The 288,358-nt window shown below is 39.6% G+C and overlaps 5 protein-coding genes across 15 annotated transcripts; 2 read left to right on the top strand and 3 right to left on the bottom strand.

Moving 5' to 3' along the window:
• The first annotated feature begins 46,371 nt into the window (after positions 1 to 46,371).
• PSPC1 (paraspeckle component 1) lies at positions 46,372 to 111,905 on the top strand. 8 transcript variants are annotated; one of them, XR_015222594.1, is made up of 9 exons: positions 46,372 to 46,848; positions 48,761 to 49,062; positions 51,766 to 51,861; positions 52,853 to 53,049; positions 58,421 to 58,505; positions 59,475 to 59,583; positions 105,850 to 105,950; positions 110,159 to 110,275; positions 110,537 to 111,905. XR_015222594.1 is itself a non-coding variant. In XM_086621579.1 (9 exons), exons 1-9 carry the CDS (start codon positions 46,462 to 46,464, stop codon positions 85,595 to 85,597), a joined length of 1,590 nt encoding a protein of 529 aa, XP_086477705.1. In that variant the 5' UTR covers positions 46,372 to 46,461; the 3' UTR covers positions 85,598 to 86,579. The 8 variants fall into 8 exon arrangements, 4 of the variants coding, with proteins under 4 accessions (XP_086477705.1, XP_086477711.1, XP_086477718.1 ...); XR_015222593.1 differs by lacking the exons at positions 110,159 to 110,275; positions 110,537 to 111,905 and adding exons at positions 102,541 to 102,796; positions 103,588 to 103,710 and having other exon boundaries at positions 105,850 to 105,879; XM_086621579.1 differs by lacking the exons at positions 105,850 to 105,950; positions 110,159 to 110,275; positions 110,537 to 111,905 and adding exons at positions 77,868 to 77,925; positions 81,951 to 82,120; positions 85,412 to 86,579.
• A 3,726-nt stretch (positions 111,906 to 115,631) lies between these two features.
• Positions 115,632 to 141,217, bottom strand: MPHOSPH8 (M-phase phosphoprotein 8). Its single transcript, XM_086621623.1, has 13 exons — positions 140,951 to 141,217; positions 135,525 to 135,680; positions 133,800 to 134,663; positions 129,912 to 130,005; positions 127,946 to 128,071; positions 127,775 to 127,863; positions 126,415 to 126,555; positions 125,537 to 125,623; positions 124,725 to 124,879; positions 119,221 to 119,375; positions 117,758 to 117,885; positions 116,959 to 117,042; positions 115,632 to 116,086 (listed from the first exon to the last, which is right to left on the bottom strand). The coding sequence occupies exons 1-13, from the start codon at positions 141,215 to 141,217 to the stop codon at positions 116,045 to 116,047; spliced, it is 2,388 nt and encodes a 795-aa protein (XP_086477749.1). The 3' UTR covers positions 115,632 to 116,044.
• A 2,231-nt stretch (positions 141,218 to 143,448) lies between these two features.
• On the bottom strand, positions 143,449 to 203,689 carry PARP4 (poly(ADP-ribose) polymerase family member 4). The gene is made up of 35 exons (XM_086621633.1): positions 203,564 to 203,689; positions 197,043 to 197,175; positions 194,209 to 194,389; positions 192,625 to 192,745; positions 191,534 to 191,612; positions 190,840 to 190,953; positions 189,946 to 190,092; positions 188,472 to 188,609; positions 184,914 to 185,087; positions 182,175 to 182,335; positions 179,832 to 179,969; positions 178,495 to 178,593; positions 178,096 to 178,279; positions 177,177 to 177,339; positions 176,492 to 176,616; positions 173,987 to 174,118; positions 173,682 to 173,768; positions 173,063 to 173,227; positions 172,173 to 172,219; positions 168,125 to 168,206; positions 167,571 to 167,708; positions 165,696 to 165,891; positions 165,388 to 165,458; positions 163,671 to 163,858; positions 161,486 to 161,585; positions 160,047 to 160,217; positions 159,566 to 159,646; positions 157,618 to 157,698; positions 156,746 to 156,841; positions 153,292 to 153,438; positions 149,325 to 150,011; positions 148,024 to 148,125; positions 146,872 to 146,974; positions 145,876 to 146,008; positions 143,449 to 143,910 (listed from the first exon to the last, which is right to left on the bottom strand). The coding sequence occupies exons 2-35, from the start codon at positions 197,166 to 197,168 to the stop codon at positions 143,760 to 143,762; spliced, it is 4,908 nt and encodes a 1,635-aa protein (XP_086477759.1). The 5' UTR covers positions 197,169 to 197,175; positions 203,564 to 203,689; the 3' UTR covers positions 143,449 to 143,759.
• Positions 203,690 to 205,559: 1,870 nt separating this feature from the next.
• On the top strand, positions 205,560 to 224,265 carry CPAP (centrosome assembly and centriole elongation protein). Of its 3 annotated transcripts, XM_086613480.1 has the most exons (16): positions 205,605 to 205,985; positions 208,025 to 208,148; positions 208,874 to 209,113; positions 210,311 to 210,455; positions 212,259 to 212,364; positions 212,745 to 214,368; positions 216,615 to 216,747; positions 218,776 to 218,941; positions 219,911 to 220,150; positions 220,764 to 220,863; positions 221,827 to 221,927; positions 222,641 to 222,739; positions 222,847 to 222,987; positions 223,094 to 223,178; positions 223,276 to 223,396; positions 224,057 to 224,265. In XM_086613480.1, the coding sequence occupies exons 1-16, from the start codon at positions 205,605 to 205,607 to the stop codon at positions 224,247 to 224,249; spliced, it is 3,999 nt and encodes a 1,332-aa protein (XP_086469606.1). In that variant the 3' UTR covers positions 224,250 to 224,265. The 3 variants fall into 3 exon arrangements, with proteins under 3 accessions (XP_086469619.1, XP_086469611.1, XP_086469606.1); XM_086613493.1 differs by lacking the exon at positions 208,874 to 209,113 and having other exon boundaries at positions 205,560 to 205,985; positions 221,830 to 221,927; XM_086613485.1 differs by lacking the exon at positions 208,874 to 209,113 and having other exon boundaries at positions 205,566 to 205,985; positions 212,745 to 214,386; positions 221,830 to 221,927.
• Positions 224,266 to 228,121: 3,856 nt separating this feature from the next.
• RNF17 (ring finger protein 17) lies at positions 228,122 to 285,098 on the bottom strand. Of its 2 annotated transcripts, none has more exons than XM_086613509.1 (36): positions 285,025 to 285,098; positions 284,287 to 284,369; positions 283,531 to 283,589; positions 282,479 to 282,534; positions 280,976 to 281,075; positions 278,664 to 278,744; positions 276,643 to 276,743; positions 275,651 to 275,822; positions 274,203 to 274,279; positions 271,582 to 271,656; positions 270,106 to 270,380; positions 268,838 to 268,921; positions 266,253 to 266,414; positions 265,149 to 265,356; positions 264,573 to 264,720; positions 262,991 to 263,181; positions 261,780 to 261,918; positions 261,132 to 261,285; positions 260,300 to 260,415; positions 254,600 to 254,720; positions 253,754 to 253,871; positions 249,670 to 249,891; positions 248,580 to 248,730; positions 246,886 to 247,004; positions 245,604 to 245,694; positions 243,944 to 244,059; positions 243,305 to 243,612; positions 241,914 to 242,077; positions 240,969 to 241,088; positions 239,153 to 239,233; positions 238,341 to 238,466; positions 233,312 to 233,422; positions 231,406 to 231,562; positions 229,914 to 230,049; positions 228,591 to 228,780; positions 228,122 to 228,220 (listed from the first exon to the last, which is right to left on the bottom strand). In XM_086613509.1, the coding sequence occupies exons 1-36, from the start codon at positions 285,096 to 285,098 to the stop codon at positions 228,122 to 228,124; spliced, it is 4,785 nt and encodes a 1,594-aa protein (XP_086469635.1). The 2 variants fall into 2 exon arrangements, with proteins under 2 accessions (XP_086469635.1, XP_086469628.1); XM_086613502.1 differs by having other exon boundaries at positions 264,573 to 264,738; positions 265,167 to 265,356; positions 268,838 to 268,915; positions 284,278 to 284,369.
• Between the last annotated feature and the right edge of the window lie 3,260 nt (positions 285,099 to 288,358).

The raw sequence follows: 288,358 nt of genomic DNA on the forward strand, positions 1-288,358 counted from the left end.
CCAGATAATTATGTTCATAGTAACCAGACAGCTGTTGGAATTTCAACATTGAATCCCTACACTCCATCAGGTCAGCTGGCTCCTGACCGTTTCCGTTATTAGCCTTTAATATCTTCCAGGTTGGTAGAAGTCAAAACCACATTACGTCATCCTTCACATTACATATTTTCCAACCTTTCCTGTTGCACATCTCAGGAAGATGTTATACAATAGTGCTTATCCAAAAGCATTTAACTTCTGATGAAGTTCAGAAAGAAATTCAAAAGCGCTTAAGCACATATTTTTGAGAGCTTTGATGCATCCAGAGATGGATGGTAGAAAAGGAATGGTTTTCTAGTTTAGAACACATTGAGTGAAACCTTTCACTCTTATTAGTCATTAAAAAAGTGACCAAAGAGCACCTTTCTCTTACCCTAGCAACAGATATTACCTAACATCTAAACCAACATGTTTTAGATTATACAGTTCAAACAAAAATTTTAATGGTTTTGCTTGCAATTTTGGGACTGTACTGAAATGTATTTATATAAAAAAGTCTGTAACTCCAGAGAACCCTTGTTACATGCCTATAGGCATGTAACCCTATTTTTGAATTCATATGTTCAAATGTAGACAAAAATAATGAAATACACCATGATTTTTCCATTGTTGTTTCAACTGACATCAGGAGAAAGAAAGAAAATGTTCAGATACCTATGTTAATTCCTCTTCATCTGTAAAAACCATGTGTAATTTAGATTAAGAATAATCCAGATTGAGTAATTCTTTTTTATGGTTTGAAAGAGTTAGCATTAGCTCAAACACTAAGCAGTAAAATCTCTTCAGGAACACCAAAGATCTGAAGTGGATGTATTTTATTTATAGGCTCCACACCACTGCTTTCATGGACAGGCCTGATGTCAGCAACTTCACTAAAAAGTGTCAGATGTATTGACTGACAATAGATAAATTCAACAAAGCTGAACCAACGGTGTGCCCAATGACTTACAAGAAGAGTGACATCCTTCTCTCTGTCATGGAGTAAAATTGTCTCAAAAAGCAGTCAACTGTATTTGAACTGAGGAGGAGTAATCTGATATATTTTAAAGAGTTTATGTTTCAGCAGGAATCTTAAGAACACTACCAAGCCAACTTTCAAGTGATGCATAGTATGTTGTTGGAATAGAATGAACATAGTCTAAAGCTACCTCCTGCTATCAACAATATTTATCTATGATAAAGAATAGTGGCATTTGTTCCAGAATTAGAGGGAAATACATTCCTTTGACTGAAGGACTTCTTCAGCCTGAACACTGTTTAGGTTTACATCAGTCTAATTGTCTGGGTGTCTAGAACAGAGTTCTGAGGAATGAAGAGGAAATACTTGAACCAGATGTCTTTCACTACTTCATATATGTAATACTAGGAAAGTAGAGGTTCATGAAACACTTTAGAACATAGTTTATTACAACTGATTCTATGATTGGCTTGAAAGAAAATTGTGTTTGGAATGCAGATAAAGCTCATATTTATAGAAAGGTCTGTGTGTTTTTACCACCTGTGGAAGTGAAAATGGAGGGTAATCCTTTGTAAAGTATGTGACCCCAAAATTTCTTTCATGTCATTGTTGGCTTCTATACTGTCCCACCCCACAAACCTTGTAATCTCTGCCTTACACAGTTTTATTTATCCTCTTTATCTTATTCTTTTCTCTACTTTCTTCTCCTACCATTTCTGCCAATATTTCTCTTTCTTTTCTGTCCTTAATCTCTCTTCTTTGATCTTTGAGGTCCCTTCCAACCCTAACCATTCTATGATTCTATGATTCTATGATTCTGTGATTCTATGATTTAGCCTCAATCCCCTGTGACCATCACAAAACAGAAAGATGTGGACAAACTGTATGGGTTCATGGAACATGTCATGTTTTCATGGTGTCGTGGGTTATGTTGAACCGCCCCACACACAGCCGGTCACTCCCCCTCCCCCACCCCCAGGAATGAGGGAGAGAATTAAAGGATAAACGTGAAACCCGTGGGTTGAGATAAGAGTGATTTAATACAGATGATTTAATACAATGTAGGTGCTCACCACCCCTCGTATGCGAAGCCCGTCTCGTCCCGAAAACTGCAAATCCCGGACGAACGCGAGGCCCCGAAATAGAGAGGGGCAGAGAGGGAGAGAAAGAGAGAGAGAGAGAAAGAAAAAAAAACAGCAGAGCAACAGCGCAGCAAGCGCAAAAGAGCAAAAGTGCAAAAAGAGCAAAAGCGCAAAAGCCCTTCTTCCCGGCTGACCCTCGCTTTTATACTGGGCATGACGCTGCATGATATGGAATACTAATTGGCCAGTTTGGCCCTCAGTCTTAAGTTCCACACAAATGACAAGGGGAATCGTGTCCCCCTTGTCCCAGCTATGCTCCCCCCCTTATCCTGCCGTGTTTCTGTACTCCGCACACTGAAAAGTCCTTGGAGTTTCACTTCCAACCACAAACATCAGCTTGCTATCAACATTCTTCTCAGAGTGAGCCTCTGAGTGAAACCAAAACAGGGAGCTCTTCTGGCTATTAAAAAAAAACTCTGTCCCAGCTAAAACTGGGACACATGGTCATGGCGTAATGGAATTCTGGTCTACTAGTTGGTTGCTCAACACAACTTGAAGAAATAGTAGTGGAAGGAAAAAGATTAAGAAAACAAAACCAAACAAAAAAGTAGAATCCTAAAACACCTGTGATCAGCAACACCTTGATATTTTTATTATATTATATTCCCTTTATTGTTCTGATTTTTGAGTTTCATTAGGCATTGCAGTTATTCTTTATACACAAAAGGTCTTAATGAAAAGATGCCATATATGTGTATGTTTGCACTGTACATAACAGAACTCATACTATAAAAAAAAAAAGAAGAAAATTGCTTTCTACAAAACATTACCTGTGGTTTTTATTATGGTTGTTGAACTACATATACTTTTCATAGTATTTGTAAACAAATCAATATGTATCTATAAATAAATTGCATTCAGCTGTTTAATTTCCAGCTTATTTAACCAAAAGTGATCTTTCAAAAGGTCAAATAATGAGACAATATACACTATCCTGTATTCATTGCATGATATAATATGTCTTCAAATGACCTTTTTTGCCACATCCCATATTTCAGTTTCGAAAAAGTAAAGAATAGCTTATGTTCTAAACTGGGCAACCTCCTCACAGAAGACATTCCAATACAGTAAAGACTAAGAATGTAACACCAAATCACTTGTAGTGAGTTTACAATAATCAACATAATTTTTACTTGAAAAATAACTTTTATTAGTTTTTAAATATTTGAGGATTTTAGTTGATAAATCTCTTGTCTTTATGGAGAAGAAATGACAGTGCAAAACAGAATATAGAACCTTAAGACTGGAAGAGACTCCCTAGGTAACCGAGTCCAGTTTCTTGCTATTACAGGAAACTGTGTCATACAATCCCTTCCAGAAACTTTTCAAGCTCCATCCTCATGGTAGTTTGATATGTTTGCCCCTACTCCAGTTGCAAATCTGTTTCAGAACTTCATTGTTTTGGTGGATAGAAACCTTCTTCTAATTTCCAGACTAAATTTATTCAAGAATCCATTTGCTTTTGTGCCAGTATTCGTCCTTTGGCTTAAATAGCTCTTCTCTCTCCCTGGTGTTTACCCCTGATATATTTATAGACAGTAATCATATTCCCTCTCAGCCTTCCTTTTGCTAGACTAAACAAAGATCTTTTAGTCTCTTCTTGCTCAACAGATCTTCATTCCACTGGTCATTCTGCTAGCCTTTATTGCCATCTGTCCCAGTCTGAACTCATCTGTCTTGAATGTGGGTTCGAATTCCCATAATATTCCATTTTAAATTGCATTACTACATTGTACAGTATATTAATATTTCCATATCTCCATGAAATATCACAGTTGCCTTTTTGCACAACTACATTAGATAACCACCATCTATTCTAGTGGTACCTATGTTCTTTTCTACACCACTCATTTATTGGGAAAGGTCTCTGTTAACAGCAAAATTTTTATTAGCCTCCAAGTTCATGACCTTGCATTTTGTATTATAGCAGTTTGTTTTGTTTCCATTAGTTCAATCATCAAGGTCATTCATTGTTGTTCCATATGACATCCCACTGCAGCTGTGTTGATGATGCTGCCTAGTTTTGTGAAACCAGCCAATGCAATAAGCTTATTTTCTCTTCTTTGCAAACAATAAAATCAATCCCAAGAATAACTAACTCCCAAGGAAATCTACTAGCAGACACTCTCCAATTTGACACTCTCCTGTTTGGTACTACCTGCTGTCATTTTCCTTATTCTGCTCTGGAAAATATCATCTTAGCTCTGTGCTTCTCGATACGTAGCAAAGCTTTTTTTGCTGGTCAGACCCTCTTTCCCTGAAAGTTCTCTACTTATCCTCAGCTATCCTTTTTATGCACTGTGTTAGCACTTGCCCCTTGAAGAAACAGCAAATAATTTCCATTTCAAACTCTTGACCTCCTCAGTTCAAGTTGACTTGATTAACTAAGTCCCTTAGTTTACCAAAATTTGCCTTATGAAATCAAGAGGCTTAGATATAGACCTGCTTTTGTTTTCTTTCCAAGCAACTTATACCGGATCAATTTTAGGATAATTTTCTACAGCTAGCTTTTCTATACTGTCCTCAAACTGCAAGTCCAAGTCTAAAATAGCATCATTTCATGTTGGTTTAGTGACATTTTGCTGAGAAAAGCTGTCAGCTATGACATTCAGCTATATTTGAGGCCCTGCCACCATTAATAACGTTTGTTCTCCAACGTAGTAAAACAATTAAGGAAAAAAAAAACCCAAAATGCAAAATAGCTTTTTGCCACCTTAGTGAGTTGAAGCCACTTATGTGTCAGACAGGTACCGAAGCCCCCACAAAGACAGCACAGAAGAGCATGTGGCCTGAAGGAGGATGGAATTACTCCATTTCAGCACAAGGAGGTTGCTGCATGCACCTAGCTTCTCATCTTACCATAACCTATCTTTGGAGCAGCATCTGTGTATTTATTCATATACATAAAGAAAATTCCTTATTCTTTCTAAATCAAATTTCTTTCTAGCTTTTCATTAGTAGATCTCAAAAACTATTTGATCACAAATATTAATCAAGTACTGGATTTGGCAAATCAAACCTTTTCTAGTTCCTCCTAAACAAGATATTTCTACTTACAGGTTGAAGATCTCCTCCTGTGAGGTCTGTAAGAACAGTGTGGAAAGAAAGGGCTTCAGTATACAGGAACCTTCAACTCTGTTTCTTCCCATTAAATCTGGCATACGATATTTCTTTATTTTCCTGGTATTTCTCATACTGAGGAGCTTCAATAAGATCAGGCTCCATGAGGTTTAGTGTGTGGTTTCACCACAGGCAAGTTCTGCATGATAAAGCTGCTGACAGAACTAGCGGTCCTGTCCTCTCCTCAATGACTGGCCATAAATTTCTGTCACCTTTCTATGCTGACATGAGCATTCATGTGGCTAAAAATTGTCCAATTTTCAGATGGACCAACACATTGATCTAGCTGCATGCGCAATCAGATGAGTGATATGCCCGATAAGGGTATGCAGTAGGAAGCACAGGGAAACAACGTATATCACATTTGTGAAACTTCACTGCTAGTTTGCATAAATCAAAGTGATGCTATATATAGGGGAGGCTTAGATTGGATATTGGGAAAAATTTCTTCACCAAAAGGGTTGTCAAGCATTGGAACAAGCTGCCCAGGGAAGTAGTTGAGTCACCATGCCTGGAGGTATTTAACAGACATGTGGTGCTTAGGGACATGGTTTAGTGGTGGCCTTGGCAATGCTAGATTAATGGTTGGACTTGATGATCTTCAAGGTCTTTTTCAACATAAATGATTCTATGATTCTATATAAGAAAAGGAATGAGAAGTTTTTGGCTGATCTGGCTTCTGCTTTATCTCAGTAACATCCACAATGTAGTTTTTAATTGGTTATTAGCATTGTTTAGAGCTGGCTGAGAGAAAAAACCTGCAAAATATGAAATTGTGAAGTGAATTCTATATTATAAGGCTTAAAATTTGTCAGTTTTTAAAACATTCTTTAAGAAATTTCTTGTGGGAAATTTAATTTAAAAAATCAAATTATTAAAAAAAATAAGATTCTCTTACTGCAAATCACTGCGGTGATAGTTTTGACATTATTTTGACAGATACTTCATAGACAAAAACTGGAAAAAATGGTAATTTTTTACAAACCTTTTCATTTTCAAATGAAAACCATTTTCATTCAGTTTCACTCAGTGTCTGAGCCTGTTCTAGCAATGAAGAAAGTTGCTTTTTTAGACAGCTTGTCTTTTCCTGTTGGATGAGGACTGTGCCATGGTCATCAGTACCTTCAGATTGGGTTAATGCCTTGCTGTTTTATATGCTAAAAGGCCATTTGGAAAAATGAGTTAGGGCAGGACATTTAGTTAGTCAAATTTCCTAACTAGCATGAGTTAGGCAGGAAATTTACTACAGGATCTTCCCACTAGGGCTTCATTGAACTATAAGGTGGATGGGAGAGTATGATTTACAGCACAGTCCTTCCTTTGCCATGAGACTCAAAATATGTGCCGCACAGAGCTTTGCAAATGGGAAGGATCCAACCCTACTTTCTATGAAGATAAGATTGTGTGATGAGACTGTCGTAAGACTCCTTACTGACCTTACCATTTCTTCCTTTAGAATGACTGCAAAATGAGACTGTCACTTGTGTCCAGAAAGCTAAAATTCTTGTTCTTTAAACATCTGTCATCATATTGCAGCCTCTTTTCCACATAATGAAAATTTTTCTTCCTACTTCGTTGCATTGACCAGTGCTTAATCTCAGGGTCAGTCCCCTCTCTGGTGTACCCCCACCCCCAATCTTCAATCTGTTGTGGTCTCCTCTTTACTTCTCTGGTCTTCCAAATGTCCATCATTCCCTTTTAACTTTCTAGCGTCTCTTAAGGTACCTTCCCTTCAATCTCTTGCTCTTACTCTAAAATTATTATCTTCTTTCACAAACATGTCTTCATTTTGTTCTAAACCATTCTTGTGCTCTCTATTATAAGTAAATACGTTGTACATGAAAAAGTAATTGAAGCTATATTAAGTTTGCAAAGTCAAATGTGTACAGGTTAGGAAATGCAACATTCCCTACATGCCCATGCAACTTCAGTTCAGTTTTAAAAAAACAACTGTGAAAATCACAGCCAATTCATGACATGCCTTTTGAGAAATGCCTCCCATACTCTCCACTGCCTGGAGCTGCTGTCTCCTGTCCTTGAGTCTTGCTGCCTATGTTCAGCTCAACAGGCAGCTCCTCCTCCCACTTTGTCATCTTATGCTGAGTCAGACTCAAAAATTCCTGCTCTGTGATGATTTCCACCCCTTGAACTAGTCATTAATTGGCAATGCACATTTGAGCGTATGCATTATGTCATATTCCCAAATTGCACTCCTTTTTCGTATCACCTCTCTCTCATTCAGTATATAAGGTGAATGACATTCATTAATATCCTTCAACATTTTGTTTTATGTTAGAGTATTCAGTTCATACTTTTTAAGAAACACCATTCCATGCTCTAAATAAATTTCCTTGGGATGGTGTAATCCTGGATGTATGTATATACTAGGGGACAAGATCCTGGAGCGCAAACACAGCCCTGCAGAAAGAGGTCTGGGGATTTTGGTTGACGGTAAGCTCGATATGAGTCAATGATGTGCCCTGGCAGCCAAAAGGGCAGCCATATCCTGGGGGACATTAGGCACAGTATAGCTAACTGGTCAAAAGAAGTGATTGTCCCACTATACTCAGCATTGGTGTACTCTCACCCTGAGTACTATGTGCAGTTTTGGACTCCACAACATAAGAAGGATATAAAAATATTAGAATGCATCCAAAGGAGGGCAACAAAGATGGTGAAGGGACTAGAGGGCATGACTTATGAGGAGCAGCTGAGGATACTACGTTTGTTCAGCTTAGAGGAGACTGAGGGGTGACAACTCTACAACTTCCTCATGAGGGGGAGCGGAGAGGGAGGTACTGATCTCTGGTGTCTGGTGATAGAATATAAGGGAACAGCTTAAAGTTCCATTAGGTTGAGTTCAGACTGGATATTAGGAAAAAGTTCTTCACTGAGAGGGCGGTCAAGCACTAGAACAAGCTCCCCAGGGAAGTGCTCATGGCCCCAAGCCTGTTGGTGTTCAAAAAGCATGTGGACAATGCTCCTAGATATATGGTTTAGCTTTCAGGTTGCCTTGCATGGAGTCAGGAGCTGGGCTCGATGATCCTTGTGAGTCCCTTCCAACTCAGGATATTCTACAATTCTATGATTCTTTTGACACCTATCACTTGCAGATGGCAGATTCACAAACATTAGTCCATTTATTCCCATTTTACACACAGAACTAAAGTACAATTACATTAGTGCCAAAAATCTGTGTTATTTTGTCTGCCTGTTTTGGATGGCTACGTTTGTCAAGGATATGGCATTTATTTTTACACTTCATTTAGCAATCACATCTGACATCAACTTCACTTGAACTTGAGAAGTCTCCAGAGCATGAGGCTGGGTACCTAGGAAGTGAAAAATACCTATCTCTCATCGCCCTTCCCAAATCTGAATTAAATGAGTTTCAGCCTCACTCAGGATTCATTGAAATGAGACAAGGAGATATCCAGTTGTTCAGGAGATACTCTTCTGTCCAAAGCACACAACACTTTTTCTCCTTGAAATCTTCTGCCTCAGTCACTGACTGCACTGTGGAGCCTTTGTACTAGATGAGGAAAGGGCCATACAAACAACAGGCTACTTCATGACTTTACACTCTGAACGCTAGGTATCTTGTGTAATGAAGGAAGGAATGGCCTGTGGTAAAGATAGTATGTGATCTCATAAATAAAAGACTGTATCATAGTACATATATTCCAGGAGTTTGAGTTAAGTTTTCACAAGCAGCTTGAGTTTGAGTGCTCTCTACTTTTTGAATGTTTTAGTCTCTGTGATCTTAACGCTCTCCAAATTGCTTTTAGGAGGTAACTTTCTAAAAGGCAATCTAGAAAAACAACCATCAGAAAGTCTATCTTGTTGAAGCAAATTTTCATTGCTGGGGTTCATCCAGAAAGTTCAAAACTTAGGAGTTTATAGAACAAATTCTGGTGACATGAGCTAATAGCAAATAAAGGCAGGAGAAAACTATCATCTATGAATTCTGTGCAGCTCAGTCATTAGGGAAAGATAAACTAATATTTTATGTTGTCTCTTTACCAGCTAACTCAGGAATCCTGGATCCTAATCTGCATTCAAAAAGACCATGCATTCACTTACTTCTCCCTCACTACCTGCTCTGCAGCCTATGTCTCAGTATTCCATTTTCTCACATATGTCCTAACTTCCAGTCTGAAGATGCACTTCCTGGCATATCTGAGGCTTATATTCTAGTCCCTTATCTCTTGGAAATCTTGTTCCAGCTCCCATCCTTTCCTTATCTCAGTAATCATTCAATTTCCTCAAGCATATCTTCTCATATTTCCTTATTCCAGCACAGCTTCCCTTCTGTTTGTTCGTGGCATTATAGCAAGCTGTTCAAGAACAATCATGGAGTTTGCACCTCAGACTGGAGCGCATCAGTACGAATGGAATCTAAGAAGTTATCAATCACAAGCTAACTTGTGCAAATAGGTAATTTTCAGGCTTACAAGAACATAGAAACATAAAAGCAGTCAAACCAAAGATGGTCCGTTTAGACCAGGATCCCATCTCTCACAGTGGCCAATGGTGGATGTCTGGAGAACAGCAGAAGACAGCAATAGAGTGGTACCTCCCTAGATATTCTTGCAGCTTATAACTTTTGCAAATGTAGGTTAGTGGATAGAAATCAGGAAGGGGAGAGGTGAGAAACAACAGGTTGCATGTATTACCATGGATCATAGTTGTTAAATACATAGGTTTCAAGGTTTCTTTTGGAACAAACAGGAGATATTTATGGATTTCTATGGGCTCCGCCCTATGGCTTTTGGATAATGTATTATCCATGTGTTACGTTTTAAAGATTCATGATTTCAAGATACCTAACATTGATGATATTATCTGAACAACGCCAACCAGCCTGAAGTCATTGTTCTGCTAGAGAACAGATGACCCACCGAGGAAGGTGGCTTATTTCTCTACTCAGATAGAAGTGAGATACCAGTTCATTGCTAGAGAAGGAAGAGGTAGATCTTTGATGTAGCATGTGGGAGAGGAAGCTTACAACCAGATAACCTACAGGAGAAAGCTTCACCTGAGCTTAAAATATACTTTGTTATAAATCCCTTTACAACAAATCCAAATGCTATAAATTTTAACTCTCTGTAGCTTATAGACCTTTAATTTAATGGGAAAGTGTCAACAGAAACATTTTACTGATTGAAAAAATAAAGTATTTGACTCTATTTCTAGTTATGTTGGTAAAACAGAAGTAAAAGTATGGAACAGAAGTAAAACTACAAAGACATCTGTGAGGAAAGATCTTAGGCTGGAAACTGCTCTACAAAGTCACTTTTCAACACAGTTTAGAGATAATTAGTGGAAAATTCCTATTTTGAAGAGCTCTCCATCAGCAGATAACTAGGGAATCAGAGGGGGAATTCATGTAATCATGTAATTCATGCAATCTGGGAATGGGAAAGAAATGAGTATAAGAGTTTTGTTATGTTATACCTAGTGGGTCACTGATAACAGCAGCAAAACTTCTGATGGCATAATTTATAGAAACTCTCATTTTAACTTCTGTGGGGACCCAAAAGTAAGAGATGAGAAGTCACTTTCCACTGTATACAGGAGCAGCACGTAACACAATGTGATCCAGTAAGACATTTATAGTATGTAATCAGGGGTCTTCCTTGTTTTCTGACTATAAGCCACTTAATTAATACAGTTAATCTATAGGGGCATGTCAATCACATAGAATGATATAATCATTTAGTAAGAGAGTGCAAGGAAGAAATAGGCATTTTAATATTTCTACAAGCAAGCTCATCAGTTAGGAAGAAATTTTCCCATCTTCAAGAGTCCAGGTGCTCTCTCCTGGCCAGTGCTAACTGGCATCACAGTGAAATATGATCCTTCAGCACTGTCTTGTAGGCAAGTGGACCATGATAATCATAGAATCATAGAATGGCATAGGCTGGAAGGGACCTTAGAGATCATCTAATCCAACCTCCCTGTCATGGGCAGGAGCACCTCTCGACTAGATCAGGCTACTCAAGGCTCCGTCCAAACTGGCCTTGAACACCTCCAGGGAGGGGGCATCCACAACTTCTCTGGGCAATTTATTCCAAAGTCTCACCACCCTCGTACTGAAGAATTTCTTCCTAAAATCTAATCTAAACCTGTTCTCCTTCAACTTAAACCCATTTCCCCTTGTCCTATTTGTGGACACTCTTGTAAAAAGTCCCTCCCCAGCCTTCCTGTAGGTTCCCTTCAGGTATTGGAAGGCAGCTATTAGAGGTCCCCCTGAAGTCTTCTCTTTTCAAGGCTGAACAATCCCAGCTCCCGCAACCTGTCCTCGTAGCAGAGGTGCTCCAGCCCCTAGATCATCTTTGTGGCCCTCCTCTGAACACATTCCAACAGATCTATGTCTCTCTTATGGTGGGGACACCAGAACTGGACGCAGTATTCGAGGTGGAGGTCTCACAAGAGCAGAGTAAAGGGGGAGAATCACCTCTCTTGACCTGCTGACCACACTTCTCTTGATACATCCCAGGATGCGGTTGGCCTCCTGGGCCACATGAGCACACTGCCAGCTCATGTTGAGCTTCTCGTCTATAAACACCCCCAAATCCTTCTCTTCAGGGCTACTCTCAACCCACTCTGCCCAGTTTGTATTTGTGCCTAGGATTGGCCCGACCCAGCTGAAGGACTTTGCATTTTGACTTGTTGAAGCTCATGCAGTTTGCACTGGCCCATTTCTCAAGCCTATCAAGGTCCCTCTGGATGGCATCTCTTCCCTCAAGCGAGTCCACGGCACCACGCAACTTGGTGTCATTGGCAAACTTACTGAGGGTACACTCAATGCCATCATCCATGTCGCTGACAAAGATGTTGAACAGCACTGGACCCAGAACAGACCCCTGAGGGACACCGCTTGACACTGGTCTCCATGTAGACTTTGCACCATTGACCACAACTCTTTGAGTGCGACCATCCAGCCAGTTCTTTATCCACCAAGTGGTCCATCTGTCAAATCTGTGTCTCTCCATTTTAGAGACAAGGATGTCATGTGGGACAGTGTCACAAGTCCAGGAAAATGACATCCGTTGCTTTACCCACATCAACTAGTGCTGTAGCTTTGTCGTAGAAGGCCACTAAATTAGTCAGGCACAACTTGCCCCTAGTGAAGCCATGTTGGCTGTCACCAACCACTTGGTTATTTTTTATGTGCCTTAGTACATCTACCAGGAGAATCTGTTCCATGATTTTACCTGGCACAGAGGTAAGGCTGACTGGTCTGTAGTTTCCCGGGTTGTCCTTGGTCCCTTTTTTAAAGATGGGGGTTATGTTTCCCCTTTTCCAATCTGTAGGAACCTCACCAGACTGCCAGGACCTCTCAAATATGATGGCTAGTGGCCTAGCAACTTCAGCTACCAGTTCTTTCAATACCTGTGGATGTATCTCATCAGGTCCCATGGACTCGTGCACCTTCAGGTTCTCTAGGTGTTCCTGGACCTGATCTACTCCAACCCTGGGTGGTTCTTCACTCTCCCAGACCCAGCCAACATCCTCTGCGATTTGGGTGGTGTGGTTCGAGTGGTTGCCAGTGAAGACTGAGGCAAAAAAGTTGTTGAATATTTCCGCCTTCACGTCCTCAGTAACCAGGTCACCCGTATCCTTCTGGAGAGGCCCCACATTCTCTCTCGTTTTCCTTTTTTCTCTCACATACCTATAAAATCCTTTTCTGTTATTTCTAATATCGCTGGCCAGATTTGACTCTGTCAGGGCCTTAGCTTTTCTAACCTGGTCTCTGTACACGAGCAACTTCCTTGTAATCACCCCAGGTTACCAATCCCTGCTTCCATGCTTTGTGTATTCCCCTTTTGTATTTGATTTTAGCCAGGAGTTCTTTGTTTATCCATATAGGTCTCCTGGTGTTTTTGCCTGATTTCTTCCTTTTAGGGATGCAATGCCTTTGAACTTGGAGGAGATGATCCTTGAAAATCAACCAGCAATCTTGGGCTCCCACTCCCTCCAGGGCTTCATCCCATGGCACACTACCAAGGAGGTTCCTGAAGCGGCGAAAGTCAGCTCTTCTGAAATCAAGGGTTTCAAGCTTGCTGAGCTTCCCCCTCTTAGCTGCCCTTAGGATCTCAAACTCCACCATCTCATGGTCACTGCAGCCAAGGCTACCCACGAGTTCAACATTACCTACCAGCCCTTCCCTATTGACAAGAACGAGGTCTAACATGGCACCTCTCCTTGTTGGTTCCTCTATCACTTGGATAAGGAAGTTATCGTTAATGCATTCCAGGAATCCCCTGGATTGCTTGTTCCCCACCGTGTTGTTTTTCCAACTGATATCAGGGTGGTTAAAATCCCCCATGAGGACCAGGGCTTGTGAACGAGCAGCAACTCCTGTCTGCCTATGTAGGGCCTTATCCACTTGGTCCTCCTGATTGGGTGGTCTGTAGCACACTCCCACTGTAAAGTCTCCTGCCCTTCCTTTCACCCTGCCAACAGGCACTTGGTTCTATCATCATCACTTGCCAGGTGGAGCTCCATGCATTCTAGCTGTTCTTTGACATAGAGGGCAACACTCCCTCCTCGTCTCCCCTGCCTGTCCTTCCTGAACAGTTTATACCTCTCAAGTCCAACACACCAATCACAAGAGTCATTCCACCATGTCTCTGTGATGCCAATCAGGTCATAGCGCTGCAGGCTCACAAGCATCTCCAGCTCCTCTTGTTTATTGCCCAAGCTGCGGGCATTCATATAGAGGCATTTGAGTTGGGTCCCTGATGAGGTACCTGGAGCCCCCTGATGATGCTCAGATGTTTCCACAGTAACCAGCCCCTCAACAACCCCCGTGCTCTGTCTGCAACCCGGCATGACACCTTGATCCCTTGCTAATTCACAAGGCTGCGCAATCTTGCTAGTGCATTCCTCCCCCACAAGCACTGGCATACTGCATGCCGGCTCCCTTCCAGTGATCCTGATTTCACCCCCACCCCCTTTCATACCTAGTTTAAAGCTCTGTCTATGAGCCCTGCCAACTCCCTTCCCAAAACTCTTCTCCCTCTGTGGGACAGGCTATTACCATGCCTTTCTAACAGACCTGGCCTCTTGCAGATCCAGCCACTGTCAAAAAACCCAAACCCCTGCCGGACACACCAGGCTTGGAGCCAGGTATTAATCTGCTGGTACTTCCTGCCTAATCCCTCATCATTGCCCACAGCTGGAGCGATAGAGGAGAACACGACCTGTGCTCCTGATCCCTTGACCAGGTGCCCCAAGGCTCTGAAGTCCTTCTTCATTGTCCTTGGAGTGGTTCTTACTAATTCCTCACTGCCTACCTGAAACAACAAAAGGGGGTAATTGTCTGAGGGCCATACTAGGGAAGGAAGCTTCTTCCTGACATTTTTAACTCTGACCCCGGGAGGTAACAGACCTCACTGTGCAGCGGGTATGGTCTGCATATCGGGCCTTCTATTCCCTTAAGCAGTGAGTCACCCATGACAATGACTCGTCTTTTATTCCTTACTGATGAGGTTTTAATGCCGATGACAGTCCTTCAATGTATAATCCTTGAATGTATAATGAACAAAATATTAAGAAGTTGTAGGGAAGTTATATTACAACTGTACTTGGCAAAGTTGCGGGCCAGTACTGAAGTACTGAAGTACGTGGTTGTCGCAGATGACTGTTTAAATAAAAGTGTGACTTAACAGAGTTCAATGACAAGGTTCACTCCATTACTTACTACATGAAGGAAACATACACAGGGAAACCCAGGTTAGAATCAATTTGGAATGATTTACACAGACACTGGAGATGCAGAAAGCCAAAGGAGACCCTCTTGTTGAGTCAGGAGGTTCAGAATGGACCCCCTTGCTTTCTAAACTCCTTCTCAGAGAGGAGTCTAGGTGTGGCTGGATCCATTCCATGACCCAGACTTGGTCAACAGTTTATGGCTAAGGGATTATATGTATTTATAGCTGAAGGATTATATGCATGTACCCGATTCTCTGTCATTTAGGTAAGATTACAAAGTTTCATCACGTTTATTCCTAATTCACTTACCTTCCATCTAGGCATATGGTGTTAGTTGGTTCCAAAGTTCAAACCCTAGGTTTCCCAAAGCCGACGCTCAGACATCAGATTCAAGGGAAAATAATTTAATAATTGAGTGATACAGCAGCAGGGTCAGATCGAGCTGGGTGTCTTCAGAGAGGAGCCAACTCAAATAAAGAAATCCCTGGGTCATTATACCCTTAAAGACTGTACACCCACCCCTCACGCAATGGTTTGGTCCAGCAGTAATATTTGGGCCTGGGGTCTTCTTGTTCCTCATTGGATTCCTTCACTGTCTTTCAGACAGGTCATTATCTTGTCTAATTGCAGCTGCTGTTGATGGTTGCAGCCTTGAAGCCTCCGTATCTTCTTATTTACACTGGCTCTGGGGCCCTGTTTTGACTAAGTAGGTACACATTCAGTAAATCAGTGGAATTTTACAGCTGGTGGCCCAAGGTTTCAGCAACTCTAGCTACTCATGCTAGGTAAGTAAAGCTAAGCAAACAGTGTACTAAATCACACAATATTAAAATTCTAAGTGATTTATTCTATTTAAAACTTGCTTATTTAAGCTAAACATCTCTTAACATTGAGAGGTGTCCCTGCTAAAGCAGAGAGTTGCCTGGCATGCAGTCCAGTTGCTGTCCAGGAAGAATTAAAATTTGGCTCATCCAGTGATCCGTCGATGGTAAATGATCTCATTGCTTCAAGGAGCACCCCTGAGAGGCGGCCCTGCTAATGGAGAGATCACTGCCATGCAGCCACACTGCCTAGCAGGGAGAGCTCAAAGATGGCTCACTTAGGCTGTCGTATTTATGGCATAAAGTGTTTGGCTCGGAGTCAAATTGCATAAAATGGGAGAGGTATGCATGAGTCTCCTTATACCCACAACTTACCCGTGTTCACTGTATCGCTCTGCTCTTCATGGGCTTCCTAGAGGAGTTCTTGGGCCGGCTACGGCTCAGGCCATTACCTCCTTTGGAGCCTGAACCAAACTGCTGCTGGTTTGGTTAAGGGTGAGGGGGGTCAAATGCATCCGTCTCAATGGTCCAAAACATGAAAAATAGACAAAGCAGATGAGAAAATTATGGAGAATAAGTGAGAGTGAAAAAATGGACTTATGATGTGGTTTTTGTCTCACAAACCTGCACTACTCTGTAGATGGTATAGTATTTCTGCATGTACTTTTCTCTCACTGTTGACCGTTTAGGGTAGTGTTGATGCTTACTTATTCCAAATACCCAACTTTTGGATGTCTGAAGAGGGCAAAGCCAATCTGTAGTGAGAGACACCACTGTACTGATAAGCTCGGGTGACTTTAGCTTTCTACAAATCTTAACTTTATTTAGTATTTCTCCCATGGGAAACTTTTATTTGGTAGTACTAGAGCTCCTTGTTTATTGCCTAGATGTTGGAAGTCAGGCATAATAGAAAAAAAGAAAGGCAAAGGCTGCCCTGGAACTACTTATCAAGCTTTGGTATGGTATCTTCATCACTACAAATCTCTTCATCTAGTTCCAACCCCCCTGCCATGGTCAGGGACATCCTCCACTACACCAGGTTTCCCAAAGCCTCATCCACCCTGGCCTTGAACACTTCCAGGGATGGGGCATCTACAACTTCTCTAGGCAACCTTTTCCAGTGCCTATAGACCATCCAAAATAGGCTACAGCAAGCCCACAGGTTTTCATTGTAAATGAAGAAAATGCTGAACTCAGGAAACCAGAACTGTCACAGGATTTATCAAATTAAGCAGTCAGTCAAGAGTATGTCCACTGACAAAGCTAAAAAGAACCAAAGAAAGTTCTACTGTATGCAGAGGGCTGGGGTGACCTAGTTGAAAACAAGTGCCACTGCTGAAGTGGGAGGGGAAACAATACAGGGCCAGGAAGTAGATCTCAAGAATATCAGCGGGGACTCAAGAGCAAAAGTCAGGAACATGATTACAACTCAAATGCAAAGAACAGCAAAGAATTCCAGTGCACATGAAATGTATGGGGTAGATCTCCTTTCAGTACAGTAGGCAAAGCTTTGGGGTCAGCTTCTAGCTTGTCCACTTGTCAAGACTTGCTGTGATCTGCTACAGAGCTGTTAGCCCAGAAAGCAACTCCTAGAGCAACCTAACTGCAGGACACAACAGGATGTAATCCTTAACGCCTTGATGCTACTTGGATTTCTCGGTGGCACAAGTGAGAAACAGCACTGTTCGGCTCCAAAATGTATTTTGCAGCTGAGTGTGGTCTTAGAGTGAACAGAACAAAGGGTTTCAAAATAAAAAGGTAGAAGTTCCACTGTGGATTGTGGCAATACCACTGTGATAAAGATTTATTCCATCAATGAAAAGCTGTCTTTAGACATTTTGACTCTATAGTATGATTTGTTTAGGTTTGTTTCTGGGAATTTTAGTCATTGCAGCAGCTCCATTACCTAACACTGGGACAGAATAGCTAAATTAAAATGAAACGGTATACAGTAGAGAAAAAATGAGTTGGTCTCAGCAGATCAAAGTTTCCAGTTGTCATTAAATTTTTGTAATCTGAAATGATCCTTTCATATCATAGTACATATTTGCATATAACTTGTCATCCTTCTCTAGGGACAAGATAAGTAGTATTTTTAAATATCTTAAGATGATACTGAAGGCTTTTATTTTTTTAACTCTAAACCTCTTACCTCTGTAGAGCACAGCCATGTTTGCATTGATAAGAAGTTCTAAGAACTGGAAAAATACAAACAGTATCAACATGGAAAGCAACTCACTTCGCCTCTAGGTAACATCTACAAATTTTAGTTTTCAGGGTTGGAGACAGCTCCTATGTTGAGTTGTAGCTGGATCCAGGTACCTTCTTTTATCTGCCATGGGATAGAAAGAGTGCACCTCAGCAGGTGTGCTAAGTGAGACTGGGAGGGAAGATAGGAGGGATGTGACTTGGACCTCCTACCCTGATTGTAACTGAAGAAAGGAATACCTGGCATGGCAGATGTCCGATCAGAGAAACAAATAGTTTTGGGCACTTGCTGATAAAGATACAGAGATAAAAAGTAACGACTAGCAGTTAACGGACTTCTCACATTTGCCATCAGTGATGGCAGGGGAGACTATCAAGACATACAACTAGAAGCAGCTCATCTATTGTGTATGGCACAAACTGAATCATGTGGAAACAAAGAGATGCAACAGGAAACCAAAAGTGTGCTAGTGCTGGCTAACATATATGGTATCATAATGAGAAAAAGGATTTGCTTAAGTGAACAACTTATTCCATCTTTATTTGCTTAAAATTACAGTTCAGAATATACCAATGATTGTGTGAAGCATCAGAAAAGTTATTACTGGGAAACTAACTATTCCTGGGAAGCTTACCACTAGGAGTGGTAAAAACGACAGTCATCGTTACAGACGTAGTGTAGTATCTTCTGCAAATAAAAGGAAATTACAGTCAAGGAAAATGACAACCACAACACATGCAAAAGAAACTGTCTTGCACCTTTGGGAATGGCTAATTAATCCGTAGCAGTCTGTGCTCACTGAGTGATCAGAAGGGGTCAGCATGTGACAGTATGTCATACTAGCTCTTTTTAGAACATCAAACAAATATTCTGGCACTTTTCAGATACTGATTGGAGAATGAATAATTAATTCCATTTCAACTACTGTGCTGTATCTATAGGTGCAAAAAGTGTCTAAAATAGTCTGAAGTATTCTATGCAAAGAATTGGAAATAGTGAAAGTAACAAGAGCCACGAACAAGAATTCCCTGAACAGACCGTAAGTGACAATGGCTCAGTTCACATATGAAGAGTTGCAGCTGCTTTTCGAGGAAATGGTATCAAAGTGATACATCAGCTTCTCACCCTCCTGCCATGAATGGATTAGTGAAATGATTCATTCAGCCATTTGAGAAAGCAATCTGTGCTCCATTCCTGCATGGTATTAAGCTAGCTAGCTCGAGCTAGTTAACAACACAATAATCTTCTGTCTGTAGAAACACACTCTAGCACTATTGTTTATAGGACTTAAATTAAGACCTCACCAGGATGTCCTAATCCTTAATCTACCGAACGATACTGAAAATAAATATGATGACTGAATAGTCACAGCTAAAAGCATCTGAGCAAACAGTTTTCATGTTTTAAAAAAAGATATTTCTGAGGCAATTTGGAAAAGTGGAGTAATTTAGGATAGAGACTGGTCCGCTGCTTCGCTAGGCTAAAATCTCATCGAACTAATTAGGCTGTGGAGAAAACATGGAATGCTAAGGCTGAAAGGGATCTCTCACGGTCATGTAGCCCATCGCTTTAGCCCACTGCAAAATGAATTACATCTTTATCGTTTCTGAGCTGCTCTTTAAAACTTTAGTTAGCTTGTTTTTAAACAACCTCTCATGAATTTTATTTCAACACTTCAACACTTGGAAGTTTTCCCTAACACCCAATTTGAATCTTTCTTGCTTTTTCACAACAAATATATCCAGACTATATTCCTAATTTATTTCAGACCATATTTTCTACAGCTCTAGTCATTCCTTTGATTTTCTCTGGACATTTGCTAGTAGATGCATGACTTTATTGAGCACCCAGAATTGAACATAGTATTACAGCTGAAGAGTCTCCAGAGCCATATAATATGGGATTATTTCCTGTGTCTTGCAGGCTGTGTTCCTGTTTATCCACTCATCTATTGGTGTTTTTTTTGTAACATCACTGTATGTTGGTAGTACACCAGGAGTCCCACATCATTCTTTGTAGAACGGTCACCTGAGCATTTCGTTGTTCTCCATCCTACATTTGATTATTTTTTGTCCAAAGATAGCATCTTGCCCTTTCCCCTGTTGAGTTATATCCTTTTTTTTCTCTCCAGATGATTTCTCTGATTTTCTCTTTTGCATTCTGATCCTGCCTAAACATAGTTAAAATCTATCCCATTTTTGTGTCATCTGCAAAATAGTGAACAATACTGGACCCTGTCCCTGCAGGACTCCAGTCAATACGCTCTTCCTTGTCTGACTTGAATGGAGAACAATCAATAATGACTCTATTAGTACAGTTTTGCATTTCAGTAGTTTCATCTAGATTATGTTTCTCCAGGTTATTTATTAGACTTTCATATACAGAAATATCAAAACCATTACTAAAGTCAGTATACAGAACATCGACTGTTTCTTCATCTGTAAAACCCATTAGCCTGACAAAGAAAACAACTAAACTAGCTTGCTATGACTATGATTTGCTTTATGCTGGCTGTAACTTTTGTTTTTTCTGATTCTTATAAATAGTTTGTTCCAACATTTTTACAAGAAAAGGCCTTATGCTGATCGGTTTAGAATTCCCTGATTTCTCTTTTCCCCCTTTTTAAATGTAAGAAAGATTTTTTCCCTTTTCTAATCTCTCATTACTTTTCACAATTTGTCAAAGATAGCAGCTAACTACTTCACCCAGTGCTTTAGGTACCCTTGACTGAGATTCCTCAGGTTCAGACAATTTGAGAGTACACAAAGTATTTTCTAATCTGTTCTTTCTTATTCTTGGCTGAGTATTTACTCCTTTAATTATGACATTGTGCTACCATCTGATTGCAACTGACCTTGGTGGTGGAAGCTGATGCAAAAAAGGCATTAAACTGTTAGACCTGTTGATAACTTTCTTATGTGTTGATCAGTGGGCTAGTTCTTTTCTTGATATTCATGTTATTGCTAATGTAGTTACATATATGTGTACTACTCCTTGATGGTCTTAGCTCACTGCCTCCTTTTTTGTTTTTATTTTTTGTGTGTCCTGGCCTCTCCAATTTTTGTACCTTTATAGTTATGCCATGTATTTTTATTTCTTCCTTGGTAATTTGACCTATTTTTCTCTTTCTCTGTGTTTCCTTGTTGTTCAAGAAGAATAAAAAACTTGTGGTTTAACCAAGTTGGTATCTTTGTACATTTACTGTCTTTCCTACATAAGGAAACAGTTCACATTTGTGTAGGTAAATTATTTATTTCAGGAACTGGCAGCTTGTCTTCAATTTCTGCTTGCTCTTACTTCCCTAAAGATCTTGAATTCCTATTTCCTAATCTCTCCTTCTTAGGCGTTCTCCTAACTTCTCATTTTCAATCAGTTTGTCAGTTGGTTAAAAATATTTCTTGTAGAAGCCTCCTTCATGATGCTTTCCCCTGCTGCATCTAAAAGTTTTCATCAGAGCATTGTAGGACCTTGCTGGACAGTCTGTGTCCCACTGTGCTCTTTTCTCAACAAATAATAAGCCTAATTGACATTACTATCAAATAGAATCATAGAATCATAGAATTGTCTGGTTGGAAGACACCTTCAAGATCATCGAGTCCAACCATTCACCCTGCACTGTCAGGGTCCCTAAACCATATTGCTCAACATCAAATCTACACGGTTTTTAAACACCTCCAGGGATGGGGACTCCACCACCTCCCTGGGCAGCCTGTTCCAATACTTCACAACCCTCTCTGTAAAGAAATTTTTCCTGATATCTAACCTAAATTTCCCCTGACGCAACTTGAGGCCATTCCCTCTTGTCCTGTCATTCATGAAGTGGGAGAAGAGACCCACCCCCATCTCCCTACAACTTCCTTTCAGGTAATTGTAGAGAGCGATAAGGTCCCCTCTGAGCCTCCTCTTCTCCAGACTAAACAGTCCCAGCTCCCTCAGCAGCTCCTCATAGGACAAGTTCTCTAAACCCTTTACTAGTTTTGTTGCCCTCTGTGAATCCGCTCCAGCACCTCAATGTCCTTCTTGAAGTGAGGGGCCCAAAACTGGACACAGCACTCCAGGTGTGGCCTCACCAGTGCTGAGTACAGGGGGACAATCACTTCCCTGCTCCTGCTGGCCACACTGTTTCTGATACATGCCAGGATTCCGTTGGCTTTCTTGGCTGCTTGGGCACACTGCTGGCTCATGTTCAATCGGCTGTCGACCACCACCCCCAGGTCCTTCTTTGCTGTGCAGCTTTCCAGCCACACTTCCCCAAGCCTGTAACGCTGCAGGGGGTTGTTATGGCCCAAGTGCAGGACCCGGCACTTGGTCTTGTTGAATTTCATACAGTTAGCCTTGGCCCATCGATCCAGTCTGTCCAGGTCCCTCTGTAGAGCCTCCCGACCCTCAGGCAGATCAACACTACTTCCCAATTTAGTGTCATCTGCAAACTTGCTGAGGGTGCACTCGATCCCTTCATCCAGATCATTGATAAAGATGTTAAAGACAACAGGCCCCAACACTGAGCCCTGCGGAACACCACTGGTGACCGGCTGCCAGCTGGATTTATCTCCATTCACCACCATTGAGAACCTCATGAAGTTCAACAAGGCCAAGTGCAAGGTCCTGCACGTGGGTCGGGGCAATCCCATGCACAAGTACAGGCTGGGCGGAGAATGGATTGAGAGCAGCCCTGAGGAAAAGGACTTGGGAGTGCTGGTGGATGAGAAACTCAACATGAGCCGGCAATGTGCGCTGGCAGCCCAGAAAGCCAACCGTATCCTGGATTGTATCAAAAGGAGCGTGGCCAGCAGGTTGAGGGAAGTGATTCTGCCCCTCTACTGTGCTCTCGTGAGACCCCACCTGGAAGGACAGTCCCCAACACAAGAAGGACATGGAGCTACTGGAGCAAGTCCAGAGGAGGGCCATGAAGATGATGCGAGGGCTGGAGCACCTCTGCTATGAAGACAGGCTGAGAGAGTTGGGGTTGTTCAGCCTGGAGAAGAGAAGGCTCCGGGGTGATCTTATAGCAGCTTTCCAGTACCTAAAGGGGGCCTACAGGAAAGCTGGAGAGAGACTTTTTACAAGGGTGTGTAGTGATAGGAGAAGGGGCAATGGATTTAAACTGAAAGAGGGCAGATTTAGGTTAGATATAAGAAAGAAATTCTTTACATTGAGGGTGGTGAGGTACTGGAACAGGTTGCCCAGAGAAGTTGTGGATGCCCCATCCCTGGCAGTGTTCAAGACCAGGTTGGATGAGGCTTTGGGCAACCTGGTGTAGTGGAGGATGTCCCTGCCCATGGCAGGGGGGTTGGAACTAGATGATCTTTGAGGTCCCTTCCAACCCTAACCATTTTATGATTCTATGATTCTATGATTCTATGATTCTCTGGGCCCGGCCGTCCAGCCAATTTTTGATCCAGCAAAGTGTACACCCATCCAAGCCATAGGCAACCAGCTTCTGCAGAAGAATGTTATGGGAAACAGTGTCAAAGGCTTTGCTAAAATCGAGATAAACGACATCCACAGTTCTTCCCTCATCCACTAAATGGGTCATTTTATCATAGAAGGAGATCAGGTTGGTCAACCAAGACCTTCCCTTCATAAATCCATGTTGACTGGGCCTCATCATCTGACTGTCCTGTACGTGTTGTATGATAACACTAAGGATGATCTGCTCCATGAGTTTACCTGGCATTGAGGTCAGACTGACTGGCCTGTAGTTCCCTGGGTCTTCCCTCTTACCTTTCTTGTAGATCGGCGTCACGTTTGCCAACCTCTAGTCAGCTGCAAATAGTTGCTCTGGGTAACTTGTCTACTTGCCTACAAGTAGTTACAACTTTTGTTTTCCTAATCTGTAATAGGTTTCCACAGTGGTAACATCCATACGTATTTCCTTTATCCTTTGTCCAAAGATCTTGCAGCTCATATCAAGGATAAGTCTTTGCTTATTTCCTTATTTGTCCTTCTACATCAGGTTTTATCCCATTAGCATTCTATTCCCTGAAAAATAATGCAATCTGTTGCACCAATTTGATCATAACTTGAATCATGTATTAAGACTTAAAGGTCTTTAAACACAGTCATTTAGAACAGTTGCATTTAAGCAGAGGAGTGAGGGAAGAGGGTGTTCATCTTCTAAGCATTGGGTGAAGACCGAAGATTCATGACTGCTTATACTAACTGTGAATGCTCAGAGCTTCTGGTTATTTTGTGATATCCTCATCATCCTGTAAGTTTCTGAACTGCAAAGATCCAGAGGATTCCCTCCTTTTCATTCTACAGTGGCAATCAGCAAGTTCTCAGCCTAAAATTCAGTCTCTAAAACTCAGTCTGACAAATTCCAGTGTACTATCCATACTATGGCACCAATCATTCTTACCCAGCTGGACTGAGTTGAGATAATGACTAATTACTAATCAACTCAAGGTACCTATCCTGCCTACAAGAGGCAGGCCATTTCCTCCTGGCTGTGGAGGATGTGACAGTGTCCCTGGTGCTGCAGCCCAGGCTGGTGAGTGACAACTGGTGACCCTGATGTGATACATCTGTGAGACCCTGGGAAGCCCTGACTCCCTCGCCGAGCTGAGAGCCTGAGCCAAAAGCGCCGGAGCTGGGAGCTTGAGTGAGAGTCCTTCGGAGAAGAAGGTAAAGCTGCAAGCCCTGATGTGGTATTCGCGGGAGGGAAGTGTGCTGGAGTTGGATGAGTGGGCTGGGTCTCTGCTCACCCATAAAGCCTTTGTGAAAACAAAAAATGGTAAAACAAAAAGGGGGAATTATGGCACCAATCATTCTTACCCAGCTGGACTGAGTTGAGATAATGATTAATTACTAATCAACTCAAGGTACCTATCCTGCCTACAAGAGGCAGGCCATTTCCTCCTGGCTGTGGAGGATGCAACAGCGTTCCTGGTGCCGCAGCCCAGGCTGGTGAGCGACACCATATATTTTTGGGGCATCTTCTAGCCCTTGAAGTAGTCTATGGACTCAGGTATATCATGATATGAGGTTCCCATTAGCTTTGCTGTGGCTACTCTACTGGAGTAGTGGTGGCAGGAGTTGCCTTCCGCACCATCCTGGCAAGAACAGTGGCACAGACTGTTACCTACTCCCAGACAGGCCTCAGGGCATGACTCCTCTCAGGAACAATGAAGTGACTAGAGGAATCCTCATCTCCCTTCAGAGAAGAAGCAGAAGCAGGAAGAAGTATGTGTACATAGTACTTCTCTGTAGCCAGGCTATGCATGTGTCTGTGTGTGAAAGAAGCCATCTGTGACTTCTTCTGTCTGTTCACAGAGTTTTTTCACAAAGTGGTAGTTGCTGCTCACACTTCTTATTTAGGCTAGGAGATTAAACACCTTCAATCAGTCATACCTAATTTATGATTGCAGCATTTCCTTCACAACCACAAGACTGGAAATTGGCTTTTTATGTTTTAAATACAAGTCAGAGATTTTTAAGTACATTGTTCCAGGAGGAAGACAGCAGGCACTGGGACATAATATCTGTCCTTTAATCCTACCCTAAATAAAGTTAGCTTTCAATGTCCTAGAAAAACTCTAGAATGCATTATTCTGTTCAGGTAGATTTTTTATCCTGTTATTTGGTAGGCTAAGAATAAGATAGTAAGATAGACATTGACTAAGCAACTGTATTTTCAAAAGTGACACCCAATAGTTCCTAGTGAACTTACTGGTAGCTGTTGATTACTATTGCCCAAAATCAAACTATGTGTTTAGAAAATGAAATATGGACAGAAGATACTAATTTTAGATTTCCATTAGAAAATTGACAAATTTTTAAGGATCTATAATGTAACTGTACAATCAGTTTACAGCACACCAAAAAACTTCTCCTGCACCCTCAGATTAAACAAGGGACTCTCCATGTGACACAGTCTATTGTGAGATTGAAAATTTACTTGAAAATGTTCTTATTTAAGTAATTTTCACAGTGCACTACCTCAGAATCATTCTTGTTAATAATCCTTATACAGTGTAGTTGAAATTGTTACTCAGGTGCTTTAATTAAAAAAAAATAAAATTAAATCCTGTAGTTGGTTTCTGAAGACATGCTTCTTCTGCTTGATTGATAGGAACAGACCATAGGGCCATAATTTCACAAGGATGTCAATCTTTTTTAGGAAATCTAGTAGTATTGGATCAAAAACATCACAGCCACGGGATGCAAAGTCCTGAGCTCATACAAACTCACCATGCAAGTTCAAGTGTATGTAAAAATAGTGAAGGATCAGGTATTATCTCGCCAAGCTGCTTTTGAGTTCTTGCTGAATTAAGCGTTTTGTCCTCCTATAGGCAGTATGAAAAAGATTAGCTACCGTAAAAGAGGCATAAACACTGCATCAAGTGCCCTGATAGTGTGATGGAAATGCAGTGCTGTATTCGTGCTTGATCTAGATTAAATCTGTACTAAAAGGCGATCCAGCATGTATAAATTTGGAACCAGGTCCTAAGGCTTCTCCTGATTAGGATAAGTATTCCAGTAAATGACCAGGATGCTTATTGCACTCATCATAATAACATATAGTTTTACGTAATTACAACTGTAAAACATCCCATTTGTTATTTTTCCAGGAGTTTTAAGAGCAGAAGGCAAGGTAAGATAGAAATAGATCCTTTCAAACTAGTGGATCCTAAGATCCAGATCCTACAAGGTAGTTGGCTATTAGACTATAATAGCTATAGCTCTACATGACTTGAATATTTTGGGTTGAAACAATTTTAAAACACATGTCAATGGTGCACAGCACCAAGATTTTTTTCTCCATCATCTGGAATTTGGAACTAGTCTGTCCAACTTTTCAAGTCAAACAAATTTATCTTGAAATAAATAAATAAATAAAACAATACAGGCCTAAAGACGGAATTTAGATGGAAGCTTAACTGTGTTGACAACACAATGCTACAACTGTAGCAGTACAGTTTCTATAGGTAAGATTGAACTAATTGATTTACTTATTTAACAACAGTAAAAAACAATGTATTCTAGTGAAATAATCAGGAAATTGGGATACATGTCCCAGCTTCAGCAAAATAAATGGAGAATTAATGTTCTGCCACTTACAGTCAATGAAGTAATCACAATTAATTTTTACTTTACAGTTACTCCCAGTCAGTCTCTGCGAGGTGAGTAGAAACAGATTTGCAATTTTAACTAAGAAGTGTGTAACTTTAAAAACATTGTCTGGAACACCGGGTATTTTGGATACGAGGTACATATACCAGAGTGTCTTTGTAGCCAGATAGTTTTGTGAATAGTGCCCAAACAGATCCACACAGATCTTTAAACCTGCTGAATGGAGACAAATGCAAAGGCGGAATACATACTCCTATACAAATGTCAGCTGGCAGCAGCTCTAGTCTCCAAGAGCGGCAGCTAAGCAGGCTGACGGATGTTCTTCCTTCATCATTATTTTACTGTGTAGCACAACCAGCTGACTGTGTAGTGATGATCTCTGAACCACTTTTCACTGTAATTCCTGTCATTCTACATCAAATAACTTCACATATCAAGAAGACCTATGTAATCTGTGAAGGTGTTTCTTCACTGAGACTTCATTCAAACATGATCTCTCTGTGCTACTTGGAGAGCAAGTTTTGCAGTTCTGTCTCTTTCCACAAGTTCAGAAAAAGAATATTAGCTGCCTTTGATGACCTTATCACACTCTTCTGTATGATGTGAGCCTTTTCCACACTTCTACAATGTGCTTGGTTTTCCTTTTTGTACTGTTTGCTCCTCTGATCCTCAAACGTTTCTGTTGGGAAAATACAGACATTCATACCAAAATAAGGAATATATATTTTTAATTCTTGATTAACCGAAACTTTTACCACACTCTCAAAACTATTTGCATCCAAGGATGCTGGGATAAGCTTCCCTGAAGTTATTTTTAAATACACAGAGAATGTTTTATAGCAGTAAATACAGTGCTTCTCACAGGCAGCTCTTCTCTAGGTTAAACATTAGCACGGTCTGGATGGAGTGCAGTCTGCGTTCACAGATTTATGTGTATTTTTCAAACGCAGTATCACCCATTTTGCACAGTATGGTCTTCTGAAAGTTCACTTGGCAAGAAACAGTTCTTGCCAAGTATAAAGTGGGAAATTTTAAATTAAACCCAGGGCTTTTCAGCCTACATCGTGGCAACTGCAGTCTTACTAAAAAGTAGCAATTTTTAGCCCATATTATGTGTAGTGGTGGCCTTCTATGATGAGGTTACAGCATTGATGGATAGGGAAGAGCAACTGACATCATCTACCTGGACTTATCCAAAGCATTTGGTACTGTCCCACACGACATCTTTGTCTCTAAACTGGAAGGACATGGATTTGATGGATGGACCACTCGGTGGATAAGGAATTGGCTGGATGGTCGCACTCAAAGAGTTGTGGTCAACGGTTCAATGTCCACGTGGAGGCCAGTGACGAGTGGTGTTCCTCAGGGGTCAGTACTGGGGCCAGTGCTATTTAACATCTGTGTTGGTGACAGTGGGATCGAGTGCACCCTCAGCAAGTTTGCAGATGACACCAAGTTGTGTGGCGTTGTGGACACGCTGGAGGGAAGGGATGCCATCCAGAGGGACCTTGACAGGCTGGAGAGGTGGGCCTGTGAGAACCTCATGAAGTTCAACAAGGACAAGTGCAAGGTCCTGCACGTGGGTCGGGGCAATCCCAAGCACAAGTACAGGCTGGGCGGAGAATGGATTGAGAGCAGCCCTGAGGAAAAGGACTTGGGAGTGCTGGTGGATGAGAAGCTCAACATGAGCCGGCAATGTGCACTGGCAGTGCAGAAAGCCAACCGTATCCTGGATTGTATCAAAAGAAGTGTGCCCAGCAGGTTGAGGGAAGTGATTCTGCCCCTCTACTGTGCTCTCGTGAGACCCCACCTGGAATACTGTGTTCAGCTCTGGAGTCCCCAACACAAGAAGGACATGGAGCTACTGGAGCGAGTCCAGAGGAGGGCCACGAAGATGATGCGAGGGCTGGAGCACCTCTGCTATGAAGACAGGCTGAGAGAGTTGGGGCTGTTCAGCCTGGAGAAGAGAAGGCTCCGGGGTGCTCTTATAGCAGCCTTCCAGTACTTAAAGGGGGCCTACAGGAAAGCTGGAGAGGGACTTTTTACAAGGGTGTGTAGTGATAGGAGAAGGGGCAATGGATTTAAACTGAAAGAGGGGAGATTTAGATTAGATATAAGGAAGAAATTGTTTACATTGAGGGTGGTGAGGCAGTGGAACAGGTTGCCCAGAGAAGTTGTGGATGCTCCATCCCTGGAAGTGTTCAAAGCCAGGTTGGATGAGGCTTTGGGCAATCTGGTGTATTGGAGGGTGTCTCTGCCCATGGCAGGGGGTTGGAACTAGATGATCTTTAAGGTCCCTTCCAACCCTAACCATTCTAAGATTCTATGATTCTAAGAGGGTGCCATGGTTTAGTCCAGCCAGCAGCTAAGCTACCTTGCAGCTTCTCACTCACTCCTCCTGCCCTGCCCTCCACACCCTACCCTCGGGTGGCAGGGGAGGAGAAAAATTGTGACAAAGACCTGAGGGTCAAGATAAGAACAGGGAGGGATCAGCCACCAACCATGGCCCCGGGCAAAACAGATGTGACTTGGGGACCAATCAATCTAATTGTTATCGCTTACTTCAGAAACGATAATGAGAAACTTCCCCCACCCCTCCCTTCTTTCCTCCAGCGGCGAAGGGGGACAGGGAACGGGGGGTGCAAGTCAATTTGTCACACGCTGTTTCTGCTGCGCCTTCCTTAAGGGGGACGACTCCTTACACCCTTCCCTTGCTCCAACATGGGGTCCCTTCCCACAGGACACAGCTATCCATGAACTTCTTCAACCTGAGTCCTTCCTGCAGGATGCAATCCTTACTCATCAGATTGCTCCACTGCAGGCTTTTCCCACAGAGTCACAGCTTCTTAGGGTGCAGCCATCTGCTCTGGCGTGGAGTCCCTTTCCACCAACAGCAGATGAACCTTTGCGCCACTGTCAATCTCCAGCAGCATGAGGTCCTTTCCCATGGGAGACAGTCCTCTACGAACGCCTTCAGGCATAGGCATTTCTGCTCCAGCATGGGGTTCTCCACAGGCTGAGGGTGGATCTCTGCTGCACCATTAATCTCCATGGGCTGCAGGGGGGCCGCCTGCTGTCTCACCACGGGCTGCAGGGGAACCTCAGCTCCAGCACATCTCCTCCTGCTCCATCTTCATTGACCTGGTGTCTGTGTGGCCATTTCTCTCAGATCTCAGTCCTCTCTCCTCTGCAGCCGCACTGGGCCAAATCAGCTGGATGAACCTCATCAGTCCCAGCAGGATGAACTCACCCAGCTGGTGCCCCAGGAGCAGGGTGCTTCAGAGCTCTCCCAAGCCACGCCGCTGTGGCCATCTCCAGTTGATTGGCGGTGGCCCAGCACAGGCAGCTGCCTGCATGCAAGGCCGGGGAGGGGTGAGCCTCTCGCCTCCCCCCTCTTCACTGCAGGTCCTGCATGGCGCAGGTTCCTTTGTCCTCTTCTTAAATATGGCATTCGCAGAGGCGTTGATTGGCTCAGCCCTGGCCAGAGGCGAGTCCTACTGGTTTTGGACCCAGGGAAACTTCTGGCAGCTCCTTACAGGGGGTATCTCTGCAGCCCCTCTCCTGCTACCAAAACCCCACCACATAAACCCAGCACAGAGGGTGTAACTGAACGCTCATCCTTCTGCATTTATTAATATAAAATTTTGTTTAATGGAATATGTATTATATATAATATATATATTCTAACGGAATCTTCAGTACTTGTATTTGTAACAGATAATCCTAACGATATAATGGTTTACTTAATGTAATGTTTTACACTGCAGTATCAGTTAAGAGTATCACTTAGTCCCACTGTGTTAATGACTTTATAAACATCTTCCAAAGTATTTATAACTATGTTCAGCTTAACTTTATACAGTCTTAACGTACTAATTAATATTTGGTTTAAAATTAGTTCCATGAAATAAATCAATATCTTGTCTAAAATATATTGAAATTATAGTTTTAAATGAAATTATAGAAATTGTACAAAAGTGTGTATATTCACATAGTATCTGACTCAGACTTCAGAAAGAAGCAATTAGTTGAATATATATATATATAGCTACCCAAAACGATCCACTTAGCTTCTCCAACATACATGTTGCTTTTCTCCTCTACTCTCAGAATTAGCTTGAGGCAATCTTAAAAAAAAAGAATAACAGAAAGTTCCCATTAGCTATTTGGATAAATATTTGTAAGGAACATTTAATATATTTCTTTTTCAGACTTTTTAAAAATCAGTTTGTGCTATAACAATTTTTCAAAGAAAATTAATTTTTTTATCTATCCTTTACTTCAAAACATCATGCCAAATAGCGTCATTAGCTAAAAACTAATTAAATAATAAACGTCTAGCACATTAGAGTTTATATTGTCCTTGAAACTTTAGAAATTTGAGTAGCTTGTATTCTACTTTTAAGATCACTCTACATTTTATGCAAGTATTTTGACAAGTAAGACTACGAATATAAGCCTTTATGATGGGTCAGATCTGTCAGGGGAACCTAAAAACTGTAGCAGTCGAAAGTCCAGACTGCAAGTGCCTTTATTTATTAAAGCTTGATAGTATGCTTTCCTTCAAAAGTTGTTCTGATGAGTCACACTTTAAAAAAAACAGTGTACTTCCAAGAGGTATTATTAAATGAATAGAAACAAATTACTTGTTTCATCTTTCTACATCTGACTTGCAAAATGCACTGAATATTCCTACGACTGCATCGTGAAAGCTAGTCCAGAACTGCTGTCAAAATCCCATTCCCCATGGGGACTATGCTACCTTTGAAGCTGTGCCTGATGCATTTTTGCTGTCCGCCCCAAACCCCCATGCGTACCCGAGCTGTCCCGGGCAGCGCTGCCAGCAGGATGCCAACACCAAGCACCCAGTCTTACAGCCACTCCACCACCTCTTTTTCAGAGCTACCCACAGCCACCAAGATACCAGATATGACACGGCAACGAGGGATGGGCAAGGGTGACTCTAACGCCTCTGCTGAGGGTATGGTGAATGTTCCCCGTAAGAAAGGTTAAATGGAAAAAGAAACAGTAAAATGACATTATTGTCTTTCAAACGTATTGCTCATTGGAGAACTACCTAGTACAAGTAAATACACATTAAGGAATCCTGGCCAAGCTGCCATCGAGGTAAGCGATGCTCATCCCGTGGGCAGAGAGGATCCTGTCTTGGGAGACAGCGCTCGGCTCCAACATTTCCAGGCATGAACAGACGTTATCAGTGTAGAGTCAACTTCTTTACTATATATGAAAAATAAATAATATACTTCTGAAGATCTCGGTGCTCTCTTCTTGACTATGAAGTCAGTTATAGGATTGTGTAAATCAATTACTTAGCCTAGAAGTTAAAACTGATTGTATCTTTTTCTATAATGTGCGTAGGCTTACTCTCCTAAATTTTGTCCCAATACGGAAACAAGGTGGATCTTTCAGATTCCTACACTGTTGACAACCACTTGGACCTCCATCACCAAATCCTTTCAGTGTTACCCTCAGGCCCGTTTTGAGCTGATGAACATTTACCGCCATGTCCATTAGCAAAGGTCCATCCTCCGCAGCGGCGGCAGCCGCAGGGTACGCAGCAACCAGCGCCCTCTTTAAAAATGGCGGCCGATTCTCATAGTTCTCAATGGGAGTGAAGCCGCCATTGCCTTCCGGCCTCCATTTTGAGAGCGGCGGCGCCTTTGTGTCCGGCAAGCGGGCTGGGTGGGCCTCCCGGGGCGGCGGCCGCCGCCGGGCCGCCGGGCGGGGAGCTCAGCCCGTAGGGAACAACACCACGGAATGGGAAAGTGGCATAAGGAAGCACATTCAGCGGGTGATCTCGGCCCCTTTAGGAAGAATGGGAGGTGCTGGCATTGTGGAAGGGATCAATTATTCATGAGGTTCCTCACAGGCGACCGTATGCTCCAGCCTCTGCTGCCAGGTAAGCCTCCAGTTATAGGGGGGAAAAAAGGTAATAATTAAAAAAGGACTTGGTGCTAAATAAGTATTTTAAAAGACAACCTATGGTAGCACATCTACTAAAAACATGGTAAGAGATTAGAATAAGAAACATGCAATGCTATGCAAGGCGCTATGGATGTAGAATAAAGGAGAGAATTACCATCTACGTAACAAAAAATGTGTGTGTTTTGTAGTGTACACAGAATAACTGCATGAAAGTAATTCACACTTCAAAACCAAACTGGTCACTCACTGCAAGTGGAGGTCTATCTGTTGCTGTTTGCATAGCCCAGCTCCTTCTCCAAGGTCTTTGTACACACTCTAATACCTCCAATTTTTGTGCTCATTGCAGCATATTTTCCTTTTACTACTGTTAATTCTGCTGTCTTTTATGGGAACATTACTGCTTTGTTGGGGAGAGGGTAGTAGTGTACAAGCCCATGCCAGAGATAATAGCTTTGGCCCTCAATCTATTTTGGTGTTTTGACCAACTATCTCCTCATCCTCCAAGTGCTGTGTCTTGGGCGTCTCCCACTAACAGCAGAAACACAAAGAAGTGAGGGTGATGCCTCCATGCTGTCAAGACGCAAGGCTTTCACCCTTTCAGAGCACTTGCACTGCAGGTTGGGACATGCTGGTTCCTTGCATTGGTCATGCACCTTCTTTCTTCATTCCTTCCATGTCAGGGCAGATTGAGTTGTGTTTGATTCTCTGTCATCCTTGTCCTAGACTTTCCCTTTTCTGTCTTGATAGATGGGCTGGGTGCCACTGTTCTCCCCTTATTTTCCATTTTGTCCCTGTTATTGACCTGCATCTATAGCTTTCTCCTATGAGTCATATGGCAATGCAGGTTAGAAAGATGCCTTTTGCCACTCTTCAATGTAACAAAGTGTTGATTGGACTCACCAAATGCTTAACTGTGTGTAATAACATCAGTTCTTTGTCTCTGATTATAGCAGAGAGTCTCCTTTGCCTTATCTGCTCTTAATTCAAACATGATCTTCATGGTTCTTTTGCTGTTCTTATTGAAAGTAGAGAATCCATTCTCTAGTCACTCCACTGATTACCAAATCAAAGCTAATGTTTAGTCCCTGAAAGGATGCATCTTGATGGTTCAAAATTGCCTAACAGCACTCCAGTTCTCTACTTAGCTTTCGATATTCAGTCTTGCAGCTGCCTTTATGGCCGATTTTGCCTGTGCTCAAATTCTATTCAGTGCAAAACCATTTAAATTCTATTGCAATGCATGGTAGTACTTTGCCTGAGTGTGGCCACCAGCCAGGTTTAGGTGCCCTAGTCCAGGACCAGATCACATAAAGATTCCACTTGGTCATATGAGAAAGCCAAAGTAAAAATAAGCACAAGGAGATGATTATTTCTTAATTTCTTTTGAGCCATGACAAATACTGGGAAAGAAAATATTTTTGCTACAGAGAGCTCAGGCAAAAGCCATGAATGTGTTGGTAACCAAATAAAGCAACCTTCTCTCACCAGACCTGTTTTCTATACACAGGTTCAGAAACAGCAGTATGCCTTCACACCTGGACCCCAGCCAGTCTATTCTCCCTCCCCACCAACTGAGTTGGCCTCTCCATTTTAGGGTTCCACTGAAGTCTGACATGTCATAGAAAGTGTGTGTGCATGTCTGAGGAGGCTCCCCTCACTATGTTCTGCATCCCGTCTCCCTCAGCATAGTGTGTCAGGATTAGGCTAGTTTGATAAAGAGTATCTCCAGTGTTCTGGTCATAGTTCTCCCTTGAGTATCCACCAAATAAGTTCATCTGCAAAAATTAGTGACCATATAGGTCCAGTTTGGTTTGATTATGTCCAAAGGAATTGGACGCAGGATATTGGACACTGCAGGACCCTGGAATGCCTCTGGGCTCCAGAGGTGCTTCTGGATCATGACATTTTTTCCAAACTTCACTCTATTCACACCAAATGAGGCATTCACCCCTAGCTAGGCGCAGGCACGTGTGCATCCTACTGTGCAAATGCTGTTGGTTTTGCATGTGGGCTGCTTTGTACAATGTAGGTTGCATTGAGGATGCCTCTTTGTGAGGCATCAGGTGATCACATGAGCTGATTTGTGGAGCTATTGTAGATGTATTTGACTTTTTTTTTTATTATTCTTCCCAGTCCTGTTCCTGCAAGAAGTACATTCAGTCCTTTGCCTGATTAAAAAAAAAAAATGACCACAGTGTCCCAATTTTTCTCAGAATTGGAACACCTAGTGAACATCACCTGCTTTGGGGATTTCTCCTGCTCACATTTCTGCCATAGGATAACAGGGATTCTGTGTGTGACAATACACTATTAATCTTGGGAATTTATACTTGAAAAGTTCCTTTCATTTGAGGATTCAGAGTGCTTAAAAGTTAATTCATATTACATTACATTACCCTTGTGAAACAAGTAAACATTTCCCCCAGTGCGCAAACTGAGATATTTAAGAAGATCAAGACTTTGTAGACTGTATGTCCCATAGGCGCCTTATTTTTGAAGGTAGCAAGTACTTGTGGCTTCCACCGATTTTAACCTCCCGCTTTTGTCACCTGCTTTTCAAGATACTGACTTAAATAAATTGCCCTGGGTCACAGCATAATGTGTTAAATGTGTTCACAGGAAGTATCTGCCTTTGTTTGATCTGTTCAAACAGAAATCCTGCTTTAGCTCTCTTTACAGTCATAGAATCACAGAATCATTTAGGTTGGAAAAGACCTTGAAGATCATCAAGTCCAACCGTTAACCTAGCACTGCCAAGGCCACTACTAAACCGTGTCCCTAAGCACCATGTCTACACATCTGTTAAATACCTCCAGGGATGGTGACTCAATCACTTCCCCCGAGCAGCCCGTTCTGATGCTTGACAACCCTTTTGGTGAAGAAATTTTTCCTAATATCCCATCTAAACCTCCTCTGGCATCTTTATCGCTAGGAAAAAGCGTACCAGAAAACAAAACCAAAACCAAACCATAAAGGAGCTCATATATGTAGTCTTACTTAGAAGCTGGAAAAATGTGATGTTATGTCTTACATTTCTATATGACACAGTACAATTCCTAAAAGATTTCTTCATTGTTGGGCAACAAAGCAATCTTGCTATGCTACAGATTTAACCAGTGACTCGCAGTAATTGTCATACAGTGTAAGTAGCACCATGAGGACCTGTGGGAGCAGTTTATTCTGCCCTGTAACTAATCAGTGCACTGGTGCGGGGAAGTGCCCAGGGCAACAATTCCTTGCTAGTGGGCTTAAATGGGATCCCAACAGAAGCAGGAGCTGGCTGGCCCCGGGAAGGTTGTCTTTAAGTGCAAGAGGTTTTCTTTGAAACCAGGCTATCACTGCAAGGCTGCCTGACCTGCAGGCATGTAGAGAGGTTTATTGTATTTGTTGAATGAGCTCAACTGCCCTTTCGTTTATTTTGAGATTAAAGCTTGCTTGAGAGATTAACTGGGGACTCTGCAGCCTTCTGTATTCTGGTCTGGAAAGAGATAAAATGGACTATATTGGAGTATTACATGAACTATAACTTTGGGAAAAAAAAGTGGATCTACATTTAATGTTTTCACTAGGCTAGAAGTTTATAGTTGATTTTACTATCACAATTCAGTGTGTTACATTTCTCAGCTGCCTCCCTGGTAGCTGAGCTACCTCCTTGCCAAGATAACTTTACCTTAATCCCAAGAAGAGCTGGGAGCAAGAAATATGTGCTCATGTGTCATTTACTCCAGTTCAGCCTACTATTTTAGCCCAAGTCCACTTTGATGAGCAGTGTACTGGAAAGCTGGCAGGATTTGGAAGGGAGATGGCTGACGGACAGAAAAGTTTTAAACTGAAGCAGAATCTGCTAGGCTTCCTCCTCAAATTCCTGAAGTGCAGTTGTTAACAGGGACAGGCTCTTTGTCATGCTCGAACAGACGTATACATGCAAATTCCGGAAATCTAAGAAGGTAGTACTTTAGAGAGTTTCTTCCCTCCCCTCAGGGAAGATGAAGCCTCTAACAGATGCTCTTTGAGACGAGGGTGAAATGTGGTACTACATTTATTTGCTGTCAACGCTATCTTAAACAACCTTTCACATCCTCCTCTTCTCCCTCTCTCTTTGTTCTTTTAGCTGGATTAGTTCCCCCATCCCGTTCACATGTGGCTGTATAAGCAGCTGAGCACTGTGTTAAAAAAAAATACAGTAAGAAGAAAGAGCGACTGTGAGAAATGTCGGGGAAGAATGGAGCAGAGGCTCTGCAGGCCAGAACAAGTGGTGCTACCAGGCACAGCCACACTCACAAGACTTAGATTCTCAGAGTTTTGCAAAAATAATAATAATAAAATAATGTTTAATATCCGATCTATGTGCAGTATAATTTTAGACATACACCTGAATTAACAAATATTGAATAGCAACTATAGCAAGTTGAAAACAACTTAATGTCGTGTTACATAACATGAAATTAAACTTAATTTTCTTATATTGATTTTAATGTAGGAACTTTGAGATTATACATCTTGCATTATTTTTGTTGATTTTTTTTACAGTAAAAATGTGTATCTGCTACCTACATCTACTTCCTAGACAGGTCAGCACTTTTTTCTTAAATATTTGGCATCAACTACCTGTCAAAGATAGTACAATGAACTCAACAGGCTTTGGGGCTTCTCTATTATGGCAGTTCCTGAATTACTGTGTGCTACACTAAAGACAAACCACATCCTACCTTAAAAATAATTAAATCAAATTAAATTGAAATTAAATATTAAAAATGTGTCAAAACAATGTTTCAATTCAGCCAATTTTTGCATTGTTTCATACTTTTGATTAGGTAACATTTGTAAGTTATTGAATTTTCAGGATAGTAAAAGATTTTGACCTGTAGAAAATGCTCAAAGATTATAAATACCATTTCTTGTCTAGCTGTAAGAGTGATTGAGAGATATGAGTGAAATCAAAGAAGTATTAGGTAAAAGTATTAGGTAAACTACTGAAAATTCAGTTCACACATTCCTAATTCAGTTTAAACTCCTTCCCTTGCCGAACACAAAATCCAATCCTACACCTGGAAAGCAAAAATAAAGACCACGAAGAAATGTCTCATACTTTTCCAGATCATAGTCATTGTCTTTTGCAAGAGTTCTTAAATTGTTCAGATTACAGAACATTTTCAGCCCCAGTGGCATTGTGGAAGAGTAAGTCAATTCACAGAGAAATATTCTTACGCCCCAATTTGAAAGGAAGACCAAAAGAAGAAATTACTGTACAAAGATGAATCATGTAAGAAAATTTACAGAAGACATTAACTTAACCAAAGAAGAAATAAATAATCAAATGTAAGAAATAAATTTTCCTACAGATTGTAAGAGAGATGATTTCGTAAAAGACAAAAAACCTTTGGCCATCTACCACATCCTACTGGACACCAAGTGAGTTGCCCCTCGAAGCCTTTAAAAAATAAATCATAGAATCATAGAATGGTTAGGGTTGGAAGGGACCTCAAAGATCATCTACTTCCAACCCCCCCTGCCATGGGCAGGGAAACCCTCCACTACACCAGGTTGCCCAAAGCCTCATCCAACCTGGCCTTGAACACTTCCAGGAATGGGGCATCTATAACTTCTCTGGGCAACCTGTTCCAGTACCTCACCACCCTCAATGTAAACAATTTCTTCCTTATATCTAATCTAAATCTCCCCTCTTTCAGTTTAAATCCATTGCCCCTTCTCCTATCACTACCTGCCCTTCTAAAAAGTCCCTCTCCAGCTTTCTTGTAGGCCCCCTTTAGGTACTGGAAGGCTGCTATAAGAGCACCCCGGAGCCTTCTCTTCTCCAGGCTGAACAGCCCCAACTCTCTCAGCCTGTCTTCATAGCAGAGGTGCTCCAGCCCTCGCATCATCTTCGTGGCCCTCCTCTGGACTCGCTCCAGTAGCTCCATGTCCTTCTTGTGTTGGGGACTCCAGAGCTGAACACAGTATTCTAGGTGGGGTCTCACAAGAACAGAGTAGAGGGGCAGAATCACCTCCCTTGACCTGCTGCCCATGCTTCTTTTGATGCAGCCCAGGATACGGTTGGCTTTCTGGGCCGCCAGCGCACATTGCCGGCTCATGTTGAGCTTCTCATCCACCAGCACTCCCGAGTCCTTTTCCTCAGGGCTGCTCTCAATCCATTCTCCGCCCAGCCTGTACTTGTGCATGGGATTGCCCCGACCCACGTGCAGGACCTTGCACTTGGCCTTGTTGAACTTCATGAGATTCTCACAGGCCCACCTCTCCAGCCTGTCAAGGTCCCTCTGGATGGCATCCCTTCCCTCCAGCGTGTCCACAACGCCACACAACTTGGTGTCATCTGCAAACTTGCTGAGGGTGCACTCGATCCCACTGTCACCAACGCAGATGTTAAATAGCACTGGCCCCAGTACTGACCCCTGAGGAACACCACTCGTCACTGGCCTCCACGTGGACATTGAACCGTTGACCACAACTCTTTGAGTGCGACCATCCAGCCAATTCCTTATCCACCGAGTGGTCCATCCATCAAAACCATGTCTTTCCAGTGACAAGGATGTCATGTGGGACAGTACCAAATGCTTTGGATAAGTTCAGGTAGATGATGTCAGTTGCTCTTCCCCTATCCATCAATGCTGTAACCTCATCATAGAAGGCCATAGAAATATGTTCTCTCTGTAGTGTTAAAGCTTTTAATGGAATAGGTAAATTCGTGTCTTCCACAACGGCTGAATCTTGAGATTTTATAGGAATCTGTACATTTCGCTCCAGGTTTTATGAGTTAAAACCTTTATTTCACTGCACTTGTTTTATTTAGTAAGATGCTTAGCAGAGGATATCTGATTTGTACAACACTTTCATTTATGTATTTCACACTGACACTAGTTGCTTTAGAGACAAAGTTAAATATGTGCTCTTCTGAATTTTGTCATACTAATAGGTTTGCATGAAAAACATACTGCTACCAGAATTTTATAGGTCACATTCTAATGGTTGTGTGTTTAGGCAACCAAACTCTTAGCCAGTGCTTAGTTATGCAACCCTGTAGAAGACAATGATACATGTAATAAATATTCAAAGCCATGTTCAATTGCTTACACAGACCTATTTTTCAAGGATTGTCTGTCTAGATTCTCTTACAAGATTCAAGATGTCAGTATCACAATCTAGAACATGCTAGATAATGGAGCTTTTGGGGGATTGTTTCCTATCAATGGACTTTCAGGCGTCATGGCTCTATCAGGGAGAGGTAAACTGAAGTTTAATCTGGGGTTACACCTGAACTAGAATTCTTTACCTTTTACACAGGTTTGGAACTCAGCAATTGTTTTAGATAACAGCAATAATAAAATACAATATTGTTGCCAATAATTTTCTTAGGAAAAAAATTATTTTCTTCATTATCCTCAAATTCAAAAAAACATGACTATGAAGAAGTCATAAACAAAGAAACTCCTAGCTATGCTTGAAAGAAAACTTTTCCAGGATTGTTTCTTCAGCTGATGACACTGCTCTGGTTTCCAGTTGATAGCAAGGCATGCTTGTCCTCTGCTCTGGCAGGATGCCGTCCTTCCTTGGTACACAAGCCATCCCAGGCTTCAGCCTCTACTGCTTGTTCTAAACAAAAAATGTCAAAAGGCAAACTTCTGTAATGGTTGAAACTGAAACACGTCAACTCTCTTGTCATTTTGTGTTCTCCTTGCTATTGGCCACTTATGTACCGTTCACCTTTGTGTTGGGTCAGGTGCTTGTCAGACCCCTCTTTGAGCTGATTCAATTTACTAACCCAGCAGAAAATTAATTCAGTAGTAAAATGTCAAGAATTACCCACTATCCCCAGAAAAGTCTCCACAAAAAGAAACTGAGATAGCCAGTGCTTGGAACCCCATTACCTCCTTATTAATTGCCAGGCACCTCTCCTGCTTATCTAGCATGTGAGAAATAGGTGCTAACAGCATCTTCAGCCTGTCCCATGTTTCCAGCTATGCTGAGTGTCACACATTTACTGTGATACTCTCTTGTCTTTTGGACCAACAGCTGTTTATCACATCTTAGTGTGATGCCACAGCCCTCTTCTACTCTGCAAACCCCTGCTCCAGATACGGCAGGTCAATGCTTCCCTACTACTTGCACATAAATTCACCATGGTGCAGAGGAGAGGTTAGTTCTGCATCAGGATCTGTGCTACTTAACAGGGTTCATCCTCTACAGTTGGTATCTTACTCATCTTCAACCCAGTGCTCTTCCCTTACTCGTGTGATCCTAAAACCAAATTTTTCTTGCATCATAAATGGTGTCATAAGTACGAAGGAAGAAAATATCTGATGGGTGTGCGGTTTAGTATTTTTAAGTACCCCGTACTGTATCGATGGCATGGCTCAATTTTGAGTGATTGCACTGCAAAGATTGTTTCCATGACCTTAGTGTGTGGTTATTTGGATGGTAGCTGCTGTGTAGAGGCCATACACAGATAGACTGGTTGGTGGATCCTTTTCATGGTGCGCAAAGTATGGGATGAAGTATGATAGCAGGTGGTTTTGTGATTTGGTAGTGTACTTTTCATCAGCTCATATCAGGGTTAAAGTGTCAGAGAGTCGTTAAAGTTTGTCTGCACACCATGTGTCACGGTAGGACTTCCAAGGAAGAGAGAGGCTTCCTGAGGCCAGAGAGAGAGAAATACACCCACTGGGCATTACAAAGGGGAAAGCCTCTGGGGCCTGTGGGCTATTTTTGTTGGGCTAATTGCCCAGCTTGGTGGTAACTTGTAACTGGCTGAGTTTGTGTTAAACTGCTCCAGAGAAAATGGCCTGAATAAAACACGTTTGTGGCACTGCTTTGTTTCAGGGCTAGATCAGCCCTTCTGGGTCTCTCCCAGTCACTTTAACTGTTTCACACAAACTGCCTGTTCTGCCTAACCTAATCCCAGGGACTGTCTGTTGGGAAGCTCTACTGCCTGACCTGCTGACAGAACACCAAATGATTGTTTAGAGATAAATCAAAGGCTAAATATGTTTGGGGAATGCTTCCTTAAGGCTTTAACTTCCCACTTGCCTTAGCAGTTAACTGTCACTCTTGTACAGAATAAGCAAAGACATGCTGAAAAATATTCAAAACGAATTATTAGTGGGCAAAAGTAGCTTTGGAAAAGTTAGGTAACTTTTGTTCAGCCTAAATGTCCATCTGATGAGTACATTTTCACAGACAAATATATTTTCACATGTATTCAGTCCTTGTTTCCCTGAGATCAGTGTTGTTTTAAAGAATAATACTGACTCCTCATCCTCAGATAATTCTGAAATACTAGTTTTCATTCCTGTAAAAAATCTACTAATATGGCATGCATATAGGTAACTACTAACCATATTAGGTTAGGTTTTACAGATCATTTTATAAATGTGATTCATATACATTTCTCTCCATGTAAAAACCAAGTAATTCATCTTGTTGAATTGCTAATATTGAAGAGAACAAAGAAAGGAGGCCTGCCCACCAGGTTTAAAAATAGAAAATCCAAGTCATCCTGTTCATCTGGGACCAGAGAGATAATTCTATTGTACGTTTTCCATCTTTATTTTCATTTCATTTATTCTATTAAAATTCTAGTGATAATTCCAGCATTTGTCACCAGATGGCACTGCAAAGACATTATCTTGTAGCTCCTCTTAATGCCCGAGTAGTCGCATGAGGTCATCCTCAGATAATTACAAAGTATGCATCGCTTCTTCAGATGTATTAAGCGCTTCTGTAAACCGTTATGTTTATACCATCAGGTTTGCTGGCACAGCTATGACAGCTAGAGTTTTAATATTCATAGCCAATTTAACTTTGTGAGAAAAGCTCAGTAATGGAGACCAAAATCTACCCAGATATTGCCATGAGTAATACTGCAGGCAAACGCTGCCTTTCATGGCCAGAGATGAAGAGCAGCAGCAGCTCCCACCTGTGTCAGGTCATGCACACAAGTGCGCCTCAGTTCCCTGGTCCTGCACTTCTGAATAGGATCCCAGTCTCAGGATTCAACCACTGCCTACTGCATGCCTTACTTTTTCAGTGCAGAATTTCATGGTTTCCCTTGTTTCCCCCTTCCTCCCAAATGGAGCATTCCTTTCCATGCCCTCATTTCCTCTCAGTTTTAGTGCTCCCTGATATATTCTGTCATGATCTACCACCGTAGCTTGAGCTACAAGTACTGATTCTGTGACTCATTGCAGATTCTAGGAAGTAAAAAGACAGACTGAGAGTTGGGGTTGTTCAGCCTGGAGAAGGGAAGGCTCCGGGGAGACCTTCTAACAGTCTTCCAGCATGTAAAGGGGGCCTACCAGAAAGCTGGAGAGGGACTTTTGACAAAGGCATGTAGTGATAGGACAAAGGGTAATGGATTTAAACTGAAAGAGGGTAGATTTAGATTAGATATAAGGAAGAAATTCTTCCCTCTGAGGGTGGTGAGTCATTGGACCAGGTTGCCCAGAGAATCATAGAATCATAGAATCATAGAATGGTTAGGGCTGGAAGGGACCTTCAAAGGTCATCTAGTCCAACCCCCCTGCAAGGAACAGGGATATCTCCAACTAGATCAGGTTGCTCAGGGCCTTGTCCAACCTGGCCTTGAACGTCTCCAGGGATGGAGCATCCACCACCTCTCTGGGCAACCTGTTCCAGTGTTCTACCACTCTCATGGTAAAAAATTTTTTCCTAATATCCAACCTGAACCTACCTCCCTCTATTTTAAAACCGTTACCCCTTGTCCTATCATAACTGGCCCTCCTGAACAGCCTCTCCCCATCTTTCCTGTAGGCCCCCTTGAGGTACTGGAAGACCGCTATAAGGTCACCCCGGAGCCTCCTCTTCTCCAGGCTGAACAGCCCCAACTCTTTCAGCCTGTCCTCATAGGAAAGGTGCTCCAGCCCTCTTATCATCTTCGTGGCCCTCCTCTGGACCCTCTCCAACTGGTCCATGTCCTTCTTATGTTGGGGACTCCAGAACTGGACGCAGTACTCCAAGTGAGGTCTCACGAGGGCAGAGTAGAGGGGGAGAATCACCTCCCTCGACCTGCTGGCCACGCTCCTCTTGATGCAGCCCAGGACGCGGTTGGCCTTCTGGGCCGCAAGAGCACATTGCCGGCTCATATTGAGCTTCTCGTCCACCAGTACTCCCAAGTCCTTCTCCTCAGGGCTGCTGTCGATCCATTCACCACCCAGTCTGTATTTATGCCTGGGATTGCCACGACCCAGATGTAGGACCTTGCATTTGGCCTGGTTAAACTTCATGAGGTTGGTACGGGCCCACCTCTCCAGCCTGTCGAGGTCCCTCTGGATGGCATCCCTCCCTTCCAGCGTGTCGACGGCACCACACAGCTTGGTGTCATCGGCGAACTTGCTGAGGGTAACCTGCTTTGCAAAGCTGTGTCTGAAAACCATGGCAATTTTTTTACACTGTATTAGCGTAACTTAACAAGCAGACTACTATGCCATCTCCCTTTTCCCATCTGCTAAGCTTTCACTTTGTACAATGTATAGTCACATCATGTCTAACATATATTTTGCTCCCTTTACATGCTTACCAGTTTTAAAAAGCTATTTGTTTGCTGTAAGTCATACCTTTTTTTGTCTTAACACTTGTTATTGAATCCCAAATAGACTACAAACCATAGCTCTTTGGACAGTCATCGTGATTAAGGTTTAGGAATCCTATACTGCTGCTCTAATACCTCCCTCATGTTCCTACACTGCCTGACTTCCTGCCTTTGCTATCAGCAGATACTCTTCCTCTACCATATGTATTTTCTGATTTTCAGAGGTTTAAATCTGAGTTCAGTTCAATGCCCTACACCCACAAGTCTGCTTCAGAAACAGCTGGGCTGATAAAGTAGTTCATGCTGTCTGGGAACATCATGGTTTCTCTAGATCCTGGTACAAGCTCAGAGACGGCAGGAAAGGGACTGGGATCTTTCTTGTGTCTCAACTGGAAAAACAAGACAAAGGAACTTAAAATATTACCCAATGGACAGAGAAATCCCTGAGCAAGAGAATAACGTCTGTTGTAGAATTTTTTCCTGAATATCACACTTGACGTCACTTTTTCAAAAGAACGGTACATGCCATGCACTAGCTGAAGTAACTACTAACCACATGAGACTGTCTGGACTTTTTCAATGCTATAGCTGTATTAATAAACCAAATAATACAGGTATTTTCTCCTGAAGTCTTGCTTGTTTGTCCAGGAGTTCCCCTGCGTGCTGCAAGGCTACACGGTCACCTGAAGCACTCAGGCTACTGTGGTAGTAAGAGCCACTATCTGATTATTATCAGGTTTTCTGTGAGGCCCCAGGCAAACTGATGAGCTCTTTGTCTGAGAAACCATGCGCGGGCTGAATTACTGGTGAAACCACACTGATCAAGCAAGTGGGCATCTAGCAGGTGAGGAGATAAAACCATCGTTTTGTGCTGCAAAGGAGACACACGCAGTCCTAGCTACAAGAAGGGGTGCCGAAGGTAGGAAACGTTTGACTTCACAACCTCTCAGAAGAAAGTCATCACCTTTATAACAAAAGCTGTTGCCCTGTAAGAAATTGTTCTGCCAGCAGCAGATGTAACAAGGCCTCTCTCCACTCAGATGTCTCCCACATCGATCCCGGTGAACGCTTCTCCTGCGCTGTCTGCAGGTCGTCTCTCGTCTCTTGTGCCATCCCGCAGGGCTCGGGCGTCCCTTCCCCTGGGCTGTTCCCCTGCAGCCGCCTCAGCATCTGTCAGGTTATGTCTCCTTCCCTCCCTCCCTCCCTGTCTCGCAGCGACCAGACACCCCACCGGCGCAGCTCGCCTGCCTGCCTGCCCTTCCCGCAGGAAGACCCCACCAAGGGGTTCTTCTGCCCGGCGATGGACTGCCGCGGAGCTTGCAGGACCTCAACGCTTCTGAGACCACTCTCTAACCCAATATGGCCGCATTTGCGACTGCTCTCCGCGCGGGCGGGTCAGGCACCGCAGGAGCCGAGCTCGCAGGGGGCGGCGGGGAAGTTTCCGGGCGGGTTATTGTCTCAGGCAGTGCAGCCCGCTGGTACGCATCTGTCTCTGCAGACGCAAAACCCGATCTCTCACGGTTCGAGGCAGATTCGCCCGCCCGCTGGAGCTGAAAGAGAACACCACTGCCCGAGAAGAAGGAGAACTCCGCGGGGAGATGCGCCCCTCCCCCGGCCTTCCCACCGCCGCGCATGACAGCGCATGCGCAGACCCCTCCCCACGCCCAGCAGCGAGCAGGAGCAGGAGAGGGAAGGCAAGGCAAGGCCGCGCGGGCGGTGGTGGGCGGGGCTTCCCTCAGGGACGTTACAACTCGCCGAGGTTGGCGCCAGCGCCATTTTGAATTGGCTGAGGGTCGGGGGGGTAGTTGCTGAACCGGCCTCCGGGGCCCCTGAGAAAGCCAGAGAGAAAGGAGCAAGGCCTGAATATGGCGGCGAATAGGAACTTGAAGCAAGTGCGGATCGAGAATAGCTCCCCAGCGGCGCCGCTGGGCATGGTGGGGGGTGGTGGCGGCGGCGGCGGCGGCAACCTGAAGGCATTGCGGGGCCTAGAAACAGAGAGTGATGCTGCGGCGGCCATGGCGCTAGTGCCGAGCAAAGAAGGTGGAGATGAAGAGCAAGAGGTTGGCTTCACCATCGATATCAAAAGCTTTCTCAAGCCGGGCGAGAAGAGCTACACGCAGCGCTGCCGGCTCTTTGTGGGGAATCTGCCAACTGATATCACCGAGGAGGATTTCAAACGGCTCTTCGAGCGCTATGGGGAGCCTAGCGAGGTCTTCATCAATCGGGACCGTGGCTTTGGCTTCATTCGCCTGGTGAGCATTCGCGCGAGCCTCTGGGGCCGCCCCGTAACCGAGGGGCTGCCTTTGCCAGAGGAGACGTCTGTCCCTTGCTCCCCGCCCCCCGCCTTTCCTTGTCGGGCGGGGGTAAAAAAAGACGGTAGCTGCCCCGCGTTCCCTCTGCTTGCTGCTAGCGCCGTTCTCTCCGCTTCCTCTTCCTTCTCCCCCCTCCCCTATTTGCCTCTATATGTCCAAGCCAGAGGCCTGCGTTGTAAGCAGCCTTCCCAGCCCCTCACGTTTAGGTTTCCGCTTCGCTACGCGGTGCTCCGCTGGTTTCAGGGCCCCTCCACCAGTTTCCGTGCTGCTGCTGCCACGGGCACTCCAGCCTGTTACTCTTCAGTGAATAGGAGATGTGGTTGCGCGATCTGCTTTGTTCGTGTAACACCCGTATAAAGATTTTCCTTATTTAAATGGAAGAATTTATTGTACTTTAGGGCTAGGAAAAAAATCCTTTTTTGTGCAGAAGGAAATTTCAGCCTGTGCAGTTCATTATAAGTGCAGGTTTCATCTATGAAAACACAGTTAATTTTAAAGACTGGACAGGATTATTTCGAAATACCGCTTCTCGCACGTCGTGAGAACAGAACGCGTAATCTCAGATTTGCAAAGAAATGGGACCTTGGGTTGTTTAAATTACTTGTGTCCGGATAAGACCAGATTTTTAGGGATAATACAATATTCGATCAAATATGCTCAAGTTGAGCATGCAAAAAAGGAATAATCTGAAAATCTTATGATACTGTATTTAAATGTCAGTTTAATTTGCAAGATTAGTTTTCATGACTGCCATGTCTAGATTACACTAATTTATATCATTCTGGAAATAGATTTAGAGTGCTTTGGGTGTCTCAAGTTATGATTTTTCCGTATATTTTACTGGTTAGGATTTTTTTTCTTTTTGATTGTCACCTTAAACATAAGAGCTTGTGGCATTCTGCTATACATATTTTACTCTGAGAATCCCTCAGCCTGAAATAGCAATTTTGTGGAGGAAGTGTGGTATATTTAAATGTCATAACTCAATTCTGTATGTAATATAGATTAGATACAGCTTTTATCTGAACTTCCATTTTCCATTATGTTTAGGGAATGTGTTTGTGGGTTTTTTTTGACAATTTACATAGTCAATTGAACTGTGGAGAAAATGGCTATGATTTAAAGAATAATTTCCCTAAATGTAAGGGACTGCAGGTATCAAACTCAGTGAGAATCTCTGAAATTAGAGAAAAGGCAGTTATTTGTGCAGACTGTCTCATGGATGTGGGTGCAGAAAGCCCATAAATGTAAGAAGAATGAATACATGAACAAAGAAGGTAATTTCATTTGTTGATGAAATTCGAATTAGAGAGTTGAACCAAGAGTGGCAATGAGCAAGTGTGATATTTTCGCTTATTTAAAAGCAAAGCAAAACAAAAACCCAAACCAAAACACCTTAGATCCTCTAGTGTAATCTTTGAAAATACTGTTTCCTACTATAGTAGGAAAGCATATATGTTTTCTATGGAGCTAGAGATGCAGAATTTGAGTCCATTTGAGTACGTAAATATGAAAAAGCATCAAGTTTTCAGCTCTACTGAAAGCCTTTACAGAGCAGGAAAAATGTATCCATCATAATGAGAATTTAAGTCCTCTAATATGCTACAAAAATTTGCACCTGCATTGTTTTTTAGAATGAATCACAGAGAATTACATGCATATTTTTTTTTCAATCAGTGGACAGGAACTTTGTTTTTTTGGGGGGGGGCGAGGCGGAGGGGGCAGTTGAATGATCCTGATGCTAATGTACTCAAGGAAAAAAACTACTTTTCGGGTGCAGGGGAGGGACATAAAAATGATATCTGTTGTCTTTGAAAATAAAATACATAAAATATTTTATATCTTGAAAAAGGAATCTAGGACACTGGCTGAAATAGCAAAGGCAGAACTTGATGGTACTATTTTGAAGAGCAGACCACTTCGAATTCGATTTGCTACACATGGAGCTGCCCTCACGGTCAAGAATCTTTCACCTGTGGTTTCTAATGAGCTGCTGGAACAAGCATTCTCTCAATTTGGGCCAGTGGAAAGAGCTGTTGTTGTAGTAGATGATCGTGGCAGAGCTACAGGAAAAGGTTTCGTAGAGTTTGCAGCAAAACCTCCAGCACGGAAAGCTCTAGAAAGATGCAGTGATGGGGCATTCTTGCTAACAACGTAAGTTTGCAAGTCTTTGTTTGAATTTGTGTGAGTATATATTTCTGATGTGAAAGGAAACTGCATTCATGGGTATTCTCTGGTTCTTATGTTATTTTCAAGTTATGAAAGCCATGAAGTGAGAAATTAAGGTGTTTTACATGAATACCCGAAATATTCTTTTTTTTTTGTGAGGAAAACCATCTTTTTCTACTTACTATTTATAAGACTTGTAGTTACCATATGAGAGTCTGATAGCAACAGTTTGCTTTTCTTTGTATGCAGTGTTACTTTTCTTTCTCTGTATAGTAGGCTTTTTCTAGTGAGACTTTATTTTCATTGATTGCGCTTTTCCTGATCTCAGTAACAATGTGACAAAATAGTATTCCCCTGTTTCTTCATAAAACAGTGCACTACATTTCTGATATTTCTGTAAAATCAAGAAAGTTTTCCTACGTTTATTTCTGTCTCAAAAGTTTTAATTGTAGCTTGAAAGGCTGGAAGTACTTTTTGTGTTGTTTTTTTTGTTTTTTTTTTTTAAATGAAGACTTGGATTCTGCAGAAGTTTATGGCAACTCTTATCTGAAAAACTTTCTATTTCAAGGGCAAGTAAGCTTGCAAATTGCAGCACTTCTCTCTCACATCTTCTATTTCTATACTTGCCAAAGACAGTTGTTAACTGCTATGCCTTAACACATTCACTAACGGCATTCTCAAATGCTTTCTTAAAGACTTTGTGAAATGAGAGATATTGAGGATTTTTTTTGAATTATTTTTGGGAAAATAAGGCTGTGATTCCACAGAATGGAAGCTTGCTGCCATCAAATTGGGGAACTGTCAGTTGTTTTTCTGCCCTGGCTGTGCTGATCTTTTATCCAATTGAGAACTTTCTGATACTTCCGTAAGTCACTTGTGCTTGCTAAAACAACAGAAAAGTATTCAGCTGTTTTTGTTGGGTTCATTTTGGCTATTTAAGCAGGTGAAGGTGCTTACTAACATGGATGCTATGAACACCAGGTCTAGCAGAGGATAAGGCAGGAGAAAATGTTGCCAGGAGGAGATTGCAGGTGGTGAAAGGGTCTGGAACTCCTCTGACTTGTGATAATCTCATAAATCTTGTGTGCTACTGAACTGACTTGGTGGCTGTGTAGTAAATTCAATCTGAATACGTCTTTACTGTTATCAGTAGGCACCAGCAATTTGTTTTTATCCCTTGGGTTTTCTTGGCATTAGTATCTGAATGGAAGCACCATGAGCCAAACCAAGGAGCTAATCTAGTTCACTGTTACATGAATACTATTCTTGGCTTGAGAGATGTGGCAGGGGGAGAAGAAGCTAGGATATGAGGGGAAGGTATTCTTGTTTTGCCAGCTGGATAGATTTCTTGAATTGAAATGACCACCTAACCATGGCTGAGTTGAATAAAAAGCACTCGGTCTTTGTCTTGCTTAGGTGGCTGACATGTTCCCGAATGTGCAGTTGCAAAGATAATTAGCATGAATCTGTTACCATGATACTTTGATGTTTTACTTCAGAATCTAAAGTTTTATCTTTTTAGCTGAAAATTCCTTGCCTGATCAGAAGAAAATATTTCAATTCACGGGCTAAATATATCAAAACTAGACATTTAAAATGTTAATTTACAGATATAAAATTGTTGTTTTAAATCATAACTTGTTAACGCCACAGTTCAGCTGTGTTTAAATAACAGAAGTGCCAGCAATTACCATGCAGATAACATCAGGAGAAACAGTTGCTGAGTTGTGCTCTGTGATTCTAGACTTCATCTTTTTAATCTGCACCTGATTCCCAAAGTTTTCTTTTTCAATTGTCAACGTCGTTAAAATATATTGATTTTTTTTTTCCTGTGAAAAAATCTGCAAAGTGAGGTAAAGGTGTGAAACACAATAAATAAATGCTGGCATTATGAAAATAATGTCTCTAGCGCTTTAATTGCTTTAAGGTATGTATTATAGGCTATGCTTCCTAGACTGATGCAGAGAGCTTCAGGATCTTACACTGCTATCTTACACAATTCAGGATCTTACACTGCTATCCTTGGCAGTACTTGCTTCTGACTGCTACAGATAATGAGAATTCAAGGCAGGTATTTTCAAAAATAAATTGGGATTCTGATTTGTGAAAGTATGGTTGTTCAAATAATGGGTTTTAAATAACTTAAGAAGGAATGTTTTTCTAATTATGACTGGAATATTAATGCCAGATTATCAAGCTGTTTTTAATTGTAGAGTAACTTTCAAAAGTAACTTTCAGTAGTCTGTGGAAATATGAATAGGTTGTGTTGCTTTGTTTTGGGTTCGTTTGGTGCTTTCCCAATATAATCATGGCCCCACATTGCCTCACTGATGAAAAAAAGTAAAAAAAAAGTAAAAAAAAAAAAGGAAAAGTAGTTCCTTTCTAAATATTTAGTAATTGTAGATGGTGTCAAGATTTATTTATTTATTAAATGTTTAAATGCTTCATAGCAAAGAGAACTACATCTAGTAAATTGTGATTTCCTAGGCGGATTAGCTGGTTTTGGTATAGAAACAGTTATTTTCAAAGATAACTCTTAAATTCAGATTTCATTGGAATTTTACAATTTAAGAAGAATTTGCAAGACACGGGAATTATAGATAATGTATATTAGCTTTCCTCAAAATACTGAAATAACTTTACCTACTTCATTTTTGATTGAATTATTCAACTGAAACTGTCTTCCAGAACACCTCGACCTGTTGTTGTAGAACCAATGGAGCAATTTGATGATGAAGATGGGCTCCCAGAGAAGCTAATGCAAAAAACACAGCAGTATCACAAGTCAGTTGTGTTTAGCTTTATTTTATAAAACATGATTTATGTTACTTACTTAGCTTGGTATACACTAATTTTTTGTGTAACAGGAAGTAGTGTTTTGTATGTTGTGCTGTTTTGTGTCAAAGGATTAAATAGGCCCCTGCTAACATTTCCTAATCATAATAAAATTCAGACTTGTTGGTTTAATGTTCTGAGCATTTACTAAAGTAAATAGTTTGCTGGCCTACACTGAAATTAGTTGGAGTTTATTGCTATAGTCAAGCTATAGTCTTTTATGGATTAGAGGTGTGGTCTAATCCTGCAGATATTTGTATACCCACAGATTTTTTGTTCTCTGAATAGTCCCTTAACTGTTTGTGAAGTCCTTGCAGCTTCTACAGTTCAGATAAAACTGTTATGACACGAGCAAGTGAGTCTTGATCATGAGGTGAAAGAGAAGTCACCTAATGTGATATTTTTTAAATATGAAAATTTGATTGTCATTTAGTAATCATGTCGCTTGACACTAAAACGCTTATTCTGGGAAGGCTGTAGAATACCACTTTTTAAGAATGCATCACTTAGTTATGGTGTTAGTGTTAGAATGTAAAATAAAATGTTGGCAACTTTTAATGTTTAGAGATTCTGGCTAATATTCTGAGCTGTCTAGTAAGCTTTAATATTTAAATAATTGGTTTCATGAAGTGACTGCTTGCTTTAGAAGGCTGAAAACAGATAACCTAGTGTTGCAGCTTAGTATTTTGTACTGATGTAAATATCAATTTTTAGGTTAAAATTACATAAATAGAACAGATCTTTATTTTGACAATTTCTCTGATCGTATTACTTGTCTTAACAGCTGAATTAGGCTGGACTGGTTTAGAATGTAGTCATCTGACAGGTTGATTTAAAGTCAGATCTGTGCTCGAAGTGATTGTTTATAAATTCTTTGGCTGTTGCAGCTGTTGATCTGAACGTGTCCTTCTGTACGTTTTAACCGCATGATTTTTATTAGGGAAAGAGAGCAGCCTCCACGTTTCGCTCAGCCTGGAACGTTTGAGTTTGAGTACGCTTCACGGTGGAAGGCTCTTGATGAGATGGAAAAGCAACAGCGTGAACAGGTTGACAGGAACATTAGAGAAGCCAAAGAGAAACTAGAGGCAGAAATGGAAGCAGCTAGACATGAGCATCAGCTAATGCTGATGAGGCAAGGTAAAGTCAGACAATCTACTAGTATTAAATTCGTTTTGTCACAGATTTTCTTTGTGTAGCATACTGAACTGTATGTTAAACCTAGAGATTTTGCCAGATGCTATTTATTTAAATGCATTAAATGGAGAAAAAGGAATTAATATTCCTCCTTACTTGTATTCCATGATGATTTGCAGAGATGAATTAAGAAACTGAGAAAGGGGTGATTGTCTAGGTCTGTTTTCTTCACTTTTTAAATTTGTCTAGTGAATAGTTTTTGTAAATAAATTGAATGATAGGTCCATACTCAGGAGTAAAATTATTTTCCATTTTTGGTGTTGCTTATAGTACTAGATAGGACTAAGTATTGTTTGTGGCTTATGTGCAAGAAAAAGTAAGAAATGGTAGGTCGTAATTCTTTCAGATGATTTTTGCACCTCTAGAATGATTTTAAATGTTCCAGTAGCTAAATTTTACTTCCCCGCCCCTTTGAAACCCAGCTGAGAAGTCTGATGTGTGCATAGTATTATATGTATGTAACAACTCAAAATAACTCACAGTTGCGATGAATTTCAGTCATTCTTGAAATTTTAGGATCATATATCCCTCTTCCGTAATTGTTTGGACATCTTGTCTTCTGCTATTGTTGTGGGGGGAAAAGTCCTCTAGCAATTGCTTTCAAGCCCTGTCTTTAAGAATGGAGCTGGGTGGAACTTGTGTTTCTTGGGCAGAGAGGACAGTAGCAGAGTGAGTATCTGGCACTTCTTGGTTGTTAGCCTTCCCCCTAAACCACGTTTTGCCCAAAATGCTGAGTGCATGAAATCACAACTGCTTTCCAGTTCGGAACTACTGAACTACGGCTTGATTTTAGTTCCCTCTGTATGACTGCCTAATTGCAAGACTTGAGTTGATAAAGTTTAAATATATTGGAAATTCGTCGCAAAGGATCTCAAGGTTTGTGCATGAACGAAACACTGAAGTGTTAATTTTTTAAAAAATCTTAATTTTTAAGGGACATCATGACTGCCTAAAAAGATTCTTATCACTAAGAGTGTTAGATTGTAAGACAGTACAATGACTAGCTTGGTAGACTGAATAAGAGTGCTGCGTCATTTTAAACGGATTTGAACGTCTTGAAATTCTAAGTAGCGGATATATTTCAAAATTTAAACCCAGGTAACACAAGCTGTCTGCTGCAGTTATTTGGCTTTACTTAATGCTTACTCTTAAGAAAGGACGTTTTTGATGACTTCCCTGTGTGAGACTGGTTTATCTTAATTTTTTCTGCTGACTTGAATGACATGTTGAAAATACCTGTATGAGCTGGATTAGAGTTTGTCAAATTAATGCACCTAAATGCTTTTTGTAACTGGAAAAGAGATTAAAAGGAGCATGTTTCATTTTTTTTTTTATATATAGTATTCTTAAATCTACTGCAACTGAAAGTTGTCATTAGGAAAAAAATTACTTAGCTGTTTTTTTCTAAATAGACATGTTGGGTTTTAGTGTGAAACCATACTGTTTTATGTAAGTTCTTGTACTGAAATACAGAGCATAATACAGTAAAAACTGTTTGAGATGTCAAATAGTTATTACAACACCTGAAATGACAAATGTCAAGTTGTTTCTTGGCTTATTTTCCAAGCAAAACATAAAGCATTTGGTTTGCATGCAAGCTTGGGCATCTCATAGAGGTGAGGAATGTGAATATTAATGTCATATAACAATGCATATAATACACAGTACAGCCCCACCTTTTCAATTAGACGCATTTTTAATTTTGTGTATATGTGTGACTTCGATATTGGTAAAGATGGTTCAGTGCTGAAAATACAGGTTGAATAAATTTATCATTGACGACTAAATGTTAGTATTTGGCAGTGCTAAAGATCCACTTCTAGAACTTACACACTTTATATTTTTTTTTTAGAATTTACTCACCTGTTGCCTGTACTTGACAGTGAGGTTAGGGATTTCTTTTTGCTTGACAGTGAGGTTAGGGATTTCTTTTTGCTTGGCAGTGAGGTTAGGGATTTCTTTTTGCTTGGCAGTGAGGTTAGGGATTTCTTTTTGCTTGACAGTGAGGTTAGGGATTACTTTTTGCTTGACAGTGAGGTTAGGGATTACTTTTTCCTAAATTATCATGCCTTAATCATGTTTTAAACTGAGACAAGAGGACAGTGGCCCTTTTATTAAGATGGAAAAGGTCTTGATGGTAAGACATGGGAGAACTGCTTAAGTATGTTTTGTGGATATTAGGGTTTCTTTTAAGGACACTGTGAAGGAAAAAATATTCATTTTTTGAATATCTATTAAGCTCCACTTTTATATGGAAAAGAATTACTCCCTCTGATACTGAGCTGCTAGAATATGAATGCTTTTGGTACTAATTCCAGTGAGGAAACATGCTTTTTGTTAGTATGGGGAGAGGGTTTTTACTTCCCTGTTTGGTTAACAGAGTATTTCTCTTTAGTATCGAGTAACTTGGGATTTTGTTTAGATGATTAGATTTCTGTTTATTCACCTGCAGATGTTTAATCTGCCAAACTGTAGGGGTGAGTAAACATTCCTTCTGTTTTAATCTTGTCAACTCTCTAGCTTCAGTGTATGAAAATAAGATGTTTTTTTCTCTTTATTTTCAGACATTAGCTGCTTCTAAATCTTGCTGATCTGAATAGTGTCTCTGCATATAAGTTCAGACCATGCCAAGAATATTAATTATATTAATGAGATTGCATCACAAGAGTTTTTAAGAAGGACACAATGAAACCTTTGAGGCATCCGAGCCTAGAATTAATATTTTTGTATACCCGATGCACAAACTACAGATTTAAATGTGTATTGAAACAGTTATTCTGAAATATGAACTACAGTATATTAATTGTCAGGAGCTAAAAAGAAGATAGGATAGGTGAGCTTACCAGAGTCCGTATACTCTTGCAGGTGAAGGTTTTATAGGAATTGCTTTATAAGAGCTGGTAAGACTTGTACTAAAACATGTTGGCTTAAATCCTCAGGTTTCCATGGTGTGGCATTAATGCTGAAGGTAGACTTCATTCTTCTGATATGTGTAATTTTTCACTTTTAAGTGTCATGTTTTGACAGATTGAGTCAGAAGTAATTTGTAAAGCAGAATATGTGTTTCCATATGTAAGTAGATTGGCATGATATTTCTGATCTACATATTGATGCTATGCTTAAAATTTTGTAAATATTCTCTCGTAGTGGTGGTCAAATAGTTTATGAAACTACTGGAAAATGTGACCGAATCTAACTAGAAGCTTCATTCTTTGTCAGTTATGTGGAAGCTGGGCGTTTGTTTTCCGTTTTCAGAACCTGAAAAATCAGCAGCTAAAACAATTTAAAATCTTTTTCGACTTGGTATTCCTGCATGTAGGATTAACTTCTGAGGTGAGAGTACACTTGTACCTTCTGCCCTCTGCTCTGCAGAAGATTGAGGATAGAATGAAGACCTTGGCCTTTTTTAAGCAGAAGAAAGTACAGAAGTTAATAATAATGCTTTCTGTCTTTTTTTCTTTCACAGCTCTTTTAGTGCAGATTTTTTTCTATTCAGAGAAAGGGCCTGTGTCCAACATTTGTCAGTCCAGATTTATCATCATTGTAGATCTTTTAATATGAATGGCTCCATGCACAGCCCCTACCTCTAGCTCTGTCTTTTCGTCTGGCTAGTAAGGCTTTGTGCCAAGATTCTGCCATTGTCAAATGGTACTGGATCATTAATTGTTACATTGAACTTTAAAACACTAACAATTTCAGGAAAGGCAATAATTGGAATTATGCTGTGGAAAAAAATGAAGATGATACTGGGAAAAGTAGGATTGTACGCTTTAAGAATAAAGGGGAGTAAACGATAAATTTGTAGCAGTTAATAGTAGAGAAAGTAGGAAATCCTGTGTCAGCATGTTAACACAAGAAAACAGAAATGCAGCATAAATTTGAAAGAACAAATAACTGACAAGGAAACATCTTTTCCCACAGTGGAAAATATTGAGCATAGAATGGGTCAGTTCTTGATCTCAGAAATACTCTGAAACAACATAAAGATTATTTTTAAAAGAAAAAAGTGCACTTGTACTCTGAAATAATCTAAAGGTTATTTAAAAAAAAAAAGTTTGCCTGTGGCAGTCCCTGAGTATCAGGATAGCAGTGGCCAAGCCTGCTGTGGCAAGCATGGTTGGAAAAAAGCAGCCCTCAGACTTTGTGATTTGAGTTGGTCTTCAATATAATCATATTGTATTGAAGCATCAATTGAGTTAATTTTGCAGGAGAGATTGGAAAAGCAAGCCTGCAAAATGGGCTTGAGAAAGGACTTCCAGTGTCCATAAGGATGCTGGAGATGAAAAATCCAGTTATCTTTGTTAGAGAAGAAAACATACGTAGTATTTTGGTGAAATGTACTGATCATTGTAGTTATTTTTGAATATTAAAGGTTAAATTGTAACAATATATACTGAAGCAAGTTTGAGGAAAGTGATTTGCATAGCTAAAAAGATGCTTTAGTTAGAATAGTGAAGAAATGCATAGAGAAATATGTGGAGTAGTTGTCCGAAAACATAAAATGCATATAATGGGCGGTGTAGTGGAATGTTTCTCATGGTGTCTATAAATAATGTCATGTGGCCAATATCCTATGAAGATAGAAAAGGCAAACAACTGCTTTCTAACAAAAGGTAAAATTGATATTCATTGAAGAAAGCACGAATTTCCAGGCAGAATCGGTCATGTGACTGGTCAAACTAGTACAGCAAAAGTTATTACTCTGAGTCGAGTCCTGTTTTTTAAGAGCATTTCAAGAGGATATGGCTGTTCCTTTCCTGGTAGTGTTAACGATCTGTCACTTGTAAGTCACTATAAGCAGAGTCATGTGATAAATCTCTGTTGAGGCTCAGATTACATGCACCTGAAGTTCTTATGGCTTTTTTCTGGTGTGTGCCATGCAGAGATCTGCAGTAGGTAGTGGAGGGTGTAAGTCTATATGTGTTGTACTAGTTTTCTTGATAGTGTGACTTCAGCAGTACATGGCATTGAGAGAAAATTGATGCCTTGCTGTAGATGTAAAACCAGGATGTGATTGAAGTGATTGAGTGTCTTTTCTCCTTTTCTTTCTTTGAGGACTTCAGTTTTTTGTTTCCATAACCTGCTTTGGAGGCTTTGCCAGTCCTGCACTTCTCCATGTTTCTGTGAGCTGTGGATCCAGGGTGTTTTTTCATATACCAGACCTAGCTTTGTGGGAAGAAACTCATTAAATGTCTTGAGAAATTTCTTAAAAAATGGAATGTTTGAACTGTGATCTGACAGTAGTAGCAATTTTTTGTGTTGCCACATTGTTGATTGGTAACTTTTATCTTCATTACATTTTTAACCCTGTTAGATCTCATGCGACGCCAAGAAGAATTGAGGCGTTTGGAAGAACTTCGAAATCAAGAACTTCAAAAACGCAAGCAGATACAATTGAGGTACTTTGTGTTCTACTCTGCAAAAGTGTGGCATGCACCTTCTGTAGGCCTGTGTGAATTTAGATACTCTGATTTATAGAGCTTGCTTTTGATATCAAAAAATGTTGCTTTTCAAAAGCATAATGTGTGATGTTTCTGTTCATGTTCTTGAACAGGAGAGTGATCATGTTTGCTAATAACAAAGAATGGTTTTAGATATTTTTTGACTCATTTATTTCAGCTCTACTAGTTCTGTTGTAGATTTCTGAACTTTCTAAATAGTGTAGAGATGTCTTATATTTTTGTTTCCTATCATTTATTTTAATCTTGGGACTTAAGCATAGCTGTGATAAAGCTGTAATAGATACGAACACGTTTCTAAGATTTATGGGCAGGTGATCTGCATGTGGAATAGTATCATTGGAAATTTATAGTCTGGCATGAGGTTTTTAGGGTATTTCCACTTGGTATTCTGGTATGTTGCAAACAGTTATTCCTTTAAGATCTGATTCATACAAATATTTGTTTTCATGCCTGCTAAAATTTAAGAAAATAGACATAGTATCATCATGTTAATTGAGTTTATGCTTTTAATGTTAAATATCACAGGAAATGTAGATGAGGAAAAAAGGAACAAAACACAGACACCTCGCAGAGTTAAAAATGTGTCTTTTGTCAATATTGAAATGTTTTAATCCATAGTGACTTGTTAAAAACTCTAGTATTTTAACCTGCTTACCAATATCTAGCCAGAAGAACAGGTATAGCATGTACTGGTATTGTAATTACCTGGATTCTAGTTTAAAAAAAACCTCACCACTTTGGTAATATTCAAACCATTCAGGTGGAGTTGCTTAGTGCCTTACACTAGATAAAAAATTAAATAATGACTAGTTTTGTTTATATGCTTGATATTATGTCCTGAGACTGAATACAGACATGAACAAGTCAGGAGTCTAAGTTGACATAGTTTTTGAAAAAATATTCTAGACATGAAGAAGAACATAGACGTCGTGAAGAAGAGATGCTACGCCAGAGGGAACAGGAGGAATTACGACGACAGCAGGAGGGAGGATTTAAGCCAAATTTCATGGACAATGTAAGTAAAAGTCTATGACGAAAGTCCAAATTGTAAAATATTTTTTTTATTGTAATATTGTTATATACTAGCTATTGAGCTGCCTTCTTGTTTACTCTTTTTCCTTCAGTATTCCATTGTTCTCAAGAGTGGAGTGGTACAAAATCAGTAGTGTAGTTATTCTCTTGTATGATGGCATCACGATTATTTTTCCTACAAGCTGGTAACGTTTCAGTTAAGTGAAGGTGATCAGATAATATTTGCCTTTTTTATTTGGGAAATTAATTTTTCCAATAAGAGAATAGAATTTTTCTAGGTGAGAGGTAATGGGAATAAATTATGTTTCCATGAGGAGGTGCCCTAGCTTGACTGAAGGTTTGAATTTTAAACCAGTTCAGGCTGTTAAACTTGTTTGAATTGCTTGTTTTAATTTATGCTTAACTTATTAAGAATAATATACTTAAGAAACAAAATGGAAAGTGTTAAATTCTGTGAAGCCTAAAATCACACTCCCCTTTGACCATACTGTAAAACTAGATGAGGAAAACCTTAAAATATTTACTGAAGGAGACCAAAAGATTACGAAGTTGAAAAAAAAATTGTCCTCTGCTATAATTTCTACATTATTTATATTAGTAATTTAGGTGTGTTCTGCCTCTGAAGACTCATCCTGCAGGACTAGCAAAATGGTGATATCAGAGGAGTCAGCTTCTAAATTTTCATGATGATCTGTTTTGATCAAGGGTATGATTTTTTTTTTTCCCTGAAGCAGTTAAATGAACACAACCTGTACTGTGAATGCTTTAGTTTCACGTGAGAAGGATACCTGTTACTGTTACAGCTATTCTTAGTGAGCAAGCAATAAGTGATCCACAAAATGCTCTTTTACATTTTTATAACAACTCTAGTCTGTGGGAAGGAATTTTGCTCCCCTTTACAGGTACAACTTGGTACATAAATCAAAAATAAACTGCTGGTTTCTCTTCTAGTTTCTGATTTTTTGTTTTGTAGAAGAAATACCTATTTTACATTTTCTGTAGGTTTGAGAAGACTATGTATTATGTATGTTGAGACATTCCTAAGAGAAGTTAGAAAAAAAGTTTCCTATTCATAGCAGGGCATCTTTTTTCCCCATCCTCTGCCCCTTAGTGTTTTTAGTAAAGATGGGGAGGACACAAAATTGTTCCTTTGATGCTACTAACAGCTATCAGCTGATTTTGCTGATTGTGTTTTGAGTAACTTGCAGCAAAAAAACAATCCATCATTTATTTCTGTATGAGCTCTCACTGTAGAAGAAAGCTACTTTCAGCATGTCTTTTCTTTGAGGTGATGAAGATCAAGAATTCAAAACTTCATGTCCTTTAGTGTATTCCCACATACTATTAAACATACTTTGTGTAATAGCATATAACAATTGTCTGATATAATTTAGAAATAACACTTACTGATTGTGACTTCTGTAGTGCCAAATATGAAATTTAAGTTCACCTCATATCTTCATGTAGCCTCTTTGGAGTGGCCTGACTTTCTGACCCGGTAAACTACCTGTCAAAATCTCCTGGGGCTGGTCTGTGAGACCCATGCTACTCACTGCAGAGAGCTGCAGGAGGGGGAAGCTGGGGAGCCAGCCCACAGGCTTGAGATAGCAGCAGCTCCCTGGGATTGCATTGCTGTTTGGAGATTGTGGCCTATACCCTGCAGCTTGGGGTGCTGGTAAAACTAGATAATGTTGGCCACAGGAACCACTGCTGGTTTTCTTCTTGCAACTGTGTTGAGATAATGTTACTTACCCTCTGTGCTTGAATTGCTTGCCACAGTTTGGCCATCCTCGTGCTTATCCACATCTTTGAATTCTGAACTCTGTGTGAATAGAAACTGTTCAAGTTGATGTGCTGGACATGGCAAAAAAGTAGCGTAAGGAGAGAAGAGGAATGGTTCAAATGAAAAGCACTTCAATCACTATGCATAATTTTGGAGACTTTTGTATGATGAAGGTTTTTTAGGGGAAAGGTAAAGATGGAAGTATGCTTTGGAAGAGTATATAGCTTTCCCACTGAGTTGCCTTACTGGAATCATGTGTTCATCTGGAATTGATTAATACACTGCAAGAATATATAGATGTAGCTGTGCAGTGACAAGCCTACCGAAAGTGTTACATGAAGGAATATACAGAACAGGTGTGGTTTTTAATATCATGTGAAGTTGAAGTGGCATATACGATCATTTAAAAAAAATGTCTTCTCTGGTCTTCAGACTACTCTTTATTATTGTAGTCATGTGTTGACTTATTTCACTTCTAATGCCCTTAAAAGAGGAAGAATTGAAACAAAATTGGAAGTGATATATGTATTTACTTTCTTTAGCCATTGTTTCTAATAAGGACAGCTATGTAACTCTAAGCATGGCCTATCATTTATAGGTGTTCGTTAGAACATGTCTTTAGATATCTGTACTTAAGTCGTGTAGCGTGCATGGGAATTTGAAAAAGCCTTTGCATTTTGCAGCAGAAAAAAATTGTAAACCATTTCTGGAGATTGCAAAATGATACATCAAATATTTTTTCAATTTAGTAGAATTTCCTATACAACTAAATTTTTTTTATTTATTCCTGCTATTGCTTGTCTACTGTGTACAGACTCCATCTGCTAATTACTTCTAGTCTCAGATTACCATTGTACATACACTGAAAAAAAGCTACTCTCTGTTTTAAGAGTTTAAAAGTTGCCTCCTAGTGAAAATTGCATTTTATGATACTGATGGGTAGTTTTTTACCATAGCAAGTCTTGATAAATAAACTCTCTTGGCATAATCCTTGTAATACATTGAAGTTTTCTACCAACCATGTATTTAGAAGGAAAATAATAATTGTTTCTAATCCTTGTTTTTGTTTCTTAAAAGCTTTGAAAAGTAAGCTTCCTTCACTTATATCCTATCCCTTTTTACTGTTCACTATAAAAGAAGGATATAAAGGGTAAGTGCAATGACAATCAGAATTGGAACCTCTCATGTGAGGCTGCAAAATTAGGCTTTCCTGTTTAAAGCTTCTTTCTGTATCTTTTCTGTAACTTGTTAAACTTTTGATTTTTTTTCAGTATGACTACTTTTGAAAAACATCTTGTAATCAAGTTTAATGCAGTTACCAGATACTCGGTTTAGTTACAGATGATAAAAATATTTTCTATGTGGGGATTTGTCTTCCTGAAGCATTCTTATTCATGGTGATGTGCAATAAAAATTTGATTTTATTGATTATTAAGATAAAGGGCAGCCTAGTGATGCCTAAACAATTCATTAATCTAGTTGTATGATCTCTAGTAGCCACATTATTGATAAACACTGTTGTATTGGTTAGGGTTTTTCCCTTGCTTTGTAAAAGTCAGTTAAAATCTGCTGTGACAGCTCAATGTATGTGCATTCTGATTTCATGATAGCTTAATCAGGAAATTTATTTTCTTGTAATATTTTGGTAGTTTTTGTTTTGCTTACATATTTTTTCCTAAAAGAGGAGCTTACTGATGGTGACTTTAAGCCATGTTTTATTTTTCAGCAGCACAAATATTTTTTTTTTTTTAAATATAGTACTTCTAAGAGCTAGTAATACGTTAAGTATTCAAAGTGCGCAATGGTTACTATCCTATTATGAATGGCTCACGTAGATTTACATTGTTATGTTGCGTCTCCATCAGAGCCTTTTTACCAAGTACTTCCAGTTCCAGGAACTACTTTTATTCATGTCACCAACTTAGAAGAGTGAAAAGAGTGATTTGGATTTAGTGTGTTAAAATAGTTTTTGTGTGTCTACAAAAGAGACCAAAATATGCAGGAGTTGTAGTCTTAGCTTTATGGTGCACAGATTTAGTTCTGTGGTAACACTGCAAAATAGTGTCATGTTGGTATTGTACTTAATGAAACAATAGCTGTCATACTGGCCTATGGCTTACAACTCCTCTTACTGATGGTTTAGAGAGGGAGTTCAGATTTTTGCATGTCCTTGTCCTCTTCTCTAAGCAAACTCCCCCTTTTTCAAGTGTAACTTGCATACTTAAGGAACTGGTTCGTGTGAGTTCATCAATTTCAACTTCTCAGTGCTGACTGTTTTTTCATGTAAGACTGTATATTAAATACTTTACTTTTTTATCTCTTAGTCTTTTAAAGAGTTATTTCTAGATGTTTTGCTTTCCTTTAGTTTTTCTTACACAGAAGCTCTTCTGCTCAAGTATGTTTTGTAAGCATCAGCACGAAGTGGCAGCTGCTAAAGCAGCGGAGATTGCCTCAAAGCGAAGATTGCAGTGGTCTTGGGTCAAAAGCTGTAAGACAGATGAGAGCAAGAGAGTAAAAAAGCACATCCCAAAACAACAACAAAGTCCATAGCTTCAGGAATGCCAGAAACTTGACTGAAAATAAAAATTTTAGTCGTTGTTCTAAGAGTTTTGTCTTTCTTTGGAACAGTTTATAAATGTAGCTTCCCATTTCTTCATTATTTTGAGCCTAGTGAGCTTTATCTTATCCCTAACTTCTACATTCACTTGCAAGTTAAGTAGTAGGCATTTTTGAAAGACGACTATCAGTTAGATTTCCTTGAATTTCTGTAATATAGGAATAGTTTTTTTATACTTCTTGGCTCTTAAGTGAATAGAACTGCTTTTTTTATTTTCTGATTCCATTATGCTCAAAAGCCCAGTTATGTAAGAAGTGTGAATTTTCACGGAATGCAGAATTGTTTCCTACCTTACTCAAAACTCGACTAAGCTAAGGCAGATATCCGATAATAAATTAATAAAAATTTCCAAGATATTTTCAAATTTGATCTGCTTTCTACTAATAATAAATTTTGGTTGTTTTATCTCGACAGCCTAGTGAACTTAATGAAGCCGATGGTGGTGAAGTTTTGTGAGGTTGTATGAATATAGTCTCTGTTTCTTAACAAACTGCTGTAAAGCTAAGCTGCTTTATAAAAGCTCTTTTGTAGAGTTTGGGAGAGATGAATTACCTCCTTATTGCAATCCAGCATACATGCTCATGGAAGAAGTAAGTAGTTAATGTTTTACACCATAAAAGCCTTTTAAGGTAAAACTAGCTTGGAGACAGGCAGGTTGTTTTATATAGAACTAAAAAAACCAAAAACCAACCTGACAGAACATTCCTGCTTTCTTGCAGTGGTTCTACTTCCGTGATCAAGTTTCTTCATACGCATAAAGTAGCATAGGCTAGGCCTTTGAGCAAGCAGTTTATAAATACACAGTTTGTGTTTCTGTAGGTGGTCTTAGTTCTGGCAGTAGCACTAATTATTTTTTATTTTTGCAGGATTGCAGTGATACATAATCAGTAGATAGATGCTTAGATCTTGCATTTCTTCTGTTCCTTAAATAGTGTTTTAGATACTAAATTTGGTGCTTTAGGCAAGAATAATAATTCCTTAACTGGCCTTAAAATATTCACATTGTATTATTTTCAGAAACTAAATAAATTATTTTCAGCCTTTAATTTAGTGCCAGGTATCAAAACTATTTTAACTGTCTCATCTACTTTAGTGTGAAAAGGATAAAAATCAATGCAGAACTTCAGCCATCTTTTTGTAGCATGTTATGTGTTTGTATACATAAACCAAAGCTATTTGTGGAATAAGATACTTCTTAGTTGTAAGTATTTATTTCCTGACCATTTGAGTATGGTTCATAATTGGCTTTCTAGATAATGTTTTTATGTGTATCAAGGATGCTACTAAGGTAATTTTTCAGTAATGGCGCAAATAATCATTACAATATTACATTTAACTTATAACTTTGTATTTCAGTGTGTGTGAACTGTGAATATTTAGGGTAATGTGATAAGTTTTATTTGTGTTGGTTATGTTACAGATGTTCAGGAGACTAAAATCTTTTATTCTGTTGCCATCATCTTCTGTTTGCATAAAATGCTTTAGAACCTACTAATACTTAATTCGTGTGAACTTGAAAACAGAACAAGTGACTATTCATGTAATTTTTGTCCCTAATGTGCTGCCAGAAGTGCATAAATCTCCAGTATGAATTTAGATGTTGCAGTACTACTTGTAAGCATTCCCAGATTTGTTCTACAGTAATTGATAAGGAATATTTTGTCCATGTTTTTCAGATTGTCTGGTTTTATTTATAACTTAATTTTCTTTCAGTAAGACTAAAGGATCCAGAAACTAAAAGAACACTTTTCTGAAGTGTCTTCATATGCAATGGCAAAATTATGAGTCTTTGTCAGTCTTGGTGTTTCCTCAGGCCTCAGATTTAGATGCCATTTTTGTTCAGTTATTAATGGAAGGACTTCAAATGCATCTGGTGTGCTTGATTATAGAATACTCTATTTGCATACTTAGCTTCTAATATTTCATGGATTATAGAGATAAAAAATGAAAAATCTATTAAAAAGCAGATTTAATAAGTCTATATGCTTATAATTATTCTGAAATTCTGTATAATTTCTGAAAATTGTTACTGCTTACAAGTTTAAAAAAATCTGTTTACCTATTGTTCCTCAAATGCCAGGTTCTTCAGTTTTGCATCTTCTGGCAAGTAAGAATGAGGCTTTTATAAATAATTTAGAAAAAACCTTTGTTAATGTAATTGTTTGATGCCCTACATATTTTGAAGATGCTAAAATTAATATTTGCCTTAATAATTTTCATTTTTTTTTCCTCAGCTACTGGAGTTAAGTTTGACTTGGAGTTTGTACACGTATTTACCCAGACTAAGAAGAAATTTAAGTTTCAGTTTTCTACTTGGTACCTATTTTGGACTCATCCACCTGTCTAAATCCTGAGATCTTACTTGGTGGCATTGAGACTTGCAGCCAAAATAAGTTCCTCTGCTTAGAAAAGTTTGTCTTTATTCAAAAGGTCTGTGTTTAAAGAAAATAAAACACCTAAGAAGCAATAAGCAAGTGTAGAAATAATATTTTTGATGTGAGGAAACATGTTAATTTATTGCTTAGAGTGAGGAAAGCTTATTTATAGATCTGGCTTCTCTCTCAAGAGGCAATGCCTTCGGAGTATTTTTTTCCTTAGTATGAGCAGTAAGCCTCTGACCTTTTGCATAGCCTCTAATGTTTTGCTTCAGTAGCATTGCCATGATTAAAATTTTCCACTGCAGTAAGCCGAGACATAGAAAGTAACTTGTCTTAGTGAGACTGCCTGTCTTGATACCAGGCTAGATGCTATTTTTTAATTAAAATATTTTTGTAACTGTTCAGATGGAGAGTTTAATATCTTGGTTAATAGAAAATAATGTTTAAAGAGTCAATTAAATTTATTTAAGGTTTACCATTTAAAGATTTTTTCCTGAACATTATGGTTTCCTAGGGTGGCTAATGACTCAATAATTTAGGCTTAGCGTTGTGTAGGATGAAAGAGTATTTGTATTAGTTTTGATTATACATGACTTGAAGCACACAGCTTTTACTAGCGTTGCTGAATGCAGTTTTGTTGATATACTTGTGGCAGGTTAGCTAGTAAGAGTCTTTTCTAAGTGTATTAATACAAAAGATGGTTAGCAAATGTGACTCTCATCTACAGGAAGGGCTGGAAGGAGGATCTGGGGAACTACAGGCCTATCAGTCCGACTGTGGCATTGGAGAAGATTATGGAGCAGATCATTTTGAGTGCCATCGTGTTGCATGTACAGGACAACCAGCTGATCAGGCCTAGTCAGCATGGGTTTAGAAAAGGCAGGTCCTGCTTGACTAACCTGATCTGCTTCTATGACAAGGTGATCCACTTAGTGGATGAGGGAAAGGCTGTGGGTGCTGTCTACCTAGACTTTAGTAAAGCCTTTGACACGGATTCCTACAGCATTCTCCTGGAGAAACTGGCTGCTCATGGCTTGGACAGGCATACTCTTCTCTGGGTAAAAAACAGGCTGGATGGCAAGGCCCAAAGAGTTGTGGTGAATGGAGTTAAATCCAGTTGGCGAGCAGTCACGAGTGGTGTTCCCCAGGACTCAGTACTGGGGCCAGTTCTGTTTAATCTCTTTATCAGTGGCCTGGACAAGAGGATCGAGTGCAACCTCATAAAGTTCGCAGATAGTACCAAGTTGGGTAGGAGCATTGATCTACTTGAGGATAGGAAAGATCTTCAGCAGGATCTGGACAGACTGGATCGATGGGCCGAGGCCAGTTGTATGAGATTCAACAAGGCCAAGTGTTGGGTCCTGCACTTGGGTCAGAACAACCCATGCAACATTACAGGCTTGGGGAAGAGTGGCTGGAAGGCTGCCCAGTGGCAAAGGATCTGGGGGTGTTGGTCAGTAGCTGGCTGAATATGAACCAGCAGTGTGCCCAGGTGACCAAGAAGGCCAATAGCATCCTGGCTTGTATCAGCAATAGTGTGGCCAGCAGGACTAGGGAAGTGATTGTCCCCCTGTACTTGGCACTGTTGAGGCCACTCATCAAGTACTGTGTTCAGTTTTGGTCCTCTCACTACAAGAAAGACCTTGAGGTGCTGGAGTGTGTCCAAAGAAGGGCAATGAAGCTGGTGAAGGGTTTAGAGCACAAGTCTTACGAAGAGCAGCTGAGGGAACTGTTGTTGTTTAGCCTGGAGAAAAGGAGGCTGAGGGGAGACCTTATTGCTCTCTACAACTCCCTAAAGTAGGTTGTAGGGAGGTGGATGTCAGTTTCTTCCTGCAAGCAGCAAGTGATAGGACAAGAGGAAATGGCCTCAAGTTGTGCCAGGGGAGGTTTAGATTGGATATTAGGAAAAATTTATTCACTTGTTGTCAAACATGGGAACAGGCCTCTCAGGGAAGCAGTTGAGTCACCATCCCTGGAGGTATTTAACAGACGTGTAGATGTGGTGCTTAGGGACATGGTTTAGTGGTGGTCTTGGCAGTGTTGGGTTAATGGTTGGACTTGATCTTCAAGATCTTTTCTAACCGAAATAATTCTATGGTCTGAAAAGACAAAATGATGTCAAAATTAGGTTTTTCAGGTTTTGTTTCTCTTCTGTATATAATGCAGTTTTAAATAATATTTAATTTTTTTTTTTTTACTTATGGAGTCTGTGCGTTTGTTCCACCTGCCCTTTCTGAATTATTAAACATTTGTTTATCTGTAGGGGAACTTTTATGTTCTTTAGGTAAGAACTAGCTATTTTTGTTTGTCCCTATTCATTGTGATTCTCATTGTGTCCTTAACATGGTTCTGACCTTTGGGTCTATAGTACATAAATAAAATAGTAGCTTTTGTTAGATGTATTTTGATGAAAGCAGGCACTGTAGCTTAAGAGTTACCGTGTGTGGTTTTGGGTCGGGGAATTTAAGTAGAAAAATTCTTCTTAATCCATTTGGATTTTTTCGGATGAACAGTTTCTTAAAACTTTTAATTAAAACACTAGAATTGCCTGGTACAATATATATTGTTTTCCTTAGTCAAACGATGTTTGTTCAAATGGTAGGTGTGTGTCTTCATTCAAGTTGATCTCATCGTGCTCCTGTCTCACAGTAAATGACCTTCATGTTGTATAAAAGTACTAGCTGAAAAACTATGGAGAGCTGTAAAATATGGAGCCTGGTTTCATGCCAGGAAGTTTCATCGATGCTTCTTTGTTCATGTTTAGTATGTTTAAGTGCTATATGTGTAGACAGGCCAGACTTTTTGTTGAGGAAATCTTAAAAATTGAACTATTCTGATTGTACGCAACGTTTGTAACGTGTATAAAAAGCTGCATATGTGAGTTAGAAATTTCTTCTACAGGACCTCGTTGTAGCAATGAAATTATGCTTTGAAACTTTGGCTTCCAGCTTCATATTGGCATATATTTGCATGTTCTAATCACTTGGTAACTCAGATCAGTTATGGGATAGCAACTACAATTAAACTTTTTTGTTTACAAATTCAGTCAGTGTATAAAACATCTACTTGGTGAGGAAAAATTGTTCATGCAAAAGTCTGCGGAAGAGTCATGCTTAGTGTACTGTGGCTATAATTAGTGCTGCTTTTATGGTGTTTTAAGTTGATTTTGCAGTGTTTTATTCAGCATTCCAGCTAAGGAGGAGTTGGAATTTTACATAAACACTTAGAAAGTATATTCCTGGCTGGTTAATTTTTCTTCTAAGTAAACATTGATGACTTTCACTTCATCTCATCCTTGAGTTTTCCAGTTCGGGAAAGTTGTTGTTTTGAATCTGTCCAGTGTTCACTCTATTTAAATATTTACCTAGATTTGTTTCATGTGCGAGGAAAATTTAACATTTAGGAATTCTAAAATGCAGCATAGTTTTATAACACACGATTTTCAGTTGAATATTTTAGTGTATTTCTACATGATGGTACAGTTAGCCCAGACTTTATTACCAGTTAAACAGCCCTTGAACTCCACACCCACCAGGGTGAACTGTGAAGTACATCTTAAAGTAAATAATTTACAACTTGTTGTATGAAAGTAAGGTATCCTCCATGCTTCCATGAATGTTTGTTTTGATACTTACTCTCATGACATTTCTGTAGCTAAAATAAACCCAGAATAACTCTAAGCTGCAGCATAAAATTCTCTAATATACCTCCATCGATGTGAATATGTTGTGAATGTAATGTGATTGTATTACATGTATCAGTTGTGAACTTGGAGATATGGCGGGTATTGCTTTCAGAAAGTAGTTTTGCAGGTAAGTAAACAGTTAAGTGCCTTAAATTGATTACAAATTATAAATATTTGTGTTATGTTCAGCTTTTGAACTGTAATTAATTTATGTTTTTAATGTCATTACTGCCATTCAAAAAATGAAACAAATAGAAATAGGAGAACTAGATAATCTTTAAGGTCCCTTTCAACCTAAACCATTCTATGATACAGCATTCTGAAAGTGTGCCTTCTGTGTAAAATGAAGCTGCAGTAGCTTATGTGATAAAAGGTCTTAAAAAGCATGTAAGTTTTTTTCTGAGAATATATTTATTTGTGCTTTTATTCAAATTATTGAGACTTTTCAATATTTTCTGTAAAAGACTGCAATTCTCAACTTTAATGTCTAAAGTCACTAGATGAAGACATTCAGAAAAATCCGTAGTCATGTAGACAACTTCTGTAATAGTGATGGCCAGTTTTTAATATTGAAGATACCTCTGCATCCAAATCAGTGACGGCTTTCTCAGTTATCTTAATGATAAAGTGTCTGTTAATATCATAGAATGGTTTGGGTTGGAAGGGACCTTAAAGAACATCTAGTTCCAACACCCCTGCCGTGGGCGGGGACACGTCGTAGACTAGATTGCTCAAAGCCTCATCCAACCTGGCCTTGAACACTTCCAGAGATGGGACACCCACAACTTGTCTGGGCAACCTGTTCCAGTGGCTCACCACTCTGAGTGAAGAATTTCTTCCTTAGATCTAATCGAAATCTCCCTTCTTTCAGTTTGAAGCCATTGCCCTTTGTTCTGTCAGTACATGCCTTTGTCAAAAGTCTCTCTCCAGCTTTCTTGTATGACCCCTTTAGGTACTGGAAGGCTGCTAGAAGGTCTTTCAAAAAAACCAAAAAGTTTATACTGCTACCTTTTTGGGCTCAGTTAAATATTTTTTTCGTTGACTTGTTCTGAGAGGAAAACCTGTAATGATTATGCACGTTTTTTTCACATAATTTTGAATTTTGTTTGTCTTTTCTTGTTTGTTTGCCGTGTTTTTTCCATGTAGCTCAGAGCAGTGTTTTGTCCTTCTTATGACATAGGAGTGAGAAAATGTCTCCCTTGTTTAACAGTTGCAAGTATTTTGGATGGTTTTCCTAATCTAGTTTACTTTCTACCCCAAATTTAAATTTGGGAAAAAACAAAGTAATTAAGTTTTGTCAGTATTTTAACAGTTTACTGAGAGTGACTCTTTACTGCAGACAGTTTTCACTCGAAGTTATTAGCGATTTTGCTGGTTATTGAGTTGTCCTCTAAATGTTTTTGCAATATGAGTAATATTGGTGCAATTAAACTGCTTTCTTTTCCAAAACTGTCAGTGTAGTCCTGACTTAAACATCACCTGAGGTTTGTGTTGAAAGGAAGCCAGCTTTTTTTCCCCATTTGGTTTTTCATCCAGCTGTAGGAAGATGACTTAGAAAACAAGCATACTGGGAGAAATCAGAGTTGTTTGACACTGTACTCTCCCCAAAAAACCACAACTTGCATGTTTTGGAAGGTAGAAGCTAGTTTTACCTGAACACGGGAAGATCTTAAACTGTCTTCCATTTTGTAAAGATCAGAAACAGCTGGTGTTAAAATAAAGGTGAATTTAAGATAATATGTAACTTTCTTTTTGAAAACAGTTTCTTCTAAATGTTGAAGTGTTGAGTGTGTTCTCTCTCTCACACACAAAACTGCAATTCGTTTCTGTCTTTTCCAGTGTTAATGTATGTTAGGTAATGCACTGAGAGGCTTTTCTAAGACTGATGTTTTTAATACACTGTTAGCTGTCTTGCACATTAATAGAAGTTTAGTGGTATTTTTTATTACAATACACTTATGATTTTAAAACATTGTTTGGGGTAAAATATTTTTTGTGTTTATTTAAACAATAACTTCAGCTTAGGGTAGTAATTATTTTTTGGCTTGTTTCAACTGCGTTTTTTTTTTTCTTGTGGAGTTTAGATGCTGAGGACTACCCTCAGCAACTGAGTGCTCTCCAAAAGATGTAGAAGGAAAATGAAGGAAGGACCCACAGAAGTTGAAGACCTTTCTTGTTTGTTTCCAAAACAAAAAGCAAAGAACATGTAGTGCATGGAGGTTTTTCTCCAATACATTGCCATACTTTTGCTCTTAATTAGTTTTAAAATAAATTCCCGTGTTTCAATAAAATGATCTGAGGGCTGGAGCACCTCTCCTGTGAAGACACACTGAGAGAGTTGGGATTTTTCAGCCTGGAGAGACCTTCTAGCAGCCTTCCAGTACCTAAAGAGGGCCCACAGGCAAGCCGGAGAGGAACTTTTTTACCAGCGCATGTACTGATAGGACAACAGACAATGGCTTTAAACTGGAAGAGGGTAGATTTAGATTGGATCTAAGGAAGAAGTGTTTCACTGGCACAGGTTGCCTAGAGAAGTTGTGGCTGCCCCATCCCTGGAAGTGTTCAAGGCCAGGTTGGATGAGGCTTTGAGCAACCTGCTGTAGTGGAAGAGGTCCCTGCCCATGGCAGGTGGGTTGGAACTAGGTGATCTTTAAAGGTCTCTTCCAACCCAACCATTCTATGATTCCTTTAGAATGTTATTGAAATGATGGAAATATTTAAGAAATGCATTAGACTAATAATAAATAATAAAGGGAAATATTTTTTTTGTAAACAGCTAGAATTATATTTTTTTTTATTAGGAACGTTTTTCCAACTTGTTGCGTTTACTCGAATATATGTATCTGCAATTGTTTCATGCAATATGTATTCCTGTTTTTACTGATGTGTTGAGTTTTTTTAATGTATAGTTTTTTAATCATGTAATTTAGTGAGTCATCTCCATAAACTGTGTTCATGACTTGAGTCACCAAAGAGGAAATTGGCTTTAAGTATCTGCATTATCCCTGTTAGAATGTTTTTCTGGTTCTGTTGACAGCTATTTAACCTAATGAAAATTATTTTCATTAGAATTCCTATTTAAAAATAGGGCCATGTAGTTTCCTGTAAGCTGCATGTTTTATAGCTACATTTACTTTAGTTGTTACCTAGTGTAACGTGTTTACTTACGTAATTTTGTGTGAGGTAACAGAGCTTAGTTTTTTCGAAAGTCCTTGGTGGAGATGTCATTCAGTTTGTAGAATTCTTGAGTAGTTTAGAAAAGATCTCTGGGATCATCTAGTGCGATGCCCAGCTCAGAGAAGGGTTAGCTCTGGATTTAGATTGCAGTGCTCAGGAGGACACAGAAATCTTACGTTTTGGAAGAAGATTAATACTTAAAATTATTTAATATTACTGCATGTAATAGAATAAAATTAACTACTTTGAGATGTGTAACTTTTAGATCTTACATACAGATCCTAATTGATGGATTAACCAAATATGGAAAGGTGAAAAGGCGACTTTTATTACTTTAACTCCTTGCTGGCAGGTTAACTTCCAACTAGTCTTTGATTTGTAGTAGTAGACTATTCTGAGGAAAAGGCAATCAAAAGTATTCCCCAAATTATAGTTTCGAGTGCCAAACTAGCAATTTTAACCACTTTTATATCTTTAAAATATAGGTATCTTTCAGTAAATTACAATTTTGTGTAAGGTTTAAAGGACTTATGCCTCTCAGAGAGGCCTTTGGAAATATTTTTTATTTCATTAAATTCTTTCTAGGTAAAATAAACCACTCTAGGAGAGAGTAATGAGTTTTGATAAGAGGTACAGAAACATCTTGCCTATTTTGACAAGTATGAAGTCTGCTAGACAGGAGAATTCAGTTTCTATGTTAATGAAAAGAAGTGAGAATCAACAGCACTGTGAATTACGTTTTGGTCTACCCACACCACTTAGAAATAAGTGCTAATTAAGTTGCTGATTTTAATGTACAAGTGTAAGTCTATGGGGTAAGTGTTCTTTTTTTTTTTATGATAAGGCATGTTTTTGATCTGTGTTTTAGCATTATTTTGGCCGCCATTCCTTAGCTAAAAGGTGAGTGAATAGTTCTGTGTTATTAGGATGTGCATCTCCTGGCCACAAATACATGAAGAAAACTAAATGATCTGTTGTTTGGTTTTGATCAAATTTGTATTGATATCTTGCTTTTTGCTTTTCTAAAATATTCCATGCCATATTTATTCCATACTATAATTTTTGACAGTTTTGTTACTGTGAATATTACATCATTTGGAGAAAAGACTTTTCATTTTCTTAGGATTCTTAATTTTCTCTTCTTTCTTTTGGGCTGTTGCGGTTGCAAGACCTGTTTCTGAGGGGAAAAAAAAAGTAGTATTGTTTTGTCAGTAAAAAACCTCAGTTTTGTAACTACTTGTATTTTTATTTTCATTGTAAGAAGGGAATTGCATCTGACACATTCTTAAGTGCCTTTTCGAAATGGTTAGTTTAATGTTTTTATAGGATGGGCTTAAAAAAATACATTTAAAACCCCAAAAGAATCATTGTGGCAGTTCTCTGTATACTTATACTACTGGTATCAGTTGAGGTGTAAGGAGATTGCACATGATATACCTCGAATAGTTGAGAAATCTTGTTTCTAGTATTTGTAAAAAGAGTTGAATCTGTACTATATTAAATGTACACTATATATGTAACTTGAAAACTAGGTGTACTCAGTATTTTTGTGTAGATCTTATTACAGTTGACATTAAAAGGAGTTGGAATTGTGACGAAATCTCATTTTTAATGCTTGTATCTAAAGTAATTAGGAGGTCTAATACTATAGTTGCCATCATAGCAGTTTTTCTAAAAGTAAATTACTCAGATGAATCAGACCTTCTTGAGGTTTGTTTGTATTAGTGGTTCTGAAGTATTTTACAAGAACCCTACAGTAGAAGTCATTTGGAAAGTTTTATTGAGTTGTGTAAAGAATTATCCTTTTACAATAGGGTATTATTCTTTGTTTGTTTCCCTTTATTTTTTGGGGTTTTTTTTGGGGGGTGTTTTTTCTAAATCTTTCCAAAGCTTAAATTACACTTTACTGCACATCCTTTGTCTTATGGCTTTCTTTTCCCCCTATAATTGCATATCATCTATTTTTCTTACTCTCTTCCGGTTTAAGGTGTTTTTCCAGGTACCAGGTGACTTCAGAGGTTCTTAATTGCTTCTCTGCATATTTCTGTAGTAAAAGTTTAGCCCTCCTCTCTTGCTGCTCAATTTTAACTCCCTATTAATGGGTAGTTATGGGTGGCTTCAGGGAAGGGGCTGAAGCAGGCTGGTACTCAGCAGAAGAATGAGCAATCCCATAGTGAGGAAGAGAAGCTCTGAGAAGATAACGTTATCATTTTTATGTTCTGCAAAGGGCTTCAGTATCCAAGAACAAAGCTCTCAGGTGGGCTGGAATATCAACCAGCACTGGTTCAGCTACTCTGTCATAACTGCCTGTTGGTATTCCTTTATCTGTTGTATTTTGGGCAAAACCCATGGAATAGCTGACCTAACTTACCTGCAATAACTTGTTCATGCTCACATAGTAAATAGCTGTCTAGGACATGAGTTGTGTGATATAGAACTGAATTTTTGTTACAATCTGGACTCCTGCAAATACAGGATTTGGTGAATTATCTAAGTACGTGTTTTTATAGTTGATGTGTCAGGCAATTGATTACATTAATGATATATGCTGTAAGTTAACATTTGAAATTGAGTATTTTATTTGACAGGGATTTGTCTTAAATTTGCTAATTCCTTGCTAACTGTATAGAAGAATTTCTTCATGCTGAAAATTCAAAAGAACATGATAAGTTGTGAACATGCAAGTAGGAATAATAATTCTTCTAGGCATGTTGATAGATTAACAAGAAGCAGAGATCATAAGGCACATTCATGGATCTTGAGTCCATAGCTGAAATGTTTTTTTTATAGTAATAATTCAACACCAAAGTTAAAGCTACAAAATGGCAAATAATTACTTCATTGTTATTAGGGTTGTTGTACCACTTTTCCTTCTGTTTCTTCATGTCAGGGCTGAAGTGTAAAAGCGTACTGATATCAACAAGTTTATATGCTGATTTTGTGACTAACTCCTTGGTATCAATTTATGTGTATGATTGATCCCAATAGGGCTGCTGATTTTACTTAGTGTCAGTCGACATTACTGTGAAAGGTCTGACAAAGTAGTTGCATGTTCTATTACAAAGGTTTAATGTGAGTTCTAGGGTCCGAAGAAGTCGTCCTTCTTGGTGTTCATCAGCAGCTTTTCATAGCTGGACCTTAAAACCTGCCTGTGTCTTTTAGCTACAAGGCCTTACTTTTCCTCTCCACAGTAAGCCTTATTTTTTTTTTCAAAAATAGTGCATGATCTTCTTATGTTAAGTACATTTTTTAGGTTAAGATGAGTTTCTAGAAGCAAAGTTATTGACCTGAGAGCCTTTTGTCATGTATCTTATGAAAATTTCCCATACCAGGATATTTTTACAAAACTCTTGACTGTGTTCTGTCAAATATTGGTGTCTGCTGCTCTAAGTGTGTGAAGATAGAAGACTCATGTTGAGATTGGCATCTCAAACATGACTGAACGAAAAGGACTTCTGTGAAATCGTAAAAATACTATGAATGTATTTTGATTTGATTAATACTTCAGTTTAAAGATTGTTTAGCAAGACCGATTCAGTCGTCTAGTGTATGGAATTGTTTTCAAAGTGCATCTGAACTTATACTCTTAAATCATAAGTGAAACAATTTTCAGAATCAGGTAAATTTTTTTTTGCATATGCTTATTCTCAGCACATGCGTGTTCACTTGAGTGGAATATATGTTAATGTTGTTGCAGAAAGTTCAGGAGAAATTTTTTTTGGTGTAAGTTTCATTAGTTTTCATTTTGAACTGTAAGTTTGTTTCCATTTCATCCTTTTGATGTAAACTAATACTAAAATCCCTTGGAATTATCTGTGATAGGTGTACTTTGTTGTCCTCTTAAGTGATGATTTTTGCCACTCTGAGTACTATCTTCTGAGTATTGTTTTACAGCAGGCTGTGGTTCATGATCAGTAGTGACAGACTGAGCATCAGTTCAATCTGGATCAATTTGATGTGTTGTCTATTTAGTATAAATGCATGTTATATAGTTTATGTTGAAACTACATTTATATGCTGGTTTCAAAGGAGTGGTCAGTATCTGAACTGACATAGCAATAGCATGATATAATTTAATAAAATGTGTACTATCACCAAGTTAAATCAAAACTGTTTGAACAAAGGTGACCTGGCAGGCTGAGTTTATCTAACGTAACACATCAGAGCTTGGTTTCCAATCAACAGAAGCATTTTTGAGTTGTGAAGCCAGCTTGACTTTATTATTGAACAACAGCCTTTAGGCAATACTGTAATAAGACCTCAGTATATACAGTTAAAATGTAAATATAATTCTTCTTACTAATGAAGAACACTGTGTGAAGATGGGTTCATTTGCAGTTGACCACAGAACTATTTGGGAACTTTAGACCACTGCATCTGATAAACTTGTGATACTTAACCTTTAGCATTATGCAAAAATGTACAGCATTGCTATACTGAACTTATTGTTCCATTTGATTTTATGAAAACAGGGAAGTATAATTAACTTCATTCCTTGTAATCAATTACATTTTTGTAATCAATGGAAACTTTGAAACGTGAAAATTTTTTATTTTCATGGAGTCAATAGGAATGTTTTAAGTTCTAAGAATGATAGGTTGACCATGAAAACTATGTTTACTTTCAGAGAGAACAGGAAATGAGAATGGGTGATATGGGTCCTCGTGGAGCAATAAACATGGGAGGTAGGGATCTGAAGGAAAAAGGCTTCTGTAATGTAAAATTTCTTTTTCTTTGGGACTGTACATGTTACTCAAGCACTATTAATTAGTGACAACTACTTGTAAAAAGGAGTAAACAGTATTAGGAAATATAAAAGATCTCACATATTGTGCTTCCAGACAGCTGTTTTTTTTTCCAATGTGTATCTTTATTTTATTGTTTTGACTACCTGTGGGGAAAAAATGTGGTATGCAAGTTCAGAGAAACAAAAAGGCCAGGAAAGATGATGCTGTAGAAATTATATGATACAAAATAGGAATTTTCTGTTCGGAAAGTATTAGGTGTACTTTCGAAGGGACTTCCTATTCAGAGAAGTTGAGGCTGTAATTGCACGCAGTGAAATGATGTAGAACTTAAAATTGGCAAGTTCTTGTTGACATACCTGCCAAAAGATTAGTGAATAATGTGGTGGTTGTTCTACTGATTTATTGCAAGTCTGTATTTGCAAATATTCTCAGTTCACTTTTGTGATTTAAAATATTGTCACTGCTAAAAGCTGTTACTGTGAAGTCTAGAAAAGTACGTTCTTAATAATGAGTGCTTGCTCCTTATACGCAGACTGAAACAGTTTGGAATCCTACTTAACCTGAGTATCTGCTTTTAAACAAGACTGAAACCTAGAACCTATTTCTTAAAAAAAAATAAATCTTATTCAACTATATTAACTGTCTATATATATCTCTTGGAAGCTTCCTAATGTTCATTTAAAATAAATTAAGATGATAATTTTTAGAAAAGTTAGTAATATTTTTGCATATTTTAAATTTGAAAGTACATACAAAACTTGGTAAACCTTGTCACTTGACCTTTTGAGTAATGTGAATTTGTAGACTAATGAATCTGCTCTGTCCAGATTTTAAAATGTTATTTGTTATTTCCTTGCATTTATTAATTGAGACGCATTTATAGCTGCAAAACAGAAACAGGCTTTTTCTTTCAGTGAAGATGAAAAGCTTTAAAAAATAATTCTGAAGGAAAATGTGAAGTTATTTACAAATAATAAGCTGAGGCATAAATTGTGACTAAATTATTTTTATTTTTTAGTTGTACTTTTGCATATTTTTGCAGTCTACTTGAAAATTTCATTTAATTAGGTGACTTTGTGAATATTGATACTGTGGAAACTACTAATGCCAGCTGTCCAGATCCACAAGGTACACTTTTTACGTACAGATTTCAAACGGGCATTTATAGCAAGCGATTCACAGTCAGCCCTTTCCTTGTCAGGTTTTAATGTTTAACAGTGATGTTCATCATAGTCTTGCTTTGTAAGCTTTGTGCTATGACTTTTGATTTTAAACTTGATACAAATGTTTTCAGAAATAAATGTATAGTTCCAAAAGAAGTTATAGTAGCAGTGAACTACTATTTTAAAAAGGGGAAAATATCCATAGCAAGTAGGTAAAGAAGTGTTTGTTTCCACAGTATCTGGATTTTAGGTTAACTCACTGTAGAGATGTTTTTTTTTTCTCTAGCCCTTTAACAATGGAAAAAACCCTGACCCCCAAAACCTACAGTAGACCTTAAATTGCTGGTCTTGGCGTCTTTTCTCAACTTTATTTTTAACTGGCCTTCACCTCTGCCATTTGTGACTTTTCATCCTGTGGGACAGTGGGGAGCTGATGTCTCTTCAGTGATGGAAATACCCACATTATAATCTTATTAGAAAGCAAGGTACCTTTGTGACAGATTTAATTAGCGTTGGGCTGGCTTGTGCAGGACCACTAATTTTTGCATTGTTTTCTGTGGCGTACAAGTTCTGAGAAAATCTGTGTGCCTCACCGTAGCACTTAACTGGATCTGTAATGCTAGGTGCAGCTGATAAACTTTGCAATGGGGGGTGTGTGTGTGTTTTTTTTTTTTTAAAAAAAAAGCAGCTTTTTTGGAAGTATCTCTGCATTGATGGAGATTATTGACTGCGGCTTGATGCCAGCTGTGCCAGTCCTTGGTATGTGCAGTTCAGACACTTAGAGTGTACTTTTTCAGCCCTCCAGATTTCAGAAAAAGATGTAGTTTAAGTGTCTGTGTATTGTGGCACGAACACCGATGACTGCTTTCCATCTGTTGGTCAACCTGGTCCAGTGAATTAACTGCTAATATCAGTGTCCCACAAAAAGAATAGGCAATCAGGTGGTTAGCTCTTGGGGTCTGCTTTGGAGCTAGGAGGACCTCTGAGGTATAGCTAAAACACCATAGTGGCCTCTTGCTGAAGCTGTGCAGGGCCTCTCTGTATCCTTGCGTTACACTCCTCAGTTGTCCTCCTAACAGAGCTGACTCTTCCTGAAACTGGCTTAATAACGTAGCAACCTATACTGTCAAACCTCTATATGTCACCCTGGAAGCAATATGGATGCATTTGTGTGATAAAGAGAGTAAGAATTTGTTGCAGTTGAAGGACAAGCGAACACTACTTGTGTGTGGCCAGCTGGCTAAGTTTAATTAGGCTGGTAAGCAAGCCAATAACAGATAATTGAGCGTTGACTGCTTTTAGTTAATGGCACGACTACCAGCACTAAGCGCTGCCATCATAATAGTCCTGCAGAGTAGTTCTAGCCTCTGAAAATCAAGGTTTGTCCTTATATTGGCAGTTCAGACTTTTTCCTTCCATACTTAGTCACTGAATGGATGACACTAAAAGGGCAGTTTTAGGGCATATTCAACTGTAATTCTCTTGAATGGTAGCACAGTCTTCTAGCTGCTCTGTGAACTGACATGCTTGTGGGTGGATAAGAAGCATCCGACTGCAGGATCCAGGTCTGCAGTTTTAGCAGCAGTATCTTGGATGCAGTGGTTTCACTGACTGCTGTGATATATGTACTCAGGGCAGGTAATAAAGATGCAGTTTTGCATATCTGCAGATAGTCATAGTACTGTATCTGTGCTAAATGGCTTGCTTACAATGATGTGTGTTTATATATTCATTACTAAAGAATTTACAGTTGTGCTGAGAGGCTGATTTTTGAAACAAAACCAAGTTTATTAGTCTAGCAACGTGACAGATTTCTTGATATTCTTGTATGGTGTCATGACTTAAAACGTAGGCTAGATTCCAAAGGCAAGTCTTCCATTATTAAATTTTGGACGCACAGTTTTGGCTGAAAAGAGTGGATTATTGTTGGGGGGTAGGGAACGCATCACCACCCGTCTTAAAGTTGATATTTTGTAATAGCAGATGTTACTATATAATCAGTCTGTCTTTTTTTTTCTTACAACAACATGAGAAAATGTTATGAAAGTAATTTTACCTACCCGTTGAGTATGTTAGTGGGTGCTGGCAGAGTGATGTTTCCTAGCACAATATTATAGCCAAATGATATCCCTGAAAGATGTTTTTAAGCTTTTCTTCTACCTCTTATTGTGAACCAGTTTTGGAGGAGACTGTTCTGTCACTTTCAGTTCTACCAAAACTTCCCTTAAGCTTTCTGGTACTTGTACTAGAATAAATTACATTTGAATGCAAGATTTATTTATGCCATATTATGAATAATTTATTGTAAAGCTAGTACCGTCTCTGGTATTGCTTTTAGATGTTAGACTAATATACTGTAACACTATATACAGTTAGCAGAATACTAGTAGAACTGTTCTTGCAAATGTATGATTCTATGATCCCCGCAGAGCCAAATTGCCTTGTAGTTGCCAATTACTGCAAAATCACTTGAGGTTTTTGCTGTTTTGTGGTGTGCATATTGCATATATATATGCTATATGAACACTTCAGTTCCTGCACAGAAGCCGTACAGCTATATTTAGCTGTAAATTTCAGGATTTTCAAATACACGAGGCAGATTAATGCAAAATAATAAGGATTAATGAAAATCTGTTTAAAAGCAGATGGTTGAGATAAATGTACAGTCTCAAAGAATATTTTTTATTTATTTCAAGTATTGGAAGTCTTGTACATTTGGCTTTTTAAATATTGTAAATTGTTTGTTTGTTCTTGTAAAATGCAGATAGGACAGCTCTAAGTATAGATTGTTTTGCATAGATGCGTTTAGCCCAGCACCTGCTGGTAACCAAGGCCCTCCTCCAATGATGGGTATGAATATGAACAACAGAGGAACTTTACCTGGCCCTGCAATGGGTCCTGGTCCTTCCATGGGACCGGAAGGAGCTGCAAATATGGGAACACCAATGATGCCAGATAATGGAACTGTGGTAACGTATCACAAATTTAATTACTTTGAATAGCTGTCATGTCTCATGGCCCATTTTTATTACCAAAGATATTTTCACACTGAGTGAGAACGTTACATGTTTTGAATCTCTTAAAAGTAATTAATAAAACTTGTTCATGGAAATAATTTACAACACAGAAGAGAAATCTTTATTTGATGTTACTATGAAAATCCTACTTCGCTTAGGAATGGGGTGAGTTCTTTGATCAGTAACCAGACTTTAAATTGAGGTTAGCATGTACAGCACTTGTGGCAAAACTTTGCATGTATGACCTGTCATGAAAAGCTCACTGACAGAAGGAAATCACTTCTGTGAAATGAAAAAGAAACAACTTACCAGAGTAATCTGTAAATTTTGGCATTTGCTGTTTTTTTCTTTTGTGAAACTAAATTCTGTGTATTACCTTGCTGCAGTTTTTGATGAACAGTTTTTGTTGGAAGCTATGTAGTGTGAAGATATCTTTGTGTAAACTAATTTTTTTAAGTGACTATTGGTTTTTTTTGTATTTCCTTTCTAACAGTATTGAAAGCATGAGATTATGACAGTAATTGTGCCACTTAGAAAATAATATGCCAACAGCTGTTAGGAATAACTGTCATATCAATATAGGAAAAAGAACACTGCCCGGTTGCCAAGGGTGATAGGGAATGTCTTGTATACATCTGGAATTTTTTATCAAGAGCAGATATGCCATTGAAATGCAGTTAAAGCATTACCCGTTTTTGCTCTATTCTCATAGCCAGCCACTTTTCCAATCTGTAATGTCTTATGTAGAGAAACAACGATATGATTTTAAATCTGTTTTTTACGTATTTTTCAGTATTATTTTGTAAACGGATGTTTGGGATGTTCTAGTAGTGGTGTGCTATAAAGGAGTATAAACAGTGATTTCACTATAGTTTTTTTGGAACACAGAAGCATTTTCTAACATGTATTTTGGTATATGCCTTCTCAACAGTATCTGTCTGCAATTGAGCAATCTATATAATGAAGTTTGGACAAAATCTTTCATTCCAGAGAGGAAAATGAGTTGAGCACAAAATACATGAGTCTGGTCTTTACCAGTAAAAAGGAGAGGTTGTCACTTCTCATCATAGGAGCCAGCTCGTTTTATCAGCTGTATCATTTCTTACAAAACGGAGGGAGTGCTTTTCACAAAATACTGTTTTCAGAGATTCTTTTGCTGGAGACCACTGTGCTTCTGGTCACCACTGGAACATTCTCTCTGTGTAGATACTGAAAAAGAGGCGTAAGAAAATAAATGTAGTGTTGTATATCATGGTATCTATCTCAAATTGTTGTTTTTCTACAAAAAGTCATTCCAGTTATGGAAATGTAGGGAGTATACTGACACTTCAAAATGCATGTTAAAAAAAATATTTTTTTTACTACCATTTTCTTCTCTGTCCTACTGAAGGACAAATTAGATGGTGTGGTTTTTTTTACTTTTATAATTTTGAACTTTCAAGGTTTTTGATTTTGGGGGGCAGGCCCCTACAGAAAGGCATAGCCTTATTGTATTTTTCCTGTTGCCGGAAAGACACTTTAAAGATCCTTTGAGGGCTGTTTACTGAAACAGTGTAAGAGTTAATGTCAGTTCCCACAGAGGGAAATGGAGACTATGCTTTATAGACTAGAAATATAGTTTTCATTTTTTAAATTGAATGTTTTTCTGAAGTCTTTTAGGGGAAGGTTGGAGCAGTCGTCTTTTTGTTCCACTGCAGTCTTTTGAAACATAGATTATCTTTGAACGTAATACTTTAAAAGTAGCTTCCTCCCCACCCCCATACTTTATTGTAGGTCGTTAATTACTGCAGTTTTCTTGTTAGCTAGAGCGAGGGGTCCTGGTTGGAAAGAGGACTTGACTTTTTGTCCAAAAGTCAAATGATAAAAATTCAAAAGTATGTGATAAGCTATTTGTTGAAATTCATATCCATTGCTAACATGCTGATATGAGTTAAAGGTAATTTTTTAACAATTTTTAAGTGCAGATTTTAAGGTACTTTGGGGCAGTAGCAGATCTTCATGCAGCTGTTGAAGTAACTTTTTTCTTATTCAATGTCAAATTTTAAACAATGCACATATAATCAATCATGATCTTAAGTTGCTTATATTTTTATTTATATAATGTTTTAAAATAATATATGTATTTATGACTTAGCAGGCTTCAGAACTGTTGGGCTCTATTACTATTACCAGAGTTAGACTTTCAGAAGAATTCTCTGATTTAGCCATATAAATAAAATGCTAGTCTTGAATGTTGTTGTTGAACCTGGGCAGTTAATGTAGATCTCTGTACAGAAGGAATTTCTTCTGAAAGTGTAACTGTCCTCAACAGGTGAATGATGAGTTATTTCAAGGTCTGATTGTATCATATGTCTATGTTTTTAACAGTTTGTGTTATGTTGAGTTAATGTTTTAAATTCTGTCCTGTGGGGTTCTATTTTTTAAAAAACATAAATACTGAACTATAAGTGCTCAGATGCATGTTTTCTGTTTTAGGTCTTAATTGCCATAGTCAAATAAATCTGTGTAAGCACATACACTTTTATTAATATTAGGCACTGAAGGAAACAAATGTAGGATATCAGCTGGATTTTCATCTTAGATTGATATTTCAGGTTAAGCTTTAGATATATATCAAGTTTTTTTAAACTAAGCATAGTCCAGTTTTGCATTTTGTCACTAGTTATGTCAGTTTATTTGGACTGGATTTTAGAAGTCTAACTAAAGATTCCTAAAGTGCCATACAAAAGACTGTCTCCAGGTTGTATGGACTGAAATATCCTCAGATATATGGGTGTGTAAGTCTTCAGGTTATATTGCTGTTAAAAGAATAACAGAAGCTGATTTTTTTTTTCCTAGTTTGACAGTGCTTCCGTGTCTAACTTATTTAAGGGACAAGCATTGTAGTTGCAATGTATTGCAGAATAGGGCTCAAAAATTAAAGTTATTGTTTGCCGTCTCTTCTGTTACATGGAGAATATGTATTGCTTCAGATGTGCTTGAAAGGATGAAATTACATTCAGCACTGGAGTTGGTCTTAATACTCAAGTTTTTCAGTTTTTAATTTACGTTACAAAGTTGGAGCATAACATTAGAACTCTTTAATTTCCACCTCTTTTTCCATGATAACTAATTGAATTGCTCCTTTCTTCCCTCTATGTGTGATCCTGATTCTGCTGGACTATCTGCTGAACTTCATGACAACATCACTTGTGGTTTTTGTTGTAACTCGCATTTGGCATGTTCCAAATGGACTTGTATTAGCATAATGAGAGATTCCCTCAAGGAGGTCCATCACAGATGGGTTCACCTCTGGTTAGCAGAACGGGCTCTGAAACTCCTCAGCCGCCAATGAGTGGTGTAGGTGCCGTGAGTGGTGGACCTGGTGGCTTTGGTAGAGGAAACCCAGGGGGCAACTTTGAAGGACCTAACAAGCGTCGCAGATACTAAAACTTATTTCATTCCTTACTGTTTAGAGATTTCAGTAAAACTATACAGTGATATGCCTTTATAATTTTAGCTGTTATCTGGAAACGGTTTTATTGTTATTGTAGTCTTTAAAACAGTTTCTTTTGTAAAACTTTTTTTGTATTCAGTCATAGGCTTTGTAGTATAGAGCAGAAATGATGCAGATCATTATGTAAGGCAATGTGTTTGTGATTAGCAAAATACAATGTGTGACTATGCTGTAAAACGTGCAGTTATCTGATGACAATAAAATGTAAAAATCACTTGAAAGGATTTTGGGAATGTTATTACTAATAACTGGGTGAGAATAACTTTATGCTTAATTATAAGTGGCATCGTTTTCATTCTTATGTAGTTTCTACTATGTGTCAAGAAAGTTCCCTTAATAGTGAATCTGTTTAGCTAAACTGCATTTTGCAGTTCATATTCCGAACGATTTATAACAGAACTGCTTTTGTTTGTTTCAACTTCTGAAGAGCATCAGGTTTTCTCAAGGATACTGTGTCCTTTCATCTTGATCTCTCTTTGCAAACTTAGTCACAATAGGTTTATCAACAGAGTATATCCTTTACTCAAATTATTGAAAAATTTAACTTGGTGGGGAGGAGGGAAACCAACTTTGGAAAAGGAATCTGTATGTATGCTTTAGTCGTAACAGTATGAATGAATTTACCTAAACCATACTTATACAGAAGAAAAATTGTTGAAACATCTATGTGTTCTCCTGGTTGTTTAAGTATCTTGCCATTGCAAGGAAGGGGACATTTGTGCAAGCTGATTGAAAGCCTTCCACTGTGTAACGCGGCATTATAAGTACACATTTTCTCCAATGGTTGGTTTGAATAGAAACAAGTCTGTTATCAGTGATTAACTGTGTAATTAGGAGACAAATACATGTTTTCCAGTTAAAATAATAGTTCACTTAGAGTAACATGCATTTAGGAGGATTGCACTTCAGTATTCTTGATAGGTGTTTCACAGAATGATGAATTTAAAAAAATACCCATTTCCAACACAACTCGGGCTAGATTTGCTGATTGAGTCTCAAGATAAAACTGACGATGAATCTGTTAGCAAGCTTATTGTGATTCAGATTTTGTCAGTCATGGAAGATGATGGAAAAGACCTATTGGTTCTATTCCTATAATGGCAAGAAAATAGGAATATTTTTGGTTACTATTGCTTTTTCTCCTGTGAAAAATAGTTGTAAAGTGTTAGTGTTCTGTCTTTGTTTGTTCACTCATGTTTTCAGAAATAGAAATTACTAAAATTTATCTGCATGAATAGGAGTACTAAGTTGATTAAAAACTGATTTGAGGTAACATGATTCCCTAATTATATCAAAATGGTATGTGTATACCTCATGGAATGATATGTATGTAGCTCAAAGGATGAAAGCAGCAGAGAGCATGTATGTGTCACTTACGTAGCAGTGATGATCTTGGTGAATTGAATTGTGAGCAAATGGGTAACAGAAAAGTAGTGGCGTTGCTGGCATTTTGGAACTACACTGTTATTTAAATTGCCAGTGCTGGATGGATTAAGATAGAGATTATTTTCAGGGAATTCAGGAGTTACCACACGTGTAGATCCTCACTGGTGACATCTGTAACTACTGAACATTTTCCTCCAGACTGTCTTTAATGTTGCCCTTTTTTGCTTAGCTTGAGATACTTGCCACACTTCATGGTTTGTAATGCAATAGTGAGTTAGGTTTAAAATCTGAAATACTTTTTCCTCTACGTGATATATGTATCATGTTACAGCACTCATTCTTCCAAAAAAAAAAAAAACAACCTGCAACTGGTTTTACTTACCGCACTAGTCTTAAAACTCAGCATTTGGGAAAAATGCTGTTTCTTCACTAAAGAAGAATCTAAACTGATATTTGCATATAGCAACTACTTAAGCTCTCTGCTTTGGTGTACTGCATTCAGTTGAAAATGGAGTTTACATCAGTGTCTAGCAAGGTGTATAAATATTAGATTACTTTTGTTTCATCTTTTCTGCCCTTGTATGTGGCATTTTTATGTGGACTGAAAAAATACTGGTGTGAGTTGGTAATTTTAAACTGTAAAGCTGTAAGGGGAACAATTTTAAATATAACTTGAGGTAGGTTCAAGAGGCCTGTTCAGTTTTTCAAAGGAAGAGGCTGGGTCATTCAGTCATTTGGGCTAACTCCTGTATATTTGTTCAGGTATTAACACCCTCATACTTACAGTATCTGAGCATGTTTCAGAAGTACATTAAACATACCAAATCTGCAAAAAATGGTTAATTATTTCTTTGACAACCTCATGCTGTTTTAAGTGCATGTTTGCTGCGCTGCATTTTTGCTAGCCAGCAGAGGTATGTATGTATTTCAAAGTTATTGTAGATTTTAATATTGGTGATTCATTCCACAGTCGTCAACTGCCTTTCCTGTAAAACTCTGACTTGAATGGCTCTGTTGCATGGTGGTGGTGGATTTGTGTGCTGTCCTTATTGCAGAAAATAATCTAACCTCTTTTTCAATATCCATGGACCAAGCCTTAAAGTCCTGAAAAACAGAATCATAGAATAGCTTGGATTGGAAGAGACCTTTAAAGGTCATCTCCTCCAACCCCATCTCCTACAACGAGTGGGGACATCTTCAACTAGATCAGGTTTCTCAGAGTCCCGTTCAACCTGACATTGAATGTTTCCGGGGACAGGGCATCTACCACCTCTCTGGGCAAACTGTTTCACTGCGCTCATTGTAAAAAAATTTCTTCCTTATATGTAGTCTGAATCTACCCTCTTTTAGTTTAAAACCTTGTCTTATTGCAACAGACCCTACTAAAAAGTTTGTCCCCATCCTTCTTACAAGACCTCTGTAAGTATTGAAAGGCTGCTAGAAGGTCTCCCTGTAGTTTTCTCTTCTCCAGGCTGAACAACCCGAACTCTCTCAGCCTGTCTTCATAGGAGAGGTGCTCCAGCCCTTGGATCACCTTCGTGGCCCTGCTCTAACATCTCCATGTCTGCCTTATGTTGGGGGTCCCAGAGCTGAAGGCAGTACTACAGGTGGGGTCTCACGAGAGCAGAGTAGAGGGGCAGAATTACCTCCCTTGACCTGCTGGCCACACTTTTGATGTAGCCCAGGATATGGTTGGCTTTCTGGGCTGTGAGTGCACATTGTTGGCTCCTGTCCAGCTTTTCATTCACCAGTACCCCCAAGTCCTCCTTCTCAGGGCTGCTCTCAACCTGTTTTTCCCCTAACCTGTAAATAAATAACTGGAATGTTGAATTTGTCATGCTTTAAAGGTTTCATGAATTCCTTTTGTAGCTGATGACAAGCTGCCACGTCCTGCTCTTAATAAAAGCTTTCTTAGAGCTGCCTGGCCAGGTTGATTGTATACAGCTCAAAGGTAAAGGCAGTGATTTTTGTTTTGCGGTATGTGGTAGTAACTGTCTCTAGCTATACGATAAACACAAAATTTTGTTAGGACAGGAGTGGTCCCAATTTGGTTCGTAGATGTGGCCAAGCAGTGTTTTTGCTTGAAGGTACTGCCCGTGTGCTGGAAGTAATTAATTTTTCTTGTTCCTCATGTGGCCAGTCATAGAATCACAGAATGGTTTGGGTTGGAAGGGACCTCAAAGATCATCTAGTTCCAGCCCCCCTGCCATGGGCAGGGAAACCCTCCGCTACACCAGGTTACTGGAAGGCTGCTATAAGATCAGTTTATCATACCTTCTGTGAACACACATATACTTCAGTTTTTAAGTATTTGGTCTGTTTGACTAGAAAGCACTGTTAAGTCCTGACTTTTTCTGCTATATGCTGTGGTAAAACAAATAAGCCTGGAAAGGATATGAAATTGACAACTACAGTGCGCTACTTTTGATTGTACTTACTGAGTTTTTACATTATTCCTGAAATTTGTCTAAACTGTCTAATTTTCACTTGAGATACAATTTTAATACTTTAAGATAGAAAAGCTTTACTGTTCCATTTAAGTAAAAGAAAGCAACATCGTCAGAATCCAGCTTGTCTAACTGTTTGCATTTATCACCTCATTCATTTAAAGGTGAGCTATTTGGGACTTAAAAATGTAAAATGCGTTTTAGTGTGAGTTAATTTCTGTGTAGTTCTGTCCAGTGTCTTGAGAAACTTGGTGGTGATTCTGATACACTTAGCTGTATTCCTAAGAAAGATATTTACAAATTACTATGGAACATCTAGAAAGAAAATTCCTGACCTGAAGTTGTTTTATTTATTGTCCGCATCTATTTTATCCAATTGGCCATAAAGATATGATAAACTGAAGACTCTTACTAGAACAAAAGGTTAAAATAGATGGCAAGCAGACAATGTGACCTACATGTTACATTAATTTTAACCGTAATCCAATAGGATTTTATAGTATGCATTCTTTGAGGAGCAGTCTGATCTAAAATATACGGTCATATTTTAAAATGTTACACCAACCTCATTTTTCCCCCTTTCCATGTTTGAATTTAGATTATTTTAACTTGAAAAATAAAATAACCTCTAGTTACAAATTCTTTTAAAAGGTACAAGATTCAAATGCATTGACTTTTATGAAGTACTGATTGTTAAATGGTCACATTCTGCCTTGATATAACTTGGCTTGAAAATGCTGAAATAACTGATCTAACAGAGGATTCCCAAGAGAAAAATAAAACCCCTTAGACCTTTTGAAGGGAGAATATTCTTTGAAGTGAGATGTTCAGCAAGAGTGGTGTGCTGTGATGGCATGAAGCTCATTTTACTTAGGCATTTTGTAGAAACTGGGTTTTTTTGCATACTTCTTAATATATAATATTTTGTATAACAAGTTGGATCATAAGTCTTCCCTTTGCAGTGAAGAAACGTCAAAATATATTGGAATTGAACTGTTAAAATGGCAGGGAAGGCTGGGTGACAACTAATGTGGTCAGTTTACATCGGACCGCAAATGTGAATGGATTTTCAGTCCCATTCCTGAGACTTGAAGTGGTGCATATCCATAAGTGATTTTACAGAGTCTACATCCAGCATCTCTTGGTAGCTTGTGCCTGGGGGCCAAGACCTGAGAGAACACGTAATTCAAATGCAATTTAGTTGTTGTCTTGGGAACTCTGAATTTATTAATTTGGGTGCTATGCTATCATTAAGATGCAGAACCATTTTAGGATTTGATGCTTTCCTTGGGCTGTTAGCTCACTTCCAGCATGAGGGATTATCGATCCAGACTTCCCTGATTCTTGAATAGTGAGGAGGAAGTGAGTGTGGCCTATGGAAAATACAGAGTTTGAACATTACTCTTTCAGATTATTAGCTGTTCAGTGCTAGTTTAGTGGTGAACATTGGACTGTATTATCACAAAAGCATTTGTTTTCTTAAAAATCCATTCAGTGAAATGTGAGAACTTAATAATAGAAGGATTCGCTAAAAACTTGCAATACTTAAATGTCAGGTATGAGTTTTCCCATTGGGTTGACTTTTTGTTGCCTTTTGGGATATACCATAAAATATACTTGGTCTTAGTAGGTGGTCTCATCAATTCGGCGTTTCGCTGTTATGAAGAAATCTGTTTCGATTTTTCCCCATACAATATTTTAAACATCATAACTGTAGGCATTTCAGGTTTGTTTTCACAGTAATCCATGAAATACTGAAGTTTATTGAAATTGTTGTCTATGTCTAAAATGTAAATTGTAGAATGGATAAACAGAACATTAAATTTTCATTAAAACAATACATGATTTTAAATGCATGGAGACAAGCCCTCAATGTGTTCATTTTCAATGGGACAGATTTAATAGGTCTTTTCCATCTTGAACTTCCTCGAGCTGCTATGAAAATTAATATAATTGAAATTTGGAGGTGTTCCTATTAATGACCTCAGCCTGACTTCTAAAAGCAGTAAGAGATGGGTTTCTTCAGGAAAGTGGTTTAGAACAGCAATCATTTTTTCTTAACTGAAGGAACCATTCAGAAGAGCTTAAGTTCAGAGTTAAGCATAGTGTATTTACAGGTAAAACCATTTTAAAAACCTGCTTTCATATAATTATACTCAAATCACATTAAAAGAAAAAAAATCTTTGTAGACGTAAAAACTGACTGATTTGTATGTAATCCCTCAAATAGGGGACGGAATGCTCGTAATAAGAGTTATGAGATTCAAAGGGAACCTAATTGTGTTGCTGCATACACATGTTCATAAGGTTTTTCCATTTGTCTTGGTAAATGGTTTGGCTAGAGCTTCTGTTGTTCCTGGTTTTACTAGTGTGCTTTTGTAAATTAATTTCTGTAAAGCATAGCTGTACGATTTGATTGAATTTACATGCTGACTGTATGTGGGACATTAAGTGCTTGACTTGAAAGAAGTGCAGTGAGAATAAAGATACTACTCTTGCCTTTAATTTCTCAGTTAAAAAAAAAAAAGCACAGAACCTTGAACAGAAAAAAGTATGAAGAGTCCTGTATATAATTTGAAAAAAGATGAGGGGGGGAATAAAGTAACATAATATGGGAGAAATGTGGTTTAACTTTATATCTACAGCAGACTCACAAAAACAACTTTAAAGCTTGTTATACATGAAAACCACTAACTAATTTTTAATTAAAAATATGGAAATACCAGTTACATTGATGACTTAGATTTTTTTTTTTTAAAGTTTGAGTTTAGTGTTGTACAGATGGCCAAGGAATATCAGAAAAACAGATGAATTAATGTTCTAAAAATAATATTCATGGGATGTAGGATGGAGTCACTGCAGTTGGATATGTTTCTTCTGTGTTGTTGTTACCAAATTGTTCTGTGGGAATTGATTTTTCTGGCTGAATACAGCAACTGTATACAGTGTACACACCTCGTCGTCATAAGTATGAAAAAAAAAGATTTTAAGATTGTTAGCCCCTCATCAAACCTGTGAGAATCTACTCTTACACACTCTGCCTTGTCATAGGCAGAGAAGCACCAAACAGAAGATGGTGTAAAGTAAAATAGTGAATATTATCAATTATGGGATAGGATTAAGGAAGGTATTTTCATTAGATTTTTGCCTTAATTTCACGGTAACCAATTTTTTTATTTTTGTGAAAGGGAAAGTAATTCTCAGTGAACATGAGAAAGAAGACGACCCACCAAACCAACATACCCCTCGCCCTAAAAAACAAAACCAAAAAACCCCAATGCCTGACCTCTCTTCCCAAGCAAAATAGGTTTTCCCTTTTTAAATAACGACATACACTTCTGCAAGGTCAAAGAGAAAATGTAGTAAATCTAAAAAGACGTAAAACCCACAGGATTTATTGTAATTCTTTTGGCAGCTGTTTACTTTTGTGTTTTGGGCATTTTAATGTGGTTCTTTTTTCAAAAGCTCCATTACTCTTCATTATTTCCTGTAAAAGGATTTATTCTGCAGTGCTGTTATTAAGCTTTAAATATTTTTGTCTAGTGTAAAATTGCAGGGAAAAAACCCTGCATAAACCAGCTATCGCAGTACTGTAGAATGCAGACTTTTCAAGCTCATTACAAATGTTTTAAATATTTGTATTCTAATGGGAAATTTAAAATCTTTGTGTGCATAGTTAAAATAATAATTCAAGACATGCGTTGGTGCAGATAAAAACAGGCCTTTTCCCTCCTTGCTGCTTGGTCCTGCTTCCTGTGTGCTTTATGCTGCCCTTGCAGCTCTGTGCCCATGCAGTGAGCAGAGTAAAAGAAACCCAGTGAAAGTTATTGATTCTACTTGTTTCAGTGGGGAAGGAGGGAACAGCAAGGAGTGGGCAGTAGAGAAGGACTCATAACTGTGTGGACGTAGGTTACTTTGTGCTGTATCTACATGCCACACAGAGAATGTAGTTCTCATATGTATACGTTCTCATGAAGTGAGTTTGGATGACTTTTCAGTACTTCTAAGAAATACATAGGTTAGAACAAATAGGTAAAAATATGGTGAGGGCTTTAGATGTCTGTGTGGCACGGTTTTCTTTTACATCCCCAAGAGGGCAAGTATTTGAAGTAGCGAAGAAAAAACATACACTAAAATGTTGAGCCAAATTGTATGTGAGCTTGATCTGTCTGTTCACTTTTTGCAGTTGGCAAGAAGGTTACATGCAAGCCAGTAAAATATGGAAAATAGTGTTCTTCATGATTTCTCCAGGAAAGATGATATACGCAGTTGCTTAGAGAAGCAAGACGTTTCATTGGAAGAAAATATGTAAACTGCAATTACAAAGATGGGGAATACTTTTAAAACGCTAACGTTTTTCGTTCTTTGATGCAATAACACTGCATTGTTCCATATATTATGTTCCACTTTTAAGGGACAGAGCATGTGAAAGGTAAGCTGCAGCTCCAGTTTTAATCAACTTCAATCAAAAGCCTTTTCCAGAAGGCACAGAAGAAAAACTTTAATAATGAAACAGTAGTTCATCTTCAGTTTTTTTCCAATGTGGAGCATTGTGCTTCTAGAACTTCCAGCATTGTATCAGTAGCAGTTCCACATCTGACATTTTCAGAACCAGAGTTGTGCCAAATAATTAAAGTTTCTGCTTTAGTGTGTGAAGAATGTAATTATTACATTTCAAAACCTGAATGTTCAGAGTTTTGAAAGAAAATGTATGAAATAATTGTCATATATTGAATTACTGGTTTAAAAGTGGAAAATTATGTCAACTTGGCAGTTGGGATGGTATGCTTTTAGAACCATTTTAGTGTATGTGCTACTTTATTGTTGCCATGTTATGCTTTGTGTAGTTTTTGTAATATCACTTAATGCATGCTCAGCATCATTCTTGCATCACAATTGTGTACAGTTTCATATTTTATTTACACCGCTGAATGCAAATGTCTGTAGGAGAGTACTAGAGCATTTGTTTAGTAATATTTAACTTGTTTAGGAGGGTTTACCATTGCTAAACTTGCTTTCTGTTTTGTGTTTACTCTGCATGTTTTGTGCAAAATACTCTTTTTCTATTGCATATGGGGAAAAAGTAGCAAGTAATGAAAATGTATGTAGTAGGAAAGTAAACAGAAGTCCTGGGTGCCTCTTACTGTTTCTAAATGACAGCTGACTCAGGAGAATAAAATCACTTGATATACTTTCATGCATGATTACATCTAGATTTTTTTTTTCTGCTTACAGGCCAGTTCAGTATTAATGTTAAAGATAAAAAAATTCTGAGTTTTAGTTTCCATAGATAATCTGATTTTAATCCCAAGCATGTGCACAAGACAGCAAATTAATCACAAATGACTTGATGTTTGCTCTGAATAATACTGTAACTCCCCAAGTTGTATTAAATATTAAAAAAAAATAATTTGAGTTTCATAATTTTTAAAGTGAAACTTTAAGAGTTATATTGAGTGAGAATAAGCCAGTCCGCTGCAGTGTCGGGGAAAGTACAAATCCATGGAGAGATCATGCTGTTGTTTTGAGTTGCATCATGCTACTGGGCCTGCATTTTGTACTCTTTAAATTGGGACCATTGTGTGAAACTGTTTGTTACAAAGACTTAACAAGACATATAATTTGACCTATTTTACCTCATTATAAGTATTCCTTCATTGTTAGCATCTTAAAAATAGAGTTGGTTAGATTACTGGAGATGATGCCATGTAGCATGAATATCAGAAGTAGGATAATTCAAGTGATGGTAGTTGCCGAAGACTGATGATATATTGTGCCTTTAAGCCTGGTTGGATTAAAGCTGATTTGGAGCATTATTCTTACTACTTTCAAAATGAATTCTTTCATGTATCTTTTTCTTCTTCCACTTAACCGTAAACCTCAATTTCCTAGGTGTCTGATATTCTTGGGAAATAAATAGTAATTTTAAAACTCTGTGCCCAGAATCTTGATATTACATTTGCATTTCTGCTTTGTTGCTGTGGTAGTGACAGAAGTACTCACAGGTTTAAAAGTATTCATCTAGATTATTGGAGGAGGGTAAGGAATCGATTATTGTATGTTAATAATTTTTCAGGCCTCAGGTGAGAAAGCTGGTAATGTAGAATCTTCTTCATGTTATTGTAAAAAAAAAAAAAAAAAATTGTTTAAAAAATCGGGTATCTTCAAAACTGCCCAGTGTCAAGGAAGTGGGATGGTATATCTTTCAAGAAGGTGGGAAAACTTTATTTTACTAGAAGTCTTACATAGTTGTGAAGAATTTGAGCTATAAATCTTCCACTGGTCTGACATTGACTCAACCCTAACCTTCTGTTGGTGTTATGGTGAAAATTCTGCAAGCCTCTGCAAAGCTTTAGAAGAGATGCGAGGACATAATGTGACAGACTGTAGGATTGGGCGAAATTACTCATCTTTGATGATTGTCACTGGCCTGCTCTGGATATCCTTATCCATTCCATTTAGGACTTTGTTTCCTATTCGGTATACCAGGTTTTCTTTTATTTATAAAAGGCTTTAACTTTTCCTGACGATGTGGAAAATATGAGCTGTATAAAACTTTATTTAGGGTTTGTAATACTAAACTTGATGGAAATGGGTCAGAGGAAAGAATCGGATGTCAGATGCATGGTAAAAACAGTTCTTTATATGATTTGGGAAGTCCTAACATACCTCTCCATATGTGTTTTGTTAGTATATGAATATCATGCATGTATTCTTAACCTGTTGTGTTTTTGAAAAGGATTTATGGCTCTTCCTGTGAGGGAAAAACCCGCACTTCATTCTGGATTAATTTAATTTTATTTTAAAGTTTCACTTTTGTGTAAATCGATACACAGTAATTACGTGACAGAATACATGAGAACTTAAAAATAGATAGGCACCCTTTCTTGACTGTGTGGAAATACTGATATGGAAAAGTAAAGTACTTAAGTGCTCTTCAAGGATTTACAGATGGGAGAGATAGTAATGTGGAAAACCATAAAGATGTAGTTTGACCTCATCTTTCAGTTTTTTACTTCTAACATTTTGGAAGCTACCATGGAATTAAAACCCCCAAATATGACTCTTGATAAACTTCGTCTAAAATTCTTAAATGTTGTTTCAGAGTTCTGCTAGAAGTGAAACTAGTTCAATATAAACATGTAAATAAAATACAAGCTTTACTGGACAAAGTAAGTCTGAAAGCCTGTGTTTCATTAAGATAATGGAAGAGAGTAATGTGTTAGGGAGTTGGCTAAGTTTTTTTCATATTTCTAGTTTTTTTTCTAAGTAACCTTAAAGAAACAGGTGAAATTTTATTAATGATACGCAGACAAATGTTAAAAATACGAAGTTGTTTTGGGAAAGGACTGCAGTTCACATATGTATAACTTCATGTACTGATGCTTTCAATAGAGGACTTCTGTCACAAGTTTAGAGAGCTCCTGCTTAAAACCAAATGCTGTCCAAATCTGGTCGTGCTCTTATTGCAGGAAAGTGTCATCTTTGCCTTGATTGTGACAAAACAAGAATAGGACTATCAGGAACTACGTTTATGAAGAACATTATCTTGCCACAGTGATAAATCTGAGTAGTTCAACAGTCATCACCTGAAGTAGCTTGTCTGCCAAGTGGGTGCATGTATGATGACTACATGAGTGTCGTAACCTTCCTAGGACTTTGAATGTGATAGTACCTTCAGTTGTTTCAGCAGTTGCTTCACCTGCTTCAGTTAATGAAGTTCCTTCATGGCTGCAAGTATGGTTTTCAACGTCTTCGTATCTTTTACTTAGCAAATTTCAGTTGCACAGTGGCAGCTACTGCAGTTGGGGGTTGAGGGTGGTGTGGTCATGGCGTGCTTAAATCAGCATTTGCCCTTGCCAGCTACAGTCATCTTAGTTTACACCTTTTCAGTCATTGCAGTGCGCTTCCAAATGTTACCCTTTATGAATTACAGATTTGGTATTCTCAATATGAGGTATTGATCTGAGCAAGCTTGAGTAGAGACTTAAGAAATATTATGTACAAATTTTCAAAAAATACAAACTGATTACACTTGTACTGTCAGTGACAAACATAATTCAAGGTGTGTTACAGAAAACAAATCTGTTGAATGATTATTTCAGTCTGATATTTTCCTTAATTAAATTCCTTAATTTTCTAACAAAGATGTGAAGACTTGGTTCTACCCCTAGCTGCTGAGGTTCATCTTTAAACTATTTGGGTATCTGCATTTATTTTAGTTCACAGAGTGTGGCGTAAACTAGAATCACTCAGAATTTATGCATAAATACACCCTGTCAGAATATACTTGGCAATCATGCGAGATTTTGCAGAGATCAGAATGAAAGTAAGTTGACCAAAATAAGTTTTTAAATAAGATGGAAATAAATTTTCAAGAAGGCAAGAACAAGGTTGAACAGAATAGGAGAGCAAACTGTGAGCTCTTTGAAGATGGTTGGTAAAGAGTAGTGGAAGAATCTGACAACAGGTAAATGTTCTGTTAACCTTTCAAAGAAATTGAGACATCAGTGTGCAAAACTTCGGTTTGGAATGTGGACTTTGGAGAAGCTGCTGCTTGCTTATGTGGAGTTTCTTTTTCAAGATATAGCAAATAACGTTTGTAGAGTATTAGGATGGACGTTTTTTCCATGTATACGTCAAAAGTCACAAACAGGTAACTTGAAGTAGCAACTTTTGTGTTCCAGTCTGTGATCATCATAATTTTCTCATTTAATGTATTGATGTTTACAAATTTGTCACCTGACATAATTTTGATAACTTATTTTGAAATGCATATTTTTAATGTGAGAACTACTGTATGAGCTTGCAGCTCGAAATCTGAATGAACCATGATGAAAAGTAGTGCCAGCAGTCTCTTTGATTCGAAATATTTTAGTCTTGAATATGATGCCAACTTGACTGCCTTATATATAAGATGATAACAAAATCAAGTTACCTATTTCCTACTGTGTGGTCTTGACCTAGTCCTGTGGAAATGTGGCTTCATCATTAAGGGCTTCGTACTTTGTTCTCAAGTGAAGAAAGTTGTAGCCAAGTGGAGTGTCTTTTAAGGGTGGTAGATGGCAGAAGGGTTAATTTTAATAGTATTCCTTAGCACATGCTGAGATAGATGCCTGATAGTTAAATCCATTATTCAAATTTGAACTTATTCCTAATACTGTGCTTCTCAGTCCTCATTATGTGTTAGCAGGTGCTTCCTTAGCTCTATCTATATGAGAGCTGAGACTTTATGATTTCTAATGTTTAATATTCACTTAAAAAGCTATTTTGCTTTGGGTAGGAACAATAACTTTATCTTACAAGTAGTACCTACTTCTACTAAAATAAGGGAAATACAATGGTAGTAGAAAGTTGAGATAAATCTTACTTAGTGCAGCATCAGCAATATGTCCAGTTGTGCAAGGAAAGGACAAGAAGCCACGTTTGAGTCACAGCTTGCCAGACGATGAGGGTTGTACAGCATTAGCAAGTCGAGAACCTCTGCTCTTCAGTTTTATGCAGTTGAGTTCCCTGCATATTCTGCCTTAAAAATTTTCACAGGTTCTTTGGTGGTGTTATGCGTAACTTTTAGCCCAGGTCTGAATAGTAATCTACTTGGACTGGGAGTCTCACAAGGGCAGGCTTGGTTTGTTGGACTAGCTGTGGCATATTGAAACAAATCTGTAAATGCCTTCATCTGTACAAAACGTAGGTTTTCATGAGAAATGGTACCTTTATTCAACATTGTTTTGTGCTTTTTTCTTTTCATAAACAGGTAAGTCTTCATGTTAGTGGACCAGTATGTGATAGAGCATTTGCAGGATACCCTGCAGTTTAGTAATGCTGTTCCGTTGTCTTTGTCTTGAAATACAGATTTGATGTCCTGTCTATTTCAAAGCTAACGTAAGATTTTTTTTTTCTTTCTACCAAATATGGCTTTGTTATGGTGGAATCTAGAAGTTGGTGTTCTGTGTTTATCACGAAGTAATGAGAGATAAAAATTGCTACCCAGCAGAGTTAGCAAAGGAAGGAAATTACTTAATTGCACAATGAATTACCAAATTTTTTGACAGGACCAGAGGCAATGGGCACAAACAGAAACACAGGAGTTCCCTCTGAACATCAGGAAACATGTTTTTAATGTGAGGGTGTCTGAGCACTGGCACAGGTTGCCCAGGGATGTTGCGGAGTTGCCATCCTTGGAGATATCAAAAGCCGTCTGGACACGGTCCTGGGTAGCTGGCTCCAGATGGTCCTGCTTGAGCAGGGATTTGGACCAGATGACCTCAAGAGGTCCCTTCCAACATAAACCCTTCTGTGATTCTGTCATCTAAATAAAGCTTGGACTTTATTGAACTTTATATGAATTAACATTAAAAACCTATTACATGCTTAGGTATTTGAATGCTTCCTTACTAGGTTTCATTTCAATATAGATGTATATATTGCTTAGTATTGTTAAATTTTCAATTTTCATGTGAAGCGCTTCAAAGATGAAAGCTTTTTGAATCTGGAGTTGTTGCTCTTTATAAGGACCGTGCGACCACAGCTTGCGCTGCCCTTTTCCCCCAGCACAGTCTTATGGCTTCAGAGATTTTTAGCCCCAGAAAGATAATCAAATCTGCTGTCATTATTTTGGAAGAGGAGGTTAGGACACTGGCCTAACTGGGCACCTGCTGCAAAAAAAGACAGGTAAGGAATCCTACAGGAGGGAGTGGGGAGTGTTTTGTGAAGTTGTGTAAAGCAGCATTGCTAACACTTCAGAAGTAAATCCGCTGTGTATTGGTGAGTTTCACAATTCCTTAAGAATGCTGGTTTTTTACATTAGAGAAAATTGGATTATGCACAATCTAGGAAGTTTCCCTTGAAGCTAGATTCCCTTCTGGTTTTTGGAACATCCAAAAATATCCTCAAACTAGTGAGATCATCACATCTCAATTATATATAAGTATTTTTCTATGATACAAAGTTTATGCTGATTTTCTGTAGTCTTAAAAACACATAATTTGAGAAAACTGCCTCTTAGGCTTTGCCTGCACACATTTTTACTACTTAAAAACAAATTATTTTGAAATCAAACTAAATTGATATTAATAAAACTGTGCCTATTTAAATGTCTAAAATTTTCTTAGTGGTTCATCTCAGATTGCATAATTGTAAACTTATTTGCACAGTGTGTAGCGCAATGATATCCTGACTTCTGTTGAAGTGGAGCTATACTGATGCTACTTAACTCTATGCTAGCTGTGCTGGATTAACCATATCTAGTTTACACCAGACTTTTCTAGATTTGTTTCAAAGTCTGTATGTGAACGAGCCATAAGTTTCTGTGATAGACACAGTCACGTAGAATTTATAGAACCTGACATAAAGCAAGCTCATGAAATTTTACCTGTAACTTGCTGAGCGATGCAACGGTTTCACATGCTTTTGATCTGTCAGGTTTCTCAAGTTTTGTTAATTGGTGAAGTCACATCTCAACATCATTATTTCTAGGTGAAAGAGATCATGAGGGTTAAAGGTTATTCCCTTGTTCCTTCAACAGTTTTGTACTTCTTAGCTGTTCGTGAGAAGGTAAAGTATCACAAAATGCTCAGGAACTTTGCATCCGTGTAACAGGGCATGCGAGTTCCGAGTGGAGAAAATGATACTGTAACTTGGATGTTTTTCCAAGCTGCTCAGCATGAACACAGTCACTAAAAGTAGAAATCAGAATATCCGAAGGCTTTTCTGCTGCATTAGTGAGGACATACGTAGAATAGATAATTATGAAAATCACTGATTAACCAGCTGTTGTGGTGCTGCACATTCTTCAACTTGACATGGGAATGTTCGTGAGCAATATAGGGGAGGGAGCTGTGTTCAAAGATGCAGGATTGAGTTGATGTTTCTTATAGGATTATTTTAATGATTTAATATGACTACAGCCTCACAGTTCACCAATTTTTTTGCAAAAATATTATGTATGTATTTATATATTTAATATATATAAAAGTATAACACTTTAATTATACTGTGCGATAGAAGCCTGAGTGATGTTAAGAAGTTAAAGACCTCATTCCCTTCTGCTGATCAAATCCAAACTTTTGAAATTGTAGGGAATCTTTTTTACCAAAATAATGGATCCTCCTTTTGTATTAAATGCATGGTCTTACATCTAGGAACATAATGACTCGCAAATGAAAAACCTTTATTAAATTTATAAAGTACTTACAAATTTCAATATCTTCAAATTCAGACCTTGTTTAAGCTGCACAGATGAAATCTTTGTCCTCTCTGTTTAAATAGTTTCAAATATGCGCATCATTCCCAAATACTGAAGGAATAGTTTAACTTTTGTATGAGCAAAGTTTTGCAATCCAAGCAAAACGGACAAACCAATGTGTCTTGATCATAGTATTGCCACTGGTACGGGTTTGTTACTGAGCCACTAGCAACTGCCACCATGGTTTGAAATCTGATTCCAGAAGAGGACTGTTACTACATTCTTGTTCCTCATTCTGTGTAAGGTGCTAACTTCAGATACCCTATAAATTATATATATATATTTATAAATTGAAAGTTGTGAAGTAGATATAAAACGTTTTTAATAGTCCTGTCAAGGCAATTGAATGCCTTGCTGGCTTGGTTCAAGTAGGGTTTGCCCTTTTATTTCTAGGAACTCAATTTTCCTTTTGAGCCTTAATTTGGTAACGTTCACTTTTCCCCTTACATACTTCTTTGCTTCTAGCTGTCTGCAAATATATGCTCTTCAGGAGAGAATTTGGGAAATGTAAGACTGGGAAAGGTTGTGTTGCAGTTTGTCTCCTGTAATCACTGGCAGCCATGCAATGATGCCCAGGTGACAATTGATTTACTCTCTGATGGTTTTGCTGTTGCGAATGTGTGCTTTTGTCCTCAGCAGGGGCTGCTCATGATTCAGGTGAGCAAGTTTGGCCAGACCTGAGTAAAAACTGAGAAGAATGGGGAGGAAAAGATTGCTTGACTATTTAAAAATGTGTAGCACTGTATCTTCTGTTAGTACGTCAGCAGCCAACGTTGTTATCTGTTACCTTTGATAGGTAAACCTGAACAAATGCAAACATGAACACAGCTCTGCGGATCGTCTCGGGTTCCCTTTGGAAACCCCAAATAAATGGCCACAAGGGATTGTGTGTTTTCCTGAGAACAGCTCGGCATTGGAGTTCTTCCTTTCTGTGTGATGGATAGTGGCTCTGCTACTCTCAAAATGATACCTGTGCCTGCTGGTGCAAAGTGTCGTATGGTCCACTTCAGTGGAGGTCAAAATTTACCCATGCTGCTGTTCTGTGTTGCTAGGTAATTTTTAAAGTAGACATAAAATAAAGGGGGAAATGGAGGGAAATATAAGGGGGAAACTTTGTTACAATAGGCACCAAAAATCCTGTTAAAATAAAAAAGCAACTTGTTCTGTCAGTCAGGCCAGTGACGCTGCATAGCAGCAGTGTGCAAGGTAAACGTAAAACATCCTTCCATGGTGTAGGTTGTCATGGCTGTTTCTGCTTGGAGCTTGTCTTGCGTAGCAATTCCTTATTGGAATATAGTAGTGAAGCGTACTCCGAGCTGAGTATGTGTTACTTCAGATGGATTGTACTGAGGAGCTAGTTTTCAATTTTCCTTGATAATGGCAAGATACATGCACAGGATCGCTCAGTTTGCATCTGTTCTCGTCAGAACAGGCATGTTTGTCATGCTCTCAGCCTCTTAGAATATATCAGATGCACCATACCCACTTTGAGCTGTAATTTAAAGAGAAGCTTTATTTTATGAATGAAGATGATTCAGAATATGTTACTTTTAAAATAACTGTTTGCTGTGTTCCTGCTGTTATAAATCCTTTTTTTTTCAGCACTAGCTGCTAGGATAAGTTCAGGTCTAACAAAGTAATTACTGTTAATCACAAACATCTCTTGTATAGGGTGAGGAGGTTGGAATGATCTTAATTTCTTGCAGAGAAAGAATCCCGAAGAAATAGTGCAAAGGCAGATACATACTGTTTAATTAAAAACCAAACCACACTTTAAGTATTTTGAGTTATGGTAAATGATTAATTTGTAACACTACCATATGGTCTTACTGGCTGGTTTTAGGGGTTATCTTCAGAAACATACCAGATTGATTTGGCTACAGTTTTGTCACTAGTATCTACTAGATGCCAAGAATCTGGCTTACTGCTTTCTCTTCAGTAAATCTGGGAGATGAAGAAATAGAAAGTAATATTATACACTGGCTGTTACGGAAACTGGAGAGACTGTGTTAGGCCTTGGGGGTCTTAGCCTTGCTGTTTGTAGATAGGGAAAAAAAGAAGAGCAGCCTAATTATTATGGGTTTTTTCATACTATTAAAATACAGACTGAAAAGATGTGCAGTTTGTAATTGTAGCTTCCCTTTAAGATGGGTACGTACTTATTAATAGCTGGATTAGGACACTAGTATTTGCCCAAATGACAATTCCAGCCTCGTCCCCCAGGCTGACAGACATGGCTACAGCCACTATTGCATTTGACCTGCTACATAGTTTTAGTAGTAGCACTTGCAAAATTGTAGCTCTAGTTACCAAAGGTTAGTGGGCTGTGCTCTGCCGGACCTGCTTTAGGAAGAAAGTAGTGTCTAGCTGAATGTCTGTGTTACGGAATAGATAATAGAACTTTTGAAATGGGATGTATAGCAAGCTGCACCATGGGGGGCAAAGATGAAAAGGAAGCAAATGGGAGAATTGATGAATTAACAGCACTTTTAGTAGGGCTTAGATGTTAATTTGTGTCAGCTTTGAAATCAGATTTATTCTGAGCTGCTAGTCTCAGCCTTTTTTCAGCTGTATCTGACAAGGTAAATGTTACCCTTATTGTAAATGTTTGTGGTTGTATGTTGGAATCTGCATGTCTGTCACTTCCGAGTTCCTTTTTGGGGCTGTTCCTGAAGCGAAGCTAGCCCAAAAGGTACGGCCTTGTCTGGCTTTCCAAAGGAATTACTTCTATAACAAATACTTTGCAGGGTGTACTAAGTTTTCTGATCATCAAGCAGGAGCTCAAAATGTTGGTAAATTGTTTTAAGAAGTCTTTATCTGGGAGCATACAGAGCTCTCTATCCCTTTGCACTGCTGTAACCAGGGGCTTTCCAGGCAGCCTTCCTCTCTACAGATGTTTCTTCAGAGCTCCTTGACTCTGCAACATCTTCCTAAGCCTGCTTCCTCAGCCTGAGTAATGGATTATATTAAACCTGCCAATTGCAGTTGCAACCATGCGTTGCAGTACTCGCATGTTACCTTAAATTGGAGGTATTTGTGGGAAAGAGGGGATTTTAATTGGGGGTGCAAGAGGAGGGAGTGTGTGGCTATGGGTGAGAGCTGTTCTGAAGCCTGCATGGCTGAGGCAGGGAGCTGTTGAATTTTAAACACTTCGGAGAATTATTTTACATGTAGACTCTGGGAGAAGATGGAGAGTTCACGATGGATACCCTTATTAACACTTTCAGTTACTATTTAGGCCTTTTGAAATATAATTACATTAATTTTAACTGTTAATAAATGTAATAGGAATAAAATTATACTCTGACTTCCTGTTCATTTTCCAACTGCACTTACTGCAAATGCAAACAGATCTATTGCAGGAGTTTTAAAATGACAAAAGTCTTAAACTTTTGCATCAATTTCTAAGGCTTTTAGTATTAAAATATGTTTCAATGAGACTTGTATGCAACTCTCCTGAGGTGTTACTCTAAGTAGGACAACATTTTACTCTAGTTCAGTTGTATTTTCATATATAGCTTTGCCCCTTGTAAGTATCTGTCTGTACCACAGCAGGCTGAGGAATGGAGAGTATTTCTGTGTCCGTACCCTCAGTACAACTACAGGGAGAGCAGTTAGTTCTCAAGCTTCATTAATAACGCTGCTGTGTGCAGAGATTCTAATTATTGTAGTAGCAATAATGAGAGAAGGATGAAATGTCACTTTGGGCACATGCATTGGGAGGCCTAGAAGAAGACAGTGTTTATTTATATGTGTGTTTTAAAAACCTTCCAAGAGAAATGACTTAGGGCGCTTCGAAGCAGAACTGGTTAATTTACTCCAAGCAGAAGTACGAAAATCTAAGCACTTCTTAATGTCTTGGAACAGCTGTTTTTTAACTGCTGAGGTAGTAAAATTATATCTAAGATCTTTAGAGAAATCTGTGTAGTAACAAATAAGTGATAAGAATGGGTAGAGAACAAATGGATTATTTTTTTTAATGGAAATGTGCAGTTTTATTATGGTTTATTTGTCCATATTATAGTTATGGGTATTTGAAAAGAGAAGCTACTGTATTTTCTAGTTTGTTTGAAGTGTCATATTTACTGTCTCTTTTTTTTTTTAGGTTACTATTAAAATCTTAAAATGCCGAAGACTGGCTTGTGCAGAATCCTTCTGTTATCTTACATATACAAAAGGAAATCCTAAGCCAAGTGTTAGTATGAGGTACGTATTAGGATATTTTGCTTTATTCAGCAATTTCAAATTAAGAGCCCTCTTTTTGTTCACATTTGTGATTTGATGTAAAGTAATTCTGCTTCTAAGCTTCAACTAGTACTTGCTTTCAGATAACGTAATTCCTTGCATAATTCCCGTCATATGTTAACATGTTTTTAAAGGACTTGAAGTATTTGTACACAGCCTCTTACAGACAGCTCAAAATCCGGCCAGCCACTATGTGTCTGGCATCCAAAAACCATAGCACAACATGAATCTGATGCCGTATCTGAGCTGCATGATATTACCAATTCATCGCACTCAAAAATCCAGTTTTTATGACCAACATTGTACTTTCTGATTCTGAACGGTCCTTGGGATTAGGCAGTGGGCTTTGGTCTGGAAGGCTGTGGCCTTGTACTCTGTAAAACCTGGTGTTGAGTTCAGTTTGCGTATGCACAGGTATGTAGCGTCATCTGCCCTGGTGTTGGAAGCATCTCTGTGGGACTGGCAGATACAAAGGTTTTTAAAGGGAGATTTATGCAGCTTGGTTCAGTAGTTCCAATAGTTCTGAAATTCCAAAATATCAGTTGCTTTTATAAAGTAAAAATAATTTTAAACACTAATGGGATTTGACTGAGATGGGCAAGTTCTACTGATAAAGCAAGAGGAATTTGGTTAGTTCTCTGTGTTCGTTCGGTGTAGTAAACATACTCGGAGCTGTCTCTACAGCTGCTAACAGTAAATAGAGAACTAGATACATAAAGAACAAGATATATCGAGCTATTTATTAATGACGTGTGAAATACGTCCTTGCCCAAGGCAGGGAAATATGTCCCTGCCCAAGGCAGGGAGGTTGGACTAGATGATCTTCAAAGGTCCTTTCCAACCCAAACCATTCTGTGATTCTATAGTAGTAGTCTATAAGATTTATTGCTCATTAGAGGGGTCCTTTTACTGACTTCCAAGTCAGCTGGTAAATTAAGTGTGGGAAGTAAGCAGTAACGCTTCAGAGAGTTGCATGGGAAGTATAAACACAATGGGGTCCTTTGTCATTCCGTAAAAAGCATAGGAATGGCAACATGAGAGAAGAAATCTTTCTGCAGTAATACATCTCAAACTGTACTGCGAGTTGTAACTAATACTGAAAAATTGCCTACGTGGTCTTTGATTCCCAAGACTGAGACAGTTCAAAATTTGTACCCAAGACAGGCAGAATCCTATTATACTCTCCACAGAAGCTCTATATCCTTTTTTCTCTCCCTTTTACTCTCTTACCTGCCATGCCTTGTTGCATCTTTCACTTAATTCCTTTTCAAAGCAGTGCTAGCTATCCAAAGAAAAAATTTTCTCTGTGCATACTTCAGATGAAGAGTTGGAGCCCTGCTCCTCTCCCTGGTGTTCAGGTCACCCCAGTAACGTGCTGCATGGCAGACAGACTGGTAGTCACCTTTGCTACTGGAAGTGACTGCTCAGCCCTGCAGTGCTAACTCCCATCTCAGCTCTGCAGCTGGAATTGGTGCAGGCTTTTCACAGAATCCCAGAATATCTGAAGTTGTAAGGGTGCTGTGGAGATTGTATAATCCAACCCCCTGCCCAAAGCAGGATGTCAGGTAGAGCAGGTTGCCCAGGACTATGTGCACTTGGGTTTGGTCTCCAAGCAAGGGAGACTCCACAACCTCTCTGGGCAACCTGTGCTGGTGTTCAGTCACCCTTACAGTAGAAGTTGCCTTATGTTCGGGGGCAATCTCCTGTGTTTCAGTTTTTCCCCGTTGCCTCTGGTCCTGTCCCTGGGCACCACTTGGGAAGACTCTGACATCTTTATGCCCTCTCATTAGATGTTTACAAATATTTATAAGATTTTACTTTCAGACTTTTATAACATGAAAGATGCTTCAGTCTCTCAGTTGTCTTCCACTCACCGAACTCAATCCAGTATGTCTGTGTCTCTTGTACTGGGGAGCCCAACACAGGACACAGTGCTCCAGGTGTCTCACCAGTGCTGAGTAGAGGGAAAAGATCACCTCCTTTCATCTGCTGGCAGCTTTGTAATGCATTGCAGGATGTCACTGTCCGCCTTTGTGGCGAGGTCACATTCTTTGCTCATGATGGTTCTTGGACTTAGTGTTCACCAGGACCTCCAGGTTCTTAGCTGCAAAGCTGCTTTCCAGCCAGTTGGCCTCCAGCCTGTCCTGGTGCCTGGGATTATTCTTCCCCAGGTGCAGAATTTAGCTTTTCCCTCCGTTGAACTTCATGAGATCCTGTAGACCTGTTTCTCCAGCGTATTGAGGTCCCTCTGGATGGCAGCATGACCCTCTGGTGTATCAGCCACTCCTCTCAGCTTTGTATCACCGGCAAACTTGCTGAGGATGTGCTCTGTCCCATCAGCCATTTCATACATGAAGATGTTGAAAAGGACTGGCCCCAGTACTGATTCCTGGGGTACTGTGCTACTTACTGGCCTCCAGTGGGACTTTGTGCCATTGATCACAACCTTCTAGACCTGGCTCTTCAGCTGGGTTTCAATCTGTCTCATTGTCTGCTTATTGAGGCTGTACTTTATCTGTTTGTTAATGACGATGTTATGGCAGACAGTGTCAAAAGCCTTACTGAGGTAAAGGTAGACAATATCCACTGCTTTCCCCATATCCACTGAACTGGTGACCTCCTCATAGCAGGCTCTCAGGTTAGCATCCTTCAGGATTTGCAAACAACCCCTTTGTAAATCCATGCCAACTACTCCCAGTTACCTTCTTGTCCTTCTTGGTTTGGAAATGGTTTGCAGGATTAGTTGGTCCATCGCCTTCCCAGAGCCTGTAGCTCCCTGGGTCCTCATTCCTGCCCTTATTGAAGATCAGAGTGATGTTTGCTTTCCTCTGGTCCTCACACACACCTCTCCCAATTCCCATGCCCTTTCAGCGATGGAGTGTGGCCTGACAATGCGCTGCCTCCCATCAGTCCCAACACACAACTTGTGTCCACTTCAAGCGTTCCATAACCTGGACCCTGTTACCGATTCGATATTGAGGGGAGGGGGGCTGAGGAGGTGGGAAAACTCACACACACCTTGTTTTGTGGTTTTGCCTTGCCCTTCACTATGGAGTCCCCTGGTATTTTCTAGTTGTAGTAAAATCACCACAAAATCCTACAATCATCAGACGATAACGTGTTACGTACAGCAGGCTACGGAAGTAAGTGCGGTACGAGCACTTACAATATCTAAAAAAGCCAATACAGTTAAAACTCCTTATCAGAAAAGTAGTAACAGGAAAAAAACACTTGATTAATTTTTTTGAAGTTTGACTTAAAAGATTTTTCTATCCAGCTGACATTTTGTCTTGACCATGTAGCTGTTGGGAATTCAGCCTTCTTGCTTGTCCTTACGGATCAGGCTGCCCCTGTGCGAAAGAGCCGTTTGGGAGCCTCAGCGTTTGGCAGGTTTCCCAGGCGTCATGGAATTCTTCTGTCCTCACAGTTTCCTTCCTGTGAAGGGAAGCATGGATGGCCAAGGTTCCTTGGACATACAAGTGTTTCTTTGACTGGCTAAATAATGGTTCCTTGTCTCAGCGGAGCGATAAAATCCTTTTTTTTCTCCTTCCCCATTATTAGTTTGTGCGTGCACGCTTCGGATTGTGGCGTGAACCTGGCTGACACAGCCCAACGGCCTCACGCAACTGCGTTAAAAATTGAGGGAAGATCAGATTAAAAATGAGTGGATTGTGTTGTGTCTGGGGCAGAACGTGAGCCAAACCAGTCACAAAAACAAGTTACACCTGCTCAGTTTGCACTTCCGTAACTTCTTGCTGAGCAGCGTTTTGTCGAGGTGAGAGCTGGCCTTGTGTTGTCACGTTCCCTTCTTCAACACTGAAACAAATTTGCTTATAGTTCTCCTGTACCAGGAAATGCACTGGGCTCCGATTTCATGCGTAGTGAGGTCAGAATGTTCAGGTCAGGCTGCCTGCTGCTGGGGTTCCTGAACAGTGGTAGAGAATCCCAGGTGACCTCTTGGAAGGGCTATGTGGGGAAGCGTTAGCGTTTCCCAGCTCCTCACCCAACTATATATGCTAATATATTGCTCTGTGGTTTGCTATTTGAGTTTTGTTTGCTGCACTTTGATTACAAAAGTAAGTTTTCAAGGAAGTTATCGTTTCAGCATCTCTTGTAACTCCTCAGCCTGAATCATAACTATTCCCTGAAAACGTTCTCCATTGCTATAGGTTTCAGTGAAAACTACTGGTGGCTATACATCCTCAGAACTGAAGATGGCTTTCTGCTACACGGTGATGATGTGCAAAGTGCTGCTCTTCAAGTGGGAATTACAAGGACCATCAGAGGTGAGAATGTAACTGTGTTGTCACAGTTGTGGTTGTGATTCTTGTGATGTAATCTGGTTCCTTTGTGCTTGGTTATCAGCCTCTTTGTATTATTTTTGTGCTTAACGTGTTCTTTTTTTCTTCATTGCCCTCTGTGCTCCTGGGCACAAGAATAACGCTGTTATCCAATAAAATAGTGATTACATCTGTGGCAGCTCTCTGAGCAGGGGAGAGGGATGACGTGATCACTCATTTAAGCTGTATGCTTTCTGCTGTGAACAGGTTTGCCCTGCGAGGCCTGAGGGAACAGAACGAGGCCATTTGAAATGATGGGAAGGGGACCTGCATAGAGGTGGTGTCCCCCACCAGCACCCCAGGTTGGAAAAGACACCTCAGAAGAATCCGACCAGGACATCTGCTTGCGAGGTTCAAGGTGCCTCTTCCTGTATGAGGAGACGAGTTTCTGCTTCTGTGATGTTACTCTTCAGCCTCCAACAGAGCGTTCCCAGCGTTAAGCAAAGTTGGGCGTTTTGTAGCAAAGCTGATTTTGGCCAACTTCGATGTGTAACTGAGGCCTTGACTCCCTTCTTATCCAGACTGTACTGGAAGCAGATTTTCTTTCCAGATCTCCAATACTAGTGCTGGGAAGTGGTGCTGATAAAAGGATTAACGCTTGTATGTGCTACAACAGGAATCAGAGTAGAATCATTGAAAGACTGCTCCTTGGTTAAATGATTGGGTTTGGACTTAAAAAAACAACTGTAGAGCTGGATGAAATGAGTAAGAAAATATTTTTAAGCAATAAAATATGTGACAAAGGATGGGGAAATGCTGGGGTTTTTTATATTTAAAGAAAAAATGGTAGTGTGGATTACAGTTACTAGTACAGAAGTACGAGTTACCTGGAGAAAACAGTATGAGCCAGCAATGGCTGAAAAGGGCTGGAAGGAAACGTTAACCAGTGCGGAGATCCTCGCTACAGCACGATTTCCCTGCCCATGCAGTTAAGTTTGAGTTGGCAGTTATGGTAAGAATGATTGCTGTCTTAATGGAGCCAAATAAAAGGATGGAAAACAAACCCCATGAATAAAACGAATAATGAAACATGAATTTTGATGTGACGAGATTTTAACATTGCACTGTAATATATCACTAGGGTAACTTTTTTTTTTTTTGAGTTTCTGTATCTTTTATAAAACTGTTTCACATTAATCAATGAGTAACAGGCTGGCTATTTTGTTTCCTGAAGTCAGCAAAGCAGTGAACAGGAATCAAGGGGCTGACAGGAACCTCACCGAGTTCAAAAAAGGCAAATGCAAAGTCCTGCAGTGGGGATGGAATAACTTGATGCACTTGTGCAGCCTGGGCACAGACTGGCTGCAAAGCAGCTTTGCAGAAGCTGATCTGGCAGTCTTGAAGGACGAGTGAAGATGAAGGTGTCCAACCCCCTCCTGGCCTCTGCTAGAAGAGCACAGATGAGCAGCAGCAAGGAAGGCAGTACCTCTTATCTGATCAGTACTCCTGAGATGTCAGCTGGAGTGCTGTGACCAGTTCTGGGCTCCTGAAGGCAAGATCGGTATGGGAACAAGTCCAGACACCAAGATGATCAGGAGGTTAGAGCACAGGAGCCTTCCAGGGGCCTGGGGGCTAGGAAATCAGCTGTGTAATGGAAGGGGCTAGAGAAGATGGGGCCAGGCTTACCTCAGAGGTGCACAGTAAGGAGGAAGTCTTGTATAATTTTCCATCTGTGTGTGTTGTGTTATACCACTAATAAAAATAGTGCAAGTCAGTACAGTCTTGCTGTCCTTAACTAGTCTCCCTACACTGTGGAACTATGGGGAGTTCCTACGAACCATTGTTTCAGGAAGGGTGAATGCAAGGGACCCTGTTGGGGTGGGGGGGTGTGTGTGCAGTGATGTTCACTTGTGAGGTAGGGATTTTCATCTTGCTGTTTACAGAAATAAAACTTGAATATTAAGACAGTAGAGCCAAGAGATCAAGGAAAGCATAAGAAATTTCAAATGCACATGTCCTGTCTGAACTTTTCCAGACAGGATGTCACAAGCAGCTCAATAAACTTATTGTCAGAAAGTGAATGTTTGTGACACAGGATCAGGATGTCACCCCATGGGTCATACTGTCCTCCAACTCTGCTTGAAAACATTTGTGCTGCTGGAACATGCCCAAACAGTTGTGATGAATCCAGTTTCAGAGCAGGCAGGAATCTCCATGCGGATGGTGACTGTCTTCAGTTCCCATGCATAGGGTTGTGGTTGTCTTAAAAACAGAGCTGTGCCTACCATTGTTTGAGTGGCATGCATGGGAGGAGCCAGGCAAGGTTAAGGTCTGACCCAGCTACTATAAATGAGACTGTGCCAACACTAACCCCAGAAGCATTCCTCACAATTCAAATAATGTAGGAAGTATTACAGAAATTCTTGAAAAAAAATCCAGTTTGGAGGTACCCTGCACAACAGCTGAGACTTGGCTGTGGAGAAAGAAAAAAAGAACCATCTTCTGCCTGCTCCCTTCTTCCTGGCTGCTTTATTTGAAGTGTTCAAGGTTTTATTTTTTTTTAAGAGACCCTTTTTAACCTTAATTTGTTACTGCTGCCTCTGTCCTGTTCAAATTTGTATTCTGTGCTGTCTTTCATCTGCTTTTTAGGAAAAAAACCCAGACACCTAACATTTGCCTTTGAGTGAAAGGGAAACATTTAAGGCAGGTTCAGAATCTGAAAAATATTTTCCCCATTTCTGTGGGGGACAGAAAAGCTGCAGAATTTTCACAAGTCAGGACTGAGTGATGGCTGTGCAGTGCATGCCCATGCTGCACCAGCAGCTTAGGAAAATGTGGCCTTTGTGGTTCTCTTGCCTTGTTACAAGGCAAGACTCCATTAGAGCTCCACCTTACAGAGGGAGACTCCAGCAAAACTGAAGACCCTGTGTGATTCATTCCTATCGCCATGCCATCTCAGCTCCCATGCTGCTGGACTGCCACTGCTCTGACAGCCTGACGTAAAGGAAAAATATATTACTGGCTGTTTTCCAGTATATGGGAAGGCAAAGGGTGAGAACAGAACTGGAGCAGGTACAGACGGACAGAACATTTGAGGACTGAACAATCCCAGCTAGCCAAGATGGCAGCTGCGTTCTGTGTGGTCTCTTCCATCTATTGAAACAATCTTCCATCCAGTCTGATGAAAAACCATCTCATTTTTGAAAATGGGTGCAGAAAGCACAGAGAATCTGTGATAAAGTCAGCTGCATCACCCAGCAACCTTCAGGATCTGTGAGAGAAGCCCGGAACACAAGCACTGATGATGTAGCAGGGAAAGATAATGAATCCAAGCCTCCAGAACAATTCATTGCCACTGCAGTTCATAGTAACTGCAGCTGCTTAAGCCTTGCTGAGTGATGGAGAGCAGCAAGAAAAAACTGAGCGAGTACTTCAAAGGTATTTCTCTACTGTGCCTAAGGAATTGCTTTTATTGTAACTACTTCTCTTTGTCCTTTGTTCACCAAAACTTTTTTCTTAGCAACTGGATGAAAACCATATAATAAAATCAGACAAAGAACAGCTTCAAACATCTTTTCATATGCCTTTTGTGCATCTTCAGTAGGAATTCTGAATTTATATTGCCAACTGAAAGATGGCTGCCAAATCCATTCCTTAATGAAAGCATCATGAACCCAAATTTTACTATGTCCTATAGACCTCATCCCTCTCTCCAAAATGCCTCAAAGGAAAAAAAAAACCACAAACCACCCCATCAAAACAAACCCCCAAAAATCAGCCTTTGACAAACTACGTGCTATGTCAACTCCTGAAGCATCACTAGATGTTTTTAGTTCGACTGTACAACAGTTCCTAAATAGCATCTATATTATATGGACATTTGTTCTAAAACCTTTTGTCCTCACCCTGAACGCCTGAACATTGACCACCAGCATGTGCTGTACAGAGCTTACCGCACATGCACTGCACTCTTAGGTGTACAACGCAGGAGTAACTTGGGAAGGAGAAGCCACAAACATGAGAACTGTCACTCCGACACAGGAAGCATGAACGTACCCTTTCCTTCGTGCATCTTCCACGTCACGCGCAGTGACTAAGAAGAAGTAAGAACTACACAAAGTCACAAGTGCAGGTCGTGACGTACCTGACTCTCAGCCGGTGCTTTTCATGCATTCCAGGTGCTCACACTTCACAAAATGAGGTATCTCACATATTTCAGAGAGGTGGAGGCAACAAGTCTGTCCAACACCCAGACTTGCTTGCACAAAGATAGGCGACCATTCCAAAGCGAAACAGACGAGTATTTGTATGTCACATTGCTGTTCTAGTTTTATATAGCTTCATGGGACAGTCCACAAAAATGAAGCAGTGTGCTTTGTTACTTACTCATTTGGCATCTCTTAAATATGAAAGTTTTAAACTTTCAAGAACCAAAAATTAAATTAAAACTGGTTAATTGAACTTTATATTAAAAAGTCACAGTTCTTAAAAGGATACTTAATACATCTGCACCATTTTGATGGTGAGCACTCAAATACTTTAAGAATTTATCCACAATAGTTTTGCTAATAAGATAGGCACATAGTGGCATGTAAACTACATCTAACAACCAGAACAGCAAAGGCACAATCTGGATTTTTTTTTTTTTCCTTTTTTCTTAAACTTTTCAAGACAATGGTTAATTTACAAAGAAAAATATTCCATACTTCATGCAGAAGTATTACATTTGTATTTTATAGCACAGGACCATTACAGAACTGCTGTCATCTGATAAAATGGGTCATTTAAATAATAATAATAATAAAAAATGATAGCAGCTCTTTGCACTGAGGAACTGAATTTCTGAATTAAAGAGCAATACATGTTCTCATCTGTCAGGATGAGAACATCTGAAATCCTCTATGTATCTTCTACGTCTACAGAAAGCATTGCCTGCACATTTAAGGTAGTTACAAGTTTTCAGGTTTGCTATTTTCAGCTTGTATTTGTTTTCCCAGACATCACTTGACTAAGAACTCAAAAATTAAGATGTCTGTAGAACTATCAGTTGCTTCTCTAATACAAAAGTAGTAGTTTTAAAACAATGATGTACCTAGGAACCTGACTTGTGATCCTCTGAACTGAGCCTACTCAGATGTCTTTGTTCACATCTGCAGACCGAACTGTGTGTGTTCAAAGGGAATCAGTCCAAGCCTGACCACCTTCCCATCGGGAGACACAGCAAGCAAAGTTTCAAACCAGAACACAGCCCTCAGCAATTCAAAGTTAAATCTAATGCAGTGACTTCCAAGTGTAATAATTTCTCCCCACGGCTCCAGAATATGACAGTTCTGCATTTTACAAAGAAACATTACAGTTAGAGTAAGTAGAAAATTTTAGTTTACAAATGGAAAAGATCTCTCTATTAAAAAAGACAATTACATAGTTACCTTAAATAGTTCTTATATGCACCATTCCACATTGTGGAAAAGCTGAAATACGCAGTCTGGACGCCGCAAGAAAAACAGGATTATGTGTATTGGCACAAATACTTACATCTACATCTGTACAAAGTAAAAAAAGCCAACAACCCTGTCCCACCAGCGCAGTGTATTGAACTGCTCTCCAACAGACGCCTTCCTATGTGACTGCCAACGAGGGACAGTGAGATGGGAACTTAAGTCTTAAGAGCGTGGTGCCAAAAAGTTCCAAACTGCTTGGTCAGTCTCTGAACAGAGGAATCAGAAGTATATCCAAAAAAGCATCAGTCCACTCAGCATGCTCGCAGCTGTGAGGTCACTGCAACTGCACTCGGTACGCGCCTATTAGCAGCTTCACCTGTGAAAGCAAACAAAGGTTTCACATAAAGATTGTTCATGTGTAACTGCTCTGTTAAACACTTCTAATATAAGGAAAGCAGGAAAAAGGTATACAGCTGCTAGTGATTGATTGACAAAGACAAAAAAAAAGGAATTTACAATCTGTGTTTAATAACATCAGTTTATAGCAGCCCTACTGAAACAGGAATGGCTTGTAAAAGGACTCAAGTAGAATACTACTGCGTCAGATGGTGTCTACACAAGTTAGCCCTACCTCTGAACTACACGTACACATAGACTTTAGCTGAACAGGAGTTCAGTTTTCTGCCCCCCTTTTTTTCTTTAAAAAAAAAAAAGCACAACAAAACATTTAAGACTGTAAGTTTTAAATTTCAAGATCTAGAAAATTTACTGGTGCATCTTCCAAGGATAAAAATAAATGCTACCACAACAGGATCTGTTATTCATCTTGCAATATGTAGTGGGACTACTGCCCAAACCACCTGGAAAATACAAGCGACTACACACACTATTTAAAAGCAGAATGTGTATCCTAGTAAATACCTCCAAGTTCTCCTAAACACACAAGCAAAAACACCTGTATGCAAAAGATAACCAACACTCCATGTGTGTTATTCATTAAATGCACAATATAGATGGCGAAAACGTTTAGCTGTAACGTTTAATAATGACAGAACTAACACCTTTGGCAATGTTCCTAAATTTTGGCAGTGTCATCAGATGGAGCTGTAACTGATGGGAACTGGGATGAGGAGACAGTGGGAAGTCCTTAGTTTTACATTTGCAACATACAGCTAGGAAGTATTTAGACTATGGAAGTTATTGCACAACAAATTAATATACACATTTAATTTTGAGAACATTTTGTACCTTGGCAGTAGGAGCTTCTGCCAACCGTATAAAAAGCTTGTTAAGGCCTGCAGTAGGGCTGAAGGAATAAATAAAGTGACTATCCTGAAAGGAAAAAGAAAACGGACAAAGTTAATGGCAGGATACGGCTGAAGTGCTATGCCAGTGGACTAATAGTACCATACATTTTAACTATGCATTTTTTGAAAGAAAGTTGTGTATACTGCAAAGAACCTTTGGTGCAACCACAGAGAAAACAAAAGGACTTGAAAAAGTGTGCACAGTGATGTAATTAATAGATGAAAAAAAGTTATGAAAAAATAGAAATTAATAACTAGAAATATGAGGCAGGTTGTTAAAACAAGGCAAAGTAGCTTTATGTAAGAACTTGTGTTAAAAATTTGAGAGGCTAGGTGAATTTGAGAAGTGAAACAGGTTTAAATTCAGCATTCTCGCCTGCTCAAACCCTCAGTTCTGAAGTCACAGAATCACAGAAGGATTGAGGCTGGAAGGTCATCCTGTCCAACCAAGCACCAGCTGGTACTCAAACAGGGCCACCTAGAAGCAGGTTGTGCAGCACTATGTCCCTGACTTTTAAGGCATAACTTTTTATGCAGTCTAGTATACACAAAGTTTGTAGTTCTCTCTATATACAAAGAATTAAGTTTCATTTTAAAAGAAACCCTGTCATGATTAAAAAAAAAATAAATCCTTCATCACAATACTCCAAATCCAAACTAAGGCACTAGGATTTCCGAGGCTGCTCCATAAAGACTATATTATTATAAGCAGTGCTACAGTCAGTTATGAAAAGATTTACCAAAAACACAGGGAGCTGGAATTTGTCATTTAAAACCACAGCTTGTACACTGCATGGTCCACAGAGCCGAGCAACAACGTCTTTACCAAAGAAATTTGCATGGAAAACAAAGAGAAGAACTCCAGATCCTGAAAGGGAAGGCAATTCAGTCACATGAATTTGAAGTGAGATACATTATTTAGAACAACTGCATACACTGCATGTTTGTACACAGACAGGTACATACATATATATGTGTGTGTATATGCATATAAAGAAATATAAATATTATATAGTATATATTAAGCACCAATGGAGTATCAAAGCAACATGCATAAATCCAGTCTCTCAAGCCAGTGGATCCCAGCACAGAACACAAGTGACTTGGTCACTAAGTTCAGGTCTTCTGGCAGCAGAAATAATTTTATGTGGCTATGAGAACGGAAAGCAAATGGGTACAGCCATCCTCAGTATGGTTCACCTCTGTGGTTTTCGGTTTAGAGTTATGGAATTTAATGCTGTTCGGGTTGTCTGTTCTCTTGGTAGGCACAACCGAGCCCAGTCAATTACAAATCTTCATGAACTGCACTGAAATTCAGTAAGTAACAATCTTCAATACTGACAAATGTCTCATTTTAATACATAAACATATAAGGTTTCTTAATTCTATAAAGGATACCGATAATCAAGAACTGGAAGTATTACAGCTCTTAACCAGAAAACTGGGCAGACACAACCACTTTCAATCTTAGTTTAAGTAGTATTTCAGTCACATTAATGTATTCTTTCAAGAAAAGTCAGTATCAGTAGGTATGTCCCTGATATACTCAAAAGGTGAATAAAAACAACTCAGCTAAGCCAAGCATCAGAGATTAGTATCTGGTTTCCTGAAAGAATGAAAAAACTTTCCCAAGTATCTTGGGAATTTGATTCTCGGCTTTTTCAGAGGGTCTGTGGGCAAACCAGAGTTGATTGATGCTGGCTTCTTTTTTATGGTATTTCTAGACTGCACTGGTATCACGACACTGCTGTGACTATACTCCGTGACTCCAGCACATTAGGTACTGCTTAGAAACCAAGATGAACCACTATCAGATTTTCTAAGTACGCTCTTAGATTAGAATTAATAATTTTGGTAAATCTTAAGGTAAACCACTCCTTTCCTTTAACACCTGTCACTTAGCTAATGCAACCCATGAACAGAAAGCAGCTGTGTATCCGGCAATAAAAAAAAAAACACACACCCTCTTAAAAGAAGATACACACAAACTCCACTTGCAAAACATCGCTGCTCTCCCTAGACTCCATAATCAGAGCATCCTTAATGTAACGTACTGCAATACAGTAAGTCATACAAAAACAATTTCACAGAGTAGATACTTTAAGACACACTTACAAGGCCGTTTCTTAATGCCCTGTTCTACCTTTTCCTTTTCATTTTCTAAAACCCAAACAAAACCCCACTACAACAACAAACCCCCTACCTTCTGGCACATTTTGTGGCGGTTTATAGTGGAAATCCGTAGAAAAGTCTGGCCCTTCACAGAGACGATGACACGCAATTGGAAAGACTGGCTCCAGCAAAGCAAGACGAGCTTCAAAATAATCCCTGATGGTATCTTCTGCTACTCTGGTGAGCCTAAAAAGACCAAACATGTGAGGCCTGCACTTCTCACAGTAAAATTACTCTACCAGACAGACTTACTGAGAGCTGACGCAAGAAAGGATTCCAGATTACCTTTTTGGATTCCCAATTTTCAGGAGTGAATGCCTTCATCACTTCATCATCATTTATGCATAGGTGAACCCCAAGTCCCAATACTTTGTTAACAGAACATTTTACCAGTGATCTGTTTGTGAAATTCATCTATTGGGTCCACAAAATAAAAAGCTGAAACAAACGCACTACAACAGATTAAAAAAAATTCCAACTAGCCACATATTTTGAAGGCTCTTTATGTAGAAAGATGTCCCTGAAACATCAATATGTACCTAGTGGGGAAACAGAAAGAGACAACCACTTCCCCAGTGTGGCGGACTTATCAACCTGACTCCAAGTGCAACATAAAAACAAATAAACAAGTCACTGTATAATTTTACTGGCAATAATATTGGAAAATGCAGTTCCCAACTCAGTGAAAAAGCAGTGAAAAAGCAGCAACGCTCCCATTAAATAGCCAAAGTGGGGTTTTTACTTTCTCTTTTGGGTTGGGGGGGATTTAATTTAAGCGAACAGCCCAGCCTTCAAAAGAGAGACCACATTAACCAACAGTATTTGGCACTTTTACAAGCAGGTTACTACGTAATCGTCTTCAGAAAGCTGTTTTGACACAAATGGGTTTTTGGACATTTTTGCAAGGCAAAGGTCCTGACTCTCTCAGCTTTACAGCTTTTTGAGCCATTATTCAGAGCACACTTCCCCTCCGCGCTTGCTGAGGTTACCACCTGCAGAATCCAAAACTCAAGTGCTTGATCAGAAGGAAAACATAAGAACTGCCACACCAAAGCAAGCCCGGAAGTCCATCTGGCCTAGTTTCCAGATGTCAGACAAAGCTGTATTAAATATCCACCACTCGGTGGATAAAGAACTGGCTGGATGGCCGCGCTCAAAGAGTTGTGGTCAATGGTGCGATGTCTACATGGAGACCAGTGTCAAGCGGTGTCCCTCAGGGGTCTGTTCTGGGTCCAGTGCTGTTCAACATCTTTGTCAGCGACATGGATGACGGCATTGAGTACACCCTCAGTAAGTTTGCTGATGACACCAAGCTGTGTGGTGCTGTGGACTCACTTGAGGGAAGAGATGCAATCCAGAGGGACCTTGATAGGCTTGAGAAATGGGCCAGTGCTAACTGCATGAGCTTCAACAAGTCAAAATGCAAGGTCCTTCACCTGGGTCGGGCCAATCCTAGGCACAAATACAAACTGGGCACAGAGTGGGTTGAGAGTAGCCCTGAAGAGAAGGATTTGAGGGTGTTTATAGATGAGAAGCTCAACATGAGCCGGCAGTGCGCTCATGCGGCCCAGAAGTCCAACAGCATACTGGGATGTATCAAGAGAAACGTGGTCAGTAGGTCAAGAGAGGTGATTCTTCCCCTTTAGTCTGCTCTTGTGAGACCCCACCTCGAATACTGCGTCCAGTTCTGGTGTCCCCACCGTAAAGGAGACATAGATCTGTTGGAATGTGTTCAGAGGAGGGCCACAAAGATGATCCAGGGGCTGAAGCACCTCTGCTACGAGGACAGGTTGCAAGAGCTGGGATTGTTCAGCCTTGAAAAGAGAAGACTTCAGGGGGACCAAACAGCTGCCTTCCAATACCTGAAGGGAACCTACAGGAAGGCTGGGGAGGGACTTTTTACAGGAGTGTCCACTGATAGGACAAGGGGAAATGGGTTTAAGTTGAAAGAGAACAGATTTAGATTAGATCTTAGGAAGATATTCTTCAGTATGAGGGTGGTGAGACTTTGGAATAGATTGCCCAGAGAGGTTGTGGATGCCCCCTCCCTGGACGTGTTCAAGGTCAGGTTGGACAGAGCCTTGTGTAGCCTGATCTAGTTGAGAGGCGTCCCTGCCCATGACAGGGAGGTTGGATTAGACGATCTCTAAGGTCCCTTCCAGCCTATGCCATTCTATGATTCTATGAACTATGAATTAAACAGTTGTCTTTTTTTGGTGCAGTCCTTTTTGCTTCATCTGTTTTTAAAACAATGTAACTGGAATGGCACATACTAATTAAGGCATTCAGATACATTTTATTTTCAGCTTCACTACTACTATATTATCTTGCCCCATCCCTGGCAGTGTTCAAGGCCAGGTTGGATGAGGCTTTGGGCAACCTGGTGTAGTGGAGGATTTCTCTGCCCATGGCAGGGGGGTTGGAACTAGATGATCTTTGAGGTCCCTTCCAACCCTAACCATTCTATGATTCTATGATCTTCCTTTTTGACTGACAAGAAGCACTGAACTGGCATTGTCAGGTAATGAGTCTAGAAGCTTCCTCAGTTGGCAAGAGCTGTTACTCCCTGTATAATTCACATTACTACAGTGATACCCCACGGACATCACTTGGCATTTATCAATATTTAAATTTCAACTGCCATTTCACTGGTAAAATTACATGTTCAAGGTCTTGCAAAACTTGTTATTCAGATTAGCCAAAACTGATGGTGGCAGATTTAAATAAGAAATAAACTGGAAAAGACTTCACATAGTGAATGAGCAACTGAACAGCAGGTACCAGATCACTTTTATCTGCATGCTCGCTGCTGCCTTTAAAACCTTAACTCACAAGTCACGATTTCCTTCCCTGGGGAGAATCAGCATACTCCATTTATCCACTTCAACTGCCCCTGCTCACTTTAACAAGTTTTCTGTGTTGAAAGATTATTATTAGTTTTTATGCTTTTAACACTTTTTTCCCCCCATTTAGCCTGCTAGAAGAAGAAAACATTCCTTACAGCTTCTGTCTGCTCAGGACGGAAGTTCAATGCAGTGATGTACAATACCTCAGACAAGCTTTATGGCACATTAAAAACACTGACACATCAATACTTTCCTCCCAGTATGAAACTGGATCAGAACACATTAGTTCAGCATAAAATCAGTAGCACAAAGTCTAGTTGGAAGCCAGTCACTACTGGAGTACCCCCAGGGTCAATACTGGGTCCAGTCCTGTTTATCATCTTCATATGACCTGGAGGATGGGACAGAGTGTACCCTCAGCAAGTTTCCAGATGAGACAAAACTGGGAGAGGTGGCGATACACCAGAGGGTCATGCTGCCATCCAGCTGGACCTGGACAGTCTGGAGAAATGGGCTGACAGGAATTTCATGAAGTTCAACAAAGAGAAGCATGAAGTCCTGCACCTGGAGAGGAACAACCCCAGGCACCAGTACACACTGGGAGCCACCCAGCTGGAAAGCAGTTTGGCAGAAAAGGACTGGTGGACACCAGGCTAAATGCGAGCCAGCACATGCCCTTGCTGCAAAGGCGGATAATAGTATCTCAGGCTGCACTAGGCAAAGTATTGCCAGCAGGTCAAGGGAGGTGATCCTTCCCCTCTACTCACTACTCGTGAGACCATACCTGGAGTAGTACATCCAGTTCCAGGCTCCTCACTACAAGAGAGACATAAACATACTGGAGAGGGTCCAATGAAGAGTCACAAAGATGATGAAGGGACTGGAGCATCACTCCTGTGAGGAAAGGCTGGGAGAGCTGGGACCATTCAGCCTGGAGATGAGAAGGCTTGGGGGGATCTCACCTGAAGTGAGGGGGCAAAGAGGATGGAGCCAGACTGTCTTCAGTGGTGCCCAGTGACTGGAGAAGGGGCTATGAGCACAAACTGAAAAACAGGACGCTCCCTCCGAACATCAGGAAACACATTTTTACTGTGAGGGCAATGGAACACTGGCACAGGTTGCCCAGAAAGATTATGAGGTCTCCATCCTTGGAGATATATTAAAAGCCATCTGGACAGGGGCCTGGGCAACCAGCTCCTGGTGGCCCTGCTTGAGCAGGGGGGCTAGACAAGATGACCTCCAGAGGTCCCTTCCAACCTCAACCATTCTGTGTTGCTGTGATTCTGTAATTTCATAACTAAGTTCCTTTAGAATTTATAGGCAAACACAACTTTGCCCTGGAAATGTATTTATTTGTGTTTTACTGGTTTGCACAAAACCAGTTTTTACCTGATGTTTCACTTTGCGAATGTTCCACAAACTTCTCTGCCTTACAGAAGGGATCCCTAAACTTCCTTGTGACCACCGCTGCAACAATCATATGGGAGTGTTATGCTTATAGATCTTAATTTTAGACTTGGTATGCTTAAATTTAGAATTTAATAAGGCTCTAAGGGAAAGAGCACTAATAACTATTTAAAATACAGTAAGAATAAGTAAGTAGTACTACAGCACGTATCAGTGACAATTACAAGGCAGTTTCTGTCAAGACAGATTTAGGACGTTGGCTGATGGGAAATACAAGAAATCAGAGACAGAGAACAGACAGGTCTTTCTAGACACTAAAACAGAACAGAATAAGCTTGGACTACAAACTATGTGACAGATTGTCTTATATAGCTAAATCATTAGGATAAAACCATCATAAACCAATAAAAGGACCTTGCACTGAGACAGTGTTCTTCCAGCACTAACTGCATTCACAGCAAAATCTCACCTGCTGCAGAAGCTCTGAGACCCTCCTTGAGTCTTCTCCATGTTTAGATTGTTGGTTACAATTTTCTGCCCCGGCACATGAGCTGTCAGTATTCCTCTAAATTGATATTTAGGGAGCTTGCTCCTTCTCTTTATGTTTAGTTTGTCTCTGTTTAGCATCCATATTCATCAGCTCAGTGTATTTTTTATATGACCATATGGGTATGGATGCTTTACATACAACATACATCACACTTTTCTTCAGTCACTCTATTGCACGATGAAGACTTTTATTTGCCTCGTTTACTGGCATGAAAGCTTTACCCCTGGCACACTCAGCTCACAGCTCACATTTAAGGATCCAACAACACTATCTGCACTGACATTTCTTGTCAGTGAAAAGTTTCTGTTTCGTGTTCTTCTGTTCTTCACCATTTTTGTTCGGTGTTCTTCTGTTTGTGTCTAAATTTTTTTATGCTTTTTAGCAAGGTATTTTATTTGGCATGCCATAATAAGATTTTACATTCAACTATACAGTGCTTATACACTCCATAGTTTTGCCCAACCACCTTATTTCTAGTTTAAGAAACCTTCCACTTCTAGTAATTCCCTTTTCCTCCTTTCCATCATTTCAACTAGTGTTTAAGAAAGTGTCTGCTAATTCTGCTAGCTCACATCATTTTTATTTCACATGATTTATTAGTTAGCTTTCTGCCTCAATCAGATTTGTCTTCTTTCCTGAAATCTCTCCCTCTTCCCCTTGACTTAAATCAAAACTGACAGGCCTAGTATTGCAAACTTCACCAGAACGAACTTCAAAGTACAATTTACTCACGTTTCCAGATGACTCTTGAGCTGCTCATACACCAGTATGTTATTACATTGTTTAGCAAAATGCAGTGCACTGTTCTGATGCTTTGACAAGATGTTACAGTCTGCTCCGCTTTCAATCATAAGCCGCACTATATCAGAATTCCCTCTTTTACAAGCCTGTGTGGAAAGTGAGAAGATGGAAAGATGGACAACAATGACAAATCCCCATTAAAATAGAGCATAACGTTAAAGTAAGCAGAAGTGCAGAAACAAACCAAAATCCTCAAATTAGTTACAATTCAGAAAAGAAGTTTACGTATTCGCTTTGCAAATGCTAACACGACATGAAACTCAGGATCACACTTCATAAATATTTTATCTTTACCCAGACAACACTACACACCTGATCCCAGAGAAGCAGCAACACTCAGGATTACCAAGTGCACTTAATTAGAAAAAAAAAACCACAAACAAATAAATGGATAAAACAAACTCCAGAAGTTCTGTGAAAACATCTAATCTGCTGGAGTTCAGCAACTGCAAACTCTCTTGCAATTGTTCACCCAAATAAATGGGTTTCTGCAGAAGTATTCAAACACAGAAGAGGATGATGAGACACATTTAGCACTGTATGCTGAGGGTATCTGCATTTATTGTTTAGATATAACAGTACATTAAAAAATGGATTAAAACACTGCCTAGAATAACTAACAGTAGTATTTGTATTTCAAATACAGCAGGTGTTCCCTAAATCAACTCTGCAAATATGCTTTTTCTGTTAGTTTGTCTAAAATATTCAGTGTGAAATTGTGTCAGGACAAATGTCAGATTTACCTTCATTAAAGCAGTTTCACCACTGCTCTGCTGCATGTTCACATATGCACCAGCTTCCAGAAGAATAGCTACTGTTGTTAAAAAATTCTGAAAAACAACAAAACCACAAAACAAGTAAGAAGAAAACATTCTGGTTTTGTTTTCAATATAAAGTGACATTTATTTAAAACCCATCTGTAAAATCCAAAGCATGAGGCATGAGACAACTAACCTTGTTCTCTCCCAAGGCTAATAAAGAGCAATTCAGACTCAGTCAAGTAGATAGCCATGAGTATACACAATCCTTGCTTTTTTCTATATCTCGCAGTAGTGAACACCACAGGAAGAAAACAGTATGTTTGCATTAATCATCAAACTGGAATCAAGCTCTCTTTTGGCCTTATATCTATGGTACACAGGAAAACACATGAACCGACTTGAACAAAAGAACACACCCATGAAACATCTTCTAACTTACCAGTCTAGTTGGTCTTAGTTTGAGAAGAGCTTGCCACCGTCTCCATCACCCAACTCTCAAATAGCAAACCCTGCTTAATCAGAGATCTGCACTCAAAGTCTCCCCAGGTTTGGATCCTGTGTAGCCAGAGATCGTAACAAGCAATTCTAACACAAGAACTTCAGCCGCTGTGACAAACTCAGAGATATCCTTTGCCTCCACTTTCCCTTTAGGTAGCCCTATGATATTCTCTACTTAAATTCTGATCACAAACCCTACTCTATTTACGCCACAGTAACCATAGCTGCTGAAATTATGCAGTTAAGGTCACCCTGCTATATCCTGCTAACTACTTTTTAGGCATCATCCAAGGGAAAAAAATTGTGCACCACTTTTAAACATAAGAGCCCAGAACCACAAATAGGACAATAACCAAGCCAACCTTTTCAACTGCATGTATCAATGCAGTGGTTCCGTTTTTCTGTCTACCATTAACTTTAGCTCCTTTCCTGATTAGGACTCGGAGAAGGTCATCATGCCCACCAGCAGCAGCAAGCATTACTAGGGTCATTCCACTTGAGTCCTGCAACAAGAATCATTGCCATTACCAAAAAAAAAAAACCCCAAAAAACGCAAAACAAGAAAACAACCAGCCAACCACAAACAAATAAACCAAAAAACCCAAACCGCCCCAAAACTTTAAGACAAATCAAAGCTGCAAGACAAAAATTGCAAGTGTGTCAACAGGTTTCACAAAGATCCCGCTCCCTGGCAGAAGAATTCACACATACATGGCTGCCAGATACCAACAAACTATCACCTCCCACTTCTCTTGTCCACAGGCTTCATGCTCTGAGCTCCACAATCTGCAAAACCCGTAACATTCCAAGGACCAGAACAAGAATAATGAAAAACTGAATGAGCCAGGGAGAAAGGCAGCAAGGTATTTAAAATGGGGAAGACAGCAATACAGTGGAAAAAGAAATCAGCAGCCACTGGAGAAAAAACACAATGGCTCTACCACAACACTGGTACCACAACAGCTGCTACCACAACACTGCTTTTGGATTTTATCAGTGTAAGTATGAAGAGAATTCTGTGAGTGGCCAGTCTCCCCACTCGTTCTTGCATTTTCCACCAGACACCACATTTCAAAGAACACGTTTGCCTCGGTAGTTCATTTGGAATCTTTTCTACTGGGCTACAGAAGTCTTAGCAAAACGTATAGTTCTCAAAATGCTACATACTACAAATACATAAGATCATCAGTGAAAATACTGGTATCAGATTTTAATCCTCAAAAATGCAACTACAGTACTATTTAACATGAAAATAAATCCTTGAAAGAAAAACCAGTAAGAACACAGCTGATGAAGAACTTGCCAGAAAACAGATCACTCATGGAGTGAAGTGGTTCCAGTCTGTCAAACAGAGCATTCAATTATTACCCACCCCCCCCAACATATATAGATGTTTTACATAGTTTAGCCACTTGACCTGATAGGTATCATAATTCCTTATACCATGGAAAGTTCTAAATTTAATATTCAGTTAAATCCAGCAGGCAAATCTGCTGCAAATCCAGCTACTGGGATGCTTCTATCAAACTTCATTTTTCCTTTGGAAGAAATGGAGAACGAATATTGAAGCCTCAAATTCTCTACTCCTTTTTCTCACCTTGTGCTTTTTTTCCAAAGAGAGACAGAAATCTGCTACTAGCAAGAGGGGAAAACTTTTCAAACAATGTATATTTGTACTCTTCCTTCCCACCCTTCCCAGTACTTCTACTGCAGAAAAATTACCTCTTGATCCAGATTATATTCCTCATTTGAAGAAAGTGCCATCTTTACTGTCATATAATCTCCGCTTTTAACAGCATCCCTCAGGAGAGCTAGAAAATAAAACGCAGTTATAGGATATTTCACTTTGAAACAACAGCTAAGAAAAGTCCCTTCCTCCCAGCAACTACTCACTGTTTGGTATCGGTTCTGTTGACACATGATTCTCATCTTCTCCATCAAGATGCTTCTGGAAGTCTTCTAGTGTCAGCCACTCTAACTGCATGTCCATACCCAAACTCAAGACTTGCTGTTTGCCATCTATCATGTATTTGATTTTATGGAAGAAAAAATGTAAAATAAGTAATCAGTAACTTATAAATTTCCAAATCATTCATTGCTTGCCATTGCTTCAACGATCAGCAGCTTAACATACTACTACTTTCCATTCAAACAGGCTCTGGAAGTCAGCATGGAATGGTTCCAAACAATGAAGGCTAAGTTACAAACAGACATAAAATGCTTTTACTTAAAACAAACTGTTTATGCGTTGTACTAAGTTAGGCTGAAGCGATTACTGTAATAGCAGTAATCACACTGGAAACACACTGAAAAGTTATCAGTGAATTTCAAAAGAAAACATCATTTCAGTCTTCTGGGGAGACAAGGACTGGAACACTAAAAGCTGCAAGCAGGAAAGCAGAAAATATTAACTGCCGGTGCTCAACTTTCCCCTGCATTTGTTTCTGCTGCTCACCAGAGTTCTCCATTTGACACACATCCACTACTGCTCGATCACCTTCTGCAGCAATGTAAGTCCATGTGTCTGTCTCATCTCTTATGTTCCTCCTTTCCTTGTACACTCTGCTGTCTTTTGATTTTAATTCTTCTATGAATTTATATTCTAACGAAGATTCTTCTCTTTTGCAGTTATTCTCAGAACGTTCACTTTTTTCTTCTGAAGCTACATTAAACAAGCCAAATGCACTTTTGATGTCCTTAAGGCCTAGAATATTAAGACAGTTACCAAGAGTGACTACTTGAGCCACTAAAGACTATTACACAACAAAGTTTAAGTGAGTGACCAGAGTTCATTGAGAAAAGGTCTGTTCTCTTTCCATTAATCATTTCAGTTAATCATTGCTGAAGCGTAGGAGCAAGCTTAACAACATAAGCCCAAAATCGGGGAAACCCAGTTCACCTCCAGCTACCCTGGCAAGTCCGAGTTCCGACTGCTTTCAGCAAGGTACCATCTTCTTTTTAAGAAACGCAGCTTAGAATTACACGTAAATTTCTACTTTGAAAATATGGTTCAGTATCTGTGATGAACAGATGAAGGACACGTGCTGTACAAGGAACAGTAATTAGTTGTTCTGTTTATTACTACTCCTCTTAAGCACTGTAAGCATCTACACGACGTTCAGTGAAAGACGTTGCTCTAGCAACAGCTATTTGAAGCATCATAGCTCCTGCTATATCCATTCAAGATTATTAAAGGTGGAGTTACTAGTTTTCCTCAGTTCATCCTCAGAGGAGTAGTGAGGGAATTTATCCTGAATAAAATCATCCAGAATTTTACTGATATCAAGAGTGGTAACATTAGTACTCCATTACACTACTAAGAATAGAAACACAAGCTGGATGTTTTTCTTCACGTATCAAATAATCCAGTCCTGGTGGTATTTTAAGGGTTGTATAATACAACCCTCCTTGTGGCTAAAGCAAGAGGCAAGAAGTTTGTCTGATGGGCACCTCTACTAGTTTTTCTAAACACAGAAATATGTGTTCACAGTATTATCAGAACACTTCTGGAAATGGCCAAGAGTCAGATGAATTCCTCTAAAAAGAGATTACTGTTACGTGCCACAGAAGCACAATAGACAATGTTACATGAAAAGGGGCAAAATCTTAACTTGCCTACAAAAATGTTAAGAGATTTCTATACACTTTTATGCTTCATACATGGAAGTACATACATCATTCTCATGAAGCAGATATTAACAAAGCCATTAACCAGCAGACTTTTGCTTCCTAAAATAAAAGCAGAAGTTCTTGTTTCTGGTATGTGTTACAAAACTATACAATATCTGCTCTTGTAGAAACAAGAGGAGAATGTCTCGAAAGGTCTTTCCCTTCTCTCTCTTAAGCAGTTAGCACTTACTTTTTAGGCCCTTTTGTTCTTTTCTGTTCTTTTCTTCTTTTTCAGGCTCCTTTTTTTGAGGTTTTTCTTTTGTTTCAATTTTCTTTACTTCTTTCTCCTGATATTGAGAACAAAGATCAAATTAAAGTGGTAAAGAAAAAGTGGAAAATAAATTCCTTTCACCACTCCAACGATAAAATGTATTTAGAATTAATACTACTGAAGCTTGTATATAACAGACTTGTGTACATTCCTAATAAAAGAATTAAAGAAGTGAAACGAGTTAAGTCTGAAGACTTCTTCCGTAAAAGAAGTGGTGTTACTTCCAAAATAAAACAACTTCAATTCAGACTTTTACTGCATCTCAGCCATGCAAGGTGCTTTACGGCATGAGGTGCAGATTTGCCAAAACCAGTGTTTTGAAGGAAATTCAAAATTATGAACTTTTCATTTGTTCCAAATATGGAAGAGAATGTAATTATTTCAAAGTATTTAACATCTTTGTAGCACCATATTCAGAGCAGTTATGATAGCACTGACTTGAACCTTAACTGAGAAAACTTGACATTGTTATACTGAAGGTTCCAAGTTCTCCCATTTACACACACAGAGAACGTTATGGCAACAGTCGTTTGTTAAAGAGAGACACTCAAAGAAAACCACCAAACCCATCATATCCATGAAGAAGACTGAGCTTAGCTATACTTGATATCACAGAAGAAATTTTTGGTAGATATAGATATGTAATCAAATTTGTCAAAATAGAATTCAGCTTCCACCACCAAAGGTGGCCTTTCTCCTCCTGTAATCCTCTCTCTCCATTCAGCCAGCAAATTCCAAACTGCAGAGTAAGTGGGACAAGGCTTCTTTGCACAGCTTTACACCAGCCCCTGACACTAAGCTGGTGCTTTCCGTAAAACTGCCCCAAAAGAAGTCCCTGCAAGAACTACAGACTGAATGTATCACTAAATGGTACCATTTCTTTGATGTAGGAAAAACTTCAACTAAAATAGATTCATTTGGTGTATCATAATGTGTTAGCAGACCTGAGACATTTAATCTTCTTTCTCACCTCCTCCCTCAAAAAAACCCTCAGCTTTTGATCACTGACATGATTAACTAGTAGCACGGAGAGTTGTTAATCCTGGCAGATGTCCAGAATTTAGGAAAAGACCCGTAATTTACTAAAGGGATTACCAGATATTTGCTACACAGAGGGGCTGTTAAAATCAGTAATCCTGAATTCTATTCCAGAATTCCAATACCGATAAGATGCACAATATACACTGCACATTTATTTTTGAGGTCAGTTGAATGGACCTGGGTGGAGAATGGATTGAGAGCAGCCCTGAGGAAAAGGACTTGGGAGTGCTGGTGGATGAGAATCATAGAATCAGCTGGTTGGAAGAGACCTTCAAGATCGAGTCCAACCATTCACCCTGCACTGTCGGGGTCCCTAAACCACATTGCTCAACACCAAATCTACACGGTTTTTAAACACCTCCAGAGAAGCTCAACATGAGCCAGCAATGTGCACTGGCAGCCCAGAAAGCCAACCATATCCTGGGCTGCATCAAAAGCAGCGTGGCCAGCAGGTCGAGGGAGGTGATTCTGCCCCTTTGCTCTGCTCTCGTGAGACCCCACCTGGAATACTGCGCTCAGCTCTGGAGTCCCCAGCACAAGGACGTGGAGCTGCTGGAGTGGGTCCAGAGGAGGGCCACGAAGATGATCCGAGGGCTGGAGCATCTCTGCTATGAAGACAGGCTGAGAGAGTTGAGGCTGTTCAGCCTGGAGAAGAGAAGGCTCCGGGGTGATCTTATTGCAGCCTTCCAGTACTTAAAGGGGGCCTACAGGAAAGCTGGAGAGGGACTTTTTAAAAGGGCATGTAGTGATAGGACAAGCGGCAATGGCTTTAAACTGAAAGAGGGCAGATTTAGATTGGATATATGGAAGAAATTTTTCACTCAGAGGGTGATGAGGTACTGGAACAGGTTGCCCAGAGAAGCTGTGGCTGCCCCATCCCTGGAAGCATTCAAGGCCAGGTTGGATGAGGTTTTGGGCAACTGATGTAGTGGAGGGTGTCTCTGTCCATGGCAGGGGGGTTGAAACTAGATGATCTTTCAGGTCCCTTCCAACCCAAACCATTCTATGATTCTATGAATGGAAAGAATGGTTCAACATGCAAACTGACTCCAGAAAACACTGTACTATAAATTAACATGACAATGTTCTATAGTCAGAGCTACATCAGGTAGCTAAAACATATGCCATGATTTTATTTGAAAAGAATAATCTGCTTGGACGAACAATTTAGTGAAGCCAAAAAACCTTCAGAACTCTCCACCAAATCCATCCATATCGTAAGTCCACAGCTGCTGTGGAGAATAACTAACCAGTTACAGAAACCATCGTTTAACCATCCCAGGCTGAAAAAAGCAGAGAGCAGAAAAAGCAGACAGCAGAATGTCATGCTTGCTCCTTAGGTTCCTTGAGCATGACCTTCCATGAAGCACAACCAAGAGAAAGGCATACAGACAATTTACTGAGAGTGCTAGCTGAAGAGCCGTAAGCAAACCATCTTTCATCTGCTGTTGATTTCTTCATGTTTGCGGTGACAGGATTTTTATACTACTGGTAAACAAAACAGAATTCCCAAGATTTAGCTGATTATCATCACTGATCTCTCTCTCTCTCCTATGAATGCTATATCCTCAAACTATGAGAAAATACCTGATTAATAAATGGCCACACCACCACACCACTTGAGTTCACTGAATAACTTTTTGAAACTGGGTTATGCCTCATAGCAATTGCTTACCCTTGTTTACAAGAGCTTTCACCACTAAGATCCTGAGATTATGCCACATAGTTCTCCACCTCAAAATCAACTTCCTTATGTTTAAGGCAGCCTACTCCATACACACAACAATCTTAAGCAGAGGACCACAGCTGAACATACAGAAGAGAACTGCAACCACGAATTATGGCCTCAGAAGAAGTGGGATATAATACAGTAAGTATCAAGGTATTTTGGCCTCAATCCTGTTACAAATCAGAAAGGGGTTTCTCGGAGAAGCCAAAGTTTTATGAACTGCAAACTGCATTAGAACAGTCTGAAGCAGCTGAAAGAAATTTATTGTCAGAAACGTTCCAGAAAGTTTTATTTTTTCTTTTTTTTTTTTTTTTACTTTTACCTTTACCATCCTGCTTTTCTTAAGATACTACTGTATTAAAGAAGGAAAAATAAATATTCCAGTATTTGCTTAGCTCATTTCTTAGAACAGGTGCAGCATTTGTAATTAATATGAAACCATGTCATGAAACTAAGCATTTTCTGTAAGCGCCCTAGTAATTCTAACAAGACGAGCCAGCTGCACAATTATCTGGGGGAGACTTGGGTTCACAAGCAATTTCAGCATTCCAGTTCTCCGGTAGGTGCTAATGCGGTTATATATAATGGAGGAGCCAGCTTCTGACAGAGATCAAGTGTGTGTTTTAGCATCGTGCAGTGTTGGATGGATAGTTACTCTAGACTGAATGTCTTACTACACAAGCAGAAAAAAGTCTAACTGACACAACTGTTGTGGGGGGTGGACACAAACCTAAAATTGACAGTATGCTTTGAAGGAACAGTAAATTTCAGTCTAAGTAAGCACACATAACAAACAGGAGAAATTCACGCTTTCACATTTAAAGACACTCTTATCTCCTAAAGTGTTCCCTCCTCTACAGTGTTAAGAATCCAAAAATTTTTCAGTCTGTCCTATGCATTGTGCAGTGGGCCTTTCCCAGCTCATTAACTCTCCAATTTGTATTTTTCTCCTTGCCATCATGAACAGTAGCCTTTTGAAATATCTGTACCTCAAAGACATTTGATTTGATCCCCAGCCCCCAGCTCAATGCTTTAACATTGCTTACCTCCCCAGCTGAATTAGTGGACTTGTACCCTCTTTCATCGGCACTCAATTTCAAACTCTTCTGCACTGGTGAAGGAGCAGGTGACACTTTCTCCAACTCTCCCGGTACCATTTTTACTTTTTCTTGACCTTTTTGCCTTTTGTGCATACTTTTATTCTCTAAGTAGGTATCTTGAGTTTTGATTTTTCTACCTTCCTCTTTATGATCTTCAGCTTTCTGATTTTTTTTCTTCTTTCTTTTACCCTTAACATCAGTACTATCATCTTCATTACTTGCTGATCCATCAAGATGCCCATCAGCAATGGAATCTTTTTCAGCAATTTCTTGTTCCAATGTCTCTTCTCCACTTATTACCATTTGCTTCTCGTCTTTATTTTCAGAATTTAAGTCTGAATTTTCATTATCAGTTCCTTGAGAAAAGACATTATCTAGACTAGTTGATTCTGAGTCAAATTGAACATCTCCATGCTTCTCCTTCCGTGATTTCTTATTTTCTTTAGACTCTTCTTTAGATTTTATTTTTGAATCTTTAACTTCTCCCTTCTTTCTCTTGATTTCTTTAGTATCTTCTTTCCTTTGTTTCTTTGGGTCCTTTGAATCCTCCTTGGTTTCTGAAGTCCTTTTTTTTGGTTTTGAATCCGAAACCACAGTATCTGAGGAATTTTCACATTCTGTTCTGGGTTTTTCTTTGAGTTTTGCAGACTTAGACTTTTTCTTCTTCAGATCATCTAGACTTCTATCCTCTCCATCTTTCAACTTCTTCTTTTTCTTCTTCGGAGAAGCATCATCTTTTGTTTCACCTTGCCAGTCACTGTCAGATTCTGCTTCAAATATATCATCATTTAGAGATAGTTTCTAAAAGGTAGGGAAAAAAAGAAAAGATTTCTCTCCCCATTAAACTGTACCACTTTGGTGTAAACTATACAAAAATGGTAGCAGTGGTGCTTGGGTAAAGTAAAACTCTTTAAACACTGCAGACATCATTCCTCATTGCCCAACTGTAAAATCTGTAAATACAATTCTAGCTCACTTACCTAAATTATGTTGCTAACTGCTTGGATGAGAATCAATACATGAACAAGTAAACCAATCACGCATCCAACAACCAGATTCAAGAAAAGATCTAAATCCAAACTATTTCGCATCAAAATCAATTAAAAACAATTTTGTAAAATTTACCTACAGGTTTCCCAGAAGTAGGGTACCAATTTTCAAAAAAGATTCTTACACTTGATTTTAAAACTGAGTGGTTAAAAAAGAAAAGAAAAAGCCACGTGCTGCCTTGTTGTAATTAAATTTCTCCATATTCCTATCTTACTTAATTTAACGGTTAATATGTAAAAATTCATCAATGTACTACATAAAGCAGGAGGTTGAATTGAGCAGTGGTAAGACAATACATGTGGGTAGGGAAAGGGGGTTGCTCATGTTGCCAAAAAACCAAACTAAAAACACTATACATCATTTACAAAGTCTCACTAAAAACTGAAATAAAGTTCAGATGGATTTAGAGTCTACAAGAAAACTTGTCAATTAACAAAAAAACTCCCTAACCAGAGAGCAGCAACAATATTCAGTTTCACCTGAAACAAAACACTTTTAGATCAAAGAGATTCTTAATTCCATATTACAAATGTCTTCCCTTCTCCCTCCCCCCTATCAGAGCCTAGGTAGAGAATATATCTTCAGTGCGAGATACCAGAAGGTGAAACACACCTGTATGTCTTTTTTAACAGGTTTAGGCTTATTGTCCACAATTTTTTTTCTGAATTCAAGCAGCACTTCTTTGCAGTCTTCCAAATGAACCTCTGGTTCCCAGGTATCATCGTCAGAGGTATATCCTTTCCACCGTACTTTGTAGAGAATTTTACCCTGCAAGACAAAAAAAAAATCAACATTTAATACAACACAGCATAGTACTGCATCACTTACTCAATTCTTAGGGATCTCTGTGGATGTATCATTTTGTGCATATAGAAATTAATACAATGGGAGTTCCACCCAATGTTGACATAAGCAGCCCCAGAATTATTTCCATCTGCTTCACATACTGAACTAAGTAGGCTGTAAAATGTTTCAGTAGTTGTGGTTTTATCCAAAATATTTGTAATATCTAAAATTTGTTCAGAGCCACAGCTATAATGTACAAATCATAAATTCCCAGTCATTTTACTAAAATAGATGTTCTGACAGTTACGAAACTGGTTTTTTAAGTTTTCATATTTTTTTCTACAAAAATGTCAACCTTGAATTGCTTCTCTTTACTGAAGAAGTTGATATAAGACCTTAGGATTATAATGCACTAACACCATTCACCTAGTTTTACATTGGTATTTATAACTTATGTTAGATTTGTAATCAATGCCGCTTTTGATAAAATGAAATGCCAACAATCAGGAAAAAACTACCCCACCAATGAGATCAAGTTAAACCTAGACAAAATCTGAGTGTGTGCATCTCAATGGAGTTAGTTACGAAGATTTTACCCAAAAGACTACATACGAAAGCCCTAGAACAATTGTTTCAAGAGCATTTAACTTCACTGTAGGATGAAATGGTATCTTTTAGTCTCTACCTTGTGTTTTCACTGGATTAGAAAGCCTTTTACCATTAAAAAAAAAAGCTTTGCATCAAAATCGGCCAAGAAGGCCAATACAATTAATATCTAATATTAATATCTAATTTAATCTAATATCTAAATTAATATCTAACACACCCCATCTGGGGGGTATTAGAAGGAGTGTGGTTAGTAGGTCGAGAGAGGTTCTCCTCCCCCTCTGCTCTGCCCTGGTGAGGCCACATCTGGAGTATTGTGTCCAGTTCTGGGCCCCTCAGTTCAAGAAGGACAAGGAACTGCTTGAGAGAGTCCAGCGCAGGGCCACAAAGATGATTAAGGGAGTGGAGCATCTCCCTTATGAGGAAAGGCTGAAGGAGCTGGGTCTCTTTAGCTTGGAGAAAAGGAGACTGAGGGGGGACCTCATTAATGTTTATAAATATGTAAAGGGTGACTGTCATGAGGATGGAGCCAGGCTCTTCTCAGTGGCATCCAATGACAGGATAAGGGGAAATTGATATAAGCTGGAACACAGGAGGTTCCGCTTAAACATGAGGAAGAACTTCTTCCCAGTAAGGGTAACAGAACACTGGAACAGTCTGCCCAGAGAGGTTGTGGAGTCTCCTTCTCTGGAGATGTTCAAAACCCACCTGGACGCGTTCTTGTGCGATCTGATCTAGGTGGTCCTGCTCCGGCAGGGGGATTGGACTAGATGATGCTTTGAGGTCCCTTCCAATCCCTAACATTCTGTGATTCAGTGAAATTATCTCTTGTCTCTCTCCTAAATACATCAAGTAGTCTGAATCCTTATGTTTCTCAGGATGGACTCCTTTCCTTGCTGAGAGGCAAGGCTTATTAGCTTGGACTCAGCATGTTGCTGATAGAGCCAGACAAGCAGCAACTCCAGGCCTCCTGCACGAAGCTTAACTGAAAGGCAGAGACATGTCCTATGAAATCAACGCAGTCGCCTTTATCAATTAAACCTGCAGTCTCTTTAAACAGACGTATGACAAAAGCTAGCACCAAACTTAAGAAAATCCATTTTCCATAGAAAAAAAAAAAATAATACCAGGCAACATAGCCATTCCTGAACTTATTTCCTTCTTTTTTTTTTTTTTTTTAAAAAAAAAGTAAAAGTAGTATTAGCACAAGGAAGAGGCAAAATAATAGTGTCTCTGTTTCAGGAACAGATTGATACTGTTCTGAAAGATCCTACACTTCTAATCAAGCCTGGAGAAGGAAAGCTTCGAAAGGACTGCCATTTGACACTTACTATTACGTGTATTTACATCCATAAATTTATATTTTTGCCTGAGAATCATTAACCTTTTACCAAGTGTATATATATGCCATCAAACTTTTAGCAATCAACTCTACTTAAAATCATCTGTGTTTTGCTTCACAGACATATCAATAAATAGCCTGTATTCAGATACATCAGTGTAATACTTCTCTTCCAATTCAGCTTAACCATACACTCTTGATTCAGGAACTGGTTTTAAAAATCATGTTCACCCATCTCCTCCTTCTAATGGGTTTACTCACAAAATAAGTGACTGGTAACTTTCTTATTACAGTCATAGAGTAATTTATGTTATAAGAGATCTCCGGAGCTAACAGATAAATGCCCTACTCTGCTCCAAGCAGGACCATCTACATCAGGCTGCTGAGAAACCTGCCCAGTCAAGTTGTATCTAATCAGATTTCCCTGCGTTCCAGCTTATGTCCACTGCCTCACATCCTTTCACTGTGCACCTCTGAGAAGGATCTGACTCTGTCTTCCCTACAGCCTCTCATTTAGTAGGTACAGGTACCACTATCATCACCCCTGATTCTTCTCGTCTCATGGCAGAGCAAACCTAGCTCTCAGCCTCCTGTGCTCCAACTACCTAAACGGTCTTCATAACCCTTCACTCCAGTATGTCCATGTCTTTTCTGTCCTGGGGAGCTCAGAACTTGACACAGTACTCCAGATGCATCTCAGTAGTGCTGAGAAGAGAAAAAGAAGCAGCTCCCTCAATCTGCTGGCTACACTCTTGGATGCTGTTGGCCTGCTGTTGCAGCCTTTGCTGCAAGAACTGCTGACTCATGTTCAACTTACTCCTCTGTGGAGACTCTCAGCTCCTTTCCTGCAAATCTGCTTCCTAGCCAGCTCACTCACCTCTCACCTGTCTGGTGGTACATGGCTATGCCATTTCAGATGCAGGACTTCAGTTAGCTGCAGAGTTACTATTACACTCTTGTAACTCAGGTACAAAACGAGTTAGAAGTCCTTTTTAATTAACTGAGAAAGCTGGATAAAGTCTAATGCAAACATAAGGCTATTTGGCTGCTAAGTGACTCTACATACAGTACATAGAGAGTGCTACAAAAATGCAGATTAAATGAAGACAGGAGATTGATCATCATACTAAAGATACATACACTCCTTTACACTCATCTGTCAACATTATTTTACTCAACATTTTTCTTTCTTCTGTATCACTTACAAATAACGGAACATTTCCAAGCATTTTTATACTGCTGTAGCTTCTACAAGAACTAGTAATGGGCTAGAAACAACTTCAATAGAAAGGGGTATCACCATGTCATTAAAGAGCAGAGTTAAGGTTACCCATCTCCACTGGGGAATGTCACTATTTGCATTGGAGCCTGTTGTTTTAGTAAAATTTTAGTGCAGTATGAAAGACTTTCTAGATATACTGAGAGGAAACTTTTCCAGACTTTCATTGCTTGTTGTCTTAAACAGGACATGTCAGTGTTTCATTTATCAGCAGGTCTAACTCCCCAGCCCAATCCCATCCCAGGAGTGCTACCACTACTGCCAGCTCCAACAACATCAGGACTGTGAAGGACAACAGAGGTTCTCTGCGCAGTGCTCTCCAGCTCTCCCACTTCTGCAACTGAGACACAGGAGCACACAGACTGGCCTTATGCTCAGCAGCTGACTCGATGTATCTGCTTGGACTTTGTATCACGCTTGGAAATCTGCAAGCTGGGAACCACTGGTCTAAAAATATACTCCACTGAATGTAACACACAGCTTTTTTCAGCTGTTTCAGAAGTTAGGACTGGGTCGGAGTTATCTGTCTCACCCTGTATTTCTGAAGCACAGGAACATGGCCCCCATTTAAGAGCAACGGAAAGGTGACCTGATGCAAGTGGAGCCCATGCTACAAAGCTACAACCGACACATACTGGGTAAGGCACATGCACACTGCACTGACCCAGCCCAGAAACCTCAAGTGCATACAGCTCAGAACCTGCTGCAGAACGGGCTGCTTGGAGGAAGAGGAGGACAACAGAAATTTTTACCAGCACATGTTGTTGTCATTTTTAAGAGATGGTATTTGATGTATTCTGGTACTCTGTAGAAGTGTGGGGTGGTCTGAGTTGTCTCCCCCACCACTATACACATTTTAGGTGCCATCATGGGGGGGGGGAGGGGAGGGGAGGAAGAAAAAAAGGAGTCCTTCTGTTTTCAAGTCTGACATTATTTGACCAACACTTTATACAGGCAAAGCTGTAAATATCGTATTACCTCAAAAATATAACATTCTTAAGCCATCAAGATATTTTAACCTAATCATGATAGCATCACAAATTTATAAGAAGTTCTTGATCTGAAGGTTATTCAACCTAAGGGTTTCAAACCCCTGATGTTTTACATTAAACAGGTAGAATTCTATATTATCATGTATCTGACTGAAGCCTAAAATAAAAAAATCTAAATTCGTTAAAATAAACAATTTTCGGACAGGAAATCATATTAAAAACCTGTGTTAATCATTTTTTCTATTTGAGGTTTAGGAAATTTTAGAAGAAGTTCAGTCAGCCTAGGCTGCTTTCAAAGAAAGAAGGTATGATACTTGTGTCTAAACAAAGCAAAGATCACTAAAGCCAGTTATTTTAATTGGAAGGAGTCTCTTATTCTAAGAGGTCTTCACCCATTTCATAACCCAGTAAACACAGTCTTACTAAACACAGCTTGAAACCATCTCCACGTTCTCCATTGTAGTCAATCCTGCCCGTTTCTGCAAACACGCTACAACAAAACACCGCTGCAGACCAGCCACGAGAGCAAAGAGCAGTTTAACAATGCAGACAAAAAAAAAAAAACCACCAACAACTTAGTGAAGATATCCCAGATTTAGTCTCTTCAGTCAGAGCTGTTACGGCCGAAAAGCCGGCCTGCAAAAATCACGCGTTTTAAATTACAATTACAACGGAACCGCCGTTTTGGCTCGGTTCTGGCCCAAGGATGAAGCGCCGTGCGGGAAGGTCCGCCCGAGCGGCAGCTCTGCCCGCGCCTGGGAACGCGAGGGAAGAGCCGAGCCGGCCAGGCGCGCTCGGGCCCACCCCGCCGCCGGCTGCCGCGCACCTCCGCGGGGAGCGGGGCGGAACCCGGCCGCGGGGCAGGCGCCGGCCCAGCCAGGGGGCGGCCAGGCTGCCGCCAGCTCCGCCACCGCGCGGCGCGGCGGCCGCCTCGAGGGACCCGCCGCCGCCGCCCGGGGCGGGGGCCGCCGCCGCAGCCCCAGGAGAGCGGCCCGGGATGCGGCGCGGAGGGGCGGCGGCACCGCGCACTCACCCCCTCGGTCTTCACGTCGAGGATCTTCTCCACCTCGAACACGTCCTCCTCCTCCTCCTCCTCCTCGCTCTCGCCGCCGACGCCGGCCTCCCCGCCGGCTGCCGCCGCCGCCTTGCCAGCGCCGCTGCCGTCTCCGTCTCCGTCTCCCTCCCCGTCCTCGTCCTCCTCATCCTCCTCTGCCGCGGCCGCCGTCTCCTCCTCTTCCTCCGCCCCCTCCAGCCTGGCCGCCGCTGCCTCAGCCCCGCTCCCGGCCACCGCCGCCGCCATTTTGGGCCGAATTTCAAACGACAACGGTGAAAAGCGGCTGCGACATCCACCGCCGGGCGAAGAGGGAGCGAAGCGGCGGCCGCAGCCAATCGGCGCCCCGCAAGCCCATGACGCAGAAGGGCGGGGCCCCGAGCCCGGAGGCCGTCGTGCCCTCAGCGCGGCGGCCCGCGGCAGCCGAGAGGCGGGGCCCGGTCGCCGGTGGCCGCGGGCTCCCGCCGGGCCCGCCCCGGGGCGGGCTGTGCTGCAGCCCGGTGCAGAGCTGGGCGGCGGGAGCGGGGAGCGCGGTGCCGTCCCGCTCCGGCCGTTTCTGCCGGGCTCTGCTGTCGCCCGCCGGTGCTGGCCGTCGCGGGTCCCGGCGCTGCGGCTGCCGGGAGCCCCGGTCCTGGCGGCGAGGGGCGAGCGCCGGGTGGTCGCTGGAGCTGCCTGCCTCCACGCGGTCCCCGGTATCGCTTCCTCGAGAGCGTGGCGGGTGCCCCGCTCGGCCCCCGTGTAAGGCGTCGCTGCCCAGCGCAGCAGCCCTCCTCTGGGGGTGGTTGCCGGTGACCGGAGGCGCTCAAAGGCACGTTCGCCCTGTTGACTTTTCTGCCACGGTGCCCGAGTGGGCCTGGCTTATCCAAATAAAAAGACGAGAGCGTGCAGAACATCCCGGTACAAAGGTGTTCTTTGCTGTCAGCTGGATGAGGTTTTGGGGAAAGGCACAAGGAGGGTGTACGCGGACACGTCAGGACGAGGTCTGGCTGGGCAATGAGGTTTCTCACCAGGGAAAAATAATGCTTTTAAATTTCATGGTATTTCGCATGTTAGAAGAATTGCCTTTAGGCAAGCACAGCCTTTTTTTTTTATTTATTTAATATGCTGGAGGAAAAAAAAGACAATCCTGTCAGTAAAAGCAAATAAACCACACCCCATTTGCTTATTTAACTGCCTTCGCTGGAGCCAGTGCTCATATACTGCATCTCAGAAACAGTAAAGAATCCACCTCACTCAAATAAGATTCAGGCTTCAGTGTGAATCCATACTTTTCATGCGTACCTGTATGGGATGTACCGTTGCAGCAGTGAAAACACAATTATTTGAACAATAACTGAAGCGAAGGAAAAAAAACCCAGTATTTCTTTTTTTCATGTTTTGCCAGCACTTCCTTTTACAGGTAACTCTAGTAATGCAGCAATTGACCATACAGAGACCTAACAGCAGATTTAGAAGCTGGTTTGTTATCGTCTACATTGAGGAATCATTCTACTTCTTAAGGAACCCATATCCTAGCTCTTCTCAAATAGAAAGCGGTAGTACAAATCTTTCCGCTGTATTACTCACTAAAAAGAGCCAGCATCCTACTTACACACATGAAAACAAGGATTCAGAGCGCCTTAGGAAAAGCAGGACCTCAGGATATCCTCCTTAGCAACCACCTCTAGAAGATCAAGTGTATCTACTCCATCCTTGGCAGATGTTTGCTTAAATTCTCGTGAAAACATTTATGAAAGAGATTCCACAGTTTTCCTTAGTAACCTCTTAGAACACTTGTCTATTGCTGCTAGGGAGCATTCTCCCGTTTGCTTGGACAGTGTAACACGTTACCTGTGGTATGGTGGCTGTGGAATCTCCTGCTTCTGAACATTTTCAATGGTTGGACAAACAAGTGTAGAGTATGTTCTGTACACACTGGATCCTGCCTCAGTGCAAGCAATTTTACTACGTCTCTAACTACGTTTTCCAGATCACAAAGTACCAAAGTGTGATTCTGTGCAGCTCCTTAATTCAGGAGAGGTAATGTGTTAGTTCAAACACGTGTGAAAAGCCCTTTAAATTAAAGTAAATCACTTTTAGTCTGGTTTCGTTATTAGGGTACAGTGTTTGGTCAGGTATAAATCCATCAGTTTTTCGTCAGAATAAAATCAGAATACCGAGTAACAGCAGGGAAAAAGAGAGAACTCGTCCCTCCTAACAAAACTGACCTATCTATTCACAAATTGACCTATGACCGATAAGGAAAGCAGTGCAGGAGAAAAATAACTGTTCTGCTGTTTGCATTTCAAGGCACACTGTAGGAGTTACAAAACCATCCAATTGAAAAGGCTGATATGTTATGAAGATATTTATTAGTTCTTTGTTTATCACATTCTTGTATCTGCCAAAACATCTCCTGCCGTATTTAACCAAATTACTACATCACGCTTTCTTTACTGTGCCATTAAAGTAGTACAGAAGATTTTAGGAGAAATCAAAACAAAGATATTCTAAAAGTACTTTTATAATGTGCAATGAACCAAAGAGATTAATGTAAAAAAATGAAATATTAAGGTATTTTTAACAGAGTTACAGGTAGGTAAAATACTACCTATATGTAAAATCAAAGCTTACTAACTCTAAGAACCTTTATTTCCACACCTTTAAGTCTATGAGAATTATTATTCAATACTAATACAAGATCAAATGTCCGCAATTTAAACATTGTCTGTAAAACTGCAAGGAAAGCTAACTCTGCTATTATCTTAAACAATAATGTGATTAATTATTTTAAGTAGAAGGAGAATTGATGTTAGATAAACTTGATACCCAGTATCTTCTTGGTGGCAGAATCCCAGTCTTTCCCAAGTTCAAGTCGATAGCAAATAGATGGAAATCGCCTCTCAACTCTTCTTACCCACTCTATTGCTTTCTTGATCAACTCAAAAGCCCAATGAACACCGCTGTGTATAGAAATGAAGTTTTATTATAATAAAATCTTGCAAATTCACCAAAGGAGAAAACAATTTCTTCTAATGATAATTATTTGAAAGAGAAAATTTTCTACAGTATGATGATCCAGCCTGTATAAAATACCATCTGATGCAGAAAACATCATCACCTCAGCCGCCCTGTCTTTTCAGAATCTTCCACCTGCGAAGTATGTAGGCTTATACCCCACCTCGAATACTGCATCCAGTTCTGGTGTCCCCACCATAAGAGAGACATAGATCTGTTGGAGCGTGTTCAGAGGAAGGCCACAAAGATGATCCAGGGGCTGAAGCACCTCTGCTACGAGGACAGGTTGCAGGAGCTGGGATTGTTCAGCCTTGAAAAGAGAAGACTTCAGGGGGACCTAATAGCTGCCTTCCAATATCTGAAGGGAACCTACAGGAAGGCTGGGGAGGGACTGTTTACAAGAGTGTCCACTGATAGGACAAGGGGAAATGGGTTTAAGTTGAAGGAGAACAGGTTTAGATTAGATCTTAGGAAGAAATTCTTCAGTACGAGGGTGGTGAGACTTTGGAATAAATTGCCCAGAGAAGTTGTGGATGCCCCCTCCCTGGAGGTGTTCAAGGCCAGGTTGGACAGAGCCTTGAGTAGCCTGATCTAGTTGAGAGACGTCCCTTCCCACGACAGGGAGGTTGGATTAGATGATCTCTAAGGTCCCTTCCAGCCTATGCCATTCTATGATTCTATGATTCTATGATTTATTCGCACTATTCCAATCCCTGCAGTGAAGTACTATGCATTTCATAAAGGCAAACTTCACTCCTTTGTACATTCACATGTCTTAGAATTGCTTTCATCCAGCAGTCAGTGCAATTTTATTTGTATTCCTGACTAGAGTAGCCAAAATTATACAACCAATTTTTCCCTCTGTCAAGAAGTATCAAAAGAGAGAGGAAGATTGCCAGGGCTCTCCTGACTGTTTCTTTATCCTATTCATAGATTCATAGATTTCTAGGTTGGAAAAGACCTTAGAGATCATCGAGTCCACCATCGAGTCCAACCATTCCTACATGCCCTGTAAAGTATGAAGTGTGTAAAGCTTCCCATTTTGATACAAGGAATCTGTTGGTGGCTGGGGCAATCCAGATTCACTGGAGGCCTATTTCTTCCTGCTTCTTTTAAGACCTTTGTCTTTCCTTTATACCAGAAAACTTGCCAGATGATAATTGTTCACTTCAATCCCAAAGAATGCAAATTTCCCTACACAGGGACCATATAATAGAGCACTGGGACACAGCAAAGTGAGGGAGGTGGGGTTCAGAATGAGCCAGCACCAGCATTCCTTGCAGCTAAAGGAAAGGGTGGAAGTTGTGCTGTGAAGGATCATCTGCTTTAATAATTTCAGAAGTCTTGTCCAGAAAATTTTATGGTGTATGCTTGTGAAGAACAGCAAGCCATAAATATAATCCTAAAAAAGGGTGCAGGCCAACAGGCACAAGTTACATGAAGGAAACATCCAACAGATTTTTCTTCCCAATTTTTAAAATAAATTATATTAAACACTGGAAATTGTTGCCCTTAAAAAAGTTGAGGTTGACAAATCTCTTTAAATATCCTTAAAGATATTTAAAACTCAGCTAGGCAAGATCCTGAACAACTTCTCCAACATCTGATTTAATCCTGCTTTAAAGAAGAAATGACCTCCAGAGGTCATATCCCCCTGAATTGTTCAATGATTCTAGTAAGGAGTATAAAATATATTTTACTACTTTCTATACTTCTCAATTTTTGTATCATATTTTGCAAAGTATTCCTTTCTTCATCCGTCCTCTTAAAAGAAACCACGTGCCACCAATGGGATTAATACCTCCCATTCCCTTTTCTACAGCCATATCCTGTAGTATAGTCATTGACTCTCCATAATGAAATTCATCTTCTGTATGTTGAGAAGAAATATATTTTATTTAAAAGCAAACCTTGAATTAGATGAATCATCCAGTTTCATCAGTGTTCTGAAAACTATCCCTTTCAATCCATTTGTGCAGCGTATGAACTGTAGCACAAGAAGAGTAGCAATCAACTGCAGCAGCTTTTCTTTTCCATTTGGGCCTACGGGAGAAGAAAAGGGAAGCGGTGTTACTATTTAAATGATTTCTTGACAACAGAAAAGGTACTTTCCACAAAGTACTCCATATCACTTTAACACATCCATTGCCTTAATGCTATTTAATTGTTGCACCATACAACCACTACTACCAAGAGTATCCACATTAGTGGTTTCAAAGACATGCTCCTGGCTTTCCAACTTAAACTTGGTAAATGCTTTGTTGGGATTTCTGCAGTTGGTGTTTCCTTGGGTTCTAATCTACTTTGATTTTAATACAAGCAATAATGGGAGACTTCTAAGATTTTTCTCCTTCGATGAAGCATTGCACCCTCTAATAATTTAGAATGAAGGAATCCCTGTTTTCCCCCCCAAGTTTTCTGGTCTGCTGTCAGCAAAGAAAACCAATTGACAGAATCAGACAGCAAAGCATGTGTAGGCAGAGTGCATACCGAATGCTGCAGACAGTGTGTGTATGGGGAAGAGTGATAAAAATATTGGAAATGTGACAAGCAGAAGTGATCTCTGCCTCTCTCCTAGGAGAGGCTTTTCTTCCCTTTTTCTCTTTAGTAGATACTAATATAGAAGATAGATAGAATAACTGAGATAAAAGAACCTCTATTGCTACTCCAACTATCTCACACCTCCACAGGCAATGTGCTTAGCAATCGGGACGCTATATTTTGAGAGAAGTTGAGAAGAAAACGTATTACTAAAATCAGGCACTTTCGAAAACTTTAAGTTACAAGATCCATTTAAACTCTGAGCATATCTTACTGAGAGTTCCACTAGACATACAGAGTAGTAACACATACAGATAGGAAACAGAAGACAATGTACTGCTTTTTAATGACAGAAAAGTATTTACCAAGTGACTGAATGCCTTTTCTAATAAGGAAATTGTTAATTAAATGATCAACATCAAATTTCAAGATTTTTCCCAACTGTGGACTGAGATTCCAAGAGCCATCCTATGGAATAAACAAAGACATGGATAAGACAAAGATTCAGGATACTGAAAAAGTATGTGGCAAGCAAAATAGACATAGGAGTATTACTTTAACTATTTTTTAAAAACCTCATACAAACACAGAAGTTGAAATCCACGTAATCAACTTTGGTGATTCAAATATTAAACTTCAAAAACCTTTGATATACCATCAAATGTCTGTTATTGACCTGCAATGTTGTACTCTGAATCTAGTGTACAGGGTGTACATCCAGCAAAAGGGAATTCAACATACTACCATGCTGAACAGCCAGTCTCTGCCAGTAACAACAGGAGTCTCCACTGAGGGCATCCCATGGTGGCTTCTTCATGTAAATCACACAATACTCTTGAGAAAACCTCTTTCCATTTATTACTTCCAGATACTGACTGTGTGACCCACAATCTGATTGGTAATCATGACCTCACTCCTTAAATTGGTAAGCTCACCAAACTGGCAATGGGTTACGCGGAACAGGGACTTCTCTCACCACAAGGGACATACCAAAACTGACAAAGCTAAACTTGACCTGCTCTGACTGCTACCTGCAGGATTCTTGGACAGTACAATTTCAGTTTCCCTAGCTAGCAATTGGTCTGACTGTCCAGGGGAAGTTCCTGCTGCAACATGTCTCAGTCCAATCCTCTAAATCCCAACTACTTTTTATTTTCTTGCATAATGTCCATTGTTTGCATCCACTTCTTCCACTTAGCTTCCCCTATATGTTTTTTCCCTTGTCCCAGGAAGTCCCCAAGCTGCAAACTGATGGAGGTTGTAAAGAAGTTCTGGAGATATATTACTACCTGTCGGCCCTTATTTTATACTGTTCCTTATATATCCATTGCTGAGATGCCCATGAAAGCAGTAAAACATAGCATGACTGATATCATCATACACTTATAAAATCTGTTCATAAACATTTTATAAATATACTTTACTTTATCTCAGGACAGGATTAAAGTAAAAATATTTTTTCCTTCTACCTATATTTTATTATTAAGTAACACACAAATAGACTATGGGCACTGTACCTGATTTTGGAGTGCAAAGATTTCTTTCCAGTTTACAGAAGTCAACTCAATTCTCTGTTGAATCCTTTCTTCCTCTGTTGTTATAAAGCACTCTGATTGTTCCTGTAGAGGATAATGCTCACTAAGAGTCTTACCACCATACCCATGCTGCTACTACATCATGATACAAAGTAATTGCATTTAAAAGTTTAAAAACCACTACTCTTTTAAAAAAGAAACCTCTTTTTCTGGTTGAAAAAGGTTCATTCTCTCCCACTTAGGAAAGCATTTGCACAAACATCAGCTGCAGCTGGAGAAAGTTCCTGTTTAGCAAAATTACAAGGAATGAAATAATTCCAGAGATAGTGAGACATTTTTCTCTTTCTGATCAAAACCGTATGTCTTCTTGTATTATGCACATTATCATTATACTGTCATTTCTATGTTCAAAATGAAAATAAAAACCTATTGTTTAAAATAAAAATTTCTTACCCTGTTTCACTTTATACTGGGCAAATCCAGAGTAAAATTTGACTCTGGAGATGTTATCACCACTTGTTGGCTCTAATTTTACACTATTTCTTAAGCATGATAGGTTGCCCATGAAAAGAACAAAAACCAGCATGACTTTGATGTCAACATGCCCTTTATAAAATCAGTTTATAAAGCAAAGAAAACAAAATAATTCACAAAATGCTTATCTCAGGGCAGGGCTGAAGATAATATTTTTTTCTACTCCTATCTTATTTTTAGGTAATGCAGGAATAGATGAATGGGTACTGAACCTGATTTTGGAGCTCAGGAATTTCATTTGTGTTTACCGAACCGAATGAAAGACTTTCCTGAATCCTCTGTCTTGGTGTAAAACAGCAAGATTGTTCCTGAACGAACAGAGTAATGTTTATTCAGAATCTTGTTCTACCACTATTACCCATATAGCTACTACTTCATGACACAAAATAATTCCATTTAAAAGTTGCCTATTGGAGTGGTAAGGAACAAGTGGCAGAATTCAGAGTGTAAGATTTATCACTTTAAAAAGAGTAACTAAAACCCAACCAAACAAAAAGAATGCTTTCTGCATTTTAGGTTCAGATTTCTTGGAGATGTAAATTGTAAAATTAAATGTAAATGTAAATGTCTTGGAATGTAAATTGGAAAGCAGTCTCATTACCAGCCTTACCACGTTCTTTTTTGGCTGTACATCCATGAACTTTGAAATGCAAACGTTTAAGGCAGCTTTCATTAGCTGAATGCAGCTGGGATTTCAACATGACATGCGTAGCATCCTATAAGTAAAAGACTGCTGATGGAAGACTTACCATAAACTCTTCAGTAAATCCTTCTTCAGGAGCTGTAACATCATGCTGATGTGCTTTCTTTTTCTTAGACTTTGACCGTGGCAATGCTACTTTTCTATTAGCTAGCAATTTGGGAAAAACTGGTTTTTCAACATGAGTCTTTTCAGAATTTGTGTGTGTAAGGGGAGGCGAACCAAGCACTACTGCGCCCTGCATCGGAGCAACACCAGAAGAATAAACTGTTTTCATGCCTCCCACTGATACTTGAAACGAACAAGGAAGAGCAGGAGGAGGAGCAGGTTCAGGAACATCCGCACAAATGCCTGTCTTTGTAAATGCAGATGTCTGAAGAAATTTTTGTTGCATGGGACCAATTCCTCCTCCTGGCTTAGGTTTAACATCAAATTCTCGTTCTCTGAACGAGAAAGGTTCAGAAACTTCCAGCAGATGAAAGCCATATGGTGAAGGTGACCATGTTTCAGATGATCTCTCCTCTGTGGTATCTCCAGCAAAACTGACATTTGATTTGGGACTCCAAATACTGCTTTCAAGTTCAGAAACATTTTCCAAGTCCTGCGCCATGTTTTTTGGGGAGATGCTCTTTTGACTAACCAGAACTTCTTCAGGTTGAAATTGCAAGCTTTCAGGTTCACCTTTCTCACTTGGGAAATCAGCTGAATAAACACTGGCTTCTGCTGTGGAACTTGCCTGTTTAGTAACAAGGAAACAAAATAACTCCAGAATTAGTAAGATACTTTTCTCTTTTTAATCAAAACAGTATTTCTCCTTATATTGTGTACAGTATCATAATACTGTCATTCGTATGTTCAAAATGAAAGTAACATATCAGTTAAGCTGAAAATATCTTAGCCTATTCTACCTCACACTGGGCAAATTCAGAGGAAAATTTGACTGTGACAGAATATGAGCAGAAAGGTATTTTACATTATTAAGATAAATATGATTAATATAAAGATGATTATGAGCCAAGGAGGTTCCACTGTACAATACTGTTGTACATACACTGAAGATAGATCTACAGAAAGTGAAGTGTGGATCCCGCTTGAGCTGCAGTTCTGGCACATGTACCAGCTGAGATCCAGTAGCTGCTGCATACAAGCTAGTGAGCCTGGGCTATACTGCCACCATGCACCAACACAGATGTTTGGTACCCTTCTGCCTAGGAATTCTTGGGCCAAAGGATCAGGAAAACGGCTTTATATGAGTTGACCTACATTACAGAACACGCACCCAGATACTGTCCTAAATAGCTCACAATCTTAATACATTACAGACTACAGGTTGAGATGATGCTCCCAAGTTGTACTAAATGCACATCGTGGTCATGCACAACGTAATTTAATAGACAAATAATGATTTTCTTGAGCCCTCTACACAATTTGGAGATGTAGAGCTTTAATCTGCCAAGACTTTATGGCCTGACAGAATTATAACTGCTGGCTAACTGATGCAAGCATCTCTTGTAGTTTCCAAAGTCCAGAGAGAGCAACCATTACGAGCAAACATTCAATTTCACTAGTACAAGTTGCTATTATTGCTCCCCTCTCATCCCAAAGATTAGAATCATAGAATCATAGAATGGTTTGGGTTGGAAGGAACCTCAAAGATCATCTAGTTCCAACCCCCCTGGAAACCCTCCACTACACCAGGTTGCCCAAAGCCTCATCCAACCTGGCCTTGAACACTTCCAGGAATGGGGCATCTACAACTTCTCTGGGCAACCTGTTCCAGTGCCTCACCACCCTCTGAGTGAAAAATTTCTTCCTTATATCTAATCTAAATCTGCCCTCTTTCAGTTTAAAGCTATTGCCCCTTGTCCTATCACTACACGCCCTTACAAAAAGTCCCTCTCCAGCTTTCCTGTAGGCCCCCTTTAGGTACTGGAAGGCTGCAATAAGATCACCCCAGAGCCTTCTCTTCTCCAAGCTGAACAGACCCAACTCTCTCAGCCTGTCTTCATAGCAGAGGTGCTCCAGCCCTCGGATCATCTTCGTGGCCCTCCTCTGGATCCACTCCAGCAGCTTCATGTCCTTCTTGTGTTGGGGACTCCAGAGCTGAATACAGTATTCCAGGTGGGGTCTCACGAGAGCAGAGTAGGGGAGCAGAATCACCTCCCTCGACCTGCTGGCCACGCTTCTTTTGATGCAGCCCAGGATACGGTTGGCTTTCTGGGCTGCCAGTGCACATTGCCGGCTCATGTTGAGCTTCTCATCCACCAGCACTCCCAAGTCCTTTTCCTCAGGGCTGCTCTCAATCCATTCTCCGCCCAGCCTGTACTTGTGCTTGGGATTGCCCTGGCCCACGTGCAGGACCTTGCACTTCACCCTGTTGAACTTCATGAGGTTCTCACAGGCCCACCTCTCCAGCCCGTCTAGGTCCCTCTGACTGTCATCCCTTCCCTCCAGTGTGTTGACCACACCACACAGGTTGATGCTGTCTGCAAACTTGCTGAGGGTGCACTCGATCCCACTGTCCATATCACCAACAAAGATGTTAAATAGCACTGGCCCCAGTACTGACCCCTGAGGAACACCACTCGTCACAGGCCTCCACTTGGACATTGAACCGTTGACCACAACTCTTTAAGTGCAACTGTCCAGCCAATTCCTTATCCACCAAGTGGTCCATCCATCAAAACCATGTCTCTCCAGTTTAGAGACAAGGACGTTGTGTGGGACAGTATCAAATGCTTTGGATAAGTCCAGGTAGACAATGCCAGTTGCTCTTCCCCTATCCATCAATGCTGTAACCTCATCATAGAAGGCCACCAAATTAGTCAGGCAGGATTTGCCCTTAGTGAAGCCATGTTGGCTGTCACCAATCACCTCCTTATTTTCCATATGCCTTAGCATAGTCGCCAGGAGGATCTGCTCCATGATCTTGCCGGGCACAGAGGTGAGACTGACTGGCCTGTAGTTCCGTGGGTCTTCTTTTTTTCCCTTTTTAAAGACAGGGGCTATGTTCCCCTTTTCCAGTCAGTGGGAACTTCACCAGATTGCCACGACTTCTGAAATATGATGGATAGTGGCTTAGCAACTTCATCTGCCAGCTCCCTCAGGACCCACGGATGCACCTCATCAAGTCCCATGGACTTGTGCACCTTCAGTTCTTTAGATGTTCTCGAACCTGATTTTCTCCTACAGTGGGCGGTTCTTCATTCTCCCAGTCCCTGCCTTTGCCTTCTGTGGCTTGGGCTGTGCAGCTGGAGTTCTTGCCAGTGAAGACTGAGGCAAAGAAACCATTGAGAACCTCAGCCTTCTCCATATCCCGGGTAGCCAGGTCCCCAGTTTCCTTCCGGAGAGGGCCTACATTTTCCCTAGATCTCTTTTTATCACTGACATATCTACAGAAGTTTTTCTTCTTGCCCTTGATGTGCCTGGCCAGATTTAACTCTATCAGGGCTTTAGCTTTCCTAACCTGATCTCTGGTTGCTCGGACAGTCGCGACTGTCCCATTGCATGCTAGAAATCTGTCCTCTTCTTCCCAGTTATGCTTATCCTTATTTCCAGTAGTCTCCCTGCTTTGGCTGTACTTCTCTGCTAGTGGAGACTTAGTTACGGATAAATACCTTGATTGTCCTTGAAACTCCTCCCCCTCCTCCCCAGTTTCTTAGAGGTGAACTTGAGGCTTCATCTACACTAGCATATTCTTATGAGAGAATGTTCTAACAGGTGCTAGTCTCTTCTGGAAGGGAGAAGAAGTCTATATTATCATGTTGCCTCTCAAAACTTCTGCTGCACTCATGATATTTTTAGTGTACTTTACTTTTGGGACAGGTTCCTCCAAATTTTCGTGTTTATAGTAAAATTCCACATAGTACTTGTGTGGCATTAATTATATTCAAAATAATTAAAAATTGAAGAGATTTAATGAACAGTTACTCTATGGTTACACGTACAATACAGTACCACAACTGGATAATATACCAAAAATGTTAGCAATAAGAACATATATTAAATGTCATTACCAGGGCATAAAAGTTATCTTCTGAAAATAACCAGCCAGAGTCTATCGACGTTTGGTTCCAGCCCATGTAAGGTAAAAAATCTACATCTTCTTGAGCTATGATCTCCAGGATGTTTGGAACATCAGCAGAACCAGTTTCATTAGCATCCTAGATTAAAATGTATCACAGTTACGAACCTGAAAATTCTCAGACATTATAGAGACAGTGCATTTTTCTTTGTGAGTCTGAAATGTGTTGAAAACAGGGCATAAGCAGATAATGCAGCACATTAGAAATACTCAGCACATACAAAAAAAACAGTAAATGTAACTTCACATTTTTTATTATATTGAGGGACAATGTATGGTCAGTAATTAGATTAACACAAAATATAAAGGTGGACAGTATGTATTTGTATGTATAATTTGTTCAAATCCAGATAATTGAAATAAAATCTAAATCTTACGCAGTTCTTTTTGTCAGAATCTTAGTGCCACCCTTTAAAGGAAAGCAAACATAAGCATTATTATAGATATGCCTAAAACACATTGCCTTCTGCAAAATCACGTTAAAAAGACAAATTGCACAGCATAACGCAGTGCCAAGCTGAATGGGACAGTCTGGGTGTTTCTGCATGGTACTGCATTGTGCTGTGTAGGTGCTTTTGCCTTAAGACGTCTGCAATGTTTTGTTCTACGGGGTCAAAAAAGTTATCCTAGAGTAGAAAAGAGATTAAAGCTATTATATTTACAGACATAATTCAAACATAACATTCTAGAAGTCTGTTCCCTGAGAGGCATCGTATCGACACAGGGAAACCGAATCTTTTGAAGAATTGCAAAAACTGACATATAAAAATGAGAATGACAGATAATAATCTGTTGATGCCCTTCGTAAACAACTAGTTCACAAAATCACACAGGCGTTCCCTTGCTAATATGCAACATATTTTTTCTTCTGAATACTGCTTCTGTTATGTACCAGATGGAATATTCAGGTGCCATCCCTGAATATCCCTGTTCTTATCTCAGGCCTTTTGCTACATTTTTCTCCTCTCCACCTCACTGAGGGGGAGGATCGAGTGACTTCGTGGTGGCTGAGCTGCTGGCTGGGCTAAACCAGGACAAACAGTAAAAATAGGAAAAGATATCCTTGTTTTTTCCAGCATCTCCATTGAATTCTTCACTCAGGCCTACTTTCATTTATATTAATATATCATATGAAATAATGAATTGTGATGATAAAAAAACTGTTTGGGACATTGTAAAAAGCTGTAAAAATTCTCCTTTTTTAACTTCATGAGGTTCCTGTCAGCCCATTTCTCCAGCCTATTGAGGTACTTTTGGATGGCAGCATGATCCTCTGGTGTATCAGCCACTCTTTCCAGTTTTGTATCATTAGCAAACTTGCTGAAGGTACAACTCTGTCCAATCATCCAGAATATCAATGAAGATTTTGAACAGGACTGGCCCCACTGTTGGCCCCGGGGTACACCAGTAGTCACTGGCCTCCAACTAGATTTCCTGACACTGATCACCCTTTGGAACTGGCCATTCATCCCGTTTTCAATGCACCTCAGTCTGCTCATACAGCTCGTACTTCATTAGCTCCTATACGAGAATCATATGGGAGACAGTGTCAAAAGCCTTACTGAAGTCCAGGTAGACAATATCTGCTGCGCTCCCCTCGTCTACCACACCAGTCATTTAATCTTCAAAGTGTATCAAGTTGTTCAAGCACCACTTCCCCCATGGTGAATCCAAATTGGCTACTTCCAATAGCTTTCTTATCTTTCATGTGCCTGGAAACGGTTTCCAGGATTAGCTGCTCCACCAGCTTCCCAGGGATCAAGGTGAGGCTACAGTTCCCTGGGTCCCCCTTCTTGCCCTTCTTGAACATAGAAGCAACACTTGCTTTCCTCCAGTCTTTGGACACTTCTCCCAATTGCCATGATCATTCAAAGATTTTTGAGAATGGCCTTGCAATGACATCAGCCACCTCCCTCAGCGCTTGTGGGTACATCCCAACAGAGCCCATGGATTTATGTATGTTCAGTTTGCCTAAGTATTCCTTGACTTGATCATTTTGCAGCAAGGGTACATTTTCCTTGCTCCCTCTGGTTTCTGGGGCCTTCAATTTCCCAAGGTTGGTCTTGCTAGTGAAGACTGAGGCAACGAAGGCGTTCAGCACCTCAGCCTTTTCCATATCCGGTGTCACCAGTTCCCCTGCTACATGCAGCAGCAGGCCTACGTTTTCCCTAGTCTTCCTTTTGCCGCTTATGTACTTACAGAAGCCCTTCATGTTGTCTTTGACTTTCTTTGCCAGATTCAACTCCAGGTGGACTTTGGCTTTACTAACAATGTCTCTGCATGCTCAGATAGTGTCTCCATATTCCTCCCAGGCTACCTGTCCCTGCTTCCACTGTCAGTACACTTCCTTTTTATGTTTGAGTTTTTCCAGGAGTTTCTTGTTCATATATATTCACACTAGAGCTCCTCGAATTTTTGCCTGACTTTCTGTTCATTGGGATAGACTGCTCTTGAGCTTGAAGGAAATGATCCTTGAATCTGAAACAGTGACTATAGGTAACCCTCTACAATCAGTACTGAGAAAAAGATCTCATGAGAAAATTAATTTAAACTGGTTTAGATATTTAACTTTAGGATGCGATGAATCAAGCCCTAGAAATATCTGTTTCCATTGTCCATGAGAGGAAGGCAAATGTGATTGATTTATTGCTAAATGTACACATACACATTTGGCCAGATGAATTCCCATTCTCTGTGCCCCACCCAATACTTAATCCAACTGATACCACCTTGCTTACTGTGATACAGCTTTCCATTTGAAAACTTCTTATTGACCCTTGAATTTCACGGTTGTCGTTTATATGTATATTTTCGCATTTGCGGCAAAGCTCCTACCGCTGTTCTAATACTGAAAACAAACGAAAAAGTTCCATAGTTTACTGCAATATTAAAGAGAGATTTCTCAAGTTTTGGTTTCCTTGTGACTTCCACCTGACACAGGATCCTCTAGAATGACTTTTGCCAATACAAAATCTATTATTTCAGCAATCCATGGCTACAGTGGCCAGTTTGCTATAGTTTGGCATTCCTTACATTTTATAAGAAAGGGTTCTGTGAGTTATGCACCAAGGATTGAAGAGCACTCTTCATCTGGCCTTGTCCTTTGACCTGTCTGGCTCCCACAGCACTATCAGGAATTACAAACCCTTGTAGCAAATCAGAACAGGAACACAGATTGACAAACTTTGATTATAAAGTAGGGACAAGCAATGTAAGAACTAGAAAAGGAAAATTACTTGCTATATTGCAGAAGAAACCAAAATAACATAAAAATAATAGTTTTAGCTCTATTATAAAAGAATAATCATTGTTCAGCAAAAGAAGACTGGTTTTGATATGTACAAAGTTACAGAATTGAGAAGCTAGTGTTTATATAGAAAACATACCCTTTTCTCAACTGCAATGAAGCTTGTAAACCTGCTTATAATCGAGTTCTCCAAGCTGAGGTGAATAATCATGTTTTTCAAGATTTGTTTCTTCATCTAGATTGTTAACAAATGGAACAGAGAGAAAAAATATGATCAGCTGAAAGAAACGTTGAAGTCAAAACTGAACACATACCTACAAACATACACTCTAAATAGGGACACGTAAAAGGAAGAGCTCATGTGAATATCCTGGCCTGCCTAACTGTGTACTCTCTTCTAACTTTCTCTACTTCTTCACTCAACTCTGGGCAGGGATATGTATTTCCTCTAATTCGACGTCTTTTGGTTCTATCCTCCTTCTCACATAAGCAGCTGTGTTTTGTAAGAAGAATTAGTCTAAAGTCTCAAATAAGCCAAGATGCAATATGGTAAGTTTTTACTAGCTAGATGCCATTTTTTTAACAGATCAGCAGATCATTAAGTCTGACCATCCGTAAAACACAGGTCATTATCTTCCACCATATCCTATACAAAAGCTGTGGACTTTCGCTGGACTAATGTGTATTGATCTTCATAAAACTAAAATGTTGTACGTCACAGGAAAAGAAGAATTACCAATGGCCTACAATGACAGGGTATAGATTAGGAAAAATATGCACACATTATGCCAACAGAGGATATTCTTATAGTGGGGAAGAAGAAAAGACTCCCAAAATTTTTCAAAATCTTATCTGGGAGGATATTACTATATGGTGACTTTAACCTTAAAATGATATTAGAATTGCAACCTTCTAGTTATGTTTAACAAGGCAAGAAAATCTTCTCTATTCCACTGAAATGTTTGCTATTGAGCATTTTAAATGTATACTTTTAATTTCAGATTATCAAACCTCATGTTCTGTTTCATTCTCATGAAGAATCCCGTCTTCATAGTCATTAATGAAAGCTCTTGCTGCAAGTTTGTGCAGCACCTAGAAAGAAAATAGATGATACGAGTAGGAACATTTTTTTTTTAATTCTTCCTTTCATTTCTGAGGTCCAGCTTCAGGCAATTAGCTTCCATATTTACACAGAATACCATTCTCTAAGGAAAGGTCAAGCTAACTTTCCATTTGTAAGGCAATCACAACCTGCACCTAAGGTACATTTGTATTTCACTTAATTTCAGTAAACTAAAAAATACCCAGGTCTTTACTTGTTGTGCACATTCTCTCTAGAGTTAACAATGAGGAAAAAAAAGCAGGCATGCAAACAAACAGCAAAACTCCACCAGGCAATTAATCTTAAGTTGCAATGGTTAACTAAAACAAGTAGGAAGAATGCCCCTTCTGGATGTACACATTTTTCTCCAGTGACTGTAAACAGAGCATGGACAACTACCCCAGATTTAACCAACAATATCTATATAGGTGAAGTTATGTCAATTAATTCTGTCCATAAAAATACAAAATTTGGGGAAAAAGTGATTAAGTGTTCAACTTTAAAAAAAAATCACTAGGTGTACCATAATCAAGTAATTTTTCACCTGAGGAGCTGTACACAGAAAAGGGAAATACTGAACTGCACTAACCAGAAATTACTTTTTTTAATTAAACTAGTCTTTCATAGAAAAGAGAAACAATTTTGGTCTCTTCAATATGTTAAAGCTAACAAATAGAGGGAGGTTTGTGGGGACAATGTCCTAAAGTCCAGCTGTATTCCACTTCCAATTGCCAAAATATTCCCACTGGCTCATGTTTGGAAGAATATAATAAATGCCAAAGAGAGCCACTTCTGAAGAAAACCTCTTAAGCAAATAGTTACTCGCTGAACTATGGTAAATTGGCAAAAGAAACAGGTAGGAATTCTCAGAATTCATCTAAAGCATCAAGAATTAACATTTTTTCTAATTTTTACCCTGTTTTTTATCATTTTGCTATTTTGGTTTACGCCTTTCAAAACTTTCTTTTTTTAAAACTGCACCTGGAATTTGTAGTATAAGTATTTTTCTGAAAGCAAACATTCATTACAGCAAGCAAATACATTGTTTCTGCTTGCCAATTTTAATTGCCTGTGGAAGGGCACGTTCCTGGAAACCAACTGTCTTTATGGAAACCAACACAACCAACATGTCCATGGAAACCAACTCATGATAGTAGCTTTCAAAGTAGATTACACTAAACAGGGAACAAAATAATTTCTATTTCAAAACAAATCAGCTTCCCTTAGTGGGGAAGGGGTGACAGTCATATCAGATTATTACTGAAGGTTGACTATTCTTCTGATTTTTTAACTGTAGACACCTGTTAAGATTTAATAAAAGGTTCTTTTTAGCTTGTTTTCTTTTTCAAAATGGGTGCTGTGCTTTCATCTGCATAAAGACTCCTTACTTCATTGTTGCTGAAGCAGAGGAAAGGCTAGTAACACTTTACCGCCTCTTTTTCCATACATTTCAAGAGATGACAAACTCGCAATGAGATGTTTCACATAGCAACAATTTACAACATGAAAGAGAATGCTGCAGCAGCTTCTTCACAGAGGTTGCCTGAAGAACAGTTAACCCAAGGATAAAGCTAGACCCCAAACAGGCTGCCAAAACAAGAAGCAGCACCTCCTATTCTGAGAAGCTTAAGTTTTGTGTTAGAAAGCAGAGAGAAAGATGACACTTCTATGTAAACCAGTTTCCCTTTAAAAGTCTGAAAACTGAAGGTCTCTGTTGAAACATCAGAAGCGAACTAAAAGTGCAAGAGCTGCTGAAAACAGGGCTTTGAATTGCTTCAGAAGAGCGTGAGCAGCATGTAGCTGTTTAAAGCAGCTTGCCTCACTATGGCATGTACAAATAATGTTGGCCAAACTCACTGTTCCCGTTGTCTTCTGTAGTTCAGTAGTTGACACCACAGTCTCTAGTTCTTGATCGTTTATCACTGCTTTTAAGGTGGCCTAAAAGGAAAAAACCAAACTGTTTCCTTCTCTCTCATGCTATGTTACCAGCACATATATATGCTGTTCTGTCTCCCAAATATAACGCAAAGCTGTAAGTCTCTGCATGTCTAAGTTTATAAATATTTCCCCTTACAAGAAGGGGACAGTCACAAGTAAAGGAATCCTGTGTTTATCACAGCACAATGATAGGAACATTAAATTAGGTAACTTTTCCCCTCTACTTCTTAGAGGGAAGACTAATAATGACAACTAAATAGTAACTTAACTATATTTAGCAATGAGAAAGAAGCTAAGTGCATGCTGCATAAGAGGATCTATAATACAATATAGTATTTCCTTTGCGATTGTTTTACATAAGAATTTCTATCCAATAGTGCATGTGCATTCCAGTCTTTACCTGAGTACAGTGAGGGATGAATCCATAGACAAGAAGTCTCTCGTTGTTAAATAAAGACTGTATTTGAGAAGGAGCCTGCATTGGCTCTGGTGCACCTGTATTAAACTGTTGCCATTTAATAGAAACTGAACTGCATCCTGGAGAAGACATTCTGGATACCTGGCTCTGTATCTGTGTAAAGAAGCAAAACAAATTAGATCTGTTTGTTAGTAGGCTTTCAAAACAAAACATAATCTCTCAATAGAAAATAACATTTCCCATGTGAATGGAACTAATTTTTTTTTTTTTTTTCAATTTTTAAATAATTAAAACAAGCCACATACTATTACTGGTAAAAATGAGTCTAATGTTTGGAAGTAATGAGGAGAATCAGTCAGCCATTATCGTATCAGCTTCTGGAATAGTGAGACTTCTTTTAAGTAAAGGCTGAAATTTGAGAGTAAAGTTTCTATCCATCAGAGTTGCCGAAGCAGGCTAGGGAATATGGCCTGCTACACTGCACCATCTCCTATGTGTGAACTCTGAGATGTGCATATCGTTCTACACATCTCCATGCCCTGCTCTGGATAGTTCTGCGTAATCTCTCAAAAGACAGCCAGAATAGCAAGAGGAGAAATATATGGTTTCATTCACTCCCCTAGACAAAAATGTGCCAGATACCAGCATTGCTGCAGAATCTTCTCTACTGTCACTGCTCCAGGAGGGACCAGATTCAAGGATAGTGCTGTAGACACTTAACTATAGAGAGAAACTGAAAAGCACTGCACACGAGGTCCTAGATTGCCTGAAACTCCTAGATGCACCAATAGTCAAAAGTCACAGAATACAATTGCTACAGGCCTCATCACTATGGCAAGGACAATGTAGATGGACTGTGACCTGTGACAGAAGTAAAGCCATGTTTTTCCATTCAGGGACAATTATTTATATAGCTTGACATTTTAAAAACTTTTTCCCAGTTGGTGTTACTGCACTTACCAAGAAAAGTACAGGAGCTCTCTCAAAAAGAATAGAAAAAATAAAATAAGTCATGGCTTGCTTTGTTTTCTTTTACACATTCAGTAACCAATCTGAATAAGAAGGTAGGGCAACTACAGTGAACAAATTCCCTCCCTTATCAAAGAACTGAGGGTTCTCTACAGGTCTCATATCCCTTCCTATAGCACATGTGTTCCTGCTGAAAATAAGGCACCTTCATAATACTCAAACTAAATACTTCTCTTTCTCACTTAGTATCAATTTATATTTAAAATAAATGAAGGCTTAATGGACAAGCCTCTCTCCTTCCACCTTCTATCAAATGTTTCTTGAACTATCTTATTGTAATTGCAAAGCCACATGATCCCATGAAAAGTAGTAATTCCCATTTTGAGATACTGAAGATATGCAGTATCAGATATTGATCACATACTCAACATAGTCAAGATTTATAAATGTACCTTTGCCTCCCAGTTATACTTTGATTTCAAGTCAAAGTATTCAAACGCTCCAGCACCATATTGGGATAAAGATCTCAGCAAGTGTCGATTTGCTGTGGAACTAATGAAAAAAATACTTCATGTAATTACTGAATTAAATTATTCACATTTATATATATTTTCATTTTAATTAGCACTGCAAGCGAATCTGAATTTTTAAAATTCTATCCCTTTTTCAGTGGACAGACCAACTGAAAGCAACTGAGCCAACAAATGTGATGCCATATTAGAGATTTCCTAACAACATTCGAGGAAATTACAGGATACACAAGTTTTTACATGTCACAGTGCAGAGCTGCACAGAGAAATTAAATTAGGTTCAAACACCAATAAGACTGCATCGAAACGATCCTGATTTTGAACTAATTAACCTCAGTCTCAGCACAGCTATTTAGCATCAACATAGGTATCTTACAGCTAAGTCCAGTGTCGGCTAGGGAATGTCACTATCTGAACAACATGGATATAACCAGCATGGTAACTAGCCTGATAAAACAGCAAGCTCTGCTCACCAACAGTCTGACTACTGGGAAGCTATTTCATAGGTATATGTATGAATGAGAGCTTTATAGAGGACTAAAAGAGAACAATTAAGCAGATGAGAATTCTTTTGGGTGAGAAACAGCATAGTATGTATCAAATCTTCGTCAGACAGAAAGTAGCCTCATTCCCCAACAGGACCATACCACTGTCTTAGTGACCTAGTGAATCTTCACCAAAACTTCTCAAGCCAAAATTAAACAGTACAATTATATCTATGCTAAGAACACAAAACATCTTGGGTTTAAAGTTTACTGCTCTTTTATAAGTCCTTTTATAGATTTTGCTGCCTTGTACCATCTGTAAAGTACAAATCTTGCACTATTTATTTTTTTTTACTTACTTGCAGAGAATTACCACAGATAAAACAGATGTAGTATTGTGCATTAATTCGGCCTTCTAGAAAACACTCTCTTTGTCTACACAAGAGTAAGAACCACAGTGAACTGTGAACTTCTCTTTCATACCTCTTCACCATTATTACTTAACCAATGTGACATGTTAAATACAGATCCTGCCTACTGAAAGCAGATTGTTGCATAAAAGCCTGCCCTCTCAGACTACCAGCACTGAGATAATCCATCGCCAGAGCTAGGTCCATCATATCAATAACCGATAATCAATGAATGTAAATATGCTGAACATGAACATACCAGGAATGTCAATATGTTGACAATGGTGTCAGTGTGCTGCTAATGGACACATACCATCTCTTCTTTATTGTGTGTTGATGCAAATTCTTTTATAGTAATAACATACAATTACTCTGGAAGAGCACTGGGATGTCTGGTACGGGGCCTTGCCCAGTGCTTGCCCAGTGCTGGAAGAGAGCCCACAGCCCAGAGATCTGGGGAATGCTGCAGGAGCTATGGTGAAGGTGTCATTAAAAAAAAAGTCTTAGAAGAACATGACCCTCACCACTAGTCTTTATTTTGATGTATCCTTGCCAGCCCTCCCAGGATATGGTAAGAACCTAACACCTTCCTGACCCTTTCCCATTTATGCCTTGCAACCTGAAATATGTAACTGTGACTCAGTTTTTTTTTTTTAAAAGTTGTTTCAGTCATGTACATAACTTTCCAGTTTGCTATTACTGAAAACAGTCAAACTGCATTACAATGAATTTCAGTGAGGTTTTGCCTGTTCTTCTGATCACTGAGAAGTCTAGTGCTTTCTTTAAGTAATTACCTTACAAATGAAAATTAAATAATAAAATTATCCAACTATTAACATTGCATTGAAATCGCACTATTCAAATGAGACTATACTAAAACATGAAATGCAAAGTTTTAAAACATTAACTCTTGTATTGTCCAATAATACTCCTAAATAGTAAAGTTTTTATAATGAGGAAAGATCTGAATAGGTAAGACTACCTGGACATAGAATTAACATCATTGTAGGCATCTGACCTTTGAAATTCCTTACATATTTTCCATTCTGCTTTTAAAGGTAGGCAAACATTTCTTTATTTAATCTAAACATACATATATATTTAAGACAGTACACTCAAGCATCTGACAGTTCTCAGCTTATTAACCTCTCATTTCAAATAAACTATCAGTGATTTTAAACAAATGCAACGGCTAGCTAACTTTGTACTTACCCAACACCACAGGTAAATAACCTTGTATGTTGAATATTATCTTTCACAATCTGGAAGGTCACACTCTCATTCTGAATGTGTCCATCTGATATAAGAAGAATGTTACGGTATCCTTGAGAAGGAAACAGCAGACTTAAGTAACGTAAGATCTTCCATAAATCAGTGTTTCCCAATGTCGCAGTAGCGGACTGAAAAGTAAAGCATTACAATTTTAGTTTGAATTTAATTTATTTTATCATAAAATAACATATAACGTATAATTTAATCTTTATTTCATTATACATGACTCCTGGTTTCAAATATAAATGATTAATTCTCAAGTTTTATTTGCTCCTGCTCTTCTATAACTACTATTAGAGATAGAGCTTAAGGTTAATCTAGTCCTGTATCTTCTCTGGCTTAGGCAAAAGACACAGGCAAAATAGAGAAGAAAAAATGGTAAATTCTTCTCCTACATTATTTTCAGAGCTTTCAGTAATCAGCAGTTTGGGGACTTTGGAACTGGAATTTTCATCCAGACTACTGTATCTAAAAAGCTATTTACCACTCTACCTTTTATTTTGCCTAACCTACTTTCTGAACTGAATTACAGTTTAGCCTCTACATCAAGCACAAGATGTTCCACTATTATGCATGAAAAACACTGTTTGTATTTTAGTTTAAATGTGCTGACTGATCATTTTGCTGGGTGTCCTGTGATCCTTAAGAGGTGAGGAACAGCAAGTAACCATTCCTATTCCCCCTTTTCCTCTGCTTATCCTGGAAAAGAGAGTACTGTGTAAGGATTCAACAGAAGCTAAAAAAAGTCAGGACAAGTCCTCTCCTTGTACAGCGAGCCTTCCATATATCTGACCATCTTTGTTTTCTGTCTCTCTAGCTTTTCTCTTTGAGATGGAGTAACCAGAAGCACATCCAGTATTCAAGATGCCATAGCAATACAGATTTCTACAGCTACCTAAGCATTTACCTTTTTCACTGCTGCTGAACACTGGGATACCATTTAAAAATGACTGTGCGCAATGGCTCCAGCATCTCTTTTCTGGGTGAAGCCCAACATTGTACAGGTATAGTTAGTGTTGTTTTTCCCTTTGTGTTACTCTGCATTGATCACCATTTGCATCTTACCACCCCATTTTCAAGACATCCATTATATTAGTATCTTACACATTATGCTGGCACCAAGGAGCTTTAGTTACAGATAAGAAGCCTAATTCTGGCACTGACCAGAACAGACATGATACTAACCAAAACCTGTTGTCCTAAGTAGTCTACATCTCATTTTTGGTGACAGAAGCACTTTCATTTTCACTGAAAGTCTTTTGGCCTAAGTGCTGCCTTCACTTACAAATTACAGATTTCCAAAAAGTCATCAATAATTTCCTCTCTTTCTGCTTTGAGCAGGCAATGAGAGGTTTGAAACTCCAAAAGATAAATTTAGGAGGAAACACTGAAAAATGGTCTAATATTGATAGCTACTCAGCTTCAAAATAACAACTTAAGCAATTGCTTAAAACCAAACTGGAATTAATATCCAGATGTGACTGTGCCTGTTACTAGGAGAAACAGACATCAAATAGACTAAATTACAGAAAAATCGTAGAAGCTGGCCCAAAGAAAAATAAAAATAAAAGGAAAAGTTGCGTAACAGAGTTTTGCAATGATACACATCCCATACAAAGAAGCATTCTTTGGAATACAACCTGACTGATTTACTTACCGTAATAAACTCCTTCAGTGATGCCAAATCATTTGTGATGTTCATTGAAAAAGAAGACAATTCTGTGAAATCTGTGAATAAAGATTGATATTAAGAGCATTAAAATATGAAGCATGTAGCAACAATATGGAAACACAGTTTAAGTTGCATGACTGGAATATCAGAGCAGAAGTATTTCATACTGCTACATGTTCCGGGTTGCAGTTCAGTGTGTTACACTGGTTTGATAATAATGATGTACATAAAATAAAGCCATGACAAGAAGGTAAAAGGTGGCTTTCAGGTAAAAAGGAAATAGAGAAACTCACTTGTGCCAAATTTGATTACATTCACTCTTTGTCTGAAATAGAATAGTTCCAAAACACGTAAAGCGATCTGCTTTGCTTGGTGTAGAGCTGAACCTGCCATAGAGTTTGAGCAATCTAGTAAAATAATAATTTCACTGGACAGCTGCTCTTCTTCAAGTTCTGGTTCAAACTCTGGTTGGAATACAAGCATACAAGCCTACAGAGGGAGAAACAAAATCATCAGCACGGTGGACAGATACTATTTCATTAGAAGTGTACTCACGTATTCTCATTTTTCTTATGATGGAAGGAAAGCAGAATACAGCCATATTTCAAAGTTTTAACAAATACATGTCATATTCTCTTAATGCCTGAGAAATGCAACTTCCCCGTCCTCTACCTATATGCCAGGTCTCACATGAAAAACTGAAAAAGGAATTTTGTGGTTTCATGTTCCTATCTGATTCACTCCTCTGCAAACAGCACTGGATTCTCTTTTACTAGTTTAAAAAAAAAGAAAAAAAAATCACAGATATCTTTTACAATCATCACTGCCACCACCAGTTTGTGAGAAGTACTAGAATTAAAAAATATGTAAACCAAATACTGTGCATACTGTCCCTGCTATCAACAGAGATGCTGTAAAAAACAAAGGCTTTCAAAAGTGGAACAATGAAATGCTTGAAGGAGTGAAAGTGTTTCCAATAGGGAAGGAAAGGTTTGCAGTTTGGAAACATAAATAGGAATCTCTTTCTCCTTTCCTTGAGGGAATACCAATATTATTGCAGTCATCAGAAAGAAATCCCTAAACTAATACATTTAAACTAAGCAACTCTGATTAAAAGGAAGAAAAATAAAAGACATCATTGTAGGAAGGAAAACAATCTTATCTGTCATTTTATCCATTTCAACATTGAATTGATAGATTGGTAACACCAAGACTTTACATTTCACCTCTGCAGCATTTTATCTTATTTAAGAAAAAAATAACTAAAAAGGAGTTGAAAATAACTAAAAGTGCCAGGGATTTCACAAAAAATGTAGAAGAATGAAAAAGCTTCTAATAACCTGGAAACATATTTTAAGATACACTCTTAAGTTTTAAATGCGTTTCTCAGGCAAGGAGTTACTGTGCATGGAGGTAAAAGGGGTTGAACTGATCCTTCCTTTCCCACTAAACTTTTATTAATGTTTTCCAGTGGTGATAATGAGTTCTGCTGTGACATAGCCATAGCTGGATTCTGTTTCTGGGTGATCTAGAGTGCTAGAAACATCTTTTTCACTTATTACTGAAAACAAAAAGATTCAAATGCCTTGGAGAATAATCGCTGCAGCAGTAATAACTACAACAGAATGCAAAATCTGCTAGGAAGGCCAGATGCCTTAAAATAAACCACTGACAGATTCTATAAATATTTATGTGTAAGTTGTAAATATAGCGCCACAAATGGTTTAAAATATTACTTATTTTTAATTAGAATAGCGATTGCAGGACTCTGAAGCTACTCAGTTCCAGCCTCAGCCATGACTTATTTGTTCACTTCCACTGCTGCAAAAGCAACATCTGTATCAAACACCCTAGTCACATTTCTATGAAATACAAACAGCAGCACAATAGTTAGAAAAGAAGTGTTTGAACAGAAATGATTGCACACTGTGTTGAAACATTTACTCTCTTACAAGGCAAAGGATAAAACCAAAGCAACAAGACTCTATGTAACTGAAAAGAAAACTCATTTCTGGAGAATACTCAGCGTAATAAAACAGATCAAATTCATCACTGTCCATGATGTGAAATTGTTCTCCCTCTTTTACCCATCAAAACTAAACTGTTCCTATTTAGTATGTTTTAGCATACTCAGTATTACCTTACAAACAATACAAGCTATGCAGTACCTCACTCGTTTTGTTGGGATGCTTCTCTACCCACATTCGAGGCAGGTAGACCTCAGAAATCCAGATATCTAAAACAAAGCCGCTAACGTCCAAGGAGCTGTTTTCTACAGTCTTAATTACAGCCTTGCAGTCTGTTCTCTAGAAGAGGGGGAAAATAGACATTTAAATATTTATTTAATAACAATACAGTGAATATAATTTATTTTGTGAGGACAGGGAATGATGACAGCATATGTAATAGGGGTAGTCCCAAAGCTTTTTGCCAAAAAGGTTACAGAAAATTTTCAAGGTACGGTTTCGATTTACGCATTACATTCTTTAAAATATCATTGACTTTTCTGAATGTATTTTTAGATGAGACAACCAAAACAGAAAGGCTTCAAGCACAACAGAAATTTTCATCCAAGAGAAACAGAGGACCAAGGTGTTTGCAGAACAAGCAGTGCACAAAGTCAGACAGACCTGGCGCAAGCATTCGCTAGGATAAAAGTTCCATCTTAAACACACGGCGGAACCGCCAAGGCAGAGGCATAGTTACAGTGAAATTAATTTACCTTTATTTTAAGTTTATGTGTCCAACTATGTATGCGTTCGATACTAGATGGCATCTCGATAGACATATCCACAGAAAATCCACTAAATAAAGAGAAAAAAAACGTAAATAGCACTCTGGGAAGATGATGTTTAATCTGCATGCCATGACATCTCCATGAGCAGGAGCTATATTTCCTGTCCTTTTTAATTCTTTGGATGAAAGTGGAGAATACTGGGACTAGTTAGACAAGTTTCTGTCCCTAGGATATCCAAAGAATGACCATGCTGATTCACTTCGAGTATTCATAGCTCAAAAGGTCAGAACGGATCAGGAGGTCATTTGACATGATCACTTCTATAACACGTTACATAACGTTTTAGCCAATTATCTCATCATTTAACTTAATGTTTTATTTTCTAAAGCAAACCTTCATAACAGACAGCCAAACTGGATTTCAGAGAAGGCAAGTTCATTGTTTTCCCTGGCTAACTGTTCCAAACCTCACTGCTAAAACTGCATGTCTTTTTTTCTTATTCAGCTTTAATTTCTAGACTTTGCTTCAGTTTATTTCTGGAGTGACATTAAAAAGCAATTTGATAGGTGCAGTCATACAATACAAGATACATAAAAGACAGAAGATACCACACGACATCATGGAATCACTTTTCAGTTTGTAGACTGGTGTTGAGGCTGGGTTTTTTGTTGTTGTTTTTGATTTTTTTTTATGTTTTGGTTTGCTTTTTATTTCTTTAAGGTCTTCATATTGGCATTTTGGCGATTTCAGTCAGTCTTGCCCAACGAAGTAAAATAATTTCTCTTCAGTGCTTCTTGGTTTGTTTATTTTGGGACTGCATTAGTGATTTTTGCCATAATATCACAACGGTTGTTCATTCCAGGTTGTTGAAGCAATGGGTGAGTAATAAACCCTGGGTTATTGGTAGTCTCTCTATTCCAGGATATAACCTCCCAAGATGTAGGTGTGCATGCTGCAATCAGTTCGTCTATATGTAGCCTTGCATTTGTCTGTCTTACAGCATTTTTGTTACATGGGCCCATTTAAATAAATATTCTTGACTGTTCTGAGTCCTAGCCTTAATAGTTACTAGTAATGTACCACAAATCTGCGTATCCGCTGCATACCATATGAGCAACTGTTTTCTATTTACAGCCATATCTCCATTATTCTTAAGATGCTTGTGAATAAAACATGCAATACATATGCACAGCCTCAAATTATATGCAGAGAGAACCAGCCTGCAGCCAGAAAAACTTAATTATGTTATTAATATAATAAGTTTGCAGCTAACTTGGATGCGTTTGTGCTGCTCCCTCTAGAACCTGAAGCTGGAAAGACTGAGGTAGAGATACCTGATCTCCGTTCTCACACAGTAATTATTAAGCATTTCCTGATTTTTACTCATATTTTCTAGTTGAATTTTCCCCTAACATTAAAAATGAAATTGTATTATCATTTTAAATTGCTTTTCTACAACTGGATGTGTAGTGTATGAACCCGCTAATTTATTCCAGACATAAGGCAGAAATAGCATCAAATCTCTAGCTGATCAGTACAATATTTCAGAAAATCATAGAATCATTAAGGTTGGAAAGGACCTCTAAGATCATAGAATCATAGAATGGTTTGGGTTAGAAGGGACCTCAAAGATTGTCTAGTTCCAACCCCGCTGCCATGGGCAGGGACACCCTCCACTACACCAGGTTGCTCAAAGCCTCATCCAACCTGGCTTTGATCACTTCCAGGGATGGAGCATACACAACTTCTCTGGGCAACCTGTTCCAGAGTCTCACCACCCTCATTGTAAAAAATTTCTTCCTTATATCTAATCTAAATCTGCCCTCTTTCAGTTTAAAGCCATTGCCCCTTATCCTATCACTACACGCCCTTGTAAAAAGTCCCGCTGAAGCTTTCTTGGAGGCCCCCTTTGGGTACTGGAAGGCTGCAATAAGATCACCCCAGAGCCTTCTCTTCCCCAGGCTGAACGGTCCCAACTCTCTCAGCCTGTCTTCATAGCAGAGGTGTTCCAGCCCTCGGATCACCTTCGTGGCCCTCCTCTGGACACGCTCCAGTAGCTCCATGTCATTCTTGTGTTGGGGACTCCAGAGCTGAACGCAATATTCCAGGTGGGGTCTCACAAGAGCAGAGTAGAGGGGCAGAATCACCTCCCTCGACCTGCTGGCCACGCTTCTTTGGATGCAGCCCAGGATACGGTTGGCTTTCTGGGCTGCCAGTGCACATTGCCGGCTCATGTTGAGCTTCTCATCCACCAGCACTCCCAAGTCCTTTTCCTCAGGGCTGCTCTCAATCCATTCTCCGCCCAGCCTGTACTTGTGCCTGGGATTGCCCCGACCCACGTGCAGAACTTTGCACTTGGCCTTGTTGAACTTCATGAGGTTCTCACAGGCCCACCTCTCCAGCCCGTCTAGGTCCCTCTGTCTGTCATCCCTTCCCTCCAGTGTGTTGACCACACCACACAGGTTGATGCTGTCTGCAAACTTGCTGAGGGTGCACTCGATCCCACTGTCCATGTCTCCAACAAAGATGTTAAACAGCACTGGCCCCAGTACTGACCCCTGAGGAACACCACTCGTCACAGGCCTCCACTTGGACATTGAACCGTTGACGACAACTCTTTGAGTGCAACTGTCCAGCCAATTCCTTATCCACCAAGTGGTCCATCCATCAAATCCATGTCTGTCCAGTTTAGAGACAAGGATGTTGTGTGGAACAGTTATCAAATGCTTTGGTTAAGTCCAGGTAGACGATGCCAGTTGCTCTTCCCCTATCCATCAATGCTGTAACCTCATCATAGAAGGCCACCAAATTAGTCAGGCAGGATTTGCCCATAGTGAAGCCATGCTGGCTGTCACCAATCACCTCCTTATTTTCTATGTGCCTTCGCATAGTCGCCAGGAGGATCTGCTCCATGATCTTGCTGGGCACAGAGGTGAGACTGACTGGCCTGTAGTTCCCTGGGTCTTCTTTTTTTTCCCTTTTTAAAGACGGGGACTATGTTTCCCCTTTTCCAGTCATTGGGAACTTCACCAGACTGCCACGACTTCTGCAATATGATGGCTAGTGGCTTAGCAACTTCATCTGCCAGCTACCCCAGGACCGTCGGATGCACCTCATCAGGTCCCATGGACTTGTCCACCTTCAGGTTCTTTAGATAGTCTCGAACCTGATCTTCTACAGTGGGCAGTTCTTTATTCTCCCTGTCCCTGCCTTTGCCTTCTGTGGCTTGGGCTGTGCAGCTGGACCTCTTAGCATCAAGCCCAACCGTCAACCCAATACCACCATGCCCATTTCTACTAATCAGCAGTAATTGTACTGAATAAAAGCAAGTTAGTAATAGGAAACAGCATTTCAAGATTAAATATAACTTTAGAAAATTGTAACAGATGTGTTTCTGTGCCTGCTTTGCAGACAGAACAGAGAAGAAACTAGGACATGCTCATGAAAAGCACTTTTCATGGTTTTTAATATGGAAATACAAATAGTAGTAAGTTTTGACACATTTACTGCGACTACTACCTGCACTGCTTGTTATTCTGGTTGAGAAGAGCCATTTGCAGAAACGTTACTGGGAATAAAATTATAATACTGAATTTCCAGGGAGTCTTACTCTAGCAGCAACATCACAGTTTCAGATAAACGTACATCTTTATTTAAAATGCAAATGCAAAGAAAGGCTAAAATAGTAAGTGCAGTGATATTGAAAAAAAAAAGGAAGATCATGGTCTGATTGAGTTTTGTGACTTGGGAATTTGTATACAATCCTTAATAAAAGAAATGTTTCCTAAACAAAAGGAAGTATTTAGTGAAGAATAAGAGTGTAATAATTAAAAGTTATTTCCCTATGATATTACCTACCTAAGGATAACAACAGATTAGAATGAAAGGTGAAATTAAACTAGTTTCTTGACAATGCAACTTACCATCCAATATTCCACATAAACAGAAAATTGTTAAATTTAAATGTTTTAACTTAATTATTTAAAGTATTGATAAAATAAAGCAGATAACAATATTAATGAAAGCAACTTACTTCTTCTGTGGGTTTAATTGTTTAACACAGACCTTTTTTATTGTATCCTACAAAGAAAAAAAATTAGCTGCATCAGTTATGAAATATTTGTAAGTAATTTCTGACACTTTTATCACCCTGGAGGTCCTTTCTCTTTTACATCACTAAGTTGGGATTGCATGGAACCCTCTTTACTTCATTTAATCATACAGCTTTGTTACCGGAGCATCATAGCACCTAAAGCTCCGATGAACTTGTGCATGTTTCCCTCCCAAGGATATGGTGAACTTCAGAACTCATTATAATACAGCTTGGAAGCAGACGACACGATTATTGAACAGGCAGACATATGATACAGCTATACAATGGATCACAAGGACCATGTCTGGCTCTTTGCCAGCATCTAAACACAGAGATGATCTCCCCTCCCACCTGGAGAATTCAGGAGCCATCAAGGGCATACAAAGAAAGGGATGGGCAACCACAACGTCCCTGAAGCAGAGAGGGATAATAGCACAGTGTTCAGCAGATACTCAGCTGCTGTTTCCTGATGGAGATAACACAATGTCTTTGCAAGCCAGAGGAAGAACAGCAGCATAGAAACAACAGATAATTCAAAACATGAGATCTAATATGTGCCAACTCAAGTCAATTTTCTAAGTCCTGCAGGAGCAAACACATCCTCAGAGATAGTTAGAGGCTTTCTACCAATCACAGCATTCCTAGGTTTGTGTTCATGTTCTTTTATGACAAGAATAGTTACAAACAACTATCTTCTAACATAAGAGAAGGAATGAAAAGGAAAACAATGATGAACTTACTGAAGCCTCTTGTGTAACTACACTCCCCTAGGCATGGAACTTTTGCTTCAAAACAAGAAGACGCTATTTTAAGATTGTATTTTAACAAACCTGTGTGTTTTCATTTAATGCTTTGTCCTGTTGCCATGGTGACAGAGAAGCAGGCATATGAAAGGTGATACAACCGTGCTGAAAACTGAGTTCAGTGATATAGGTGATTTTGATCACAACTGTAGAATTTGGAGATAAGTTTCCAACACTTATGACAAAAATATCCTAAAAAAAAAAGATAAAACACAAACTAGCTTTAATTACATCATTAAAGCCTATGTTTTCCAAAACAATAATTTATTTGGTGTTTAAGCACACTGAAATCAAACACTAACACAGAAACTACTACTTGGTTTTGGTGAAGTGTAAGGGAAAACAGGACTATTATATGAAATATCAGACTTTCAATAATTCCTCAATTTCTGGCAAAAACTGATCAATAGTAACTGAATAAATCAATCAAAAAAAGGAAACCACCTGAGAGAGAAATATCTGTTTTATATAAGTCATAGCACATATTTAAAGAAACAACAGTTGTTTTTTAAAATTATCAAATGCATGGTCCAAATAAGTTCTAGTAAAAAGGAGTTTCCCAACAAAGACGTGATTCAGCAAAGAATCTGTAACTGGACAACTGCAAAATTTTCAAGCAGGTACTATACCACAATATTCAACATACTGGTGCATCTTGGTCCATTAGATAAGCTCCATCACCCTGACTGATAGCTTTCCGATATTCCTTATGTGCTTTTTTCTTTTCTTTAACCTATGAAAGATTGTTCCAGATTAAGTCATTTAATCTCTATGGACAGAAAACCAACATTCTCTTAAATGACAGACTACCTTGAAATCCAGTTAAGTGGTAACGATAAAAGACACGAAAGAACCCAAAATTAGTGTTGCGCATCTTCATTACTAATTAAGGGCTTTCAGATCCTGAGACTGACGGAGCTACATCAAAGGTAAAGTATGATAACATTTTACCTCTCCAATGACGTGTTTTCCATTGATAAAAGCTTCAAATCCACAAACAGCAGCTTTATCATCCAAAGGAAAGACATACTTAGCTTCAATTGGTTTACTGTGTTGATTGGTGTAGGTCTGAAACATTACTACCTGAAATGAGTATTTTTTGCACAACCGTAATGTTAAAATTTGATTAAAACATCAATATTTTAAATGTAATAGCATAACTGCTTGGCACCACAAAACGTCAATAGGTGCGCCACAGCTGGAACTTCTATTTGTACCTTAGAAATGAAGGTATAACATTCATCAGTGCTTGACAAATGGACCTCTCCAGAAACATGCAACGAGCTGTAGAACTTTCGATCTCTAAATCATTAATCAAATCTCTTCCAGAAAAAGAGTGAACCACAACCTTCTAAAGGTTATCTGATATACTGGCACAGCTGGAGCTGTCAAGCTATTGCCTAGAAAAGAAGTCATCACTGCAATATGTCTGTAATAGCTTCAAGCCAGTACAGACTAAACAAGAAGGAAGAGCAAACCGTCACAAAAAATTGGTCTATTTTTACAATATACTAAACAGGATGTTTGGAAAAGCCTATGTTACTCCTATATGTATAGTATCCATCTTTTAATGACAGAATTTCTGTCTTGGGGTGGCAGATTGCATCTGACTTTCTTCTCACATCTGCTCTTCTGTTTACTGCCCATGTGTTATAACAAAACTCTAGCAATTCCTCGTTCCCTTTTTCTGCCATTCTTATGGTCCCTTGTCATCTGACCAATTCAGGTTTATGCTCCATACCTCAGCCTTACAGACTGTTTTCTGCTTTGATGGACTGGGTCACAGAACAGATGCTACTAGATAGTAATTCATTCCATAGGAAAAGTGACAAAACCCAAACCAAAACGGAATCAAAAACAAACAACCCCCTCCACCCCCCACAATCCCTCATGAGTAGAACAGTTGTTCAAAGGAATCAGACTGATCACACAACAGTTGTGTGTCAGAATAGTTTAAGTACAACTCATCTGTAGACAATTCTTTCAAACTCTTTTCTCTCCTGTTTTCCCCTGCTTTCTTTTTTAAGGCTTTAGCAACAACATATAAAAAACATTCTTTACTTTTATGAAGCTACTTCAGCACTGGAAACCCCTGAATACAGGTTCTTGTGGAGAGACACACATGTGACAGAACTCACTAAAGCCATAGCTTTAGCATGACTGAGACCTGTGAGAACTTAATGAAGTTCAACAAGGCCAAATGCAGGGTCGTGCACCTGCAGGGTACAGGGCAATCCCAAGCACAAGTACAGGCTGAGTGGAGAATGGATTGAGAGCAGTCCAGCAGAGAAGGACTTGTGGGTGTTGGTTGATGAGAAGCTCAACATGAGCCGGCTATGTGCGCTGGCAGCCCAGAAAGCCAACCGTATCCTGGGCTGCATCCAAAGAAGCGTGGCCAGCAGGTCAAGGGAGGTGATTCTGCCCCTCTACTCTGCTCTCGTGAGACCCCACCTAGGATACTACGTTCAGCTCTGGGGCCCCCAACACAAGAATGACATGGAGCTGCTGGAGCGAGGCCAGAGGAGTGCCATGAAGATGATCCAAGGGCTGGAGCACCTCTGCTATGAAGACAGGCAGATAGAGTTGGGGTTTTTCAGCTTGGAGAAGAAGAGAAGAGAAGGCTCTGGGGAGATCTTACAGCAGCTTTCCAGTACCTAAAGGGGGCCTTGAAGAAAGCTGGAGAGGGACTTTTTACGAGGCCATGTAGTGATAGGACAAGCGGACATGGCTTTAAACTGAAAGAGGGGAGATTTAAACTAGATATAAGGAAGACATTTTTTACATTGAGGATGGTGAGGCAGTGGAACAGGTTGCCCAGAGAAGCTGTGGCTGCCCCATCCCTGGAAGTGTTTCAAGGCCACGTTGGATGAGGCTTTGAGCAACCTGGTGTAGTGGAGGGTTTCCCTGCCCATGGCAGCAGGGTTGGAACTAGACGATCTTTAAGGTCCCTTCCAACCCAAACCATTCTATGATTCTATGATACTTTACTTATGACAGCTGTTATAGGTTGTCTAACCAAAGTCAAAACCAAAACACAAATATATTTCCATAAACCTTTAATCATCCTAGGTATTTCTCACTGGTTTATAATTCAGCTGGCAAACAGATTTTTTTTAAAGGAAGGTCTTTTAAAGGGAAGAGAACACATACAGTACTGCAGTAAGTTTCTCTACAATGGTGACTTGATTATACACAGGTAGAAAATAGACTTAAAAATAAAGCCAAGCCTTTCACTGTCCAAAGAGCTTTTGACATTTGCTTGTCTATACCTCCCTAAGAATAAAAACTGTTTCCACTCAGTTTCAGGACTTTCCTTCATTTATAGATTGAATTCCCTTTTTTTTTTTTTTCCAATTAACTAAACACTAAATAGCATTTTGACTAAAACACTATTTAACAAAAAGATTAATTTTTCAGAACTGAGTTATGGAAAAGGCAATAAATAGCATACTCTACCTGGGCTACAAAGTCTATTATCCTCCCCTTGATGTAAACACCTTTCAGAGGGACAGGATTTCCCCATCTGTCCTGAAGACCAGTTTTTACAGGATTCAAAAGATTCGTACTTGGCAATGCATAGCCTAAACAAAGAGTTTACAAAAGATTAAAAAGATATTTTTTTGAAATGTACATTCAAGAAAGACGACTGAAACTAATCCTATATCAATGGCCTATGTTTATTTATGTAATTCACAACACAGATTCGTAACAGAAAGCAAGTGTTACTTTACACGTGCTTTCTGTTACGAATTCTTGAGTTGTACTGCTGAGCTGTGGGCTGTCTGTCTAAGGGATCATGAGTTCCTGATAGTTCTTTAAGATCTTACAAGGTCTTTGTTTATACCCTTGCATTTGAATTATTTAAAGACCACCTGATTTATGCCAAAGTGCTTCCAGTGCTTCTCTTGAAACACTGTGACAGGAGGAGTTGCAACTGCTGTCGGTAATTATGGCTATAGGAAATCTATTAAACAGATGCTACACAGATGCCACATGGTAATCAGTAATTAGGTAACATCTGCAAATAAAGTACAAATTATTTTTTATTATGTTATCTTCATACAAGTACTCTAAAAAGGGTTCTGATAAGTATTTAGGAAACGCTGGAATCAAGACAACATACAAACAAGACATTTCTTACTCTCATGCTGTAAATGACATTGTGGCTCTGGCTCATTGTTATCTTGCTCCAGTTCCACGCCAATTGCAGGCTGAAATGGTTTTATTTCATCTTCAGCAAGGCAAAACTTAACAATGTATCTAATTTTAACCTGACAGGTTTTATACACAACAAATTCATCATCCTGGTAGAAATAAATAACAATATTTTACAACAAAAACAAAGCTGTAGTTAATATCTAAAACAAATTGATTAAGAGATGAACCTAAATGACACATCGTTTTTAAAAAATAAGAATCTGACAGTTTTTATTTTCGCTCCCCTAATCTCTCTGTATTACTACCACTTGCATCTCTTATCTTCTTACTTTGTATTCTCCACACTCTTTATATTTCCTCTTCTCTATAAAGCACAATCATTCCTCAAAATAACTAAGAACAATGAAAGTAAAAACCTGCCGGATATCTAGAGAGCAACTGTATCTGTTAGTGTGCTACTACAGCTATCATCCCTGCCTTAGAGCACCAACCTATACGGGCAGGGATTTTTATCAGCTGGATTCATTTACAAAACAACGACCCTTCCACGGTAGTGATTTATTATTCCACACCAAGTAGAATATAGTTTCCAAATAACAATTTAAATATCACAGACCAGATATTTATACGATGATTCGGTTATTATAAAATATAATATTTACATCTTTATTTTAAGTACTGTTTTCTTGCAAGAATTCTTTATAAACAGCAATTTAGAGGGTTAGAAATTCTATTCACACTTTACAGGCTGCAAGACAGACAGAAGTCATTCTACGCATTACTGTCTAGTGATTTAGTGTCTGAACTGAAACACAGCTTAAATTCATTCTGTTATCTATCAGTGGTATAATAAATCCAATATTTGGTGCCTTTTCAAGTACTCAATACCGCAGCATCAGTACCTCAAAGTCTGAAGAGATGTCTGCTGTTTTACGGACTCCATGCACACTGTCATAACCTGACGGTGCATTATTTAATGAATGATCTCGTTCATACAAATCTAAGCAGGATCCAAGTGCCACATCACAAACTGCCAGGAGCCGGGTTCCATCCATTTCACTGGGCGAAGAATACTTAATACTGGTGCTATATGTAAAGAAAGATCATACACATTTAATTAAAATCTGTGTTAATGTAAACATGATAGGAGTTTAAGGATACATTAGCACTTCTGAATTGATGGGCAGGAATAAAATTTGTAATTAAATTACCTTAGAAGTATTAAGTATTATATCCACTTAATTTGAAAAGTAAAAAGAATACACAAAGGATAAAATAAAGAGATATTGTTGTATTCAGACCTAACAGAGTTACTGAAGTAAATGCCACTGCCCAGATTCCCAATGTCAGTTCTTTCCAGGCCATGATCTTCAACAACCACTTTTGGCATTAGAAGTCCTCTAGAGAAAAAGAAGGTCACACAATGAACAAGGTACCAAATACTTTTGCATATAACGTGCTAATACACATTATGCAATTATGAACCACACAGGATTAAAACAAAATACACTTTACAGAAACCATCCATAGACACTAAAGGAAAGTAAAGTCTATTCATAAAAAAATAAATCCCAAAGTCATATTAATCACCAAGACACTGATTACATAAGCATTTAGCATAAAAACAATGCATTTTTCAGATTCATTGCCAAATAGTCAAAATAACTTTTTTGTTCTTAGATGAGTAGTTCTACATTTCTAGCAACTGTGCTGTATTCAATTTCAAAAAACTGTATGAATTTCTGTATCTAAGAAAAAGAAAGTATGAGTTTTAAATGTACAATGCAGGGGAATGGATACTTGGAAACTTTTCCAATGTTTGATTTGCAAACCTACTAAGTGTAGAGATACCATCCTCAAATGTTTGATTTACTACCGATTAATGCCCACAGAAAACATTTAATGTATAACGAATGTAAAAAGACAAAATATTTAAATAAGTTCAACAGTTTTCTAAATTACAACTAAAATCTGCAGCATGAGAAAAACAGAATGCTAATATGACTTTTGAGGTATTTTAATTCTGATGGGTATTATGAATCAGATGTTTTTTAAAACATCCTTAAATTTTCAGTGGCTGGTATTCACTGCATAAATGCTATGATGAGGATTTAAATACGTCAGGCTACTAGAGGTTATATTATGTTAGCATTATTACCATGCCTGAGTGAATCCATGGTATTCAGTCATAGAACTAGATATTCTGTTATTCCAGGAAATTCTGATAATCTACAAATATCCCAGACAAAGTAGTCATGGGGAAATAATGTATATAAGTGGAAGAACATTGTCAATGCAATTCTTTCCTAAAACAAAATAAATTTTCCACACAGCTATTACCCTCCTACTCTCTCCATTTTGTCATCTTTCATCCAGATTTCAACCACACTCCTCACCGTCATATCCAAATAGCTGCATCTCAAGTCTAATCTACCTGGAGAGTAACTAAATTTATCGTTACAAAAGATTGATTATCTTTCCAGAGATCTGTAGAATTATATGGATGTTCATAGAAATGTTCACAGTAAAAATTAGGGTAAACATAACACAAAAGAGAAAAAAAAAAAGTCAAACTATATTTAAGAATATAGCTAAGCTTAATTCAATGTCACAAAAAAAACGGAATGTAAATTTTTACCTGGAAAGAATTCCCATGAAGTTGCGCACAGATGATGCATGGAATAAGGATCGAATGTTTCCAAGCCTGCTCAGAAATTCTGCTGTTTCAGTTATTCTGCCAACTCTATACACTTCTAAAATTCTCACTTGACAGTCACTGCAAGAAATTTGAAATGATCTTTGAGATCTCATGACTTAGAAAGTGCATTTAAGATCAACACACTTCTAAAAGATGAAGTCTTATTCTAAATCTCAAAGTAATGTTCAACTTTGTTTGTTTGTTACCAATTTGGGTGACAATTATTGAAGAAAGACAGCAGAAGAGAATAATCATCAGAGTCATTAAAAACTTAATGACTAAGTTCAAGGGCTATTTAGCCTTTTAGGGAGAAACTGAAAATGTTTTTTCATGCTTAAAGTCATATGAAATTATCTTATTTGATATTTTGGGATCTAAATTCAAAGATGTGACATACAAGACCCCATACAACCCTACGCAGCTCGGAGTCTGTAAATATATATAAATTATTGCCAGCAAATTTATCTTGTACTAAAAATTCCTTTACTGAGAATACACAGACCTCACTGTCTTGGTTGAACTACAAATATCTTAGCATCACAGTTCAGGCTATCTGGATGTAGTAACTCCCGATTAAGAAAGACTTCCCAACTAAGAAATACACTTGAGAGGGGGAAAACCTGGTTTGTAATCCCACCTCCAGCAAGATTTATACATTTTACATACAGTAGTTACAGGACAGAGCTGTCACCAAGATTCTTGTCCTTCCCTTCTTGTGTCTACACAAAACAAAAGATTCAGATTCTCTCTTTACCTTGTCTTACCTTTATCCTTGCCACCTGAATGCCCTACTTAGCTATTGTGAAGAGCTGTCTATTTATACAAACTATTAAAATAAGATATATGGAGTCTAGACTTGTCTACTCTGCTTCTCAGTATTAATTTCCAGGCATTTTAAAAAATAACTGGAAAGTAAAAATAAAAATATAATTTTGGGTTCTACTGAATAAAACCAATAATTTTTTTCTGTTTGACTAAACTTAATGGGAGTGGCATTTGCAATCTTAGTTTTAATGTAAAAAGAATTTTAAAAAGCTTCAACTGAATATGCTGAAGGATCAGGGTTCAAGTAAGGTTCTTAAAAAAAAATTAAAAACCAAACCAAATAAACCAAAAAAGACCCCTTAATATAAAAAAGTTTATATAGCAGCTTCATCAATTCAGACATAACATACCTCTAATCCTCAACAAAAGAAACCACACACTCAAAATTACAAAAGCAGCTAGATCCTATTTATGGATATTATTTTAGCATTTAAGAGCTTGAAACTTGACTGAAGCTCATTGAATCTTGGAAGCATAAAGGTTTGATTTGTAAACGGGGCTTTATGCTTTTACTTTCCAGATACTACGTACTTTCAATATCTAAACCTAAAATTGTGAACCTTACATCCTCTTCTCAGTTACTTTGTAAATCCAGAGCTTCCTCACTGTGTGCCAGTTAGGAATCCTCGAATCCTACAGTTATCTTCTGGGTATTTGATAGCGTATCGCTGTCTTTATACCGTTAAGCAACTCAGTCCTTAGTCCAGAGTCTGTCCTCTGAGGAAGTACATTCCAAGCATGTGTACACTGCAGACTGGTTAAGCAGAGGGAAGGTGGTAAGCACACTGTTCTCCACTCAGAGATTGATTATTCCATCTCTAGAACCATCTTCTCTTTAATTTCTCCACATTTAGACACAGCGTGCCCAGTTAGAAGCCAATGTCAAGAACATTAAATAGAATTATAGGGAAATCTGCAGAATAACTTCTCAGAAGTACATCTTTTTCACACAGTTGAAAGCTAACTAGAAAGGGATGGCAAGTGCTGTACATAATCAAAAGGAGACCAGATATTCCTCCCACTCCCATTAAGTTTAGTTGCACAGAAAAAAAAATTATTGGTTTTATTCAGTAGAGCCCAAAATTTTGTTTTTATTTTTACTTTCCAGTTATTTTATAAAATGCCTGGAAATAAATACTGAGAAGCAGAGTAAACAAGTCTAGATTCCATATATCTTATTTTAATAGCTTGTATAAATAAACAGCTCTTCACAATCAAAAAAAAAAACCCTGAAAAAACCCCACCAAAATTGACAATATTATAATTTTCAGGGTTTTTTTTAATTTACCTCCTTTTTGTTCTAGTATAGATTATGGTAAGTATGTCAAGTCTGCAATCCCACTAGCACCATCAACACTGCACAGTAAGAGAACCTGATAATCCAGTTTTCTTTAGAGGTATTTTGTGCACTATACCTTGAGTTTTACTGGAATCATTGCATAACTATTAAAGACTCACTTGTAATTGTTTTTTAACACTTGTTGTTCAACATTGAGAAATTCAGAACTCGTTGAGTCGACAGCTTCAATCTTGCACCTCAGAGCCCGGTATTTGGCCAAAGATGATGGGTTTGGGCATGACATATTTATTTCATGTATATTGAGCATATCTCTGATTAGCTAGAAAATACACACAGAAATTTATGAATACTTGTTACATTTTAATTAAAGAAACATGCAAACTAGATTGAATTTCTATAAAGTTACACCATAGTGACAATGAAATGGAATACTCAAAAGAACATTCCCACTTGTTAGATACAGTTTGGAAGAAGAGCAAACAGCTGTAGAACCCCATGAAAACAATTCAGAAGGACAAGGTATATGGAAAATAGTGTTAAAATGCTTCTGTACAACTCCATATCAAACTTTGGATGGAGCCTGCTTGTAACAGCTCCACAAACCAGTATTTGGGCTTGGTTACCATTTTGATTTTGCTTATGAGGCAATTGTTACATGTTAGAATCTGTCGTTCTGTCCCCGAGGCCACTATCCAGCTAGGGCAGTAGCACAAGGTGCTCATGTAATTTTCTCAGATCAGGAGAAAGAAGGACATCTAATTCTCAAAAGATTGCCCAGCCACACTTCACTAAGCCATGAAAAAGCTTTATGAGACATAGTAATTTTTTCGTATCAGAAATGTCAGAAGCTTTTAATTATCAAAAGATTTCCAAGGTTAAAGACACCATTAACATTTGTTCCTTTAGAGCAGTAAGGAGCCTCTTCCCGTTACCTCTTCCCCTTTATATTTTGTAACTTAAAGAAGACTCACTTCTGGATATCCTTTGCCAAAAGAGAGAGGTATCTCTGACAGAATCTATGGAATTTACATTATAATCACAATACAAGGAAGAAATTTGAGTTTGCTCTGTAGTTACAACAGTGATGGAGCTGTCAGAGCTCTGACTGTCTCTTGCCTCTCCAGAGGGCCTGGCTGCTCAGGCTCAGGGCCAGTGTTGACAGTGCAGCTGTGGAGCCTTCAAAGAGTTGTGAGAAGACTCAACAGACTCCTCCCTCTCCTTTGCTCAAGAGATGCTTTTGAGCTTAGGCTCTTGCCCTTGGTCTCTCCGCCGAGCTGTGTTGCCAAAATGCCTGCATCCAGCCTCCCACCTTCCTGGTCTGACCCAGATCCTGTGAACTCGAGTTCCCGGTTTGACCTTGGACCTGCCAGACAAGCCATACTGAAGAGGCAATCTGGACTGACCCTCCCTACTACCACCAGCAGTCACTGTCACCTGCTCTGCCCTTCCTATTGATGTTCCGTGGGACCAGAGCTGCTGCCAGTGGTGTAACCACCCAGCCCTTGTTCACTTCCAGCCCCAGCCCTGTCTGCCTGCCCTTACAGAGCAGACAGTCCTTGCTGCTGGGTGCAAGGGTCGCATCTGTGTGCGTACTCAGCACACCTTGTTGGCAATCCCCCTGGCAGGCTGAGAATTTTCCAGCTAGTTTCTGCGAAGATGAGACAACAGACTGACTTGCAGCAAAGTAACAGAACTCCCAACTGACTGAACTCCTAGCCAGCTTCAAAATGAAGGAACTGACTAAGTAATGCAGGAGCTGAGGCAAAGCTATGGGGAGATCCTTGGAGATTCCCCTAGGCAGGCCAGCTGTGCTTAGACCAACTGAAAGATGTTATCTGTTCAGATGTGCTGATTAACTTCTTGTACTAACAATCCAGGCAGTCCAGGAAACTCCCCCAAGCAGTTTGTGCTGTAGGAATAGACCAAGATGCACACAGATTGGTAATTTTAAATAGTCTCTAGAAACTGTGCATATTCAGGAAAGGAAAGGGTACACAGATCAGTCTGTGCATATAGTTAAAGTAGCTTAGATATATTTTGTACGTCGTTTAAGATAATCAATAGAAACTTATTAAGTGTATGCTGGAGTCATTGATAAGGTCAGTTGGATGATAACAGTTCATAGAATCATAGAATCATAGAATGGTGAGGGTTGGAAGGGACCTTAAAGATCATCTAGTTCCAAACCCCCTGCCATGGGCAGGGAAACCCTCCACTACACCAGGTTGCCCAAAGCCTCATCCAACCTGGCCTTGAACACTTCCAGGGATGGGGCAGCCACAACTTCTCTGGGCAACCACTGCCTCACCACCCTCATTGTAAAAAATTTCTTCCTTATATCTAATCTAAATCTGCCCTCCTTCAGTTTAAATCCATTGCCCCTTGTCCTATCGCTACACGCCCTTGTAAAAAGTCCCTCTCCAGTTTTCCTGTAGGGCGCCTTTAGGTACTGGAAAGCTGCTATAAGATCACCCCAGAGCCTTCTCTTCTCCAGGCTGAACAGCCCCAACTCTCTCAGCCTGTCTTCATAGCAGAGGTGTTCCAGCCCTCGAATCATCTTCGTGGCCCTCCTCTGGACTCGTTCCAGTAGCTCCATGTCCTTCTTATGTTGGGGACTCCAGAGCTGAATGGAGTTCCATGATTCTTATTTGATTCAGCTGAAGATGCCATCACAACAAATATTGCAATGGAAATTCCTGTCGACCTCTGGACAGCAACTTGTCTTCCTTTTCAAAACACTGAGTTCCTCTCATGAGCATTACTCTATTCATAAAGAGTCCAATAAATTATTTTTTTAAAACTGGCAGCCTGTGACTAGCTGTGCAAAGTATCCTGTCAGTATATCCAGCGAGCACGTTCCAAACTGGTGTAGCACAGTGCAGATCAGGAAAAGTTACCTGACACAGGTCCTGTTTTCTAGATAACAGCATTTTGGAAACTTTATAGTCTATTTCAGTTTTGTGACGAATAATTTGATAGAATTCCATCATCATCTCTTGTAGTGCCACCTCACCAGCTCCCTCATCCAGTGCATTCTTTACTTGCAGTAAAATACCTTCTGCTTTGCTTACCTTTAAAAAAAGAAATTATTAAACTGAAAGTTATCACAAAATCAAAAAAAGAGTACAAAGCAATAAATACTTAAAATGGGTCATTTAATTCCATACTAAAATAAAACTTTAACTCTTATTAGTGCAATATCCACAAAATATTTTCCTGCAGCTAGGATATGAAAACAGTATTTAAAAGTTAGATATTATTCTGCCCTTATACTGGGCTACTTGCAAAGTACACAAGCAGAGCTAAGAGACAGTAAAATAACCCCCTGAAATAAAATGGAATATGAGTCAGATTGAAAGATAATGTTCCTTAACATGTTGTCGATGCAAATTGCCAGCTTCAACACATTGATGTAATAACAGAAAGTAGAGGATAATAAATTTCTTACTAAATGTATAAATGCACTAGTTCATCCTAAAATACATAAAGCAGAGTAGAATTCCTATTTATTAAGTGCAACCTACGAGAAAATGAAAGTAATGATTAATTTTTGACAGTTTGTCCAGACAGGATATAGATTTGCTTTTATCTATATATTCCTTCTCAATTGGAAATCTTTCACAGAATACTCTATATTATTTCCTCTTCTCAAAGCAGGAGGAAAAAGGAAAAATGCTTTTTAATTTACATGAACCACAGGCAACAGCTAGTAAAATGTTGACGTTAGAGGCTGCATAACAATGCGTTGCTGCAGTTCAATATTGATCCAAGACTAGTCTCTGTCTCACAAATGCCTTTGGGAAAAAAATGGAAGGTTAATCTAACCGAACAGCAACCCACTTCTTAATTATTGTGTTTCAAAAATCCAGAGATTTTTTTTTCTTTCAATACAAATGCTATTTCTCTTGCAAATTAATTACAAGTGAGAAGAGTTAGTGAAAACAGTTTTATCATATTCTTACAGATCAATGCATTGAGATACAGAATCTTTTAGGTCTATGGTTCAGCTCTTGCAAAAGCTACCAATGATTGAACATTATTATCAAATATTTATCAAATTTCACCTACCTGAAATATGTTAGGAATCTTAATATCCAAACAACTGCACCTCACAAAAAGCATTTGCAACAAACAGCATTTCCTTATGTCTTTGCTGATCTATGCAATGCACTCACTACTGTCTCTGAGTACACATACACAATATTACTAATGTACTACTTACTCACCAGAACCTACACAAACGTATTATTTCCACATCAGAAAGTGAAAGGAATATTCTTCTACCATCCATCAATTTAAGAGCATCAAAAGTGAGTTTCATGTAATAAGACTAGGGCAAAGTCATTCCATAACTGGGGACTTTCTACTACTTTCTTCCAATTTAAAACCAACACAAACTTCAAGTAATTTTGCCTTCAGTGATAACAGAGATGAACAAAACTCTCATCTTAAGCAGTTATTTTGTTGACTGTTAAGTTATACGAACTTTGTCCTGGTTTTAGTTGGGACAGAGTTAGCTCTTCTTTTTAGCAGCTAGAAGAGCTCCGTGTTTTGGTTTTACTCAGAGGCTCGCTCTGAGAAGAATGCTGATAGCAAGTTGATGTTTGTGGTTGGACGTGAGACTCCAAGGACTTTTCAGTGTGCCGGAGTGCAGAAGCACGGCGGGATAAGGGGGGGGCATAGCCGGGACAAGGGGGCGACGATTCCCCTTGTGATTTGTGGTGGAACTTAAGATTGAGGGCCAAACTGGCCAATTAGCATTCCATATCATGCAGCGTCATGCCCAGTATAAAAGCGAGGGACAGCCGGACAGAAGGGCTTTTGCGCTTTGGCTTTTTCGCCGCTTTTGCACTTTGCGCTTGCTGCGCTTCTGCTCTATCGCTTTTTTCCCCCCTCTCTCTCCCAGTACTCCCACTCTCGGAGTACTCTCTCTCTCTCTCTTCCCCTCTCTATTTCGGGGCCTCGTGTTCATCTGGGATTGCAGCTTCGGGACGAGACGGGCTTCGCATACGAGGGGGTGGTGAGCATCTACACTGTGTATTAAATCATCTGTATTAAATTGTTCTTATCTCAACCCACGGGTTTCCTGTTTCTCCTTTAATTCTCTCCCTCATCCCTGGGGCTGGGGGAGGGTGAGTGAGCGACTGTGTGGGTTTGGTTGCCGGAGTGGCCTAACCCACGACACTCCTAATTGGCGCCCAACGTGGGGCAACTGATACCGTTGTAGTCTGCCTGAGTAGCTATAGTGCTTGTCATGGGAGTTGAGATGGCAAGCACAATAACACAAGAAATAAAGTGGTGTACACCCCTAAATGGTTAATTGACTTTGAATATATATATAATTAAATATACATTCAGGAGACCTTGCAGCAAAATCAAACTGGTTAAACTATTCCAATGATGTTCAGCATTATCAAAATCAACATAAACTTTTGTAAATGAAAAGTCACCGGTATAATTGGCAATGACATCCACCAGGTGACGCTCAAAATTAATAAACAAGCTCCACATCAGCATCTCCCTCTGCACCGCTGAATGCAGAGACTGAGCCAGTCCCAGCACCGATGATCTTATCAGAGTTACACCGTACAGTATAGCAAAACCCTTAATTACCGATAACATACTTTTCATGCCGGTCCAACACCCAGAGCCAGAAAACCACATAAACATTCCACCTAATATCATATAAGGTAGATAAGGCAATAAATTATACATATCTGGTAACATGTATGAAAGCATAACAAACAACAATACGGCCAGCAACATCCAGGAAAAACACAATGGCAAACCACAGCAATTTACTTTCCTTATCTCAACCCCTTCGAGCCCCACATTGGGCGCACAAATTACATGAATAAACAATATCCTCTTAAATGTCTAGGGAGCAAAGCAAAAGAACTGAGGTATGTGGGACAGCGGGATTAAATGAGCCATAGACTTAACAAAGGGGTGGATAGGCTGTTACTCTTAATAATGGCTGTAATATCCAAAGGCCTTCAAGAGTAGCTGTGTGTTAATTACAAGTGTCATCTGATAATGCAGACAGGGACTATAATTAAAACTATTCTCCATTACAAGAGAATGGCTGACTGAAGTATGGTTGAAACACACTGGCAAGAGGCAGTAACCTGCTATTACACACTGCCTTTATATGACTATCTTCTTCTGTGACTTGACTTATCTCATGGAAGGGATCTTCCCATAAGAATTGTGTAAATTGCTATAAAATGGAAAAGACAGCCATCTGCCCTAGAGAGTACAGCATGTTTTTAGTGCCATGATTCTACAAAATTTGAAATAAAGATTTCTAAAGTGTGGATTTGTTGAAGTGCAGGAGTATCAGAAGTGTAATTACCAATCTCAATCTGAAACATAACATACATGTTTGCTGGTAAAAAATTACTTCTAACAATGTTTAAGTATTCATCATTACAGAGTAACAAAAATTAACTTACATCATTTAGGCTTATGTTGTTTACTGACTCAAGTAGTAAACTATCCAGGTGGCCAATAGCTTCTGCCCAGATCAGTTCCACAAAATCACTAACTTCCTGACATATAGCACTTGAATGCATGGCTTCTTCTAGAAGTAACTGTAGTAAAATAAACACAACTCAGTGAAGACAAACATGCAAGTCACGGCAGTGAAGTTCTTACACGGATAATTAAACTTTCCTGTTCCCATAAGCAATACAGTGTGCAATGCTCATTCATGCTCAATGTAATTTCCTCAGTCCCATGGAACTGAAGGGGAGGTTTGCTTTTATAAATTCTTTTAGTGGAGAGCACGGCAGGCCAGATGGCCATGACCTGTCTTAAAAACTTAGAGATACAGACTTGGAGAAGACAGAAGTTGACTTGCTTGATATCTTTATCAGGACATGGCACTATCAGGTACACAGACATACTAGTCTGCAGACCCCAGCCGTTTCCTTTTTTGCGCAGCTGGTAAAAGAACAGATGGTTCAAAACGACCAGTGTTTTATAACATCTCTAACAGATGACACTAGATCTCTAGTTCAGAAAGCTCTGGTGGGAAAGACATATTCCTCCAAAAATAAAAAAGTGGAGCAGCAAAGCTTCAGGAAAATAGAGAGGCCATGAAAATCAGTGCAATTCATACATCAAAGACAGTTGTGAAAACACATTTTCCCATGTTCTTCTGAGGAACATTGTTAAAGCATTTACTTGAGCTTTTTCTCACTGTTCTACAACTCCAGAAGCTGCCATTAAATTAATTAATTCTCACACAAGTTTGGACATTCTACATTACTTGTTTATACGGCATTGACCACCCTCTGAGATCACTACAGGGCATACGTGGGCCTTTTGACATTGCTCGATATAATCTATCTGCCAGTTGTGCCCTGTAATAGAAGCTAATCATGGTGGAAGAGAGAAGTAGATAAAGTACAGGGAGAACATAAATGGGAAAAAAAAATTCTGCCACACTACAACCATTTTAAATAGCAGTAAAACATTGTCTGAAGAGTACTTTAGGGAGCAGAACCCAACTGCTATTTCCATTGAGAGGGGTCCTGTTACTGATTCCCATACGATCTACATGAAGCCTGCGATATGTGTATAGTGCGCAGAATAATTAGACAATCCAAGTCATACATCACACAATTCTGTTTGCTGTATCAGCACATCACTTTTTAGGTATCACATTAGTTGATAATGCATCTACTGAGAAAAAAAAAAACCTATAATGAATATGACTACATTTGCTTTTAATGTGTTTAAGTACTGGGAACATTCACTCGATATTCTGAAAAAATTTAATTTCAAAACATTTACAGATAAACAGTTTCCCTTAACCTATGGCTGTATTAATATAATCTAGACAATGTTTACCACATTCAGAAAATTGGAAACTAGAACAAACCATTAAGGACAGAAAAGTGTAAACATGCAAGTTGTACAAGCCTTTTGCAATTTTGTAGAAGCTAAAGATTCTGCTTCTGGTGGAAAAGTTTCTCTGAGCAGGAAATCCTGGCTCTTCAAGTCTGCAACAAAAGTCTCATACTTGTCTCTTATTTCTTCAGCAGTATTAGTTACAAATTGGTTATTATTCTGCAAATTGAAAGCATAAAGTTAGTTAAAGGAACTATTAAGACTTAAGAAATCAGTTTTACCAGACACTGCTCTAACAGCTGACAATCCACACTTAACTTCTGGGTTGTGATTAAAAAGACTTCTAGCAAGGCAGTGCTTTTTAGGAGGGTTCGTGGGACACGAACAACAAGCACAGGGCTCCACATACAAACCCCACAGTGAAAAGACAGCTTCATCTAAATGTGTGCTGAAATAACTTGTTCTATCAATTGAACTATTCAAAATTCATCCCTGATACAGCTTCTTTGACTTGAATCTGATGTTGTTACAACGACACAGACTGCAAGAGCTGTGCCAAAGCACATACATTTAGGCTGCCCTTAAGACAAGCTTTTCTGTCTCTCAATAGCATGTCCAGAGTATCACTTCCTATAGCATTTCAGCATGTAAACATGTTATTACACAGTTTAGATACTGCCAAGAAAATATATGTGAGTATGAGGCAGGTGCATCCAGGACCTTGCTGTGCTGCTGCCAAGTCCCAAAACAGTTCTTTTGAGCAAGTTGTAAGCAAACACACAGAGTAGAGGAGCCAACTATAAATCAAGCTTTTTATGAAAAAGCTTAGCAGAGCGGGCTCCTATTATCCGTATCTAATAAGGATTAGCCTGCAAATAAGAATGAAAAGCATCTGAAGCTCTCTGGAACAGGTATGTTCAACATGCATAAAGAAACAAACAGTTAATGTCAATGAGTGGTTCATACCTTTGTTCCATCTGATGCACTGAAGTGTGCATATAGTCGAAATGGAAACTCGCAATGTTCTTGGGAACACTGTAATTCAATAACTGCAAAGTCTTTGCTTTCCTTGGAGTTAACCTAAACGGAGAGACAAATAAAGCCCCCGGCCCCCAGTTTATTGCTTAAGTATGCTTCATTCACATGATATTGCACCAAGTACTTCCTCTAGTCCTACTTATTTTTTCACCCCATTTAGAACCATGCACTATGACTGTCTAAGAAAAGAAGCAAAATTATCATTATTTGTATCATAGTAACAAGCAGAAGATCCTCTCGGGGCTTCACTGTACTGATTCACTGTAATGATTGCTGTATGTTTTCATCATTTTTGTGTTTTGAAAGATTTTTAAGAAAAAAGATGAAAATATAAATCACATTTAACATGTAACAGCCACAATAACATACATCTTGTCAGAAGCAAATATATTATTCTAGTGCAACACTTTGGTGAGAACACTACAGCGATAATAGAAAAGTTTTACTGGAGTAGAATTTGGCTGCACTGAAAGGCAGAAAGCATTAAAGTACTTTTCAATACTCCTCTTTGCATTGCGGTACATGATAACATACAAGAGTTACTGCTAATGTGTATAAAACCATAAACTTGTATTCATCTACTGATCCTTCTACATTCTCTCACAATAACAGAAAGGCTTACTTTTTCAAGAACACTGTATTTTGCAACTTCAAAATCTTGGGGGAAAAAAGGAGTATCTTGAACATTTTCACTGTAAAATCTGGAATGGAATCAGAGTAATTAAAATCACATATGCCCATTATTACCGCACTGTAATAGGCTGCAACATCATACTAGAGTAAGAACTAACATAAGAAGATAAATCTATTTTTCAGCAGCAAATTCCACCTGGACAAGCTGCTGCACTAACAGGCCAGAATGTCTAGTGTGAACCTGAAGACAAAGACTAGATTTCAATCTTCATTCTTTAGAAAAACTATGGAAGCTACACAAGAAATGTATTTTCATTTCCTGGTTACATGCTAATTTTTCAAGAGCTTGGTCAGCCATCTGTGCTGTCTGAGGTTAATTCCTCCCTTATTCCTGACTTTCACATTAGGATATATATGTGTAGTGATATCCTTCAGCATCAGGACTTTTAGACCAAGTGTAACTTCTAGTATATTCCCACAGAGTAACTAAATACCTACCCTATGACTGAAAAACAGTCTCCAAAAGTGAAAGCTGCATTTTGTTAATAGATTTAAGAATGTTGGAGCTGGTTTTGTTCCTTTAACTGAATAATCAGAAACAGTTATAACAATACTGCTTCCCTATCAACTAAAAGCAGTCTCAGTTATCCTGATTTTCAACTCTCTGATTTTCATGGAAGAGAGAGATGCTCAGCACTTTAAAAAACAATCAATCAGACACGATTGCAAAAACTTGTGTGAACCAAGAAAAGAAAAAAATTGTGATGATAAACAGAGCTCCAATGAGAAAATCATAAAGTGTTGAGCATGTGTTAGGAAGCTGGACTGTACGCGCACCCTGAGATGGAAAAATGTAACATCAAATTCCACAGTCAGAGTCAAAGAACCCATTATAAATTCATACACACAGAAAACAGAAGATGAAGAAAGAATAATTTTATCTTCCCCTACATTATTAAGACAATGAGAGCGATCTCCAGAAGTCATGGAAACAGACTGGGAAATGCACATTTTTTTTCAATTGACAGAAATACCAACATAGATGTATCAAAATATATCTTTAATTTTATTCTGTTTTACCTAAGAGTCCCCACTTTGGACTTAATTTGTCTCTCACTGTCTTCAATAACAGTAAGGTTGGAATCGTTTTCATTTTTCTTTGTGGTATCTTTATTTTCAGCCCATGACAGGTCTTCCACATCTGCAATCAAAACATTTATTTACCTCGGATAATATCTGGTTTCTCTAATTTAACTTATGAATAGTTAATAAAAACAATACTACTCCTTAACATTCACAAATATTTTATGCATTGAAAGAAGTTAACGGCTTCTAAGGTCACATTTTATTCAGCCATATAACTGGCAAAACGCCGCGTCAAGTGCTGAAGGACAACTGCCCCAGCTGCCTCGCTGCTAGAACTAGAACCTCCCCAGGCTATGCCAGTGCTTATTCCCTCCAGGCACTTTGCCACCCTGACTTCTGCGACAGCATGGGGAAAAAGAAACAGGGCACATAGCTGAGAGGTACACTGTACCACTTGGCCACAGAGCCTGAGAACTATTCCTCCATGGTTTACATTGGTTTGGGGTTTTTTTGTTTGGCTGGTTTGCTTTTTTTTTTAAAAAAAAAAAAAGTTGGATAGATATAGTGTATGAATGCAGTTTTAGCTTAAAACTATGTAGGATTGCTACTGAATGGATCTACCTGGCTTCAGCCACGCACGCCTACGGCCTCTGCTGTGCAGTATCAGAGTTGTCAATGACACAGCCAACATACAAATGCAGGGGTCCTGATTCTCATTCTTGTACACTGTTCTGAAAATTGCACTGATTCATGACATGAGAATGTCCATAGAATAAAATGTATTATGTCAAAAGCAAATACTTTTAAAAATACTTAAAGGAAAGATTAGCACCCAGCAAAATGCAAGGGATGCAAAACTAAAAGGAAATAAAAAATGTAGTTACAAGAAGACAATTAAGAGAATTAAAGCACTAATAACTTTCAGGATGATAATTTTTTGCTGACTGTACACGTTAAATAGAATTATCTTCCTCACCTCTCTTCCACGTTCTTTGGCTTGTCTCACAGCACTAAAATGAACATTTGTCTTTATTCCTTCTACGCAGTTATAGTTGTTTGCATCTGAACCATGTTACATACTGGAATGCTTGAAGTTCTTCTGTGTTAATTATGTTGCATTAAATATTTCTAGCCCATGTTAATTTGTTCCCTAGCTATCACACTTTCTCATAATTTTGACTTCAAAACGTAACACTTCCTGTACAAAGGCACTGAAAACTCACTGCATTCTGTTGAAGTTTACTAAAACTTCCGGGTTACTGTCATTTTTTTTTCCAGTGGAGTCAAATAAAGACAGTCATTGGAGTAGCTTTTTTGTTATTTTTAACATTTTACCCACATTTCCAACTTGAAGTCTTACTTGAAGTTTCATTAAAAGAAAAAAAAAAATCAATGGAAAGAAGACTCCATAGAATGGATCTAATATTTCTTTTCTGAAAAGTTGTAACTTTTAAATTAACTTTATTGCCAGTTTCCATGGTTGCTGATTTCTTAAAAGCCAATTCTAAACACTCATCTTCTAGAACATTATTTCTGGAAGTAACCAACAGATGAATGAACTATATCAAATACACCTACCCTGTCTGTCTGGCCTTTGGTCAGAAGTAATAACCTTATATGCATCAATCTGTAAAAGCTTCCCCTTTTCAACTGATTTCCAAATGAAATCTGTATGTAAAACAGGGAGCTGATACTTCTGAATATTTTTTAGATCGTGACGGCTGAGGACATCAGTGGTATCCACAAGAACATGTGTACTCTGAAAGACAGGTTACAATTACAGTTGCTATGCACACATAACTACAATATTAATCCAGATACTGTTTATTTGCAATTCATACTGGTTCAATCCTAGAGTCCACAGGAAACATTTTAAAACAACCAACCTTTTTTGACCATACTTTAACTGAAACACCTAACTTAGAAACATGGTACCTCTGCACTTCATCCACAGTTAGCAGAGAGCAGGACTCTTTCAGGTGACAGTTCAGCTCAATAAATACGGGTATCTTCAGAGTGTGTCCACTTTTCCAAAGTAACTACGAAGATATGAAGTTGATCAGGTGCCTAACGTTCTGTAGAGCTTTTAGCAGCACATAGGAGGTCCAATAATGGGCCAAGATCCGTTGTAGTCAATATACTACAAATCCTAAGATATTTGGGGTAAGAGTGTTAAAAAAAAAAAAAAAAAAAAGCTGGGCAGAATGCTAGGTAATCATAACATGCTTTGGTAGCCTTATAAAGAATCAAACATTATTTTACTGGAATCATATATATGCTGAAAATTAAAACTTTCTGTGCAGTTGGGACAAAATAAAAACATTTAGAGAAGTCAAATCAAATGAAACAGTCCTTAGTAAGAGGCAGTGGATTTTGCATTTTGAACAGTTAACATTAAGCATGTAAGAACTGACGGACACAGATAAATGAAAGGTTATTACATCAGAATGAAATTAGATCTACTTTACTCAGAAACAGGATGATAAATGTACGTATTTTTAATTGTCACATATGACAAAAATACAACTTCAAAAAATAGGAGCTCTTCCCTGATACAGCAGCACTGAGGCCAGATCTGTTCTGAGGTTCTTTTTAACCTTTAATCACAAAGTAACTTGGGAAGCTTGGGCAAGATTTACCCTGAACAGTTTGGCCACTCATTAGCTGTTCTCAGCATCCCAGAGCTCACAAATTTTAGGTATTGAAATATCTCTCTTCCCACTGTACTTATCAAGATGATTCAAAATGCAGATTTCAATTAACGCATATTTGTACTGCATTAACTTTTAGTTCATTTGCTATTTTCAATAAGTAAATTTTTTAGCAAAGCTTTTTTTAAAGCTGATTGTTTTTATGAGGCATTTTCTTGACTTTTTCCCCAAATCGTATCTCGAGATCAGCAGTTTGATGGGATAAATGTGAGCCTTAGTTATTGTCCACCCATTGCTTCTTTGCAAGATCACAGCCATCACAACGATATGTGTCAACACATCTTGGAAGATCCTGACTTTACAGCGCAAAGAAAACTATCACATCTTTGGAATACTCTTGCTAGACTTTGATATGTTATTCTTCAATTCTTCACTTTCTCTCCTGAACAGATGTGCATTGTCAGTCACCAGGAAACTGCTGAGCTCTGAACAAGATGATAAGGTACCTGCAATATTCCTTTTCTTCACACATTCCTTTCTTTCTCCTTCAAGGTCAACACCTTATGTTACACACAATTTAAACTGCAGACTCTTGAGGACAGTGTATACAATTTTTGCTGTTTGTAAAATGACAATCACCTATGGGAGCCATATATGAGAGCAGGATTTAAAGTAATTCACCCAATGTTATATTAGGAAACATTACACAAGAGTGAGAGGGAGAAATTAACTCAATCACACTCTCCTACAAATTAAAAAACTGCATACAGAGAAAACAAAAATTTGAAATCATAATACAATGCATTACCTTCTCCTCAAGGTGGATGAGAAGTAAGGACTCTAATATGACAATATTTATGGGCTTGCTGTAATTACTAGCTATAGGAAGGAGGAAATAAACGTCACTTTCAAGAGGCAGAAGTAACAAGGCATTACGCCTTCACTATTAAGTTAGATAATGTTAGATAATTCCCTGTCACTGGCATGTGAATAGTTACACTGTTAAGGCATTAGCATGCTCCTTGGCACAATTCTGGCTCCTGCCAACTCACATCCTCCCAGTTTCCAGGCATGGTTTGGGAGACAGAACATCACCATGACCATTCTCATTAGGCAGTCTGGATATGAAGGCTCACTCCTGAGGACCAAGAGTTTGCTAGTATAGGTGTGGGCCAAGCCATGCCAGCTGGTCACAGTCCCTGTGAGCATTCAAGGCATGTGACATACCAGTATAGATGCAGCCCACTGATTTCATTGCTGTGCATGTCATGCAAACAGGCTCCTTGATTTATCCATGCTGCATGTTCAACATACATTTAAAACAAAAATCTGTATTTAAATAAAACCCTGCAGTACCACAGACTTCTAACTCTACAACCATCTTTTCCTCACTCTGTCATCAAATGCTTGCATTAAAAATAACATAACCAAAAGCCAATTCAGTGATGCGTCTCCTTATTCACAGCTTCCCCTCTGTGACGATGAGAGAAGAAAAACAGCATGGCAATTTTATCCAGGAAAAAAAACCTTCCTGGTTCTTTTGTAGAGCGATAATATTACTCTTGATTTTTTATGTGACATTTCAGTACTACAGAACCGGATGTACTAAAAATGTAAACTGAGTATTTCCATTTAAACATTGAACAGAGACATAATTTCTACAGTTCCTATTTCTCTACATGTGGCAAGATTAACACTCTACAACACTTGCATCACTTGATATTTTCCTGCTGAGATCTCAGAAATAAATCTGGAACTTACCTCGTGATTAAGCAAAAAATTAACTGCTCCACCGTTTTCTTTTATGCATGTTTTCAGCCTGCTCTTCTCCTGAATGGCTAAGCATTTAGCTTTAATAAAGAACACACAGTTTGCAAAGATTGCCATTGCCCTCCTATTAAAAGAGAAAAGAATTTTTTTTGGTTTTTTTGGCTAGGAAAACTTTCATTTCCACTATCCTCATAAGTAGTCTCTCACCAAATCTATTCTTTGCAACTCTAACAAGTTCCAAAACAAATCCCATTTTGTTAGCATAGTAATCAAATCTACTCAGAACATCTCTGAATCGTTTTTTATTCATTTTTTTTAATTACATGGAAACTTTAGTGTGACATATTTTCAGTAAAGTCATGGCTTGAACTAACTGCCAAACTCTTGTCTTGATCTCTTGCTGCTAATACTCACTGTTAGTAATGCGGAATTATCTTAAACTGGAACAACCCCTCTTTCAGTTCCCCTTTCACACAGTATCACTGTAAAATAACTCTTTTTCAAAAACGTAAACTGCTTTGCACATTTCCACTCACTGATTTATAATGTGTAAATATAAAAAAAAAACCACCTGACAACATTTAAAAAGAACTTTGGAAAACTGATCCAGATTAAACCCAACACAGAAAAAAAACCCTTAACAACAACAAAATCCCCCAAACCAAGAGGCCAGTTTCAACCCAGATCTGTTTTCTGATTGAATTCACCCTCCGGCCTACGATGAAGATTTACAAAAAGGAGTAGTGTAGCACTGGAAGTGATGGAGAGGTAGGGGAGAGATGGAAGCGCTGAGTGGGACTGCTTCTCTTCTCAGCAGTGTCACCCTAAACTGTCTGTAAAACAACTTGAATGAAAATCGTCTGCATGTCATTTGTGACAAACTATGCTACAACGTTAGATGCTGGGAAAGTTTTATTTAAAACAGGAGCAGAATTTATGACAACAAAATATAACGGCAGCGTCTGGTTTAAGTGATTAAAATGTATCATCAATGCATATTTATTTTCCTGTACGCCTATGAGTGTAAATCAAAACTGGTGAGAATGATAACTGTAGTGTAAACGAGAACACTATACAGAGCACTGAGCTCTTCATATGGCGTAAGAGCTCCTCAGCGTGTCATGGGCTTCCTAGAGCCTCAGAGCCCTTCAGCAGTGAATGAGTGTTCCGTGTGAGCCAGACAGCCTGGTGACCGGGTGAGTTCAGGCAGAAGCCAAACCAATGCCCCCACACAGCTTATCTGAGGCACAGCGCCCCATTTAGTGTTCTTGGAAAGGCATTCAGGTGGTACCCCTCAAAATCATCTTGAGAACCTGATCAACATAAGGCAGCTCTTGACATCCAAAAGGTTGGGCTTAAAATTGCACTGCTGCTCCAAGCCAAACTGCTAATGCAGACACGCCGCTAACGCTACAGGAACCGGCTCGAAGAGAACATATGCTTGTAAAACAAAATACTCAGTTCATAAATTCTTTTTCCTGATTATTCTTTGGATCCCAGTACAGCACATCCAGATCTCATCCAGAGGGTTAGTATCAGTGTCACTGGTAAAGACTTTGTTTTCACTCTATTTGTATTTCTGGAAAAGATACTTGACGATGCAAATTTTCCACAGTGACTTAAGGCCAAGTAATTTTATTTGTGAGATAACTGGATAAAACTGACACTCTAGAACACCTGGTCTATCCAAATTCATCCTGGATTCACAGGATGAGGCAGAACAAATAAACTGCTTGTTCGAAAGTAAAGATTATGAGAAAGGAAAGCAGTTCTTGTGTTAGCCAAAAATGTCTGATACCAAGTGTCCTCTATCTGGGGGAGGCTGGCTGGAGCAAAAATGACCTTTCTCCAACTTAATAAGAGCTCCCACCTAGACTGCAAATTCTGATTAAGCTTCTATCCTCCTGCTTCTATAACCAACACCTACATTAAACACTGCAAAAGGGAAAGCAGGCACTGTTACAACTACTTGTGCTCATTTACCACTTCACATTTTTCTGCACTATGTATGTGCAAATGAGGAAACATTTATTAGAACAGTTTCTTTATTAGTTTCTTATTTATCAGAACAGTTTCTTTACTAGTTTCTTAGGATTTAAACCAAAGAATTTAATTACCCAATAGGTTTTTCTGGCTTAAAAATTAGTATTGGTCAAACTGCATCAAAGCCTTTATAAGGTCAACAAAACTTTTACATCAACCCTGCAGAAAGCTCCCACTGTAGTGTGGAGAGATAATAAACTGAAAGACAGGAACAATGCAGAGGAAATGTTTAAATGGCACTGAAAGCAGCACTTCACAATCTAAGATAAGATTATCGTTTGATTAATTTATCACGGACCCAAGTCTAGACCAGATGATTAGGATAAGATTCCAGATTTAAAAAAAAGAAAATCAAAAACCACACTAGTCTGAGGTAATTTTGCGGTGGGACTTAAAGCATTACCTATACCACATTTAAGGAATGTGTTTATTTTCTTATTCTATGGCCTGTTAGATTTTCAAAGTATGCAAGTAAAGTTGTTCTTTGGTGCAGTAAAAAGGGAATCAGACGGCCAGCTACCATGGAATAACTTAAACTATGAGCTAAACAATAAGAAGTAGTTAGTCAAGGAGAGAGAGCAACATACTTAATTTGAATTTGAGGTTTCATGAAAACCTGGGAAATGAACACTATGCAACACAATTTTATGCATGTCTGTATATCTCAGAAAGATAATCTACAGGAAGGGCCCAAATCATCTACTGAACTATACACCTGGTAGAACTGGCAACTCTGTAACGGTAATACATGCATTTAGGTCAGGCAGACAGCGGATCAAAGGGCACATGAGGTCACTATATACCTATAGTTTGTGGCTCATTTTTTGTTTTGTTTTGGTTTGTTTTTTTTTATGACATTAGCAGTGCTTTTAGCATAAAAGTACTCTCTGCTCACACACACAAAAAACAACCTCTCCATATTTTAACTAGGAGGTTTTCACAAGATATTGTTATCTGAGGTGATAAAAATCTTTCACGATGCAGTCTTGTGCTAACTTGGCTCTGTGGGAAACTGTACCTTTAAGAAGCTCTACTTTGTGGAATAAAGTCTTATTTTAAGCTGCTTTTATCACCTTTATTTTGAAACTTGTCACAAACAAGATAGATTAATTTGAGGCATATATAAGGGCAAATGTGCCACTGTGTCGTGGGTTAGGCCGCTCCAGCAACCAAACCCCACACAGTCACTCACTCACCCTCTCCCACCCCCAGGGATGAGGGAGAGAATTAAAGGAGAAAACAGGAAACCTGTGGGTTGAGATAAGAACAATTTAATACAGGTAAGTACTACACAGTGTAGATGCTCACCACCCCCTCCTATCCAAACCCCGTCTCGTCCCAAAGCTGCAATCCCGGACGAACGCGAGGCCCCGAAATAGAGAGAGAGCGCGAGAGAGACAGAGAGCACTCTGAGAGTCCGAAAGTGAGAGTCCCGGAAGGGCAAAAAGCCCTTCTTTCCAGCTGACCCTCACTTTTATACAGGGCATGATGCTGCATTATATGGAATACTAACTGGCCAGTTTGACCCCCCGTCCCGGCCATGCTCCCCCCTTATCCTGTTGTGCTCCTGCACACTGGCAAGAACACGGCAAGCTGAAAAGTCCTTGAGACCTCAGTGCCAACTACAAATATCAGCTTGCTATCAACATTCTTCTCAGAGCGAGCCTCTGAGTAAAACCAATACACGAAGCTCTTCTAGCTGCTAAAAAGAAGAGCTAACTCTGTCCCAGCTAAAACCAGGACACACTGCCAAAGGCTTCCTTGAACAACCATCTTATAGATCTGGGCACTGCCTCCCTCCTCACTAGAGCTCTGTGTGCACTAGTTTTCTCAATATATTATCTAAAGCAGATTCTGGATACTGCTAAAGTATCACAAGAATTTATCTCCTCAGGAAATAAGGAACTCTATTTGCACAGCCAAAACAAAAGTTTTATTAGAAGACAATGAAATACATACGACCAATTGCAAGCACCAGCCCTGCGTATACATCCACATCTCATCCAGAAAACACCAGAAGCTAATTGGTAGCTACATGTGGCGCAAAACTCCACAAAAGTATTTTATATTACATTTGCTTATGAAAATCAAGCTGCTAAGAACTGAGAAAAAAAACTATTGCGAGAACTGATCTGTAAATAAACCGTAGGTCAGTCGGCTATGGAATGTGTAAACTTGAAGGATTCATTTCCTCTAAGTTTGTCTACAAAGACAAGCCCCCCCTTCTCTGTTCCCAGCGCAAGAAGTATTATAAACGACCTCTGATCTTGTCCCTCTCCAGATTTTCAGGGAGCCAAATCATTTACACCCACCTGCTCAGGCAGCTGCCCTCCCTGAAGGATCTTCCTGCTTCCCCAGTAGCGTGAGGTACAACTGCAGAGCCTGGGCGTTGTAGGTAGGAAAGCCTAGGACACGCTCATACCTCCCTGTAAAACGGCATAAGGGACAGCAACCCAGTCAAATAAATAAACCAAGCAAAGTGCCATCTACTGCACAATAAGGAGCATTAACTCCCACTGCACTTAGGAGGAGGAGGAAATTGTCACTGTTAAAGCACAAGTGAACTTTGGAATACCTGACAGAAAGCAGGAAATTGAGTTAAAATCTGTTCAAAGTCTGTCCCCAGCAGTTTCTTTCTCCCTTGAGTGAGTATTTTATTCTCTTTCATTGTTGACGAATACTACCACTGAATAGTAGTCTCTCTTCCCCTGTTTCCCTCGAGAAATAAACTTCTCAAGGAATTTTAGCAATTTGGCTTTACTCTTTCTGAATGACAAAATTTCCAAAACTCAAAATCAGAACAGGAAAACATTGCATTTAATCTATATGTTGAAAATTAATTAACTGCTGATAAACACTTTTGTAACTGTGTGTTAAATCAGCACCAGATAAGGAAGATATGCAAAGTGGATATATAGTTATGCAAAAGGATTTCAAACAAGCACACCAGCTTGTACTTCATGATCAAACCACAAATTCAACACCATCATTAGTAATGGATTATATTTTTAACACAGAGAGGGAGCCAAAAATGTTTTTTTATTGTCAAACAATAGACCAGGAATAATTCGTAGGCCTGTAAGAACTTCAGTGTGCAGGTAAACTGAAAACAAAGCCCTACTGTATTTTCATACCAAAGATGTCAAACGGACTAAATGTGATGCTGTGCTTTAAAAAAGCAAGAGTACAAATCCTTTTTATTTTCTAGCACAGTACTTTCCCACTGTTCATGCAGAATCCAGTCTGAGAAGAATCATGGAGTTATAGAATGGTTTGGGTTGGAAGGGACCTTAAAGATCCAGTTTCAAACCCCCTGCCATGGGCAGGGACACCTTCCACTACACCAGGTTGCTCAAAGCCTCATCCAACCTGGCCTTGAACACTTCCAGGGATGGGCCATACACAACTTCTCTGGGCAACCTGTTCGAGTGCCTCACCATCCTCAGAGTGAACAATTCCTTCCTCGTATCTAATCGAAATCTCCCCTCTTTCAGTTTAAAGCCATTGCCCCTTGTCCTATCACTACACGCCCCTGTAAAAAGCCTCTCTCCAGCTTTCTTGGAGGCCCCCTTTAGGTACTGGAAGACTGCTCAAAGGTCTCCCTGGAGCCTTCTCTTCTCCAGGCTGAACAACTCCAACTCTGTCAGCCTGGTTCATAGGAGAGGTGCTCCAGCCCTCGGATCATCTTCGTGGCCCTCCTCTGGACTGGTTCCAGTAGCTCCATGTTCTTCTTGTGCTGGGGACTCCAGACCTGAACACAGTATTCCAGGTGGGGTCTCATGAGAGCAGAGTAGAGGGGCAGAATCACCTCCCTTGACCTGCTGGCCACACTCGTTTTGATGCAGCCCAGGATATGGTTGGCTTTCTGGGCTGCCAGCGCACATTGCCGGCTCATGTTGAGCTTCTCAACCACCAGCACTCCCAAGTCCTTTTCCTCAGGGCTGCTCTCAATCCATTCTCCACCCAGCCTGTCACGCAGACAATATATTCATAACAGACAAAATCGAAGTGCAGCAAAGACGATGGAAAGTTTGGCAGAAAGAGCCCTGCGCACCTACGGAAAGTAACAGTGGAAACTAAAGCTAGCAGCAGGGAAATGGCGGGACTGCCCTGTGTTTATACAACACAGAGCTCGGGTCGGTACCTGCCCACAACAGCCGCAAAAACAAGTCACAGCCCGCGACGTACCACCGGTTGCTGGAGAGTGACACCCTGCGACTCTCTGGAGTTTAGAGGAAAACACTAATTTCGCTCAGTAAGACACAGCACGCCCAAAGCGCAAAACGCCAGGAAGCCAAGCGACGCTTTTCACCCATTTATCTCTCCGTTCCTCCCTCACCGCGGCTATTTAAAGATTAAAAGGGTACAACTACCCGCAACAATAGGAGTCCGAAGCCTCACCCCTGCAGAAAACCCCACGCCCTGAAAGGGCTGCGGACAGCTCAGTAGTCAGGAATCTGGTCGCACACCGTGTCGGGACAGCGGCTGAAGAACAGTGCGCGGATACGGCCTTCCGCCTCGTCAGGAGCGGCGCTGCCCGGAGAGAAACCCCGTCACCCCAAAGGGCCACCAGCGGCGACGCGGGGACGACCCGGGAGCCGCCTCCACCTGCGGACCGCCCTCAGGAGCGAGGGGAAACAAACCCCTCCGCCTCGATCCCCGCCGCCTCTTCCTGCTCCTGACAGCCCCGGGCAGGAACAGGAGCCCTGCGGCACCGTTGATGCCCATCAACGGCCTTTTCTCCGCTGAGGCTCTTGGGAGCTGTAGTTCGCGCGCCGCAGGACCGCCTCGCGGCTGGGCGGGAAAGCCAGTGGTTCGGGACTACAACTCCCAGCATGCCCCGCGCCGGGGCGGTGCCCAGCCTGTGGCGCCGGGCGGCTGTGCGATGGCGGCAGGTTTGTAATAGAAGGAGAGGGGTGGTGGCCAGCGTGGAGTGTTGCTGCGGAAGCGGCCCGAGGAGCGACGCCGATGCTGCTGCCCCGGTGTCTGTGAGGGGCCGCGGGTCGGAGCTGTCGCGGTGCGGGTGCTTCGGGGCCGGGGGAGCGGCGGGCGCCGGCGGCGCGTTCGGGGCGTCTCTTGTGCGGGTGCCGCGGGCCGGGGCCGTGGCCGTGGGGGTGGGGAGGCGCCGGGCCGGGCCGTGCACGTCTCCTCACCGACGACCTTTGGGGGATCCTTTCGTCCATATCCAGGCGGATCGGCTTCAGCCCCGCCAGCTCTTTCGGTTGGCACGAAGGTGCTGCTGCTCTTCGAGTCCAGGGGAAGCGTTAAACTGGCAGGCTGCCTTGAGAGGGTCTCCAACAGGTGACAGGAAAAACGGCGTGTGAAGCCCATAAGCTGGAGTTTGGCAGTGCAGGAATCTGTATCTCCCTGGGGAACTTCCAGTGGTGCCCCAAAACAGGCAGTTGAAAAACATTTTCCTAAGGAAACTTCGCTGTTTCTCCTAGTCACTGTTTCAAGCTTTGGTTGAAATCCCTTTTACAGCGGGAAAATGAAGCGAGAGCTGCCATGAACCAATCTCTTGGGAACAAGGGAGCTTTAATAAGATGTTTCCTGATCAGCAGGACCGTTGAGCCCGGGCTGCTGTGGTTGTCTGTCCATTGTCCCCTGGCTCCTTCTTTCTCTGTATTCCCCATGGCACACCTTGTGCACAGGCAGAGACTAATTGCCCTGGGACTGGTTTGAGGCAGCAGGGCATCTGCATCGTCATTGACAGCAGTTCTGTCTCTTTTTCTTCCTAAGTGAGGAAATCACTTTGGGTCTTCCTACCTACCTGAATTCCTCTTGTGTTATGACACTTGTAGGAATTTGGTTGTCACTGCAACTTTTGCAGGTTTCAAAGCGTTTTTTTTTTTTTTTTTTTTTTTATGGATTTTGAAAAAAGCTGGTTTGGAGGAAGAAGCGAACAGGCAGCATGGTTGTAGAGTCTTCATGAGAAGATAAGGAAGACACAAAAATTATAAGTGCTGCATTGAAATATGTGCAGTAAAATGTCTGTATTTAGATGGACATACTTGAAACTTTGCATTAACACGAAGGTCCTGTGAGGGAAGTCTCTCAACTCCTCAAATCACAGCTCTTCTTTTGTTGCAGGCCCTTAAAAAAAATTCTGAATCCTTTTCTAGTGCTGAATAGGATATTATACACAGCTTTATAGTATTAACTGCACTCAAATAAATAATAAGATGAAAAGTTGGATTATGTTGACTTCCTGCACAGAAAGTGTTTGTTACTAGGTGTCCAAGTTGTTTCTATTGCCCAGGGAAAAGTAGATTGTGACTTATTTTTATAAATACATTGAGCTGGTTATAAGAGAGTAACTTCCTTTTACTGGGAATCTGTTATTGTAGATTTCTTATTTTGTTTCTCTTCTTAATTTCTAGGTGTGAAAAGTAGGTAACTGTCCATACCAAATACCTGGATCTTTGAAAGTTTTACTGTCCTCATGCTACAAAGTGTAATATTGTTATGTTAATGCTACATCAGCAATTAAATTGGAATACAATTTCCAAGATGCCAACTGTTGAAGATCCAAGCAGTGAACAAAACTTCATTGCACATTGGATGTCCGATAGTTCCCGTGCTGGAGTCTTATTAGATCCTAGTTTTACCAGTTTGAAAATCAACAAGGAAAATTTGTTATTTGGACCTGAAAACATCACAGCTTTCCCTGCTGAAGTGTTGCATCTTCCAGATAGCTGTTCTGTAAGTGATGACTCCTTGTGTGAAGAAGAGTCTGGCAGCTCTTGTACACTTCAGCAACATACCACTGAAACATCTTTTCCAGCAGCAGCATGTAATGTAGAAGCCCCTAAACCAGACTTTGTCCATGGTGAAGTGAATGGTCAGAATAAATCCGATCACAGCGATCCACTCTTACAAAAGCTTGAACAGGTAAAAGTTCTGAAATTCCTTGACCTACATCAATTAAGATTTATTTTGTTTCTGCATATGATTTGTCATACCTGGAAGTAGGCAAACTCTTTGCAACAAACAGAACACAGCAAGCTTAAAGAGCAAATCCTGAGTTATGAGTGCACAAAAATTCGTGTCTTCCTCATGATGTGCAGTTATCGAGAATCTAACTCCTGTTGTTTCCAGCTGGCACAGGTTCCAGTTTAGAATTAAATTGCATTCAGTGGCAGCATACTTGTTCTTGAAATCTTTTTACCTGGAAAGATGCAGACAGTTTTACAATATTCCCTTGTTTCTTTCCACTTGAAGCTGTGGAAATGGCGTGCTGGTCATTACAGTGGTAGCACTTCACCACAGATATTCACAACATGAGGAAGCTGTGTGTTCTTGTATCTATAGCAACGTGTTCTGTTAGTGCTCAAAGCAGCTATGTGCACCCATCTACCTCGTTCTGTTTGCAAGAAAAGAGACGTTAGTGTTGAATGTGATGAAGTATCCATGACATTGGGACAAAAAGGCCTGGAATTACAACGCTGTGATGTTATTGTTTTTTTCCGATGCAAGCATGTCAGTTAGTCCACTGTAACTGGCAAAATGTTCTCTTGTAGCTCTTTCCAATTACTAGACAAAAATTGTGTTGGCTGCAAGTGTTCATAGACACTTCACTAGATCTTGCTGTGAAGGATAAAGAACTCACTTCCTTGTCCACTCAGCTAGCAGCTACCCCAGCACAAACCCCTATGTCTGTTGACTCAAGTGGGGTGTGTGGGAATGTGTGTGAGTCTCTAGAGTAGAATGCCACAACTTATGTGGTGCTATAAAACTTTTCTCCTCTATTTTACACAATAGGAAAACATTTATTCACTCTTTCAGATTGTCAGCAGTGTCAAACAGTGGCTACATGACAGATATTGGCTGGTTTAATGGTATCTTAAGAGGAATTGTTAAGTCTTCTGTCTTAGTAAGTTATTGACAATCTAATATACTACAAAAAAAAAATCTGATGCTTACAATGACTAATGTTGGTTTAGGTGTATGAGATTTTTTTCGGTTTAGTTTTCTGAGAGTATTATTATCAGAACAGGTAGAAGTATGATTTCTTTAAAAAAATTAAGTGAAGGGGTTGGAGATGAGACTTAGATGATCTTTGGATCTTGATCGTTAGCTCACAGCTTCTACTTGCATAGTGCCTTCTGTTTTCACTAGAATTTTAAGGGACTACAAGGAGAATTTAAGGGAAGTTTTTCTTACCTGTTGGATGACAGGTGCGGTCCAATTGTGATCTATAGAAGGATTTCCTCAGGCCTCCTGTCTTTCCTTTGGAGGAGCTGGAACTAGCACGTGTGTATGTGCTAGAGATACAGAGATGGACATGAAGGCCTACCACCCATCGCGGTGGTTTGGTAGCGTACAGAATGCCGGGCCTTCATATGGCCCTCAAGGCTGGTCTTGAGGCAGGGCCAGGGACTCCTGGATTACTGAATTTAATCAGTATTTTAATTCTTTTTTCAGGCAGCTTCATGAATCTTAATGTGCTCTGATGCTCTTTTTTCCCTCTCTCGGTCCTTTGTATCAGTACTGTTCACTATAAGTGAGATTTTGGAGAAAAAAACCCCAAACCCCACACTTTTTGTAAAGCTTTAATTATTAGGAAGTATTTGCATTTTAATAAACACATGGCATAGTAGCACTTAATGTTAAAAGAGCAGATTATGAGTGGTTTTCCCATGCAGTAGAAATGAGGGTTCTGATTCCTACTGTTTGTAGATTGGTCAGTTAAAGACTGATGGAACTGTTACTTGGGCAAACTGGAAATAGTGTGTGCATTCATAGATAGAAAAAGAACAAAAAAATTTGTTTAAAGTAGCATTTCATATTCTTAATTTCCGCCATGGTACACTTACCTAATGGAACATCTTTAAAACAAGAAATGCCCATTGTCTCGATGACAGTAATCCTGTGGTAAGGATTTCTAAGTAAACCTAGCCTCTGACGCGTTTATTTTTTTGTTTGAAAAGCTGAAGGAATTGCAACAACAGAAACAAGAACAGCTGAAGAAACAACAGATGGAGCAACTTCAAAGGCTAATGGAAGAGCAAGAGAAGCTACTTAGCATGGTGTCTAGCCAGGCAGCAGTTCTCGGTAAGTTGCGAAAGCAAGCATATGACATCCAGTAAACTGAAGAATTTAATCGCGTTTTCCAGTTAAAATCTGAAAGTGTGTTCAGTGTTCTTCATCTAAGACTACTTGATTAGTCAAAGATAAACACTGCATCCTTCAGTGACTGAAAGTTGAGTGCTGTAGAAGGAATACTATCCTACTTTTTATAAAATGCCAGCTGTAATTGTAACTTGATCAATATGTGCTGTGATGGGAGCCCTTGTTTAGAAGAACATATTTTAAATATGAAAGTGTAAAACAAAGAGTTGCTTTCCTTTCTGACTAGCCGTTTGTCACAATACTTTTGGTTGCTTTAAGCTGTCACTGTATCCAGATGAAGTGGTACCTCCTTGTTTGAGCTCAGGCAGCACAAATTTATTCAGGTGATGAACTGAACTAGACTGGGGAGCTGATCTGTATAGAAAAAACAAACACCAGTAACCTGTATCAGTTTTCCAGTCTCGTTTGCTGTGTGCAAAGGGAGGGGACAGTGCTGGGATGAAAAAACTGAGAGTTGAGCAAGAGTGTTTTCTTTTCTTGGCAATGTCAGTCCAACCTGACTTAAGGAATCTCTTTCTTTTACTCTGCCTACCTGAGAAAATGAATTTAGGGCTTAGCATTAGAAGAACAAATGCCGTTTCTTTTCTCCTGTGGAACAGTGGTGGTGTAATACAATGACACAGCCATTTTTTTCTTTTAATTTCAAGGCTATACTGTAATGGCTGAAAGTCAAAAGCTGAGACCTGGGCATTCAGTGAGATTAACAACTTCACACCAGTTGCCATCATCTGGGTATCAGAATCACTTTGAAGACAGAGCTTATGCTCCAATTGTTTCTCCACATACACAAGACAGTGATTTTTTGCAAAAGTTAAACAACGAAGAATGCACCTCATCTTTGATGAACAGTCTTTCAGGAGTGTCTGCCTGTGAGAAACAAGGCCCGGGTGTGCCTCTGAAAATGCAGAATTGTTTGAAAAACGATGAAGACAAATGTACTACTGGTTAGTCATTTATGGAAGGATAACGTGCTGTGTAGTGGGATTTCTTTTCCTCTTGTAGTTATTGAGCATAATTTTCTACTACTTATTGTGAAGATTTTATACAAGTGTTGGTTTACTTGATTTATTGGTTGGTTTACTGACAGCTTACAGACCTTAGAGTGTTCCTGTTGATGTCCATGTGAGTTTTGTTTTGCAGCATGAGGAAAAAAAATCAAGTTCTTCTGTCTGTATGAAATGTTTGTCTATTTTAGGAAAAAAATATAATCTTTACTGCTAAAGCTGATGTGTCATAAAGACTGGGAAAATAGCAAATAATGACAGATACTGGATAGCTGAATTGTTTGGGCTGAACTGTACCCACGTTTTCATGTGGCAAATGGAAAATAACAATCTATCCAGGGATACAGAATGTCTTCAGACCAGCACTATTGCGAGGATCCGTAACTGAACTGGAATTAGGGGTCAAGATGGGTTGGAAGAGAGATCTCATCATATGACTAGAAATTATTTGTGCATCAGAAGCAATGCACTGGAGTTCTTTATCTTTTCTTTTCTCAGTTTTACCGTTGGCACCAGCATGACTACTATGCTGCCATGACTGGAATAGTGGTTTTGGTTTTAATATAGCAATTTAATAAGGTAGCTGAAAACTTGTAGAGGTTTCGGCAAAAAAGTATGAGATTGCGTTTCATCATACTTCATACCAGCTTTAAAGCTTTTAATCAGAGGGCTTGGCCTAAGAGAATGTGAAAGGATAAATTAACTCTTAATTTTTACATATATACATGGGAAACAGAAGCTTGATAGGAGAGCTCTTCGGTACAGCAGACATCCAAATTTGTTCGGTTATTTCATTTTTAAGCTATAAATTAACAAGAGCAAAAAAAATGAACAATCAGAATGGGTTATTTAAGGTCTGTGGAAAATTTTTAATACATAATCAGATGTTCCTTTAAAAACAAAGTTCAGATTCAAATAAGAATTAATTTAGAGAAATCTTAGGACTATTTTATGTAGGAATTTAGGCTGCATCACCACGAAGCTCCCTTCTGGTATTAATCTGACCTGAATGCTGCTTAAAGTATGAGCTGAAAACTGATTTGATGTTGGGGAGGAAAAAAATTTCTATTGCTTTCATAGAAAAAAACATGTGGTGTCCAGAACAAAAGATGGAACTATTAATGGAGAGTGAAGATCATCACATTGATCCTTTATCTGTGGAAAGTGCAGGTGTCTCTGAAAATTCCAGCGGAGGAAAACATTTGTGGACTAATACAGAGGAAAGGTAATTCAGACCATCATTATGTAGTTTTTACCCAACAGATAGTACGAGTTTGGCTGAATTCTGAGTCCTGATTGAAAGAGTCCGATATTCTCAGTTTGTGTAGCTTTCTCAGCCCAGGATTCCGTTTTGGTAGGTACTGTGGAGGCCTGTAGCAAGAGAGGCTCTGGCTTGAAATTGCTTATGCTGTGAAAGACGTGCATTGGCTGAAGAGATGTGTGAAACCTGGGGTAATAATAGTTTGGAAGCATGTTTTAGTATAGGCTTAGTATGTAAGCAATTATAATTACTGTATCCAATTTGATTGATTACAACCTCCTATCCACTGTTATGTGGTGAAAGTAGTACTGTGAAGGAGGAGTGCAAGGTTGTGACTTCTTAGTTTATTACCAGACGCATGTTTGTTTAGACATCTGTATATGGCTAAGAAGTAATAATAGTGCTTGTGGCAGAAGCCTTCTCGTCTATGGTAAAAGCTTTGTTTATGGAGCTGATAGAATAAAAGTAATGGTGTGCAGTGGTAGGACAAGTGGCAATGGCTTTAAACTGAAAGAGGGGAGATTTAGACTGGATATAAGGAAGAAATTTTTTAGAATGAGGGTGGTGAGGCACTGGAACAGGTTGCCCAGAGAAGCTGTGGATGCTCCATCCCTGGAGGTGCTCAAGGCCAGGTTGGATGAGGCTTTGAGCAACCTGGTGTAGTGGAGGGTTTGCCTGCCCATGGCAGGGGGTTGGAACTAGATGATCCTTAAGGTCCCTTCCAACGCAAACTGTTCTATGATTCTATGATAATGGTTGCATTATTTTAAAGCTCTGCCTTGTCTGCCAGGTCATCACAAAAGCAAGAAATACTTGTTGCAGGCTATGGTGGTTGAGCCCAGCCAGCAACTAAGCACCCATCCAGTCACTTGCTCACTCCGTCCCCCAGAGCAGGATGGGAGAGGTTATCAGAAGAGCGAACTCGAGAAAACTTATGAGTCGACAGGAAAACAGTTTAATAAGTAGAGGAAAGAGGTGGGGAAAACCCAAGCAATGAAAAGGCTGTCACTCTCCATCTGCAGACTGATGCCCACTTGGTCTCTGAGCAACAGCTACTTTTGGAAGACCAAGCCCCCGGTTTTTTACTGGTGAACACGATATATGGCATAGAATGTCCCTTTGGTCAATCTGGGTCAGCTGTACTGGCTGTGTCCCCTCTCAGCCTCTTGCCCTCCCCCAGCCTACTTGCTGAGAGTGGAGGAGCAGCACGAAAAAGCGGAGAGCTTTGATGCCATGCATCGTTCAGTAACAGCTAAAGCATTGGTGTGTTATCAATGCTGTTGTGGTCACAGATCCAAACCAGCACCATATGGGCTGCTGTGAAGAAGCTCACCCATCCCAGCCAGACCGGTAGAAGGCTGTGCAGGAGGAGGAGTATCAAAAGGAGAGATAAGGAACACGATTTCAGTAGCATTACTGAGTAGAAAGGTGATACTACAGAAATTGGCAGTATGACCAAAATACGAGTGAAAGTTTGGTGGTCTGGGCAGAAGAAAGGGTCGTTGAGAAAAGCAGTGAAAGAGGAACGAGCAAAACCTGCATACAGTGTCTCTTAGATACGTGTATTAACTATAGCAGGGATTTGATAGACCATTTCTCAAAAGATAAACAGCTAGTGTTATAATGCATTTCTCAGATTAACTTTGCCACTTAATGACTGAAGTACCTCATAATTTGTCATCTCTTATGTAATTACACCTTAGGTGTAGCTATTTTATATAGAAATGTAAGATTTGATTTTTTTTTTTTTTTTTTAAATTACACTAGACCTATTAAAGCTGCAATTCAGGAGAAGAAACAGACATTTGAAGAATTCCTGGAAGAACAGATACAACTAGAAGAGCAGCGTCTAGAGCAAAACCAGAAGTCACAGGTCATTTATTTGTTTATTTACTTACTTATTAAATTTTATTATTTATTATTTATTTTATTATTTGTATATTGTGCCAAGATGCTGTAGGTGCTTTAAAAATCTACAAGGAAGATTCTAGCATTAAAAGCTAACCCTGAATGCAATATTCACATTCTTAAAAATAAAAATAATAAAATAATAATATAATAAAAATAATAAAGTAAATAATAAAATAAAAATAAAACTCTAAATATTTTACTTTTTGAGATGTCTTTAGAAATCCAGTAGAAATGTGTTGTGTAAATTCCTCCTCATATATGGAGTTTATTTGAAGAAATCTTCAAACTGTGTAAAGGGCTTTTTAATATTCTGCGTTTTACTTTTCCTTACCCTTTTTTCAGGAGACAAATGGATCAGTCATTCAAAAACCAGTGGTCAAACGACCCTTCCTGAGAAGAGGAGAAGGCTTAACAAGATTCACTAATGCCAAATCTAAAATTACAAAATTTGGAGAAAACACCCCAAAACTTCAACAAAGGGCTTCAGATGACAGAAATGTTATTAAAGTGGACAGATCACAAACACAGAAGAAAACTATGCCTCCTGGCAAAGAACTGGTTTCTGAAAACCTTTTTGCATCATGTAAAAAATCCAGCCACCCTGATAAAGCAAAACATTGTCCTATTCGGAAGACCCTGATACTCAGGAATCACAATGGAAAAAATATTCTGCCATTAGAAACACGAATGCAACCAGGAAAAAATCACGATGAACAAATGAGAGATTCTTCTCCATCAGAAATTAGCAACAAAATAGAAGATAAAGAGAACGTAGTAGAATTTGCCAAGTCTAACACTGGCAAAACCGGAAACAAATTACCCAGCACAGAAAAGCCTCATTTGTCTCCTGAGCTGGCCAGTGCCTTTTCTAATTCTAAATGTCCTACAGGTCACCCTGTAAAAGATCCAGAACTGTCTTTTGAAGTTTCATTTCAGAATAAGCTGGAAAACTGGGAAAAAGAAAAAGAAAAAGAGAACCTAGAATTAGATGAATTTTTGTTTCTAGAACAAGCTGCGGATGAAATATCTTTCTCAAGTAATTCCTCATTTGTGCAAAGGATCTTAGATCAAGATCAGCAAACTTCAAAAGGCCGTAGAATGTCTTCCACCCCTATCAAGGCAAACCAGCAGCAAGTAGAGGCACTGGCTCTTCATCTGATAAATAAGAGAAACAAAAAGGCAGACTGTGTGGCACAGGGAAATATAAATGATAGGGCAGCTATGCATACCGTCTCGAATTCAGGAACAGCTTTTAGAATGAAGGATCCATTGAATAAAACGGACAGTGTAATATTTTCAGCTTCTTTGATGACAGCAGCTCCTGCTTTAAAAAGTAATCAATGGATTGTCAATGAAGATAAGGGTGATGGCAATGGGGATACTACTACAGATTCTGAGAGTGATTTTGAGACCACGTTAAAGCATGAAGATGAAGATGCTGAGACATCCTTTCTGAGACATAGACAAAGCGATCCAGAATTTTTTGATTATGGAGGTTCCATTACAGACAACAGCAAAGAAAGTAAAAATGGAGATGCTGACCTTGGCTTGCCAGACAAAGATTGCAGTGCACTTTCAAAGCAAAAGATTAGAAAAGCTTCAGATCATCAGAGAAGCACGTCTTGTATAAGTAGGAGTAAGTTTGAGTTTGATGATGAAAGAACATGGAGTGATCTTGATGAAAATTACATTAACAGTGATTTACCTGAAAAATATACTAAAATATCTTTACAGAAAGACTTTTCCAGTAAGAATGATACAACTGTCCTAGATAAAACAGTAAAGAGAAGAGTTGCGTCAAAGAGGGGAGAGGAAATGTCCAAGGAGTCTGCAGTGGACAGTGATTCAAATGGACCTCCTGTATCAAACCTGATGGTGAAACTGTTTCCTTCACTGAAACTGAAACAGAAGGCAGGCTGTCATTCGGAGCGCGAAATCACATCAAACATGGAACAGGAGCCGGGAGGTGAGAGAACAGGAACGGGTGGGAAATCTTGGGGACGACACGTATTACCAGTCTTTCCGTCTAACACTTAAGCTGCCACCTGACATTACACCACAGGGTGTTAAGTACAGACTTCTGCTGCAGGGAATGGCCCTGTTCTCACCTTTCGTTCCCTCTCCTGGTTGCATGTCTGATGTCAGATCTAACCATTATGCAGCTTGCAAAATGGGGACGATCAGTGAAAACTTTTTTTTTTTTTTTCTCCTTTTTTCCCCTGGAGGCTAGTTTTCTGTCAGACCAGGTCATTGAACAAACTTAATCTGGAGCTGCTTGATCACTGTTTCGAAATCAGGGAAAGTGGCAAAGGTGTGCCGAAAATGAAATGGTGCCTGCCTTTCCAGTGACGGTGTGCAGTTACACCACAGTACGGTGATGCTATGCACTGTTAGGTTCCTCGTATAAAATACCAGGAGGTGTCAGCCCTGTCTGTATTTTCTGACAGTAGTGCAGTATCTAGAGAACTCACGTGGAATAGGGGAAACACGGAATCGTTTTTCTGCTTTGCCCAACTTGATTTTGACCATATGGTTGTGGTCCGGGGAAGGACTGCCTCTAAAAGCTCCTGCTGAAGCTGTTGCGTTTACGTGAGATCATTAACCATGGAGCTGTTCAGTGAAAGCACGAGGGCGTAGCCTAGCATTTTAATCTCTTCTCTGTGAGGTGGTGAGATTCTTGGTTTCAAACTCTGCTCCTATGAACGTTTAGGATTTTGTTTAGCTTTTTTTGAGAAGTTCATATGAAAGCTGCTACTTCTGCTTATTGTTTTGTGGAGAATTGCCTCTGCACGGTTGCCCAAAGATGCCTGCCAGATGTTTGCAGGAAGAGGGGTAGAGTTTTGTGCTGAATATCAAAGCATTTAAGGGTGAATGAGGCAACTATCCACACTGCAACATCAGTATTTAGGCTTTTCTCTTGCATATGGAGAAGGGGACTGTTAAAACCCTGGAAGTGTCGAGTGACTGAACAGGAAACTGGGATGGCATAAAAGCCTACAAATACTATTTCTGGCCTCTGCAATAGATTTCACATTGGTGATGGGTGTGAACAGTTTGTTGTGAATAAAACGTGAAAAAACTTCATAGATTTCTAGGTTGGAAAAGACCTTAGAGATCATCCCGTCCAACTGTCCCTAATCTCCCATTAAACCATATCCTTAAGTAGTTCATCCACCATTTTCTTAAACACATCCAGGGATGGGGACTCAACCACCTCCCTGGGCAGCCTATTCCAGTGGCTGACAACCCTTTCAGAGAAGAAATACTTCCTAACATCCAACCTGAATCTCCCCTGACTAAGCTTATACCCATTTCCTCTTGTTCTATCACCCATCACTAATGTAAAGAGCCCTTCCCTTACCTCCCCACCATCCCTTCTCAAGTATTTGTAGGCTGTAATCAGGTCTCCCCTCAGCCTCCTCTTCTCTAGGCTAAACAGCCCCAACTCCCTTAGCTGCTCCTCATAAGTTTTATTTTCCAGCCCCTTGACCAGTTTAGTCGCCCTTCTCTGGACTCGCTCCAGGAGCTCAATATCTCTCTTAAAGCGAGGGGCCCAAAACTGGACGCAATATTCCAGGTGCGGCCTCACCAGTGCCGAGTACAGGGGCAGGATCACTTCCCTATTCCTGCTGGTCACACTATTCTTGATACACGCCAGTATCCCATTGGCCTTTTTGGCCACCTGGGCACACTGCTGGCTCATATCAAGCCGGTGGTCAACCAACACCCCCAGGTCCTTCTCCGCCAGGCAGCTCTCCAGCCACTCTTCCCCGAGCCTATAGCGATGCTTGGGGTTTTTATACCCCAAGTGAAGGACTCTGCACTTGGCCTTATTAAAGCTCATGCCATTGGCCTCAGCCCAGTGATCCGACTTCAAGCATAAACTTTCCGGTTTGATGCTTGGCCCTTATACTTTCATTTAGTTTCTCTAGCTTGACCTGAAGCCCTTCACGTTCCAATTTCTAATATATATTTAGTTCTACAAAGATGATAGATATTTGAGGTACTTGAGTAGATAGTGCAGAGTGCTTTAAAATGTCACTTCTGTGTTATTTGAATAGCGGAATTTTTTTGCAATACTACTGCTATCCCTAAAATAGTATCACTTGATTTTATTATTTTTTTTTTCTTAACTGGTGTGGGATAATTGTTTACTGCAGTCATAATTATGTGTGCCACTTAGATAACTTGCATCTGGCTGTTCTTTGACAGGAAACAGCGTTCGATCACAGGTACTGAGGGAGAGACTCATTGAACTGGAAACTGAAATAGCGAGATTCAGAGCTGAAAACGCAACTCTAACTAAACTCCGTGAAGAAAGAGAGCATGCCTTGGCAAATATCAGGTAATTTTTAATTGAAACATCTTGGTGCATTCACTTACACAGCAAGTTCCAGACTGTCATAATGTCCAGTTACCGACAGCACAGGTAAGTAATTGGTGTATTTCAGTTACAGTGGAGACATAGGTCAAGAAACTGGTTGTTGTTCTATGTACATATTAAACTGTAATTATTACTCACAGACAAATTGTAATATTAAGAGCCCCTGCTAGTTCACTATGATTTTTGTTCTGCGTTGCTTTTATGTGGTGAGGTTTTGGTAACAAGGGAGGGGCTACAGGAAAGTAAGAAGCAAGTAAGAAAGAAACTGCTGGAAGCTTCCCCCGTTACACGTTGAACCCACCTCTGTCCAGTGCTGAGCCAATCAGTGCCTCTGTGAATAACATATTTAAGAAAGGACAAAGAAACCCGTGCCATGTGGGACCTGCAGCTGAGAGGGAGGAGAAGCTGAGGGGGCCTGGCCCCCAACCTCCCACATGGACAGCTGTCTGTACTGGCCACCACCATTCAACTGGTGGCAGCTGCAGTGGTATGGCTGGGAGACCTCTGACGTGCCCTTCTCCCAGGGTGCCCGCTGGGCAAAGTTCATCCTGCTGGAACAGCCAAGATTCATCAGGTCCAGCATGGCTGCAGCAAAGAGGAATGAGATGTGAGAGAAATAATTATACAAACACTAAGGTCAGCGAAGATGGAGCGGGAGGAGGTGTGCTGGAGCTGAGGTTCCCCTGCAGCCCGTGGTGAGACAGCAGGCGGCCTCCCTGCAGCCCATGATGATTAAGGGTGGAGCAGAGATCCACCCACAGCCTGTGGGAGAGGACCCCATGCTGAAGCAGAGATGCCTGTGCCTGGAGGAGTTCGTAGAGGACTGTCTCCATGGGAGGGACTCCTACACTGCTGTAGACTGACAGTGGAGCAAAGACGCATCTGCAGTTCTTGGGAAGGGACTCCACACTGGAGTGTGTGGCTACACCCTAAGAAGCCGTGACTCTGTGGGAAAAGCCCATGCTGGAGGAATCTCATGGGTAAGGATTGCATCCTACGGGAATGACTCATGTTGGAGAAGTTCATGGAGAGCTGTGTCCTATGGGAAGGGGCCCCACATTGGAGCAGGGGAAGAGTGTAAGGAGTCCTCCCCCTTTAAGGAAGGAGCAGCAGAAACAACATACAATGAACTGACCTGCAATCCCCATTCCTCGTTGCCCTGCACTGCTGTAGGGAGGAGGTAGAACTGGGAGGAAGGGAGGGGTGGAGGGAAGGTGTTTTTAAGATCTGCCTTTGTTTCTCATTGTCTTCTCTGAAGTAACTGGTAACAATTAAATTGATCCCCCCCACCCCAAGTCAAGTCTGTTTTGCCTGTGACTGTAATTGGTGAGTGATCCCTCCCTGTCCTTGTCTCGACCCTTGAGCCTTCTCCTGTCCATCCCACCAGGTGGGAGGAGTGAGCCAGTGGCTGTGTGTGGTGCTTACTTGCTGGCTGGGGCTAAACCACAACACACAATCCTAAAAACTGATCTTTATGCTGACATCACTGATGCTCTTCCTTTGGTTCGGAGCATATTTTCATTCGAACTGAGGGACTTATAAGCAACATGCAGAGCAGAGTAATTGTATCTGGTGACTTAAATGTGGCACACCTGTTCCTACTACAGCCACTGGTTTTGTTTGGAAACAGCATCTTGTTGGCTAATGTTTAATTTGTGACCTCCTGCAGTTAGCATTTTCCCTGGTACTTTTTGGGGAATGGTGTTCTACTGGTTTGAAGAATGTTGGAAGATTTTAGCCAAAGCTAAAATTCAGGATAACTTTTGTGACTAGAAGATACAAAACCAGAAATCGATAGAGTTCAAACACTAGCTGTGTGACAATTCTTCCTCCTTAAAAAAATAATACCATTTATAGGTAAGTCTTCCTGGAGAGAACAGATGCTGGATTGGAAGCAGACCACAGAATTCAGTGTGTTAATTTTCTTCCTTAAAATCCAGACTTGAAGTAGTTTTGAGCTAAAACAACAACTTTGTTTCATAATTATAGGAAAGAAATTGCAGACTTTCAACAGCAGAAAGCCCAAGAACTGGCTGAAATAGAAGAATATAAAAAGAAGGAAATGAAAAAACTGCAAAAGGAACGTAAAGTTTTTGAAAAATATACCACAGAAGCTAGAGCAATTCCAGATAAAAAAGAACGTGATGAAATTCAGGTATAAAAATATGTTATTCTTCTAGTCCATACAGGAACACATAAATTCTTTTAAAAGCAGTCAAGAACTAAATTCTAACTTAACTGAAAGATTGCAAGTGATTTCAAGATGGGATGTTAGCAGACATGGCCTAATTGAGGAAGGAACTACAGTCTTCACAATGTTGTTCTGAGCAAATCTTTTTGTCACGTTTCCACACTAAAATCTGCTCGTGACTATGGCAGAAAGATCTTCAACTTTGCTACAAAATTACTGTAGCTGATGTTGAGTTGTAAGTTTTTATTCGTGATAGTGGATCAAGATGCAAACTATAACGGTATGTGAGTTTTATTCTGTCTGTAACTGTTGCACAGTAAATGTAGTAATCTTCCACAATTTTCAAAGTTACGTTTTGTTATACTTTTAGGTCCTTAGGTACCGGAGATGTAAGAAACAGGATCTGTTTGTTCCTTCATTGTCAGGGTGTATGGTACATGAGAGGTACAAACAAGTCGTATTAAACATCACACATGGATTTCCCTCCTCCTTCCCTACAAATTTTCCTTACTTCAACAGATTGAAGGAACGTTTGCTAAACTGGCTAGGCAGATTCACATGTGGTTTTTGTGATTGTGTCCTCCCTATTTCCCTGTTTTTCAAGGGTCCTCTCCAGGGTAGCCTTAAAGATTTCATGCTTCTGTCTCAAGTGTGTTTGTACTGGCCAATCTATGAAGTGCAAAGGATGCCAAGGGGGCAAGGGAACTTCCTGTGACTGAAGATGAGCTTATAAAGTTGGTAGTCTAAAGTAAATAATATCTCTTCCAGGGAAGAAAGCTCCTACCTTTCACTCCGCCCCATTAAGCTGATCTTACTGTTTTGGCCACTCTTGTGCCTTTTCTTGTGTGCTTGTGTTTCTATTAGAACATGAAAATCTTTCGCTATATTAAAAAAATGAAAGCTCTCTAATTTATGAACCTGCATTTTTCTAAGGCTTTAAAACAGCAGATTGCAGAGTTACAGGAAGATTTAAAAAGAAAAGAGGCAAAATGGTCAACCACCCAGCGACGCCTGAGAGATCAAATAGAAGCTTTAGTAAATGAGAACATGGAGCTAAAAGAGGAAGTCAGAATTATGGAGAGGTTTCGTCTAGAAGCCTGGAAGAAAGTAGAAGCTGCTGGAAGCAAGAGGAAAATAGACAATTCTGGGATGACTCTAAAAAGAGCAGAACCTGTAAGTTATTAATCTTGATGTTTTAAATTCATCTGTGTGAATACTCTTGAGTTTTGGATCATAAACTTGGAATCCAATAGCTGCAACTCAGATGTTTATTTTTAGTTTACTAATCTTGGGACTCCACTAGTGATGACAGGTGCAGAATTTTGTTAATGTCACATTCTCTCCAAAAGTGAATGTTCACTGCATGCAGCATTCATTCTGTTGAGGAACTTATATTAGAAATTTAAAATTATGTAAGAGAAAAATCATAGATGGGATCTAACCTGTGAACCTCTGCACCTTAAGGATCAACCAGGCAAACCAGGCAGTTCACCATTGTCTAAAGCAGTTATATTTAGTTTTGAAACTGTAACTATTATTCTGGATTGCTTGCACCAAATTAACATTCTTCAGTTGTTGGTAGCAAGGCAGCAGACAGGAAGAGTTCCAAAGTATGGCTTGAGCTACATCACGCAAGCCCTTCTTCTGACCAAGTCTCAAAAATGTACAGTTAGTGAAGAAAGCTTCCAGTAAGTTTCATGTCACATAGTGTATACGTTTTGTTGCCGCTCTGTGAACAGTTATGAATAAATGTCACGTAAACCACAAATAACTTCCTTTCTTTTAGTGTCTACCAAATAGAGGCCCAAAAAGTCAAACTGCATCTCCGCTTCTTCCAGCACAGAAGTGTAGCAAGATAAATGGCAAAAGTTATTCACAGGCAAAAGGTACAAATGTTTGTTTAATCAGAGAATTCTGTTAACTATTTAAAAGAAAATTTATGTGGATTTTTGCTTGTATTAAAAAGAATGCTTCACCACCTCAAAAGCAGGTAGAGAATAGTTGGAATGGACTTGAGCATATGGATCAGTACCTCGCAGGGTAAGATTCTGGAGAAAGCTGTGATGAGACCACTCTCTGTGATGAGACCATTCTCAGAGCGAAAATGCTTCTGGTCAGGTTTGGTGGCCTGAAGAATACCAGAAGCTGTGTTCTGTAATCCAGAATGGTATTCGTCATTGATGTTCTCCAAGCTGCAGATGTTGATTAGATGACTATGTTGATAGCATCGAAACTGCTATCAGAGCTTCAGAACCTTCTGTTATTGGGATCTGTAATCATATGGGCACTGCTGTAGCAGCTGTTCCTTGTTCACGGTTAGGAGCAAATGCTGTTGGCAGCTATACCCCTTCCTAGTGAATAACCACATATGGAAAGCAACTGGAGGGTACTTTCCTGACACCTCTGACAGCTCAAGCAATCGTCGTGTCCTCTGTTAGAGGAGTATGTTCCAGAATTTAAGCCCTTGTGGTTTTATTTTGGTAATCTTTCTGGTGTGCTAGGAGAGACATGGGAAAAGTCTGCCAATCGGTCCCTGTTAAAAGGTTGTATTAGTCTTCCTTTATTTGTTATAAAGCATAACTAATACCGTTGTCTAGATCCCTGGTGGGGGTATGGGGTGGGGGAATCCTTTGTAAATCTTCAGTTGTAGCTTCTTGGTGACACATGAAGCAATAACATACCTGAGGGAGCTGACTGACGCTGATTCTTTTCATAAATGTACTGCGTTCTGTTTCTACTGCACTTAAGAAACGCAGGTGTCCTGTACAGCTTGACCTCATATATAATTGTAACGTTTAAACTGTAATTCAATTTCACTATTGAAATTAACTGTATTACATGTATCCGAGTAGGAAAGCTTTCTAGACCACCTGCATCGGGACCTGCTCGTGACAGAAGCAACTCTGAGACAATGACAGCATTAGAAGATTCTTCTAGGACTTACATGGTAGTAAGTCCTGTATCTTGATTTGATTTTTAAAAGGGAGGAAAATGCCTAAAATAAAACAGTAGTTACTTGTACTTAAATGAGTATCTGGAGGGTGTCTGGTGAAGCTGTTGACTCACCTTCTTATGTTCTTCAACTGCAATTTTGTTGTCATACCAGAAAATGGCTGTGTAGTAGTCAATGCAGAGTGTTCTACCTGTGTCTAGTAGTTGCAAGATTCTTTAGCTGAGGAAAGAAAATAAATTAATAATCTCCCACTCCCTTGAACTTTGCAAAATGTTTTACCTTTTAAGAGAGGGGAAAAAGATGCTTATAAGCTCCATGTAGGGCAACTGTTCAAGAATCTTGTAAATAGTTGAATTAATTCTGACATTAATTGCTGTAGGTAGCATTCAGGCTTTACGAAACTTCATCAACTGTTTCATACCTTAATATGGATGACTTAAAGCAGTTGACCACCATGCTACAACACACCGCTGAATTCCACTTCAGTCCAGGCTACAGCTGACAACAGTTATTGCTGAGCCTTACCCTCTCTTACCACTTGAATGGTGCTAGGAGTTGCATAAAACCCAGATTGTGTTTATGCCTTCCTACACTTGTCTTCCTCCTCTGATGCTTGTTTTCCAAAAATACCTGTCAGCCTAGGAAAAAAACCCGTGTATAAAGACAAAGCTCCACTTGAGTTTATGCTTAGATTGTTGTTGTCATTTCAGGACACGTCTCCTAATGAAGCTCATGTGTCGCTGCCACCTGGACCTGCATATACAGACAGTGAAGAGATACAGAGGGAAACCGCTTATCCTGATGGAAAGGTAAAATGAGAGCTTGGCCCTCTGAAATTCCAAAGACAGCTGTTAAAGAGGAACAAGCATGTGGGTGTGATGGCTCAATGCTGACCTCTCTGTAATGTATTCATTAGGTTGAAAAGATTTTGAAAAATGGCTGTCACCTCATATTTTTCCCCAATGGGACATGGAAAAAAGTGGGTTCTGATGGGAAGACCATAACTATAACCTTCTTCAATGGGGATGTGAAGCAGGTTATGCCTGATCAAACAGTGGTAAGTATTCTACATCTGCATTTTTTATACATACTTATGCACACATCTGTACACACAGAGAGAAAATTTCTCACTAGTTATGTTAAATCTGAACTGTTTTCTGCAGATTTATTATTATGCTGATGCTAAGACTACACATACTACATACTCTGATGGCTTAGAGGTCTTGCAGTTTTCAAATGGACAAATAGGTAAAGAAATCATCCAACCCAACCAACCCTCAAAATCGCTGCCCGTATATACACCTGTATTTATGTAACAAGCATATTGTCTCAAAATACATTTCAGAGAAGCATTATCCTGATGGCAAGAAAGAAATTACTTTCCCTGATCAAACTATTAAAAATTTATTTACGGACGGGCAAGAAGAAAGTATCTTTCCAGATGGTACTATTGTTCGGATTCAGCGGTAAGCTTTACCTCTTCAGGTACCCTCGCGTGTCGATGGGAAGGGAGCAGTTAGGGCTCGCTGACGGGGCACTACACCCTGACAGATCAGTTTCTAGAAGTTTACATTTGAATATACTGTACTGTGAACATGTATTTACTGTTTGACATTTCAGGATTTTTTTTTTTTTTTTGTAGCTTGAGTCTACAAAACTTTTGTAGCTTGAGTCTTTTTTAGCATAAAGTCTGAATGCCTGTGTGTATTTTCTCATACCCTAGCCTGAGAGATTTTTCTCATTTGTGCGTAATTGTAGAGAACACGTGGGAACTGAGCTGGTGTGGCAGGCAGGTCTGCCTGACAGCTGATAAGAGATAGTGCTCAAAACATGGAAGTTCTAAACTTTTCCTGGACTGTTGCAGCAATAGATTTAGTGCAGAGGAGTGCAGTAGAGGGTCTCAAGTACAAAGAAGTGATGTCAGTTTTGCAGAAACATGCTTTTGAGTACCAGCCAACTGGGATGGTATTTAACAAAACTAGTTTTTCACAAATACTGTGTTTTTTAAGTTCTTCCTTCATTTAGGCTTGTGTATTTAATGTTTGTTGGAGATCATGCTCAAGCCTATGTATAGTCCTTACAATGACTGTTTTTTAAAAGTACTTACATACATTTATTTAATGCAGAGATGGAAGCAAAACTATAGAGTTCAATAATGGCCAGAGGGAACTACACACACCACAGTTCAAGAGACGGGAGTATCCAGACGGTACGGTCAAGACTGTGTACGTGAATGGAGAGCAGGAAACAAAGTATGTCTCTGGGAGAGTAAGAGTAAAGGACAAGGATGGTAATATTATCATGGATACTAAGTTGTAGGGGATGACAAAACCCATGGAAGTGTCAACAAAAGTAATGTACGTTCCTGTAAACAAGAAGAGAAACCCTTTTACACTTGTGTATATATTGTTTATAGTTTTCTTGAAATAAATTTATTTTTCAGTGGGTGTTAATAAATCAGAGCTTTTTCTAATCTTTTTCCATTTCTACTTTTAAGCAGCAGTTTATTGATTTCAGTATTCTGTCATGTGTAGTTTAAAGGGTGGGGTTTTTTTTTTGAATCCTCAGCTGTCAGTGAAAATTCATCAAAACCAGCTATGTAGTACCTTATTTTAGACACTGAAGGAAAAAAGATTCTCCAATCCAAGGTAAAAAGTTGTGCTGTTGGAACCCATGCTGTGGTGAAAAACAGCAGGCGGCCAGATTTAGAGTCTGGGTATCAGTTTACTTATTGCTTAAGAGTAAACAAGTGGCAGTATTCCTGTTCAGTCAGCAATAGGCTACTCTCCCCTCATACTCTTAACACTTTTCTTCATCTCATAGTTAGGAGGCAACAGCATTAGCAGAACCTAAAGTCTGTTCTGTGACTGCTCTTCTATATTTGTAAGGCTAGGACAGGTGAAACTGTAGGACAGGTTAATGCTCCAAGCTACTTAAAAATATGAGAGGAAACACCAGAAATCAACAAAGGTCTTTATCATCCAATTCGTCCACCTCACAGGCATTTTTAAGCTGACTTGTCTTTTAAAATTCTGAAGTATCTACAAGCAAAGTGGTACTGTTAAAGTGTCTGCTCTAAGTCTCCACTGTAGTGGATGCTGAAAAATTTTTTCATTCTCTTGCACAGTAGAAGATACTCACCTTCTTCCCCTTGTCCCCTTGCTGCCCCCTTTCTCCTCAGTGAAAGCAAGTTCTGTAGTTACTGTGCCTGTGCCCTTTTTCACTCAAGGGGTAAATCAGCTCACAGCAGTGGTAACTATGCTTGCTCACCACCAGAAGGTGCTTGGGGGGCTGGATAGGCAGGTGCTGGCAGTCTCCAACAGCAGCTCCTGGGTAATTCAGGGCTAAGTCCCTTTCATGACGATTGATAAGCAAGGTTTGTTTGATGGGTTTTTTTTTCCCTTTAAATGAAAATAAGGAAAGAAACACATTTTGAAGACAGCACACGACAGCTCCCCAGGGTATTTGCAACGGCATATAGTACATGTCTGATTAATACCAGAATATGTACTAAAACTGTGAAAGGGTCCTTCCGCCGCTCGTATGGATGGGTCAGCTGCCCTTGCAGTGTGCCTGAGCAACACTGCTGTGGTAAGTTTTGTACACTTGCTGTCACGTCATCTTGAGGGAAGAGACACACATAAGTGTATGTGTGTATGGGCACAAACTGAAACACAGGAGGTTCCCTCTGAACATCAAGAAACACAATTTTCCTATGAGGGTGTGCTGGGTTTATGTGGTGGGGTGTTGGTAGCCAGGGAGAGGCTGCAGACGTAGCCCCTGTAAGGAGATGCGAGAAGTTTCTCTGGCTCCAAAACTGGTTGGACAGGTCTCTGGCCAGAGCTGAGACAATCAGTGCCTCTGTGAATAACATATTTAAGAAGGAGACAAAGTAACTCAAGCCACGTGGGACCTGCAGTGAAGAGAGGGGGGAGGTGGGAGGCTGGCCCCCTGGCATGCTGTGCAGGTGGCTGCCCATGCTGGGCTGCTGCCACTGGAGTGCAGATGGCTGCAGTGGTGTGGCTTGGAGAGCTCCTGGGGCACCTGCAGGGTGGAGTTCATCCTGCTGGGACTGCTGAGGTTTGTCGGGCCTTGAGTGGCTGAAGAGGAGAGAGGATTGAGATACGAGAGAAACACCTATGCAGACACGAGGTCAGTGAAGATGGAGCAGGAGGAGATGTGCTGGAGCTGAGGTTCCCCTGCAGCCCATGGTGAGACAGCAGCGGCCCCCTGCAGCCATGAGAGACATGGTGGAGTAGAGACCCACCCATGGCCTGTGGGAGAGGAACCCACACTAGAGCAGAGATGGCTGTGCCCAGACTGTAGAGGACTGTCTCTGTGGGAAGGACCTCCACACTGCTGTAGACTGACAGTGGAGCAAAGATGCATCTGCAGTCCATGGGAAGGGACTCCATGCTGGAGTGCCTGGCTGCACCCTAAGAAGCTGTGACTCTGGGAAAAGCCTGCGCTGGAGCAGTCTGATGGGTAAGGATTGCATGCTGTGGGAAGGACTCATGTTGGAGAAGTTTGTGGAGAGCTGTGTCCTGTGGGAAGGGGTCCCACGCTGGAGCAGGGGACAAGTGTAATGGAGGACTCCCTCTTTAAGGAAAGAGCAGCAGAAACAACATTGACAAACTGACCTGCACCCCCACCACTGCTCAGGGCAGGGGGAAGGTAGAGCTGAGAAGAATGGGGCAGAGGGGGGAAGATTTTTTTAATATCTGGCTTTGCTTGTCATTATCCTCTCTGAAGAGACTGTTAGCAAATTAAATTGATTTGTCTCTAAATTCAGTCTGTGTTGTTGGGGGCCATGGTTGGTGGGTGATCCCACCCTGTTCTTATCTCTACCCTCAGGCCTTTAGTTACATTTTTCTCTTCACCTCACCTCACCGGTGGCAGGGAGTGAGCGAGCAGCTGTGTGGTAGCTGCTGGCTGGGCTAAACCACAGCAGAGGGTGACTGAGTACTGGAACTGGTTGCTCAGACAATGGAGTCTTCATCATGCACGTGTTTTCCTTGATAATCTAGACAAAATTCTCTATGGGGAGTCTGAAAGGGGCTGAGCTTTAAATGTAAAGAATATACTACATGAGTACAATGGAGACATTCAAAGAAATCTTGCATACTATAGCAGTAAAGAAAAACAAGCTCTCAGCCACGTACTAAGCAAGCTCCTGTTTATTCCAACACTTTCAAATGAACACTGCAGATCCAAGAGTAGGAAGGAGGTGCACTGACACCCAAAACACATCCATTTCACCATGACTGAAACAGAAAACAAAGCAGCAATGCAAACATGTTCCAGAACAAAGACAGTAACAGTCCCCCACCCCTAACTGTTGACTCTCGATTCCAGACTCTGGTACTGGTTAAGTCTGTCATCCAATACGCCCAAAACATAAACTATTGTCTTCCCTCTAAGTCTTCTAACAGGATGCTAGGTGTGTGCCCAGCATCAGCTTTTTATCTATTTCTTTACTGCTCTACATTCATTCCATCTACTCTTATGAAAAGGATATCACAGAACAATACTTAAGGTCAAGAAATTGAGATGTGAATATACAGTTTCACTATTTCAAGATTCAAAAGTGTTGAGAACGTTATAAACATTGATTAGAAGAGTGCTTATTAAATGGGAGGGAAAATGACTACTTAACATAGAGTGGGTCAGCCAATTTGAAAATCCAAGTCTCCAGTATTCTCTGTAGACAACACATACAGTAAAGCTTTTCATGTAAAATATTCCGTGTTTGACTGGATGCATGGATATACATATGTTTTCATGGATCTGACTGAGAAGAACTGGCACGGGTCATTGAGATCAAATGCTGAAAATGAAGAAAAACAATTAATTTTGATTGTTTGGGCAGAGTACAGTGCCACATATCAAGTTACCTTCAGTTACTAGCAGCAGAAGCTCTTTCTGTTATATTGTCTCAGGGCTCTTTGTTTCAGTACCTGTTATTTCTTAAAGCTATACCGGGGGCTTCAGTCATGTGTACATAAAGAAATTTGATTTTTTCAACAGAGGTTTTTTCAATAAAAGAGTGGAAGGGTAGACAGAAGGGATTTTGAAAAAAAAAAAAATTCTAGTTGTCAATGTTACTGACAGTTTAGACTCTATTTACAACTTCTGAACTCATACCTTCGCAACAGTATGAATTTGTAGTTGATATTCCCTGTACTTACGTGTCACTCATCCAAATCTGCAAGTCCCATTTCTATCAGTTTCATATGAACTAGATTTTTGTCATCTTCATACAAAGAAATGGTGACCTCTGGCGAAAGAGCCTGAAAACCAGAAGTTGACAGTTTTGACAGTAACAGATTTAAATCTCAAGCTAACCAACAGTAAAAGTTATTTTACTAGCTATACTCACTGCCTAAATAGAACTGTGAATATACAAAGAATATTTCTGTTTTTAAGTACAGGAAAATGGTTTTAAAGTAACAGGAATGCTCAGAAACATTTTTTTGTAGATTAAGAAGAGTGCCAGATGATTTTTTCTCTTCACCAGCATTCCTTCATGGTAAATGGTCCACGATTTTGAATTATGAGGGTTCACAGTAAAACAAATACTCAGAAATTATACTCATTGACTGCTAGTAAAAATTTTAGGCAGAGTAAGAAGCAGGAGAGGAAAAAAAAGGCATTTCTCACAAGCATGGAAGCCGAGAGCTGTTTTCCTTCAACGCACTCCATCATAGCCCACAATGCTTCCACACTCCATTCTGGGGAATAAGGAACTCTTTTCACGTTTTCTTCATATAAAGCAGGTTTAAATCCAGCCAACAGAGCTCGTACTGCCTGAACAGGATACTTCAGCAGATGATAAGGTATTTGACGCAATCTGAAAAAAAAAAAGAGAAAAATGTTTGCCTGCAACAATCCACCTGCCAAGCTACAGTCAGTATGGACATAAGGGCCACTTAATGGTTCATGCACTAGAGTTATGGTGTGGAAACTGGGATCAGAGTCCCTGCTCTACAATAACGTGCCTGTGTCAGACCAAGTAATTCACCAGGAAGGGCTAGGCCCTCTGAAGGACATCAGCACAGTGGCTCTCCAGCAGCAGGCCAGTAGTACCATCCAGACCCCTCAGCCTGCCAGGCACGCTGGCTGGCTCCCCATTACAGTGCTTGGGGAGGAGGTTCTAGTGCCTAACACAGATTTGAGCAACTCTGAAATAAAACACACACCCTCTCCCATGACCCTAACAGTCCGTGAAGCAGGAAATCTGTTCAAATCCCCATTCCACCTCATCTTCAGTAAGGACCTGTAGATTCCTCAATGAGCTCAAGAGCAAGTCAGTGTGACTAAGCAGTATACATATAAAGTGAAAGTGCTTCAAGAGAGAAAATTCAGACAAGCTTAGGAGACTCTAAAAGCCTGGGATGTTTGAGACACTTGGCTGACACCTGTGTGTTAGCACAACAGCAGCTCCTAGAGCAGCTCAGCACGAGGCAGAACAGGGATTTGAAATTTGATTTTCCATGCAAGCAGAGCGAGGTGTGTCCCACTCAGATACTCCCTTATCTTATTCCCCAGCTGACTTGTGCACAGACTGCAGTCGCACAGGACCAGAGGATTTGTTTGTACACTTGGAGGGCTCAGTCCCTATTTTGTGTAAGCTTCTTGGGTGCGAAAGCAGATTATAAGCCTGAGCCGACTTCACAGGTTAAATAACCTAAAGACGATGGAGAAATCTGATACTATAATAATGGACCTCTCAGAACAACCTGAGAAGGAGAAGCAGGTGCACAACCTCACACCCTGTAGATAGAAATTATTTAACCAGCCAACCAACTTTCCCTCCAGCTGCAATCTAATGCTAAATTATTATAAATTGTATCTCTATAGTTATATAAAAATAGGTAATAATAAAGACACATACACTTAACTTACATACTTCATAACATCAGTGTATACATACATACATACACACACAGACATTTTACATGCATTTTTTTCTTATGTATTTACCTGCTTGTTGGGACAACTGAAAAATTACCATAGTCAACAAACTGAACCAGGATCTTAAAGGGGTCAAATTCTTCAACGGAAAGAAGCTTTGCTCTATACCATAAACCATCCTGGTATTCTACAAGGCAAGGCATTTCTGCAAAAAAAAAAAAAAGCCACAAAACACCCCAAAATATACTCACAGTGCAGTACAAACTAACTGAACTTGAAAAATTCTTTTTACTTTGTGACTGAGATTAAGTTTTTTCTTCCTTCCCTAATTCATGCTACTTTTTTGTTCTATGCATCCTCCAATTCTCTCTGAACTCCAATTCACAACCATTAGTATGCAATTTAAGTCAAGTTTCTCTACCTCACATGGCAATGTTGAGAATTAACAGAAAATTGCTTGGTAAAGATAGTGATCCAAACTGCTTAACGTTTCAACTTTTCAACTTTGACTCACTTGCACATTTCAGTTACTAACAGATTCATTCGTAAGAGAATAGACAACAGTCTGGAGTACACAAGGCAGACTGCAGATTTTAGGCAGATGCAGCCTAAAATCTCAACCAGAATTTTACTAGTTGGCAGAACCATGGACTAGCGATAACTGGTTGCTTTGCAAAGTTCTAGACCCATATACTTCGTATTATTTTAGGCCCAACAGCTGCAGACAAGAGAATTAGAGCCCATCTTTTGCCTAGACGGAGAAATCCAGAATTAAAGTGAAGTGATGCTCTTCAGGGTTCACATCATTTGTAACTCTTGGTAACATGATTTTCCGTACATAACTCGTGTCTTTTGATATTTAATAGCAAGATTTTCACTGTTACAGCTTCGGTGACAATCGCCTTCAGGGAAAAGTTTTATTTTTGCCATATTTTGCCACATCAACTTTAAGAGGCATCAAAAGTCAGAGTTCTTTCCATCATTTTCCAGTGGAGCAAAATGACACAGAAGTCTCCATTTCATGAAAAGTAAAAGCATATGATTATAGAAGAATCATTTAGGTTGGAAAAGACCTTTAAGATCAACAAATCCAACCGTTAACCCAACGCTGCCAAGGCCACCACTAAACCATGTCCCTAAGCGCCATCTACATGTCTGTTAAACACCTCCAGGGATGGTGACTCAACCACTTCCCTGGGCAGCCTGTTCCAATGCTTGACAGCCCTTTTGGTGAACAAATTTTTCCTAATACCCAAACTAAACCTCCCCTGGCATAACCTGAGGCCATTTCCTCTTCCCCTGTCACTTGTAAATTGGGAGAAGAGACCGACACCCATTTTCAAGTAGTTGTAGAGAGTGGTAAGGTCTGCCCTCAGCCTCCTTTTTTAACACTCCTGATTATAGTGTATCATATCATTATAGTGTAGTGTCGTTACTCCTTACTCTCCAAAAGTTTTATTCAAAGATACATAAAATATAATTATTCCTATTCTTCAGAAATTATTTCAGGCTTTTCGTACATCCATACGAAACAACAGGGAAAATGAACACACTAATATACCTGTTTGGAAGTGTGTCAGAAGAGGAAGGGACTTCACACTTTTATTGCACCATTTCAGGGCTTCATCAAGGTTCTTCAACGCCGAGTCACAGGTGGCATCTCCCTCTACGATAGGCTGCTTCATAAGGTTCTTCGAAGGATCAAGGCAAATATATACCTACTCAAAGAAAAGGCTCTCATATTACAATTTTTGCAGACGACTTAGAACCTTCAAATTCCATCAGTTATCAAGGATTATTAGAAGATTACTTGTTCCCATCTTTGAAAGGTTCAGTATATCTTTGCTCCTCTTTCTTATTTCCTCAATTTATGAATAATTTCATATTTACACAATTTTTTTTTCAAAAAGCAGAAGAGAATCATCATTTATTAACACCACATTTCAGTGTTAAAAAGTAAGAGGAAAGGAATGCACATACAAGAGGGTATACCCATAGAAGATTTCACAACTGTGTCTTATTAGGATTCCTCCCTCCTGCTACTTGGTAAATAATCGCACTTCACATCGAACCAAAGATTAATTTTAAAGTTAATGAAAGAAGAAGTTTTGAAATGGTGTTTTGTTTGCTATGCGAAGACATTCCATTCGCCTAATTTATAATTGGATCATCAGTGTAACACTGTAGGTCAAAGAAATGAAAGTCTGAACAACATGCACAGGCGAACTGAAATCTACGTAACAGCTTCTAACTGAAATGCCTTTTTTTTTTTAAACAGAGTCATTTCAGAAGATTATGATATTTTACTGATAATCCAAACCAATTAATGAGTATGTTATTATTTTTCTAAACTCAGCATTATAATTCACTAGCCAGGAAGAAAATTAGTTTTAATTTTCTAATTTGTACACAATATAATCAAGCAGCAACTCCATGCAACTGCTACTAAAATCTATAAGAGTCCTGAGCAAGACCTAGTGTTTACAGCTATATAGCATGTTCAAAAGCAACAGTTCAAATCATTTGCACAAAATGAACCAAAAAATATTCATTATAATGTTTCTCCTGTAAGAGTGGAAGCAGAATATACAATTTAAAAAAAGCCCTTTTCTAAGATACTCAAACACTTCCATCTTCTGTTTAGTCAAAACAGTTGTATAGGTACACTGAGCATCTGTTTTTTTGAACATGTGTATACTCAAGTGAATTAATGGGGTGAGTTTACATTAGACCATGATGCTGAATTTGAAACAATCACTTCAGTACTATAAAACCCGTTATTTCGTTTATAGATTTACCAAAACAACGACACAAGCATGTCAGTATAATTCAATCCACTTCGAAGATGTTAGCTTTTGTAAGACGATCAGCTTCTTGCTGCTTCCTGTTCTCCTTTTTCATCATTCAACATTCAAAGTCCACAGAGGAATCTTTTATTTGACCAATGAACGTTACACTCTGCTTTTTGCCTGGGAGACTATACTAAACAGAAGCTGTGTGTGTTTACACAAAAATCAATGATCAATCACCGACCAGAGGCAGTAAATGCAACTGTAACAGCCAGAAAATGTTCACATTACTGTACAACGTTCCAGTTAATTTAATTTTTGGAGAATAAAGAAGAGATAAATCACTATTGCTCTACCAAGTTAAAATTCAATGATCTGTTTTCTTATTATACAAGGTAAGTACCAGACTGCAGTGTTGTAATTCTTAAAATTCATTTTTTTAGGGAAATGGTCAGAATTTCTTTCTCTGTCCCCTCCCAATAGGGTATTTCAAGTAAGAGTTCATAGAGATAGTTGCACTGCACGACCATCTGTATCAATAACTCAGTAGCATTTTGCAACCTTACTAATACTTTTTTGTATAATCTAAAATTGTTAGCCATTATTTCCTTTTCACCAGCATGACGCAACTGCAACGTTTCCTGTCTGCAACATATATGAGATGCTTACAAAACATACCTCCTTCGGGGACACCAAATGGGTAACTCTGACAGAAAAGGTATCTCCTGGAACAGGTAGCGGTGGCAAAGTGTATGAAGACGCAACATGGACATTTCCTTCAAGTAGCTCCTGGACCAAAACAGACTTTAGTCAAGCATGATATTTAGTAACAAAACGCAAACTAACTTTTGTATGATTTCTGGTTCAAAGGAGTTATCTAATAGTGTAAACAGAGTGTCCTTGATGAAAAAAACACTAATCAGCATTTCAATACTTACTAGGTTTTTAAAAAAGCTTTAGCTAAAACATAACAGAACAGAACTAGTTAATTAACACTTTTAAAATATAAAGAATGTATCTTTGAAATGGTCCTAACACAGACTTGCTAACTTGACTGCTGTTAATTCAAAAATGCATTAAATATGAAATTCCCTTCAAAGAGAGAAAATATTTAGAAAGAAAACCTAAAATAATAGCATTTAATTAACCTGAATACCATGCTCAATGCTACTGCAGTTTGCCAGAGCATTATCCCTTAAGAGGAAGGCAAAGGATAATTTAATTCCTTAGTCACCAGAATTGTCCTTCTTTCAGAAAACTAACAGATTTTGCAAAGTACACATACTTATTGTCTCACCAGCATAGCATGCTCCAGTGTGTCTTCTTCTAGAACCACGTATTTTACAGTTTGAGTTCTAGATGCCATTAACTCATTTGGTTCATGACAAAATAAAACTTGGTGCATTAAATTATGCCTTTATAAGGATATATAGCTCAGCTGGATCATATGTCATGAATACAGCTCCTATTCTCTCTTGTACTTCAATATGATACATAACAAAATGTACAATTTCCCTAAAATATGTTCTATTTTTAAACATTTATTTGATGAAGTTTTTGTTATGCCCAGAACAAAAAGAAAAGTGGAAGCAAACAGATACATACAACTGCAAAATAAAACAATAAATTCTGACCCTTTCTTCCCCCTGCATGATCTGACATAGGATACAGTATAAATAATCATTATGTTCCTCGGACTTAACTAGGAAAATACAGCTTTTCCATTGAAAGTATGTACTCTTAAGATTAAAAAAACCCCTCTATCTTGATAAATACTAGTAAAGAAAGGATGTCTGACTATATCATAGATACATACAAATGAAATGCCAGATTTCTGCAACAATCAGGAACATTATGACAGGCCACCTGACTACACCTGCCTCTAAAGACTCAGCTTAAATTCCAGCTCATTCCCCACACAGCTCAGCTGGGTATCTTAGTCATCTCTTGTGCATGTCTTTGAAAGAAAAACTGCATTTGCATTTTTCTTGCTAATGTTGATAGCCTTTTCTTATTGTCAGTAGATTGGTTACTGCTAGATCTACCACACTTAGGCATAGACAGTTTGGTTGCAGATACTGATACTAATAAGATGTTCTACCAAGACATACTCGGCACTGGTGAGGCCGCACCTGGAATATTGCGTCCAGTTTTGGGCCCCTCGCTTTAAGAGAGATATTGAGCTCCTGGAGCGAGTCCAAAGAAGGGCGACTAAACTGGTCAAGGGGCTGGAAAATAAAACTTATGAGGAGCAGCTAAGGGAGTTGGGGCTGTTTAGCCTGGAGAAGAGGAGGCTGAGGGGAGACCTGATTACAGCCTACAAATACTTGAGAAGGGATGGTGGGGAGGTAGGGGAAGGGCTCTTTACATTAGTGATGAGCGACAGAACAAGAGGAAATGGGTATAAGCTTAGTCAGGGGAGACTCAGGTTGGATGTTAGGAAGTATTTCTTCTCTGAAAGGGTTGTCAGCCACTGGAATAGGCTGCCCAGGGAGGTGGTTGAGTCCCCATCCCTGGATGTGTTTAAGAATAGGATGGACGAACTACTTAGGGATATGGTTTAATGGGGATTAGGGACGGTTGCACTGGATGATCTCTAAGGTCTTTTCCAACCTAGAAATCTATGAAATCTATGAAATCTATGACATCTTCAGGAGTTACTAATTTTAAACAGCTGTGCCCCATCCTTTCTGCCTTTGTGTCTATTCTTTAAAAATCTAGAAATGGCTTACATTCCTTATTGCATCTGTAAAGCCATAGCAGAAATGATGTATTTTAAATATATAATTTACACATCACACAATACTGTATACTTAGTAAGGCAACACGAGAGTGGTTATCAGCATGAAGAATTTAATCCAAACTAAGTAGATGGTTGGCTGCAGTGCGGTGTTATGTTGTACTTCTTTCTCTACCACATGCAAAGCTTTTTTTATGAACGGCCTACATAAGCCCACTCAGTAGTGTGAGGTAATTAAAGACATCTTTAGGACCATGAAGACCAAAGTGATAGTCTGGCAAGTCTCATATTTCCCTGGACAGGATATCTTAGACTTTATATTCACAAAAGGAAAGCAGAATGGGCTTCCTGTCTGGGTGTTTTCAGAATGCTTCCCCCCTAGTCTTCTTGCAAACATCAGTGACAGAACACTTGGTGTCAGAGATGGTGGCCTTCAACCCACATGGCAGCCCTTCAACTTATGTCCACAGTCCTTTGACACACCACTCTTCATCCAAGCCTGTCCTCTTACATCCCTAACAGGGAAACAATAGCTTAGGGTATCTGGCAGGTCTTTTAGTCATATAGATCACTGGTGTGAGAGGTAATTAATTGCCTATTTAAAAGTGAGGGAACAGGGACAGGAGGAGTAAGCCTTCCTGCAAGCTGAAGTCCCAAACCACAGAGCGATGGCAGTGCTAGAATTTGTCATGATGCATGCAGTACTGGAACACCAACTCGCAGTATCTGCTCTCATCAATCATGGAAGTCCATGCAGAATTAGAGGAGGAATTAGTCTTGTATAAGCTGCTGCTTCTGCCTAAAGATTTCTCTCTCTGCCTGAAAGGACACTGCTCTCTCCCTCAAACTGCTGGCAGGCTGAACAGCTCCTGGTGATGCCGAAACTGTTGAGATAACAAGTCAGTAACATCAAAAATGCTTTGCATGAAGTCTTTTCAGCATTGTCTTTGCTGTCCTTCAGAAGGCAGGTGCTAATTGAACGAATAAGGCTAATATGTAATCAGCAGGTTGAAGTGCATCTCTCCGTTGGCATTTCCAGGGGTAGATTAACAGTAACAGTCAGGCCGAGTGTTTGCTCAGATTATGGGCTTAAAATCTGCAGTCTTCAACTACCTCACTGTAAAGGGGCTGATATGCAATGCCGTTAAATACAAAAATAGTCTGAATAAGAAATTTTGAACTGATTTTGGTTTAGATGGTTGGAAATGGTTTGTAGTCAACTGCTGTAAGAAAAGTAATTCTAAAAATTACTGTTAGTTAAGCCTGAGCTCAGAGCAAAGAAGATTAACTATCTGTCTGCCAAGTGAAGCAAGCTCATAGTCCCCCATGACTGAATATATCAGCACAAGGCAGCACCTTGCTACTCAGTTCTAACTCAGAATGGTAGAGAAACAAACAAAATCAAACAAACCTCATCTCCCAAAAAGTCAAATCAAAAAATACCACAGTATAACAGTATCTTTAGGTAAGTATGCAAGCGCGTCTATATATAGGCACACGAACACACTTATATGTACACATACTCCTGGAATGAGATACACTGCTGTAAGCTCACCGCGCTTGGCGTTCTGGTGTACTTTCCAAAATTCGACTGCCTACTAGGGAATTTTCTGGCTAATGACTAAGCTAGGATTGTCATATGGTAATGCAGACCAGCTCCTAAACTCACCTGTGCAGCTCAACACAAGTGTATCTCAAACATAGCAACACACTCTGCAGCAAGACACAGGCGTAGTAGGCTCTGCATAATTAAGCTTATTACCACTATTAACAGAACGACAAGACTCACAGAACGGAATACAGTCCTTATCAGACTACTTCACTGAAAACACAGATTTGAAGCAACGAAATAAAGTTACCAACTATAAAAATAATAAAACATATAATGGCTATACTTCAACTAACAATAGTATCCTTTAGTCAGTGCGGTGTATCAGTTGGTATGTGAGGATGACTGCTTAGCCTCTCCAGCTAAACAGTGTGCTGATTACGCCTCAACGTTCTCAGAGTTGCACGCTGCCTACTGGTGCTATTTCAGAGGTTCTGCTCCTGGAACCAGCTCAAGCGCTGGAGACCTTGCTCCTGTAAAACACAACTGAATACTTCCAATACTCATTTTCTTAAGAATTGTTCTGAACCACTTATTCCTGGAATGGGTCTGCTTAATGCTGTATTCCTTGCTGAAAGCATTCCACGCTTTCTGAATGCTTCTTGCTTACAACCTTCTTACATGGCTTTATTTTTGCTTTCCAAATTTCATTTTTGTTTTAAGGGTACAATCTCATGTCAAGATCCGTATTTAGTTTGCTGGAAGTTGCATGTCATGTGCTGACTTTATGAAGATGCAACAAGAAACTGATTTACAATTAGGTTTCCCATGGTTACTCAGTTCTAACACACACAGAGATTTTTGTAACTGTATCACAAGTCCACTGTTACACACGCCAAGGCTTATATCGGCAGTGACAGTATTATACTCTGTATTGTAAAATTGTTTTCTGAAGCAGAGACTCATGTTGGAAAGAAAAATATATTGGCAGGCTTAAACAGAATTAAAAACTCAACAACTAAGCCTTAGTAATTGAAAGAAGCCTGATCCTCAGATGTCAGGAAAAAACTCAACTGATTACTTATCTATTTTTTTTTTGTGTTAAGACAATGAAGTTCAGCAAAAATTTCAATCCTCCTCTAAAGAACACCAGGTGAATATCCCAGACACTTGGAATGAAGAACCTAGGTAACACCCGTAGAAATCACTAGGTTTATATTGAAACACTTGATTAAATTTGCTTTTAAAAATCTCTAATGGTACAGAGCTGTGTACTTAGTCTTACTGCTGTTTACAGCACAAAACTGTACAGAAATATAAAAAGAAGTAACATTTCATCAAAGGTCACAACAAGCAACTGAGTAATCTTTTTAATGTCAGAATAGCAGCAGCAAAAGACACACACACACAAATCTCACCAGCTTTGGCAGGCTCTGGCAATCTTCAGCAACACAGTACTTCTGGTACGTCATGAAGGAAGAAAGTGACATTCCACCAAAATACAGGTCGATGGACAATTTGCCCCATGGGTTATCTGGTAATTCCTACTTACACAAGACAAAATAAGATTGTAACAGTAATAGCATGATTGAGGTTTTAGAAGGAGTGACCAGGAAATTCAAACCTGTCATTGCTGTATGCACCATACTCCTTCATCAAAGATACAAAACCAGTTAGGATGGCTATTAACATCAGTTATGACACAAATGGGAATGTATTGCTGGAATAGCTGCACCGACTACTCAGTTTAACACCAAAACATTATCCCATGTTTGCTCACAGAACAACAAACCCTTCTCTTTCACAATATATCATTAGAAATTAAACTATCTGAAATTGCAGGTTTTCAGACAATAAAGATTATATGTTTCCCTATAATGTTAATATATTAATTTAAGCATGTCCGTACTCAATTATGCTGAATTTTAATCACTTAAAATTGAATTTAAGAGAATTTATGCTCTTCGTAGGTAGGTTCTTTGTCAGAATGACAAGACAGAACACAAACAGGACCAAAAAATATAAATACCTCTAAAGGACACATTTAAGGCCTGGAAAATATAATAATGATAAAGTCACAGGAGAAATAACTTTAGCTTTGGATTTTGTTTTTATCTAAGAAATACATTTACTGCTATACTCCTTCACCTATTATTCTTAATGCAAAAGGAAAAAAAAAAAGAGAACAAAAAGTAAGCCTCATTCCATGTCTATGAATAAATTAAGCTACCTGAACATGTACTTCAACCTCTTTATCTGTAAGTAGTTCTTGAAGGCAATCTAATGCATCCTTCTGCCAAAAATTTCCAACCTATTTGGTGAAAAGCAAGAAACCCCCATTAAGATACTAACAAGTAATATAGTAAGATGAAAACACGTGCCTATCATTGAAAAATTTATTTGAAAACACACATCATTAGTTTGATTTGCCTACAACAGTTTAAACATTTTCTGCTATTTGGTACACTAAAACTTACTGTGTGATAAAGCTGACCAGCAATTTTCTGATTTTGAAGTGGCTTAGAAAGAGATGCTGCTTGCCAAGTCTAACTTTTACTATATTATATGCATAATAATATATATGGGCACAATTACTCAAAGCACAACCCAAAGATACAGAATTACACTTGAAGATAACTTAACAGACAACAGAAAATAAAGGATACTTTAAATACTCCTTTTTTTCCCTGCAGTATCTGTTTGCCTCCCAAGCTGTAGGCTTATAAGTCTGTCTGTCTGTCTTAATCGAACTGCTTCCAACAATAAAAATGTTTTCTTTAAAAATAAGTGTCCTAGTTTTAGCTGGGACAGAGTTTTTAACAGCTAGAAGAGCTCCGTGTTTTGGTTTTACTCAGAGGCTCGCTCTGAGAAGAATGCTGATAGCAAGCTGATGTTTGTGGTTGGATGTGAAACTCCAAGGACTTTTCAGTGTGCCGGAGTGCAGAAGCACGGCAGGATAAGGGGGGAGCATAGTTGGGACAAGGGGGCCACGATTCCCCTTGTGATTTGTGGTGGAACTTAAGACTGAGGGCCAAACTGGCCAATTAGTATTCCATATCGTGCAGCGTCATGCCCAGTATAAAAGTGAGGGTCAGCCAGAAAGAAGGGCTTTTGCACTTTGGCTCTTTTGCGCTTTTTGCTCTTTTGTGCTTGCTGCGCTGTTGCTCTGTTGTTTTTTCTTTCTTTTTTTCTCTCTCTCCCAGTACTCCCACTCTCGGAGTACTATCTCTCCCTCTCTGCCCCTCTCTATTTCGGGGCCTCGCATTCGTCCGGGATTGCAGCTTCAGGACAAGACGGGCTTCGCATACGAGGGGGTGGTGAGCATCTACACTGTGTATTAAATCATCTGTATTAAATCATTCTTATCTCAACCCCACGGGTTTCCCGTTTATCCTTTAATTCTCTCCCTCATTCCTGGGGGTGGGGGAGAAGGAGTGACCGGCTGTGTGTGGGGGGCGGTTCAACCTAACCCACGACAATAAGTTTAAAAGTAAGCTAGTCATTTCAGTAATTCACATTTACTAAATGCACCATTCAAATTTGAATAAGATATGATGGTATATGAAGATGTCATTTATGCATCAATTACTAACAAAACCCCCTAAAACAATTCATTTGTATTGGTTCAGCATAACAGATTGCTTCCTACGCAGCTAAATTCAGAATGATAGAAACGCTTTTGCAGGACTTGAAGATTTACAATTTTCTGGCCATTTTGCATGAAGAAATCCAGGCCTTAGTTCTTGTTGCTGCTATTGCAAAAGGAATTACCACTTCAGAGTATCATTCTGCCAACTACTGCAGTGTTCTGTCTTACAAAGATTTAATTCCAATGGCAACTGTTTTTGAAGCGTGGTCACTTCATAAAGCAATGAGGCACTTCCTGATGAAAGGCTGCCTTGCTGAAACGATCCTCATCAGCTATTCTCTGAATCCTCCAAGGCAAGAAAAAATACCAGCAAATAGTCTCAACCACTGTATGACTAAACAGCACACCGATTTGAGTAACTACCTACTAAAACATCTTCAAATTTACCATTACTCACTGGTACTGTCTTGTAGAGCTGACATGGTATGCAAAATGGTGGAATATCAGTATACAATGTTGTTGGATATAGGTGACACGGAGGAATCTTCTCTGTGTAACCATGGTCTATGTACTGTACCTATAGGAGAAGAAAAGGTTTCCTGAAATAATTCCTGGTTTTGGAGTCAAGGTTAAGAAGAGAAAGAGTCCATTTACAACATTCACTTTTCTGGAGGAAAACAATGTTTTGCTGATAAGTAGGTGATGCGACAAAGTGGAAACGAAAGATTAAAAAACTGGTACGGCAGATTAGAAGTTCAGTTTCTATACTTGTCTTGCAACAGATCCTACCTTTTTTTGTAATAACCTATAGCAGTTTAAAATTGAAAGAAATAAAAAATTTATGAATTAGCATAGTGTCAGATTTGCAGATCTACATTCAAAAAGCAGGAGCAGACTCAAAAGTTTAGATAAGATTAACTGCTTGCTAATTAGAAAAAGTTGCTCTATATCTGTGTAGCAGATAGAATTCAAAACAGCCAGCCACTACTTTTTAGGTAAGGACAGGGTCGGGGGCAGCTAAACCTAAGTATTTTCAATGCATTCCACATATGATAACAACAACAAAAGAAGAAAAATCCTAAAAGGGATTACCTACAGATGATCAAGGGTAGGTTTTTACTTAAGAACATTTATCATCACTAAGAAAACTATGGGAAAAATTGTGACAACTGACATAGGCAGATACAATTCATTTTCAAAATAAATGTAAAAATCAAGACAGTTAGCACTTTCAAGCAGAATGAGCATCTAGATAGTCAGGTCAGCTAAACGAAAAGGTGTGATTGTGTTTATTTTAGAGGATTAGATTATTTGCTGTCCCACCCTTTTTTTTTTTAACATACATGTGCCAATGTTCATGCACGCGCACACACACACACCCACCCCATAGAATCAAACTTACCTGGACAGCGCTACCACTGAGTTCTACAACTTTACCTCGATACCACATGGTATCTGATCCTCTTACAACACAAGCTTCTCCCTTTCTCCAGCAGTAGGGTTGCAGAAGACCAAGGCATTTGAAGTTATTTTGTATTTCAGTCATCAATTTGTTTAGCCCAATTTCTGTGGACAGAGGGTGAGAAATAAAAAAAACCCTCAAAATAGTCTGTAACATATTAGCATAAACTATTTCAATCACTAAAACCCAACAAATCCAGATAAAGACACATATAAACATAAAATACATCTGCTGCTAAAAAAAATGTTTTCCAACACTCACACAATACTAGTATACTTCTAGTATATGCAAACAAGTTAGTACTTAAACAAAAAGTAAACTGCATTTCCAATTGTGAAGCCATTAGTAATTCTGGATTCTAATCTCAGAGGAGAAGGATCTTCAAATTTTTTTGCAGTTGACACCTTGGCAGCACCAATACAAGAGCCTCTCCATGAACAATACAACAAACTCCCAGAGAGAGTGATAGGATATCATGAAGTAACACAAAAGAGGTGTCCAGAAGATCCTCTTCTGCAGTGGGTACAGTCTGCAGCAACAATTGCAAGAATACAGCCTGGGACAAGTGGGGTTGTTGTGCTTTGAATGTTAAAGTTTATGATATGATCCACCAGTTAAACGTACTTGTAGAGTAAAAAAAAAAATAAATTTCTCAAATGGAAGCTTTTCTCTAAAGCACAACATATTACCATGGTACTAAAGACTTGACACTGCATCTGTCAGATGAAAATGTACCTCTTTCAAACCATACAACCAAAAAATATTAAGAGACAGAGAATCTATCCCAGTACAAATAAAGAGCCCAAGGAAATTGGGTACTGGGCTCACACTGAAGGAAAAAAAATCCAGCAGTATTCGAGAACCAGCTGAACTTTCAAGAATCTTTAGGACTGTGTCTTCACTATTATTAGTAAAATGTAAGAATCTCAACACTATAAAATAAAGCACTCGCTGCTTTACCCAATACTGTCTAGACAAGCAAGTCACCTGCCCCTCCAAGCACCTGGGGTTGTTTTTGATTTCTTGGGCAGGTGGAAGGCCAGAAGAGCCCATGTGGGTGGCTTCAAGGACAGGGCACCACCCGTTGGGGATCTGGGTTTCCTCTGCCAGGAAGCTGCGGGACCTCTCCCCACCGCTGCAGAGAAAGGGGTGCATGGGCACACATCCCTCGCCCCTCAAGCCAAAGGCCTCATCACCTCCCAAAAGCAATCCCCCTCTCCCCGAAATCTTCCAGAACCGTGTTCTGATACAGATCATGTATACTAGAACACGTATCTTGTACATTCTGATATACCAAAGGTATAAATGTATTTTCTTCTATGTAATCTTACCAAATGATTTTGGTATTATATAAATAGTTCCATCATGTCCAACGCAACTTACTACAGCTTGAAAAATTTTCACTTTAGGTATAATGGGAGATTTATATATTTCATCCATTTCTGAATGAAGCGGTGCCTCGTATGTTTTGCATGATTTTTGTTCACTCTCTGAAGCAGTGATGTTTTCCTCTGGAGCAGTGCTGGTTTTTCCACATACAGTTTCTGAATTACAGTCATCCAGTCGTCTGTTCTCTTGCTCTAAATGCACTTGAAGATGTTCCTTGGGGTCTGAGCAAGCCACACCAGCTTCATCAGTTCTAGTAGATTCAATCGCATCATATCAATATATTAATTGATAAAGAACGTGGAAAGTTCAAGAGAATAAAATAATAGAAGTAAAAAACCAAACACACAAAGATGGCAAATGCTTGTTAAAATACCGTCAATCTTCTTATCTACCAACTTAAAGAACTGAAACCTGCAGTGGATACAATTGATAATATTATACTCAAATTTAACTTCACTAAAGCTGGGAGTTCTGTTGCCACACATGTTGTAGAGGACAATCCAAATTTTTGTTTTACCTATTAGCTTATCACAATGTGAATATGAGAGCCTGAAAGAATATGAAAAGAAAAGTATCCAAACCTTCTGTTTCTAAAAGCCAAACCCTTTTTAATAAGGTGTTCTGAAATATCAATCAATTGTCCTGTTTCATCATTGCAAAGAATCTTCACAGGCAATGCACAACCCACGTCACTTTCCTGGAGAAAAATGAGAGAGCGGGACAACATATTACAATACGCATTTCCTCTAAACTTCAGGCGTATTTTTCATTTTCTCGGTACTGACTGCAAATCAGATGTTGTTGAACAACTGATGCCCACATCAGAAGACACAAAATCTATTTAAACCATGGCAAAGTTCCCATCGTTTCACCAACTCCTCTAAGCATGACATTAAAAGAAAAGTAACAGAACAAAACCTTGCTTCATTTCTGTCCTGGTTTTAGCTGGGACAGTTAGCTCTTCTTTTTAGCAGCTAGAAGAGCTCTGTGTTTTGGTTTTACTCAGAGGCTCGCTCTGAGAAGAATGTTGATAGCAAGCTGATGTTTATAGTTGGCACTGAGGTCTCAAGGACTTTTCAGCTTGCCGTGTTCTTGCCAGTGTGCAGGAGCACAACAGGATAAGGGGGGAGCATGGCTGGGACAAGAGGTCCACAACTCTCCTTACGATTTGTACTTGGACTTAAGATTGAGGGCCAAACTGGCCAATTAGCATTCCATATCATGCAGCGTCATGCCCAGTATACAAGTGAGGGACAGCCGGACAGAAGGGCTTTTGCGCTTTGGCTCTTTCGCCGCTTCTGCTCTTTTGCGCTTGCTGCGCTTTTGCTCTATTGCCTTTTTCCCCCCTCTCTCTCCCAGTACTCCCACTCTCGGAGTACTCTCTCTCTCTCTCCGCCCCCTCTATTTCGGGGCGTCGCGTTCGTCCGGGATTGCAGCTTCGGGACGAGACGGGCTTCGCATACGAAGCGGTAGTGAGTATCTACCCTGTGTATTAAATCATCTGTATTAAATTGTTCTTATCTCAACCCACGGTATCCCATTTATCCTTTAATTCTCTCCCTCATCCCTGGGGCTGGGGGAGGGTGAGTGAACGACTGTGGGGGGAGCGGTCTGGTTGCTGGAGCGGCCTAACCCACGACAATTCCTTAGCTGTTTTATTAGAATGAACTGCCAAATACTTGTTTTCCTCTACCAGGAGCTTTAAAGCCACTCATAAATAACTTTGCTCATCAGTGCTTTTATTTCTAGACACACTGTAAAACTTCACCGGCAGCTGCCAACAGACACTAAACAAGTCAAACACTCATAATAATTCCTTTTTTTTTTAACTAGTAGAAGACATGCATACAGCATAAGACATGTTCTTTCAGTTTCTGAGGCTCAAAAACTAATATGGCAGCTGCTGAAACTATTCTCATCAACAACATGAGATTCTTGCTCATCTGCCCGTAACAGTTGTCAGCATCTAGTGGTCCCAAAGATGTAAACACTACTCTTCAGTAACTAAATATATCTAAGACTGTGTTCTTTGCACACTGAGTAGCCAAACACCTCTAATGCTCCAGTGAATAACAAAAATAAAGCAGAAAAAAGAAAAAGCATCCTTCTCCGTACAGCAAACAGCAATCTAAGCAAGTTCCGCTCAGGACTACTTTGAAGAGTGAAAATATTCAGAAAAATATGAAATTAACAGACAACTTGACAGAAATTTTACAAATACCACTGGTTTTGACTACAAACCTCTATGATTATTTTTACTTGTGCTCCGGTTAGGTAATAGGATAAACATTCACACACCGTTGCTGTCCACTGTGTGCTTCCACCTGTTGGTCTAACATAGAACAAATTATAATCTCCTTTAGTACAAGAGAAGTTGGCATCTCCTGATCCTAACCACAAACCCTTCCCTTCACTGAGTTTTGATTTTCTTGAAACTGCCTTTACTGTCAGGGAAAAAAGACCATCTCCATTACAGTCAACAGTCAAAAGAAATGGTTATTCATCTCTGGATCTATATCTATGAAGCCAGGCTGACAGAGTTGGGGTTGTTCAGCCTGGAGAAGAGAAGGCTCCGGGGAGACCTTCGAGCAGCTTTCCAGTACCTAAAGGGGGCCTACAGGAAAGCTGGAGAGGGACTTTCTACAAGGGCATGTAGTGATAGGACAAGGGCCAATGGCTTTAAACTGAAAGAGGGGAGATTTAGACTAGATGTAAGGAAGAAATTTACAATGAGGGTGGTGAGGCACTGGAACAGGTTGCCCAGAAAAGTTGTGGATGCCCCATCCCTGGAAGTGCTCAAGGCCAGGTTGGATGAGGCTTTGAGCAACCTGGTGTAGTGGAGGGTGTCCCTGCCCATGGCAGGGGGTTTGGAACTAGATGGTCCTTAAGGTCCCTTCCAACTCTAACCATTCTATGATTCTATGAGCTATATGACAGGAAAAATTCCAAAATATAATGCCAAAACTTCAAAACTGAGGAGGATAACGAGTTTCAGAAATTTGACACCTGTCTTAACAGAACAAAGGAAAATCCATACTTATCTACAAATTGGGCTTTTTATATTCATTCAGGGAATGGGTATTACAAACACGATTATTTTTTCTTCAAGCACAGACAGCACACAAACAAATGCACAGGAGAATACCCTGCTTCTCTCTTTTTTCTATAGTCTAGAAAAGAGATCTCCTGTGCATTTTCATGAGATCTAACTCATCTGAAATTCTGAGTCAAGAAAAAAAGCATTCAGAGAATTAAGAAAAACCTCTGTCATCTGTCCAGTATTTTATAATTCACCCTATAAATATTGTTTCTTTCTATAGCATGATTTCTGTGTTACTGATATGTAGCGGAACTCTTAGGAAAAAAAAACCTTTATAAAACAGTCACAGCCACCACCCCAATTCTTCTCTATTCAAAAAGCAAACCACATCCAAATCTTCAATAATCAATGCTAACACTGGAAAATATGGTTATGTCATTATTAGGTTTCTAATACTGCTATTCAGTATAAGGCAAAGGCTACCTTACATCTGCCAAGGAACATTCTATTGCTAATGTACTGATTATCTTCATATTTTCCTCAAGTTTTCTTAGACAGCTGATATCCACTGTTTTTTCAGCTCCATAATCATAAAGTATTACCTGTTATAGAGAAGAACCACAATGAAACAGAAAAAAACCCCTCTCTTAGTGTTATCTGTAACAAATGCTAATTCAAAGCATGCCTGAATAGGTTAAATAAAATCCAAACAAACATCACCAGGATTCAGCGAGTGACCTTCGCACTGAAGTACTCCATCACCCAACACGAACGACTACCAGTGTACCAGGCGAACACACAAATGTGCTCAAAGGGAGTTAAACAACTTTACAGAGACTGTTAATTGAATAAGAAAATTGTTTTTCCCCTGCTTCAGTTATGTTGGCGCATTTAAATTTGTAAACTAGAAACTGAGGGCCACAAAGATGATGAAGGGAGTGGAGCATCTCCCTTATGAGGAAAGGCTGAGGGAGCTGGGTCTCTTTAGCTTGGAGAAGAGGAGGCTGAGGGGGGACCTCATTAATGTTGATAAATATCTAAAGGGTGACTGTCATGAGGATGGAGCCAGACTTTCTCACTGGCATCCAACGATAGGACAAGGGGAAATGGATATAAGCTGGAACACAGGAGGTTCCGCTTAAACATGAGGAAGAACTTCTTCCCAGTAAGGGTAACAGAACACTGGAACAGGCTGCCCAGAGAGGTTGTGGAGTCTCCTTCTCTGGAGATGTTCCAAACCCACCTGGACGCATTCTTGTGTGATCTGATCTAGGTGGTCCTGCTCCGGCAGGGGCATTGGACTAGATGATCCTTTGAAGTCCCTTCCAATCCCTAACATTCTGTGATTCTGTGAAATGCTGAACCAGCTCCCCTCCACCCCTTGCTTTTTATTCCGACACGGTTAAACAGTTGTTTGAGGGCTCTTAGCCTTAGAAAGCAGATGATGCAAACCAGAAGTATAGAAAGTCTCACTTCTGCTTCACACTAACAAGACCCACAGGCACAATCTGATGATGGTAGAGAGAACTAACGGTAATCCAGTGCCAGATTATCTGTATGATTAGAAAGCCACTCTTACTTTTGAGGTAGGTAGTTATCTATTCACGACATGCCTCTTGTGATGCTCCTTACTCTTTTCAAATGAGTGCAACAAAACACGTTTAAAGCATCACTCTGTGAGAAGTTACTGTGGAAAATGTTACACCTACACGGCACAGGGCATCACCATCAGTTTAGGGTTCAAGGAACAGCATGACTACATGTGTTCCTATGGCGCTGCACTCAGTTCAACTGGTTCCATCTTTCAGCAAGTATCATTAAGCTTGAATTAATGTGATCCTCATGTTCACACAGCTTCTGGAACATAAGCTAAACTGTTAGGCTATAGCTTGGCAATCTGTGCTATGTTGCAAAGTGTAGCATAGACATACACAAAGTCAACCTCATGAGCCTTCCTCAACCACCAGGTTCTCCGTGAAAAGCATCTGAGCTTTTATGAGACAGTAATCTTATTTGCAGCAACGTACAATATAAATGAAACTCCTGACAAAAGCAAAAGGCCATATGAGAAATACTAACACAGAAGTAAGAAGCAAAGATTAGACACTATTTTAATCAATGAACGCTTATGAACTTTAGAAATAAAAGCATGAACACTCTTATGGTAACAGGTTTACCTCTGCACTCGTTTTAGAGACAATCCTGCTTATTTGACCTCTTTGCCACTGTTTCAAATCATGTACATAAACAGCACAGTGCATACTCCTTTCCCACTTCACGGACTGTGGCTGGGATTCTTTGTAGAAGGTAGCCATCTTCTCCTGCAAACTAACATTCAAAAAAAGCTTTTCTTGTGGTAAAATTTTATCCAGTGAATAAAGTGTTTATTTAATCCATTACTGCTTAACTAGCATACAGTAAAGTTTTAGTAACTGTTAAACAGACACGTAACACTGTAGTTTTTCTTCATGACATGTTAGGAATACATGAAATGGAGCTTCAAAACACAAGCAATCTGGTTAAAATTCTGGAAAACTATCATGTTTTTGTAAACAACGGAATTAATCTGAGCGATCCTGATCCTTCTGAATATCACCACTTGAAAGATGCACTATTTTCTCTTGACAGCTTGAAAGTGTGGTACTCATTCAGTGTCATGACTAATTCAATGGGACTCTAGGTAGCTACATGAAAGAAAGGAGAAATAAGAGGCAGAAAATAGGTGACTTGCACTAAACAATGATATTTCTATCCAACTGTCTTCGAACAGTACACACTATTACCTAAATGTTACCTAAGTATCTACCAAAGGAAAGTTGATACACTATGTCTAGAAATAGCCTTCCAACTTTCCTAACAGCATATCAGAATCATGTTGAAAGAAATAACTTCATTGAAGTTCTATGACTTAGGATACTGGTATTAGTAAGATTTCTAATGAAGGAATGAGGAGAAGAAAAGAGCGAGAAGAAAGATTTAATCTTCTTGGACAATGTTGCATTTATCAGTCCTCAATACCACTACATTAAAACTGGTATGAAACAGGAGCTAGATCATGTACTTAATTTGGAATCACAAATATTTAATAAACCACAACGCAGTGCCAATTGGTCTTCTATTCCTATACTTTCTTCAACAAAGCAAGTCAACAGCATTCAAAAGAGTACTCCGTGCTAAATGCAACCCTAATCAGTTTGTTCTAACTATACTTCACCAGTTTGTAGTAAAACTGCTTTAAGTTGAGAAAAGTTCTTTGCATTTTAGTACCTTTTCAGTATACTTTCTGATGACAGCCACTGTATAAAAATTTTACTAGGAGACACAACGTGAGTAATTCTCGCTTGTAGCTCTTTCTTAGGCAGTGATTCAAAATCTCCTTCATCCACAGATTCCATGTCTATAGGATTTAACGCTTCCAAGGTTTCAGGAATTACTTCTGAAGGAACATCCCATATTTCATCAGGCCTTACAGCAGTAATTTCAGTGGACCTGTAAAGAGCATAAAGTAATTAGAAAGGAAAGTTTAAACACATTTTAAACAAAATGAAAAAGAGCTCAATAATCATAGTTCAACAGGACAGGAATAATTCAACATGAAGGAGAGTGAAGAATAACAAATAACTTAGGAAAAAATCCCACCAAAACATAAAAACATTTCTAAATACTATTTCTGAAACACTCATTATAGTAACTTGTTTTTCTTCTCCTTCAGAAGGTATCCTTGCACATTCTACTAACAGATGAAAGCACTATGCAATATAGGCTGCCAGCAGAAAAGCAAGCCTGACACAAACAGGCTTCTGAGCATTAATGTTTATGTCTGGCTTAAAAGTCATCAAATCACTAGTATCATGCTTCTGGAAACCAATGTTGCCTCCGAGTGAAAGCTGCAACATTCAGCTTCTAAGATGTGTAAACATTCATTTCAGAAGTAAAGAATATTAACATTTGTGAAACGTTTACCATTCCAGCATTCCCTGAAGACACAAACACAACACACTGGTGCTAGAACTTTCCTAAGTAGAGTTACGGTCATGATAATACCTCAATGAAAACTAGTTTAAATTGTGTGAACTGGATAGAACAAAGTTAAGTTGCTAAGCCACTATCCATCATATTTCAGAAGTCGTGGCAATCTGGTGAAGTTCCCAATGACTGGAAAACGGGAAACATAACGCCCATCTTTAAAAAGGGGAAAAAAGAAGACCCAGAAAACTACAGGCCAGTCAGTCTCTCCTCTGTGCCTGGCAAGATCATGGATCAGATCCTTCTGCTGACTATGTTAAGGCACATAGAAAACAAGGAGGTGATTGGTGATAGCCAACACGGCTTCACTAAGGGCAAATCCTGCCTGACTAATTTGGTGACCTTCTATGATGAGGTTACAGCATTGATGGATAGGGGAAAAGCAACTGACATTGTCTACCTGGACTTATCCAAAGCATATGATACTGTCCCACACAACATCCTTATCTCTAAACTGGAGAGACGTGGTTTTGATGGATGGACCACTTGGTGGATAAGGAATTGGCTGGATGGTTGCACTCAAAGAGTTGTGGTCAACAGTTCAATGTCCACGTGGAGGCCAGTGACGAGTGGTGTTCCTCAGGGGTCGGTACTGGGACCAGTGCTATTTAACATCTTTGTTGGCAACATGGACAGTCGGATCGAGTGCACCCTCAGCAAGTTTGCAGATGACACCAAGTTGTGTGGTGTTGTGGACACGCTGGAGGGAAGGGATGCCATCCAGAGGGACCTTGATAGGCTGGAGAGGTGGGCCTGTGAGAACCTCATGAAGTTCAACAAGGCCAAGTGCAAGGTCCTGCACGTGGGTCGGGGCAATCCCATGCACAAGTACAGGCTGGGCGGAGAATGGATTGAGAGTAGCCCTGAGGAAAAGGACTTGGGAGTGCTGGTGGATGAGACGCTCAACATGAGCCAGCAATGCGAGCTGGCAGCCCAGAAAGCCAATTGTATCCTGGGCTGTATCAAAAGGAGCATGGCCAGCAGGTCGAGGGAAGTGATTCTGCCCCTCTACTCTGCTCTCGTGAGACCCCACCTGGGATACTGTGTTCAGCTCTGGAATCCCCAGCACAAGAAGGACATAGAGCTACTGGAACGAGTCCAGAGGAGGGCCACGAAGATGATTCGAGGGCTGGAACACCTCTGCTATGAAGACAGGCTGAGAGAGTTGGGGTTGTTCAGCCTGGAGAAGAGAAGGCTCCAGGGTGACCTTATAGCAGCTTTCCAGTACCTAAAGGGGGCCTACAGCAAATCTGGAGAGGGTCTTTTTACAAGGGCGTGTAGTGATACAACAAGGGGCAATGGATTTAAACTGAAAGAGGGGAGATTTAGATTGGATATAAGAAAGAAATTTTTCACTCTGAGAGTGGTGAGGCAGTGGAACAGGTTGCCCAGAGAAGTTGTGGATGCCCCATCCCTGGCAGTGTTCAAGGCCAGATTGGATGAGGCTTTGGGCAACCTGGTGTAGTGGAGGGTTTCCCTACCAATGGCAAGGGGGTTGGAACTAGATGATCTTCAAGGTCCCTTCCAACCCTAACCATTCTTTGATTCTATGATTCTAAAGCCAAACGGCCATCAAGAGTTGGCTGGTATGTATTTTGAGCCACAGCCCAGCTTTGTACAAGTCTGTGTGAATAGTGCCAACTAGAAACATAAGAGATTGCAGTTTGAAAAAAAAAACCTGTTAATGCAAAAGAACGGGTTTCTTGTAAGCATCGCTGACTAAAGCAGACACCAAGCATGAATTTAACTGCTGGCCGCTTCTGGGCTTCCAGGAAGAAACTCTATTCTGTTTTCAGAGATCTACCTGTCTTTTTCTTCACGGGAAGAAAACAAATTGCTCTATCAGAGAGAAAATTCCATAAAGTATTGAATCATCTACTACATACTGCTGCACAATTATTTATGCAAACCTTCCCAATGCAGATGCTTGGAAACTGCTGGGTAAAACAGCTAACTTGTAGAATCAGGAAAGAAAAGAACACCATAGCTCATAAATATGCTTACCATGCGTCCAACTAGTCTGAACTATGAAATGGACAGACGCAATCTGCCACAGAGTTCTCTCTACATATTACATGTCTTACCACCCCCTCTCCAGTAACTCCAATATAGCATTATCATTGCAGATCCACCAGAAAAAACAATCAATTTGGAATGAACTTCAGACTCCAAGGTTTCTTCCTGGAATTCTGTATGGACTACTTCCTATCCCGCAAGAGTACGAGATTACTTACGCAAGAGTAAGATTACTGATGTTTGCTTGTCAGCAAGTCAGCTTCAATAGAGAACTGTGTTCTCCTGCTTATATTGTCTTATACTAGTTTAGAGCTGGCCTGGGTATCCCTCAGCAGCATTAAACATGGAAGAGTAATCATAACCCAAAAGTGTTTCTAAACGACCTGAAGGAGGTTTAAATCATTCACCAGTCTCTTGCCTTCTTGCAGACATCCATCTTCACAAATGGGAAATTCAGTGAGAAAGTGACAAATGAGCTCTGGAGGGCTAGAGACCTATGCACACTGGGAAATAAAGCAAGCCAAAAACCCCCAAAGCCCCCAAAAAACAACCCCCTTGTCGTTGTCGTCGTCCCCAAACGGAAACATCATTCCAACTAAAAGACATAGTGCACTGGGTGTAACTGGCAACATGTTGGTAGCTGGGGAGAGGGGCTGCAGGAGTAACCTCCTGAAAAAGGCATCAAAACTTTCTATTGAACAATCTTTTTATTTTCATCAGTATTAAACAATATTATTAATGAAAAAATAATTATTGATTTTCATGAATATAGCCCGTGGATTATGTTTTCAAAAAGCCAACAAATTAAATGCAGCAGTGCTATCTCCTTATCAGCCTCACCTCCCCCCAGCAGTATTCCCAAATCCTCTGTCTGTCGCTGTCATAGCTGGTTATGTGAGTATTTGTTTTCTATTAACAGAACTTCCAAAAGAGGTGACTTACTCTAGGTGCAAGTTAAACACACAAAAGTGGTATTTCTTTTCTTACTACAAGGGAATGGGATCCTTAATGATAACCAGTTTGGGAAGATTTGGCACTTAAACACATTACAGGTACGATGCAAACATTTAATCTCCAACTTTTGAATCAATTTCAATAAATACTGTTAGTCATGATTTAGTTTGAGAATTCAACTATGCCAAACTGCAGTTACACTCTGTAACGTCCATCAGTTGAAGAATGTGATTTGTAATGAATTTATCACAAATGCAGTAAATTCCAGCCACTGGAGGTAACATACTAAAGCCAGTAATTTTGTTATGCAAATTCAGTATTTCTAAGTACTTCAAGTTATGCACAGTGTACTTACCCAGGTATATAGGATGCTCGGCCTTCTTTAACTAGCTGGCTGTTAATACTAAAGCTTCTTCCATGAAGAGCAGAGGAGTCAAAGAGTTCAACAGATAAGACGTTATTATCTAAAATTTCTGTGAATAATATAAACATAATTAGTGCCATTTAATGACAGTAAAAAGACTATGGCTTTGGAAGCATGGCAAATGGTACTAAAAGACAGAAGTTCGTAAAATTACATTTGATTTATAAAACAATTGATTCTGAACATTAGCAATATGTAGAGGATTAGCTTCACACATATCTATAAAATTAACTTAAAATACAGCAATAATTACAAAATATTTTCATACAAAGAAACTAACTGCTACATGTAATTTCATTTATTAGATGAAGTCCAAACCACTATTCCATAGGTGTTGAAAAATACCTAGCTGCATACTAACAATAAATGGCATTGAAAAAAATCCTACTAAGGCATGTACGTGTTATCTGAATTTCTTTTTTTTTTCCTGTAATGTTTTAGAGCAGCACTTATCACACTCCCAGCTACCAATAAAGTCAGGAAGAGTCAAGGATAGGAAGTACTTTTGGAAACAAGCCCATCTTAATAAATCAGGATATTTTTATCACTTAATGCTGGTGTAAGAGAAGACACGAACAGAACTTTTGTCACAAGTTTTATCTGTTATGCCTCCTCCAATTAGTTCACATTTACATATTCTCACTCCAGGCTACCTGTGGCAAGTATGAACACAAGCATTTCAAATAAATACCATTTAAAATACGAAAGTGCATGCTTCTACATTTGAGTTAATTTAATAATATTTAAATATAAATTAATACACTCATGATAACTTACCAACAACTGAACATAGCATAAGTTTATCTTCAGTAATTTCTTCAAATCTTTCCTTGGCTTCTCTGTTCCACTCATTTGCCCCTTTATAAGGCTCAATGTAAGCCAGCCTGCACCTGATTGCCTGAAGAGTAACTCAAATTATGTATCTACCATCACATATGAAGACCATCTCATCACATCCAAATTACAGCCTTTGCTTTGCACTCATGCAGGACAGCAAAACATCATGACCTTGGCTTCTGGTTCCACATTACCATTATTTGATTTGATTTAAGATGATCCCCCCTCCCCAGTGGCAGCTGAACATGAACCTCAAATTCAAATACATTCTTAGTGAAATAGAAAGGGCTTACTTCTCCTTGCCTCCCTTTACGGTTAGGCTAGAATTGACTGCAGAGATCAGGAAAGATTATTGCAGAGAGGTGATAAAGAAAGCCTTCATCCTGTTTTGCTTATCACGATGTAATAACCCAGACACAAAGCATCCAAGATTAACATGACTACATCATTGTAGAATTCTGAAGGGCTAAACACAGAGAAACCAGACTACCACAGTACCTATGTCAGAAAATTTCTACTACATTTTTGAAAGGTATTAATTAGGAGACATAAAAAAAAGACACACAGGAAATCAGATCAGGTGAAGTACTTTCATTAAAAGAATTTTTGTTTAACATCTTTATTGCAAACCTTAGCGGCTACACTACGGCTCAATTTTAAATTAACTGTGAATGTTATTATTTCCTTCTTCTCGTTTATTGCACCAAAAGAAAGAAGAATAACACACATGGGGGAAATAGGAGAGAAAAGAAATGAAGACAAAAGAAATAAGAATGTTTTGTGCAGATATTCTTACAATATGGGCAGTCAGGAATATGAAAATAGGACTGACTGACAGGTTAAATAACCATTAAAAGAAAGGGCCGTGGATGACAAAACCAATACTACATCAAGCACTGCTCATTCCAGTCTTGGCCAAGATTTCTGCACCACTCAAGTCCATTAAAATGCCTGTAAACTGTATTAACGGGCTGAAAAAAGTCTGACTTCTCTCGTAACAGTATGTGATCAGGAGTGAAGCCTTACCAACGCTTATATGCAATAGCATAGACTAAGTGAACAACCAGGCTCACTGCTGAAACTCTACCTTCTGAATGCTTGATTTTGCACTCTTGTGTTCATTCATGTTTCAAAGAATTTTAAATCCTTAAAAACTTTTTTTTTAAATATAAAAGATGTGAAACCATAGCAACACATAGGCAGACTCAAGCCTGCTGATCTTTTTATTACCTGCATTAAAACTAATGGCAACAGGAAGTTGTTGTTTCTTACACAAACTTCAAGTGTAAACACCTTGCCAGAGTGTTTTACCATAACCTATATATGGCACACGAACACTGAAATTTTGGAATAACCCATGGGTTTTGTATCTGTAAGTCTAACGCCTCTTCTCCTTTATGTTCAAAGTGAGGAGGCCTAGTAGTATGTGCTCAAGAGCTGACAAACTCTTAACGGATTTTTCTGAGGATTTGCATTTGGTCAGTAACAAGCAATCAGCTGGAATGATGGGCTAATGCACATCAAAAATCCCAACACCCTTATTCATTAGCCATTCTGATCTGAAGCATTAAGACATGGCAGCTGCAGGAACATTTTGCCATTTTCAGAATGTTTCCTCTCCCTTGCTGTCAAAAAAGCCTCAATTATTTTGGCTGAAACTTTCCCCAGAAACATCTTCTCAAAGTATAAACAATTAAATCTTATTTTCAGTAAAAGATGCTGGTCAACCTTAGTTACAACAATTACTTCTGGTGCCTACAACTGCTTAAAAAACCCCTATCAACATACAAAGTTTTAAAGTTTAGCATAATTATGGATGCCAACCAGAACTATCAAATGGAACAGCTGAAAAAAAAAGAATTATGTTCTACTTATGTGCGTTTTTTATTTCACAGAAATACTTTGCCATATCACTTCCCACTCAGTTCTTCTCCTTGTCAGAAGAGGAAAATCCCTACAATATCTGAAGTTAGGAAAACACCAAAATTTAAATACCATAAACCAAAGAAAAATATAATTTTTCCAAAAGACCATCATTAGATCATCATTAAGCTCACTACCCAGGATTTCAGGAGAGCAGACTTCGGCCTCTTCAGGGATCTCCTCGCTAGAGTACAATGGGATGAAGCCCTGGAGGGAAGAGGGGCCGAAGAAAGCTGGACAATATTCAAGGAGCACCTCCTCCAAGCTCAGGAGCGGTGCATCCCAACAAAGGTGAAGTCAGGTGGGAACACCAGGAGGCCTGCATGGATGAACAAGGAGCTCCTGGATCAACTCCGACACAAAAAGAAGGCTTACAGAGGGTGGGAGCAAGGACAGGTAGCCTGGGAAGATTACAGAGAAATTGTCTGAGCAACCAGGGATCAGGTCAGGAAAGCTAAAGCCCTGATAGAATTAAATCTGGCCAGAGACATCAAGGGCAACAAGAAAAGCTTCTATAGGTATATCAGTGATAAAAGGAGGACTAGGGGAAATGTGGGCCCTCTCCAGAAGGAAACAGGAGACCTGGTTACTCAGGATATGGAGAAGGCTGAGGTTCTCAATGACTTCTTTGCCTCAGTCTTCACTGGCAAGAGCTCCAGCTGCACAGCCCAAGTCACAGAAGGCAAAGGCAGGAGCTGCAAGAAAGAACAACCCACTGTAGGAGAAGATCAGGTTTGAGACCATCTAAGGAACCTGAAGGTGCACAAGTCCATGGGACCTGATGAGGTGCATCCACGGGTCCTGAGGGAACTGGTAGATGAAGTTGCTAAGCCACTATCCATCATATTTCAGAAGTCGTGGCAATCTGGTGAAGTTCCCACTGACTGGAAAAGGGGAAACATAGCCCTCATTTTTAAAAAGGGAAAAAAAGAAGACCCAGGGAACTAACTACAAGCCAGTCATTCTCACCTCTGTGCCCAGAAAGATCATGGAGCAGATCCTCCTGGCGACTATGCTAAGGCACATAGAAAATAAGAAGGCGATTGGTGACAGCCAACATGGCTTCACTACGGGCAAATCCTGCCTGACTAATTTGGTGGCCTTCTATGATGAGGTTACAGCATTGATGGATAGGGGAAGAGTAACTGACATCCACCTCGGATAGTGAGGTAGACTGTGAACTGGCTGAAGGATAGAAGCCAGAGAGTATTGGTCAATGGGACAGAGTCCAGTTGGAAGACTGTATTCAGTGGAGTTGCTCAAGGGTCGGTACTGGGACCTGTATTGTTCAACATATTCATTGATGACTTGGATGAGGGAATAGAGTGCATGGTCAGCAAGTTTGCTGATGACACTGAACTGGGAGGAGTGGCTGACACACCTGAAGGCTGTGCTGCCATTCAGAGAGACCTAGACAGGCTGGAGAGTTGGGCGGGGAGAAATTTAATGAAATATAACAAGGGCAAGTGTAGAATCTTGCATCTGGGTAAGAACAACCCCAGGTACCACTACAAGTTGGGGACTGAACTGTTGGGGAACAGCACAGAGGAAAGGGACCTGGGGGTCCTGGTGGACAGCAGGATGACCATGAGCCAGCAATGGGCCCTTGTGGCCAAGAAGGCCAATGGCATCCTGGGGTGTATTAGAAGGGATGTGGTTAGTAGGTCAAGAGAGGTTCTCCTCCCCCTCTGCTCTGCCCTGGTGAGGCCACATCTAGAATATTGTGTCCAGTTCTGGGCCCCTCAGTTCAAGAAGGACAAGGAACTGCTTGAGAGAGTCCAGCGCAGGGCCACAAAGATGATTAAGGGAGTGGAGCATAGCCCTATGAGGAAAGGCTGAGGGAGCTGGGTCTCTTTAGCTTGGAGAAGAGGAGGCTGAGGGGGGACCTCATTAATGTTTATAAATATGTAAAGGATGACTGTCATGAGGATGGAGCCAGGCTCTTCTCACTGGCATCCAATGACAGGACAAGGGGAAATTGATATAGGCTGGAACATAGGAGGTTCCTCTTAAACATGAGGAAGAACTTCTTCCCAGTAAGGGTAACAGAACACTGGAACAGGCTGCCCAGAGAGGTTGTGGAGTCTCCTTCTCTGAAGATGTTCAAAAATCACCTGGACGCGTTCTTGTGTGATCTGATCTAGGTGGTTCTGCTTCGGCAGGGGGATTGGTCTAGATGATCCTTTGAGGTCCGTTCCAAGCCCTAACATTCTGTGATTCTGTGACATCGTCTACCTGGACTTACCCAAAGCATTTGATACCGTCCCACATGACATCCGTGTCTCTAAACTGGAGAGACGTGGTTTTGATGGATGGACCACTTGGTGGATAAGGAATTGGCTGGACGGTCGCACTCAAAGAGTTGTGGTCAATGGTTCAATGTCCACGTGGAGGCCAGTGACGAGTGGTGTTCCTCAGGGGTCAGTACTGGGGCCAGTGCTATTTAACATCTTTATTGGTGATATGGACAGTGGGATCGAGTGCACCCTCAGCAAGTTTGCAGATGACACCAAGTTGTGTGGTGTTGTGGACACGCTGGAGGGAAGGGATGCCATCCAGAGGGACCTTGATAGGCTGGAGAGGTGGGCCTGTGAGAACCTCATGAAGTTCAACAAGGCCAAGTGCAAGGTCCTGCACGTGGGTCGGGGCAATCCCATGCACAAGTACAGGCTGGGCAGAGAATGGATTGAGAGTAGCCCTGAGGAAAAGGACTTGGGAGTGCTGGTGGACGAGAAGCTCAACATGAGCTAGCAATGTGCACTGGCAGCCCAGAAAGCCAATCGTATCCTGGGCTGCATCCAAAGAAGCGTGGCCAGCAGGTCAAGGGAGGTGATTCTGCCCCTCTACTCTGCTCTTGTGAGACCCCACCTGGAATACTGTGTTCAGCTTTGGAATCCCCAACACAAGAAGGACATGGAGCTGCTGGAGCAAGTCCAGAGGAGGGCCACGAAGATGATCCGAGGGCTGGAGCACCTCTGCTATGAAGACAGGCTGAGAGAGTTGGGGCTGTTCAGCCTGGAGAAAACAAGGCTCCGGGGTGATCTTATAGCAGCTTTCCAGTACTTAAAGGGGGCCTCTACAGGAAAGCTGGAGAGGGACTTTTTACAAGGGTATGTAGTGATAAGACAAGCGGCAATGCCTTTAAACTGAAAGAGGGGAGATTTAGATTGGATATAAGGAAGAAATTTTTCACTGTGAGGGTGGTGAGGCACTGGAACAGGTTGCCCAGAGAAGTTGTAGATGCCTCATCCCTGGAAGTGTTCAAGGCCAGGTTGGACGAGGGTTTGAGCAACCTGGTGTAGTTGAGGGTGTCTCCGCCCATGGCAGGGGGTTGGAACTAGATGATCTTCGAGGTCCCTTCCAACCCAAACCATTCTATGATTCCATGATTTGAAAATGAAGGAATGTAACAATTAATTTGTCTCACTATGGAGTAAAAGAAGGTATTCGAATTAAAGACACACATGCACAATGCATATACACCTTCTCACTACAAGGTAACATTAGATTTCATTAAAAACCGAATGACATAAAAAAACGTAAGAGTTTTCAAAGTGCACCCAAAACATATTAAATAAATCACATAATAAATCTATGTGAAAAGGAACTTGCTTAACATTTTCTTTACTTCAGAATGTTAACAAGCCTCTCTTTCCCCTTCCATCCATTGAAATTCTATTAATTTTGCGTATTTAATCCAGGCCAGCATTAATTTACCTTTTCTGGAGAGCTCAGAAACTCCTTTTTTACTCTGCGTATGTCTCTAAGATTTAAGTTAGCAACGTTGCCAAAGTCAACATATTTAACCGTAACTTCTTGACGACTTGGCAGCCCTTAAAGAAAAACAATCAAAGTTATTAAAACACAAAATGAATATCTGATACAGGTTAAAGCAACAGAATTTCAGAGCAAAATATACATTTACACCATATAATCATAAAATATCACATTTTCAAATGTTCTATAACCCAATTCAAAAACTATTTTCTTTAAGGGCCAGCTCTTTTCGGTTCCTGAAATGACAGGGTTAGCATTTTGGTCCCCTTCCATCTAATCACTTTTTGAGATCATGAGATACTGGCACACTAAATACATGCCAAGTAGACATATCAGCATAGAGGCATGCTACACTGCCCATACAGTCGACACAGAGGTCAGCTCAAGTACGCTTCTCATCCCCTTCGGAATTACTACGAGGAATTATTAACATCAATTACATTCAGAAGGTTGGCTATAATAGGCAAATCTATAGTTCAAACTGTAATAGTGAAACATTAATAAAAATAATTATATAATAGAACATCAATAATATATCAAAAACGAAGTATATTGCTTCTCTTAATTTAAAAAAAGATGTATAAAACACTCCATTAATAGCAAAATAATGTAACACGAATTATTACTACTGACTTTATGAACCTATGTGTTTGCGTAAGAATGCCTAGTAAAAATAATGGCTGTTTGTTACCATACACGTCCAGCGCGTGACTCTGATTTAGTACATTTGATTTTGCAACCCAGCATTAGAATGAAAGAATCAATACTTCACCTATAATCTGTGCTCTGTACCAATTCCCATCTTTCTGTTTGGCAATACAGGCTTGGCCTTCAAGTGGGCAGACAATTTCTAAGTTTTTCCCACACTCATGTTTATACACCTCCCAGATTTTCTTTTGAAGAGCTAAAGAATCCAGGCTCTCTCTCTAAAATAAGAAAACCAAAACATACATACACACTAGACGTTTTTTTTTTTAAAATGATCATTTTGGCTCTTTTAAGAGACATTTTTTCTAGCAGTGTACTTCCTATCTGCCTCCCCTCCCCCCCCAATTAAACAGTGGTTATGAACACATAAAGTGAATTTAAAAGCCTAACAAACGTGGAAACATTTGTTCTGTTCAAACAGTGGAAACATTTGTTCTGTCTCTAAACAGTAAAACACTACACACCCACATGGGAATTAACCATGTAACAAAACTGACCAAAAAATGTTAACTTTATGGAATTCTAAGATTTCCTGGAATTAATCTAGGATTGCAGGAATTAATCTATCCTATTAATTCTAGGAATCCTAAAACTGGTAACAAGTGACAGAAGTTAATGGAAATTGTACTTTACTTAATGTGGACTACAAGTAGCTCAACATTAAAATGTCTGTTCAAAGTTTTATGTAAATAGACCTTATTTCTAAACTTACCAACTGGAGATAGAAATCACTTGGACTATCAATGTGACAAACTACAACAAAGACTTCTTCTCTTTCTTGTGGAATCTTAGGTGGACAATACTGCAAGACGGTATTATTTTCTAACTGACTGAGAAGCTGTGATCTAAACCTAAGGTAAACAAAATGAAATTTTGAATAAATTCTGTCAAAATTCAATGAGAAGGAACCCTTTTATATTCAAATGTCAAGTTTCACAAGAAAAACACAAAACGGTCTTATAAAAATAACTTGATTCATGTTTGTATGAATAGCTTGAACTGTCCTTCTTGTAGTTGCTGCAGCCTGTTGTCTTTAATGCTTCTCCCATCACAAATGTAACATACGAAGAAGGATACATGGCAGCTGGCTCCTAAAAAGATTTTTTTATTTGGGATGCATTAGCATACATTTAAATTGTTAAAAAAAAATATAGGAAAAGGCTAGAATCCACTACATTGACAATACCATTTTTAGATTTCCTTTTTCCCACTTAGGAGAAAAAGCAATTACCTGAAGATCACAGATGCAGCAGAAAAATATCTCCCACAGCTCTCATCACCATATCTAGTTATGCTCAAATATAAAAAAAGACCTTTCTCTGCGTGCAGTAAAATGAACTATGATTTCCTACAGATTTGCATGTCATACCCCAGTACCCAAACACCAAATTGCTGATGTTCTCTATCTCCTGTCTCTTCCACCGGTCCCTCCAAAGCAGCTCTCCTCTGTCCTAATGCCAACACCAAGCTCCCTCTTACGTCCTATCACTGTTTCTCCTATTTGTTGTGCTATATGCAACACATTACACGGCTGGTTCAGATGTGCTAACTAGCCTGTCACTGCCTACCAGTCAAATCAAACAGATCCAAGGCTGATTTCTGTGTTTTCTTGTCCGCAGGAGACGCTAAGGGCTTCTCCTTTCACCACCTTGTTATTCAAACTTGTACAGAAATTTAAATTTTGTCACTGTCTAAAATAAAGTTCGTTATCCAAACAAAGGCCTGACTAATGCAAATGAGTATGCCACAGTGCTTATTAGTGAAGGTAAAAAGAGGAAATCAACAGATACTGCTGAAGATTAATACATCACACATTAATATATCAAACACTGCAAAAACAACTCGCTTGGCAAACTTCACTTTATAATTATAATGCTGCTATCACTTATGGCATAAGAGCATAAACTGAAGGAAAACACATACCTTGCCAAGTCCAAAAAAACTAATGCGTCCTTGAGAGACACTGGCATGTTATTGCTTATTTTATTAAATGGAGGTTTTTTCAAATCCACAATGAGAACACCATCTTCTTCTCTAAATATGGTCATTAAAACAACTTTATTATTTACCATTTCCAAAAATTTTGTCTTTGCTTCCTCTCCCCAACCTTCACTCTGTGTTAGGAAGAAAAAAGAAGTTACTGAAGGTGTCAGACAATGTTAAAACAAAAAATGCAAATAGTAAAATAAAATAAAATAAAAATAAAATAAAAAATAAAAAAATAAATAAAATAAAATAAAATATAAAGGAAGAGAGCACAGGTGCATCTGAACAGATGAAATACTGAACACACTGTTAGACTGTCTAGTCCACAGGCAGGAGAGCACCTGACATTATTCTTCTATGATGGATTTATAAGTGGTTTTAACAGTAAACTGAGATCAAAGGGCTCAAGTTTCCATGTTTCTTTTAAAGATTCAAGATTTCATCTCTTCTGATTCTTCTGATAGATAAACCAGAAGTGTCACACATTGGATCATCTCATGACTTATATTTCTGCTCTCTCAATACATTTGAAAGTTTATTCTTATCTTTTTGTGTCTTTAATACAAACGTACAACATAGTTTGGTTAATTTACACAGTCCTCCTCTCCACAACATCCTTATCTGCCTTGAAAAAGCTTGATTGAATTTACTTCTTTTGGATCAAGTTAATGTATTTCTCATTTGATACTACAAATCTGTGTAGTTTGTTTTTAGGTGTGAAAAAAATGAAAGCACACACAGGGAAGGCATTTTACCCATACCTGTGAAAATTGTTCCAGATCTTTGCTATTTAAAGCTACTTCAGACAACATCAGACTAGTAAAAAAACCCCCAAACCACCAGCAGTTATACCACCAGAAATGCGCAGCTGCATTGGACATAGTTTGTTCCCATGTCAATGTTGCAAAAATAAAGAAAGCCTAATAAATATGCGAATATTGAAGAAAATAATGCTGCAATAGATGTCCTTTTTCTAAGGAAATAAAGGCTGACAGTACTTTATATGTTGTTATACTCATAGAGAACAAATAACACTTTTCAATATGTGACAAAAAAAAGTAAGTGACAAAGGACAATCCCTGAAAAGATTCTCTTAACAATTCTGAAGCCATTTATTCTGTTTGGATGATTTTTGAAAGTTACTACTTGCATAATGTTATCAGACAGCCAGGATAAGAATATTAGTTCTGTAATTTGTTTTTAAATTTGACAAAAGAACATGTCTAGAGTAAGAGTAGAGAGATTTAAACCTGAAATATGTATATGTAAACCCAGAGGCTTTTTAAGACAGACTGCTATAAGCTTTTGTTTCCTTTCGAATGAAAGCAATGCAAATCATCTTTTTACAAGTGATGATTTAACTTTTTTTTTTTAAAATAAAATATACTCTGTACTCCTCCTGGGTTTCCTTCTGTTTACAATGGAGTAAGATTATTGTAAACTATGTATTTAAGTTCTTTAATATAAATCTTAGGAAGAAAAAAAATCTCCTGAAATAGTACAAACAGCTTTTACTTACTGCATTTTTGGGAACAATATCCTTCAGTGAGCACCGTACTGCTAAAGGAGGAACAGCTGCAAGTTCTGCCTCAATATGCCGATCCGGCTTCCTTACAAACAAACAAATGTCGTCTGTTTCAATAGTTTGCAGAGTAGCAGGTTCGGGCCTTTTGGCGGGAACATACCTATTGTCAATGGGAATAAAAGCAGTACCAGCTTAAAAGCAAAGCAAAAAAAAATTCCAACATCAAAAAACTCCCAAAATCAAATCCCAGACTTGAAATAAAGGTCATTATTGCAATAATTAGCATACTGTCATGTCATTGAAACAAAACTACAAAGCCTCAATGAAATGCATTTTTTTTTAAACATTGAGGACTCGTGTTCCCTTCAGCAATGCAAGTCTAAGTTAAACATTTTAAGGTGTGAAGGCTTGAGCATCTGTGTACTTACATACACTGCCACTTCTCCTATGGGAAATACATATGTACATTTGATTATCTGGTTATGTGCTTGTGTGAAGCTGATTGGAGGATTTCTTAGTCGCAAATCTCCAGATTAACAACAGTCAAAGATAACAATTGCAGACAAAAACCTCTCTCTGTAAACATACCCTGAGAAAATCAGAACTACAGAGCTCCCAAAATCAATCAGGAATACTTCCAGCAGTGCAATATCACAAACTTTGTATCTTACTGGACCACAAGGCTTCCTCTTATTTTGACTTTTTAAGGGAATTAGTTCAGTGATAGTTCCACGGCACCACATTCCAGTTTCCTTACTCTTAATAAAAGTTCTAGCATCTATATGGAAGCAAATAAAAAAAAAAGAGACTAAATTCAGTATTTGTAGATATTTCACACTGTAAGTATTACTACAGTTCTGCATAATGTTCTATTGTTGCCTATCTTCCACACAGGTAGTAAGAGTGCTACTGCTAAAATAAAGACACAAAGACATTAAAAATCTTGTCTTGATAGCCACCAGAAGTTTTCTCTCCACATTCATTTACACAATGTCTGTGAGGTTAGGAGGTGTTTGGCTTGTATTAAGTAATTTCTGACAAATTTTTTATACCTCTTAGCAAAAAAACATTAAAGTTGAGGACTACTACACACTGGTTTTATCAGTTTTCTAAACACTTTCTAGAAGTGAGTAACATTGTCAATGTGTGGGCTGGAAAATAATTTTAATGATTTAGCAATGGATTATTTTATTTTGTTTTTACTTCCAGAATGGTTTCTATCCAGTTAGTGAACTTCAGAAAAATACGTCCACTCGAAGCTTGCATGAGACAAAGCTGATTTACTGAAGTAATGAAAGAATTAGGCTAGTCATTAAAATCAGTATACTGAAAAAGAACTATCAGTTAGCAACTACCACCTAACACTGGAAAACATGACGTTTACAGCCAAGTGTTTCAACCCCTGGTTACTTTAAGCACTTAATTTGTTGAGAAGAACCGCAATCTTTCTTACTTCTACTGTTTTTGTTCATGATTTAATAAAAGACTACTTTACTGAACAATGTGTACAATGTTTCCCAAAAAGCATTAATTGTAGATTCCAGAACATAGAAGGACTGCTTTCCTATGTAAAGGGTGGCGGGGGAGGAGAAAAGAAAAAAGATTATACTGAGGAAGACATAGTGCAAGATAGTATTTAAACCTAATGTAGACCTTTAGAAATTAGTAATTTACCTAGTTCCAAAACATCTGAAGGCAAGAGATACGAACTCTCATTACAACAGAAGTTTTGCAATTTCTTAGCCAGAATCCCTGCTTCTTTCTTCTGTGAGTACCTCCGAATATAGAAGTGGCATGGATTTACAACATGGCTTACAAGCACTAGTTCTGTCGAACCTGAGTAAGACAGAAAACGGATTATCAAACACTATCCAAGTGACTCCAACTGGTATTAACAGACATGTGATTAGGTTTATGTAGGTAAATCAGAGTTTGTATTCCCTCTGTTTAACAATAGGAAGCTTCTAGAAAGCAAATTAGAGAGATTAAGACTCCTACCTCTAAGAACAGCTATGCTAAGCACTTTTGTATAGTTATTCAGTGACAATGCATGAAGATCAAGGACTGGCCTAAAGCTAGCCAAGAGATGATCCCATATAAGACAGTACGTCTGACTAAGCATCCAAATCCTTTGTACTGCAGGTACCTCCCTTGATTTGGCAACCAAAATGCAGGTTTCTCTTTCTGAAGATAATCACCAAAGGTAGTGGATGGGTCAGAAGGTTTCAGAAGCCCAGCAACTCATTCCCTACAAGAGTATTTTACTCCACAAAACTTCCTGCAGAGAGTGGAGAGCATCACCTAGATCGAATGCCACCCGCATGACTGATCAGGGCACAGCGAACAGATCTGCAGCATCCTAGAGCACTGCCATCTCTGTGCCCATCTCTGAACTACACCTGATTGTGGGAAAAAACGGTACAAAGAATCTGGCATTCGAAACATTCTGAGCATGTACGCAGGACTCTGCTTGGCAGTTTAGGAAATGCAGCATCCAGAATAGATGCAAAATTACTCTTGGCCATTTCCAGAGGAAAAGATGGTATCTGAGTAAAAAGTCTGAATGACTTGCAAGATTTCAGCTATATGTACGCTAACTCTTCTGGATCACCCTGGTCACCATCTCCAATGATGTCATGAGTCAGCTAACTTGTCCTAAGTAGACCAGGGGCACGTATTAACAGCCACTTCACTGTATCAGTGGAGGCTGGTATCTCCAGCCAAAAACAGTTACAGGAGCTGGGTCAGTTCTGGATCACTAGAGCCAGATGGATCCAGAAGAGAGGTCTTTAAGCCGTTTGAGAATGTTCTTTAAACTAAATGCAAACAAAAAATCCCAACAAACCACATCTGCCTGAAAAGGAGCTGAAAAATTTATCAGATATTAGTCTGATAACTAACCCTACTAGCAGGAGAAAATGAAAAACTCGTTCTCTCAAGCTTCAAATTACGCTTCCCATAATCCAAAAAGATCCAGTACTGCACAAAATATGTATTTCAGCATATTACTGACAAAAACCAGTCACATCAAGTAACTCTGTGATGGTTTCATCTCTTAAGATCTTGTTCTCCCAGTGCATAAGTGAGAGATATTTAAACTTGAGTGTCTGGCATGGCTCAAACATCACACAACTGTGACAGTCGTGAGGTGTTTCTCTCTCCATGAGAATTCTTTGATGTCTAATGAAGGGTGAGCAGACAATACACTAATTTCAGTATGGGCATTAGGAGAATTTGGCTGCTAATTACTTATTTCCACAGAATTCGATATGGACTTAAAATGCTCAAATTGCCTAATTCTCTGTCAAGTCGCATTAAGAGCGGCCACTGGATTCACAAGTTACTGGACAGGAAAATGTCAGGGCACAGTGCATTTATATGACTCTGAAGTTAAAAGCCAAAGGAAAAATCAAAAAAAAACCCCACCAAACAAAACAAACAAAAAAGCAATTTCCTTAATCCTTTTTCTTTGCTAATATTATTTTGTGTCTAGATTAAGGCATATCTTTTTGCAGCAGAATTTGCCACATCTGCTTCTTCTTCTGTCAAATTCTTAGGTCAGTTTCTTTCTTTCTCAATACCGCAATCCCTACTCTTCCAACTTTTATTACCATTTACACTCAACAATGAACAAAGCTTAAAGCACCGCTCCAAATGTGCTTACAGAATTTCTGAACAAAGTAACTTACTTCCTCAAATTACTCTCAGTTTTGTATTTATCTGTTCACTCATAATTCAGGAAACCAAACACAGATGGAGGGAGAAAAAGAAAACAGTTCAAAATTCAGTATATAAACTACTGACCTAAGAATTGGATCCCACTGTTCACAGCAAGCACTACTATCATTATGTTAAGTACCTGCCAAGCATTGAGACACATTGCTAATGCTGAGTTTCTGAAAGTTGCTTGGGACTTCCTGTATTGCGTAAGTGGTTTTATGGCAAATCTTAAAAGACGGTATAGTCTTTAAATTAGCAAGGAGAGCCGACCAGGGAGTGTTTTTGCAGAGCAAAACTGCTGGTGCTAAGAATGACATCTGCACTGTAAGCACCTCCCAGACTAGTTTTAACTAGAAGGAAATCAATTCATGTGCCCCAAGTCTGTTCTTACATGTGAGCAAATACATGCTAACTAGGGATGGTCAGGAGATCTGCTTCCTGCTACACTCCTGAACTCATTCCAATGTCTGTTCCCACTGCTTACAGGATGGGTCCCTTCTAGTAAACTAAATGATTTACCAGATAGGAACACCACTAACCAGCTTTGTGTTGAAAAGGTGTTTCTTCCTCGAAGAGTTTCTCCCTCTGTTCATCAGCATCATATTCTGTGGGAAACTCTGTTTCTTTATTGTTTTAGGAGAAAAGTTTAATGAATTAGATTAGTTAAGTATTTATACATACGTAGTAAAGCAACAAACACAGTAAAGAGAAATTATGTGTATTGTAATGGTACCACAAAGGCAAAAATTCTCCTACCTGGTGTGACTGAAACAGATGCATGCACAGTGACTATATGCACACAGCCAGCCCACAAGCTAATTCCAAGATTACAAAACTATCATTAAAATTCTTAGATTCAAAACACACAAAACTCATATAACGTTGCAGTGTGAAGTAATTTTGTTCTAACAGGAGTTTTGTGAAGTCCACTGGGATTCTGAATATGCTATTTTACACAGTTGTGCTCAAGCTCTGAAATTTACTGAACCTTCATCACAACCATATGCTACCACAATTATTCTTGCATACCACCACTACCCCCTCCATCCTCCTCCCCAAGCATTACTCATCAGGGATTTTCTAGGTATGCTGTGGACATAGAACACTCTGATGTTGAGCATCTTATACTGTGGAACGTATCTATCTATTCCCTCTCTACAATCTAATTGGAATTTGCACATTCCAACTCGTTCTTAATGCCTTCAGCCCTATCCTGGAGCACCTCCGGGACACCAGCTTGATAGGCTCCGCTGGATTTGCTCCAGTAAGACAGTGACTTTCTGCAGGGTCCAAAACTGGACACAGTACTCCAGATTCAGTCTTACAAGAGCCTAACAGAGGGGAAGGATCACTTCCTGGACCTGTTAGCTACACTATTACTTATACAGTTCAGGGAAAACCTGACAAGCTGAAGAACATAATTGATATTGCCAGTTAATGTAGGACAACGCCCTGGGAGAAGATTGAGGAAGCCAAGGCAACTGCCAGAAAAGCATCCTCCAGGAGCCAATGTCAGAAACTCTGAGGGGGACTGTACTCACAAAGAGTCAAAGAGAATCATCCGGGCAGACACAGGAACTTATGACCCCTCTTTAAGAGAAATTGTGAGGAAGTTTTCACTAAGCTAAGCTGAAGGAGGACAAAAAAGAAATGCTGCTAGCTCAAAGGAAGATAAAGTGAAATATAGACACCATTAAAGAATTCATACGAGCCAAGTATAACTACACACACAACATAAAACAAAACAGATAAACAATATCATGCTTGACAATGGACCACTGAAAGCATCAGGTATTAAAAAACTTACTTTCCAGGTCATCTTCAAGTATTTCTTCTACTACGACATCAGGGTTGGACAGAGACTTGAGCGGAGCAGGAATACTCGGACGACGTATCAAAGGAAGCGTTTCTTGTACTTGAGTGTTTTTCACTTCTTTGTGAACACAAAGTTTATTTGCAAGAGCCTTTATTTTATTTTCTCTGCTGAGTGCTGGAAACATATTCTTTCTAGATGATTGAGTATCACAGCCTGGCATTGCTTCTTCATCATCAAGCATAAGAGTGTGTTGTCCCTTATCTTCACTATATTTGCAAAACATTTAGTTGGAGACAAATTAATACAATCCAGCCTCTTTTCAGAAAAGCACGAGTCAAGGCAGAGGTTTTATTAAGAATATCATTATGTTAAGAAAACAGCTCATAAGAGCTGGTTGAAATAAACCATGTTATGTTTTTGAGTACCAAGACAACAAAACCAGTAACGTAATTTCTGAAGCCTAAAAAGGATTGGCACAGAAACGGCACATATTCTTGGGCACAGCTCAGTACAAGAGCTACCCCTGCTTAAATCAGAGACCACAGGTACAAGCACAAACTACTTGAAAAAAATGTTAGCAACGTGATAGATAGTTCATGTTAAAATCAAAAGGCATGTCAGATGCTTTTGTACTAACAGTCACTCTTCACTGTAATCTGCAGGATTTTCAAATATGACAGTATGCAATAAGCCTTTTTTAACACAACCAGTGCTAACTACAACAGCCCTAACAGCAAATCCATTCAATTTTCTCAAGTTTTTTGTCACAGACTGTGGGGGAGGGGGGGTAAAGGAGACCAATAAAATAAAAACAATTGTAATTTTTTTTTTTAAAAAGTCAGGTTTTTTTCTGCTTCGAGTTAATCTTAAGTAATTTCTTTTGGCATTTGAGGTAATCAGTACTTAAGACTGTGAAGTGTAAACACTATAACTTTCAGTATTTGCTGTTTATTTTAGAGATATATTTACACTTATATGAAGTAATTATCATATGCTGAAATGATAAACAACTCTATTACATGTAGTATGAACATGTAGGCATGGTGCTTAGAGACATGGTTTAGTTGTGGACTTGGCAGTGTTGGGTTTACGGTTGGACTTGACCTTAAAGGTCTTTTCCAACATAAATGGGTCTATGATTCTATGATTGTATCATTAAATGCCAGCCAAAGCTGAAAAAACACACAGCATACAAAAAAAATTTTGATAACCTACATGATTCAGTGAAATACAGTTGAGTGAAACACAAGTAAAACTGAAACATCAGAACTGAAATACCAACTGGCTTAACTGGTATACTGATTGAAATACCAGCATCTGACGTTTTGCTTTGTTTCATTATATTCTTCCAAACACATAAGCATATACAGATTTTATTTTTTTTAAATTTAACCTCCAGTAAGTATTTAACCATTAGGAGACCAGGTAAGTTACTGTACTTATTCTCTTTATTGAAAAAATACTTACTGCCCTGTTGTTTCCCATTCAATCTTGCCCAAATTTTTTATCAAAGATGTAATCTCATCAGTGTTTAGGAAGAATCTTGAGAGAACAGAAGAAACATTATAGAAGGTGATAGGAATACCTAAATCACTCTGACAGTTTGAGATGTTCAGTACTTTTCACCACAACATTAATGGAGGGACAAAATAAGAGATTAATTACCTACTCCAGTTTCATTCTTCCACTCCTATTAACAACGGATTAGGTTGCTCATTTACCTTCACATTCATACTTAAAAACTCTCTTGTCTTTTGCTTTCTCTCTCTCATGCAGAGAGTATTCCAACATTCACTTACTGGGTTTTCACACCTATATCCTGTTTAGTTCAAGAAATTATTCTACATGGAGAAAAAGAATTCTCCAACAGTCCCAAAGAACAAAACCATAACTGAACTCCAAAATGTATGTTCTTTTTGTTGTTTATCGTTACACTTACAAACAGCTGTTTCCCTTACTGATGATAGCTAGAAAAACATTTTAAGAACTTTTACAGTTATGTGAACAGAACTGTAAATATAACTTCGTTCAATCAAATCCTTAGCTTTGCTGTCCAGTTACAATGAACAATGTGTGAAAACAGAAGTGTAAGCAGTACTGAACAGCCCATCTTTTCTTCTCCCTCCCACCCCTTCAGGAACAAATCTACCCTTCATTCTACAGTATGTCTACAGAATGTGCTTCAACTCCTATGCACCTCCCAGTTGTGATTTTTCATCTTTGGTGTTATTTTGGAGTGGCAACACCACATCTCCTTTTCCCCCTGCTTTGTTCAAGTTCTTAAAAGGTCTTCCAATGCAAACATATTCGATTTTGTCATGTTTCAGTTTTCTTTTAAGTTGGGGGAGTTTGCCATTGTGCATTTAAATAGGCTTCTCTGAAATTCTCATTCACCACTGACATTACCTTCAAAACAGGTCCTACCTACCAAGACACTAAGTTTACTAAAACACAATTTTATCCATATTCTCATGACTCAACTAGCACATGACAGGAGTCGTCATAATTTTTGTCAAGCAATGGAACAGGCTGCCTGGGAAGTGGTCGAGTCATCATCTCTGAAGGCATCTAGCTAAGAGAGTTGAGGTTGTTCAGCCTGGAGAATAGAAGGCTCCAGGGAGATCTTATTGCAGCCTTCCAGTACTTAAAGGGGGCTTCTAAGAAAGAGGGGGACAGGCTTTTTAATAGGGCCTGTTGCGACAGGACAAGGGGTAATGGTTATAAACTAAAAGAAGGTAGATTCAGACTAGATATAAGGAACTTGTGGGGTTTTTTTTCACCGTGACGATGGTGAAATACTGGAACAGGTTGCCCAGAGAGGTGGTAGATGCCTCATCCTTGCAAACATTCAAGGCCAAGTCGGACGGGGCTCTGAGCAACCTGATCTAGTTGAAGATGTCTCTGTTCATTGCAGGGGGTTGGACTAGACAGAATCATAGAATGGTTTGGGTTGGAAGGGACCTCAAAGATCATCTAGTTCCAACCCCCCCTGTCATGGGCAGGCAAACCCTCCACTACACCAGGTTGCCCAAAGCCTCATCCAACCTGGCCTTGAACACTTCCAGGGATGGGGCATCCACAGCTTCCTAGGCAACCTGTTCCAGTGCCTCACCACCATCTGAGTGAAAAATTTCTTCTAGATGACCTTTAAAGGTCCCTTCCAACCCAAACCATTCTATGATTCTGTGATTGAAAAGACATATAGACACAGCGTTTGGGGACATGGTTTAGTGGAGAACTTGATAGTGTTAGGTTAACAGTAGGACTCAATGATCTTAAGAGTCTTTTCCAATCTAAATGATTCTATCGTAAGTTTCCACACTTTGGATGAGTGTGGAAGTAATCAAGTCTGAGCTTCATTCCTCTGTGGCAGGCAGCATCTGATGGCACACAACCATTCTGTCCCCCAGAAAGGTTCCATGTGATGAAATAAAATGGCATCCCCAAGATGTTTCAACCTAACACCATCTTAGGTGTTCTGTCCCTCCTTCATCCTTTCAGAATGTGGCCTTCATACACTAGGATTACAGTACTCTGACCAGCCTTATGATCCAGCTGTACCACAGCCATGACACATTTTCTTGCTCACTTCTGGTCTAGAAGCCATATTTGTCAATTCCAATGAGGGCAACATGGTAATTGAGATTTTCCACAAATTTCTTAGACATAAGTAGCCCAAAAAGCATTTGAGTCTTTCCTGAAGGTGAGAAATTGATTTATTTAAAAAAAAAAAAATTCCGCTGTTACTTCCTCAATTTATTTCTACTTATAAGGAAAGGAGAGGAAGTTGAAAAGTGGTAGTTTGTCAAGAATTTTTTAATTTAACTGCTTAATTAATTTAAATTTACTGCTGTGTATTTGTTTACATAGCAGTAAACTGTATGTGCTTTCTCCCTAATGCCTCAGATGAAGGCTACTGCGTATTGTTAGTGACGAGTTCGTACACATCTGAACTAGCAGTTTTTCAGTAAAGTGCAAGTGAAGCAGCGCGCTTTCTGCTGTTTAACTGTTACATGAACAGTTTATGTAATTAAGATAACCAGTGCATCCATTCACCTCCCAATTTACCTCCCACTCCAGTCACTTACCTTGGAGATAGTTTTCCCTTCAAACCATTCACTCTTGAGAGCTCAGCCTCAACTGGCAACTTTAAATTATAAATAATCTGAAATTAAGTAGTACAGTCTTAGCTTCTATTATACAAAAAGCAGATTATACATGCAGCTATTATCTACAACATGACAAAGCCAGAGTATAACAACTTTAATTCTACAGGAAAAAAACCAAGAGTTTACTCATTAACTGCCAATAGCCAATTCTCTATTATGTCTTCTTACACTGCTAAGACCTAACGGTTGGGCGTTTTCTAATGTTAGCATGTAAACAGAAGCAGGAGTCAGACTTTCCTTTTGTATGAACAGCTACTGAGAAGGTGACTTCTAAGTAAGAAGGTAGGCCTATGGGAGGGGTGGGTGCCAGCTCCCAAAAGTCACACTGGCCAAGATGGAGGCAAATGATGGAAAAAGGAGGGATCAGACTTCTTTTCTGGGTCAGATGAGGAAGACCTGAGTTTCTTCATATGGAAGTGACAACTGGATGCAGGGGACACGGCAGTCTAAAAATCATGCTCTTTCAAAGAATGACGAGCCCAGTTATTCATTATTTTTCTCAATGCAAGGGCTACAAAGGCTCCAAATAAAGTAACTGGGTAGAACACTTAGAACAGAGGGGGCTATTTTACATACACCTCATTTAAAATATTAAAATGTAGAACTCACTGCCACTGCATATGAATACATACACATAATGTACATATGTACACGCAATGCCACAAGCATTATGAAGACATTCAAGAAAGCGTTAATACAAGCTTATGACAAAATGAGGTAATGTCTACTCAGTGTAATGACCCTAATGCATCCTACCAATTATAAAAACTGTTAACCTTCAACTTCCTATAATCATTAAATGCCCAGGTTCTTATATTCTTACTCCAAGAATCTTTTCCTCTCAGAGACAAGAGACTTCACAGGATGGACCTTTGGTCTAATACAGCACTGCAGGTAGCATGGGTTTCTATGAACAGCAGATATGATCAGGAGGAAGAATGGAAGTAAAGGCCTGGGACTAAGAGGATCGAGACAGCATGGCTATTAATCCTGCAGTAGTTCAGTGAGAAGGTTGGAGAGCTCTGCATTGGGAAAGGCTCGAGTCTTCTACAGTGCTGAAAACACTGGCCTTTTGCTGATCAGTATGTCGGTTTTCCCATCCTCCCCCTCCATTTGCTGTTTCAGATAGCAAGGTCTCCAAGGCAAGGACCACCTTTTTTGTTCCACATCAGTCACCAAACCCTAATTAGTGACCAAGACCAAATATAAGCTGTGCGGGTGTGTGCAGAGGTGGTGTAAGAACACATTACTGCAAAAATCTCAATATTGAAGTCAGCAAACTGAAAGACGCATCACAGAAACATTCAATCCAAATTTGAATATATTCATTAAAAATAAATTATTTCACAGTGCAAGAATGTAACTACCTGAGCGAGATTACAATAAGTTGTTCCAGAAGGTGTAATTGTTAATTCCTTTGCAATTCTAATGGCACCAATCAAGCATTTTTTCTTCTCTTCAATGACTTCCTTAGCTTTTGCAATATCAGCACTGTAGCTGTTGATGCTATTTGCTAAGTCTGCACACAATTTCCTTTTCCTGTATGAAAAACGTTACTGTTCAGAATTTAATAAGCACTCAGCCATACAGAATCAAACTTCAACTCTAACATACAATTGCTAGTTATATATACCACAGTACGAAGTGGACACATCTCACACAGAACTGTTTTCCTCAGTGAAATGCAAAGAGCATGGAAAACCCACTTAGCAATTAGAGGCATCATTAAAGTTAAGAGTTCACACTGAAAAGCTACTTCATTTGGAAAAATATTTTTTTTATTAAATGTTTAAAGCACTCTTCCATTCAAGCCTCCTGGTATTTCCATACATATTAAACTGAAAACTAAACAGTTGGATTTTACAACTCAGTCTATTAAGATATCAGATCCCCCCTCTCAGAGGCTCTTCTGGATCTCTAAGCTTTGACACCCTTCCCTCCCTTAAATCTGAACATACAAATGTTTTTGAAAATGAAGAAAAAGTGTCCTTGGGCCTCTATCAGCTTGAAAATTTGCAGAAAGTCAATTCTTAAAAAAGTTATTCTTGCTGTTGAAGTGATCATCCACTAAGGACACCATCAAAAAAACCTCAAAATTGAGCTATTTCAGAAAACTAATGTCATTAGGATTATTTTTTTTCTCTTTTAGAAAGGAAAAATAAGGATAAGCACAGTGTTTTCCAACCATGCAAACCAGCTCTAAGATAAAGGGCAAAAATATCGCACAAAAATTAAAGACAAGTATTACAAAATACTATTATGAAGAAGACTGAAATTTTATTTAGAATTATTTTATCTGATTTAGAAACAACTTAATAAAAATAACTCACTCCCACCATCCTACAAACCAGATTACTACCTTGAGAGGAGAGCAGTAATAAGTTCATCAAATGTTCTATCTGCAGTTTCTGTAACTTTGTCTCCTTCCTGCTCCACTTTCAATTCCAAGTATTGCAGCATCTATTTTGTTCGGTATTGAATAAACATGCATTTGTTATTTCATTATTCATTGTTATTATTATTTCATTATTCTCACATTATTACTGCTTTTTAAAATTCCAAACAGAAACAATGAACAGTAAGACAGTGTTTAATACTCCAGCAGAGTGACACTAAACCAATTTTAATTCATTAATCCCTTTGTTTTCTCTGACTTGTAGTCAGCTCACACTGTCTGGATCCTCTTGTCAACTGAAGTCTAAGTCTAGTTCTAATATAGCACCATACACAGACAACTGGCACGCTAAGATTTCTACTGTTTTTTTAAACTCATTGTGAGTATAAAGTAAAAAATAAAGATTCTTCCTCTGGCTAAACATCAGTTTCGTCGCTATAGTTACACTTAATGACGAGCCTACAGAAAAAGATCTCAGTAATGCAACGCTGCTTTGGCAGTTCTCAGCTTTGGTTGAAAAGCTGTTGGAAGACCACAGTTGTATGCATGAGTTATTATATCAGACCTGCTGAAGTCACAGGTTTTTACAAGATGCTCCTAGTATATGAATTAGGTATTTAACACAACCTTACTTAACTGATAGATTGGCCACTGCAACAAAACAAGTTAAAAAGGGAATGGAAAATCAGTTTTAAGGACACTTCATGCCACATTTACTAGAATGAATTTGCTTTAAGCTTTTGGGTCATTAAACACTTCCATGTCTGAGTGTCTTAGAATACATGTAAAATGTAAATAAATGGCAAAGACAGAACCGCAAGCTTTTCCACAGCACATTTAATAAGAGTTAAAGTTTAAATAAAATAACTATCATTGATGAAGTTCATCAGGAGGTGATTCTGACCCTCTACTCTCATAAGACCACACCTGCAGTACTGCATTCAGCTGAGGCCTCCAACACAAGGACATGGACTTGTTGGAGCGAGTCCAGAGGAGGGCCACAAAGATGATGTGAGGGCTGGAGCACCTCTCCTATGAAGACAGGCTGAGAGAGTTGGGGTTGTTCAGCCTGGAGAAGGCTCCGAGGAGACCTTCGAGCAGCCTTCCAGTACTTAAAGGGGGCCTACAGACTTTTGACAAGGACACATAGTGATAGGACAAGGAATAACGTCTTTAACTGAAAGAGGGTAGATTTTAATTAGATGTAAGGAAGAAATTCTACACTCTGAGGATGGTGAAGCACTGGAAGAGGTTGCCTAGGAAGCTGTGGATGCCCCATCCCTAGGAATTGTTCAAGGCCAGGTTAAATGAGGCTTTGAGAAACCTGATGTAGTGGAAGGTGTCCCTGCCCATGGCAAGGGGGTTGGAACTAGATGATCTTCAAGGTTCCTTTCAACCCAAACCATTCCATGATTCATAGGTTACTCAGTAAAACCTATTAACAGCTTTATCCAGTATTTTAAGATTCTTCCTATATTTTATACTGTGCATAAAAATGCGTTACTTGATTTGCATATTGTGTCTGTTAAAGTTAGTACTTCTGTTGCCCATATAATTTCTTTTCCACCTTCAAATCTAGAAAGAGGCATGTGAAAAGTAGAAAGTTAGCATAGCTGCTAGAGCAAAAACAAATGCTGAATTTTACCGTGATCCAAGGAAACACAAGATTAGTCCTTAAAGACTGGCTTATATATGGTTCTGCTAAATATGTGGATTGACTTATGAATTTAAAATTATGCATAGGCTCATGTACTCCTTTACAGACTACTCCTGCAGTCTGTAAACTCCAGACTATGGCCTGGGGTTTTAAGCTGTATATTCACAGAAATAGCACAAACAGTTGAAGGACAAGAGACGTCAAAACGAAGGCAGCAAAAGCTTGTTCAAATAGCATATTAATTTTTTTTTTTTTTACTCATAACAAAAACCTTCAGCCAAAGATAGGATTTAATTTTTCATTATTCATTTAATTTATTTTCACCTACCTTGTCTGCATCATTTAAGTGGCTGAGATTAAAAATGGCTATGCACAAAGCTTCATCAAGATCTTCCATAGTTTTGTTGTCCTGGGGAAAGATTTGCCAATGAATATAAAGTTGCTTATGTGACTAGAAGACAAGAGGGGCTATAGTCGTTTGGCATTTTGATGAAGAAGCACTTGATGTGGGTGACTGATTATCTGTGTAAGGCTCTGAGCAGATCTATAGCTGCAAACAGGCCCAAAATACTTAGCTCATCTGGATTACACTGAGAACATTTACACTGTAGTATTTCTGAAACATGGATTCTGAATTTTTTTGTTTGTTAACTACATGCAATTTATTTGCACACACACATACACACAAAAAACAAATGAAAAGATAGCATGTGAAGGAAAAGCAAAACGAAGTTACTAATACAAAGGAAAGAAAACATGCAAGCATGAATAATGGGAATATTGCAGCCTAGAGAAAAGTAAAATATTTAGGAATATCATTTGGGAAAAGCCAACAAAAATTAAAAAAATGTAATAAGCCCCTCAGTGTTATGCTGATGCAAGAAAAGACAATAAAATACTTGCATATAAATCAGCACAGAAGCAAACGGACATACAGAAATGTCTTATTTTGTCACTGGCACTACTTAAGTTAGCATTAAGAGTACTGGTTAGAATGCTGGTATTTTGCTAAAAGAGAAATGAGAACATCATCAGCTGAGGATGCTCCAAAAGTCAGGGATGGTGCTGTGTAAGTCTGTCACTATTAGGCAACCAGTCCACCTTGTCAAAAGGCAACTTCACTAGCATGCAAACATCTCCAATTTCTAAACAGTTCCTCACTAGCGTTAGGGAGAACAAACATAAAGTAGAGAAAAATTAAAGCTTAGAGTTCAAAAATCTGAAACAGTTCTGCCTCTGACCAGACACTGGTATAAGTGAAAGGAAGTGCTGCCCACAATCTGGGAGTGAGCTGTTAGTCACACACATCATTATGGAGTTCATTAAAGATTATTGTCACCTTTGTCTCTAGAACAACTTTCCAATTAATGTATCTGAACATCTTAGACCAATTACGTCTCCTTCCTAGGTGAAGAAAAAGGGAAGAAAACCCCCCTTCTATTATGACCTGGATATTAACTGTTAGGAATACCTTCCTATGACAACTATTCCGACTCTTATTTTGAGCTGATGCAAGGAGACATAATAGGTAAAAATGTCATGGAATTACATTCTCTCTACTCCGTGTCTCATTATGATCAATGATGCAGTAATGAAAATCCTTCCAAAACTCAAAAACCATAGATATACACATTCAGTGATGTAAGAAACGATATTGCCAAATATATAGGAATCACCAACCACAAAATAAAGGAGAACTTAAGAAACAAAAGTAAGTAGCAGTTAGACTAGGATCTCAATAAATGTGGGTTTTCACATGAGCTCATTGTCAACAACTTTCTCAAAAAAAAGAAAATACTTTGTTAACAGAAGAGGTGACTACCATCAAGATATTACTTATAACCTCCAACTCAAAATACTTCAAAGATAACCTTAGGCTATTTCCTTTAATAATTTGTCAACAGCAAGATACTGACGTTTAAGATAACATGATGCAGCTTTATTTCAAATAGATTTTTTAAAAAAATGTTCAGAAAAGAAAACCATTTTCAAACTTTAATGGGCACTATAACAAAACCACCTAAGAAGCTAAGATAGACATGTGCAAGTTTTCATTCTTTCAAGATAACTGCACCCAATTATCTCCATAGAATAAAATAGGACTGGCACAGAATGTATCATTCATTTATGTTTTATTCTGTCATTTTAAAATATCCACCACGTTAGTTCATCTGGCCTAAAACTTCACAAACCTCATTCAGAATGATCAGGTTAGAAAATGTTAAACAGAAAGTTCAAGGAAGATCCATTTGTCCAGCCACCTTGTTGCCCTGAATGTCTACTCTAAGCATACGTTGCATGAGAGTTGCAGCTGTCTCAAATTTAAAAAGAAATAAAAACACCCCAAACTCAAATATTGTGAAGCCTCAAGTGTCTTTTAAGAAAAGCTATATTCAAAATACATAGTTTTACAGCCAGCTGAATACACTAGCCCTCGTCAGCTACGATCTGCTTGGGGCTGAGCTGCGTTCATTTTGTCGAGGTACTTTATCAACACTGTAGCTGTGCACCAACTCTGTGATAAGATGAAGTAACAGCACTACTAAGGCTGCAGGTTTTTGTGTTTTAAGAAGTGCGGTATTAACTATGCATATACCAAAATAACAAGTGACAATATAAGGAAATCCCATAGTAACATACCATGTCTGCTGATAGAGCTAGAGCTGGTTCAACCCTCAGCCCATCATTTGAAGAAACTGGGTGCTCAACATTTTTCTCTTCAGTATTGTGACTGAAGGGACTGCAAAACAAAACTTTATTTAAGATGTGCAGATTTTTTCCTTAGAGTATCGAACTTCCTATCTAAAAACTTTAGACACAATTTGAATATTTCAAAATCCATCATTAAATAACATACACATATCTATTTTGAAAGAGTAGAATTCACACTGTGATATACTACAGATACCTATTTTTTTTAAAAACAACCTCTTTTCTACTAGCATCATCTTGAAATTCATATAGCTATTTTTCATCTGACAATTTTGGCAAGGCTGAATAAAACCTTAGTAGGTGGTAGTGATTTTTATCCTCAGTGAGAGTAAAATGCATGACTATGAACATTCCAGGATTCATTTTTCATTTGCTGCTCAAATATTTTCTTTTAGATATCCCATCAGATATTGATTAGGCTGTTAAAATCTTTAGAATACAGGACAATACACTAAAACCATCTACTGACAATCTGTTAGGAAGGCTCTTAAATTCTGTTGTATGGTTACCCATACATGCTCTTCTGCAAAGTACACACAGACCTAAAACACCTGTCGAGACTCACAAAAACAGTCTGCATAAACCAGCCCAATTACAGGACAGAAGCACTGTGGTGGTGTTCCTCCTGTGCTCAGTCTGATGGACTGTGAAAGGACTTGGAAAACACTGCTGCAGAGGCTGACAGCCATACACGAAATCTTGAGTTTCTATTTTACTTCAGGCAAGGTTAGCGATGCATGTTACATGCACCAATTTCAGAAGATAAATTTCCTTTATCTCCCTTACAGAATAGATCTGTATAGAACAGACCCCTTATTTAACAGATCTGTAAGAATTATCTGGGCCTATTCGCATCTGTATCCACATGAATCTCCACAGCAATGGCGGTGCGGGACAGACACACACTTCAAGATTTCCTTCAAGTTCATGTACATTAGACAAATAAGTAAATTAATGTAATTTAGATAAGACGATACCACAGAACATTGCTAGCATTCAATCTTTATAGCTGTGACTGGTTATCCAAGCAGAAGGTGCAATGCCAGCAGCAAGGCGGCAGGGGGAAGGAGGCGCTTCAATTATAGTCCTTCCTATCACAGCCTGGTGTTTCAGCAGTTCTCTGCTCTCCCTCTGAACTCTTACCAGGGAGTTACCACAGTGCTTAAACTTCCAGTTCCCAACATTTTCAAGCCAAACCAATCTATTTCTTGTTGTCTTTCAATGAAATGTTGTTTGTAATCAAGTGTGAAGCAAGTTCCCACAGTACTAGACACCCATACTGAGAACACAGTAGTTTAAAGAAGACATTAAAAAGATGAAGAAAAAAATATATCAGCCCAAGAAAGACAACTAGAAATGCTGAACTGGTCATATTCTCCCCCAGTCTGGCACCTAAACACATAAAAAACTGTTGTGTTAATAAAGGTTTACCTTGCTAGACTCCAGGAGTTGCCACTGCACAGCCCAAGTTTAAAACCAGTTTTGCTCTAAATTCAGAGGGAAAAAGTAAAGCAAGGTCAAATACAGGGTTACATCCAAGCCCCAGTAAAAAACGTTCTATAAGCCTGTTTTCACCGTCAGTACCCACTCCCTCATTTCAAAGAGACAAAGGTTCTAAGCAAGCCCTGTTGAGCAACAAGAGGTGTGAGAGATCAGCTTCCAAGCCAAAGTTCCGTAGCCATCAGTGTATCTTGTGGTAAATGAAACATGTTCCCAATAAAATGAACGCCAATTTTCTGTATGCTCTTAGTATTTCTCCCACTATTACTCAAAACTTCTAACATATTGCATTATTGAACCTGATTACCACTTATTTTTTCAACAAAGTTTAATGACAGGACTTACTTCTAAACATCTGACTTATTTGTATTTTACAACGAAGGCTAAATTGGAATTTTTTAACAGAAAAATGGAATGGACACACCCTGTCTTTTGCATAAATTAAAAAAAGGCCCTTAATGTTTGTCCAAAATACAGATTTCTGTGAAATAAATGGCATTAGAATGTCATAACACAGAGAAGATTCACAAGCAAAGCATTTTTTTTAAATGTAGGAACATAAATATATTCACAAGTTACGTACTACCATTCAAAGTGAAGTTGTTTTTTTAAAAAAAAACATTAAGTCCTTTTATTTGGGAGCTGACAGGAAAACGGAGTTTGTGGTTTTTTAAAGAAACATACATATGCACCTGTTGCTTTCTTGCACATTATGGGTAGACAAGAGGGTGGAATGGAGCTGGCAGCACGGGTCACTAAGAACGCTAAAAAAAACCCTTCCTAAAACCAGACTTTGGACATCAGACGCGCACAACATATCTACACTGCATAACAAGAAAATGCTAGCGAAGACTTGCTGGGGAGCAGGCCCTTACCTCAGAGGAGACCTGAGCTTGCTTTAATCACAAAATGCAAAAGATCCTATAATATCACTGTTTTCAGAAAACCAGTTACTACTGAACAGAAAGTTCAGATCAACTTACTTCTGTAGGAGAGAAACCAGAAAAATCAGTGTCTTCATTGTTCACATCATCATGCAATGCTGTAAAAGCAAGCACAGGAAACACTTGACTGTGACTGTTGTTAACTTCAGGGCACCTTAATCAATGAGACAAACAGGAATACACGAGCACTGGTGTAGACTACTAGATCGCATTCATCAAGTCAACAGGAATTTGGACATTGACTTCTGTAATGACAATTTGAAAACTAGGAATAGAAGTCTAGACAAATAGACATGGAAGTTATCTGGAAATTACAGCAACTTACTTGCATTTAATGACTAGAGAATTATCTGCATGATTAGCTGTATTATGTTGCAGCTACATTCAGGATAGGATAAACACATAAAAGGGAAGGCAAAAAGGCAAAAGAAAACACGCATTCAAAATGTGTACCTATAGTACAGGAAAAAAATTTGTTTCATAAAGCATCCATACTGAACACAATTTTACAACTCTTGGGAAAAAGATACTCAAGTAGAAAATCCTAGACCAATGAGGTTTCTTTCACAACAAACTCTTTGGTAGCTTTGTCAAGAAAAACAGCAGGAGGCGAAGAGAATGGTTTTGACTGTGCTTGTGAAGTACTGGAAATGTACCAAATTATCGATTTAATGAATCTGGCAGTCCATCTATTGTCTTTAGCAGACCATATAAAATATATATTAACAGCAAATACCGCACTCTACAAAATGGCTGGAAATAAAAGTCAAGATCCAAATGCCTTACCTGTCGTACTCATAGCTTTTGACATAGGACACAAACCACTGTTTCTCCAACTTGGTTCTATCAAATCCTCTTCTAGTATCTTAAGACATTGCCTTCAGAAGTAAAAGTAAAGGTTTAAGATTATTAAGGATATCGACCAAACGTGAATTCTGACTTCCATCTCTCTTAGAACTAAGCTTGCTCACTTTTACCAAATGACATTATGAGGAAGAAGGTGCAGTTAGTGAAACACACACCATGCACACAAAAAGTGTGCCACCTGCTTTCAACTGGAGGAGAAGCAATTTACCTCCATGATACTGAATTGATCATCCATAAAGGTGGTACTGGAGCTTTTAGGTACACGGCATTTAAGGTAACTAGAACCAGCGTTAATAAATTGTTATGTAATCAATTTTACTCACATTCATTCTATAGTTATTTAACTAAAAATATATTGAACAGATCAACAGTGATTTATTTACTTGTAAAATATACATGCAGCTCAATATACTAGTAGCCTAATAACTCAGTATTTGACAACATTCCAAGATGCATTTAAAAATGTCCTTTTCCCTGAACCTACTTCAAATGCTAAAACTTTCCACAAACTGCATGTTTTACACACATACATAACATAAAAATGGACTCACTTGCAACACTGCAGAATACAAACATTATTTTCTACAGTTCCTTCATACTATTTCCTGATAATTGCACTGTCAGAACTTAAAAATAATAAAGCCACTAATCTCAAAATTCACGTACCTTATAGCTTTAATTTTTCTTCTCTTAAGTTCTTCACTGTCATCCACCAAGGAGAACTCTTTCTTTCTACTCATGATGGCGTCTGATTTAAAAAAGAAAAAAAGTGACAAATTCTCTGTGACATACATATTTCATCACTCAAGCCAACACTACAAATTGCTTACATCACTTGGCAAAGAGTAAAATGAAAAAGACAGACATATAAGTAATAAAAAACACATACCTATTTTTTCCTTTAAAAGCAAATCTTCTAAATGCAACAAAATGCTGGCCTGTTTTGCACTATGCAGCTACTCTGCTACGCTACTCTACCTCTAACCTTATCACTACCAGACACAGCAGGAGGCACCACTACTGGTCTTGAAACCTCCTTCCTGCTCATATATCCTCAATATGATTATTTATCTTTTCTGCAGTACCTCACTACTGTAGGTTCACACTCTGTTTGCAATCCACCGCGTATATTGACCTCAAATCCTTTCCTTAAGGCCTGCTATCCAGCCATTTGTTTTTCCCTTCTGCATTTGCTTATTACAGTGTCTTTGCCTCCCCTGCCCACTTTTTTTTTTCTGCCTACTCCACAGGAATGGTTGGTGTCCCTGCCCACGGCAGGGGGGTTGGAACTAGATGATCTTTGAGGCCCCTTCCAACCCAAACCGTTCTGTGATTCCATGATCCTCCTTCATGCCGGCGGGCGCCCAGAGCACCCCTGCCACTGCAGACGCCACGAGGCCGCTGGCGAAGAGGCCGGAGCGGGGACGTACCGACACGGCCGCGGAGGGGACACGGCTCTCCTCAGCGCGAACGAACGAACGAAGGAACGAACGACAGCCGCGCGGCGGGCAGCCTCGCAGACCCCGCCGCGCGCCAAAACAGCTGCCCCGACCACCAATCACCGAGCGCGTCGTCGGCCCGTGTTCCCGTCGCAGCCAATCACGGCCAGGCGGGAGGGGAGGGCGGTGGCTGCTGTGGCCGTGCGGGCGGGGGTGGCACCGCGGTGGCGGCGGGGCGGAGGCGGGCGGCGCGGCCGGGCGCGGTTCGCCCGGGCTGCGCGCCGGCCTTGCTGGGAGGCCGGAGGTCCGTTTTTGAAAATAGGATGTTTCCTGCGCTACAAGCCGTTAAGTTCATGCTTTGGGTTTCATTCTACGTGCATTCCCATCATTGCAGAATAAGAGAGAGGTGTTTTTGCAGTGTTCTCTACCACTCCTGTTTTGACTGCCATAAATGTAGCATGATACTCTCCAGATTTCTGCTTAAATCACCTCTAGTAAAAAACAGTTAAATTTAAAATGAAAAATACAACGACTTTCCCCTGCAGCTTCTAGACTCTTGTCAAATCATGAACTAGGGCAGCTTTCCAAGAGGCAAGTTTCCTAGCAAAACCTGGGTTATTAATACTTTTGCACTGTTCACACAGTAAAACTAGGTTCAACACTTTAAATGTACTAAGTAAGTGTTCTGTTAGGCTGGGGTAGATAACGAAGCAGACTTTGAAAGGTCACACATACTCTACTCTAGGTTTTCTTGACAACAGGGAGTCCATCAGTGGTGTGGCCATGGCAAACAGAAGGAGAAGACTGCAGTCCTGTCTTCTGAAAGGGCAGAAGAATTGCTGGAGTGATGGGGAAGAAAGCATGAAGAAAGGAGCAGTAAAGTTCAAAAATGAGTCAGTTCTATGGAGTTAGGTCCTCATCTACGTTTTGGTAAAACACCCGATGCGGGCAAACTTGCATTGGGTTTGTGTATCTGCACTGAATGTGCATGATTTGGTGGTGAGGAGCGGAACTTTCCAGAAGTTATCCTCAAACGGATTCAGCTTGTAAGTAATTTCCCTCAGAAGCCCTCCTTGTTAACCAGGACCTGATTAGATGCGACTTTGTATAAAATCCTTGTGGAGATCTATTGTCACATTTTACAGGTGTGCTTTGTGCCCAGTCTGGTTACGTTTGGTGTGGTTTGGCCTATGGAAAGTTTGTGGGAAATCCTGTTTGTGAGACTAAAAATCAGTATGTACCAGGCTGAACTCATACATACGATATAACTTCCCGTTACCAGTTGTGTGTTTTTCTGAAACAACCTGCAAAGGAGTCCTACAAAATACTGTCAAAAAGACAGGGCCGGGAACTGAAATTCTTATTTTTCCTGGACACAAAAATTTATAGATTCATGTTAGATACTCGTTCTGTGGCATGTTATCTTCATCCCATCTTCAGCTAGCCTGTGCTGCACAGGCAACAGATTAACCATCTCAGTCCCGTAAAAGCTAAACTCCCTTCTCCCTTATCCTGCTCTGTAAATACCAGTTGTCTTTTCTCTCAGATTCTCCAATCAGATTTTGCAATGAAGTTAAAATCTCAGGTGTTTTCTCAACTTATATTTAGCTTTGGAAATTGCTTCCTTTATAACAAAAGTGAAGAAAGGCTTGTGCACCCAAAATTGTGTCTTTGTCTTCCATCTTCTATGTTAATTCCCATTTAAAAGTTAACTCTTATAAACATTACTTAAAAATACAGTGAATAACAGCTGAGGTGAATGTCAGGTGAGTGATGGCAGACTTGTGGATGTAGGAAAGGGAAATTACAGGAAGGACTGGCAACCCGGTGTAGTGGAGGGTTTCCCTACCCATGGCAAGGGGGTTGGAACGAGATGATCTTTGAGGTCCCTTCCAACTCTAACCATTCTATGATTCTATGATTTCCTTGGTTAAAGGCCTGAATGCAATTTTAAACCAGCAGTGTACAGGATTGTCTAAAGAGTAGCCTAACTAGCCTTTGATGAGAATCCTAATTAGCTCTTTGGTGGGAAGACAGCTCATCCTTGCTTTTATTTCAACTTCAGCTCCATTTAGTAAATGAGTGAACAGTAGCAACAAATGCTCATGTTATCACTTTTTGTTTATGAATTTGTCAAAATTCATTAAAATATAGCCACAGATTCTGTTCCCTATGCCTTTACAAAGAATTGTAAGAGATATACGTACGTGTTATGTTATATATCATGCATATACTACGTTTGTAGCTCTGTCAGCCTATGTGTGAAAGAACATCAGCCTATACATCAAACATATGCAGCACCCCTTCAGTATTGCGCTCGTACCACTGTGAAAAATCCGAAGAAATAAATGGAAACTTGGTTTATTGTTTCAGAAAAGACAACAGAAAAGAATGAACGCCTTATGTCTGTGCTGTTAGCCATTCAGAGAACAGTGCTGGCGTTTCTTAATTTTACACGCTGGTAGTTAAAGCGCAGGCGATGTGGAAGCCCCTGCTCCTGCGGTGGGTACCCACGAGATGGCAGCATGGACTAACCCTGGGTGGGCTCGTCCTGCTGTCCT

Source organism: Tauraco erythrolophus, chromosome 1 (assembly GCF_009769465.1).
Source record: "Tauraco erythrolophus isolate bTauEry1 chromosome 1, bTauEry1.pri, whole genome shotgun sequence".
NCBI classification, from domain to species: domain Eukaryota; kingdom Metazoa; phylum Chordata; class Aves; order Musophagiformes; family Musophagidae; genus Tauraco; species Tauraco erythrolophus.

Excerpts from the sequence above, each read along its gene's own strand:
- PARP4 (XM_086621633.1), bottom strand. The coding sequence starts at position 197,168 with ATGGCAATCTTTGCAAACTGTGTGTTCTTTATTAAAGCTAAATGCTTA. Across the intron at positions 190,093-190,839 it reads GTGCATCAGATGGAACAAAG|AATAATAACCAATTTGTAAC; the intron begins GTATGAACCACT and ends TTCAATTTGCAG. Across the intron at positions 159,647-160,046 it reads TCATCCCTCACTGTACTCAG|GCCACCTTAAAAGCAGTGAT; the intron begins GTAAAGACTGGA and ends TTTTCCTTTTAG.
- RNF17 (XM_086613502.1), bottom strand. The coding sequence starts at position 285,098 with ATGAGTAGAAAGAAAGAGTTCTCCTTGGTGGATGACAGTGAAGAACTT. Across the intron at positions 281,076-282,478 it reads AACTCCTGGAGTCTAGCAAG|TCCCTTCAGTCACAATACTG; the intron begins GTAAACCTTTAT and ends TTTGTTTTGCAG. Across the intron at positions 243,613-243,943 it reads TTGGCTTTTAGAAACAGAAG|AACTGATGAAGCTGGTGTGG; the intron begins GTTTGGATACTT and ends TGAATCTACTAG.
- MPHOSPH8 (XM_086621623.1), bottom strand. The coding sequence starts at position 141,217 with ATGGCGGCGGCGGTGGCCGGGAGCGGGGCTGAGGCAGCGGCGGCCAGG. Across the intron at positions 134,664-135,524 it reads CTGTTAAAAAAGACATACAG|AAACTATCTCTAAATGATGA; the intron begins GTGTGTTTCACC and ends CCTACCTTTTAG. Across the intron at positions 127,864-127,945 it reads AACAGAACCGATACCAAACA|CTCTCCTGAGGGATGCTGTT; the intron begins GTGAGTAGTTGC and ends TTTATTTTCTAG.
- CPAP (XM_086613480.1), top strand. The coding sequence starts at position 205,605 with ATGCCAACTGTTGAAGATCCAAGCAGTGAACAAAACTTCATTGCACAT. Across the intron at positions 205,986-208,024 it reads TCTTACAAAAGCTTGAACAG|CTGAAGGAATTGCAACAACA; the intron begins GTAAAAGTTCTG and ends TTGTTTGAAAAG. Across the intron at positions 222,740-222,846 it reads CCGCTTATCCTGATGGAAAG|GTTGAAAAGATTTTGAAAAA; the intron begins GTAAAATGAGAG and ends TGTATTCATTAG.
- PSPC1 (XM_086621579.1), top strand. The coding sequence starts at position 46,462 with ATGGCGGCGAATAGGAACTTGAAGCAAGTGCGGATCGAGAATAGCTCC. Across the intron at positions 51,862-52,852 it reads AAAACACAGCAGTATCACAA|GGAAAGAGAGCAGCCTCCAC; the intron begins GTCAGTTGTGTT and ends GATTTTTATTAG. Across the intron at positions 58,506-59,474 it reads CGCAAGCAGATACAATTGAG|ACATGAAGAAGAACATAGAC; the intron begins GTACTTTGTGTT and ends AAAATATTCTAG.